Source organism: Gouania willdenowi, chromosome 6 (assembly GCF_900634775.1).
Source record: "Gouania willdenowi chromosome 6, fGouWil2.1, whole genome shotgun sequence".
Classification (NCBI taxonomy): domain Eukaryota; kingdom Metazoa; phylum Chordata; class Actinopteri; order Blenniiformes; family Gobiesocidae; genus Gouania; species Gouania willdenowi.
Genome location: NC_041049.1, coordinates 30311596 through 30599953, shown reverse-complemented (window position 1 = coordinate 30599953; position 288358 = coordinate 30311596). Strand labels below are relative to the sequence as shown.

The window sequence follows — 288358 nt, the reverse complement described above, 5'->3', positions numbered from 1 at the left end:
CATTCAGTCATTCATGCACCGCACACGTTCATGCCTCAATTTTCACACCCATGCATTTACAAGGTTTTGCTGCATAGTGTCTAAGTAGAATATAGGCCTCATCTAACCCACCAGCGGCGATAGCCAGTCCACCTCGTCTCTCGGGGTCAATGAGCTCTTATTGGCCCCCCATGCTTGGCAAGCTTTTAGCGTTGATGAATTGCTTTTCACTGGCATTCAACCCAAATAGGTAACTTTTCACAGATTCCATCTCCATATTTTTTCTTCATCTGATTATTAAGAGGTGCACTCCTTTCCACTTCTCCCTGCTTAGGAGACGATAAACTTTGATTATTGCCCATAATTTCCCTCACGGTCCGTTCCGTGTTGATCAGACACGTTACACTGGCCAGTGATTCGGAACCCATCTGTAATAAACACACACAGCTCAACTAAAGTAGTAATAACCACAAAGGAGCCCCGCTCAACCCGGCTGTTAGAGAAAAAAAATTATTTATTTTCCTCCAATAACAGGGAGCCTCTAGCACGCCCGCTAGAAACAAGTACAAGACAAACAGACGGTTCAACTAAAAGTCACATAAAACAACTAAAGGAACCTCTCTCAACGGCTTATATTTTCAGACTTAAAAAAAATCTAAACAACTGGAGACCCGCTCAACGTTTACCTTTTTAAAACAAAAGATTGGGAGCATTAACACAAAACCCTAATAACAGACCGTCAGGACTCTGGGCACTGTTTATCTTAACACTGTTTTTCCTAACCGGAATGGAGCGCAGCCTCTGGATCATACATCAGCGCAGAGCCAAAAGAATGGACAAAGAGGTTCTGTGGAGACAAAAGAGGTCAATCGTGGTCCGTGCTTCAGTCCCGGTCCGCGAGCCAGTCCGCTGCGGGATCGTCACCGGGGTTTTACCCTGCTCATTAAATGCTGGCTTAGGATATAGTATGTCCACCAGTGTCACCCCGGCCACGCTACCGCAGAACGGCATGTGAAACCCAGAGAAGGATCCAAGTTCAATTCTATACGTTGACAAGAGCAGCCTCTAACAACCCTCACTCTCAGCCGAATGTACAATATTAATATCGTAGACTGAGAAATTTGTTCAGAACTATATTCAGTTACCAAGCATGTATCAATTCAGGTGGACCACTATCCCCTGGCAATACAGTATGACGCATGTTCAGCGATCAAGGATGGTGTCCGGGAGAGAGAAGCATTCCCCAGGAATTGTCCCGCATGTCAGAAAGGAAGGACCCCCAAAGAGCGGTTCCCCTCGCAAGGTTTATCCTTTTTTCTGCACATTAAACCCAGGACTTCTTGTTTGAAAAGTAATTACCTATGTACTCATAGCAACTAATAGGACAGTTCTCTCAGGAAAAAATTTGGTCCCCCCTACTGTCCAGTGGCTTTGGCCCGGCAAGACAGTCTGACGTGGAGGAGGAGGCGCGCAAAATGAAAACAATAAATGTTGAACAAGGCTGCCTGTCGTAAGCAGCTTCAAAAGGGTAAGGTACAGATTGTTTACAAGGGTATCGGTAAAAAAAAATGTCAAAATGTAAACTTGGTTGAGGCTGCAGTCCTCAATCTCCATCTCAATTTTCCTGAAATTGAGTAAAAACAAAAGGGTAAAAGAAGAATCGTTCAGAAATAACAAAGAAGAAAAACGTGCAAGCTCAAAAAAATCATGACTAATAAAAAAATAAAAAATAAAAACTTCAGCTCCAAAAGCTGAGGCAGCACAACAGAGAGCGCTGTCTGCAACGGATGTAACCATATCTTGCATTGTGTGGGGGGGGCTCCCCTCAACAAGACAATAAAAGGAAAGAAAAGCAAACAAAAACAAAACCATTAGTAACACTATTTTCCTCCCTTTTGTTTGTTTTTTTCTCATAAAGGCAAAAGCAGTGTAAATAAATGAGCAACATAATGAATAAAAGCAAGGATAAATGATGGGCACACATGGTCTCATGTGGCAAACAGAAGGGTTCTGTGTGAAGTTATGGTGGTCCTGTGTTTCAGCTCATAGTTATGAACGTGTGTGTGACTGTATGTCTGGTCTGTCTGCTTAGAGCACACCTTCTTTTAAGTGTTTCTCGAAGCGTATCAGAGAATGAATGAAAACAAAATAATCTTGCGTACAGTCAGAAAATAGAGGGGTTAGTATTGTCCAATCGAAGGAGAAGCTTGTTGGCTATTTGCTAGTTGTCCCCCCCATGCCAAAGTTCAAGGTGAAAGTGATATAGCACTACCACCAAAGGCTGTGGTGGACTTCTTATGGCTTGGTATCCTCGTGGCTTTTGAAACAGTGTCTTTTTTGGTGAAGGTGTTCCAGCAAATATGTGATGTGTCTACAGTTGCTGCGTTCAGGCAGTAATCGTGGCGTCCAACCCGCAACTCATTGGTGGGGGGAGTGTCCAACCAACTCCGACGCCCACAGGTTCTCAGTCTTTGATGATGGGGCAGGATGTGTTAATCCCAGCATTGGCCCATTCCATAGACAATAAAGAGTTGACTTGGGACTGAGCGAGTTATTTTGCTACAGCATTGCTTTGCTGAATGGGAAAGTTGAGTCCTTTGATAGTCGATTTCCTTCTGAAGCTTGGTCCTTTGAATGATGTTGACATTTCATTAGCATAAGGGTTGAAGTTGATTTCGTTCATTAAGGGCTTAAGGGGACAACACACGTCATGACCGAGATGTACACATTGAAAACAGGGCTCAAAGAGCTGCTTATATCCATACGTTCAGCTGAGAGAGAAGCCGAAATGCACGGACGTCTCTGTCCAGGAGGTAGACAACCACGGGGCAGACTCGAAGTCCCATGCAAAAACCTGGCTTTGGTTTTAAGCGCGTCCGCTCTCTGGTACCGGTCCGCGGCAGAAGCCCCCCCAGAGCATTTGTCACGGCAAATTTGCGGTTGACCTCATTTGGTGACATGAATTATGCTCTGTGTTGAATGATGGAGTCCAGTCAGAGCATGATGATTTCATAAAAAAAGATTTATTTTAAAACTAAATGAAAAGGAGTACAAAAAAAGAAGTGTCCCATCCTGTTGGGAGGAAAGGCTAAATGAAAAAGAGTACAGGATGGTCCAGAAAGGTTCTTCCCTGGCTCCGGATATGCAGGACTGACTAACAGTTTCACAGGTTAAGCTTTATACAGATATGAGAAAAAGTCCCAACCCTGAAAGAAAGAAAAGGAGGGAGTCAGATGCTCCCAACAGTGGAAATGTTGGAGCAATGATATCTGTCCTGATCATGTGCGTGCGTCAGTTGGTGTGTGTGTGTAATGTGAATGTGAGTGAGTTCGGCCTTGAAGATTTCTGGTGTCTTATCTGTGTGTGCATGTGAAAGATTGTGAGTTTTTTGTATGAGGCTTCAGCAGAGACTGTCTGTACTCTTAATCTAACATGACTCAGCTGTTCAAAAAGTAATGCAGTCACTGTGTATTAAAACATGACAAATTGTACACATGAATACACATTTGACGATATGATGATGAATATAACACACCGCACCATGCATTGCTTGAGCCGAACCGAGACCCATATTTTACAGAGGAACAGAGTTTGCTTGTTTGCTCAGCACCAGACTCTAGTGAGCTTTCACATATTGCAAAAAGACCGGACTGTCCAAGGAAACAAAGCATAATGCGGATCAAAGAGGTATGTGTGAAAGCACCCTTATACTCTACCCAGATTATTCAATCCATGCTCTAGTTTCAGTTCCAAAGCACTCAAAAGCAAGTCTTTGGGAAGAATCTCACTACATTTGGTTGTTGTCATCTTACCCTGAATGCAAAATACTTGCCCAGTTTCTGCAGCAGAAAAACATCCCCACAGCATGATGCTGCCACCACTATGCTTTAGATTGTAATAGGGAGGTGATGAGCAGTGTCTTTTCTTTTTGAGACATGACATTTGCAGATCAGGCCATAAAGTTCTCTTTTGTTTTATCAAGAGTTTTGCTACACCAAGTTTGAGAATCCTTACACACCTTTTGGCATGCTCCAAACTGGCTACCATCTGTCTTTGAATGAGGCTTCCTTAATGCCACTCTACCATAATCAGGGCCTGATTGGTGGAGTGTTAGGTATGGCTGACTTTCTGGTTGGTTTTCCTATCAATGCTTTGCTCAATCATTATCGGGCTTTGTTCAACTCTCTGGCCAAAGCCCTCAGTCCCTATTACTGATCTTTGCCGGGTGGCCAGATGTTTTGTTTGACTTTGATCATTATCATGTTTTAGGAGACAATTTTTTTTTTAACAATTTGTCAGAAATTAAAAAATAAACAACAGAAGAAATTTTTTGAAACATACAAATTACATTTTTTTGATTGATAATTAAATATTCTGTTTCTTATTCGTAAATTCATTTTGACGTTTTATGATTTTGTTTTGAATTTCAAATTTATTGGCAAATCATTTAAGAAAAAAAAAAAGTTTTCTTTTAATTGGCTTGAGTCTAGAGTTGTTAATCATCAAGTCAGTTGGGGAAAAAAAAATAGCTCAATCGAATTTGAAATCAAAACATTGTCTCACACATTTTCTAAAGCAGTTTCTAGAAAACAAGACAATCATTTTTCTTACAACACTAAACGTCTCCTCACTCTCAACTTAATTTCAAAGTCACCTTGCTTAGATTTCGGTTTGAATAAAGCACAATCATTTTACAAAGTGCAAAGATGAGAAACAGCCTGAGAGCGTTGGCTTCCTTCAGGCTGACAGCCAGACCAATTCACAGTGGAGACATGCATCTCTAAATAGAAAATGATGGAGGAATAATCGAGTACCACAGATGATCTGAAAAATGTTTTTAATACCGTAGTCTTCTAAATGAGTAAGATTACCGTTTTCTACAGCATCCCCAGAGAAGAGCATTTGAGGGCACAAAAAAGGACAAACAAGTTTAGCTCTGACAGTGAGTCACCTATGGTGTCATCAGTGAGAACACACAAATTATGAATATATCTTTCATTAATCTACTCCGTTAACTTACTGATCACAGCATTTTCAATGCAAAAAAAGACTATAATTCATTGAGACTCAAAAAGGTATCAACAGTAGGTGAGTAAAATTTGAGATGGTGGCATCACCAAATACTGCATATTGTAGAAATGGATGTTTGTGTATTACAATTACGACATGATTATTATTCATTAGAAACATGCACCAATAGTTATTTAGTATTTATATGGGTACCTTACATCATGATGATAGCACAAACATCTAGACCATTAAAATCTGAGTGTGTTATCCAAAGCCATTTAGTGATACTATTAGCCTTGTGAAATCACATGGTTCTCTCATACCAAGAAAGGTCACATGAATATTTAATATTTTTGCTGAATTGTCCAAATATGGTCCCAAAGTGTATGAAAGAGTTTAAAAGAGATTGGGCATAGCAAGTGATTGAAGTTGAACAGGGATTGATTCCGGACAAATGGCTTTTCCATGATCAATATGAATGATGTGACGTGGAGGAGCTGAGATGCTGTTTTGTTCCCTGGTTGGTGTGCAGGCACAAAGACAAAGGTGCTGGTCAGGCCTTAATGAAGAGGTAGCAGCTGAGGAGGCTGTCAGAGCCAAAGAAGCAGGTCATTAGTGGAGAACTGGAATCACTGACAAGGTGTGACAGGGGACAGGTACAAGATGAAAGATAGAACCAACTAATTATGGTTAGGTGCATGTGGAAAAAAGACAAGACAAAAAGAAAAAGCACCTCAAGGCGAAGGAAAGAAATAAGCAATTGTAGGGGAATGCAATGACGAGAGACCATCTTTGTAATAGGATGTAATGTAGGACTCCTTTTCCTGCAGGCGTTTTTGTTCAATTTAAAAGAGAACAGTTTAAAATAGCATGAATTCCCTTTGTTAGCACTATAGTAACAGCTGGCTCCAAAAAGCAAGCTTGGGGCAAAGATGAGGCGCAGACCTACTGAGTTCAAATCAGAAAATACTCAATCACAGTATAATAAAATCGAAATTGCATTAGATTTTTGGGCTTGTTAAAAAGCACTGTATTGAGTGTATGAATCCAGGCTCAAATGGCAGCTTCCATATGATTGAATATGGTGACATTATTGTAACAAAACTATTTGTGTGCGTAATACAATTTGTGTGCCTGTAGTTTGATTTGTCCGTATTTTGATCCGTCCATAAAACCATCTGTGTGTGCAATGCAATCCTTGTGTCAATACTTTGATCCATGTGTGTGATTTAATCTGTGTGTGTAGAAGTAGGATTTGTAAAATAAGCTTTCTGTATGTAATCCATTCCTTGTGTCTGTATTTACATCCGTATACTATAAGTGTGTAATCGAACCAGGCCACTCTATTGGCTGTCTCTCTTGGGGAAGACAATCTGTAACATTTTGAAACTTGTAACTCATGCAATACCACTAGAAATCACCAGTCGTAGCTGGTACCAAGTTACATCTATCTATTTCTTAAATGTTGTTTTGTTTCTATGAATATCTGATGTACTGTTGAAACTGACATATGAATTTATAAATCAGGGAATAGTTATCATTATATTAGCGTACATTGATGAGTGAATGTGTTACTAGTGTTGTGGTGGTCAAGACCGGTCTTGGTCTCGAGACCAAATTTTAAAGGTCTTGGTCTTGTCTCGGACTCTGAAGCATTTTGACTCGGTCTTGTCTCGGACTCGGGCTGCCCGGACTCGGGATTTTACGTCAAGACCGTTCGAGACCAGCACTAATTCCTGCTATTTTTAAACTTTTTTATAATGTGATAATAACACGGAGAAGAATGGGATGAAACAATCCTTTATTCATTATTTAATCCACCCCGTATATTGACCACAACCTTCCTTATTGTGACTGAGTGACGTGTGTGACACACTCATACGTCTGTGGCTACGTGTCAGTTTGGACCGCGGAGCGCAAGGGAGATATGAACTAATCACCGGTAAAAATCCCAGTAAATCTCCAGGAAACAATCACCAGTAATAAATATTATCTCCCTGGTAAAGACAGTAGCTCTAACAACTGGTAAAATGATAAACTGATGATATTACAGCCTGTGAAGGCTCTTTTCATTATATCCATGTCTTTTAAGGCTTTATTACATAATGTCGGCTGTAGTCCGGGCTGCCGCCATGTTGGATTATGTCGTTACCAGCGCGTCATCGCCGCAGAGTTGCACTAGCATAGAATGAGTCAAATAACTGTAAAGAGGTCTTATATTAGTCTATTATCTTTTTAAAGTGGTGTTTTTTTTGTGGCTTTAGACTCCAATTACATTTATGTATATAATATGTTCCCCACAATATAAACAGGTTCACAATATAATTGTTTTTTATAGTTTCTGTTTCCACTGTATCCAGAATAATAATAATAATTCTCAACAAGAACAATTGATTAATTTGTTACATGACTTTTCCAGGGTTTGAGTTTGTTTTATTTAGTTTCACATCTACCTGTAGCTCTATGTTTTTTACACTGATGACAACTTGTTTGTAGTTTTATTTCAGAAAGTTTCACTTTTACAGTTACAGCTGGAAACCTTTGTGAATTGAATATCCTAGTTACATTACAGCAACCAAATTAAACTATATCAACTAAGTGAATTAATAAAAATAACCTGTGTAAAGGCTTTTTCAAACTAAAAAATTATCTTGTGAAATCTGTGACCTGTTGACCTGCACAACTCAAAGAATCAGAATCAAGAATCATTATTTCTTGGCAGAAATGCTTTTAAACACTTGCTGTACATTCAGCTGACAAAAAAATTTTGTTTTCAAATATGTAGAATAATTGTGAACTTATCAGTAGCAGTAGTAGTTTTAATATTTTAGTTAATTTTTTGCAGGCACCTTTTTTGTCCGTCAAATGTATTTAAAATAAACTAAAATTAAAGAGAGAATGTTATTTAACTGTCGAACCTTGTCATAATTTTATTTATTTATAGATTTTTTTTAAATTGATTATGGTCTTGGTCTCGGCTTGTCTCGGTCTTGGTCTTGACTCAGTCTCGGCTCCCGAAAGTCTTGGTCTTGTCTTGGTCTCGGTGCATTCTGGTCTCGGGCAAGTCTTGGTCTCGGATAGTGTGGTCTTGAACACAACACTATGTGTTACTATATTACCATATTGATAATCATGTAGCGTTATACATAGGAAATTAAGTGTGTTCGTGTGTGTATACATGTGTGTATACATATATAATAGAGATTAGGGGGTAGGATTAAATAAGTTTTTATACTTATTCCTACTCCTTTTCGAGCATGTTAATGACAATGATTGATTTATATATTTATTTATTATGGACTGTTACTTTTCTGTTTTGTTTTGTTGATTTCACTGTCTCATGCGTTCGAAATAAAGATCCTACGCAGATCACGACACAATTTTGCTTCCCTTAGTATTTACTGTTTTATTTTGTTATTGACATAGCGGTATTTAGTGATGTGAGTGTGTGTGTGCTGTGCCTGTGTGCATGCATGCTTGAGTAAGGCAGTGTGAAAGTCTAAGGGGATGATTCACTAAAGGTTTAGGGCTATTAAAACATGTCCAAATGTCACTCTACGCACTGATAAGTGGTACAAACTCCAGGGAATCAGGACAGCGCATCACAATGCGCCCACAATCCATCTCGGCTACAGCGGGCTGTTTCAAACGGAACATAAGACTTCCTCAATAAAACTGTCAATCACTGCACACTGAGGGCTTTTATTGGAGGAAACCCTCCTCCCTCCTCTCAGCTTTTATAGGAGGGGCAGGGCCAACAGTGAAAGTTGATGACGCAGGGGAATCTGTTTCAGCCAAGAACAAAATTAACTTATAATAGCCGGCGTTCAACTAAAACATTTTACAGCTAAATATGCAAAATTAAATTACTTTTACTAAAATGTTAAAAGTTGTAATAGGATCAATCAACAGCACTACTTAATACCCAAAGACATATGTATTTAGCAGAAAAAAAGTGGATTTGGGGTTTAGTTACTCTTTAAGTCCCTAAATTGGCTGACAAAGTCAATATAAGCCTCACAAACATTTCTGATGATGTGGGATCAGTTGACTGATCGAGCAGAACAAGAGCCAATGAGGTGCAGAGTTGTTGCATGTGTGGGGTCGTGAGTTTGAGGGAAAGGATTTTGCACTTACACACAGACATGACAGGGGTTGTCATACACAAGAAGGGACTCTGGGACAAACACAGACACAGCGAGGAAACCACAAAACTCAAAAAAAATGGAGAGGATGTAGGCATCGAGATAAAAGGCTACAGAATACATTTGTTTATCACATTGACACCCGAAGTTCCAAAGTCATGGGTCGGGGAGTTGCAACACCATAAGTGGGTCAAGCGCCAAATTTTCAGTATGTTGCAGGTATTTATCCAAGAAAAAATATCCTGTGCATTTATTTAGAAGATTTGGAAAAATGCTCTCAATGTGTACACATCGGTACATGGCAATCGGTTGATACAGCAATGTTTTTTCAAAGCACAGTGATTTTTAAAAAACGTGAAAAGAACTTTTTGCCATTTTTTTTAACTGCACTTTTGTTCTGTATTTTTAGCTTGTGGAAAATAGCATTGCCCAAGACATTTAGTGAGCGTGCAACACAATCTACATAATATTAGTTGTTAAAAGTGCCACATCTGCTGAGCTGAATCACTGAACTGCAGTTTTGATTATTATTTAGTTTGATAAACTTCTGAGTCTGGAGCAAATGGGTCAGAAATTAGATAATAATAATAATAATAATAATAATAATAATAATAATAATAATAATAATAATAATAATAATAATAATGCATTGGATTTTATGTAGCGCTTTATCAAAGTTACTCAAAGCACTTAAGAATTAAGGCATTATTCTTTCACTCCACACTTAGTGGTGGTAAGCTACTATTGTAACCACAGCTGCCCTGGGGCAGACTGACTGATGGAAGCTCTTGAGTCACTCTCGAGTCATCATTTTGGTTTTATGAATAAAGTCCTTAATGTGACCCTAATCCTATCTTAACACCCTAAGTGTGCTTTCACACACGCCTCTTTGCTCCGCGCCATGCTTCACTTCCTCGGATACGCCAGTCTTTTTGTGATATGTGAAAGGTTATTGAAACTCTGGTGTGGGTCAAACAAGCGAACTCTGGTCCTCTGAAAATGTAGGTCTCGGTTTGGCTCAAGCGAAGCATGGTGCGGTCTTTAACCATGTCAGAAAGTAACCAGGAGCAAATATAGGAGCAACTCCATCAGTGACAGCAGCAGCAGCTGAGCCGCTGCGTGCCTCCCGTCACGGTAACAGACACGAGCACACATTCACAACCCAGTGCTCCAGCAACAATACAGACATATCCATCCCTCCATTTGTCTGTCCGTCCATCCATCCATTTTCAGAGCCGCCTTTGACAGCACACAAAAAAAAAAACGTCACATTTCCTCACTCTCTTCCGTATTTCTCCCACATCATTCATTTATTTCACTCATCTCTGTTTCCCCAAACTGTTCACATGATCAGCAATGGCTGCACATTTGACTACTCTCAAATCTTAAAATTTTATAGATCCCTACCGGTGATATAACAGCTCTGAGCGCTGACAGATGGAGATGGAGCGCAGTCATCTCTGTGTTCATGTAGAGCATTAGCGCAGGTTGTGGCATTGTGTGATTATGGGTTATTTTGAATTATTGTTAATGACACGTTAATTTCCTTTGGAAAACATAGAATAAAAGTTACATATCCTTTATTTGGTTTCTCTTCCTGTCTAATTGGAGACCGACCGTTTTGCCTGCGTAACATACTGTAGTTCAGAAAGTTTAGTGCACTTGGCAAATAGAATGTGTGAAAGCGGACCGGAGCAAATTAAAATGCAAAAATGTTGTAGATTCACCGCCTGAATCTCACTGAGTCCACCGGAACATATGTGTGAAAGCACTCTAATACTATTTCATGTCCAAACTAAAAAAAGTAACACACAAAAATCCTTTGCCCAAACAGAAAAATGAAGATTGGAAACCCAAGCCTAACTGTAATGGTTGGCCTCCAAACCCCTGAACATGAAGTTGTCATAGACTGCACTGCACGCTACAGAGCCCTGAGCATGGCTTGAGTTGATATAGCACAAACTGATGGCCAATTACAAAATGCGTAAGAACTAGTAAGGTTTTTCAATGCAGGCTCATATTTGAACACCATGAATGCCTGCTGGACTTTGAAGCCATCACTATACTAAAATGAGTCACCATTATTTTCAAAATCTTTGTTAAATTTGTTTGAATCAGTGGCAATTTTGGCAACCATTTTTGACTTAAATTAGACTTAGTTTTAGTGACATTTCAGTAATTTTTTTCCTCAACAATGTTAGGCCAATAAATAAAGGATTCTTAAGTAAGTGAGTAAGTAGTTTATTTATAAAGCACTTTTTGCAGATAAAATTACAAAGTGCTGTACAGAGTTGTGGTAAAAATACAAATGCAAATTCATAAATAATGTTTAATAAAACATGGGTGCATAAACATCTTAAGAGCAGCCACATTAAAGGATAATACAATTTTAAAATCCAGTTAACTAAAAGCTTTTCTGTAAAGTGAAGTCTTCAGCAGTTTTTTTAAAAGTGTCCACACAGTTGAGCTCCCTGAGATACTGGTGCAGGTTATTCCAGAGTCTGGGAGCTACAGCCTGGAACGCCAGGTCTCCTCTGGTTTTAAATTTAGTTTTTGGGGTCTTTAGGAGACCCTGACCTGAAGATCGAAGGCTTCGCCCTGATGTGTAGGGGCACAACAAGTCCGAGATATATTTAGGGGCCTGACCATGTAACGCTCGGAACGTAAGAACTAATATTTTGTATTCTATTCAAAACTTAACAGGAAGCCAGTGCAGAGTAGAAAGAATGGGGGTGATGTGGGATGTTATGGGAGTACCAGTTAAAAGTCTGGCAGCAGTGTTCTGAACGATCTGGAGTCTGTTTAGGGTCGACGTATTAAAACAAGTAAAAACAAAATTAAAATAGTCAATACGTGATGATATAAATGCGTGTTGGACCAGTTCCAGATCTGATTTTGATAATAGAGTCCTCACTTTAGAGATATTTCTCAGGTGGTAAAAACAATTTTTAGTCAATTGACGACAGTGTCCCTCCAAAGACATGGACTGATCAAAGACAAGGTTTCTGAGGCTGGTTTTAACAGATCACCAAGGGAGTTTTTAATCAGAGGAATCTTTTTATCAGGAGCGATGATCAGAGTTTCTGTTTTGTTTGAATTTATCTGGAGATAATTTGATGACCAGTTTTTGATACGGGATATACAATCTAAGAACTCAGATAAAAAGTGAAACTCTGAGTCATTAAAGGAGCAGTACAACTGGATATCATCAGCATAAAAATGATAAGACACATTTTTAAAACCACGGATCAACAGAGCAAGAGGCATCAGATACAATAAAAACAAAACAGGCCCCAGAACAGAGCCCTGGGCTACTCCACATGACAGGTCAGACATATTAGACATAACAACTTTAACAGCAACATTAAAAGTTCTTCCATTTATATAAGAGGAAAACCACTGGATAGCAGCACCAGAAAACCCCATCTCAGATTTGAGTCGATCAACCAGTATACTGTGATCTACAGTATCAAAGGCAGCTGTCAGATCAAGTAAAACTAAAACTGTGTAACGACCAGAGTCAGCGGCCATCATCACGTCACTAGAAACTTTCAGAAGAGCAGTTTCAGTGGAGTGGATTGATCTAAAACCAGATTGATATTTATCATAAAAATCATGCTGTTCCATGTATGAGGTTAGCTGCTTAGCAACCACTTTCTCCATGATTTTAGACATGAAGGGAAGCTTAGATATGGGCCGGTAGTTTATAGGTTCCCCCGGATCAAGATTGGGTTTTTTAATTATGAGGTTTATTTTCTCATGTTTAAAGAAGCTGGGGGCCGAGCCAGATAAAAGTGAGAGGTTTATCAATTTTACCATGAGGGTTTTATCTTTCCTACTAAAGTTTGGACATCCTGTAGGCTGACAGGAGTGAAGGAGACCCATGAGCTCACAGTGGCCGAGGCAGTGTACAAGCTAACCAAGGGAGCAGTGATGCTAGCCCTGATGTCTTGTACTTTGTTTACAAAAAAGTTTAAAAAATTGTTACAGTCCTCCTGTGTGTGTACAGGCACATGAGACGGTGAGGGTGCAACAAGATTTTCCAATAATATTGAACACGACCTTGGGGTTTCTCTTACTTTGCAAAACAAGATTAGTGAAATAAGCAGAACAAGCACGTTTTATTATTTCATTTAGCTCCATTATCTTTTCTTTTAAATGGAGTCTATGCACCTCGAGTTTAGTGGTTTTCCACAACCGTTCCACTTTCCGGCAGCTTCTCCTAAATCTAAAAATAGCTTCATTCATCCACGGACAAGGTTTCTTATTAGAGCCTGGATTATTTTTAGCTGGTGCTACTGTGTCCAAAACAGACAGACAATGGCTATTAAAGATTGTCATAAAAGTGTCAACATCATAGTAGTTGGGTCAAAAGAGGCAGAAAACCCACTGATTGCTGCTTCATTAAGTATGCGTCTCCGCTTTTTCACATTAGAAGTAGTTTGTGCCAGTGTGAGTGACAGATTAAATATGATAGAGCAGTGGTTGCTTATTTGTAAGTCTTCAATACCTAGATGGTCAAATCTTTAAACCAAAAGAAAAGACCAAATCTAAAGTATGACCTTTAGTGTGTGTTGGACCTGACACATGTTGCACAAAGTGAAAAGAGTCCATAAGAGACATCAGCTCAGCTGACATAGGACAGGAGGAGTTATCAACATGCAGATTAAAATCACCAAGGATTAATACACTATCCAGTTTAACAAAAGATGACATAAAGTCAGAGAATTCATCTAGGAATAATCGAGCAGGACCAGGAGGTCGGTAGATTAAAACACTGTAAAAAGAGTGTTCATTTCCAACCTGACAATAAGTCCAGGCCGATGATGCACGCTCCTTAATGTCAGCCAGCCAAAACTCGTGCACCACTTCCTGACCACCAACCTGGACCCGAAGCAGCTTTTCTCCCATCACTGTCATTAGCTGGGTCTGGGTGGAGGTCCATGCATTCGTCAGTGGTACGCTTGTGCCCATTAAAACGCCCGGTTGCACCAGGGAGATGGTAGACACCGTGTCTATGAGCGCCTGACAGCTCTGATCATCAAGCTGACAGGTCAAATACAGTCCCCTGGTATGACCAAAACATCCCACCAGCGTGCAACGGCCTTGGAGGGGTATGGTGGGCTGGGATGGGGACCCCCTCATCGGGCCATCTCGCTGTCATTTTCCTCCAGCGGGGCTGTTCTGACTCTCGGTGCGGGGGTGGGGCAGTCGCGTGCCACATGCCCAGGCTCATCACACTGATAGCAGCGGTCAGATGAGCGGCACGGGCGCTGTCTGGTCAATGAACGTCGCTGCTGAAATTGTGGGGTGGATGACTGGGCTTGGCGTACCTCCTCGACCTCCTCAATGTCATAGTCAGCCATCCTGACACAGGGTTGAATGCTTGGTGCCGCCCGTGCTGTGGAGATGATGGCTTCCGCACGCTCTGCCTCCCGGAGCGCCTCCTCCAATATCTGAGGCGTCGCCAGGCGAACATGTTGGCGGAGCCATTCGGGAGCGAGTCCTTGCAGGAAAGCATAGAGAGCTAACGCTTTCTGCGTCATGTGGGGGAAACAAGGGTAACCCCTGCAGATGTGTAGATGAAAATTTGCTGCAAAGGCGCCCAGACTTTCTCCTTCCCGGCGGCGGCGGTTGTTTAACTTTTCTCTTTCTACCGTCTCTGATGAGCGCTGTCCAAACCGCTGTTCTGACACCGTAGACAGTGAGAGCAAGTTCCGCTCCTCTGCGGGGGCCAAGTCCAGAAGCCCCTGCTGCGCCTGGCCTTCCAGTGCGAGGGCTAGATGTGTGGCGGTGTCTCCTTCACTCCATCCGTTGTGTGCCGCAGCGTTTCGAAACTGTTTGAGGTATAACTCCAGCTGGTTCATGCCGTCATATTTCGGCAACTTGACAGAAGCCTTAGGTGTGACTGTAGCGGCGGCGGGCTGTTGCGGCTCGGGGGTGTAGCTCTGTCGTTCTGCAGGGTTTTGGTCTCAAAATGCAGTGGGCCTTAGTGACTCAGGGTGGTGTGGCCACTTGTCGCTGGAGCCGTCGGGGAGACATGGGGTTCTCCACTTCTCCGCGACCCAGGCTGCTTTCTCTCGGCGGCGGCGGGCATCATCACCTCCCCTAGTTCTGTTGGACTTCTGTCACGTTCCATCATCCCATTTCTGACACCAATGTAGTGTGGATGAGCCGTGAAATAAGGATTACTGAAGCCTTGTCAGAAGTCGCTTTTAATTGCTGGTTACAGAGCAGCAGGACAATCACACACAGTGCCGTTACACACCATCCACACTATCAGAATATGAACTAACGCTCCTCCTCCTCCCGCCAACACTTACTTATTCTCGTTCTGCTCCCACCAACCACAAACTAACGCGAGAGTGAGGACACAGTCCCGAACAAGAGGAAACATCACAATCACATCCATTAACTCAGGGCGGCAAACACACACGGAAACACCCAACATGGCAACCTAGACATGGCAACACAGAACAAATATTAACGCTAGATTCACCGGCATCACAATAATATTAATAACAAAAATGCATATAATAATATCTATGAATTATAGTAGAGTTTTAATATTCCCAAATGGTGCCTTTTCATATTAATTTTCACTTTTTAGAAACAAAACCTTTCCAGATTTAATGTTGTTTAACATTAACAGTTCAAACGTAAAAGGCATTATCAGATTTATTTTTTAAAAACACATTAATAACTTTTTTTTACAACAGTTAAAGTGTGAGTACAGTAAGTTTCATCCAACTTGATTGTATTTTGTCAGAAATACCAACTTTTTACTTATTCATTTTTTATTTTATTAATTAATTATTTCCGACATGGTTGCATTCACAGAAGTTTTGTTATTCTTTTTTTTAATTTTTTTTATACATGCCAAAAAAGGAGACGAGAGAAGCAGTTTGCTTATCTAGGTCCCGTCCCCTGTTTCGAACACAGAAAATTTACATCAAAGCTTGTCTCTCTGGTCAAACAGTCTTGGGTTCTTCTGAACACAATTTCATTTTTTTTTTTGTCCTTTTTTATGTAGGATTTATTCTCATCTGTAGTCAGTGTTGTCTTTTTTCATTCCTCCTCCGCTCCGTCGTTGTTTGTGTCGTCCTTCTTCCCTGCAGATTTCATTCCCATACTTTGCTTGCGTTCCTCCAGTTCAAAAGAAAAGTTCATCTTCTTTCGAAGTTCCTTGTTATCTTCAGAAAGATTAAAAGGATTAGAAAGGCACATAACCCCATCATTAGCAGGCCAATGATCATGACCCCTAAGAGGATTGAGAGGCACAGCATTTGGGTTTTTCCCTTTCCATCCATGACGTAACCACTTGGGAATGTCTCTTTTGGACACGCTAATTCGTGTTGTTGTGATCTTCTGTTCGTGAAGATTGAGTCGATTGTGTTCATTGACCAGTTGATAAGTTCCATCTCGTTGGTGTGTTGATCTCGTATTCGTGTAAGAATGTGTTCCCAGTTTTTTCTTTATATCTAGTCAAGTTTGCAGCTTGTTTTGTCTCTGCATCAAGGTTATTCCAGCTGGTAATAGCTCTATTGACTGTATTTTCCAATGTTAGATTTAACTCTTTCTTGTATAAACACATTACTATGTCTTAGTTCATAAGCAGATTGTTTATATGTGAAACGTTTTTGTATTCGATATGGGAGTGTTTTAAGTGAGGCCCTAAATGCGAGAATTTGTGTGTTGTAGTGTATTATTTCTTGCAGTTTTAGGTATTTGGCCTTTTCAAATAGTTCGTTTGTGTCTGCGTTGTGTGGTGCTTTATATAAAATTCTAATTGCTTTTTTTAAGTTTAAATAAAGGTTCAAGATACGTTTTGTAGGTGTTTCCCCAGATTTCTGAGCAGTAGTTCAAATGTGACTCAATAAGGGAAGAATAGATTGTCTTCAGTGATTTGGTATGTAGTATTTGTTGTTGTTTGTTGTTCCATAGGATGTAGCTGCTTTTGGCAACTTTGTTTTTAACTACTTGTATGTGCTTTTTACAGGTCAGTATCTCATATATCCACACTCCTAGTGCTCTATATTCTTTTACTTGTTCAATTATGCCCGTGTCTAGCTTCAGTCTAATGTTTTCTGTTGTTTTTTTATTTCCAAAACTGATGAATTTCAGAGCATGTTTTCTTCAGAGAGGCAGATGTGTTGCCATAGTAACATACCAGATCACAGCGGTACAATGTCGGCGCTCTGCCTTCGTCTTATCTACTTTTTTCTGTTCATTGTCAGACCACCAGGAAGCCACAGTGTTCCCACACAGAGACTTTAATGACAGAGCCAGTCTTCTAGCTCTGGCTTTTGATTTACGTTTGTCTTGGAGCTTGCTAAGCAGAGGTTAGCCACTAAGCTAACCATGAAGAGTGGGTTTGCGAGACAGACATACACGTTCAATACACACCAAAATTAATTTGCATAAACATTAGCAGTTCTTGATATCAAACTTCTGATAGAATAAAAGATAAGTATACTGTATAAAAACAAATAACAGAAAAATAACAGTTTTGGGCTGCAAACTTTCAATACCAACCTCTCCAAATAGTAAAATGTTCTCAAAATAAACAATATAAACAATAATTTAAAAAAATACACATATATTTATAAAACACTAACAAACAACACACTATTACCAACAATACAGCATTAAAAATCCCAACTGATGCCTTTTTATTAACTTGTCCATGTTGAATGAAGTACAACATACTGTAAGTATTTTTGTTTGAAGGCCTGCTCAGACATCTTTTGTATACGAAATTAACTTTTGCACATTTACTGGAGTACAAAACAATGTAAAGTAATTTAAGTTTTTGTGAAAAGTCCTTTGTTCGACTTTGTGAAATACTTTAAATGCACCACAGAAAACTGTGCCTGTACAGCTGCTGAGTATTAAACATGCCTTGTTAAAGTAGGTTTTTTTTTTAACAACTAAATTGTCTGTGAAGTGCTGAAAAGTCAAACGTTATACTCCTCTCTTTACACTGTCTCCTACATTCACTGGATGCCTGTCCTGATGGTGCATCCAGCCTGTTTCTGACTTAAACCATCTTGTCATGTGTGTATCAAAAGTAAAGATGCTTGTCTAACTTCTTTGGGACATGGTCAACTGTTTATAATTCACAACTATTTCACATATTCAACTCATAACTGCACTAATATGTTCAAGATTATGGTCCTGCTTCTTCTCGTTAACATAAACAAATCTACATTTCATTACATTTATGTTACCAAAGATCAGTTTTTAATTTGTCATTGTCTCATTCTTGTCAGAGTAAAATGGTAATTAAAGCTGCAGTATGTGAATGTATTTATTTACATTTAAGCATACTGTTGTTCAAAGTGTTCTGAAAAGTAACTGGACCACTGCACCTTCTCTTGGCTCTGTGTTCAAGCTTTAGAATACAAGGAGCATCACACTCTTTTTCAGCCACTCAGAGATCTTTTTACAAAGTGCTCCATGAGCTGTTTTGGGAATTACTATTGGCTGCTCGACAAAAGTGTGAGTTCATTTTTCGGCAGGAAAAGTTTCCATTGCTGCGTTTGGCACAACAGCCAAACAAAAAAGTTTAAAGGGATCCTCCACTGTTTTTAAAAAAGGTGGCCTAAAACCTTTTTAAAAATGTCCTCATAAGAAGATCTATGCCTGACAAAATGCATTGTTTTGCACCATTTGTTTGATTAACTTTTAAAAATGGGACTACTTTACCGTTTGATAGCCTGTGCGCCGCCATGTTGAAATTACGTCATTGGTGACGTGATTAGCCCCTTTTAATCCATTGAGTTCTATAGGAGGTGAAGCATTCAGGATCATTTAGCAGCTTTTTCAGTCAAAATTACAACTTGTGTTTTGTTAGGCATAGATCTTCTAATAAGGACATTTCAAAGGTTCTAGGCCACATTTGTAAAAACAATGGAGGATCCCTTAAAGAAAACATTGTGGAGAAGTGATGGTCTAAAATCAGAGATTCACATCAGAAAACTCTCCAATCAGACAAGAAAAAGTCGCTAGATTTGTTGATAGTTGCTATTTAGGAAAAAGTTGCTAAGAATAGTTGGAAAATTGCCAGATTTAGCAACAAAGTCAATGCACAGTCGTGCACGTTCACGAGGGTGAGGAGGGAGAAGTGTGGTTGTTTGCATTGCAGTCTCACAGTTTCTACATACTACAGCTTTAATGGACATATTGCTCTTCACTATTGATGACAGTGTAATTTATATACTGTATAATTAAGTATGCTCTCGAGAATCTCCACTCTATGACCTTAGCTACAAAAGGTTTTTCACTTGTGCAGAAAACTGAAGCCTATCTTTCATGTGTTTGTTTTTACATATTTTTAAACAGAAGGCAGGAAAACTGCTTCACAAGCGTTCACAAGCCCATCCATTGAGGGTTAATCCCACCATCTCCCCAAAGACTTTGACTCAAAGGAGACCCACAAGAGAAAATAACAAGCGCAGTGTAGGTCAGGAACTAAAAGTCATGAAGTTCTTTGATGTAGTTTGACCACTGATTGACAAGTGTAGTGTGTTTTGTGTATGACCAAGTAAGATTTTCCAAATGATAGACGGAAAGTACTCTTAACCAACAAAAAGAACTAGCTTTCATTTACAACTGGTCTTCAAGCTAAGATGAAGCAATTTAACAAATTCAACCTACAGTCATTCAAGAGAGTTCATCACAATGACGTCATCCACAGTGCAGGATATTAATCCGTTTATTGACGGACAGGTAAAAAGGACACTTTAGTTCAAGAAGACACATTTTAGTGCTTTTCATAGACACTCAAAGTGCTTTACATTGATATGCATCATTCTTTTACTCCATGCACAGTGGTGGTAAGCTATTATTGATTATTGTAGTCACAGCTGCCCTGGGGCAGACTGACCGAACCGAGGCTGCCATAGTGAACCATCAATCCCTCCGACCACCACATTCATACGATGGATGTACGCCAAATGCAGAAAACATGGACTTGAAAATGGTCATGTTAGAGCTTTTCAGCATTTCCTCGTCCCTACAGATGCAGACAATGGCCTTGATAGTTACTTACCCTCCAAGTAACACCACCAGTAAGGTTACATACAACAATAAGATAAGACTGTGCAGTGAATAGTGAATGTGATCATGTCCCTCGCTCACACATTGATCAGTTGTAGTTTTATGTCCAGGGGGATAAAAATACGTCCTGAGTGTTTGTGGAGCAGCTCAGAGACTGAGCAGCTGTTATATGTGATCATAGTTGTGAAGTGGGTGCTGTTTGTTCTCCAGGATGGATGGAGTCCTCTCCAGGGTCTGTCATTCTGCCACTGACACCAGAGAGTGCAGCTGTGTCCACCACAGATCAGCCCTCCTTACCAGTCTGTGTAAACGTGAACCCCCCTCATTCAATTCAACAATGTTGACCCCAAATTAACTGAAGCAAGGCAGATGAGAAAGTGTTTTATTTAAAGAAACAACAGGCTGAGAGGAAACTTTGGTCCATGTGTATCACAGGTGTGAGAGCACTTCTCCCACTGGAAGCTACAGCATTCATCCTCTGCTTCAGCGAATCAATCACATCTGAAATGAAAAAAGATTAAAGGCACACATTTAATTCTTCCTAAACATGTGTACAAGATTTCTAACTTTGAGAGTGAAGCCTAAAGACAAGCTGTATGATTGTACTAGAGCAATGGATCCAGAAAATTAGTGAACAAAGGTGACTGCTTTTTAACTGTAAATAATATGTATGAAATGACTATTTAAACTATAAATGAATAATTACAAGTCTGGACACAAAACTTCCTCACACTGTGTGTGTAATAAACACTAGTTATCATCCTGTAGCTGTTCACCATCATTAGCATCATTAGCACACATACACACTGCTTTGTACGTAGCACGGATTCTTCTCTGATGAATACAAACAAGATTTTCACACATTTTCCCATTTTATCATCTAGTTCAGTTCAAAACGAGTGTACAACTGAAACGGCTCCAATGCCTAAGCATGCTGTTAAACTGTAACGCAACACGGAAACAAACACGAAAATTACGCACAAACTCGACGCGACACAAGTGGAAAAGTGACTTACATTGCGTCGGATACTCACCTTGTTTGAATGATGTTGTATTTATAACTGAAAAATCCTTAATCCTCTTCTTTCTGTCACTTTTTTCAGAGAGGGGAGTGTATGTGACTTGTGTTGTTTTGTCCGGATTACCCCACAGCCCGTGACGTTGAATGCGCAAATCACTTTTCTTCCGAGGATCCGTTTTGTGAGATCTCGCAATACTTTTGCGAGCTCGCACAAAATTTTCTTTTTTTTTTTCTTTCTTTATTTTATTTTTTTTCATCATGTCCCTTTAGGGGTTCCGTAACTAATTGAGCTAACCCTCTTTAATTATTTTCTTCTTGGAGAAAATGTTTAGTTCTAATGACATGGAAAAGAGAATTAGCTTTTATCTGGATCTTTTTCATGTTTACGTAAAACCAAATGTTTTATGTTAAAAGGCAAACTTTGAATACCTATGACCTGTACAGTGTTGTACGGTCAGTTGCTTTCTATTACAGCTAGAAAAAGGCTTAGGTCTGTCACTGGGCTAACATTAACACAGTCATTCATACCTATGCCCACTTTAGTGATGCCATTGAACCAAACATTAATGTTTTGTAAACGTGTCAGAAAAGGAGTATTAGACTAAATGCACGTGAGCATGCAGAGAAAATGGAAACTCCACATCCAAACTTTCATCCATTTTCTGGAGGGGTCTGCTGGTGCCCATCGCCAGGCGTCATTGGGTGCTAGACAGGGGTACACCCTGGACAGTATGCCAGTCCACTGTAGAGTTCAAATTTCCGTTCAGAAATTTATTTCAATTTTAGTTCTGTTCTAAAAATGAACTAGTCTATAGTTTTGTTTTTAATAAGTTGCTGTAAGCTATTACCCTCAGAATCCTGGCAATTCCTCAAAATGAACTAAAGCACCTGGTTGGTATGGACTGAAATATAATTTGATTATGAATTGTTTCAGGGTTTGGAAAATAATTGCACCATTAGGTCTAGTATCCTGTTTTTGTTTTAATAATTTCTCAATAAAAAATACCTTTAAAGAGCAGGTTTTTCCTCCTGTTTTTCAGAATACACTGTAAGGGTGAAGGCTGCAGGTGCTCCTGTGGAATAGCTGCCATTTCAGGTTTGCTGTAGATGTTGTTACGCAGTTGCTTCTTAAAACCCGGCCGGCAAAGTTCACACAAAAACGTAACGTTTCTCCCACCTGGATCATTACTGACTTTTTGAAAAAAATCTATAAAGTGATCAAATGGAGATGCTGTATTAATCACAAGAACAAAATCTGATGTAGAGCTACTTGTGCTGCGTCTGGCTGCTGTTACCAGATTTGGTGTTTTTCCCCTACATAATTAACATTTGTTTACTCCGTGTTTTAACAGTGCTTTTCCCTGGAAGTCTCTGTAGTAATCGTGCACTGTGCTGTACGAAGTTCATTGCACCGTTCATATCAGACAGAAATACAGTAGGTTCAGTTAGCGTTTATCCAAAATATGAACGACCTCATGAATAATCGTTCATTGATCATGTTCAGGGACAACACTGTCTATGGCTTGTTTATTACCCTGGAAAAGGGATGGACTAATATTGGAGGCATATAAATTATACTAGTTAACCATGCTATACACGTCAGTTCAAGACTAGCTTCCCTCTTACTAATATGAACTAATAGTAGACAAAATGCCAACCATCACAGTGTTAGCAAAGGCATTTTGCTCTATTCAGAATGAGGAAAGAAAAGATTTCACTCCATTGTTGGATCCTTGGTGGCCAGTGAACTAAGAGAAGACCCTGTTTGTTACGAGACGGACAGACAAGATAGCAAGTTGAGCTCAGATTCAGGAAAAGGCACCTGACAGAAGCCAAATATAACACAAACACACTGAGGGACACAACTGTATGAGCATATACTGATAAACTTAAAATTGCCTCATTACAATGTAGCCTAAGTACTTCTCAAAGTCTTCTGACCTAGTCACTCTCAGGTTAGTTGCTGTCAGAAAATAGTTCCTTCAGTCCATAAGGGGTTTGTTTGAGTGGGAGGGCTGATGAATAAAATGGCCCATGTCCAGAAAAAGAAATCCCCGAGGTTAGCAAAGTGACCAGACGAAACAAGATGACAAACATCAAGAGCTGTGAAAGCTGTTGCCTGCAGGGAACAGTCTAAATGTGTGTGAGTTTATTCACAGGGTGTGTAGTTGATGTGTACGTGCTTCCCCAAAGATTCGCCTCTTGCTGCACCCGTTCTCCCCTGTCCCCAGTGCTCCGGCTTGTGTTCCCACGCCTTAGCGTACACTCTTCGACTCTGCTAACATAAACAGATGTTGTGCCATAACAGGAAGCGGACAACTTCTAAAAGGCTGATGTAAAAATGTGACAGAGCAGTGAGGAGGTCAGAATCTAGCAGGAAACACGGACGCTTCTCTCCCTGACACCAGTGTTTGCTAAGGAGTGAGCAAACTGCTGCAGAGACAACCCTAATCTCAATGTCAAGGGTCAATATCTAACTTTACCTTGCTCTGCTGTATGGCTCTAACCTTAGTCACCCCACACACCAATTGGACAATAAATCATGTATGGCCCAGACAGCTTATCTCCTAGAGACAAAGAGTTCACATGATTAAATATGATGCACAGAAAGAGATCTTTAAATTTTGGTTAGAAATAGGGGTGTAACGATTAGTTTTAGCAACGATTCGATTCGAATCGTGATTCATTGTTGCCGATTCAATTCAAGAACGATATCGGTTAATTTAGATCCAATCGATCCAAAACGATTCAGTGACTTAAAATTGATTCAGTAACTTTTTATTCAAAATAGTATTTTAAACCATGTGTGACTGTGAAATAAATACTGTACAGTACAGGTGAGGTTTCATAGATTTCTGAGGTTTCTTATAAAATCATTATGGACATAAACACAACAAGCAAACAACATTTAATGGCAAATGTATATACAGTTTATTTGAATAAAGTCTAACCAACATTTCAGTTTAAATGAACAGGATGTTAGCTTTTTTGCTCTCATTTACAATACTTAATAAACGCACCGCGTGACGTCACAGACAGCTGAGAGAGTCGGCTGTAACGTCTTTAATATCCATACAAAGTCTGCAGTGCTCAAATCCAGTATTTCCTTGTATTGATAAGATTGATTGATTACCTTTTAAAATTATTTTAAATTGATTAATGTCAAACAAGAAGGCCAACTTGCTGAACACAGATCGATGTAGCTGGATCATAGGAATATAAATCGATTCATTTAATGGATTAATCATTATACCCTTAGTTAGAAACGCTGATCTACCTCACAAATACACAACACAATCTCATGGAGAGTCTGGACACAACCTCGGTGATTTAATTCTGTGGTATTTGCATTGACTGAAACTACAAACATAAAGAACTGATCTCGTCAGTGATAGAAATAAGGCATTGAAAATACTCCCTGAGGGTAATTACCTCAGACTAAAAACACAAGCCTGGTATATATACAGTATGCTTCTGCGTCATGACATTCGCCGCAAACGCGAAGCAGAGGTTGACCAACTAGTTCTGCATCGAGGGAACGCATCCCTATACGCATCCCTATACGACTGGCCGCCCTGTCACTAGGGGGTTGTGGCTGTTGTTATAAATGAGCATTAAAAATCCCATGATCATCTTCAGGTCACAGAAAACAATGTTTTATGTTTTTTGAGCATCTTAAAATGTAATTTATTTATGAATTATTACCTCCTGTACCTAACCATGTGTGTTTCATAGGACACAAACATTAAAACAACGGTTTCAAAATGTGCACTTTTTCATTTTTCAATGTAAACATACGCAACACGTAAACAAAGTATAAAAGTGTAACGAGCACACTGTCGACCGCTGTAGAGCGGAGAGGGAGCAGCGAGGTAACCTGTTCCACAGCACCAGGAAGTCGGGAGCTGGGAGCGGGGTGGCAGTTAAAACTTGCTTTGAACATGATGTCATATCTGCTCCTCTGGCAGCCTCCACAGCATGTTGGTCATTGTTTACTGTTAATGAAACTCACACACACACACTGTAGGTACAGAGATGATGGAGAGTAGCGATAATAGCAAGAGTAAACACACACCTTTCATCTGTGATTGACTCGGTTTGACGGTGTTTCACGTTGGCTGCAGCCATGAAAGGAAATAATAAAAGTCTGGCACTTTTAGTTCATCTCAGTTCTCTCTTTGACTCAATCCACTGTACAAACAACTCTCGTATCGTTCTGTAAAAAGTTGAAACATGGTGGTGTGACTGGAAAAGGCAGAGACTGGGGCTGAGGTTTGGAGCTGACCAATCACTGGCTTGCGTTCCACGTCGCCTCGACGTGTAGTCAGCATTTTTGGGAGGAGCACATTAGGTTACGGGGCTGGAGCGCTATGTGGAGCGTTATGTGCGTCTACGCAGACAATTTTATGCAGAACCATATATCAGGCTTCAAGCAGCAAAAGAGAAAGCATTTGCCACTGTGCCAATGTTGGGCTGGGATGGACCAGCAGCTCTTCTGTGTCCTTAACAAAAGAGAGGAGGCCACTGCAGACTGGACACTCCGTTCATGTGAAGTTTCATTTTGGGGTAAATGACAGCAGCACCAGAAGTCTGCTGCAGGAAGGAGATAAAGTGTTCTGGAGCACCTGGTCCTGTGGCCTGTGCCCCAAAAACCTGCTCGCTGCTTTTTGCTATGCAAAGCCTGAGCTTGTTAGACACCCAATGACAGCACATCTGCATTTCTTTTTTTTTTAGGTGAGCTCAGGCTGGAGAAGCTTCTTTTAATTGCAGCCACACTGTGACAATGAGAGCGTGAGGTGCAGATAATAGGACGTCTGAGTTTGCAGCTGCTTATTCAAGAAAAGGCACTCAGCGTAAAATGAGAGAATTACTTTATCAGACAGAGGAGACTGACGACGGAAAGAAAAATGCAATTAAATATTAAAAACCTACATTAAATATTAATGTCACTCTTCAATTGAAATTAAGCCGTGTTTTTCAGCAGTGTGCTTACCTTCACTCAAGAATATAAAGCTAAAGCATAAGCTTAGATACTTTTCATTCATAAGGATGTTGAGAGATTGAGATTACTGCTTTGCAGGAATACATGCACTTTTTAGTCTGACATCCAGAGAATTACAGATGGATCCAATGCATGATAAATGATACTGAATGAAATGAAACCAAAAACTGCACAATTACCAAGGAAGAACTCTTTACTTTTCCTTTTACAGACTCCATTTTTCTGTTTTTCCTCCACACGCACACCCACTCACACAAACACAAACACACACACACCCACACATCAGAGAGATGGTCTATTGATATCATGCAATCTGGGTGAAAAGTATTTGACAATAATCTTACAAAATAGTATTTGCTTTGTGTTAATCCATTCCCCTTGAGCTCCAACTTGCAGGAGATTACATGAATAGTAATTGTAATAATATAACATAAAAAACATACATTTAAGGGACTGTGTAAATCCAAACAGTAACCTGCTTCAGCCAGCTGTATGTTAACAATGATTTATTAAAACATGACAATCACTATTAATAAACAAGGAGTTTAACCGCTTGTGCTTTACACTATTCTTCCTTTTGCTTTTTACTGCAGAAAATGATATCCACACTGTACGATCTGAGTTATAATGCATCTAAAGCCATCAGCTTGATGTTACAAAAACTTTGCTGTGAACTCAAATCTAGCTGATAAAATGATCAGTTGTTCTCCGCCCATTCAGCCCGAGTTTAGGACTTTCCCAGCGTGAAAGCAGCCTGACTGCCCCATTTTTCACCAGATGCGTAACTGCTCTGAAATGTCTCAGCTGCATAACTGCAGCGCGATATGCAGTCCATCAATCCCCACTGCCTCTTGTTTGCTGTGTATCTGTTGCAGCAAGAACAAATTCACGTGTAATGGCGCGATACATATATGTGATTCAACCATGGATAAATGTAATATATATATTCGAAATACAATTTTAAAAGTGCTCAGATCGGGCCAACCATGGTATCAACAAAAAGGTCTTGAGCCCCCGAATATGTGCTTGGCTTTCTTTATTTTGGTTTGAATATGTGCTTGTTTTTCAGATGGAGTCCGAATTGCACCCACTACAGCCGAAACGCACAATTTTCTGGCTGAAAACTAAGTGTTAATGTTTTCAAAAAAGGTGGTATTAGCGGACAGATTTTATTCCCCTGATTCCGAATATGTGCTCTGTTTTTGGATAGAGTCCCAAATGGGCCCGCTGGAGGCCCCGGAAGGTCTGTGTTTTCCTCTACTGGGGATAACCTCGATCAATGGATGGAATTATGATCTGCCTTGAACCCGAAGTATTTTCTTTTAAAAATAATCTGGATATTTTATTTATTTATCCAGCATGCTGCAGCAGTTCCGGTGCTGTGCTGGAGCAGATTCGGATGCGGTAGAAAGTGACACATTGACTTGAATGGGATCAGCTTCATTGCAGTTTTGGAGCAGTTACGAATGTGGTGGAAATTGATGGTTAAAGTCAATGCATATGCGGTACAGCACAGCTGTGTGACTACTCCATCATGCTGAAGCCCTCCACAACAGATATGCAGCCCTTCTATTTTTGCCATACTCTAGAGCAATACTGATAAAAAATTCAGCAAAGATAAGCTTGTGCAGGACAGGAAGTCGTGCACAGACACAATTTATTTAAAAAATAAAATACTCAAGGTGGATAGTATTTCCATCGATTTTGCAACACACTTGCCCCTTTTCAGGGTGGCGGGGGTCTCCAGCTTTCTTTAATGTGGTAGGCGGGGCTACACCCTAGACAGGATGGCAGTAGATCGTATTTTAAGTTATCCATGGGTGAATCACAATAATCTCCACAAAAGCAGAAGATCTATAGGGCAGAACCGAGTCAATTTCTTTCTGCTCCTCTCCAAGGACACAATGAAGTGTTTATATGGCTTTTTGGTTCTCTTTGTATTGACAACAACTCACAATATTGCAAGGCTACGCACAAATAGATGGGGATTGACATACTGCAGATTACGCAGCGGAGACGTTACGGAGTAGTTACGCATCCAGTAAAAAGCCGGTGTGACAGAGCGAGTACATTAACAAGTTCACCGAGGTCTTACAAATGTGATTCCAGCTCTATTCTTACATTGTCCTAACAAGACAAAGCTCTCTCTCTTACTATACGGGATACGTAATCAATATGATCTGTGTCAGGGAAAAACTGTGTCATGTAGCTTCCTGCTACTGCTCTAGATCGATCAAGCTATCCAAATCCAAATAAATAGCAAATCCAAATTCCCATTTCATGCAATCAACTTATATCTTATGTAATGGACATTAATTAAAGCAGGAGTGTCCAAACCGTGTCTTTAAAAAGATTCATGAAATGCAAGTGTGAAAAGGAATGAGATGTTAAAAAACCTGCAACTTTAAACTTTGCTGATTTTTTTTTTTTTTTTAATCTAAAAATTTGCTGAGAAACGCCTTGAACTTGAATTACTTTCATTTAAATTACATTATTGTGGCAGATCAAAATAATGATATATAGGAAAATGGCTTTATAAAGTAATTTATTGTTTTTAACAGACTTGGAACAGATGGAGGCGTAGCCATTTACATTCTGCTGTATTTGAGACTAGTCCCAAGGGCTGCCTGACACCTTTAGTTTAGACAATCTTGATGTGTACTTTTGTCAATCTCCAATTATTAGAAAATACAAATGAAATAAAACGTTAGGTCCATATGTAGTGCTATAAAGTTAGCACATCAGAAACAGTAAGAACACTATTGTGATCAATACAATAATGAAAACTGAACTTGTTGCTTTTTCTTTCCTTCAGATAATATAAAATAAATAAAACAGACCCATCAATCACAGTGCTGTAAATTATTAGCACATCAAAAATAACATTGTTCATTACAAAATAAAGAACTGTAGTAATATCAAGTAATCACTACTTCTCGTAGTAGAAGCCCCGCCCACATCCTCTACTACGCAGAGTCGACTGTCCACTACAATCATTTATCCACTGACTTTGTTGATTTGTCATTCATGGATGTATTCATTTTGGCTCTGAACCCTGCCATCTTGTCCAGTGTGAACTAGCCACACGGCCTAATGTAGTGTGACCGTGCTAGATGCTACATAGTTAGCATTGAGGTGGAAAAGCTCCGCTATAGGCTAGAAGACATCCGCTGATCCACAAACTCATTCTTGCACAATTTGCACACAACTGGGCTTTAGTTTTCCATCCAATGTTTTTTTTTAAACTCAAATTAATACACACAAAGACTTCTCCTAAAGTTCTACTGTTGTAGCCAGTGCATCAGTATTATGAGTATACCGGGAACACATGCAATGAGAAAGGTTCCGCGCTGTTTTGGGTGCAAAGAAAAAAAAGCGATTAATTACGTTAATTTTTGAGTGCGTTATTTTTTCTGTAAGTAATTAATCACAATTAACGTGTTAAAGTGACAGCCCTAGGAAAAACATTTAAAATCTGTAGACATCACCAATGAGAAGGACTCAGCGAATGATGTCCCTGACCCTGGTTCTATAAATGTGCATCACCTGATTGTATAACAACAGGTATATCACCTGAGAACATGTTTTTACCATTAGCCACTATTTTTAGTTCCTTGTGATGCATAGTTTTTTCCTGAGGCTGTCACCTGCCACACTTCCCTCTGGTCATAATTGCAGTTGACAAATGAGCTTTGAGAAAAGGATGGAGGGCGGTCCACCTTTAACGGTTCTGACAGAGAAGCCTAATTAAAACTATCAATCAGACCAGCTGCAATCTCCTTTTCTTTGATTTGGCTCTTTCAGACCTCATTCGCTTCTACTACTCGAGACTGCAGCATCTATCTACCCTCCCTGCAGCTCAGGTGCAAATGTGTTCATAATCTATAATCATCAAAAACTAATACTTCTGTTGGCCATCAATGCTGTTTAAGTATTGTCACAATGCTGCATGAAAACATTACATTTTCATTGGATTGTGACCTAGCTATTGAGAACACTGTCCCATGTTTAGATGCAGCTCCTCAAAGCACAGTCTGCCAATCTATCTCTGCAGCAGGTTGTGTGTTAAGCATCTAATTCCCAGTGCAAAAGTGTAGTAGAAACCTTTTCCCACTGGAAACAACAATCTCACATTACAGTCAGTGACAGGATAGAGCGGGAAGCATCATAACAATAGAAAATACCTCCCTGTACTGGAAAGGAAAAGGTTAAGCCTATTACAGAAGACCAATCAGGACTGGGGGAGCGCTGCAAACCTCCGCAGTGACAGAGAGAGAGAGAGTGAGGGAGGAGGAGCAGCCGAGAGAAAGACAGCAGGAGTGTGATGTTTGCACAGTTAGCAAGGACGAAGTGCAACGGAGAGTTTGTTGGCTGAGGAATATCCACGCAACAGTCTGTGTGGATGGATGAAAGGAAACGCAGCAGCAGCCTTGTGCGGACTAATCTTTGATTTCATCTTCTCTCTGGCTCCGAGGAGATAGTGAGCATCTGTCAATTGTATGACCTTTGTATGTTCAGTGAACCTAATCCTTGGATTACTGTTGGAGGAAGCTGGAGGTCAAGCAGCAGTCGACCCAGATCACTGCAGAGGTGGAGAGAGTGTGGTGAGAAGAGCAGCTTTGGGATTGGTGCTTACGGTGCAGGGTGAGCCTTACTGGGCTTCTTTATTCAGTAAGTACACATGGAAATGTCCCCACTACACCTAAGCTGTGTGCTTGAGAATTGTGCATCTTCATAAAACACATCATTCTTCTGTGGTGCACTGTTGCACAAGAATTGCAGGTCATTTGTTGGTAATGAGTAATAGACTACAGTGACATTTGTCTTATGAGGATGGTGTGTTTCAACCAAAGTTAACTGAGGACTCAAACTGAACTCAAGCTTAAAGACAGCATGCAGTCAATTAATATTCACACAACAACCCCTGTCTTTAAAAATCTTACACCAGAGGATGAAACACCAACTGCTTTAGTACTGGCTGTTTATTAGCGCCACTGTTATGTAAATGCAACAGCAGAGATGTGAAAGTAAATCAGGCGCGCAGCAGGAACATGAGACATCAGAGGCTTGTTGCCGTGTTAATGAGAGTTTTCTTGTCGCCTCTTCACAGAGGATGTTTATATTCTGCAATGTTTCCCTCTCCTGCTCCTCCCCCCCCTTTTACACCCTCTCCATCATCTGTTGCCTTGTCCTTTGTCTTTCCTCAGGTCACTGCAAACAAAAGACATGCATGCAAGAGACATCCAGATGATGCTGAACACACCTTTTGCTCCATACATATAATCACATCCCAGCATCTCTTCAGTAATCAGAAAGACAGCCTCACCATCTGTTGAACCAACTACCTCGAGATAATGACCTTCTCCTGAGGTGCTGAATCAACATCCCCATTCCTCCCTCCCTGGCACATATAAATAGAGGAGATCACAAATGTCAAGGCGATCACATATGTCATGGTGACTGAACAGACAACCTATCCAATAATCAGCTCTGCCTGCGCCATCCCCACTGATTTAGAGTTCAGCATGTCGAGGGACAAACTGGAGACCAGTACTCAATTTACAAGTCAATGGCGACTGGAGCTCGGCAAACACAGACTGATGAGGAGTGTGCAGAGTGAAGGCCTGATCCATTAGTGTTCCCTGGAGAGACATGGGCCTGGACGCTGCTGGAACGCACTGACCTCACCTCAACACGTTCTGGACATTATCATGGTATACACTAGAGAAACAAAGACAGTCCTGTCTGCCAGAGTCTGAAGTAATGGATTTATCTCCTTTTTCTTCTCACAGTGAACAGGAAAAAAAAGACTAAAGGTTTTGGGTCATACTACATGTGATACAGTCAGTGTCTCTACTGCCTGGGAATATAAAGGGCCGATAAACAAGAGGCAGCTTTCACATCTTATCCCTCCTCTACTTTGCACATCATCATCAAACTACATTTCTGAAGAAAAATAACTGTATGTGACTTATTTATCTTCTCCAACTGGTGTCACTTCAGCCTGGCAGCTCAGACATAGTATTTGGTGAATCAGACAGGTGCTCCTCTGCCTCTGTGGGACAGGACCAGCTGGGAAAGGAGCTCCACTCCTCCATCCGCAATGTTTGGATGGGATGCTTGTCTGTGTGGATTTAACATGGACTCCATGGCCTGATTAAACAGCCCTGATTTTCAAATAGTGCTGGAGGAAAGGGTAAATATTACAAGCAAATATTTGTTTATTTATTCACATCATGAGGAACCATCAACTACTGGATAAACTTTTAAACACATAAGCTATTGATTGCATTCCTAAAGGCATTGTGCCCCAAATAATAACTTTGAGGAATGACATTTTTATATAAATATATTAAAGTATATGCACTGACTTTACCCTAAAAGGCCCATAGGGAGCACCCAATCCAGTCACACAATAATTTGTATGTACTTATATAATTGCATAGCAGTAGAAGTAGCAGTTTGGCGTGTAGGTAGATTTTAAAGTTTGTAATCCCTATCTACAACAGCACTGCCTCTTTAAGATTATTTGTCAATGATTATAGTATTGACAATATTATCCTATATGAAAATAATGCTAATTTCTGCCACTACCAGTTCAGTTGCATAAGCAATGGAAGCTGTAGTTTTTGTTTTTTATATGTGCAGCTTGATCTGGGCTGTGACTGTATCTACCACCAGCCAAATATACAGCATGTGCTGCAAATAGTCAACAGAGATGAAAGCAATACTACAAGTTTGCCAAACGTTTTGCCTTGTTTCTCACTAAATACCCTAAAACAACTCTCCCTTCTCTCAAATTACACTTTTAAGCATTTGCAATACTAAAGCAAACTATTATCAACTTATTTCATAAAATCAGGAAATGTCCTTATAAATATTCTACAATTAAACCAATGGAAGGTGATCATGAAATTAGTCACTCTGTACAACGTATGAAAGTCAACAAAAACAAGAGTTAATTAGGGAAATACACTGGCTAATCATGCTAGCCCTCTTCTATGAAGAGCCAATCAACAGTGTATTTGCCAGCAAAAAATCCCAAGTGGTATTTACTAAAAAAAAATCCAAACAGAATATTTTATTTAGGCTGTCTCTGATCACCAGCTGCATCACATCTAGTAAAATGTGTCAGATGTACAGTAACTTAATTGCAACCTCCTGCAGATGCAGAAATATCGCTTGCTTATTCATCTTCATAATTTATTCTTCTCTTTTCTGTTTGCAGGATAATGCATATCCTTCCCGGCGCGGGAAAAGACTTCACCATGAGTAACGTCACAGTCACCGACAACACTGAACCTATCAGCCGCACCATGAGCACTGAAACGCCTAGCCCTTACACCTACCCTGTTAGCTTCCAGGTCTCACTGACAGCATTCCTCATGTTAGAAATCCTGCTGGGTCTGAGCTCTAACCTCACTGTGCTCGCTCTCTACTGTATGAAGTCCAACCTCATAAGCTCAGTGAGCAACATCGTCACAATGAACCTTCATGTATTGGACGTGCTAATTTGTGTCTGCTGCATCCCCCTCACCATTGTGGTGATCCTGCTCTCCCTGGAAGGAGACACTGCCCTTGTCTGCTGCTTCCATGAAGCCTGTGTCTCATTCGCCAGCTTAGCCACTGCTGCTAATGTGCTTGCAATCACTCTCGATCGGTATGACATATCTGTCAAGCCAGCCAACCGAGTGCTGACCATGGGCCGTGCACTTACTCTACTGGCGTCCATTTGGGTGTTATCCTTTGTTAGTTTCCTCGTACCTTTTATTGAGGTTGGCTTCTTCAGTCAAGGTCACACTGACCTAAACCAAACCTTGGTAGAGAACGTGGTGAACACAAACCAGTATTACACAGAGCTCAACCTCTATTACCACTTGCTGGCTCAGATTCCTATTTTCTTTTTCACTGCTGTTGTGATGCTCATCACCTACTCCAAGATACTACAGGCGCTCAACATTCGCATAGGCACACGTTTCCACGGCTCACAGAAGAAAAAGGCTCGCAGGAAAAAGCGCCCCTCCATGACTGCCATGACGACACAACAGGAGGCCACTGACGCATCCCAAAGCAGCAGTAGCCGGAACCCCACACTGGGGATGCGGACCTCCGTCTCTGTCATCATTGCATTGCGCAGGGCGGTAAAGCGGCACAGAGAAAGACGTGAGCGGCAGAAAAGGGTTTTCAGAATGTCACTCTTGATTGTTTCTACCTTCCTGCTGTGCTGGACGCCCATCACGGTGCTCAACACTGTTATCCTGAGTGTGGGCCCCAGCGATCTGATGGTCAAGCTGAGACTGGGCTTCCTAGTCATGGCTTATGGGACCACAATATTCCACCCACTGCTCTATGCCTTCACCAGGCAGAAGTTCCAGAAAGTCCTCAAGAGCAAAATGAAGAAGCGAGTTGTTTCCATCATTGAGGCAGACGCTACACCAAATAACGCCATCATACATAATTCCTGGATCGACCCAAAGAGGAACAAAAAGGTGACATTTGAGGACAAAGAACCTCAACAGAAATGTCTGTCTGAGGACGTGGCGTGAACCAGTTTTTAAACTTTAAGAATTCATTCAAAGCAGCCAAAACTGACATCAGGTGACTTTAAAAAGGGAAATGTTATTCCAAAGCAGTATTGTGAATGATATGTGCAATAGACCATACAAAAGGTGAATAATTTATTACTATTTATTGAGAACCAAGGTAGATTTAATTGATATATACTGTACTGTAGATATTGCATGGCTTTTTGTAATTTAGCAGTTACAGTACATTCATGTACAGCATAAGGTAATCAAGGTATATTCATAGAGATGACAAGTGGATATTGTTATGTAAATGTATATTTATAATAAACATAGTGTTGAATCACCTAACACAGCAGCAGCTTTGCTCCCTTTCTCTCCCGGAGGGAATGTTTGTTATTCTGTGAGATTACTCCAATTCATCACCAGACCATCAGGTCTGACATTGCACCTCACAATCAGAGATGACTACCTACCTTATCGCAGAGGTCAACAGAGAAAATGCCTGCTGCTGAATGGAGAATACAGGCAGTCTGCATGGAATGGTAACATTTTTCATTTACTGATCAAATAATGTTTCAATAATGAATTTTAGGCATTTCTGTTTTGCCCTTAATCAGCGCAATAAGGTGTATTTGGTAATCAAATTATTCAGTAGTTCTCAACTAATTTATCACAACAAAATTAACACTTAGCAATTGAGACCTTTGGACATTGACTATGGCCTTGTTTGAAATGTCATCCTAACATACTACTCATACTAAGTTTGATATCAAAATTAGTATGTAGCGTGTTCACATTAGATAGTGTGAAATGATTGAGTATGCAAGAAATAATTGGATATATACTATATCAGGATATTTTTTAAAAATTGCATGGTGGGCACACTAGTCATACTCAACCGCCTCATGATGCATTGCGAGATGACATTCAGGGAATGTAAAATCACCCTGGGACCAGCTTTAAGGTACAAATCAAACATCATTTTTTATAACAAAAGCATCTCTTCTTGTCTTCCATGAGTTTTTAGCGTTTTTGTAAATAGGGCTCTTGTGTTAACGTTAACTGGAAGTTTTTTTAGTGGTATCTTTTTCTTTTGTATTATTATTATTATTATTATTATTATTATAATTTATTAAATTTTTTGTCATAAAGGGCAAAGCTTAAGTTTTTCACAGGTTTTGCTTGATCTTATCTATCTATAAATACAAGGAAGGTCTGTATACGTGCGTACGTGCGTGTGAAGCGCATATCTCCCTGAGACAGTATCTGATCAACCTGAAACTTTTTTCACAGCTTGCGCAAGACTTGAAGGTGTACATCCATTATTTTTTACTTTTTTGGTGATTACGTTTCAAAACGTTTATTTTATGTTTATTTTGAAATCAATCAACGTGGGTTAGACCGGACGGACATGAGAGGAGGGAGGGGTGTCTGAGCCGCACGCACATACTACTAAAGCTCTCAAGCGTGAGACACGCATTTAAAACTGTTCACATGCTCACATGCCACACCATGTATATGCGCGTGGGTGATGTGCGTGCATGTGTGTGACCCCACGGAAGAATAGAGTCCACCACAGTGTCTGGGATAGGTAGTGAGTCTTATGTTATATAATGCAGCCAGTCAATAAAGTGCAGCTCTACAACAACAAAACGGCCTGTTCTTTCTACGCTGTACCATCTTTAACGAGCTTGAGGTGTACGGGAGTTAACCCCGGAGGAGAAGCAGCCTCCGGCCCTGGAGAGTACAGATCTCGCCTGTGTCCCCCCAATCACAAACAACAAAGGTTTTTAACAGCACCTTAACACATATAATAAAAAGCACTCACCATAATATCACACACACACACACACACACACACACACAGAAAACATAGGCACCCCTGCACTAAGAAATGTTAAATGCTAGATAAAGTGTTCTATTTATACCAATGTACTGTATGTGTCTTTTATAAGATTTTACCTTCAAACACATATGCATTTGGCCATAATTTACAACTCTACTTAAGCTCCCACTATATGAATACATACAGTACTTTCCACAGGCACTGTACTAGTATCTATAACTTGAGGACCACATGTATGAAAAAATAACGGAAAGTTAAATTGGAAAGCAGAAAGTTGAGGAGTTCAAAAACCCTACAGACTACTAATATTAATCATCACTTAGGAAGTCTTAGGTGAACATAAACCAGATGCATTTCTAGGCTCCTGTGTTTCCTTTAAGCAGTCACCACTTTGAGACAAATAGAAAATCTACGGCTGCTTTTTTTCACTGCGGAAGCACAGCTCAATATACAAATAAGAGCAAATGGGGAGTGAACATTTCAGTGTATAATCCGTATGTCAACATGTTTGAAACTGGAAGCTGCTTAACCAAACAAAGGGGGACACATTTCTATCTGAAAAGAAACAACACAAGCCAATCAAGAAAAATAGATAAGACTGTGATATCCAAAAACTACACATTAGTGACGTACAGGTTTGAAAAAAAAACATGATGTTTGACACGTTGATCTTTGATAAGGCCATGAACAGTTCAGAAATCTTTATGAGAGTCAATAACCAAAGCAACTGCACAAAATGACTACAAAAACACACAAAATGACACAAAAAAAAAAGACAGGAAAACAGAATACACAAAAGTACCCCAAAAACACACAACTGCAACAAGAAATACACAAAACAACAAAAACAAATGACTCCAAGGGCCTATACTATGAGGCTGGATAAATATAGCCGGGAATTCTTCCCATTAGCGGGCATCACTTAATAAGCAGCTGTACTATGAAGCTTGCACGTTATCTCAACCCAGATGATTCCACATAAAAGGGGTGGGGTTTACAATGTCAGACCAAATGATAGTTCTACAAATTATATATGATCGAAATTATGAATGGTCATCAAACTCAGAGAAGGACAAAGGAAAGAGGCTTGGATTCATCAGAGCAAACCAGGTGTGCTGATACTAAATGATAAAAAGTGGTGGCCTTGTGGTCCATAAAGCAACCAGTTTGAATCCATTGTGGGCCATCACTGTGGGAGCATGAGCAAGTTGCCTACCCTAACTGCTTCCAGGACTCTCTTGAAAACGAGATTGTCAATCTCAATGAGACTTTCCTTGTTAAATAAAGGTTAAAAAAAGAAGTAGCAGTAATATGCAGACACAGAGTAGCAAGCTTGTGTGTAGAAAAATGTTTATGTGTTGCCTGGCAACGGTCTTGTCTCCCTTCCAGTTGCGGAACTATTTGTGTTGGTGGAGCCAAATAAATCATTAAACAAACAAATCATAATCTTTTGTCGCTTAATACTGTTGACTAATAAAATGGTTGTAGAACTGTTGTATAAAAGCTAAATCACACTCAAGGTCGGGCCATTGTGTGATTATCTGTGGCACTGACCAGTTGCAAAATCACAATTACAAAGTTAAGCATTTAAATGTCACATGGGTATTTCATCATTGTGTGCATAATAGAACCAGGCTTACACGTTAAACCTGGTTTACCCAAGCCGTCTCCAACCACTCTGGTTTTTCCATTTCATCAAACACTTCTCAGCTTAAAGAGCAGCTGACAATGTTCAAGTTCAGTTCGAGTCCACGGATTTCCCCAGTAGACCACAAAGTTGATCACAGATTTACTGATCAGAGGCGTGAGGAAGCAGACAAGCTTTGATGTAAATTTTCTGTGTTCAAAACAGGGGACGGGACTTAGATAAGAAAACTGCTTCTGTTGTCTCCTTTTTCGGCATGTACAAAAAAAAAAGAAGTGAATGTAACCATGTCGGAAATAAACTGAATAAATAAATAAAAATAAAATAAACTAAATACACCACATATGAGTAAACAGCAAATAGAATCCAATGCTGAGGACGAGACGTTAATTATTACTGAGCAGTAAGAGGAAAAAGAGAAGGTTGACCACATCAATTATGTTCAAAAGAACTTTCTTGTCGTTTGAAGATTTTAAAAGTAGCAAAGGTTTAAAAGTGGTGTTTTTTAGTGTATTTATCATTGAGAACAACTGACGCATGTGATCACACCCTGATCATGTCAGTTTTCTGAGTAGTTACTGTGTGTTTTACACATCAGTGTTTAAAAGAATAACAATGGAATGAGTCACAATTAATTAATAAGCAATGAATCCACATTTATCCTTATATAGGCATAACACAGATAGAAAACACACAGTAGACTGTGATCATCTAATGAAAAAGTACGATACACATTAAACACATAGTAAGATGATGAAACCATAGTCATTAGTATTGATTTAAAATCCACATCAAACATCTACCTTGACATTATGTTTAGATTCCTTTTAAAAGGCATATTAAAGCCATAGATGGTAAGAAAGTGTATGGAGAACAGTTTGGTTAAGTGTTTTTGACTCCTTTTTTCATTTGTAGATCTTTGTTGAATGTTTTAAAGCTCCATGTATTAGGGTTGTACCATTTTAAAATGATGTCTTTTAAAAAGATTAAATGGTTTCACATGAGTGTGTCTGCAGCCTAAAGCAGCAGGTAAACCAAGCATGCCTCTTAAACCTGTGTGTGTGTCCGAATAGTCCCTCATATCTCCTTTCCTTTCCACTTTTAGTTAGGCTCCGGTAGTGCTCAGATTCAGAATACTTTATTTATCCCCAAGGGGCAATTTAGTTTCAGTTAAATCCCGTCCAAGAAAACATGAAAAGACAATCACATATAACATGGGATTACAGGCGCAGGTGTAATGTGGGTCACAGGCTGCAAGGAAGGTTCGGTTGAGGGGCGTGTGTGCAGGCGCATCGCTTGCCCCTCCTACCGCCACTAAATGGGAGGGAGGTGGGACAGCGGGTCAAAGAAGGCATTAAGTCATGACCCTGTTAGCTTCATCTCTGTACAGTTCAGTCCATCGTCTGATGATGTGAAATGACCTTGGATAGTTGTGATTAAGAAACAAAGTTCCCAGGTGGTGGCAGCGAGCGAGGAGGAGGAGGGGGACGGAGCGTCATTCTGCACAAACATCCTGGAGAATAGAGAGATACATCAGCCTTGAACAGCTGGCTGTCTGGGGGGAGTCAATGTACAATTTCTGTCAGGCTTGAAGTCCAGAGGGGTATTCCATAAAGGCGGGTTAACAAACTCTGAGTCTATCCATAAACTCTGGGTCAACATACCCCGCGATGGGAAACTCTGGGTATCTGATTCCATTAAAGCTGGTATGAAGTGGGTTAATCAACCCTGAGTATGTAAACCTTGGGTTACTTACGTGCGCGATAAAAAGCCATCATCAATGGATCAAAGAATACTCAAACTGCCATGACAACCAAGATAGTGATTTATTCACCCTGATGGGTGAAATAAGCCGGTGTTTGAGGAGTATGAGCCTGTTCTAAAGGTGTGTTCTGTCTTCAGTGACTATAGTGGCTTAAAACACCCGTAATTAGTCACACTTTTTGGTCACTTCATCACTTTATTGCTTCAGTGATGTGACGAGCGGTGAATAATATGAATAAAATGTGTCTGAGGAGACGTGGCAGCAGCATAAGATGGCTGGATAGAGAGCCCTCCTGTTACACTGGATATAAAGACAGTGACTGCTGCTTCATATCACATGATTTATATTGATTCTTAATGTAATATTGTCGCCAGAGTCATCTCAACGCCCTAATAAATGTCATAAAAAAAACAGGATGCGAACCCACGACCCATCGCTTTCAAGAGCAGCGTCACACTTCACTGCACCATCATACCTTCAAAGATGTATGATCTACAGACTTAACTGTATAACAATATAAAACAACAATCAAGCCTTAAAAGTTGATTTACTGTATTTAAATGACCATCTCCTCCTTTATATTATCCACAGGTTTTTATTCAGAGAACTTTACTACAGACGTCAGTAGATGTTTTAATGCAGATCAACCTCTCAGTGACTTTCACTTAATGATCTGCATCTACAATGTTAGAAAGAAAATTACCGAGCACAAAAAAAAAAAAAAAAAAGAAAAAAAGTCGTAAAGCAACACAACATTAGTAATGATGTGAACACGTCTGTGGTGTGTGATGTTACTAATGTGTTTCAGAGAAAAGTGAGCCTGAACATACTCAGAGTTTGAACATAACACGCTTTATGGAATACCCCTCTGGTCTCAGTGCAGTAAATCCAATATGGTGGCCTTTTAACTTTCAAGCCAAACTGTCAACTTCTCCAAGAAACTCAAAAGTTGCATCCTGCTTACTTTTTTTTTTTTCCAAATTATTTTTATTACCATTTTCCAACAGTTTTATACAAATCATTTACATTGAATGTAAACTGAGAAAAAAAGAAAAAGAAAAACAAAGACAAAAAGAAAAATAAAATTAAATAAATAAATAAAATAAAAATAAAAAAATTACACACTTGAGGCCGTAAGTACAAAATAAATAACTAGGTAAAATTAAGTATTAGGAGGACCGTCCAAATTTACATATCATTATAATAATTAATAAAGGGTTTAAAACATTTGTTCTTTTTTCCTTAAAGAATATTAATTTTTTTCCAATTGTAAATATTGCATTACATCTCTGAGAAGGTGTTGATGAGTAGGAGGGATTTTATTTTTCCAGTTTAGTAAAATTAGACGTCTGGCTAGCAACATCACAAAACATAATACATTACTTTGCGAACTGTTCAAATGTATATCTGTATGTACAACACCAAATAATGACTCAATTATTTTGTACCAGTTGAAGGTGATGTACGGACAGTTCCAAAATGTGTGATACAATGAAGCAGGGGCATAGCCACAACGTTCACAAGAAGAATCCACTCCCGGAAACATCCTGGACAGTCTTTGTTTGGAGAAGTGCAATCGATGTAGGATTTTAAACTGCAGCAGACCATGTCTGATACAAACTGAAGAAGAGTGGATCTTTTTTTGAGCTTCAGTCCATTGGTCGTCTGTGATATTTATTCCCAAGTCTTCATTCCAAGCATCTTTTATATGGTCAAGTGTAGTTATACAATCTATCTGTGAAAAGTTATTATATATTTTAGAAATGGATCCTTTATTAAGTGGGTTATTCAGTAATACATTGTTCATAGGACAAACTTCAGGTTGATTGGCAAAAGAGGAAAATGTCATCTTAGTAAAATTGCGTATTTGTAAATATTTTTAAAAAGTCTTTGTTATCAATAATAAATGTATGTTTTAATTGTTCAAATATTGGAAATAATTTGTCAATGAAAAGGTCTATAATTGCGTGCACTCCTTTAAGGTCCCATCGTTGAAATGTTTGACCTGAAAACAACTTATGTGCTTGATTACCAGTTATTGGTGTAAGGACTAAACATTGATTCCACTGAAAGTGTCTTCTGAGCTGAGACCAGATTTTTAATGAATGAGACACAACTGGATTTTGACTCTTAAATTTAGAAAGATCAGAGGTATAGTATATCAATGATCTCAATGTATTAGGGGAGAAAGCTTGATTTTCCATCTGTTCCCAATCAGGTTTGAAAGATCCATTCCAAAATGACATACATCGAATATTGCAGGACTAATAATATAGCCAGAAGTTGGGCAATTCCATTCATACTACGGGTTTGGGTCTTTGTAAAAACAATTTTTTATTCAAAATAAAGGACGTAATTAAAGAGTTTATTTTGGTAAAAAAGTTGTTATTAATCAAAATTGGAACACACTGAAATAAAAATAAATATTTTGGCAGAACATTAATTCTGATGATATTAATTCGACCAGCGAGAGAGATCGGGAGATTTGACCACTTCTCGATCTGTTGCTCTGTTTGTTTGTATAGATTCACAAAGTTTTTGCTGAAGAGGCCAGAGATTTCCTGCGGGATATTTATTCTGAGATATTTGAAACAGTCTGAAACAGTGAATTTTTGCTTTAGAGCTATTTGGAAACAGTATGCTTTTTGACAGATTAATTCTATATCCCGATACTTTACTGAAATCTTATAGCATGGTCATAATTTTTGGTAGAGACAAAGATGGATCTGAAATGTATAAAAGCAGATCGTCTGCATACAAGGATACTTTATGTTCTGTACCCTCTCTTACAATCCCCTTATAATCGCCCGCAGAGCTCAGCAAAATAGCAAGAGGTTCTATGACCAACGCAAACAACAAGGGAGACAGAGGGCAACCCTGTTGTGTTGAACGGTGGAGAGAGAAAGAGCAAGAATCCTTATTATTTGTGTGAACACACGCCTTAGGCTGAGCGTAAAGTAATTGAATTAAAAAAGTATAGTAGTGTAGATAATATTGAACAGTCGTCTGATGTTATAAAACAACTGCCTGTCTTTAACAAATCCTGTTTGGTCTGGTGACACAACAGTTGGAAGGACCTTTTCCAAAAGCATGGCTAAGATCTTTGCCAGTATTTTGTTGTCTACATTCAAGAGACTTATAGGTCTATATGAACCTGGTTCTAGTGGATCCTTGCCAGATTTATGAATCAAAGAAATGCATGCATCGTATAGTGTAGGAGGTAGAGAACCTGTAGTCAGTGCGTCATTATAAACACTTAAAAGAAGGGGTGAAATTTGGTCTATAAAAGTCTTATAAAATTTGACACTGTAACCATCAGGTAAGGGGAATTAGAGTTTTGCATACACTGTATCACTTGTTTTATTTCTAAGTTTGATATAATTTGTTCTAATATCTTTTTGTTTTCCAAACTTATAGTAGGTATTTGAAGGTTATCAAAAAAATGTTCTATTAAGTTTGGATCATTATTCAATTCTGAAGAATACAATTTTGTGTAGAAGTTCTTGAAAGTATCATTTATTATTTTAGGATTTGTTGTTGTCTGACCAGTATCTATTCGTATCTCTGTTATTAACCTTGACGCTGCTTCTTCTTTAATTTGCTGGGCTAATAAATTACCTGTTTTTTCCCCATATTCATGATTTTTGTACCTTAATTGTGTCAAGGATTTAATGTTTTCTGCTGTATATAATAAATTGAGTTCAGTTTGCAATGACTGCTTTCTTTTATATAGATCAGGTGTAGGGGAGTTAGGATAAACTCTGGCAAATAATCTGGCCTCTCATATATGCTTTAAATGTTTCCCACAAAGTAGATCTTTTTATATCTGGATCATCATTTGTGTGAAAAAATATTTAAATTTGTTTCTGCAATTCTTCAATTATTTTATCATCTGATAGAAGTGCATTATTAAACCTCCATTTTTTGGTTATCGGGCCATATTCCATCTCTATTTGGAATGACACCGGACTATGGTCAGATACCACAATTGCTTTGTAATCACAATATTTAATGTTTGTTAAATATGCATAGTCGATTAAAAAGAAATCTATTCTAGAAAACGAATGATGAACCGGAGAGAAGTAAGAATATTTCCTTGTGTTAGGAGATAGAACTCTAAATGGATCAAATAATGTATCGGTGTTCATGAATCTTTGAATGGTTTTGGCAGATTTTGATAAGATAGATGATTTTTGTGATGATCTATCATTTGTTGGGTCTAACACTAGGTTAAAATCCCCTCCAATTATTAATTTATGGGTCCATAATAGGTAATGCTGTAAAGAAAGAACTAAATGCTGTAAATAAAGAACTAAAAAAAGCCACGTCATCAACATTAACTGATTTATTGTGCAATTTTCCTTTAACAATAACATATCTTCCTCGAGGATCAGATATTACTTTTAATGCTGAAAAAGGAATTGTCTTTTTATTAATTATAGCTGTGCCTGTTTTTTACTGGAAAATTAGAATGATACTTGTCCAATCTATTTAGTTTGCAACCGTTTATGATCCTGATCTTTTAAGTGTGTTTACTTGTAAAAACCCGATATCCATGTCTAATTTTCCTGCTTACTTTTGAGTTTGTTTATTGCATGAGTCTGAGTGTTGAGAGCCCTGCACAATCCATCAGTAATGACTGGCAGCATTCCCAAAACAGCTGCCAACGTACTCCAAACTTTGCAATAGATCAGAAAACTGCCTGCTCCAATCAGCAGCATACCTGTGATCAGTGGTGGCTGGTGCATTTTTCTCCGGGGTGCTACAACTCCAAAATAGATATACAAGGACAATTGCACTTACAGAACTGCTTTCAAACTAACCACATTTATTGTCATCAAACCATAAACAAGTAAGAACAAATATAGTATATAGTAGTATATACCAGTGGTTCTCAAACTTTTTTGGCTCAAGTACCCCTTTCTCTCATTTCTGAATCCAAGTCCCCCCTTATGTCCAACTACAACATTTTGCTCAGAATACTATGAAAAAACCACTATCAAGTGCCTCATGAATATATTTATTTCTATAATTTTGATCATTTATGGTCATCTCCCTCCTGATGTGGGACCAGGTGAATGATCCTTGTTTTTTCAGTTAGTGTTCTATCAGTATCATTTCTGTCATCATTTTGTGGGGTTTCTGTGTCAATGTGTGCGTTTCTGGTGTCATTTTGTGTATTTTGTTGGTGTTTTGTGTGGTTGGTATTATTTAAATTATTCCATCTCAGTCTGTTTCTTATGTCATTTTGAATGTTTCTCTGTTATGTTTGTGTAATATGTAGCAATGTGTCTTTGTTGTCATTTTGTGTGTTGCTGGTAATAGTAAGTATTTTAATCTCTTAGTGTGTGTTTTTGGTGTCATTTTGCAGATTTTGTTGTTGGTTGTCTATTCAGTATATTTTGCTCTTATTTGGTGTTTTTATTGTTGTTTTGTGAATTGCTGGTAATATTTAGTAGTATTATCATTTAGAACTAAAGAAATAAACATTATGAAATCCCATATTTTTACTGCTTTCATTTGTTAATTTTCCTTCTCTCTCTCTCTTAAGTTCCCCCTGTAGTGCCATTGCGTACCCTTAGGGGTACACGTACCCCAATTTGATAAACTCTGGCATATACAATAGAGTGAGTGAGCGTGTTTTGTTTGTTAATTTTGTTTTTCAGATTTGACCTCTTTTTTTCAGTTTTTAAGCAATTAAATAAAAACGGGGGTGAAAAATGAAGTGGTAAATGAATATACATAATTTAATATGTGACAAAATATAATTTAAGACCTAGTTTACAAAATATGGCCATATTCAAGATTTGAAATCATCAAATTTAGTTCGTTCCTAGTTTGTTCAATTTTCTTTGCCTTCTCTGTATGTGCTTTAAATGGGTCCTACCTGTCTTTATCCATGCTGAGTCAGCAGGTAGGCAGGGAAAGCAGAATTATTTAATTTACTTTTCCTCATTTTGCTTCTCCTTCTAACTTCCCACAATTTCACCTGTCAAAGCCACTTTATGACGGACTACTGTGACGTCAGCTCCTCCCATGGCGAGAGGCTGTTCTTGTGTAAATGTTCCGGCTGCATTCCACTCTGCACAGCCGCAGAGTGACTCTGGAACCAGGTAAGCTGTGCCCAGAGTCACTCCATTGACTCGTACTGAGTCAATGGAGTGAAGTGTTTTGTTACTGCTGATGCACAACTTTTAACGAGAGTGGATGGTAAAGATTTTTGCGCCCCAAGGCGGAAACATGTCAGCAATCAGACACAGATGAACGAAACAACTTTACACATCATCATTATCTATATAATATTTATTCTGATTATCTAAATACAGATATACATTTGTTTTGTAGTATTTTTAATTCATTATTAATTTGTATTATTTTTTGTCTCACTCAAACAAACGTGGTGAATGGTGGGGTGGTGCCCTACCACCCTCTCTTAGCCAGCCGCCACTGCCTGTTATCATAATTTCAATTATGTAGACATCTTTCACATCCTCAATGGAAAGGATAGTCAGGCACACGATCCTCCACTTATCCCATGAGTCCATCTGGTATCCGTCAGGACTCAACTCTGCCCATTCTTTTTTGTCGAAAACAATTGGTCGATTGTATTGAGAGACCAGCTGATCAATTCCATAATTTCGGTGTTTGGATAGAGATGTAGAGAGGCTCCTATTAGATTTTGACAAAAGACATTACAAAACAAATTGGAACAGCAAGCAGGACAGATAAGGGGAGATACAGTAGATGGAGAAAAAAATGTCCACCTTCATTGAGAGCAAGAAGTGATTAAGTGGCGGCCATAATAAGGAGCATTCCAATTTTTTAAAAGCTAAGGAAAAGAGGCTCAATGCTTCATTTATAACCTCCTTTAGCCTAGGCGACATCCTTTACCAAAGGAGACCAGATAATGCTGACCCACAATTCCTTGCGGTGGCAACATTTAGTGAGACATTTTTAGCCATATCAAAAATGTCATGAAATTAAAACTTATTTTAAATGAATGTTGACTTCTGAGTGGAAGGTGAGTGTGAGCAACCATTCTTAATGTGATGTTTTTTTTAGTTTAACTTTTGTTAATCATAGCCTGGTAGCCTCATTTACTTTGATTTACATTCAAACCTTGTGTTTGGGATTATATCAGCGGATAGAGGCGAGGGGAAAGTGTTATAAATGTGCTTTTAGTAGTCCAATTTCGGAAATTTTTAGTTTTTTCACCTCGACATACGTCGCCGCCGTCGAATAATAACGTCACGTGGTGGAAGTGCATCTGATTGTCAAAAGAACGTGATGGTCTTTCCTTAACTCCTTTAGGAAGTCTCTTAACACCTTTCCTTAACCCCATGAGGTCATCACGGGTTTAATGAAAAGTGGATAGGAAAGGCGATAGGAGGGACTATTTGGATGCACCCTGAGTCTCATTGAACAAGTAGGATAAGGGATCAAGCCGGGATATCTTGGTTCAACTTATCCAGCATCTAGTCATACAAAAGCAGGATAGTGGAAAGTGGGATGTTTTGTGAAATGAGTAACCATGGAGATTTATTTTGTGTAGTTAGCCTGCTCCAGACCAGGCTAAATTTATTTCATCTCATCCCTTATCACAGTCAGCAGTCAGTTATTCCTGTGCCCACTATGCATTGTTATCACACTCAACAATTTGTGATCATTATTCTCTATCATTTCAGATAAATGAAGATTTAAGATGAATTTGAAATCATTAAAAGACTTACAGTTTCCCATAGACTAAATACAATAAAATACCATATGAATATAAATACACATCAAAGAGTAGCATAATGTTCCTTTATTTAAGGATAAATCAAAGGTAAACCATCATTTATTTTCATAACTGAAGTCACACAGTGACCCGATGAGATAGAAAGCACGGAACCAAAGCACATTATACAATTCAATTCAACTTTATTTATATAGCGTAAAAATAAAACAAAATCATCTCAAAGCACTGAACAAAATATAAAGTCCATAGTAAAAAAGAAAGAACCCAACAAGATTCACATGAGCAAGCATTTAACAACAGTGGGAAGAAAAAACTTGCGGAACCAGGTTCAGAGGTGGCAGACATCCGCTTCGACTGATTGGGGTTAGTGAATAGAGGGGGCAAACAGAATAGGATAGAAGGATAGTCCATCTGAGTGCTCCAGACTAGTTGAGCCACGAGCCATTGGTCAGTCCATTTGAGTGAATCATAACATAACCTAACCACTAGAGCAAACATGGGCTCATTTGTGAACGATCGCATTTACAGACCTTGGAGTCACTGATAGCTTACCAATAAACGGAAAGAGATTTGTCACTTTTATAATAAGTGTTGACGAAGCCACTGGGAGTGAGAGCCCAATGTCAAGGCAGGCTGACTTGATAATAATGTATCATGTTTTTCTGCAGTCAGAGCCTTCTCCGCACCCTTCTCTGTCTTCTCTATTTCAGGTGTCGTGAAGCTGATGAAAACAGTTCCTGATCTGTGGTTCACGGCTCAACTAGTCTAGGACACTCTTATGTTCTATCTCTCTATCCTGTTCTGTTGGTCTTTTTGGCCACTAACCCCAACCAGTCGAAGCAGATGGCTGCCACCTCTGAACCTGGTTCTGCTGGAGATTTCTTCCTGTTAAAAGGGAGTTGTTTCTTCCCACTGTCGCTAAATTCTTGTTCATGTGGGTCTTGTTTGGTTTTCTCTTTCTTATTATGAATATTATATTTTGATAAGCGCATTGAGATGACTTTGTTGTAAACTGCGCTATACAAATAAAGTTGAATTGAATTGAATTGTTCCAGACTAACTGAACCACGAACTATTGATCAGTCCATCCGAGTGCGTTGAGTCGTGAGCCATCAATCTGGAACCGCCAGCTCCAGCATCAAGACACCTGAAACAGAAAAGAGAGAGGAGGGCGAGGAGAAGGCACAGACTGCAGGAAAAACATGACACTCATTCCTAGTGGTTAGGTTAATATTAAACGTCTTGCAGCATCCTCCATGCTCGGAAATGCTACCACTACAGACGAGGTTTCATCTTATACTGGTCACATGTAATGATATATGGGGTGGACATCAGTGTAAATGGTGTGAAGCAGTGTGAGCAATATGATGGGTTATGCAACGGGGGACAGAAGTGGGGGGTTGTCAACAACCCGGCACAACTTTGTCTGACTGGACATCATCCCATTGTAGCCCATTAGAGCTATGTGTAGATGGTGGGTCGTGTTTGAATATAATGTTGGTGTTCTACTATATAATCTTAGTTCCTATTTTTAATAATAATAATACTAATACATCGATTTTATATAGCACTTTTTTGGACACTCAAAGTCGCTTTACAAAATTAAGGGATTATTCTTTCACTCTACACTTAGTTTTTAGGTTTAGGGTTTTGTTCCTAGCGGTTAAGTTAATGCTATTATACAGTATATGCTTTAGCAAATGAGTAGGTTTTGAGTTGACTTTTAAAGGTGGAGAGAGTAGAAGCCTCCCGAACTAAGACTGGGAGCTGGTTCCAAAGGCGAGGAGCCTGGTAGCTGAATCCTCTGCCTCCTGTTCTACTTCTAGACACTTTAGGAACTTCCAGGAGACCAGCAGACTGAGAGTGGAGTGATCTGCCTGGACGATAGGGAAGATATACAGGAGATGGATCATGTAGAGCAGGGGTGGCCAATCCTGGTCCTCAAGAGCCACTATCCAGCATGTTTTAGATGTTTCCCTCTTCCAACACACCTGATTCAAATGATTAACTCATCATTAAGCTCTGCAGAATCCTGATAACTGGCTGGCAGGGAAAGCTTACATGAAGCACCATAACCAAGTGGCTGGCATAGTGTACAGAAACATCTGTGCAGAGTATGGGATGGAAACCCCAAGGTCAAAGTGGGAAACACCTCCAAAGGTGGTAGAAAATGACCGAGCAAAGATCCTGTGGGACTTCTAGATACAGACGGACAGAATGGTATAGGCGAACAAACCAGACATTGTGTTGGTGGACAAAGATCAGAGGAAAGCCGTTGTGGTTGACATAGCAATACCTAGTGACTGCAACATCAGGAAAAAGAAACATAAGAAACTCGAAAAATACCAGGGGCTCCGAGAAGAGCTGAAGAAGGCCTGGAGGGTGAAGGTATCAGTGGTGCCCGTGGTCGTCGGGGCAGTGACCCCCAAACTGGAAGAGTGGCTGCAGCAGATCCCAGGAAATACATCAGACATCTCGGTCCAGAAAAGTGCAGTGCTAGGAACAGCAAATATACGTGCGATTGAGAGTGGGTAAAGGGCTGCAGTCAACGACAGCAAGAGAAAATTACCTTTGAGCTGACACGTAAAGCCTGAGGACAAACACCAACTACAAATGTTCAAGGATCTGAATATTAGAAGTAAAAACAAATGCATGTAACCTCATTTCTGCTACTATTACAACAGTGGTTCACATCCAATAACATCAATCCAGTCCCACTGCTCACATAAATCAGAGCTCGACTCTGATGTCAGCTACTATTCCAAATTTCATCAGCGCCGCTAAAAAAAAAAAATCATTTTTATTGATTGCCTTCTAAAATTACCACTCAAAGACCAATGCTGTTTAGTAGCCAATAGCCACAGTTAGCTTTCCCTCCCAGATGCAGCTGTGCATATTAAATCAAACAGGATACAGTAAACTTCAACACAGCATCTTTGGCGCCTGTTCTTCAGGCTGATGTATCCACTTTCAGTCTTTGCCAAATGCAATGTTTGTTAAGTATTTAACATTGTAAAATGCAGGATTTCAGGTATTTGTTATCCTGCTGCAGATTGATTCAGAGCCCTCATTACAGACAAAAAAACAAAACAAACCAGCAAAACATATGGGTGGGGGGGTGGGGGGGAACTGTATAACCACATGCATTTAAAGCTTTTTTGGCATCATTTGGTCAAAAATATATAATCACTAATTAATTTTCTGTGTGGACGTGGAGTGTTTCAATGCTCTGCTGGGATCAATGTGGCTGCTTGTGTGTGAGCTTTGTGGGAGAGGAGGAGTTGTGAGCCTCTTACTGTCCTCACAGCAGCTAGTGATCACAACATCAGAAAACTCTCAAATAACACAATATTAAGTTCCTACATTTGTTACTAGTCTCTCTTGAGAAAAACGTCTCTGTAAGGTCTCCGCTGCGTAACTGCTCCATGTTCCGCTGTCCATCAATCCCCATCGCCTCTGTCTTTAGATGCGTAACTGTTGCAGTGAGGACTCAGGAGATCTTGCTAATTCAAATGTAATTGTGCGATATAGCAAGTTGTAGTCCTTAGAGAAGAGCAGAAGGAAATCCACCTGGTCCTGCCCTGTAGATCTACCACTTTTGTGATTACTACAATATTTAAGTGTGAAATATGATCCACTCTCCCCCTGTCCAGGGTGTACCTCCACCTAGCGCATGAAGAAAGCTGGAGATAAGCACCGGCAGACCCCCGCCACCCTGAAAATGAGTAATGGAAATAAGATCTGCCTTGAACAGAGTATTTTATTTTAAAAATAAACCAGATATATTATTCTCTGTCTGTGCACTACTTCCTGTCCCACAGAAGCGTATCTTTGCTGAATGTATGAGCTGTTGCTCTGGCGTCCAGCAAAAATAGAAGGTCTGTGTATCTGTTGTGGAGGGCTCCGGTATAACAGAGTCGTTATGTAGCTGTGACGGACCCCATACGCATGTGGTGGAAATTGACGCGTTGACTAGAATGGAAACTTATCAGCTCCGTTGCTGTACAGCCTGAAATATGCTACGCTGGCATTTTTGCTGTAATTGTCCCTGTCTCTCTGCAAAAAAAAATATTCCATGTGGCTTTCTATTGACCATAATGTTGGGATAAGCCTGGTGCTGAAGGTGCTCCTGTGGCTGACCAGCACATAATGGAGAGGGTGGGACACATTGACCAAGATAGATTTGAACTTGCACAGCGTCCTCCTCTCTGTCACCACTGTCAGAGAATCCAGTTTTACCCTCATCATGTCGCTGGCCTTGCAGATCAGTCTGTTTAGTCTGTTGGTGTCTGTGACCCTCAGCCTGTTGAGGGGAGATTTTTATTAATCAAAGATATCTGATTGGCTATCAACTGAATGTGTCCATTCACTGCTCCATAGATATAATATACTGTGGTGTAATTGTTTAATGTTTGTGCTGTTGAACGTACCCTAGAGCTGTTGTGATGTGTATATGTCTATGGCCTGCTCTGTTGATTCACGTGACGTCACTCACAATGCTGCTTCGCCACAAAGCTAGAGCGCTGAATTCAGATGGAGAGCAGGAAACTTGAGAATCTGCCATCTGAAATCATCAAAATGCCCATTTGTGTAGTTTATGGCTGCTCCAATTGTTCTAACTGAGAAAAGGAAAAGAGATTTTATAGAGTACCGAAGATTGTTGTTCACAGAGGTGAGAAATGTAAAAAGCTCACAGAACAATGCCGTAAAAAGTGGATTTTAAACCTGCGTCTGTGGTCGGGAGGAGCAGAGTCTGCTGATGCTGTAGCGACCACTTCATAAGGTATGTTAGCAAGCTAACTTTGTTTTTTTGGCTGTGTTTATATAGGATTAGGAATCCGTGTACCGTTCGTTCTTTAGTTATTCTGTTTTAAAACCAAATCAAAATAACAAATAAACAGTGTGGTTATTTTGTTTTTCTGATTTAAAACCAGAAAAAAAAAAACAGATAAACAGCGGGTTTTTTTTTTACTTGTTCTGTTTGTGTGATATTTATGGAGAAATTAGAGTGAGAACTGAAGTCCACTGCACCTGGTTTCCCTCCCCATGTCCTGGACCAGGTCTCCTCACACGATAGGACTGTTTAGGATTTATTTCAGCAGTTTTCTGGTCCTGCTCATGTTTTCATTCAGTGTGAGGATATTTTAGCTTGTAAAATGCTGCTCATGCTGTAGTTTTGTTTCGCGGTGTTACGGTCCAAATAGTAATATCTAAATAAATTGGTGACTTTCTATTAACTGTGAGGCTTGTGTGAGGAATAATCGGTGTTCGAACTTCTACCATTTTACACTTTTGCAAAAACAATTAAAGCTTTTTTTAGGATATTAAAAAAATATATATTTTGCACGTTTTAAATACCGCTAACAACAGCTGTCAACACACACGGAAGTTGATCATAAGAAATGAGACGCACCAGTAAATTCATTACACCACATATGTGCATCGTTTATGTAACATCCATTCTTTGGTTTTATTTATGTATTAATAACGTTTCAATTCACCAGTATAGTGACTTATGTGTTGCTTCTTTTTATGTCCGGGAGCAAAAGTCACCAGATTATCTGGATACTATTTGGACCATATACAGTAACTGTAAGGTAAATTTGGCAGATATTCACAGATTCAGACTTCCAGCATCAATAACTCTTTAATGAAACGTCATCAACACACAAATGACACCTCTGCCATCAGTGTGAGGTGATCGACAAGATCATTTTATCAAACGCAGCAGAGTAAAAGTCTGCCTGTTGGTCGCCCTGTGTGGTGAGATTAAAACATGAAGCTGTCGTCCCTTAAAGGGGACATATCATGCTAAATCCACTTTTTTAGCCCTTAAATGCATTTTGTTGTATATTTAGTGTTTAAAAGTTGAAATTAGTCTCTTCAGGTGCTCCGTAGATATCTTTATATTCTGTTTTGGTCATATTTTTTGTATTTGTCTGTTTCGATTTTTCTATTCTCTATTACGTTTTTTGAACAATAACGTCACAGTATTCGCAGCGGAACTGCCAAATTAGGACATCGACTTCAGGCCCACAATCCACCATTTTTATTTCTCGCTTTTATTTTGTAGTCCAAGCTCCAGGATGCAGAAGTTACTAGAGGATAAGTCAAAATGTTCGGTTGTTGGATGTAGTAACCCACATGCTTCATTACACCGTCTCCCAGCATCAGAACCTTTTCGAAGTGCCTGGTTGAGTTTTATTTTTCACGGAAATGTACCCACATCTGTGGGTAAGGTCATTTTTGTGTGCGCGAAGCACTTCAAGGATGACCGCTTCGCCAGTATAAAGAAGGATTTGCCGAAAGACTTTGTCTGATTGAGGGTTCAATTCCTTCTATCTTTGGAGACGACGAACAGAGCACTTCGGTAAGCTGTAAATAACGCTAAAAAGTGTGACGATAAGACGTCCCTGTCATTGTTTTTAGAATTACCAGTTGCACAGTCTTCATATGTTAGCGCTGTGTGCTCGTTTTAGATCCTTGATGATATGGCCTACGTGATTTAATTTATGTCTAAAGTTTTCATTAGTCATTTCATTTTGCCGTTTTTGTCTCCAAAAAAACTGTATTAAAATGCATTTTGTGACGTTAGCTTGGCGCTAGCGTTAGCTCGGTGCTTGTGTTAGCTCACTTGTTAGGGTTCTGCGGGTTCATCATCATCATTTTCATCTCGCTCCGCTGGGTCCGACTCTGGCTCGAACATGTAAGGCTGGATGGACAAGTCTTCCATTGTTGACATTTTGTAAATAACCTCTGAATAAAAAGTTTATGCACCGCTACATAATCGTATCTCTTCTATCAAACTACAAAAACGGCCGAACAGGGTGGAGTTGAACCGAGTGTCACCTGAAGAGGGGGCGGGGTTGGAAGTGTCTCATTTGCATTTAAAGAGACCGCACCAAAACGAGTTGCTCTCAGAAGCACATCAGAAAAGGGGTAGAAAAGGGGCCTGTGGAGCAATAATAATGAGGAATTCAAACCCAAGCAATGCATTTCTGCTTTATATAGACCACAACTGTATGATTTATATGTAAAAAGGAAGGATTTAAAAGCATGATATGTCTCCTTTAAATATCCAAATATCACACAAACAGAACCAGATTTAATTTTAAGACAGAAAAACGCTGCTTATTTGGTTTTTAAACCGAAAAACCAACCCGTTTTTTAATTTTTCTGGGGGGGTTGGTGGTTAGATGCTACTCGGAATGGAGTGTTTTTGTGCCCCCCGCAGTTTTCTCAATGCCCCCCCAGTTAGCGTATGTTCTTAGTCATCCAGGTCAGAGCATTGAGGTCAGGTACAATCAGAATATGAGCCTATTATTGTTGGATTTCTCTAAAGTTGCACCATTAAAATCACTTATCAGTTCAGAGCTGAAGAACCCATGAAAGTTTTTTGAAACCAGAAATTTTCCTAAAAATGAATCAATGTTAGATCGGTACAGCTGTAACTATGAGTTTACATATTCTAGTGTCTGTGTGTGTGTGTGTGTGTGTGTGTGTGTGTGTGTGTGTGTGTGTGTGTGTGTGTGTGTGTGTGTGTGTGTGTGTGTGTGTGAGAGAGAGTGTGTGTGTGTTCAGTTCCCTGATTAGGAGCTGGGTAGCTGATTGGAGGCAGCTGGTGATTAAGGATGAGCACTATAGACCCCTTAATGGCCCACGTCACCAGGCTCGAGGCAAAAACAGGAAACACTGCTGGCTAAAGTCTGTGGAGGCTAGTAATGTTACAGCAATAGAAAGTTGTTTTGTTGTGTGTTTGGGTGCCAGAATAAGATGAATAACGTTAGTGGATGCACATTAAAGTTTTATAGGATTCCAGCGGACACATGCTCAGAAAAATGAAGACAATTGTGGTTTTGCCTCCAGGTTAAGCGCCGCCCAACAAAATATGTCACAATGTTTACAAACAAACAAAGGGTCGATATCGTCCAGCAGCCATTGGTTCTCTATCGTCTTGAGACTATCTCTCCAACCAGATACATATTTCATATGTATGGGGAATGACCCCCCCTGCTTTGATTTCTGTGGCTGTGATCCCCGATACCAGCGTATTGCTGTGGTGCAGCTGACGCGCTTGGTGGGGCCCCGTGTTGAGCGCAGACTCTCGAGTCGGCTAACAGCGGGTCGAAGTTCCAGCCCGGTTAAATTGGCATCTCCCAAGGTTCTTACCGCCGTATCGCTGTGGTGCAGTTGACGCGCCCGGTGGACCTGCCGCTGAGCTCCGCTGTGCAGTGGGCGAGGAGGCTTCTCCGACCGTATCGGCGCTGCCGGCAACCCTGAAGCATATTGCTGCGGTGCAGCTCAGAAGTCGAGTTCAAACCATTCTCCTCTCTTTCACAATCCAAATCCCAGTCTGTCGCTCTGTGTTTGAAGCAACATGCTGCTACTAGCATAAGCTAACTGGGTGCCACTGCCGTTTGTAAACAAGGAAGTGTGTCGCTACGTATCACGCTTAGGCACCGCCCCCTGAAAGATAGGGGCACTGTAATGGCGGCTATAGCTGGCCACCAGGGACATCTTTGTGTGGGTTGTGGTATTTCAATGCCTTTGGAGGATGGCCATGATATGTGTGTATTGTGTTTAGGTCACCAACATGCAATATTATCAAAGGAGAGTCCACAGTCCTGTATGGACTGCTTTATCATGCCTGCACGCACAAGAGAGGCTTGTTGTCGGTTTTTTGCACTGAAACAGGCAGGCTCCCCTCTTCATGCAGTTTCCAGTGGGAAAATTACAAGAAGGGCGGAGCCTGTGCGGAGTAGGGTTGAGTGTTCAGGGTCATGGCAGGCTATCCTTCCTTCCCCTGTTATCAAGCCACCGTCAGTCCGTCCTCAGACCAGCCCACTCTCTCCCCCGACTCCGGAGTTGGAGGAGGAAGAAGGGGAGGACGTGGATGTGGAGACTGTCTTCTCTTCTGAGGAATGTGACCTTGTTCATGGGCAGGAAATCGCAGGCACCACCTCTAAAGGTGGGGGAGCCCACCACTTTGAGCCAGAGCTCTGGGCGTTGCCCTCCCTGAAAAATTTGGGGTGCCCTCCTCCCAGTTTGAGGAGGTGGGAGAGGCCCCCGTTACACCAATGCAAGTGCCTCTTCTGCCTGATTTTAAGGAGTTAGTGTGCAACCAATTCAGTGCACCGGTTACACACAGGTGGTCTGCATCATGTCGGATATTGTCTAACATGCAGGACAGCGTGCAAATTGCCTGTGGGCCACTCCCTCCTGTGGACCTGGCTCTCATGCCACTGGTCTCTCCCTCCAGCTCTGTTTTAGGTATAGCTACCTGCCCTAGCAAGAATTGCAGGATTATGGATGGTCTGCTCGCAAAGATGCACAGGGCTATGGCTACACAGACCAGACTGGCTAATACTGGAGCCATTATGTCCCTTTACCTCCGTCAACTGTCTCTGCAGGTACAGGATGGTTCCATTGTGGACGAGCTCCAGGCTGCTTCTTCATGCCTTTCCTCTATTATGAGGGAGCAGGCAGTAGCTTTAGGCAGAGCCTGGGCTTCATTCTGGGGCGCCAGACGCCACCTATGGCTGTCTCAGTCTCAGCTCCCGCAAGGAGATTGGGACTGTTTTCTTAAGCTGCCAGTGGATCCTTCGGCTGTATTCGGAGTGGATGCAGTTAAAATGTTGCTGCATGCTCAAGAAAGTCCCATGGCTACCGCCTGCAGTTTTTCCACAAACCGCCTGTAACAAAGTCAGCCACCTTCACCTCAGTACACAACCCTCAGCACGCTTGTATACTGCGGGAAGAGCTGTCCACCCTCCTAGAGAAAAAGGCCATAAAAGAGGTGTGGCACGAGGACCACCAGGCTGGGTTCTATTCCCACTACTTCCTGGTCCCAAAGCGGGATGGGGGCCTTCGTCCTATTCTGGACCTCCGAGGGCTCAACGAATATCTCCGTCCCCTGAGGTGCAGGATGCTGACAATTCCCAGGGTCAGGCAAGCCATCTCTACGAGAGATTGGTTTGCAATTATCGACCTCAAGGATGCTTACTTCATGATACCATTCTGGCAGGGCCACTGGTGGTTCCTGCTGTTCGGCTTCGAGAGTAGGATTTTCGAATTTCAGGTGCTGCCCTTCGGTATATCTCTGGCTCCCCGGTGTATGGATGCAGTCCTTGCACCCATGAGACACCAAGGGCTCAGGATCCTGAACTATCTGGACGACTTGCTGATACGCGCAAGCTCAGAGGAACAATGCTGCCATCATGTGGCTCTCCTCTTGGAGCACATTCACAAGCTGGGCCTGCAGCTGAACAGCAAAAAGAGCAGGCTATGACCTTCACAGGTGACAGTATTTCTGGGTATGGTCCTGGATTCCAGGAGAGGGACCATTGTGCTGAAGGCAATAAACCTTCATGGCTTGCCTAAGAAACTTCCGGCTACACTCTCTGGTCAATTGGGGTCTTTGTCTTCGCCTCATGGGTCTAATGGCTGCCATGGTGCAAGTAGTCCCTCTCGCTCTCCTGCATATGCAGCCTGTTCAAAGGTGCCTGTCGAGAACAGGCCTTTGTCCACAGAAGTCCCACCGCACCCCAGTGGTGGTCTCTCAGGGACTCCACAAGGCCCTTTGCTGGTGGAGGGACTCGGCCAACATAGCACTCTGGGAGCCGTGATCTATTGCCAGCTCATATTCACCGATGTGTCCCTAGTAGGCTGGGGCGCTGTCCATGAAGGCTGCAAGATCAAAGGGCTCTGGACTGGCCACTGGGTAACCCAACACATAAATGTGCTGGAAATGAGAGCTGTCATCCTCGCACTTCAGCAGTCCCTGCCAAGGTTGAGAGGCCACCACGTCATCGTCAGGACAGACAGTACTGTGACTGCAGCATACATCAACGGGCAGGGGGGCCTAGGTTCCCCTGCCCTTTGCAAGCTGGCAACCCAACTGTGGCAATGGGCTCACCCCCTCTTTTGCTCACTCAGGGCTGTACATGTACCAGGTCTGTTAAACACAGCGGCGGACATCATGTCGAGAGGGGTCCCCATCCGGGGGAGTGGCGACTTCATCCTCAGGTAGTCGAGGAGATTTGACGTCGCTTTGGCAGGGCAGTGGTAGACCTGTTTGCTTCGAGGGAGTTGACACATTGCTGACTCTTCTTCTGTCTCAGGAACGAGAATCCACCTCTGGGATGGGATGCTCTGGCACACCAGTGGCCCAAGGATCTGCTCTACGCCTTTCCCCCCTTCGGTCTTCTCCAAAGGATCCAGGTGGAGGGGGTAAAGTTGCTCCAAGTGGCCCCCCTTTGGCCCCACATGCCATGGTTCTCAGTGATTCCACCTCTTTTGGATGGAACGCCATGGGAGCTCCCGCTTCGGAGTGACCTGCTGTCTCAGGCCAGCGGGACCTTGTTCCACCCCTTCCCTGTGGGACTCAGGTTGGTGGTCTGTCCTCTGAAAGGGACAGGCTCCTTGCCTTAGGCTTATCTGAGCCTGTAGTCCGGACGATGCAGGAAGCACGGGCACCATCCACCAGGACTGCTTATTCATACCGATGGGGAGCCTTCATTGCTCGGTGCAGAGCACGCAAGGTGGATCCCTACCTAGCAACAGCCAAGGAAATCTTGCCATTTTTGCAGTCCCGGCTTGAGGAAGGAAGGTCTCCCGGTACCTTGCAAGGTATGGTGGCAGCGATCAAGGCTGTTCGCATCGGTGAGTGCATACTCACCGAGGACAGTTGCTCCTTGATTTCGCATTTCCTCAGAGGTGCCCAGAGACTTACAGCCCAGAGAAGAAGGCCCTTGTTTCCTCCATGGGACTTAAGTATGGTGCTTAATGCACTTCAGCATCCCCCCTTTGAACCTCTTGGGGTGGTAGAGTTGAAGTGGCTTTCCCTCAAGACTGCATTTTTCAGTTTGTCAGTTCACAGCGACTGTTGCAGTTTCTTGCTCTCTCACCACCTCTGAGGGAGGCCAGGAGGACCCGTGCCTGGCTATGCTATGCCCGGTTAGGAATTTGGCGGAGTACATCCAGCAAACACGGCCCTATAGGAAGACAGATCAATTTTTTGTCTCCTTTGACAAGAGCAAAATGGGCATGCCCCTGTCAAAATCTAGACTATCCCACTGGGTTGTGGAGACAATTCAGCAGGTGTATGTACGCTCGGGGGTACCTGTCCTGTCTGGGCTTCGGGCACACTCGACTCGTGGCATGGCTACCTCCTGGGCTGCCATTTGTACAGCTGCCACATGGTCATCTGTATCCACCTTTGTTAAATTCTACCGCCTAAATGTAGCCGCCAGTCCGTCCTTTGCGGAGCAGGTGCTGGGTGTGGCTCGTCGGTAGATGACTGGACAAGGAGCAGGCCTCTGCCTACGTGGGAGGTCGCCTTTGCGACCAACTTGTCGACCTAAGTCTCCTTGTCGGTGTTAGCCTTGCGTCTTGCGGAGCTTAATTGGAGCCCCTTGGGTCTTTCTGGCGTCTTGCGGACCGACCTAAGCAGGTCCGCTGCCTTTCAGGCTTGGCCCTTGCGCCTTGCAGGGCCTCACCTGATTGACATGTAAATAGTGCACATTTGTAAATAGTTTGTCCGTCATATTAGTGTATTGGGTTATGGGCTGCATTGTCTCCTCACGGGGTGTCTTAAAGAGTTACCCCATACATATGAAATATGTATCTGATTGGAGAGATAGGCTCAAGACGATAGAGAACGTATGGTTACGATGTAACCGTGGTTCTCTGAGTGAAGAGACTATCTCTCCAGCTCTTTTGGCCGCTCGGAGACTCGTGTGGATCAAAAACGATCACTGAATCCACGCCTGTACAGGTGTTTTATTGGTAACCTGTGGGGCGTGGCCGGGCAAGCCGGAGTGTCTTAAAGAATTATCCATGTACCCTGACTAGCAGGGGGCGGTCATTACCCATACATATGAAATATGTACAGTATCTGGTTGGAGAGATAGTCTCTTCACTCAGAGAACCACGGTTCCATACGGTAACCATACGTTCATTGATCAGCTCACCCCTCCGCCCTTGTGCAGCTCCTTCTTTGTTATGGTTTGTCTTGCTGTGGGTGCCTTTGTTTTTTATATTCTTCACAGTGAACTGTATGATGTATGATGTTTCAGTATGATATGATATCATGTCAAGGCTACATTCACACTGCAGGCAAATGCTACCCAAATGCAATCATTTTGCCCATATGCGATCCATATACTGTAGGATCTGTTAAAGACAGCCTGAACAGCACAATACCTATTTTTTCAAATCCAACCCATAGTCAATTTCATATGTGGTCCTAAATCCGATACGTATCCGATTTTTTGCAATGCGACTGCAGTCTGGACGGCTAAGGCATTATCTGTCAGACTCCTACGTCATCACCATGCAAAAACGTCATAATTCTGAGTCCCAGGAGAAGCCGCCTCCGCATTCAAACAGTCCGTGATGTAGTAGCCATCAAAGCAAATGGCTAGCTAGAGCAATAAACCTGGCTCTTTTCTTTTCCTTAAAGTTATGTAGTGCTTACTTCTGTTGGAAAAAAAATTTCTCAGAGCGACACACAGTCCTACCCTGGACACGTCCATATTTACTTCCATAAACACTGTACGTGTCTCTTCTGCACATGCAGGTCACTTCAGGGTTGCATTACGTTCATAGTCCAAACTGATTGAAGATGCAGTTAACATTAATATGAACAATCACACAAAAAAATTGGATTAAAAAAAAAAAAAAAATCTGAATTGTGCATTAAGACCTGCAGTGTGAACATAGTGCAAAAGTCCAGTTACCTTCACTTATTTGATCATTATTCTGTTACTTTAGTATATGTGGTTTGTGTTGCCCCCAAAGTAAACAAACAACTTTTTAAAACAGTGAAAATACAGAAAATATATACCCGTATTTTTCGGACTATAAGGCGCACCGGATTATAAGGCGCACTATCAATGAATGGGTCTGACTGGGTCTATTTTCATACATAAGGCGCACCGCACTATAAGGCGCACCGGTTTGTTATTATTATTATTAGGGTCCGATGTCCCAGAATGGGACAGAGGAACCTATTGTTTTCGACCCCCTAAAAACGCCCAAAAACTCACCAAAAATTGCACGCACCTCGCGCCTGGCGAAAAATTTGATAATTTGGTGGTGTAAAAAAAAACGGACAGAAAACGCACGCACAGCGTGCATTTTCGCCGCCAGAAAAACGATGGAACCGCACGACCGCCAGGTTTGACCGATATATACGAAAATCGCCACATGTAGTCGGGCCCAGAATGAGCAAAAAGTTACATTGTGACCCCGCCCAAAACCAAACAGGAAGTCAGCCATCTTGGGTCAAAGGTCAAAAATGGCGTTTCGCCCTCGAAACGCATCTGCGCGAACTAGTCTGAGGGGATTCATCCGATTCGCTTAAAACTTGGCAACACCACTTAGGACCCATTGAAGATAAAAAGTTATCGAAAGAATTTGCGTATCTGTCACGGTTTGGTCGTGGCGCCGCCACAAAAATGCAATGCTAATTTTCGTTAGCACGCAGAAATGTCCAAATCTCCATAACTCTGGCACACAAACTACGATCAGCTTCAAATTTCACACAAAGGACATGTGCCCAAGCTTGGTCATGACTGCTTTGAAACATTTCCCATCATGCATTGTGTTTTCGACCGGTGGCATTTATGGCCATGTACACGGTTAGCATCAACAGGACGCCGTTCTAGGAAAAAGCTTATAACTCTAGATTGCAAAGTTCAAACTGCTTCATATTTGATACACATGACGACTGTCCAGCTCTAAACAAAACACGATAACCAATTTACCCACAATGCTTTGCGTTCTCAGAGGGCGCCGCTTCTGTGGTCGTCCTACACGAGCAGCTGTAGCGGACAGACGATATGTCGTGTTGACTTCAAAACACTGTAGGATGAACCTACACAGAGGGGAGCACATTCCTATTGAAGAAACAACAGACTGTGGTCAGTGGGAGGGGCCTACAATGTCACTGGAAAATCCTTCGCCATCAGCACGCCGTAATAGGAAAATGCTTATACCGCTCCAATACAAAGTTCAAACTGCTTCATATTTGATACACACAATGATTGTCCATCCATAAACAACGCTCGATGACCAAATTACCCATCATGGCCAGTGGGAGGGGCCTATAATGACACAGAAAAATCCCTCGCCATCAGCACGCTGTAATAGGAAAACGCTTAGAACTCCAGAATGCTAAGTTCAAAGTGCTTCATATTTGATATACATGATGACCATACAGCCCCAAACAACAAACAATAACCAAAAACACCCACAATGCCTTGCGCTCTCAGAGGGCGCCGCTTCTTGGGCCGTCCTACGCCAGCAGCTCTAGCGGCAAGACGACATGTCGTGTTGACTTCAAAACACTGTAGGATGAATCTTATTAGATGGAAGCACATTGCTATGGCAAATAGAGCAGGCTGTGAAAAGTGGGAGGGGCCTATCATGACACAGGAAAATCCTTCGCCATAACTACGCCGTTATACGAAAACACTTACAACTCCAGAATGCAAAGTTCAAAGTGCTTCATATTTGATACACATGATGACCGTATAGCCCCAAACAACAAACGATAACCAAAAACACCCACAATGCCTTGCGCTCTCAGAGGGCGCTGCTTCTTGGGCCGTCCTACGCCAGCAGCTCTAGCGGCAAGACGACATGTCGTGTTGACTTCAAAACACTAGCGTCATCAGTGGGAGGGGCCTAAAATGACAGGAAAATCTTTCCCCATTTCTTGGTAAATGCAATATCTCAGTTGTTTCTACACCAAATTTGCTCAGGCCAATTCCCAAATCCCCAACAGTGGTATACTTGACCGTGGGTTACCGCCCCCGGCCGCTTCATCGGACCCTATGACGCCGCTCGCGGCTTTAATTATTATGGAGACGCATTAAGCGAAATAAAATAGTCAGATAAGTCAAACTTTATTCAACTCATTAACAATAACTCTCAACATTGTGCAGGTTTAACACATGAAATACAGAATAATACACTCACTTTTCGTTAATTTCATACATAAGGCACACCTGATAAGGCGCACCCTTGATTTTTGAGAAAATTAAAGGATTTTAAGTGCGCCTTATAGTCCGAAAAATACGGTACACAAAAAGATAACAAAATGACTCAAAAAACCTACAAAATTGTAGAAAGATACATAAATATAGAGAAAAATTAAACAGAAATTCCAAAACAGACCAGAGAAATAAACATAATCAACAAAGGTTGTTCAAGACGACACAAAACAAGAAGACACAAATGAAATACACAAAAATAACAGAATTACTCCAAAAACACACAAGTAGTTCAAACCACAACACAAATACACAAAAAGGACTCCAATAACAAACCAAACATCAACACAAACACACAAACTTTTTAGGCCTATGTAATGGGGTTTGGGGAGGTACTGGGGAAGTTTGAATAACAATGAATTGACCAAATGTTTATGGAGGGAGAGTAAAGCAACCGGGTGTGAGCACCTTAGTTACGAAGGAGGACAGCAACTGCGGAAGTCACAAATTTATTACAAAGATTAAGGTAAGACAGATTAAAATGCCCACAAATTAAACTCAATGTATGCTAAAATCCATTAACAATGTGGGCTAAGGAACGAATAAAATAAGGGTAAAAGTCACTGTCCACGATAAAGTGCAATGTGCAGCTACGCCCAGGTCCTCCGCTCTCTCTTGTCCCAAGGCGGTAAATCCCTCTGGTCACAGGCTCTAGGGTCCCCTGAAAATGCAAAACATAGGCCAGCACAGGGGTCCGAAATTTACGTCCGAGGGTGGGGTGTTGCCACGTCACTTACAGGGCAAGGCAGAGTTCCCCTCTGCCTCTGCGTGTATGTGGCTCTTAACACTCCAATCACTCTCGATACTTCCCGCTGGCTCCAGTCCTCCACGCGCTGGGACACCTACACAGAACAGCTATCGGCAGTCAAACGTCCCACAACAATATCCCCGATCTGACTTTGTCCAACAAGTGTTACTACGTTCCCCAAGGGTACTCACACGGAAGGCAGAGTCCTCCTCTGCCCCTGCGTGTATATCGCCTCGCAACACTTGTGATCCCGGCATGCTTGTGGTCCCCGGTGCGTGTGCCGTCCTGTGCCCTGGGGAGGACCCACAGCTTCCCTGCTGCTCCTTCTCCTGTCTGTGTCGTTTTTCCTCTCCCTACTCCTTCTCCTGTCTGCCCCTTTTGTTGTGCTCCAGCCACAGGTGCTGATTAACCTCAGGTGTGTTGATTAGCCTCAGGGGTTGGACATAGTCATGTGATGGGGTTGATCAAATGACAGCATGTGACTGGCAAGGTTCATGAAACAAAAGCTAAAATGCACTGCAAAAATAAAACCAATACAAAACACACTAAAAACACAGCACACAATACAAAATAAAATACCATTACACAGCGGGATCATACCTATACTACGGAATCAAGATGACCTCTTATCGTGCTAACGTCCGGGATTTAATCAGTGTGTGCTGGACTACAAAGCTCGCTGGAGCTTAATAACTATGGCAATTAATATATTTCCTCTTATTGGGCTAATTTCTGTGATTTATTATGTGTGCTGTACTATGTATGATGACACTGGTTAACTTCTTACAAGGGTAAATCACATTGGTAACTTAGGCTGAACGGCTAACCAAGTCGGGAGTAGGTTAAGTGCTAGGATAATATATGAGCGAGTATAAAAGCCTGACCAATCAGCTCTCTTGGAAAATGACCTGCCCAAGAATGAGCAGCTATCAAGAGAGAAAGAATGGATAGATGGAATCTTTTCATTTACTCAATGACCTATAGGAAAGATATAGATTTTTATCTGATGGAATTACCTACATTAGTGAACTAATAAAGCCTGCGTGCGTCAGGGGCTCCATGACCAATAAATTCATTAATTAAATTATTCATTTACGTTGTTGGCCACGCAGAAAGCCTCAGTCCTGTAAGATAATACAGGTTGTTCAAAAAATAAATATTGTCCACCTTTTGATGTAGGCTGAGCTGTATGAACGCAGCAGCAGAACCACTGACTGCACCCAAATTGAGTTGGATACGTAAACAGAAACACGTCTGTGCTGTAATGAAGTGAAAGTGATTGGAGTTTCTGTTTATTCTACAATGAATTGATATTGTATAATTTCACAAATTTACACATTATCTGTCAGCGTACCTGCCATGACGTAAGTTGCTATGCAGAGTTTCTCCATGTTTGTAGCTGGTCACTCAGCAATCTCCACCTGAGCGCACACGCATTCAGGTTGAAATCACCTGACTTAGGTTAACATGTTGATAACCAGCTTTGTAGTACAGCTGCTCTGTGATGGATATTTATCCAGCTTTTGTAGTACAGGCCCATGATGTCTGATTATGTTTTAGAGTCAGTTTCAACAGAAAGACAGAATAACATTTTATTTCAAAGCTTCATTAGGCAATTTTATTCACCAAAGGCACAGGAAAACACATTCTCATGCTCTGATTAGCATAGATAATACATGATCAAAACAATCTGCATGAATTTCATTATTTTTCTTTAGAAATGAACAACCTTCACAGACAAAACAGGTTCATGGTCTTTAATCAGTCACATGGGCTGGGAGTGAACCGTACTATGGTCACTTGACCCTGTTTGATCTAAATTGATGCAGCCTGCATCAAGGTCACTGTTCACTGCATGGCATACATTATGTGCTTTCATTCTGGGGCCGCCTCTTTTGGACAGCCACCCTGATTCAGATGCCATCTCTTCAGGGATCATCTCCATCCAGCCACAGACACAGAGTAAAAGGCCCTGAAATCACATTAGCTTGTCCTATGAAGCCTCTATTGCATTAGGTCAGTGAACACTCAACTCTAATTCTGGTCTTGTAGAGAAGAAGAAAGTAAATTGAGCCCACCAACCAGTGCAGCTTGACAAATTGTTGCTTGTGGTCATTTTCCACTCTCCCTGAGCCACATTTGGAGAGAAGGGTTGGCACTATAGAGTTGTAAGATATTTGGCTTTGATAAAAACCTATAAACTGTGTGCAGGAAAAGCCACAGCTGAGATTCAAAGGCAGACAGACAACTGAGCTTGACCCCTATGAGCTGTGACCTTATGTTGTGATGGGGGAGAAAGACTGTGATGATTACAGCTCTTTGTTCAGCAGAGCTTTAATGGCACAACTGTTTTTAATAAGGAACGTTTTAGAGAGTAGGGAACTGAAAATTCATTATTTCAACAAAAACAATGTGGTGATGAAGCTTCTTTGATGCATACAGTGTTCTCACTGATATTTCAGTGAATCTGCTTTTGGCCAATGAAATAAAGCCAAACGGCAGGGCTTTGAAATCAGATATGAAAGCATTCAAGATTTTCTATGTAAATATAGGAAAACAAAACCAATTAAAAGGAACTTGTATAGCCAGTGAAAGTGTTATAAATGTAATAAAAACCACAAGACTTTGAAGCAGGTTTGAAACCCTCCAGGAACCACCAAAGAGCTCACCTAGTAATGGAAATCCAGTTTTTCATCAACTGCCACAAAGACACTCGTTGCCCAGCGTAAATTTTACATTTGAAGCAGAGTGACTGTAATGGTGGCAGCTTGGAGGTGCAATAGACATTGAGTCACTTGTGGATAGGATTTCATTGAATGTGAAATGTGTTGATGATTTATAATTAATAAATAATAGAAAATAAAGATGAATACCTTCCATATATTATCAGTGTGTTATTATAGTGGCTGTTCAGGCAAATCCACTTGCATTAATGCAGTCTTCTGCTTTATCCGCTCTCACACGTCCAACATTTTATTTTAAATTAGCCAGAGATGGGAAACTTTGTGGCAGATGGAGGACATGACAACTACACTACCTGGATTGTTAGAAAGTGAATCCAGGTCAAAAGTGATGTGCTAAAGCTAATAAATCGGGGTTGGTATATCATATCAAATCAGAAGCATAGATCTATGCATTCATTACTTGAAAGAGATTCATGTAAATCAAGAAAAATGAAGCAGCTACTGTGATTGTGAGTCAGACAATCACAATATTGTCTGACTCAGTGTGTGTGTGCTGCAGCAGCAGCGGAGTCAATCAGCTGAGTCAGCTGCTTCAAACACTCACCGGAGCTGCGATGTCGCTTTCTTGTCATCCTCTCCACTACTTATTACAGGAATAGTCCATTCAAGGTGATAGTCCACTGTTTTGTCCATTTTTGTCGCATTGGATCACAAACACATCAGATTATTTCAAAGGAGATACGAGGTGATTTAACGGGTATTAAAAATGGAACTGCTCCGGGTGCTACATTGTTGATGCCTACTGCTCCTCAGGGAGGGGTAAAATGCAGAAAACACATTTTGTGGATGTACAGTAGCTTTACATATATGACAATAATGTATAATGTATATTCTATATTAAACTGCAGTGTTAGTTTTAGCTGTGAGGTAGTTTGAGAGGGAGGAGCTCATATTCTTAGAGGGTAGGAGGAGCCAGGATTGTCAGGAGGAGGACTTTCTGCTCGGTGATGTCAAGAAGTGAGAAAAATCCAACTCGCCCGTTTGGAGCTGACTTTTTACAAATGTGAAATAACAAGACAGGGAGGAAACATATCTTTTTCAACTTTGATCCTCTGAATTAGACTAAAAGCAGTGACATGCCATGAGCACTAGGGATGGGTGGGCAGTGCGTTGCAAATTGAGACCATCAATGTCGACACCAATGACAACTTCATATGTTTTGGCTGGCAAATATTAATCTAACAATAACAACATCGTAAACACTATTATAGAAACATAAACATTTATTGAATATAGCCTCCATACTCTCCCAACAAGATATATCTCATGACATGGCAGCACATCCGTTGTTTGTGTCTCAGAACAGCCTCAGTGAGGCGAATCCACAAAGCCAATCCTTCCTTTTCTATGATTCACTGTGAAAAGTACGTAACATTTTCTGACCTTACCTTTGCTGAAGGTCTGGTAGCTCAGGTGTTGGTCTCCCATCTTTTAAAAGCTGTCGTTTTTCCTCAAAAGAAAGTTTTTTTATCGTCTCTAGCGCTGTCATCCTGTCTGTAGTGTTATCCCGCCCACTAGCTAGACAACGTAGCAGCAGCGGCCACGCTGGATCACTAATGCACTCTGAGCTTACATATAGCATTTAGCATAGCGCGGTTACATCCAAAGGCAGTGTAGAGAGCTGCCTTTTTATGTAAATGGTTTTCATATTGGGGAACTGACTGCGCATGCACAAACATATAAACACGCTATGGGGCAAGAGGCAGAGCTGTGCCTTTGGGAGAGGGTGTGGCCTCCTCCTGCCTTACAGCGGAGTGAGACTGTGCAGCATCTCTGACATACCAGGAAATAGCGATGTTTAGTCATTTGGGCTATGAAAAGCACAAAATGCTGACACTTTCAAACTTATAGGTAATGTAGGCTATCAGAAATTAAAAAATAAATAATTTATAATTATAATGTAATTAAAACAAATAATCAAAATATCAGTTCACCCTTGGGTAGGCACTGCCTACCTTGCCTACCCTGACTGCACGTCACTGACTAATGGGATGTATATCACTGCAGCCAAACCATTATGAAGTAAATTTTTCATAATACTGCCCCTTTGAAGTGTTTTTTTTTTTTTTTTTTTTTTTTAAGTGAATTTTACATGGTAGGGAGGTTGATGCCATGCTCCCAGCACCCCTGGTTGTCTAGTTCTAGTTCATAGAATAGAATAGAATAGCCTTTTATTATCATTACATAACATGTAATGAGATAGAGCTCCCCATAAAAATACAAACATAAGAATAATAATAAGAATACAATATAAATAGATTTAAAAAAAGTTCACACACTCATATCAGTATTAACATAATACTGTGCCAGCATATTGCATAGAAACTATTGCACATTACCCAGTATATTGCACCAGTTAGATAATATTGCATAACAGTGTATGGTATTGTAGATTTAGTGCATATGAGAGTTCAGAATGGTTATGCCTTTCGGAAAGAAACTGTTCTTGAGTCTGTTTGTTCTAGCTTTGATACATCTGTAGCGCCTACCAGAGGGCAACAGGTTGAACATGTGGAAACCAGGGTGTGAACTGTCCTTGATGATGCTATGTGCTCTGTTGAGGCAGCGTGAGGTGTAGATGTCCGTCAGGGAGGGGAGAGGGCAGCCAACAATCCTTTGAGCCGTTTTTATTACCCTCTGAAGCCTCCTCCTATCTGCCTCAGTGCAGCTCCCGTACCATACAGTTATACAGTTCCTACATCTATGCCACAGACCGAGTGGACATACGTGTTATGTCAGTGCGCGTCTGCTGAAAAAAAAAAGAAATTAAAGAGCCCCCAGTGGAGGCCCAGGGACAGCGATAGAAGCATAAGTGTTCAATCCAGTGTCATGACTGCCACCTACATCAGACTGGCCCATGCACCGGGAATTGTACCAGTAATCCTGATTAGCCAGTACAGCCACCTGATTTGGTTCCTCAATTATCCCACCCAGTTTTCCAGATCGGATCCAGGTTGCTCATTTTATTGTGACTTTTTGATAAAATGGGGTGTCCATACATTTTGACCTACTGCATCATTATTAATGAGGTTAGACTTTTCTTCCAAGCATTTAAATTGTGAATAATCATGGTACCATGATCAGGATCATTGATCCAGATAACTGTGAATATCTGGCAAAGAGGAGATTTGCCACTTGGCACCAGTTTGCGCTTTGGTGTATTTCTGTTGTCATTTTTTATACGTCTGTGTTACTTTTATGTATTTTAACAGTATTTTTGGAAACCTTTTTGTTTGTTTTTGTTGCCATTTGTGTAATTTATGTTTGTGTGCTGTTGTTATCCTTTTGTGTATTTTTGTTGTAATTTTGTATATTTTTCTTTTTGGAGTTATTTTTTGTCTTTACTTTGAAGGCCACACAAAACTAGATTGAGGGCCGCATGTGGCCCTAGGGTGGCCAGTTGCCCATTTCTGAAATAGACAGACTATGGTCTTTATCTGTGTCAACATGAGCCACAAGATGAGTGCATACCTAAAATAGTCCTCATTCATTTATTCATTAAGGGCTCTATTCTCACATGCCCGTAAGCCCAAAAAGCTGCGCAGTGGCGCTGTTTTTGGCTGCGTGCTATTCTCTCCCTGTACTTAAGTCAGTCGCTGCGTGCCTTCATCCCAGTTACGCACTGTGGGTGGCGAAGCCCTGAAATGTGGGTGTTCCCATTGAAATCTGCCCTTGTGCGCATTCACCGTTGTGCCTAAGTCTTTTTCCTCTTACACTCTTCTAACCCTAGGATAAGTGCAGCGCCACAATAAGGTGAAACATTATATTGCACTACAAATATGGACTTAGTTACATTTGAAGCCACACAGACTTGTGCATCGCCCAGAAGCAGCTGCTATAAAGGGCTGGAATAAACAATTATTTTTTAAACGATTAATCTAGTGATTATTTTTTCGATGCATCGAGTGCCCAACCCTGGTCCTCAATGGCCCCAATCCAGCATGTTTTATATGTTTCCCTCTTCCAACACCTGATTGAAATGACCAGGAACGTTATCAGGCTTCTGCAGAGCTGGATGATGAGTTAATCAATTGAATCAAAACTATAGAAATAAATCTATTCAGGATCCACTAAATACTGTCTTATTTACAAAATCTGATTCTTTAAGATGTGTGTTATCACTCATTAATTTCATCATTATGCTCTATATTAATTTTAATGGTGAGTGAGAGCCATTTGATGTTATGCACTGGTTGTAAGTAGAATGTGTTTTTTTACACTTGGCTCGGTGTGTGTGCATCTGACCTCTGCTACTGTCGCTGATGTCACGGCGAGTGTTTCCTCCTTGTTGTGTCGACGCGCTGCCATCCAGTCACACCTGAGATAAAGGACAAGGGTTACGGGGAACAGCTACCTTCGACGAACGAGTGCGTGTCCTCACTGCCTTTCACTTTTTAAACTCGGAGGAGCCACTCACGATGGTTATTCTCCGGCGCCGCCATCTTTGTTTTGGTCAGTCGAAGCATCGGGGCGCGATGACGGTGACGCGTTGTCCCGGCCCGGCAGACTTCAGTCCACATTAGTCACAGTGATTCAACTATTTTCATTCTATGTCCAACGTAAAGTCACAGTTTGATCCACGACAGAGTGAAACAAGTTGTCATATGCAGATGAGGATGGACCACAAACTGTTCCCACACATATATCAATGAGGCTCAGCTCAGGTCACTTTAAACTATTTATATTTAAAACTTCGTATTATGGAAGCCAATAGTTCTGTTTCACTGCAAACATCCTTCTGTAATAAAGCAGGACGCTCTGCTGCTGGATTATTTCCTCATATCTCAAGTATCTAACTCTGTCACTCTTTATAGCGATGATGATGATGATAATGACGACGATGAGAGATTTTAACTGCGACTCGGACAGAATGTGGCCGGTCCTCAGTCACACTGCAATAATCTGATCAATGATCTGATCAAATCAACCTGTTACAATATTTATCAATGAAGGCATTTCAAATTAAAAGTGTACTTCATCATTTTCATGGATTTCAATGACATTTACAAGCATTGGGAAAACTCCATGTTCCGTGATTTCTAGACAGCCCAAAATAATGACATCACCACCTCCTTTCCTTCAGCCCACCGTCATTCACACATACGTGCTTTTTGGCTAATTATGTGTGGTGGGCGTGTCAGCAACCTGGACCGAAGAATACGTGTAAGAGAGAAGTGCAGGCGCGCAAAAAGTGCTTAAGTCCAGACGGGAGAAAAGACCCCTAATTCATTCAAAGTATCTGCTTTGTACTGCATTACTCTGCTATCAAACACAATTTAGTTAAGAGCAGACATTTGGATCAGTTTGCTGTCAAGGGGACTGGCTCAAAATTATGGCTTTTTGAAGGTAATTAATAGGATTTTAGACATAGTGCCCAGAGGATCAATTATACATGTAATTTACAATTTTTAAAGAGTTACTTGATGTTGAGTATTCAGTCAGAGAAATCGTAACAGAACTCAACTGTGTTTAACAAACGTTTAATAGTTTAAAACCCTAAGCAAGCTCTCATACATTCTGCCTCTTCATTGAAAAAACATCAACAAAGCAGAAGAAACTCCAAGGTCCAACACTGGCCCTGCAGACCTTAAAAATAAATTAGTAAACATTAAATTCTTGATTCCCCTTCACAGTGGAAAGACATTACAAAACTGTGGAGCAGACGGAAAGTCAACGTTTGGGTTTGGGTTTAGAGTGCCTGAAAAGGTGGTGTAGGTAGGTGACAGGGTGGAATTACCAGCTCTGTCTGGTAACGCACAGCAGACTGATGTTTGGGTGAGATGCTTCAAACAGCTATATGTTGTCAAATGGAAAACAATATTAATATTAATGATTCCTTGTCTTTTTTAATAAATGCCACAGCCTCCAATGGGTTGGATTCGAAGCGCTAACGGGTAGGACTTCAGTAAATGTATAGGTAGGTGTCAGTGATGTGCAGTCAGGCTAGGCAGTGCTTACCCAAGGGTGAATTAATATTTTGATTATTTGTTTTAATTATAATATAATTATATTTTATTTTTCAGTTTTCAATAGCCTACAGTACCTATAAGTTTAAAAGTGTTAGCATTTTGGGCTTTTTATAGCCCAAATGACTAAACACTGCTATTTCCTGGTATGGCAAAGACGTTGCAAGACAAGTCACTCTCACTGCTGCTAAGACTGAATGTCTTAGCAGCAGACTCAAGGTCCATAGAAAGACACTATTACATACAAAAATAATCAAAAAAGAACAGTTCATATGAACATTAGATTAGACAAGGCATTTGTTTTGTTTAATTTACTATGTATTTATGCTGATATAACCTGAATAAGAGTTTTAATTAATTTGAGTTAATGTCTAGCACAGACACACGCATGTGAGTGAAAGAGAGATTGACAAACAAAAAATGTTTGTTTTTTAAGGCAGGCATACACGATTTTTGGCCAATTTTGAGCCAATTTTTGACTCGTGCGTCTATTTTTGGGATTGTGCGAGTCTCTGCTAGATCGTTGTGTCATGCATCGTGTAGTATAAATGGGGTCAGGAGAATCGATGAACATCTCACAACCAGCTCCCGATCAGTAATTGTATGGTTGTAAGGATATCAAACATGTTTGAAATCCAGTCGCTCCTCGTGAGGGTATCTCATTGTTGAAGCAGTACCTTAACTCTCACACTGTGCATGCGCGAACACTGTAGGACCACTGTAAAATTGTGTACTGCCCACATCTGTCCAGCCAGTTCCTGGTCCATTACATCACTGTCTATTCTTTTCTAAAGCTCTTTTTGCTAAGATTTACTTCCGGGTTCTTATTCTTTTTTAATGTCTGTTTTAATGGCAACATCTCAGAGTTCTTCTTCTAGTTTGTACGTTGCATTTCCGGAAACAAGACGGCTTGTCAAGACCCGCCTTACGTTGCTTTCGATTGGTTTATTATTGTGTGATGCCTGCCGTGGTTGGTTAGATTTAGGCACAAGGAGACATAGATTGGTTATCTTGGTCAGTCAATCAGAGTTACTCGAACTACGGCAAGCCGCGAGGACCAAAGTTCATTGTCATGGAAAAAATAGAAGATTGATTGGGGAAATATAAGTGTGAGAAATGTTTAGTGTGATGTGTGGTGTGAGAATGGGTCAAATTGTGTGACTGTCACACTCAAAGGGTGACACTTGGCAGCTCTGACGTACGTTCAGAGTGCATTAGTGAATTGATACAGCGTGGCCGCTGCTACGTTCTCTAGGTAGTGGGCGGGAAACACTACAGGCAGGATAACAGCGCTAGAGATGATAAAGAAATGTTCACAACTTTTTTCTTTTGAGGAAAAACCACAGCTTTTAAAAGACGGAAGACCAACACCTGAGCTACCAGACCTTCAGCAAAGGTCAGAAAATTGTTCGTACTTTCCACAGTGAATGGTACAAAAGGTTGTTGTTGTCATCTTCTCCACGTTTCTGTGTTTCCAACACAAACAACGAATGCGTTGTCGTGTCATGAGATATATCTTGTTGGAAGAGTATGGAGGCTATATTTAATAATTATTTATGTTTCTTTAATGGTGTTTTATGATGGATTTTGTTAGATTAACACTTACCAGCCGAAACATATGAAACTGTTAATGGTGTCGACATTGGTGGTCTCGATTTGCAACGCCCTGTCTATCCAACCTTAGTGCTGACGGCACTCACTGGTTGGTGTGTCGCTGGCATGAGCTGTCCTCGGAAAGTCCCTCCATATTATGTCCTCCCCATATCTCAGCAGAACTAAAAAGATCAAACATGAGAGTCACATTGCTTCTATGCTCCTGCTTTGTTGGTCTGTCTCCATTTGCAGGACAAACAGATGATGCATGGTTAGTACTTATTAAGGAGATGGTTAGGATTGTGATCGCTCCTATTGAAGTATACTTCCAAGTTTCCAAAAATGAATTTGGAACCTACAATGACAAAAACCTGAAGCAAACTGAGGCTAATTATCTCCATTGATTTGCTAACTTTGAAAGTTCTGAAAACATTTTATGTGAGAAAGTGACCAAGTAGAATATCAACATGTGGTCATTTGTTACATAAAACTCAACAAAACGCATTTCAGGCTGACATTTTGGAGATTTTCAGAGACCCACCGTTGTGCTACTGAATAAACTTCAAAACAAGAGCCCTATTTACAAAAGGGTTAAAAACTAATGAAAAAAAGATGCTTTTGTTTTGAAAAGGAATTTTAGACTTTTAGCTTGAAGCCGGTCCCAAGACGATTTTACTTTCCACTTGCAATGCATCATAAGACGGTTAAGTATAAGTAGTGTGCCCACTGTGCATACTTAAAAAATGTCCCGAAACACTATACTGTATATCTGGGATTTCTCATACTATCTTTTCATACTATCTAAAGTGAACGCACTACATACTAATTTTGACATCAGACTTAGTATAAGTACCATGGCTCCTAACCATGCTCTGTCTTATCACTGTGATTGGCTAATTGTTTGATTGAGCAGGTGTTTCTAATAGTGTTTGGCATGTGTGCATGCAGAGGCTCATGTTTATGAATTGCTCTCTGTGGAGGAATTATGGGCATGAACATTTAAGGTGCAGCCTCTGAAAGAGTGAAAAGAAAAGAGCAATCACTGCACATTCAGTTCTGCTGGAGTCCTTTATCTGCTCCCAGAAATCCATCACATGGTGCAGCTGTAAACATTTCACTCCTTAGTACTCCTCAGACGTGCAATCATAGCAGGGAGCAGATATCAGTTTTGTTTGCAGAGGAAGTCTGAATCGAATGCCGCCATGGAAACCCTCCAGGTTCAGATGATGCTTAGAGGGCCAAATGTCTCTGCTGGCTGTGCCTTGTAGTGTTTTTATGAGACAGCTTGCAGTGGCCAAATCCAGTCCCCATTTTCAAAAGGGGAAACAAAGAGAGCAAGCCTTTCATGTTGGCAAAGAGGGGTGCTTTTGTATGGAGCTGTTCACAAACAGAGTGACGACTATTGTTCATAATAGAGGCTTTTGTTCAGATTGTTGATTGTCTGCATACTGTATGTGATTATCACAAAATAGATATTTAGACATAATTAGCTGATTTCATTAGAAAACAAACAAGGCTCCATGTTTGTTTAAAACATTAGAAGACATTGCCCCCTGGTGGTCTTCTCTATCCTTTCAACATTATCATAACTAGTCATATTTGCACATTTGAGAGGACAAAAACAGACTTTTCTCAGTAACAGAGGGCAGATGTTTGCTAAAAAGTAAAAAGAAAAAAAATAATTAAAACTACCCAGACCTAAACTACCCATCAACTTCTCTTCTGGATCAACTTCTTTGTCCTTAAACAAATGACACATGCACAAAACAAACTGTGCCAACAAAAATGTGAATGTCTGTTCTAAGGGCCACATTATCAACGTTCAGTATCTAGAATAATCTATAATCTGAGCATTAATACAGGAAAAACAAGGATTTGGGGTTTTTTGTTTTGTTTTTTGTCAATTTCTGTAATTCTTTGTGGGTTTGTTGTTTGTCATTTTGAGTATTTGTATTTTCAGTTTGTGTATTTTTGTTGTCATTTGGAGTACACACAGTACAGTAACTATCAGTGTCTGATCATTCATGCATCAGTTGTTCTCCGTGATAAGTTGAGTAAATAACATCAACGTTAACCCTTTAATCATTTTTAAATGTTGAAACCACAAGGAACTTTTCAAACGTATCCATCCTTATTTTTCTACTTTCCTCAATCGTTGCTCGGTAACAATTGATGTCTTGTCCTTTTTGTCTCAGCATTGGTTTCTATTAGCTGTTTACTTAGAGTAAAATCTGTGGCGCATACGTCCTCTCCTCATGTCTCTGATCAGTAAATTTATGATCAACCTCTTAGTCTGCTGCACAAATCCACTGATGCGTACTTAACTTAAACAGCTCTTTAAACTGAGAAGAGCTTGATGAAATGGAAAAAGCCAGCGTGGTCAGAGACGGCTTGGGTAAACCACACTTAAACACTGAATCCTGCATGTTTTTTATTCTTAATCTTAATGAGATTTTGCCTGTAAAATGAATAATGTAACATAAGATTGTGTTTTTGTTGGCAGGTCATTTTCTAAGAGAAGTGATTGGTGAGGAGCAGGACTTTCCTACTCGCTGATATCTTGTCCAGAACAAAACCCACTCCAGACCAGGTTAGCTGTTACTTTGGTAATTTACCGTGGTCAGAAGTTAATTAAAGTATTTTTTGCTGTTTTAGTATTTTTGTAGTGTGTCTTATGAGTTTAAAGGTCCCATATTATGCTATTTTCACCCATCTCCATTTGTTTTAAGAACCCCAACAAAATAGTTTTTGAGGTTTATTTTCCCAAACTCTCCTGTTTTCTAGAGTTTTAGTCCTCCCAAAAGTGACTTCCAGAGCAATTCTAAAAATGGGCTGATTTGCGGCCTACTTATGCATATTCATGAGTAGGCATGTCTGTTGACACTATCCACACTCTTGTTATTTTTTTCAGCCAAAAAACTGCACATTACAGTAAAACACACGGCTATTTAAGCGGCTATTGTGATTGTGAGTCAGAAAAACACTGCTCCACGTTGTGTGTGTGAAGTGTGCCAGCAGTATATGTCTGCAGAGCCAGAGCAGAAGAAGAGGAGTTCAAAGCTGAAGCCGAAGCTGTTAAGTCGCTATTTTGTCATCATCTCATCTAGTGATTACAAGAATAGTCCATTCAAGTTGACAGTTTACTGTTTTGTCCAACCGCTGCATCATATTGTGTCCCTGAGACTCTTTGCACCGCTCAGAGGAAGTCGGCCTATGAAAATTACTCTTTTGGTTACGTCACGACAGGAGCTGAATCTGAACAGCCTGTAGGAGTGTCGTTTTACCAGTGGGTGGGCTGCAGAGACCATGCAGGAATCAATCGCCTATTTTCCTCACTCTGGGAGTTGGCAGGTTTATGGATGTAGAAACCAGAAAAAATTTACTATGGGGACAGCACAAGATTAGACTAAGAGCCGCATATGGCCCCCTGGCCGCCAGTTGCCCATGTCTAATGCAGATGAATCGATTATGCCAACACACACAGTATAGTGTCTGTGTTATTATTACTTTAGCTTTCCTGTTTGATAGGCTCAAAGCAATCCTCTCTGTACTATTTTTAAAACAGTGTCATGAAATGTGAGAGGGCACAAGCAAACCCCCTAACAGCTAACACACACACACACACAAACACACACACACACACTGCTGTCGTTCTGTGTATCAAACACATTCAGAGGATCTTTGTAAGTTTTAAAGATTGTGATCATTAACGGATACGTTTGACTGACTGAGTTTTCAGGGTAGGACAGGAGGTCCTCTGATGTTCTCTAGCAGCTGTTGTGACAGTGAGCCCTCGGTTAAAGCGTGTGGGGACTTTTACTTCTGACTGCAGAACCTTGCCTGGTAAGTTAACACGGTGTTTGACTGAAACATGGTCAGTGTGGCTAGGGTTTAAAAAGAAGACAGGCATTATAGACTTATACTATTTCATCTTAGATATATCAGGATATCCCTGTAGTTTGAAATAGTGAGACCAGAAATGGGCAGCTTTTATAACAAAAAGGGCCACAAAAATGTATTTGTCTGACCTGAGAGCCACAACATCAACATTCATTTAGAATAATGTCCAATCTGAGCATTAATACAGGAAAGAACAATGGGCTGCTGTTTTGTGTGTTTTCTGAGTCAGTAATGTGTATTTCTGGTGTCTTTGTATATTTTTCAGTGGTTTTTGTTTTGTTTTTAATATAAATTTTGATATTTTTGTTCCCCAACACTGGAAACACTTTAAAAGCTGTTTAAGGGCACCCTTAAAGTTTTAAATCAAAAGCCACAGAGCTTTCATTGTTGTCACATTTTGAGGAAAACAATTTGAGCAATCTGATTAGATGTCAGCCTTTGTTTGGTCTATAAGGTATTTAACAATGTGCTTTTAATCCAATAAAAGCCTTCAATGTGCAGAAAACAGGTCACCAGCTATCGGGGTATGACAGGCTCTCTGCTCTAAATATTGCTTCGTCATTGTGTTTCAGCCTCCAAATAGTGGAATTTCCTTCCAGTTACTGTTAGACAAGCTAGCTTCTATTGTAGTTTCACTGCCTAACTAAAGCGGTGGCTCATTGACAGACAATCATTTTTGTATTAGTGGATTAAGAGTCTGAATAATTGAATAATGTTTTTCCTTCACTTCAAACAAATTACTGTACATCAATGTAAATCATAAATACTGTGAAATGGATTTTTATTTCATGGGGTAATGTGTTTGCAGTATTTATTTATTTTATTTAGCTGTTTACATTTATTATCAATAATCTTTTTGTATGTCCTGAAACATTTCATTTACAGTGTTTCTCACTTTTGATTCCACAGCTCATACAAATCAAATCTGTTTGTTTCAGACAACAACAGCAACAATGACGCTGCAGTGGACAGCCGTAGCTTTCTTCCTATACGCAGAGATTGCAGTGAGCATCTTCCTGTGTATCCCTTTCATATCACCACAGAGGTAACATACATCCACCCACTGTGCACAGAGCTGGCCTCCTCCTGCTGTGCTGGAGCAAAGTGGATCAGGCAGCTGAGACAAACTACCAGCAGACAGCATCACAGACTGTCTGAGCCCGTTAGCCACACTCACACTGTTCTTCTGACCTACTTTGCAGGTGGCGTTTGGTTTTCAGCTGGAGAATATGGAGTTGGTTGTCTCCATATTGGAACAAATTTTTCTTCACTATGATCATGGCCCTGATTATTCTATTTATCGGTAAGAAAGCTTCCCTGAGACAGACAGGACACCTTAAAGCACGTGTCAAACTCCAGGCCCGGGGGCCAAATCTGGCCCTTTCGATAATCAAAAATAATATGTATCATTGTGTAAATTACAAAATTATTCAGTCAGATATCGCAGCCCCTCCAAATACACATCGACACAATTGTACAAATTTACCATGCTTATATTACATGATGAAAGGATTTTTTTTTTTTTTTTAATCTCAAATTGATGAAAACATTTAAATCTTTTTTTAAATCCTGCAAATTCACTAAAATTATTTTACTAAAATAAAAAAAAACAATTTCATAATATCAAGTCACTTAATGATTGGATATTGTCAGTGTCTTATACATATACTATATAAAATTTATAAATGGAAGTGCAAACTAGGGCACATTAATGTTTACATTTCTCTTTTTCCTGACTAAAATCTCTGGCCCACTTGAGATCAAACTGGCCGTATTTGACCCCTGAACTAAAATAAGTCTGACACCCGTGCCTTTAAGGCTTTTAGTTTGTTCATGTTCACACTTTGCAAGTGTGAATACATTTTGTGTAACTCATGTCACTAGTCCCCTGACACTGATATTTCATTTTGGTGATTTTCCACACATCCAGCAGTGTTGGGCAAGTTACTTTCAAAATGTAATACATTACATATTAGTAGTTATTGTCATTTAAAAGTAATTAGTTACATTACAATATTACTGTCTCTGAATTGTAATGCGTTAACACTACTTTTGAGTTACTTTCACCAAAATAACTGCAGAAGTATGACTAGCATTCTAAAATGCTAAAATATAGTTTATTGCAGCTGATTATATATCCAGTAGAGGGTGATGTGGTATAGCATAATGACTAACAACTATATATAATAGGCACAGTGAAGGCTCATGGTATAATACAATAAGTAACAATGTCAGAATCACAAAAGCAGACAAAGTTAAAGTCTGGTAAGTTATGATAAAGATTGTAAATATTTCATGTCCAGGCCTATTCATATGAAACATATAGAGCTAGAAATAACTATAATGTAACCCATAGCCTTATGACATGACAAAATGCACAATCTCTTTATTTTTTTTCTCTTTTAATTAAAGCTCACAGCACAAAGCTTTTTTAGTGCGCTGTTTGTTACTGCTGCTAACATGGTGACCAGTAAAACTGTAACACTATGTTATATTTAAACACAGATCACTGTGTGTTTTTGCTTGCATGTAGTCATAACAGTTGCAGTAAATTTTGGATGTAAGCTATGGTGTCTACCTGAGTAAAATTATGTATTTTATGAATACCCAGCCTACTGTCGGGAGTTAGGCGACACTAAGAAGTTCCTAAAGGTCCACTATAAGGCTAGAGACTACAACAGAGAATGTGTCTACACAAGTGATGTGCCGTGAGCACTAGGTTTTGGGTAGGCAGGGCATTGCAAATCGAGAACACCAATGTCAACACCAATGACGATTCCATTTGTTTCTGCTGGCAAGTATTTAATCAATTCAATTCAACTTCATTTGTATAGCGCAGTCATCTCAATGCGCTTATCAAAATATAAAACTCATCATAAGAAAAAAAAAACCCAACAAGATCCACATGAACAAGTATTTAACCATCTAACAAAATCAACGTCGTAAAACACCATTTAAGAAACATAAACAATTCTTTAATATAGCCTCCATACTCTCCCAAAAAGATATATCTCATGACACGACAGCGCATCCGTTATTTGTGTTGGAAACACAGAAACATGGAGAAAATTACAACAATATCAACTCGGAACAGCCTCAGTGAGGACCATCCACAAAGTCAATCCTTCCTTTCACTGTAGAAAATACAAACAATTTTCTGACCTTACCTTTGCTGAAGGTCTGGTAGCTCAGGTGATTGTCTCCCATCTTTTAAAAGCTGTCATTTTCCTCAAAAAAAAGTTTCTTTATCGTCTCTAGCCAGGGATGTAGCGATTCACTCAACTCCAGATACGATTCGATTCACGATACAGGGTTCACGATACCATTCTCTCACGATTTATTTTACAAAATGGGACTGTAGACAAATGATGACTGAAAAATATTCTGTACTATTTTTTATTTTATTTTTCATTGTCAAAAGAATCCTACAAATGAAGAAGAAGCCTATTCATTTAAATTTTGGTTCTATAGTAAACAATGCAAAACTGCATAATAGTTCTTTTTCTTTTTAAAAGTGAAAAGTGTATTTTGTGCCTTAACAATTGGAGTCATGGCACTGTATTTAGGTCAGATATTTGTTCGGACCAGCAGAGGGCACTGGTAACCCAGTGGTCAGTTGGCATTCAGCTAATCTAGCAGTGAAGTAGAGATGCTATGCACTTGCAGACAGAGCTAATAGAAAAATGTGGCTTTTACAGATATTCACGTAAAATTATAGATATTCTTTCAGTGCTAAAGGGGTAAGGAATAATTTATGAACATGTTTAAGAGTAGAAGGCGGCCAGAAAGAAAACAGTAGCAGATTCCGCCCGCCGCCAACACTTCTGGATGTTTAAAAAAAAGTACTGCGATTGAGTTTTCACAGTATCGATGTGAACCGTGATACCTATGAATCGATTTTTAACTGCCTTATGATTAATCGTTACATCCCTATCTCGAGCGCTGTCATCCTGTCTGTAGTATTATCCCGCCCACTTGCTAGAGAACGTAGCAGCAGCGGCCACGCTGGATCATTTCACTAATGCACTCTGAACTTACGTATAGCATTTAGCATAGCGCGGTTACATCCAAAGGCAGTGTAGAAAGCTGCCTTTTTACGTAAATGGTTTTCATCATGGGGAACTGACTGCGCAATCGCAAACACATAAAAACATGCTATGGGAATAGAGGCAGAGCAGCAATGTGCTTTTGGGTGAGGGTGTGGCCTCCTCCTGCCTTACAGTGGAGTGAGACTTGTGCACCGTCTCTGCAGTACCAGGAAATAGCGATGTTTAGTAATTTGGGCTATGAAAAGCACAAAATGCTGACACTTTCAAACTTATAGGTTCTGTAGGCTAACGGAAATGGAAAAATAATTTATAATTATATTATAATTAAAATAAATAATCAAAATATCAATTCACCCTTGGGTAGGCACTGCCTACCTTGCCTACCCTGACTGCACGTCACTGGTCTACGCACTGTTTATCCCTGGGCAAAAAGCAAAGCAGGAATACTTTGACTCTTTTCTTAAGGCTAGCATAATGTGGCCTTCATCCTCGCACATGGGTGCTGGGTTGTTTTAATTGTTTTTTAGATCAAGGTCAAAATAAATATCCTTTACTTCTCTTGCCCTCCGTCATTAACCTGTGTCAGGTACAAAGGGTACATAAATAAGAAAGCTAGATCGTCAAAATGCCCATCACCTGCTTATTAGAATTAGCGCTGATGATGAATGCAAGACAGTGTTTAATATGCCAATTGGAAACAATAAATAGTCTGTTATCCCTTTTGGTTTAAGTAACGCTTCTACAGTTTTTCCAAAACCTAATTAATGATATTTAGAGAGAAATGATGAATAACTTTTTGTATATTAGATGTTATTTAGATGGTTTGCATCTCACTTCCAAAAACATTTCTTGTGTGTGCTGGATTTTGCAAAGACTTTTTTTGTCAAGGCTGAGAATAGCGTCAAGTTGGTTGGACTGGCCCGTGTTCATGAATCGAAAATTACTTTAGAGGTTTTGGGGATTTGTTAACTTCTACTGGTGTTTTATTCAGATACAGCTCAGTTGTAGCTCTACTACATGCTCAACCTCCTTTAAGATACAATTTGAAAGCTTTTCTGTCAAAAGGTTAAACTTTCTAGTCTGGCTCTGTTCTTCACCTGAGTCTAGTTCACTGTCTCCTATCTGGCTCCCAGAATGCAAAGCCTGATGCTCTTTCTTGTGTTTATAAACCAGACCCTGCCTCCAACAACCTTAGTGTCCTATCTCCATCCCTTGTTATTGGTTCCGAGACTTGGAACATTGAACAATCTGGTTATCCTGATTCTCGTCTCTCCTTGCCGTTTTGGATTATCTGCTTGTGTGCATGCTTTCCTGGCTCCGATCTGAACATTTTAGAATGTGTTAGTCAATGCACTTGAATAAACTAACACTAACTTCATTTGTGTGTACTATGTTGAGCACTTGAGTCTTAGCTAAACCCATCAAAGAGACGCATGATTAATGTTAAATGATGCATGATTCTGCCTTACCTTTCCCATCAGATGCTGTGCGTGAGGTGCAGAAGTATTCCACCCCAGAGAACATGCAGGATGCCAAACTCAACCCCAACGTGTATGACCACGTCCACATGAAGCTATTCAGGGCCCAGAGGAACCTCTACATTTGTGGCTTCTCACTTTTCCTCTGGCTGTGAGTGGATATTTAATCTACTGTATATCTCTTCTTACTGCAGTTCTGAACCATCTTGTTTTGACTTTGTTGGGTTTTTCCAACAGTATTATGAGGCAAACTGTTACCTTGATAAACCTGGCTGCTGATACATTGGAGAACAGTGCAAGTCTCCAGGCTCGGGTGGATCGTGCTGTCAGAGCAGCACAGGAGCACCAAGAGAACAGCCAGACACTCAAACAAGTGAGAGACAAACCTTCTTAAAGCTGCTATCCGGAGTTTCTCAGAAACATCTCAATGTCCCGCCCTAAACTGCTCTCCCACTGCCTCTCCCAATCTACCAGAAGCCACGCCTCTGCACGTGCGTCACGGAACATAACAAGGTTGCATCGGGTCGCATTGATATAGGTCTATGGGTCAGCACAGTTCAGCATTCACTTTGATTGACAGTCTCAAAAACAAGGAGTCAAAGCCTATTGGCTGGGTGCACTCAGTGATCGTTTCCATTATATAGGACAAAGGAGAGTCTTATATACATTAATATGTATATATATATATATATGAATGACCACCGGCAGAAGACCATAGTAAAAGACTAGTTAGATAATTTTTCGCATGACAAAAGAATCATTCATTAACAGATTTCTCAGAAACTCGGGATATCAGCTTTAAGGCTTAAAAAAAAAAAATTATGACAAAAGTAATTAACTTCTTAGGTCATGATTATCTGACTCGTAGTTATCTATTCTACACTTTTTCCTTATTTAATGTTTGTTAAAATAAAAAAAAGAAAGAAAAAGAAACAGTGTAACCAGCATTTAAGGGTAGTTCTCTTTGTTCAGGCTCTGCTAGAAGGGGAAAAATCCAAGTCAGCAGAAAAACAACAAATGAAGCTGGAGGTAGAAAAGCTGGTGGGTCAACTGAAAGCAGCGGAGCACTGTGAGTAATTACATAGTAAACCCACTCTTTTTTTCAGAGTGGATTTTGTGATTCCTAAGTAGATTATAGTGGGGATGACGCTGTCCTCAGAATATTATGTAGGTAAATAAGGTTGTGGTTGGAGTCACTAAGTGAAGGGAGAGATGAAGACAGTCGGTCCAAGATGTTCCTTCTGGTTGCACAGTCCACATACTGTATGAAGTCAGTCAGGATAAATACAGTGAAAGTCTGATGGGCATTGGTGCTCGACAGGGCAAATCAGAGATAATAGAAATAACCAATATGACTTCTGTGCCTAATTCAGTTCAGCCACCAGGGGGTGCTACGAGCTCAGGTTTAATGTGTTTTGGGAAAATGAATTAGAACCTACTAGTACAATGCCCGTCGGAAGTATGTATTAATATAGTAGGCGCTTAAGTAGAGTTGTCAATTATGGGCATAATAACAACAACATACTCTGTAGCATTATAAAGGGGTATATTTGCAGGTGCAAAGTAAAATAGCCTTTTTGTATATTTTTGTGCATTTCTGTTGTCGTTTTGTGTACTTCCTGTATAAATATTTAGTTTTTTGTGTTACGTCATTTGTGCATTTTTTTGTATAATTATTGTTTTTTGTTGCATTTGTAGTGTGATTCTGGAGTCATTTGGTATCTTTTTTTGGTGTAATTTTTTTTTGCATTTCTATTATTATCTGTGTATTTTTTGTATAAATATTTAGTTTTGTGTATTTTGAGTCATTTTGTTGTCGTTTGGTGGTGGTGGTGGTGGGGGGCATTTATCTCTATATTTCAACAAAATGATCTAAAAGGGAATTGAACAAAGGACAGATTTAGGCTAACAGCAGCCTCCTGGGAGCAAATGACAGGGATGATAAAGATGTCCTGAACATCAGGGGGGAGGAACTTCAGCTTAGGAGACACCAAGGTAGAAAGTCCCTGTAGGAAAAGGAGAACCTGAAGCTGTGAGCTTGAACAGTAGCTACAGCAGATTATTTCTCCAAAAGCGTGTCCCAGCAACCGCTGACATACTAAATGCTAGAGGACCTGAGCTAAAGAGTGACAAAGAGCATCTCTCATTCTTAGGAATACTGGGAATTTTTGACTCAATGTTAGTTTGAGTTGATGAAAATAAAATAAAATCATAGATACAACAAAATGTGTGTATGTCTTTAAAAAGCAAATAAAATTAAACTGAATAAATGTATCAAATCCACTGTATAGACTTTCAGAGGTAAACTGTGCCCCTGTAAATTACTACTTTTACAAAGTTCACTTGAAGCAAGCAACACTTTCAACACATTTTATTCTTTTTGAATTATTAAATAATAATAATAATAATAATAATAATAATAATAATAATAATAATAATAATAATAATAATAAAATTCTGATGTTAACCGTGCAACGTTTCTCTCAACTGTTTATTCTTGTGTGAACGCAGCAGTCAATCGGCTGAGGCCGAGTTAACAAATCATCATCAGTTCCAGGTTAGGGCTACAACCAGTTGATCCTTTTTGTCCTTCAACAACACAATGTATTCCAGCCATTGATGATTCATTAAATAATTCTCAACATTAATTGAATGTAGTAATAAGGCCAAGTGTGTGTTTCTGTGTGTGTAGCTGTGCAGAAGTCTCAGGCGGAAGTGGAAGCAATGAAGAGGCAGGCCAAAGGTCTGGCCCAGGAATATGACAGACTACTGAGAGAACATCACCAACTCCAGGTATGAACCGCATCAGCACTCAGTGCAAGATGTCAATGGAACCCAGCACTAATCCAATTCTCTGTCTCCAGAACCTTCAGCCTTCTGAAGACAAAAAGGATCAGTAATTCCTGCTGCGCTACAATAATGACGTTTCTGTTGGTGGATGGTTTTCCTTTACTGTTTTAGCAGCATCATTTTGCCATCACTTTACCTTTAAAGAACAACAGAGGACACAGCACATTTTCCCAGAAAAACATTCAGTCAAAACACAATCATAAAAATTGCACTTTTGTTTAAAAACTGACCCAGTTCACAACTCTTTACAAATCCTATACAAACGTGTAACATTAGCTCACAATGGAGTCTCTCTGTCGACGTGGCAGTCTGAGGACAAGATAAAGTGAAGGTCCTGATCGCGCTCCTCCTTCTTCAGAGAATCCACCTCACTGTTGCCGTTGGTCAGCGGCTTCCTCGCCTCTGTTTTTAAGTGTCTTTTGAGCAACAAAAAACCCAAAATGCAGAAGAAGAAAGAAACAGTCCTAAGGCCCAGTGTCAAGCCCAGATACACGATCCTGGGACAAAGAGGAAGGAAGAAGATCACAGTTCCCATCACTGAACTATTTCAAGGTCAAATAAACCTTGAACTCTTAAGCTTATGGTGCATTTAAATCAATAACAAGCTGTTTGCCCCACTCGACTTTACAGAAGACAGTTTATTTTCAAAACCAATAAAATCTGAAGTGAATGAGTAAAAGCTCTATAACCCTATATGTAGTTTTGAACCATGGCACATGTACTGATTTATGTTCAGGGAATTCCAGGAAAATGCTATTTTGTTATTCGTAACTCAAAATAAAACAAACCACCAGTTGTAACACACTGGTGAGTCCAAACTTTGATTGGTCGTAGAGTTTTGTCTCTTTCTCATGCTTCGAGTACATTTTTGCATTCATGGTTACAATAAGGGTCACATGGGGATGCTTTGGTTTCAACTGGTAACCTTCTGAACTTATAGCTATGTTGTCTTTCTTTAAAGCTATAAAAACATCTGGTCATCTTATTATTTTATCACCTTTGTTGGTTCTCTATGGAAGTGAATTAGAGCCAATTTTGAAGGAGAAAATTATTTTGGGCAAATCATTGTGATAAAGTAGAAATGTCGAAATTAAAGTTGAAATTTTGAGAATAAAGTTAAAATACAATGTCAAGATTAAAGTCAAAGGTTTGTTGTTTAAGTCAAATCAGTGACAGTGACTAGGATCAATTTACCATACGACAAAAGTCTCCATCAAAACTGGTCCTAATCTGTTTCTGTTGCTCCTAAATAGCTGCAGACTGAATGCTCCACCTCTCCCAAACTTGACTGTTTTTTCCTTCTGAACAAATTCCCTTTTTGGTAATATCTCTTCAAAGTCCTTAAAGTGATTACAACGCTGTGTTTATAAGATAAAAAAGAAAGAATATCTTTGTTATTAAACCCAACTCTTAAGTACAGTTTAACGCATTCATCGATACACGGCTTTTTGGAGATGGCCACGATCTGCTGTTTGTTGTCATATGGGGCTCTATTCTTCCATGCGCGTAAGTCAGAGAAGCCATGCAGCGGCGCAGTTTTTGGCTGCGCGCTATTCTCCCCATGTACTTAAAGCTGAGGTATGTAGAATCGTGAGGCGCTCCACGCTCCCCTCCTAAACAAAACTCTGCGTGCACGCGCACACTGTGGAACTCTTTGCGACTGTTTTCTCCATAGACACTAGTAACAAATGTAGGAACTTTATATTGTGCTAATGGAGAGTTTTCTGGTGTTTTAGAGACATGAGAGCACTATCACTGGCTGCTGTGAGGACAGTAAGAGGCACAGAGTCACAGCTGCTGCTCAAACACAAGCAGCCGATCTCCGCAGATCAGAGCAGACACACTCCGTCCACACTGCAGATTAATTGGGTCTGTTCTTTCCACCTTAGATACTTTTTAATAAGCCATTTATTCCATCTGTTCTCACTCTCTCTCCCTGACTCGGGGCGGACTGTGCTGACTGAAAGCGGATCATTCGCAGTTCGCTGCACACACCGACTCCGCAGACAGCGTTCATCCTGAACATGTTTGTGCCTTTATTCTGTTGCTTCTCCACCTCAGTCTTCCTTTTTCCTCTTGCTTTGCCATGTAACCACTGTGCCAAAAGATGCATTAAGAGACTTCAGCTGGAATATAATGCCATGGGACTGCCCCTACTCTCAGTGTCGAACGCACATCAAGTTTTGACGAGCAGCTCGAGCAGCCAATAGCAATGCTTTAAACATCCCATAGGATCGCCCTGTTGGTAGAAAGATCTCTGATTGGTTGAAGTCCAGCGTCACACTCCTATATTTCTAAAGCTCATTTACAGAGCCAGGAGAAGCAGCAGAGACTGGACCAGAGAATACTCGCAAGAGGAAGGCGCATAACTGTAGGCGCGTAAAAAAGCACAAGCACTCCAGACCGGATAATAGGGCCCATGGTGAATTGGTCCTCGTCAGCATCCATGAATTTGCCTTCATTAGTAGACCTTACAATATTGTATTTTGAGTTCATTTTCAAACTTAGTCTCAATATTACATTTCCACTTTATTCTCGAAATTTGAACTTTAATCTTGACATTTCTGCTTTACAGATTTGCCCAAAATGATTTTCTCCATCATCATTGGCCCTAATCTGCTTCCGTGCATTCTGTGTACTTTACAACAACTTTTTAAAGTTATTCTGTACAGTCTGTGTGAAATATATAAAATATATGTCAAGTTTACCTATTTGAAATGAATCACTAAAATGAATCAATATTTTAACTATATTCTCCTTGAGATCCATCTGTACATGACATTAAATCAAACAAAATATATGTATTTATTTCAATGTTTACTGTATTAACTAATATCCTTTCCGCCATTTTGCTGCTGTCAAACAATCATAAAGTAGGCACTAAAAATCGAAAAATAAAGGAGGTGCAGTTTTACATTTGCTTTTACCTTCACACACCATCTAGTTTTATTTTTATTATTTGTAAATCACAAAATTCTCCTCATCTACAAACCATGGTAATGTAAGAACTGTATAAGTACAATTTTGGAACGTTTAACTTAAAGATTGGATCAGTATGTAGAACTGCAATCAGACTTAAACAGAATACTCTAAAAACAAACATGTTCCCATCTGACACAAGCAAAGTGCATCAAATAAATGAGCCAGTGATTACAGTGAGAATATACACATTTCTAATGAAATCATTTTAAAGTGTGAGGAACCTTTGTCCCTGATGGGAGTAAAACACTTATCTTACCTATAAGAGGTTGTGTTGTATATTCTGCAAGCTCCCTTTCCTCCACATGACTTGTATCCCCATTTAAGGCAGGTGGTGTCAATTATGGCTCCAAAATAAATGGGGGCAGGAATACCAGCTGGAAGCAATAAATCAAATGCATAAAGTGTTCAGATTTAGGATTAGTTTAATGTGATGACAGAACAGTTGTCGTAGCTTTTATTTTTTTTACGCACACTTTTCAGCCTGTAAACTTTGACACAGGTTGTAAACAATGGCATATTATAGCTTTCATTTTCAGGGTACAAAAATAAAGTTATAATGAAAAAAAAATAACTTTGGGAGCATTTGAAGAATACTGTGCAGAATGCTGAAGTGGTTCTCACCGAGCGTTCGAGTTGCTAGTGTATGGATTCCCAGAGCGAGGCATTTCAGCTCAGGCTTAATGCACCTACAGAAACACAAAATGTAGCACACTAAGAACCAAGAACAGCTTTCAAAGAGCAAAGCAGAAGGAAGCGTTTGTGCACCAATAAGCTAGCAGTGGTTGCATAAGAAGAGCAGAAGGTTTCAGTATTTGTGTACAGGGGCATCATTTATAAAACTGTACTGGCGTACGTTAAAAACCAGGAAGTGCATACTCAAAAAAACTGTCAGACTTATAAACGCACGCTCGTCCCACGCATGTTTCTGTTTATAAAGGACAACCTACTCTCAGGTTGGCCTTGCTCTGCCGATATGGTGCCTATAAAAGGTCAGCTGAACAACCTTAATGAATATTCACTAATACAAATTTCACGGTGGACCGAGGGGGAAAACAAGCAAATAAAACAAATTTCACTCAATGTGAGGTGGAGGTACTAATATTTGAGGTGGACACACAAAAAAGAGCATAATTTGGTGACAGTGCGCATTAAAAATGCTCGAATGGCAGATCGCGTTGCGTTGCCTCAGAGCATCAGACTGTGATTGAGGTAAAAAAAAAATTATCAGACATACGTAAAATCGGAGGAGAAAATGTGTATCACTCTCCATAGGAACAAAGTCTTTTCAACAGGGCGCACCGGAGCTCAACCTCACAGACAAAGAGCTGGAGGATTATTGGAGAACCCCTCTGTGTTATAATGGAGGTTGAGGGGGACACAGATAGACAATATGAGCCAGAAGAACAGGATTAAATTGTATTTCCTTGTTTGAAATAATAAAAATTAGCTTTGGAACTATATGTAATTCACAATATTTAATTTCAAGTAAAATCATATTTTTCTTCAGTCCCAGTATCTAGGATTTTCTTCTTGGGGCATGCTCAGGGCACAGACTATGAAAGGGTGGCACACTGACATTACATTTTAAATGTTCCACAGTCTTAAACATTCTAAACAGTAGGCTGACGTATGTACAGTGTAAAAAGTATTTAGTCAGCCACCACTTGTGCAAGTTCTCCCACTTAAAAAGATGAGAGAGGCCTGTAATTTTCATCATAGGTATACCTAGAGACAAAATGAGAAGAAGAAAAAAAATCCAGAAAATCACATTATAGGATTTTTAATGAATTTATTTGCAAATTATGGTGGAAAATAAGTATTTGGTCAATAACAAAAGTTCATATCAATACTTTATAATGTGCCCTTTGTTGGCAATGACAGAGGTCAAACGTTTTCTGTAAGTCTTCACAAGGTTTTCACACAATGTTACTGGTATTTTGGCCCATTCCTCCATGCATATCTCCTCTAGAGCAGAAATTCAACTCCCTCCAAAGATTTTTTATGAGGTTTAGATCTGGAGACTGGCTTGGCCACTCCAGGACCTTGAAATGCTGCTTCTTCTACTTCTTTGCCCGGGCGGTGTGTTTGGGATTATTGTCATGCTGAAAGACCCAGCCACATTTTATCTTCAATGCCCTTGCTGAAGGAAGGTTTTCACTCAAAATCTCACGATACATGGCCCCATTCATTCTTTCCTTTACACAGATCAGTTGTCCTGGTCCCTTTGCAGAGAAACAGCCCCAAAGCATGATGCTACCACCCCCATGCTTTACAGTAGGTATGGTGTTCTTTCTCCTCCAAACACAACGAGTTGAGTTTTTACCAAAAAGTTCTATTTTTTCTCATTTTGTCTCTCATAGTTGAGGTATACCTATGATGAAAATTACAGGCCTCTCTCATCTTTTTAAGTGGGAGTACTTGCACAATTGATGGCTGACTAAATACTTTTTTGCCCCACTGTATATAACTATTTTATTTACCCAAATAATGCACAGAACAGTGTAGCCTACAGCATTTAGAAATCATATCTGACACTGAGTAAAATGTTTTGTTTGTTTGAATGGGTTGATCTATGCTCCTGAAGAGTATACTGGTGTATAACCTTGTAATAATAGTAGAAGTTTCAGCAAGCTGGTGTTTCATAGCCTAGCTCTTTGTTACCTTAATGAGACAGAAACAACCAGTTCAGTTTAGTTATGAGCAACTTTATTTCTAACATTATATATAACAGTTTGAGACAGTTTGTGTACTTTATTTACAAACAGGATTATAGCAACTGAATGTGCCTGTTGATGGGCAAAGCAGTCAACAAAAGCATCCAAGTTCAACAAACTTGCCCTCCTCCTCTCAATGCTAAGCAGCCCAATATTGCTAAGCCTGTCATCACTCATGGTTGTTTTCAAATAATTTTTTTAATCAGCCTAAGCGCTGAAAAGCTGCACTCGCAACTGGCACTGCTAACGGGCAACGCTATAGCTATCCGGCACAAGCAAAAAAGTTGACGAAAGACCTCTTTGTATCTATGAAGCTTTTGTGAACTGCACCATTATAATAGTACCTCAGTATTGAAGACAGTTGTTCACTTTTCTTGAGATCTTTTGTTTCATCTGCAATAACAGAAAAAAACCTCACTGTTTTTCACTTGCTGTATTATGGATTCCCGAACCATATCTGACAAGGATTCAAAAATTTCATTCTGGATTGTGTTATTGAGATACTTGGCATTAGCTGATGCATTCATTTTCTCTGCAATCAGTGGATTGTGTCTCGCAATCAACTCTTATCAGTTCTAGGAAATTTCCTTTGTTTTGTGAACCTTCAATTTCAATGTGTCCTTTTATAGCAATGTTCTGCATGGCTGTAAAACGAAGCACTTCAGCAATTGTTTTTATGTAGGTTCGGTTTTCCTCAACTTTTTTGGTCTAAAGCGTCTCGTGTAGAAGAATAAGTGAGGATATTCTTTTTTTAATTCACTCCAAGCAAACATGCCCCTCTGATTTCTCATGCCATTTAAACCCACCATCTTTATAAATGGCCTTTTTCCAGTTGAAGTAACCTCCCTGTGCTGTAAAGGGTGTTTCAAGGGTGTTGGGCAAGCTAAAGTGTCTACATGCAAAGCAATAAGTAGAGTAACATTTTTGTGAGTACTCCAACCATGAGAAGTGCTTGAACAATGAATTGTTGAAGGCTCTAATTCTATCCCCTTGCACAGTGGATACACCCTCAGGAAAGGCTGAGTTGGTCCATCTGTTGGACACCGGGATATATCTTGGAAAGAAGGGGAACAAAAAATAAATTTTTAGACTATGCATAAAACATGACTTTTAATTTATAATCAACAATGTAGAATTCAGTGTTACTGAATTAAAAAACTATCTTGTGAACAAAAGGTGGGTCTCCTGTTTGACTAATGCACTAGACTTCATCATCATTGATAAATTATTTGTAGAGGCTTTGTGAAATATTAAAGCAAAAGAGAACAAATACCCAGTTGGTGGGATGGTGTGGGGCATGAAGCATGGGGGGCTCTTCAGTATCACTGAAGCTTCCACTATATCCCGTTGGCATGTGTTGTCGAGATCCAACTGATCACTAAGGGAAGTGTCTGATCACAAAGAAATATTCAACTATTGCATCATGAAGTAATTTAATCACATTGTTTTTATTTAATTGCTTAGGGTTATTCATTATGACTTAAGTGTTTAGTCCACCTGCAAAAGGCTGAAATGCAGATGACGGGCCCGCCATCTCATCAATATGCAAAGTTTCAGGAAAAGTTGTAACAGTTACTCAATATGTCAATACAAGAATAACATAAACTGAACTTATTCAAATATGATCAATTTTAAAGTAATCCTGCTGCTTTTCTTGACATTGTGGACATATTTTGTTCAGTTAATTTAAACTTCTATAAATATGTATAGCTATAGACTACTAGCCTCCTCCTTCCTATTTGATAGATATTCAACTGTCCATATGCTTATAAAAACAACAACCACACGTCCACTCATCAACAATACAGACTATTGAAATACACCTAATAAAGTAATAAAACAGAATTTATTTAATAATTCTTAATTATTGTGTGTAGAGGTGGAGTGCGAGTGTGACTGATTCAGGATAAAGTGACTGATACTTTAATCATCATTATCTGCATCTTTTTTCTTTATCATGAAAAAGGTCTCAATGTTTTGAGTCCTTTTCATCCTGATTTCTGCCCCTGAAGAAATCATGCACGTTTTTTTCTGAAATATTATTGTCTGAAAAGCACTTTCTTAAACTGAAACACACAGGATAGGTATCACAATTATATCATCTTCTAATGATGTTACAGTAACCCTTGTTTTGAACATGTGTATTTGTATTAATTTCACAGAGCTATCTTTAATTTCATCCTTTTCCTGTTGGGGGCGAAGTTTCCCGTTTCTCATGATTTTGTGCGTACGGCAGGGTCTGCCGTAGAGGTGCGCACATTATCACGCCAAGTTTGTTTTTTATAATTCTGAAACGTTGTTTAAAAGTGGCGTATGCGTTCTTTTGCACGTACGCAGCGTTTATAAATGAAGCCCCTGAAGGTGATTACTGACGAACCTGACCAGCAGCATGAAGCCAGGAGTTCCTCCCAGAGAGATGACAAAGGAGCTGATGACTGACAAAGCCAGAAAGTAGGGGAAGACTCTGTCACAGCTGTCACTGCGAGGACACTGACCTGGGACGGCAGTCAGGTTACCAGTGTGTGTGTTGGCAACACACCTGCAGCCATCGAACACCTCAGAGAGAACAACAACAAAAACAGATGAGCTGCAAATGCTGAACAAAGGGAAGTGATTTAAACAACAATTTCAGCTTCCTAATTCAAATGCTGACGTTAATGTTTTAAAATTAAACAGGTTACAGCAGACATGGTAACTGGCAGCCTGCGGGTCACATGTGGCCCTAGGTCTAACTTTGTGCAGCTCCTGAAGTGAACACACAAAGTGATGCCAAAAACCAAATGGCAGAAAATACACAAAACAACAGTAAAAATACACAAAATGACCAAAAAAAATAAATAAATAGTTGGAAAATAAAACACAACGGCACAACAAAAATCCACCAAATTACAACAAAATGACTCCATAAGCATACCAAACAACAAAACAATAACAAACTCGCAAACCTTTGACCTTTCCTGTATTAATGCTACAATCAGATTTTTGTGGCCCCCACTGTGATAAAAGATGCCCATCTCTGGTCTAAATGTAGTTAGGAGATTACTTTTAGGTTTAACCCAAGGCTATAAATGCAGTGAAAGAATTACACACACAAGTAAATTGATAAGCCCTGGGGTGGACGCTTGAGTCCTTTCTGTGTGGAGTTTGCATGTTCTCCTCGTGCTGCATGGGTTTTCTCCTGGAACACTGGCTTCCTCCCACAATCCAAAAGCATGACTGTTACCCGGGGTTTCCACTGGATACGTCTCCGCTGTGCCACAGCACCGATCCGGTATTTCACCGCTGTCCGCCGTCCGGTAATTCACACCGGTTGCATTTGGAGTGCGCCGCGGTGCGCTCCGGTTGAACGACTATGACGTCACGAGACAGATCAGTTCTCACGATATTTATATAATTGCGTGAGAACGCAGTTAAATGTATGTGTTATAAATGCAACAATAAGCAGGTCAGTGTTCCTAACGAAGGAATACAAGAATGTTGGACTCTGGATTTGTCATAGACACATTTTTTAGCAACAGCCAACAGAGAAGAGATAAAACTGCACCAGTAAAACATGAACTAAATCAAAGTTGCTGCAGTTTACAGTGTAGTTACAGTATGAAAGGAATCAATATAGTGGATGTGAATTTGTTTTTACACATTATGACGTTTTGGTGATGTATTTACTTGAAATATAATCTGAAGTGTTTCATTTTGAAAAGTAACCCGATATTTTATTGCGGAGTACGTGCTTAATTTCCTGTTTAGCTTCATTTGCTCTGTGCTGATTGATGCGTCGTGCTCCGGTGTACGCCATAAATAGACGTCCTGCGTATATCTGGCGCACGGCACCAATTAACACATAGACTAAAATGGAAACCTATCAGCTCTGGTGACGCGGCGGTGACGTAACGCAGCGGAGCTGCATCCAGTGGAAATTGGGGGTTAGGATGACTGGAGTCTCTAAATTGCCCGTAGGTGTGAATGTGAGTGGTTGTGTGTTGCCCTGTCCTGGACTGCCGCCCTGGACAGGGTGTAGGGTACACCCTGGACAGGGTGTACCCTACCTAATGCCTATTGAGAGCTGGAGATAGGCACCAACAGACTCCGCTACCCTGAAAACAGGAACAAGTGGGTCAGAAAATGGATGGATAGATGGAAGTAAATTGGTATCTCACCTGTGACCAGAGTTGTAAAGAGTACTGATATATCCTACTCAAGTAGAAGTACTGTTACCTGATTGAAATTGTACTCAAGTATAAGTACAGGTAAGTCATATGTAAAATACTCAAGTACAAGTAAAAAGTAGCTCAATTAAATAGTACTCAAAGTAAAAGTTAATAGTTACTTTCACCCCCAGGTTTACTTTTGGTAATAAATCTTGCCACGGTTCTCTTGCGTACAGTAAAGATCTCATATATAAACGTTAAAAGAAAGAGACGAAATCTTGCACAATTGGAACTTAATTTATTTTACATAAAGGCATTTGTATAAAATACAATTATTTTTTAATAATAATATAACGCCAATTAATTAAATTCAAAATACAAAAAAAAAAAACATTTTTTGTTGTTTTACAATGTCTGTTGATCATTTTAAAATAAAAAATAATAATTGACTCGGTAACGGTTGGGTATAGAAATGTAACAAATTACTTAAGTACAAGTACAATTACTGATTTAGAAATATACTCAAGAAAGCCACTCAATTTCAGTAACGTAAGTACGTTTAATCCGTTACTTTCACCGCTGCCTGTGACTACAAAAATCGTAACCTATGTAGTTATTTTTTTGCCTTTTCTCATAGAGGAAAGAGCACGAGAGAAACTGGACAGAAGAAAAGAGAAAGGGAAATCCTAATGCCAAGTGCTGTGTGATTTCGACTGACCGTGTTCCTGCCGGAGCCCACAGATGAGGTGCATCCTGCCAGGCACGGGGACATGTAGGTGATCCCGTTCTCTCCACAAACTGGATCCCACTCTTTCCCAGAGCATAGGCAACCCCAGTTACAGACGGAGAAAAGAGAGGCTTCCTGACGAGACAAGCCCTCCACTCTGCAGCCAGAGCAAAGTGAAATGTTGTGTTTTATTTACTGGCCTTGTGAAAAATTCAAGAACAAACTAGGCTTCACTTTACATGCAACATAAAGCAGGATCAACCCAACGCAAGACAGAATCTGAATTATTAAAACATCCGAATTACATCTGGGGATTTAATGTGGACGGAAAAAACAGACAAACCCGTTATATGAAACTGTGACGCCAGCCACTTTGGAGTTCTCACAGCCCATGGCAAAGAACAGAAGTGACAGCAAGTAGCCCAGCAGGGACGTGCCAAAGGCAAACTTGGCTGCACCCATAATTCCTAACTTGTACTTCTTCATGACCACTCCTCCAGAGAACATCCCTAGGGCCACAGCCGGGATGTTGATTATGCCTAAAAAAACAGATAATATATCTCATCTTTTAAAATGGCACAAAGACTAAACCACTCAAATATGAGAAGTTGGCCACAGATAAATTATTTTCTCCATAAAATAATATGAACCAGTCATCTAATGGATGATAGGTAAAAATGTAATTCTTTCAATGGTGTCATGACTTAAATGATGAAGCTGACCTTTTAAAATGTGCCACTTAACATGCTTTCGATGAATTATTGTCATTTGAAAAGGATGGTATCAAGGATGACCTTTATCTGAAAGCTTCCACATAGTTTACAGAAAACAGACAGAGTTTGAATTTGTGCGGGCAGTTTACTCACAATAAAGAGGTCCTATTTGATCCCATTTGGAGCAAAGCGCTCTGCTTACCCATTAGAAAATTGGCCTTGGATGCAGATTGGCCATAATGCTGCTCTATATATTTGGGTTTGTAGGTGACCATGCCAATGAGAGAGTTGAACTGTATGATGGTCACACACAAGTAGACAATGTAGACTGGATTCCCAAGAAGACTCTTCAACGTAGGCACAAATTCTGTGTGAAAAAGATGATAGTTAGGATATATTTATAATGGAACTTTGTGTCAGTCCGCGGGCGACCGTGTGTTTGATGGACTGTCTGACAGATGTTGCTCACAGGCCCTGCCCCTTTCCCGGGCTGGAGCGCCGTCTTTTTTACAGTGTATGGTCTGGAGGAGTAGAAGAAGAAATTGGTGACTTTTATGCTTGAAAGGTAATTACTGCTGCTTGATTTACATTATGCTTGATTTGTAATTGTTACACTCGAACTCTGTAGTGCATGTGTTGTTCGTGTGTGAGCTGCTGTAAGTGACACTGTGTTGTTGCTGCTTCTGCTGAGGTGTGTGCACTTAGCGAGAGAGAAGCGCTGCAGTAATATGCTTTTAACAGAGCATGTTATATTACTGTGATGTTGCTGTCGGACTAACATTAGGTTGTTAGCTCCTCTGAGGGAGGGACTTTGGGAAGTTTGGAGGCAGGACAAGAGAGTAGCGGGGAGGGAGGGGGAGTCGCGGACTGCACCTTTAAACAGCGACAACAATCACAGCTGGAAATCAAAGAACCATTTGATTGTAAATCTAACCAATCAGCAGAGATTTAGAATCCAGAATCAAAACAACATTAAGTATTTTTAAGTACTCTTATATTGGGAGTATTAAATTGCTCAAAAGCTCTTAGTATGCCAGAGACCTCAATGTTTAATTATTATACACACACACACCCTAATAATTAAGGATGCACCGAAATGAAAATTTGTGGCTGAAGCCGAATAAAATATAAACGCTTGGCCAAATACCAAATATCGAATGAGGTTTATCACTTTGTTTTTTTAATAGTGCATAAATAGCCTACAATACATTTTTAGACATGTTTTTTAAAGAAAAATGTTTATTGAAAATTCTCACATTTTTTAAGTATTCCAGTAGCTTTTGCTTTTCAAAAAAAGCACAATAAAGTTTTTCATTTATATTAGCCCTTAAAATAAATTCCCCAAAAAAACTAAAGTGCATTGAAGGGGGGTATGAAGAAAAAAAAAAACTTTCTAATGGTTTTGCTACAGTGATATACATCCCTTTAGCCTCATTCAGAGGGCCAAAGTTGAAAAAGTTCTGTTTCCTCCCTCCCTTGTTATTCAACGTTTTTTAAAAAGACTTGGATTTTGCCCACGTTGGTAGGTGACGTCACCTAACACGCCTCCTAGAATCTGAGCTCCTCCACTCTCCAACTACCTAACAGCTAAAACAAACACTGTGGTTTAATATAATATATATATTATACTTTATTGCCATATATGTAAATGCAAAGTGCACTCCTGGACGCCCAAACTGCACTACTTTTTCAGCTGCCGATTTTTGGGAGTCACTGCTTGGAGCCACGACCATTGTTCACACACATCAGCTGTTAGCACTCCATGCTAATGCTACACCAGCCTATGCAGCGAGACCCAACATCGCTTGTAAACTCAGGAGGAAACGATGGGGATGTTTACAAATTTGTGGCTCACAGCGCTAACAACAAACTCAGTTGTGGAACTGGACGGCTTCCAACTTTTACGCGCTGACGGTCAACGGAGAGCAGTAAGGAGAGAGTCTGGTTGTGTGCGTGTGCGTAAAAGAGGAGCAGCCGGTTGTGCAGCTACGCGCACACACTTTTCAGACTCAAAATCACTGTTTGATTGCGTCATTGCGTCACATGCTAGTATTCGGCCTTGCTTTTAACTCACTAAACCGAAGGCCGAATGTGGCTTTTTTTGCAATATTAGGCGGAAAATATTTGGTTACCGAATATTCGGTGCATCCCTAGTAATAATACAGACAATGTTGGGACCCACCATATTAAAAGTATCCATGATGGGACAAATAAAGTAGCAGTAGCAAAACGGGTCACCTTTTATATGCTTACATGAAGGTTCAGCCTCATATTTCGACATCCTACTTTAACAACCTATTTGAATTTATGTTCATTGGGAACTACAGCATCTCCTCTGAGGACATGGTATGCATCTAAATCATACATCAGTGTTGCTCATATGTGTTTCATATGCAGCTGCAGCTCTATATGCACATGATGACTATCAACCATCAAGGTCAGTCAGTCCCAGTTTGCCAACCAGAGCCACACTTCAAAGTGTCCCCACAGCGACACAGGAATAATGAGAGGGCCTCCAGAAGCTCAGGTGACTAAAATAGACACAACCTCTGTTTTTTTCCCTCTATATCCAATCAAACTAGAGAATATCAACAACAAGCTTGCCAACAGATTGAGACTAGATCATTTATTCCAGTATACCACAGAGCTTTGTAGAAGTAAAAAATGATGATAGTGTAAAATTAATTTTACAATACTAATTAAAGCATTGAGAGTATGTCCTTTTTCTTATTCTTCTCCATAATGGTGGTTAACAACATTGCATTTGAAATGATTCTCAGTGACAGGGATTAAGATAGGTATAGTTGGCCAGTGTGTCGGTTTTTGATTAATGCCAGGGGCTGAACAAGTACATTTTTTCAAGGTGAATATTTGCATTTCTGTGAAGTCCTTCAGGCCAAACACATTACTGAGCAAATAGGCACAAAAAATGTCAAAGCTAATGTCAGCTGGAGTTAGAGATGTAAAAATAATGAACTGTACTGAACAGTTTGTTATTGGAAATGTTGTCCTAAAAACTTCTCTATCCACAGATGCATGGAAATGCTGAAAGGAAAGGAAACCTGAGATATAGTCTTAGTTTTGTAGAAGACTTGCATGCATGCAAATGTTCTAACAATATTTCAAAATGCATTCAAATTTTGAAATCTCATATGCAGCAAACTTGAATCCTACCAATGGCCATTAGGTGTAAATTAGCAGGTTCCTCTGGTCTGAACTTGTGCTTCATGTTTGGGGAGTCTGTGATGAACCTGGTTTGCTCAAGCGTGCAGCTGGAGTCATGTTTCTCAACAGGCATCGGCAATGATTTGGGCAGAAACCAAAAAGGAACAGCAGACATGAGGGTGAGGGCCCCAGCGATCAGGTAACCCAACCACCAGGCTCCCACCCAGCGGGCATCAGACGAGGTAATGGTTACCATCTCTGAGGGCAAACAACAGCCAAATTACATTTTATCACTTTAATGATCTTTTTTCATTAAACTTACCCATGTCCACATAACCAATGTCGACATAGATCTTGGCACACAGCGACCCCAGCAGGTATCCAAACACAGGCCCAATAATGGATATAGTCTGAACACAACCTGCAAGCAAACAGAACCCAGCAGCACAATAAAAACTAAAAAACATGCAGTGGAAAAGAATCAAACGCTAGCAAAAACCTGACTTCCTTGGTGGAGGTAACAACACACACTGTAAACCGGGGGTGCTTGCTGCTTGTAGGGGTGGAAAAATAGTTCATTATATGATACACAATATCGGGTTCAGCAGATCGATGCAACATTTTGAAAAGGGAAAAAAACGGAAAAAAAGGTAATATTGCCATATTTATTAAATTTGAATTTACTCAACTTTGAACTCTGTATGAGCCAGTGTGTTAGTACTCGGGTCCTGATATGCAGGACTCGTGACTGAACTCAGATTTATTTGCTGATGACGCAACTGTAAACTTGGACTCGAGCTACGGCTTTTTTAGGACTCAGAGGACTTAAGTTTATTTATCAATCTTCTGGTATAAGGTCTTAATAAAAGATACATTTTCATGTTACTGGCATGTGCATTTACCTGCGTGTGCATTCATTTGCCGTTGTGTGATCGAAAGAGGAGCTGCGAATTGTGACGTCCCACCCCTAGTAGATTATTTTTGCATCAAATTGTCTTTTAGCCACGAGCACCAATGGATTTCTATCAGTAATTAAAGCAATGCAGTGATTAATGATGTTGTCTCACCCAGAGAAAAGTTTGTGTCAGCTTTGCACACTGTCTACATCGTAGCAGTGGAGTGTTATATATTTTTCAACAGCTTATGAGGTGTATTACCAATATAGAGTGCAGCATTCTCAGACTGTGCATAATCATCAATAAAGGAGATTCCCAAAGGTTGAACAGGAGTCTCTCCGATGCCCCGCAGGATATTTCCCAGTAGGACGTAAATCCACATGGAAACATTGGATTCTCCCTCACAGCCTGCAGCAAACAATACAGCAAGATAATAAACTCATTTAGGATTTAGACATTTAAAGATCAACTAAATTAGATGTTATTCCAACCAGACTGTTTCCAATAAAACTGATTCATTCTTGTTTCTTAACATTTCTAAGGACAATATATTCCTCTGAGTGAATACAATGAGAGAGAAGACACAAGCTCTCCATCATCTCACCTCTAGAGGGCAGTATTGATGGTCTACCACCTGCCCTGGAGGACCCAGGTGAGCTTGCTGGGCATGGATAAAGGTTATTGGTTGAATTCACTGGAGGTCTAATCGATGTTTCGATCTTATGGCTGCATATAAAACACCAATGTGACTGTTAAACAAGGGAAGGGAGAAAGCATCAGCTCCTGTTAAATAATGCTCAGCTCAGAGAAGCACTAATAAACATATCCAGATATGAACCATGGCAGCACTGTGAATCGCTTACAGTTTGATGACAATAGAGCCGTATGAGTGGAATTCATAAACAGCAGAACATGCATTAAGATGTGGCACTCAGCCTACCGGCCAATGATAAAATGAGGCATGGCGATCAAGAAGGTCCCAAAAGACATCAAGATGCAGCCGACTGCAATGATCTTGGGTCTGTGAAGCTTGGCACCAAAATAACTCACAAAGGCAATCAGCAGCAAGTTTCCTGCAGGGTTGAGAGGATTAGAAAATTGTCAGACAGCCGTCACAAGCTTTAATGAGACTTGCTTATGGAGTTTTTTATGGGCAGATTGAGATGCAATGTGAGATTGTATCTGCATACAGAGGGAAAACACCTTCACGTGATTTCTGACCTATATCCAGTTTGTGGCTGAAAATCGCTGCACACTGGTTTCTGGTATGTTGTTTCAGCTTCATCAAAAAGCCAATCAAGGGGCCAACAGTGATAATAAATGCACACACTTATTTAGCTCTAGTTGTGGTAGACATCATTCCCACAATGAACCCAGTCTGATAAACAGCTTTGAAATGGAGTAGCTGTAACTGTAATGTTAATGATGTTATTACAATGAATGATGGTGCGTGCATCTAGAAAAGTTCTTGGAGATGGTATGTAAAAGGGAATTTTTAGTCTCACCTATTTCAAAGCTCCCATCTATGATGCCAATCAGATAGCTGGGAATGTCAAACCTTCTTTCCAACTGTGTGATTGTGCTCTTCATGTAGCTGCCAGATAATGCCTTGGAAAAGTAGGCGAAGGACAAAGCTGCAAGGAACATCTGAGGAGATAAGGAATAAAGAAATCACCACAGAGAAAAAAGTTGGCCTCTCCCTTTGACCAATAAAGATTTGTATCAACTATTTTCTGAAGAAGAGACATTCTAATCAGAACTTGCTCTGGGTTCTACACAATTTAAGAGAACATGTTCTTCAGATTATACTTAATAAGAACTCTGAGGCCGCGCTCTCATAAAGTAATAGACATTGGAATGGCTTATCTGCATAGCAGCGCCTACTTATCGTCCTGTCGTATGACGTGTAAAGTACAAAAGTGCTTAGCCTAATGCAGAACTTGAGGTACTTGAAGCACTCCAAAACTAAAACTTATCAATTATGTAACAGTTGAAACTTCAAGGTGAAAAACACATTCTAAAGCGGTAATTATCTGAGTAGACATGTTTGCATTCTATAAAGTAGTACAGTGCCCGTCGGAAGTATGTATTCCTATAGTGGGCACTTAAGAAGAGTTGTCAATTATGGGCATAATATTAACATACTCTGTAGCATAATAAAGTCGTACACAGTTGTGTGCGAAAGTCAGGGCACCCCTGACTATATGTGAAAAAAAGACAATATTGTCAAGAAACATTAATGCATAGTTACATTTTATTTCATAAATTGAACAAAATTACAAAAATGAAAAACATAATTTTTGCATGTGCAAAAGTCGGGGCACCCTGAGAGTTTCAAAGTGTCAGATTCTTTTTACAAGCTCAGACCTCGACCAGCTCATTGGTCCTGAAGCATGTGTCAACAATTGTCATTAGGGAGTGCCAGCTGGTGCCAATTTGAGGGTTTCTTAAATACGGCGACTCCACAAACCTTGTACAAACACTCAGCAACCATGGGTTCCTCTAAGAAGCTGTGTAAGACAGAAAAAATGAAAGTAATTGATGCCCACAATGCCGGGGAGGGCTACAAGAAGATAGCAAAGCGTTTTCAGCTTGCAGTTTCCACAGTGCGAGGCATAATTAAGAGATGGCAGGTGAGGGGAACTGTGGAGGTCAAGAAGAGATCTGGAAGACCAAGGAAACTCTCGGAGAGAACAGCTCGTAGTCTGGTCAGAAAGGTAAACCAAAACCCACATTTGACTTCAAAAGACCTCCAGGAAGATTTAGCAGACTCAGGAGTGGTGGTGCACCCTTCCACTGTGCGCCGATACTTGCACAAACAAGACCTTCATGGAAGAGTCTGTAGAAAAAAACCTTATCTACGACCTCATCATAAAATACAACGTCAAAAATATGCAACAGAACATCTACAGAAGCCTGATGACTTTTGGAAACAAGTGCTGTGGACTGATGAAGTTAAAATAGAACTCTTTGGCCACAATAAGCAAAGGTATGTTTGGAGAAAAAAAGGAACAGCATTTCATGAAAAGAACACCTTGCCAACTGTTAAATATGGGGGTGGATCCATCATGCTTTGGGGTTGTGTTGCAGCCAGTGGGACAGGAAACATTGCTCGGGTGGAGGGAAGAATGGATTCAATTAAATACCAGCAAATTCTGGAGGCAAATATCACAGCATCTGTAAAAAAGCTAAAGCTGAAAAGAGGATGGCTTCTACAACAGGATAATGATCCTAAACATACCTCCAAATCCACCACGGACTACTTCAAGAAACGCAAGCTGAAGGTTTTGGAATGGCCTTCACAGTCTCCCGACTTAAACATTATCGAAAATCTGTGGGTAGATCTTAAAAGAGCTGTGCATGCAAGATGTCCTAGGAATATTGCAGAACTGGAAGCCTTTTGCAAGGAAGAATGGGGAAAAATCCCAAATAATAGAATCCAAAGACTTGTTGTTGGCTATAAGAAGCGTTTACAAGCTGTGATATCTGCCAGAGGGGGTGTTACTAAGTACTGAAGGTACTGATGCTGTAGGGTGCCCCGACTTTTGCACATGCCAAAATTATGTTTTTCATTTTTGTAATTTTGTTCAATTTATAAAATAAAATGTAACTATGCATTGTTTCCTGACAATATTGTCTTTTTTTCCCATATACCAGAGAGACAGTAAATATGAATATAACTTTTTAAATATATAAAATATGCTGTTTTTAAAGGGGTGCCCTGACTTTCGCACACAACTGTATTTGCAGGTGCAAAGTAAAATAGCGTATTTTATTTTTCTGGTTTAATTCTATGAGACATGCGCATGATGAATGTGTTGTTTTTTTTTTTTTACACATTTTTGTATTTTTTTCATTTGGTGTATTTTTCTGTAATGTATGTTTTTTGGAGTCAGTATGTGTATTTTTGTATCTTTCTGTTGTATTTTTGTGTAATTATTGTATTTTGTTGCCATTGTAGTGTGATTCTGAAGTCATTTTGTGTAATTTTTTTTGGTGTAGTTTTGTGCATTTCTGTTGTCATTTTAGTGTATTTTTTGTATATATATTTAATTTGGTGTATTTTGAGTAATTTTCATATTTTTGTTGTTGCTTGGTATTTTTCTGTAATATATGCTTTTTGGACTCATGTTATGTGTTTTTGGAGCCATTTTGTATATTTTTGTGCATTTCTGTTGTCGTTTTGTGTACTCCCTGTAAAATATTGTTTAATTTTTTGTTTTATGTCATTTGTGCATTTTTTGTATGCACATTATATACACATTTAGTTTTGTGTATTTTGAGACATTTTCATATTTGTGTTGCCGTGTTTGTAGTATGTGTGTGTGGGGGGGCTGAATCCATTCTAAATTCATGCGCACCAGTCCATCCACGTGTACCTGCCTAACTTTCACTTATCTATTTTCAGTAGTTAGGTGTAGTGGCAGGTGTGTCGTGAGTTAAGCTGCAGTAATCAGGTGACCTTCACTATGTAGCACCGTCTACGTGACTTGTAAACACTTAGATCTGACCCTGGATTGATGTCGTGACAGACTGTAACCGGACTAAATGGTGATCCGTTATACACTCAACACTCACATACCTGCATGCATGTCACGTAGACGGTGATAAATTGTGAAGCGCACCTGAATGACGTGTGTGTGTGTGTCTCTCTCTACCTATCTCTCTATGTGTAGAATTGCAATGTGTAAAACCATTTGTGTGCGTAATCCAATCTGTGTCTGTACCTTGATCCGTGTGTGTTTCAATTCGTGTATAGAATTAGGATTGGTAAACAAAGTTGTCTGTGTGTAATTCATTCTGTCTGTCTGTATTAACATCCATATACATGTGTCATCAAACCGGGACATTCTATTGGCTGTCTCTGTGCACGTGACTTTTGTAACACATTTGGCGAACACGATCTGTAACTTTTTAACACTTGTATCTCGTGCAATACCGCTAGAAACCAGCAGTGGTCGCTGGTACTAAGTGACAGACCCAGTCCAATCGGAGGCCAATTTCATACAACACTTTTTTTTTTAACTTAAGTCATATAAGTTATAGACTATACATTATATAACTAGGTTAAATAACTTTAACTTATTAATAAGACACACATTCATAGATAATGTTTGCCAACCAAACCACCTCCAAAAACGCAGAAGAAGAGGAAGAGGAAAATGATAGACAATGGAAAAAGTAAATAATCTCTTGAGATGTCTTTCAGGAAGAGATTGGGGAGCATCGAGAGCATTACTTTTTAGTATCTATCAGGCTATCACGAAAGCAGCAATAGACTATGGATGTATAGCCTACATGTAAGCAGCAGAAACTCATCTTAAAAAATTAGATGTACAACAAACTCAAGGACTAAGAATATGTAGTGGAGCATTTAAAACTTCCCCAGTTGCATCAGTACAAGTCAAGATGAATGAACAACCATTAAGACTAAGGAGGTTGAAAATCCTACTAACATATTGGATAATTATCAGGGGACATGGAATACTGCATTGTTACAGCCCTGGCCTGTACTGTGGGGAGTTTGCTTGTTCTGGCAGCCACTCCTCCTTGTTTCTCCTCGTTGCAGGTGCTGATTGGCTGTGTTTTGGCCCCGCCAGCTGGTCTTCACTATTTCTGTCCACACCACTGGCATTTTGACAGTTTGAAGGATCCCGTCCATTGGTGTGGCTGCTGGCTCTCTCCTCAGCGACATTATGCACCTTTAAGTATATTTTGATCATTTGTTAGCCTTGGTTGTCGTTCTTTATGTTCAAGCCTGGTTTTGTTGGCATTAAATCTTGCTTTGTACACCTTTAAGACAGTGTCGCCTCCCACCTTTGTGTCACAAAGTGAACGGCTGTAACAAAATGGGGGCTTGTCCGGGATAGGGACGGAAGCAAGTGCGGGTTGTAGCTTCCTCATTCCCTTTCCCTTTCATCGGCTCAGGTTTGTTTCAGGGCCGTTCTGAGTCACTGTGACTGAACACGTAAGATCCCACCGCCACGCTTCCAGAAGACTAGGGAGGAGTTAGTTAGGTGTGTATAGTCTAGCGGAGATCCTCGTTTTTGTGATAGTGTGACATTGCTAAGGCATTGCTCGTCTTCTGGTCTCCACTTGTTTTTGTAACCATGGATGAGTTAGTAAAGGAGTTTGTTGAGGCGCCTTGTGCTAGTACCTTGGATGGTTTTTGAAAAAAGCAACTGGCTTTGATCGGAGAGCATTTTAAGGTGGAAGTAGGTGATTTAAGGAAAAATATTGATTGTGTTAAAGGAAATTTAAAAACTGGATTAATTGACCAAGGGGTTTTAGTACCAGTCAACGCCCTGTATGGACTTGTGGAGAGACAGAGTAGGTTGGAGTTTGAAAAAGAAAAGGAAAGGGCAGGTTTGAGTTGGAGAAGGAAAAAATGAGGTTTGAGCTTGAAAAACAAAAACTTGAGCTAATTAAAGAAGGAAATTTGGAACACAATGCCAATCCATCAATGTGTGCTGCAGCAGTGGTTTCTGAAGTTCCTGAGGTTACGTCAAAATTAAGGTTATGTCTCTCTTTCCGGTAGTAGAGCGTGTGCGCGTTAAGATATTGTGGGACACTGGTGCAGTGGATTCACTTATTTTGGCCTCAGTGTTGCCATTTTCTGATGAATCTTATCTGGGCACATGTATACCGGTAGTAGGGATGGGGATGTGTGTGTTGGAAGTTCCACAGCACAAGGTAATAATGTGATCTTGGGCAATGACATCGCAGGGAGTCGGGTCTGGGCTGAGGTTCCCCCACCTGCAGAGGTGATTAATGAGCCTGGGTTGTGCTGTAGGCATGATAAGAACATACCGGTGCCTGATGTGTTTGGTGTTTGTGCAGCTACTCGTTCTTAAGGTAAATATGCTACTAGTAGCAAAGATGTTTGTGTTTGTAACTGTGGGTATATAGAGCCTGCTACTCCCTGGTCTGTTTCCCATGTAGAGCTGGTGAAGGAACAGAAGGTTGATAACACTTTGAAAACACTTATGGATGTAATTTGCCCTTTCCCTGAGGTTAGAAATCATTCTCAGTGTTATTTTCTGCACAATGTCTTAACGAGGAAATGGACACCTCAGTTGGGGTGTTTAGTGGGTGAACCCGTGTTCCAGGTGGTTGTGCCGGAGCATTTTTGTAATCTTGTGTTACAGATTTCTCACGATCAGTGTGGACATCTGGATGTCAGGAAGACGTATGACCGGGTTATGAGATATTTTTTTTGGCCGCGGTTGAAGAGGGACGTGTCGTTGTACTGCAAGTCCTGTCACACGTGTCAGTTGACAGACGTTTAGGCCAGTACCACTCAATCAAATACCAGCAATTGGGCAACCTTTTGAGCATTTGCTCATTGACTGTGTTGGTCCGTTACCTAAGGCTAAGTCAGGGGATAACTACTTGCTGACTGTGATGTGTCAGACCACACGATATGCATTTGCATATCCGTTGCGCAGTATTACTGCTAGGTCTATCATGTTCAAAGTCAAGGTGCTTTGGAGAGGTTTCACCAAACACCTAAATCAATGCTGCAATCTTTTTGTGTTCAGATGCAATGTGATTGGGAGGAGGCCTTGCCTTGAATGCTGTTGGCTGCACGTGAGGTGGTTCAGGAAAGCACCGGGATTAGTCCGAGTGACCTTGTTTTTGGTCATAAAGTCCTTGGCCCTTTGGCCCTAGTACACGATGGATGGACTGATGTTGACCCTCCTGATAATCTGATTGATTTTGTGAATGGGTTTAGGTACAGATTGTATATGGCTCAGAAGTTGGTGAAGGAGAAGCTATTGTGTGTACAGCATAAAATGAAAAAGCACTATGACCTACAGGCTGTGCATAGAGAATTTTTGCCTGGAGACCAGGTTCTGGCCTTGTTGCCGGTGGTTACATCTCCTTTTCAGGGAAAGTTTTCTGGGCCATATTCTGTTGTGGAGAAATTGTCTGCGCTAAATTACTTGAAATCAACTCCTGCACATAGATCGAAAACGCAGCTGTGTCATGTTAACTTAAGCCTTATTTTTCCCGAGACACTGTGTTGGATGTTGCAGTGGATCCATTTAAAGTTCGTCCTCAGTCTGCTGTCGTGCAGGCTCTGGTGGGGGGAGAATGTGATGACCCACCATCGTTGAAATGTCTGGATACTTCTCTGCAATATTTAGACCCCTTAAAACGTGCCCTGTTAGTCAATTTAACTGAAGAGTGTCTGTGTCTTTTTGGCGATACGCCTTCGCGAACCACTCTGGTTAAGCATGACATAGATATTGGTGATTCATTGCCAATCAGGCAGAGGTTTTACAGAGTACACCCCGACAAACGTAAGCTGCTAGACTCTGAGGTGAAGTATATGGTTGAAAATAAAATTGCTGAACCCTCCGATTCTAGTTGGGCTTCGCCTTGTATTTTAGTGCCAAAGCCTGATAACAGTCCAAGTTTCTGCACAGATTTTCGTATGGTGAATGCAGTGTCTAAGGCAGATTCTTTTCCGCTTCCTCGGATGGAGGATTGCGTGGATCAGGTGGGGGGTGCGAGCTTTGTGAACAAATTGGACCTGTTAAAAGGGTATTGGCAGGTGCCACTTACAGAGCGGGCTAAACAGATTGTAGCGTTCATTACACCAAGCGGGTTGTTCTCGTATAGTGTGACGCCTTTTGGGTTGAGGAACGCGCCAGCAACCTTCCAGCACATAATGAATCGGGTTGTTGGGGGTCGGGGAGGGTTGTGCTGTTTACCTTGATGATTTGGTTGTATATTATACCTGGGAGGAACATTTGTCCCATGTGACAGCGACGTTTACTCGGTTAGCAGAAGCTAATTTAACATAAATTTGGCTAAATGTGAGTTTGCTAAGGCCACTGTGGTTTATCTGGGGTGCATTGTTGGACAGGGCAGCGTTCGGCCTGTACGAGCCAAGGTTGAGGCGATTGATCAATTCTCACAGCCCAGGACCGAAAATGAACTCATGCGTTTCTTAGGTATGGTGGGCTATTATCGTTGTTTTTGCCCAAATTTTTCCACAGTGGTGACACCGCTAACAGACCTATTGAAAACTAGCCGCAAGTATATTTGGTCACCTCTCTGTCAGAGAGCTTTTGAGAGAGTAAAGGGATTAATCTCTAATGCTCCGGTCCTGGCCGCTCCTCAGTGGGACAGGGAGTTTCAGGTGGAGGTTGATGTCAGTTTGGTTGGTGATGCTGCAGGCTGTGTTTTGGCCCCGCCTGCTGGTCTTCACTATTTCTGTCCACACCACTGGCTTTTTGACAGTTTGAAGGATCCCATCCATCGGTGTGGCTGCTGACTCTCTCCTCAGCGGCATCCTCACTTATTTTGCACCTTTAAGTATATTTTGATCATTTGTTAGCCTTGGTTGTCGTTCTTTATGTTCAAGCCTGGTTTTGTTGGCATTAAATATTGCTTTGTATACCTTTAAGACAGTGTTGCCTCCCACCTTTGTGTCACAGCGTGAACTGCTGTAACAGCATCCAATCAAGAATATATTAAAAGATTGTTGGGAGCATGAACATATATGTAAATAGTTTTGGGTGTATTGGTAATGTGATAGCAAAACAGGTAGGATTGACACAGCTTCATTTTAGAAACACAGTCCCACTGTCAAGTATCCCTCCCTGGTTAATTGCAATGCCAGGGGTAGATTTTGAGACTACAAATCAACTGAAGAGAATAAAGAAACAGCATGAAGTGGGATATGTAGCTCAAAAATATTTAAATGACATACCGATTTTTTTTAAAAGACCCTGAAAGAGGTCGCTGTGGGGCAGCAGTATATATTCCTGGTAGGGAAGTACACATTAAGAAAACATGTACAGACCATCTGTCAGTGTATGCAGTGGCATTAATAGCCATAATATTGGCATTGCAGTATATAACAATTTATAAAGTGAGGAAGGCAGTGACAGCATCAGATAGCTGGGCAGCACCCACAAGTATGTTATTAATGAAATCTTGCAAGCAGTTGATTTTTAAAATACACAGTTTAATGTATAAAATCCATAAAATAGGACAGAATGTGAGTTTTGTCTGGGTTCCAGCTGGAATTGGAATTGAATTGAAGCTTTGAGAAGGTGGACATTTTAGCTAAGCAGTCTCTCAAATCGCAAAAAATAGATTTTACAGTTAAGTTGAGCAAAGCTGAGGGGAGAACGCTAGTTAATAAACATAAAGAAAAGGTGGCAAGAATATTGGGAATTTCAAGATACAGGTAGAGACCTGTTTGCAATACCGAAACAGGTTGGGGAGGGTAAAAGACTAGGATGAAACCGGAAGAAGAAACTATATTGACATGATTAGGGATTGGACATATTGGGTTAAACAGGACACTTAATAAGATAGGAAAACATAAAGATGGGAAATGTGAACAGTGTGAGATGTTTGAGACAGTACAACATGTATGATGGAATGCAAACAATATGAGGTGGAGAGGAGGAGACAGTTGAGAGAACAAGGGGTGTCTTTGATTTATAATACATGTAGGAAACTAAACCCCCAAGTTGATCTGGACTTAGAACATTTGGCTTCACCAAACCGTGGAGTCAGAGAGTCCGCCTCCTACCGTGAAATGCAAACATTCCCCCAGGGGGGTCTTCTCCCCTTTCTGTCCGAACAAAGGGACAGAAGAATTCCAGAACAGTTGTCTCCTGTTATCATCTCTCTGCTACCTTACAATCAAAAGGAAACAGCCAGTCAATGTTTACATGCTAAGTTTTCAAACTCTGGGCTCCGACCCCCTGCAGATGCTGCCACCTTTCGAACCCACACCAATGGTTACACAGGACGATGGAATAACCCCAGATCTCCCGCTCAAATGAGAACAAAGAAATCGTATTATGACTGAAAAGTTACAAATGAAAACATTATTGGAATGATTTCTACTGAAATTGAAATTGCAAATGTGTCTGCACTCATTTCATGTAATTTAATAACAACAGAATGCTATTTTAAAGTGTTTATCATTTAAAAGTGCTTAAAAATACCAGAAAACATCACAAAAGTTAGTTTGAGGTATCTACTGCAACCATATAGTTAAGAGGAGGCATAACATGATTTTTGACATTTATGTTTATGAGTAATTACAAGTAAAATTCATTAAACGGTTCGTAAAGTGTTTATAGGATATTTTCCAGTCATGTTTGGTATCAAACTCTTTCATTATAGATGATATTTCAAGATATGATGTTGAAAAGATGTTTTGAAATATGTGGAATTAATTATTAGGCATTCTTTTATGTTTAGGAACTTCCTCTGTTGTCTGTCATTCCACTCACATACCACACACCCCACACACCCAAAGGCAGCCAGCTGAGTTGCTGACAACTTTAGACCAATCAATGAAGTTCCCTCTTCAGGAGGCAACTCCCAAAGATAAGCTTTTAAAAGGAAGAACGCAGTTCCTAACTTCAGTTTTTGGACGCGGGCGTTCATGCTCACCCATGTTCCCATCTTTTCATTTATTTCATTTTATTTTTAGTTGAAACAGTTAGATTTTGGAGTCAACAGCTACTTGGTTCGGACGAATCCGGCACCTAGTGACGTGCGTAACAGCCGAAAGGAAGCCCGGCCCGCGACCCACTGTGGTTAGCCAAGAGCCATTATCTAAGCCAGCTGCGAACTTCATGTTTGTTCGTCTCCCCTTTGTCCATCCTCCTCTCTTTGTTATGAGCTCTCTTTATTTTATTCTTTGATTTTATGATCTTATTATTCGAATATGTATCCTGCATTTTTACTCAATATTTAGTAGATTAGCATCCTCCTAGATTAGTGATTTCACTTTATTACATATAATCCTCACTTATTAGCCTAGAAATGCATTTTATCATGATTTAATTATCCCATTTCAATTGATATTTTGACTGTGTTAATTGTTGACTTTTGAATAAAAGGTTAAACATAATCTTTGATTCCTCTGATTCATTAAAGCTGTGATGATGGTGTAGAATTCACTTTCCCCTGGTTTCACATTGATGAGTTTAGTCTAAAAACTTAGACATATTTCTCCTGTTAAAAGGAGTGGCCCCCCGCAAATTTGAAGTAATATTAATAATCATAATTAATATTCTTAGTTATATATCCCATTAATAATAACTCATCTCCTCCTACATACATATACTTAGAGTAGAAGATAAGTAAATAGCGAGAATACAAAAAAAGTGTCGCCAAGTTGGCCTGCGATTGGACTGGGTCTGTCACCACTGCTGGTTTCTACCGGTATTGCACAAGATACAAGTGTTAAAAAGTTACACATTGTATTCGCCAAATATGTTCCAAAAGTCACATGCACAGAGACAGCCAATAGAATGTCCCGGTTTGATGACACACATACAGATGTTAATACAAACAGACAGAATGGATTACACACAGACAACTTTGTTTACAAATCCTAATTCTACACACAGATTGAAACACACACAGATCAGGGTACAGACACAGATTACATTACACACAAACAACTTTGTTTAGAAATCTTCTACACACAGAGCATTTTTCTTTTTTTTTAACCTACCATGTGTTCATTGTTATAATTTCAAGGACACAATACATCAGCTGATCAGTTATGGTAAACTGACAAGATAAGACAGCTGCCATCCATGTGACCCTTGGTCGATTAATACATCACATAATACCACGAAAAAATTCACTCAACCAATTCTCCAATTGCTTTTCATACAAGAGCAAGAGCAGGGGTGACTTGCAGCGTCCCCTTTGGTGCCCTCGGCTGCTGAGGATGTGGTCGTCATCGTTGGGCGGGCTGCTACCGGTGCTGCTTCTATTCCGGTTTTCGTCTGCTGGGTGTGGGCCTTGGTTCCTCTGCTGGGGTCTCAGGTGGGGGGCTCTCTGGGCCCTCCCCTCGGGGGGTCGGGTGGGGGGTGGATGCTGGCGGGGGGCCTTGGGGTTGGGGTCCTCGGCTACTTGGGGTTTCTTGGGTGTGTATGTGGGGGCGGTGGCTGCCTCTTGGCCTGGGATCTTGGGGGTATCTGGGGGGCTGCTCGGCCGCGGTATTACCACTCACTCCTTCACCCTGACCACAGCCACCACCATTATACCCAAGCTTCACGCTTTACACAACACAATAACTACATCTTCACATCTCACTCCCACTTTAAAATAAACTCTTCCTCACCCTTTCCATTTCCTACCTTGAGTGTCTCCTCCCTGTTCCCTACCCCCTCACCCAGGTATAACACCACCCTCTCTTTTTTTATCCTCCTAAAATAAAGTGTTTCTTATCTTTCCTTACTGGTGATGGTCACAATTATGCAAAAAAATTAATTCATTTATGTATTTCCAACAAAAAAAACACGTATTGTAGTCTTAAAGAGATTACACTTCTTGTAGTGTTGATCTCCGACAGCATGTGCAGTCAAAGTGGAAGAAAAAAAAAGATAGCCAAAGGTTGTTATTTTGAGAAGAGTCATATTTATGATTAAAAGTTATGATTGTACTTATTATAAAGTTTAGAATTATCTGGCTCGTCTTCCTTTGTTTCTGTCCACAGCATAACCTTATATATAGTTCTTAAAAATGTGTTTACAGCTAATTTCACTGATTAATTATTTTTACACATCATCCCGCATGTGCATTATATATAGTATAAATGTGTACCGTAATTTTCAGACTAAAAGCCCCTACTTTTTCTCGCACTTTGAACCCTGCGGCTTAAACAGTGATGTGGCTAATTTGTGGATTTTTCCCGGTTTCATAAGCTTCATGCCGCCAAATTGTTAACATTAAATTGTTCTTGCTCACGAGAGAGAGAGAGAGAGGGCCCGCTGCAGCAGCAACGGGGATTAATTAAAAGTCAGCCCGTTTGTAATAGAAGGATAAACAGCATTAAGTTGTTAAATCGCCGGTCTAGGTGTGTTCAGCATTGATCGGGTGCTCTGGACACTGAGGCTGATAGAGATGCTCTGGTAAGAAGAGCGGGCAAACGGAGCTGAGATCAGAACAGCCTGGATACAGGCTGTATCGATCTCCGCTCCGTCTACAGTAAAAGTCAGCCACTTTGTAATAGTAGCATAACAGCATGAAATTGCCAAATCACCACGTTGGATTTGTTCAGAAGCGATTACGTCCGTATTCGGACTCAGAGTGTAACCTGTGATCTAGGCCTGTAGCGACGCGTCGACGACGTCAAGTACTAAAATCGTCGACATCAAAATTGGAAGTCGACGCGTCATCACTCATACTCACCACACGCACGTGAGTGACCAAAACAAACCAGCATTGAGGACGAAACTCCGTCTCCAACCACCTCAGCAGCCTGCCCTCCCAAGCTCTACATGTCACCAAAACACAACCCTACATCAAAGGTGTGGGAATACTTTAAACGCAGCCATAAGCGTCAAGGTATAGTTATTTGCTGCCTTTGCACAATGGAGCTGGCGTGTCACACCAGCACAACTTTCATGTGGGAGCATTTGAAGCGGAGGGATCCCATTGTTACTCGTGATGCCGGAGAACAGAAGTAAGTAACATTACTATCGCCAACGTTTGCTAAATTAATTTCACGTTTATGTAACGTTAGTAATGTATTGTCAAATAAAAATACCACCAGCATTGCTGTGTGGCAATAAATACTGTCTATGTATTGTGCAATGTGAGCTTGAGCTCTGTGCACTTTGGTGGTGCTAGCTAACTGTGTTTGTGTTTGGTTACTGGTAGTAGCTGGTGGCTAAACAGCTGTCTTTAGCTAACGTTAGCTAGAAATAGCATATAATGCTGGCATGAATGATTCATGATTTGCGTTAGCTCAATCATGCTGTGGTCGTTTCCGAGTGAAACACAATATTAGACTGAAGTTTGCCAGCTTAGTATCATGATTCACTACACGAAAGTTAGTTCGCCAATGAATGTCAAATAACGGAGCCAAGACAATGTCCCAGGGCTGCACATGAGAAGGGCCGCAGTACTCATGAATGAATGTGTTTTTATGAGCACTGAAAATATTTTATAGTGCAGATAAATTCCTCTAGATAAATATAAATACATTAGTAGCACCAAGTTATACTGTTGCTACCGTGAGAACTAGAAAATGACGTGCACCCCTGGCAATTTCCAGGTTATCAAAAAATGGAAAAACAGCAGCGAGGTGATGATAAATGCATTGTTGGACGTAACATTACTTTTAAAAATTAGCCACGTCAGCATTCAAATAAGTTAATCATGGCATAGCACAGCAATTAGATTAAGAGTAAATTTAAAATACCCCACATTCATAGCTGTTGTTCTGATATGCATTGCTTTTTTGTTTACCAGGGCAAAGCAAACAACCTTGCTGTCTTGAGAAAGAAACAATGCACTCCACAGAAGGCAGCAGAGCTGAACAAAAGGATCTGGAGAGTAAGCAATAATTATTAGCTCAATGTTGCTTGCGTTGAGTGTCCTTTAGGAGGAAATGGCTAACAATGTAAAAAAAAAAAACCCACCACTCATTTTGATAAAAGCAGATGAGAAAATAGGGTCCAGGGTGTAAAATTCCAAACTTCCCCTTCAGTTAACTTGACTTTTTTTCTTTGTGTTCTTGTTTGATTTGTCAAATAATTAAAGCTGCTTACACTGTAAGCAACATAAGGCTCTATGAAACGTGCAATGTTATTTATACTAAATTTCTTGATCTTACTGGTGATCGTCAAAGACATGAGGCCTTTGTCTCTTGTTGAGGGTGACGCATTCATTGATAGGGATGAAAATGCCTGCCCAGGCTTCAAACGTCCATCCAGGTGGTGGTTCACAAACCAGTTGGAAAAGACATATCAAGATACTCTTGAAGATCTAAAGAACAACATAAAGAAGAGGTCCTCAAAAATCACACTCACCACCAAGCATTGCTACAGAGGCCTACCTCAAAGTGACCTGCCACTACATCAACGACAACTGGGAGATGGTCTCATTGGTCCTGTGTACAAAGCCCCTCGATGACCAACACAGAGCAGAACACATTGCTCTCTGGATTTAAGAGGTCGCTGAGAAGTTTGATTTCTCTCTCCGTAATAATGTCCATGACAACGCAGCCAATGTGGTGAAAGCCATACAGATCCTTGAGGAGAGGCATGGTGTTGCCTCACTTTGGTGTGATGGTCATACAACACAGTTGATAGTCAACCATGATCTGAAAGATCCCCAGATCAGCAGGTCACTTGGGGCAGCAAAGGAGCTTGTCAGTTACTTCCACAGTAGCGATGTCGCCCTCCTTAAAGTTAAGGCCAAAAAAGAACAGATGGGCACACCTCAACACAAATTACCCCGGATGTAACTGTGATGGAATAGTTCCTACTACGTATATGATTACACGCCTCCTTGAGCAACGGTGGCTTGAAACTGCAACTCTCTCAGACCCAGAGGCCACCAAGGCATCAAAGCTTTACCTGAATATGACAGCTGACCAGTGGAGCCTCCTGGAGGAACTACAGCAAGCACTTGAGCCATTCGAGCAAGCCACCGTCTTCCTGAGTGGAGAGGCATACGTCACAGGATCTGTCTTGCCTCCGCTAGTGAAAGGCCTACAGAAGTCCACAGAGACAACCTTTGAGTCTGCTTCCATTGCCACCTTCGAAACAACAGCCACAGCATAGATTGCTTCAAGTTCAGTTTAATTATTCAGTCCTTTAAATCTCTTGTATTGAACTAACCAAATCCATTTCAAATTAAGCTTTCCCAGTTTGCATCTTTCAATGTTTTCCCATTGGTGTTATATAATGTAGAGCTATTGATTCTACTGGTCTTTCTCTCCAAGCACTTAGAATTTTTCAGATGGAAGAATGAGACTTTATACAATGAAAATGGGAACAATGTGAGCATTCTCGCCGCAGCCCTTGATTGAAGATTCCGAAAATTCAAGTTCCTGTCCAATGAATGTAAAAATCAAACTTCAGAGCCTTGCACTTGAAACTAGACCAGTTTGAGTGAGGGAAGAGCCTAAAGATGATGTCCCCCACCAGCGAGATGACTCCAGGTAGAAGCCAAAGTCTGTCCTGGACACGCTGCTTGGCTCAGATGATGATGAGGAGCTGGAAGATGAAGACCCAGGCCGAGACCAGAGGGAAGACACTGTCAGGAATGAGGTGCTTGTATACTTCGGGGAGAAACCATTCCAAAAAACAGAAACCCACTCCGGTGGTGGAAAGAAAATGAAACGAGGTTCCCCGCCTTGGCTGTTATGGCAAAATCCTATCTGGGTGCCCCTGCTACATCCACACCTTCTGAACGTTTGTTCTCAGCAGCAGAGACCATCTTGAGCAAATAAAAAAAAAAAAAAAGCTAGCCTCACAAAAGAGCATGGGGCCATATTCCTCCACAGTAATTCAGAGTAGGTAATGTAGAGGAGGAGTAAAGTGTGGTGATGAGGGAGGAAAAAAGTAGACAGTGCTATATTGCACACACTGACAGAATAGCAGTTTAATCAGTGTGATTTTGCCTTAAGATTTATTTTGGGACTATAAAATTGTTAAACAGACTCAGGAATGTGTTTTGGCACTGCGTTTTTTAATCTTTTATACAGGAGAGATTTATGTTCGGGCTGTAAAACGGAGTGCTCTTCCTTAGAAACTGTAAAACAGGATTTTTTTGTGTTAAACTTTCAAGAATGTCCATACAGCGTTATTGGTACTGTAAAAGAGGAAACACTGACAGGCCTTCCATTTTGTATAACACTGCTTTTATTTTGTGTTAAGCAGAAGATGTTAGGCGTTTGGAAAACGCTGTATATAATTTGAGATTTTTTGGTATTTGAGATTTTGTGGTTTTTCGTGCAACAGGTAAAAAATCATTAGATTAATTGTCAAATTAGTCGTTAGAATAGTCGACAAATCGATAAAATAATCGCCTGAATAATCATTTTAAAAATAATCGTTTACCCCCAGCCCTACTACGATCGCTCTGCGATAGTTCACGGTAAGAAGAGAGGACAAAGTGGTGCATAAGTCTGGTTCCAGTAAAAAGTGACCATAAAAAGCTTTAAATGGACTGATATGTAGACGTGGAACAGTGAGGAGGTGACTTCATGTAGTAAAGGAAACCTATCAGTTGAAACACAGACGTTTCCCGGCAACCCAACATGAGTACAGGAGCCCGCCTACCTGCCCGTTCGGTTTGCCGAGTTGTCTGAAGGGCACCCTCATCATCCAAAAGACTGCAGCCTTTGTTAGGCTGCGGTATTTGTGTGGATTTTTCTTAGAAATTTGCTAAATTATTGTAATGCGGCCAATAAAACAGTGTGCTTTATAGCCCGGAAATTACGGGAGAATTAACTAACAGTTCGAAAAACAATTTAATTAAATACAAACCAAACGACACGCAAACAGAAAAATAAAGGTAGAAATAGTGAAATTAAATGTTATAAAAGTGCTGATGTGCAGCAGAGGGTCTCTTTCTGCAGAGACATAATGAGCTGCTACATATACATATATATATATATGTCGAGGATGAAACCCATGTCTGCAACTGTCCTAAAAAAAAAAAAAATCTGTAAATACATGTTTATGTACTTTACTTTATTCTTATTCATTATTTTTTTACTTATACATAAGCATTCAACACATTATCATTTATTTGTGCACCTTGTTATTCAGTTTATCTTACATCCTTGTTTTCTGCACGGGTGTGTAAAATTATTATTATTAGAGTTGTTTTTGTTTATTAGGGGGCCAAACCCACAGGGCCTGGGGACTGTGTTATGTGCATATGCGGTTCCCAGGACCAGCGGTGCTGGGAAACCTATTGTTTTTGTTCTGATTTTTATTATTATTACTAGTACAGTGCCTGTCAGAAGTATGTATTGATGTGGGAGACTAGTAGTGTTGTCAATTTTGTCAAAGTGTTTGAAGGTTGGATGTACAAAGAGGAGGGGATTGGCGATATGGACTAAAAAAATTATCCCAATAATTTCTGGTATTTATCACAATAAATGAAAAACTTTAAATAAAACAATTCCCAACTTATGCATATTTTATTTCCTCTCCCACCTTCATAAACTTTGGGAGTATCGACAAACCTTTGCATATCCTGTTGGTTTGCGTTTTTCCAAGGACTTTTGTTCACACATGCTGAGTGTGAGCTGGTGAGCTAATTATTTAAGTTGATCTGTTTTTGATTGCATTTGAATTTTGTTTTCTGGTACTGTTTTTCCCACATCATTATCACCCAACTAATATATATATATATATATATATATATATATAGTAAACACATATATATATATATATGTGTTTACTTATAACAATACAAACATAACATACTTCTGGTCTCTTGTTTTCAGTTGCATCTTGGGCTCCTAAAACGAACAATCTTCTGTTGCCGCTGGTCACTGTAGCCGCAGTCAGTGCATCTAGTCCATAACTAACTTTTCAAACTATGTTCGTGAATAAATTCCTATCTGGATTAAATCTGCAGAGAGCCGTCAACAATTACTGCTCTAAACAGACCAAAAGCTTTTAGAAAAATTAGAAACTGAATGCTGGATTGTAAGAGCTGCAGTGAGAGGTTCTGAGTGGAATTACCACACCAATGGAAATCAGCATGACCAGGTTTCCTTAAGATTGTTCTTGCAGTTGGCCAAATATTCACTAAGCAGCTTGTTAAATCTGGTTCAGCATGCTACCTAATCCAACAGTCTTTTCCTCAAGCACAAACTGTGTGATTATTTTCTCCACAGTGGCTACCATACAATGTGCAAAGTGCTAATCGGTACATTACTCAACACCTTGCATTTTCTTCAACATGTCTTAACATCATGGATCAACACATCTCTAGTAACAGATTATGTGTCACAGGCTTTTAAGACAGCTGCAATTAAACCTCTCCTTAAAAAGCCTACTCTTGGTCCAAGAAATTTGTCCAACTATAGGCCAATATTCATCCTTCCTTTTATTTCAAAAATTCTTGAAAAACTCATAATTGCAGGTCAATTATGTGATCATCAATATAGGAACAATTTATACAAGAGCTTTCAGTCTGGCTTTAGAGCCCATCACAGAGACTGCCTTAGTAAAAGTAAGATCATATTTCTCAAGTATTGGCTTCCTGTAAAATCGAGAGTAGAACTTAAAATCCTACTGTGAGCATAAAAATCTCCACATGATCAAGCTCCTGTATATTTTAAAGACCTGTTAGTGCCCTATTTTCTGCTCTCTGTCCACTAACCCCAACCAGTCGAAGCAGATGGCTGCCATCTTTGAGAGTGGTTCTGCTGGAGATTTCTTCTGGTTAAAAGCAAGTTTTATTTAAAATCTAAAATTTATGTAAAATCTTTTAAAGGGATCCTCCACCGCCATCTTTAATTGCAAGTGATTGATGATATCACACGACCCCGCTGCCTGTAAACAACCCATTGTTTACTATGGGAGTGAAGCATTCAGCCTGCTTTATAGAGAAGAGCTCTCCTAAAGGAATAAATCACAGACTGTTGAAGAACTGCAACCCAAAAAGACTTCTATCCTTAGGGCTGGTTTTTCCGTGATTACTCGCCAACTTCAGCCACCAGAGCGTCAGCCGCGCACTGTTTAAGGGTAAAGGTCCTTTTAGGAGGCAAGTCAAATGTATTTCTTTCACACAATTTAAATGTGCTTTCCACTTATTTACAAAACGAGATTTTAAATATATGTTAACTATGGCTGAACAAGATTCCCTAAACACAAAGGTGCAATTAAAAAAATAATAATTCTGGCCATGTGACTTGCAAAGCAGGCGGGTGGAGATGTAAAAACTGATTTAACTTGTTGCACAATGGCTTGACACTCAACAGAAGCCGACACTGCAAAAAGTTTAGTACTAAGGAGGAGCAACCGAGGGCAACAACGGCCTCGCTGTGGGTGTTCGTGGGGGATGCGCCGGCATCCGCGGGGGCACATGGTCCACAGCCCGAAACTGAAACCTTTTCTTGCGCCACCGGGTGCGGCGGTCTCGTGCTGGCCATCGCCCTGGTCGATGCCGCCGAGAACTTTTTGTGTTTATTTGGATCTTTGATTTACCCAAAAAATTTGCTATTTGTTTAAGCACATATCGTTTTAGATTCTGTTTAGCAGAATGTTATGTTGTCATGGTGAATGCTTACAGGACTACAAATCAAAGTATTTGTTTACAACTGTAAACTTTAATTAATTATTTTCCATTTTAACATAAGCCTATCCTATAAGAAATAACAATTTATGTATAATACATCTGATGTTTATTATAACACATTGATTTATTGATTATGTTTTTTGAAAAAAACATAAGACCCTGAAAAAATTATCGCAAATTAAATCGCAATCACAATATTGAGGAAAAAAAAAAATGGCAATTAGATTTTCCAAAATTGTTCAGCCCCAGTGTTAACTCTCATTCCATCATTATGCTCTGTAGTCGTTTTGTTATAGTTTTCTCAGCAAAATGTTGTAGCTGAAAAAAAGAGGTACTTGGATTCAGAAACATGAGAACAGGGGCACTTGAGCCAAACAAGTTTGAGAAGCACTGATTTAGAGCAACCAAAAGCAGCACAAGTTGTCATTTTGACCGAAAAACCTGGCTAAATTATCTAAAAAGCAGGCTGAATGCTTCACTCCAATAGAAACCAATGGGCTGTTTACAGGCAGTGAGGCCGTGTGATGTCAATCACTTGATTTCAAGATGGCGGAACACAAGCTTTAAAACTGTAAGGTAGTCCCATTTTTAAAGGCAATTAAATGAACATAGTGCATAATAACGTGTATTGTTAGGCATAGATCTAATAAGTACATGCCAAAGATTTTAAACTAAACTTGTAAAAACTGTGGGGGATCACTTTAAGGCAAAACACACAACCTGCAGCTTCTCTGACAGTGACACTAAAGATAACATGAATGTGCATACAAGTAAACGTGTGCAAGCAGATAAACACAAGCCAGCTGTAACCTGAAAACTGATCTTTTATGAGAATATTATAGCAGAAAAAATACATGAAAAATATATGAGCAAAGTATTAATTGATTTAGAAACAGCTTATGGTAGAAAAATGGAAATTCAATTCACGGGCAACAACTCTGGTGGACATTTCTGTAGTCAGCATGCCAATTGCAAACTCCCTCAGAACTTGTGACGTCTGTGGCATTGTTCCGTGTGATTAAAATGAACATTTTTAGAGTGGCTTTTTATTATGGCCAGCCGAACCCGGGGTTTCCACTGGATACGTCTCCGCTGTGCCACGGCACCGATCCGGTTTTTCCCCGCTGTCCGGTAATCCCCATCGGTTGCGTTTTGAGTGCGCCGTGGTGCACTCCGGTTGAACGACTGTGACGTTACGAGACAGAGCAGCTCTCACAATATTTATATAATCGCGCGAGAACGCAGTTAAATGTGTTATAAACACAACAATAAACAGGTCAGTGTTCCTAACGAAGGAGAACAAGAAGGTTGGACTCTGGTTTTGTCATAGCCACATTATTTAGCAACAGCCAACAGAGAAGAGATAAAACTGCACCAGCAAAACATGAACTAAATCAAAGTTGCTGCAGTTTACAGTGCAGAATTTGTTTTTACACATTATGACATTTTGGTGATGTGTTTACTTGAAATATAATCTGAAGTGTTGGAGTACGTGCTTAATTTCCTGAATGGCTTCATTTGCTCTGTACTGATTGATGCGTCGTGCTCCAGTGTCCGCCAGAAATAAAAGCCCTGCGTATATCTGGCGGAGGGCACCGGATTACCGGATCTGGGAAGGAGCAGACACGCACCACAGCAGACCCGGTGGAAATTAACACAAAATAAAGTGGAAACCTATCAGCTCCGGTGACACGGCGGTGACGTAACGCAGCGGCGCCGCATCCAATGGAAAGTGGGGGTATGGCACAGCTGTGCAATAATCATGCTGTGTAATCAGTATCTTGATTGGCCACACCTGTGAGGTGAGATGGATTATCTTGCAAAGCAGAAGTGCTCACTAACACAGATTAAGACAGATTTGTGAACAATATTTGTGAATATAGAAAATGTTTTAGATCTTTGAGTTCAGCTCATGGAAAATGGGAGCAAAAACCAAAGTATGCGTTTATATTTTTGTTCAGCGTATGAAGAGAGCAAGTAATGAGCATCAGCAGGTGGTGTTACAGAACCAACTGGAAGTGCTGAACATAATAATTTATACATTTATCAAACTGATCCAGAATCAGTATAATGATTCGGATCATCCTCAAGATCTAACAAAAAAAATCTGTCAATTATTGTTGAAGCAGTGGTTCCCTAACTTTTCACAGTCCAGTACCCCTGCAGACATTTAACCTGAAGCCATGTACCCCCTACATCTGCATACTTAAACATTAATGTAATGTCCTACACAATGTAGCCCTGCAGTGAAAACTGTATCTCATTTATACCCATTTTGTTGATATTTAATTACAAAAAGGAATAATCTGTGTAACACACAATAAAACATCTTATTCAGAATGATCAATTTATTTAAATAATTAACTAGCCTGGGAAGGTTTCATGAAGTTGTGCGACAAATTTTGCGCAAACACTGTGGCCGAGTATCTCTATGCGCACTTATACAGTAAATGTGAACCCATTATTACTCTCGTCATATCTGCATTTTTGATGACATTGTTTCTCTGACTGAGGCAGCATGAGGGGTATTTGCATCTTACTACTCGCTGCCGTCCATGGCCTTGCTAGTAGCTCAGCTATTCACAAGTGTACTGCTGCTAGTATCTAGGACTGCCATACACCTTGAATATTGTGTGTTGCTGTCACTGGCAGGTGATGTTTCAACTTAGGGCTGACTGGTAGCAGTCAATGTGAAAGGACATTTTATTTAGTATGTTAAGGTTTCATTTATTCAAACAACTGTTCCTTAGGAAATGCGCTTTGATCTCCTGATGCGTAAGTCAAGGAAACTTCAAAGTAGACATTTATGGGATAAAACCAGTAGGAATTGAATTTGAATTGATGGTTTGAATGATTGCTTTTAAAATCTGAATTGTCTAATTTGAAATTTAATCTATTGGTTTGAATGTGCATCATGATGAAACTGAAACTACGTTTCATTTAGAAGTAAGTAAACTTTATTTGTAGTGTTTTTCACAGAGAGAGCCACAAAGTGCTTCACTGTAATAAAACAAATAGGAAAGCATCATAAAAAAAAAGGAACAAATAGACAGTCAAAGGCAGCGTGAGTCAGTTGGACAAGAATGCTTTTGCAAACAAATGTGTTTCAGGCACTTTTTAAAGATATCCACGGAGTCCAGAGAGCGCAGGTCGAGTGGGAGTTCATTTCAAAGTCGGCGCACGGCAGCTTTGAATTAAAGCAGCTTTGATTAAAGCAGGTATGTAGAACCACCAACAAGTTCTGCCTCGACAACCTCAAGCTCCGAGAGGTGAGCAATGTAAGAGGGAGCATGACCATGTAGAGCTTGAACGGTTAGAACCAAGATTTTAAATTCTCCATCTGTTTGCCATGTCTCAGTAAGAAACAAAGTCCAGTTTTTCTCAGGTAAACAACTCGTTGAGCTAGAAAGATTTATTAGCTATGGAGAGAGCATTCAGGAGGTCAATCCGACTCGAGGGAAATGACTGCATTTGTGTCAGCTGAGCACAGTGGGATCGGCCTGAGCCATCTTCCGTGGTCACGTGACTCCCAGCTGCACCGGCATGTTGGCCTGTTCGTCAATATAAACACGGAGCTCCAGGATGATACCGATGGTCTGGCGGCTCGGATACAGGACCACGGTGCTGGGCTGTCAGGGAGCAGCGGTGGGAACATGTTTCCAAAACATATCCCACTGGAGAGGGACCGGACGCAGCCATCTGTAGGTCCTGCTCAAACGAGAGAAGCCACTATCAGTCCATGCGGCACGCTTCATCTTCACCTGGACACCGGAACCAGGTATTCTGAGGAGGAGGGCGCGCACATAATTGGTCGTGGAAATGCGTTCTTGTAGCTACACCAGTCCTGAAACAGATGCTCCATTTAATCCTTTATATTAAATAGAGAGTCACAATCGGCGAGCACTAAGACTGGCACGACCACATAACTCATGACAAAAAATACAAATAGCCAGCAGCGTAGCCGCAGTCGAGCAGCAACGCGCATACACAGGTGCCATTTTAGAATCGATGGCGATTCCAAGATGGCCATCGATGCCATCTCAGGGGGAAGAAGCACATTACACATCCAACTCATGAATGTAATCATCAAGCTCCTTGGCCATCCATTGTGGTAAGGCTCTCCAGTATTGCCTTGGACAGTTCACGGTCCTCCCTGCCTTCCAGTCCGAACATCTCCTCGGACCTTTCCATGTACTGCAGGATTTAGCCAATCGAGTACCGCTTCCTCTTACCTAAACAAAAAGTGTATGAAAAATGAGTTAGTACCTGTACTGTCCTCTGTTCATTACCAGTTAAGTTCATGCAAATTTCAGGATGAGTTAAAATACAGCATTGTTCTTTTTGTTTACATTGTCTAAGTATCAATAGCAGCAGCGTATAATTCAATTGATGAGCTGGTGGAGGGGCTGGGAAGGGGCGTGCTGCATGACGGTCCTAGAGATGCTGCCCATGGCACAGAACAATCCATGTTCACAGACGAGTCTAAAATTAATATAGAACGTAGTTTACCATATAGTTCAGGCATCATTGTTCAACTGGCAAGCAAAAACAGTTTGAGTCATTTTAGCTGACGTCACATTTACAACTTGATGAGGGAATGTAGTAACAATGTTTTCAGAGCTGGCGAGCAACACATTGAAATAAAACTTACCGGGTTCTGTTGCAGTTGCCTCTAGCGTGGAAACGTGAGGAGAGCACATTGCCCCGGTCGACATCTTGGCCGGGCGGTCTCCGAGCACGGTGTTCAGCATCTCAAAATGTGGGCTCACCACCCTTCCTCTGCACTCCAGCTCCTGCTTCTGGTCTCTGAAGTCCTCCCTCAGCTTATTAATTAGCTGATGCACCGTACGGGTGAACCGGGCGGCCGGCATCTCCCGCTGCAGCCGCTCGAATACGAGCTTGGTCTGGGTGGCAGAATTCAGTTTGTCCTCCACCTACTCATTGCACCAAAGTGCCACGAAGCATCGAGTCTCCTCCTCACTCCACTGCTGCTTGACAACTTTATTTTCCATTTGCTTGTATTATCGTTTATATTAGATTTTTCATTATGAACTTGAGTCAAGTCAAAAGAAAATGGCTTCAATGTTTCTTGCAAGACACTTATAACAACCCCGCCTTCCGCCATCCTTCCTCCCACCCACTTTGGAGTTGTGCCCTGGTGCAGCAGCTAGTTGGGGTCAGCTAAGCTCCAGTTTTTAGCTGCGAGAGCTGGAGCTCTGTTGGTGGATACAAAAAGAATCGTAGCTAAAACACCTGCTAGCTCCAAGTTAGCTCCAGCTCCTGCCCGATAGAAAAGCCCTATTAGTGACATTAACCCCTAACTGTTCCCTGAGTGCTATACTGCTACTCAGGAATGAGTTAAAGGCAGAAAAGAAAACGTGTGTGTGTGTACGTACCAGTGCATGTGACAATAAAGGTGATCTATCACCTCTGTGTGAGTGTAGTATATAAAATGACCATGAAAATTTGATGACCTTTCTTTTTTTAAAGAACACTGATTGTAGGGTTTTCTCTGCTGTTCAGAGTCTGCCTCTGTGTTTCCTGAAGACAGCGACAACCCATCCACACCTTTCTATTAAGCCAGGGTCATAAAATTGGTGGCGCCAAGCTATTTTCTCCACCTTCAAAGTGCAGTACCTTCAGATTTGGGTGACAGGAGCTCTTCACAGCAGAAGAGGCAGGATTGTTGTTTGGAGCCCAGCTCCCTGTGACAGTACTGTCCATTTTCTTCTTGACCTCAAAGAATTTCGTCTGTCCCTTGACCCTACACCTGTAAGGAAGAGCTCACATTTAGCCATCAGCACCAGACAACAGACAACTTAAAGCCACGTCTATTTGGATTTCCAAGCAAACGATAAACACCACAGCAGCCTCAAGGTTGAACAAGCATCACAAAAAATTTACTTGGGCTTCAGAAGAAGTAATCAGCATCATTGTGGAGGTTTCTTTCTGTACCCTCATGATCCAAAAACATGAAAGTCAGGTTACAGAGTAGACATAAGTGAAAAATTATTTGTTAAGACTCATTAACCTATACTGACATTTTTATATACAAAAATATTTACATATAGAAAGGCATTCAGTTTGCTTCTTTTCTCTGACCGTAAGGTGTCTATCACCCATGAAAACCATTACTAAAACCATTATTAAATGTAGTATGGGAAACAAGACAAGGTATTCTTGGACAGGGTCAGTATTACCCACATGTAGCATTAGTGCTGTCCTGCTCATGCTCTGAGAAGACTGACAACACCCTAAGGTAGGGCTGCTCGATTACAGAAAAAATTATAAAGATTAATTTAGTCATGATTGAAACCACAATTATTCAAATGATTAATTGTCAAGTTATTTATTTTTTGTACAAAAAAAACAAAAAATATTCTTTAAACATAAAAAAAAAATCCTTCAAACACTAAAATCAAGTATGTTCACTTTTGCACAAAACATAACACTGATGTGTCTGCTCTAGGTCTTCATCAAACCCAAAATGTTCCCATGAGAGAATTTGACTTGCTACTTGTTTACCAAGCATTTTTGCTGCATTTCTCCTGCCATATGTCAAGACCACGAACAACAACTTTCCTTTGTGTTGGCCTGCAGGCTCGCTTTGGCTTTGAGAGGGGCGGGGCGGAGGGGAGGAGCTTGCAAGTGCATGGATTAAACAACTCAGTATTAATAACATGTGTGCCAAGCTTTATTTGTAGATGTCCGAAAAAAGTGGGTTTGTTTTATTTAGCGAATAAAAATTGTGCAAAAAATAAATATATATATATTTTTTTTAATAATTTTTTGTAATAATTGTTATTTTTGTAATCATTAGGTATAATAATCGAACTCGTAATCAAATTTTGATTAATTGAGTAGCCCTACCCTAAGGAATAGATGAAAACGCCTCACCGACAGACCACAGGTGAACAAAGACGAGATGAAGATGGATCTGAGGGCAGTGGAAAATGATCGGATCATATATATGTACTGTATATATATTTACATACATACACAGAACATCATCTCAGGCAGAGGAGATGCTTTCCCAAAAAAAAAGAAATAAAAAGCCCACAAATATGAAGGGAGATATGTGAAGTTGTAAAATGTGGTGTAAAAAGAATCCACACGTGAAATAAATTTAATGTCACAAATGATGGGAAAAAAATTTAGAGACTGATATTTACAGTGGTATGCAAAAGTTTGGGCACCCTTGTAAATGTTCATGATTTTCCTTAATAAATAATTGGTTGTTTGGATAACAAATTCCAGTTAAATTTATCATATAGGAGACAAACAGTGATATTTGAGAAGTGAAATAAAGTGTATTCGATTTACAGAAAGTGTGCTAGAATTATTTAAACAGAATTAGGCATGTGCATAAGTTTAGGCACCCTTGCATCTTATTGATTTTAATACTCTTAGCACTAATTATTGGAACTCAAAATTGTTTTGGTAACCTCAGTGATCCTTGATCTTAAGGTCTGGATTCTGGTGGGAGGTATTTTGGACCATTCTTCTCTGCAGATCATCTCTAGTTCAGTCAGGTTTGATGGTTTCCGAGCATGGACCGCCCGTTTTAAAGCACACCATACATTTTCAATAATATTCAGGTCTGGGGACTGAGACGGCCATTCCAGGATGTTGTACTTGTTCCTCTGCATGAATGCCTTAGTAGATTTTGAGCAGTGTTTAGGATCATTGTCTTGTTGAAAGATCCAGCCCCGGCGCAACTTCAACTTTGTCACTGATTCCTGGACATTGTTCTCCAGAATCTGCTGATATTGAAAGGAATCCATGCGCCCCTCAACTTTAACAAGATTCCCAGTGCCTGCACTGGACACACAGCCCCACAGCATGATGGAACCACCACCAAACTTTACTGTAGGTAGCAAGTGCTTTTCTTGGAATGCTGTGTTCTTTTTCCGCCATGCATAACGCCCCTGGTTATGCCCAAATAACTCTATTTTAGTTTCATCAGTCCACAGCACCTTGTTCCAAAATGAAGCTGGCTTGTCCAAATGTGCTTTAGCATACCTCAAGCGACCCCATTTGTGGCGTGTGCAGAGAAAAGGCTTTTTCCGCATTACTCTTCCATACAGCATCTCCTTGTGTAAAGTGCGCTGAATAGTGGAACGATGCACAGTGACACCATCTGCAGCAAGCTGATGTTGTAGGTCTTTGGAGCTGGTCTGCGGGTTGACTGTGACTGTTCTCACCATCCTGCGCCGCTGCCTTTCGGAGATCTTTCTTGGTCTTCCACTTCGGGCCTTAACTAGAACTGTGCCTGTGGTCTTCCAATTCCTCACAATGTTCCTCACAGTTGAAACTGAAAGCTTAAATCGCTGGGATAGCTTTTTGTATCCCTCCCCTAAACCATGATGTTGAATTATCTTTGTTTTCAGGTCATTTGAGAGGTGTTTTGAGGCTCCCATGTTGCCACTAATCAGAGAAGATGCAAAGAGGAAACACCTAGAATTTTCCTACTTAAATACCCTGACTCATGATTGGATTCACCTGTGTATGGAGATCAAGGATCACTGAGGTTACCAAAACAATTTTGAGTTCCAATAATTAGTGCTAAGAGTATTAAAATCAATAAGATGCAAGGGTGCCTAAACTTATGCACATGCCTAATTCTGTTTAAATAAATCTAGCACACTTTCTGTAAATCGAATAAACTTTATTTCACTTCTCAAATATCACTGTGTTTGTCTCCTATATGATAAATTTAACTGGAATTTGTTATCCAAACAACCAATTATTTATTAAGGAAAATCATGAACATTTACAAGGGTGCCCAAACTTTTGCATACCACTGTACATAAAATTACAGCTGCAAACTTGTAATCCAACATTTATTCACGTTTTTTTAATTACTTGCATAAATGGTCGTTTACAACCACAACTCTCCGGTTACAACTTATCGAATCTGCCGCTACAGATGCACAAACTACTTTCTAGTGTGAATCTGCGCTGCTTGAATTTTGCAACACATTTTGCAAGACGTCTGTAGCAAAACTGATTCGTGCTCATAGAAATGGCCCCTACTCTCCCCTCCCCCCATGTATGGGATTGACCAATCAGAAACGAGGATTTGGAGACAGAGGGCTGTGTCTGTTTAGTGCAGCAGCCGGTGATATGACTGAAAGTCTTTTTTCTTCACTGTAAAGACAAGATGCTGTAATTTGCCTCCACAGATTGTTTGAAAAAGGTTGTTTGTCATTTATGAACAAAAAGAGTCACGGAGAGTGATCTTTATTTTTATGAGACAGTTAACAAATGTTCATTGTTTTATTGCTTCGTCACGATACAGATTGTAGATTTTGTAAAATACATTAACCACTTGGCCACTGCATCAGCTGTCAGCTCTCGATTATCATCTCCACATAGCATTTACCTAAATTTAAACAAGGAGAATCACTCTCCATTAGGAATGTGTAAAATGTTATTGTTCATGATTTATCGTCAAAAATATTCTCATCGGTAAGAACATGTCATCCCACGATATAAACGATAAATTCCCAGTTCGAAAATTAGCGAAGGTCACAGGCCATTTGTCCCTCAATTTAGCCAAGAATGCTCATAAAGACTTTGATCCACGGGCCAAAACTACCCCCGTTTGCTGTCAACTTATTATTCTCTGGAGCGGAACGCTGTTCACGGCAGCTCCGTAGCAGCGGTGTGCACCACCGCCGCTTCTGCCCCTCAACCCTCACACACCCACCACATTGACCGCTATTTGGTTAAAACCAGACAACATCCAACAAAGTGAATCAGCTTAAGTTCCTCCGTCAGATCCACCCAAAGTTCCACAAACACGGAGACAGAGATGAACCCGCAGCAACGATTATGAACTGGAAACTCAACTAAAGCTAACTATGCTACGCTAATACACCGACACACAGACTGGGCTAAGAGCTAACGCTAACCACTCCATATAAATAATAGACCACGTATAAAGTACACGTCTTACTGTCATAAAGCCACAGATTTGTTTATGGTCAGATTTAACACTTGTATGAAAGAATAAAAGCTAGACATGCCACACATTGTGTGAAATAAATGTTAGCATAATATTAACTTGTGAAACGCAATATTTTTTCATTATATTTCACGTGTTCACAGACAAAGCTGGTCCCATTAGACTAATGTAACTATTGAGATTATTGCACCTAAATATACTGAATGATTAAATCACTTGATCAGGTTTAATTTTAGGAAATCAGTTATTTATCAACCATAACTTTATGTAACTCACAAGATTAATGAATCAAGATTCAGCAGCAGTAAAAACACTGATGGAATTACTTTTGCTTTTTATGTGCGTTTTATTTTTTTTAGAAAATATCATTTTAATGAGGAAACAAATTAATTACTTACAATTACACTAATAAAGTGATCCACATGCACAAATATATTCCATAAAATATCAGCTCACGAGCTCTTTGAGTCAGCAGTTATTGTAGCCTTTTTTAATGTGTCTAGTGTTGATGTATTCGGATGTATTTGTGTTTGTAAGGAACCTGTTTACACTGTAATTTTTGATTTATACATTTTTATTTATCATGAAGTTTATCGTTATCGTGATAAAAACCAGAAATTTCTGCAAGCATGAATTAGTTTTGCTACAGACGTCTCTCAAAATGTGTTGCAAAACTCAAGCAGCGCAGATTCACACTAGAAAAGTAGTTTGCGCATCTGTAGCGGGAGATTCGATAAGTTGTAACCGAAGAGTTGTGGTTGTAAACAACCATTTACGCAAGTACTTAAAAAGCATGTGAATAAATATTGGATTACAAGTTTGCAGCTGTAATTTTTTGTGTAAATAGTCTAAATGTTTTCCCATCATTTGTGACATTAAATTTATTTCACATGTGGATTTTTTTAAACACAAGCTTACATCACATTCTAGAACTCTCACATTTTGCAACATATCTACCTTCATAACAAACTCTTGTTTTATGAAAACAGGCTGAAAAGAATAACCTATTTCAGACCCAGCAGTTACTGTTCCAGAAACATTCAAAGCTTCACTCATCCAAGCCATCTGACCTACATGACCACTGAGCAACAGTCGGTCCACTGTGTTTTCTGAAGTCCACAGTCAACGCAGCCAGGAAATCTTAGAGCACTTCATGCTTCATTCTGCTGACAAGCTTTATGGAGATGAGGATTTCATTTTCCAGCAGGACTCGGCACCTGCCCACACTGCCAAAGATACCAAAAACTGGTTCAATGACCATGGTGTTACTGAGATTGATTAACCAGCAAACTGGCCTGAACCCCATAAAGAATCTATGGGTTATTGTCAAGAGGAAGATGAGAGACACCAGACAACAATGTAGATGACCTGAAGGCTGCTATCAAAGCAACCTGGGCTTCCATTACAACTGAGCAGTGCCACAGGTTGATCACCTCCATGCCACGCCTCATTGATGCAGTAATCCATGCAAAAGGAGGCCCAACTAAGTATTGAGTGCATAGAAATGAACACACTTTTCACAAGACTTACATTTGTTTAAAATATATTTTTTTAGTTAGTTTTCATTATCTGTAAGCCATAATCAAAGTTTCAAGAAACAAAGGCTTGAAATATGTCACTATGTGTAATGAGCCTTAATCATATGTTTGACTTTCTGAAATGAGTCACCAAAAATATTGAATTTTCATAATATTCTAATTTTTTTAGATGTACCTCTATGATTAGGTTAATTGTTGTTTGAGTCTTGTATCTTATCTTCCTACATCCTGGGGTGTCCTATGAGACTTTGTAGACCTTTTTAATAGTTCTAAGTAGTAAATACCAAGTGGAGACAAGTTTGTCTTAATTTTTTTGTAAATAAATGTAAATATTCTTAAGTACTGAGGAGTTATTGTAATGACTAAAATCATATATTTATGGATAGTGAAGGTATATGAATTGTGTTGTGTATAAATTCATTATATATGTATTGTGTTGAGATTATATGTCACCTGTGCATTTGGTACATGCCATTGTGTAATTGGTGCAGCAGATGTATGCAAGGTCATTTAATTTGTGTGTGAAGGGGTACACTGCAGGACTTCATAAATAAAATTAGAGGAAAGCAATCAGAAGACAAAGGATCAGCATGAAAAGAAGAGGGAGCAGAAGAGAGAAGACAGTCATACGGTCTCTAATTTTCAGCTTTAGAATTTCCCAAATTCTGTTCCAGGGTATAACCATATCCATATCATGTTACACTTTCATATTTCTTTGTTTAGATGAGGTTAGTCACTATTAAACTTCTGGAATTGTAACAAAAATGTAAAATAGGGTTGACAGAGTCAACTACTGTTATTAATAACATTTTATATACTTCAGAGGATTTTACAAAGACAGGATGCTTACACTGAAATCATGTGAGATTACATAACAAAAGTGACATAAGCCACAATGCTACACCCTTGGTCACCTGTTTAATGGGGAAAACACTGGAAATGTATGACATAGTCTGAAGACATTGTTTGTGAAACCTTGAATTACAACCAATCATGTTTTGCATGTAATCCCCTGCAGCCATGTGATTGTAGATGCTTCTGCCGTCATGTGTCACCAGGTGAGATGACCACCAGTTGAACTCAGTGGCAAGCCATCAGGGCCCGCAAGGCCTTCTCTGTTAGCCTAAACACCAGATTATTATAAATATGTATTATCAAATTGCTTCTGTTAGTTTATTGCCTTGGTTTTTCTGTGATTCTGGTCTCAGAGATTTTATTCAATCATATTACAGCCATTATGCATGTCCAGGGTCAAAGAAACCTGGCTGCACGATAGGGATGGGCGATATTGACAAAAACAATTATCCAGATAATTTCTGGTATTTATCATGATAACGATACAAATAACAATAAATAAAAACTATAAATAAAAAAAATTGACAACTTAGTGTTAACAGGTTCTTTACAAACACAAATACATCAACATTAGACACATTTAAAAAGGCTACAATAGCTGCTGACTCAAAGAGTTCATGAGCTGATAATTTAATGGAATACATTTGTGCATGTGGGTCACTATTAGTGTTATTGTATGCAATTCATTGTTGTTGACAACAAACTTGTGTTCAATTTTGGCCTGCGGAACAAGGGTTTTACGGGCATTCTTGTGTCAAAGAACCCTAGAACTAAACATGCTCAAGCTGAATAAACAAAACATGCAATGCACGTACACACATACAAACACAGACACTGTCAGAGCTGGTAGACTTGGGAAGAAGTCGGCGCTCAGCCGCTTTGCTCCAATCGATCGACATTTTGTTTGTGCACAAATACAAGTGAAATAACGCCATATCACATAAAGCAAACAACTGTTTGGTGTAAATTAAATGATAAAACAATGCAATGGGAGCATCTACTGTACATCAGTGGTCCGTGTCTGCGTGAGCACGTCTGGTGCGTGCTCACGTAGCTACTCAAGGTCTTCAGCAATTGGTTCTGGCCACACACGTGACTCTAGCTCGCCACAGTGATTAGCTCTGCCACACACCAGAGCAGAGCAGTACAGTGATTGGCTCTGGGCACACATAACTCTAGCGGCTCTACTTCGCTCGCAGTAGTCAATTTTATGAAATTATTCATTAATTGTAGCATTACTAAGGATGTAACGATTAATCGTAAGGCAGTTAAAAATCGATTCATAGGTACCACGGTTCACATCGATGCTCTGAAAATTGAATCGCAGTACTTTTTTTAACCAGCAGAGGGCGCTATATATTAATCCTTCCAGAAGCGGACGTGACGGGCGGAATCTGCTACTATTTTCTTTCTGGCCGCCATTTACTGTTAAACATGCTCATAAATAATTCTTTACTCCTTTAGCACCAAAAGTATATCTGTAATATTACGTGAATATCTGTAAAAGTCATGTCTTTCTATTAGCTCTGTCTGCTAGCATAGCTTCTCTTCTTCACTGGTGGAATAACTGCATGCCAACCGACTACTGGGTTATCAGCGCCCTCTGCTGGTCTAAACAAATATCTGACGTAAATACAGTAAAATGACTTTTTTTTTTTTTTAAAGTCCAATCGTTAAGGCACAAAATACATTTTCAGTTGCACTTTTAAAAAGAAAAAGAACTATTAGGCAGTTTTGAATTGTTTATTATAGAACCAGAATTTAGATTAATAGGCTTCTTCATTTGTATTATTCCTTTATTTCATTCAAGATTTATTTTTAGTTAAATTGCATCATTTTGAATAGTTTAAGGGATTCTTTTGACAATGAAAAATAAAAGGAAAATAGTACAGTATTTTCCCCAAAAAAATAAAGGAATATTTTTCAGTCATTTGTCAACATTCCCATATTGTAAAATAAATCGTGAGAAAATCGTATCGTGAACCCAGAATCGTGAATCGAATCGTATCGGGAGTTGAGTGAATCGTTACATCCCTAAGCATTACAGTACAAACAAATGTGACGTCACAGCTTTGAACCAATGCTATGTAGCAAGTATAAGCTCTGTCTCTGAACACCAGAAGTTTGAGGCAGACAGACACACAGTCCTTACTTTTATAGATACTTTAGAGCAGGGGTTCTCAACTGGTCTCACCCTGGGACCCACATTTTGCCAATGGTCATTAAATCACGACCCACTGTTTTTTTTTTTTTTTTATTCAACCAAGCAAATGGAATTTTTCAAAAATATTTAATTTAACAAAAAACATAAATCTATCTTTTCTTGTGCAACATAAATTTTGCAGCATGCCTGTCAAAAGAAAAGCTTCTTTCAAAATAAAAGGCAAGTCCAATATCTGATATATTAAGTATTTATTTCTTTTTTGACCAGCCAGTACAGGTCTGCGACCCACAGTTGAGAATCGCTGGATTAGAGCATCAGTGCTGAATCTTCCACAGGACGTGTTGAGATCCAGCTCCTGCATCCCAACAGAATGCATGTACTGAGCTATAAATGCAAGCAGCACATTATCATTGCCCTTTTTCCCAATAATAATATACAGAGTACTTTTAATCACACCAAAATGAAAGTTTTAACAAAGCCAAACTGCGCCCATAATGTGAGGAATTTAAAACATATGGCACATTCTGTTATTGTTGCTAAGGATATAGTTGGCATAGTTTTCATACACCATGTTGGCTGCATTGACGACCAATGGAAGCCAACTGAAAGTAAAATAGAACAGTGTTTCTGCCTCACATCACCTAGACAGTTGGAGGCATAGGCTTGACTTTTAAAGGTGCCCAGTTGACAACCACTGGTCTCGTGGGCACCATGCTCAGGTGGGCATTATGTTTCGGCTGACTGGTCTCGCTATACACGCGTTTACTATGTTTAGAGTTTCACCGTAACATTAACGCAGCCTCATTGAGCAGAGAAAACTTTGGAGGTGTGATACCTGCAGAGAAACAGCACATGGTGGCAGGGAGTGGGTGTGTGTGTGTGTGTGTGTGTGTGTGACCAGCCCTGCCCGGCAGACAAGCACTGCACCAGACACCTCGTGCCACCAGAATATCAAATGTTACTCACATTTACTTAACACAGGTGCGTGCGTGCGTGCTCAAATAGAAACACGCACACCGCGTGGTTTGTTATCCGCTGACTTACCAAACTCGGTCTCCAGCCTTTCCTTTCCTTTCGTTCACTCAGACCACAGATGCATTAACGCACAAAGGAAACAATCAGTGGAATCAAATGCAGCCGTGGAAATAGACCTACTCCCGGTTGGCGGAGAACAGCGTGTCTCTCATGATGCGTCCGTGCACGTCCAGACAGCAGACAGACAGACGCACGCACGTACGTACGCAGCGGCACGCGGCCAGCCTCTCCACGCACGCACGCAGCAGATCCCTGTTGTGAACGAGCAACCCACGTGTGTGCTTCTTCTATGAACATTAGGTCCACCTTTAGGTTCTGTTATTATATCAAGAAAACATGTTCTAGTGATACATACTCTAGTTATTTATTGAATAATTATTTTCCAAACACACTGCACACACTTTTACAAAAAAAAAAAACGAACTTTTACAGAAGATATTTGAATGTATTTAATAAGGTGTCTGTATACTCATATCTATCGATATATCATATCACATAAAGAAATGAAATAATTGATACATTTTTCAAGAAAATATATAGGTTGTTCAACATTGTGGTCGCCTCGAGTTTAAATGGGGTCACCTGGGGGTCACCTGAAATGTCTAGTAATTGATAATAAAAATTAATTACTGATTCAAAATAAAATGTTTGAATTATTATTCTTTTTCAAATTAAAACAACACACAATCGTAAACAACTGTATTCTATTCTTTCACTTCATCGAATATTATACTTGTTCAAAAACAGACAGTTCAAAAAATATTTGAGCTGCCACTCCAAATACAAAATGGGGTCACGATCCTAAAAAGGTTGGGAACCACTGATATAGGCTATATTGACATTCAGCTTACAGGAAACAATCCCTGTTAGTACGTTAATAATTATTTGTGAATTTCCCTCATTTCAATCTAATCCAGCATCTTTTTGCTTGACAAACTCATGAAAGTCGCACTTCACAGTTTAAACGACTTAATACAGGAGTCACAAAACTTTGGGCTGCATAGCTTTTTATCAGTTTCCCATTGCTGCCTTTGAAAAAAACTATAACAAACCAAGCCAAAGTGTGTTTTTACAAGTTAAATATTTATATTTAACAAATGTTTCTGTGGAACCAAGGGATCTGTTGCTTAGAGCCAAATACAGCAGATATAATCTAGTCCAATCAAAGGACTTTAATCTATTGTTTAGAGATGTTCCGATACAACTTTTTCATTTCCGATATGATACCGATATTGCAGCCTTGTGTATCGGCCGATACAGATATCAGCATGAATCATCTATTTTTTTTACTTAAATAAAAATATAATAATTACTTATTTTGTAGTGTGGAATGTTAGAAAAGGCTTGATCAAGTGATGTTACTCAGAGAACAATAGACAGCAACAGTAGTTATGAGAAAAACTGACCCATTTATTATTAACCTATAGGTTACATACATTTTAACCTTCAACATAATATCTACAGTATTCTACATTTGAATATATTTTAAAAAAATAATAATTTGGTAAATCTGGAAATTTGAATTCGATATCCGATATTCGTTGTCAGGCTAATATTGGACCGATATCCAATATTGATATCAGATCGGGACACCCCCATTATTGCTATTTGCAAATGATAATTTTTCAAGTTAAAAAAAGACATACAGCACAGGTAGATATTAAAAACAACTGACACAAGACTTTTTTCATGTAATTCAATGTATTCACATTACAACATCCACATGGTTCAGTTTGTGACAAGGACTAATGATCCTCATATATACTCACTGTATGATACATAATACCAGTATAGGCACTTCCAGTAAGTCTGGCAATATTGAAGCTACAGTATAGTGTCGAAATTACAAAATGGTAAAAATAAATAATGTTTGTCTAAAAGAGTTTTTGTAGTTTTAAAACGTCTTCACTGTACAGCATATATGTGTACAAAACAGAGCGTCGACCTTCAGCTCTCACAAACACTTTGTGTGGACATGGTCTTTATTAGTACATGTGGCAAGTGCATGAAGAATCGCATCATGTGACGACTATAGAAAAATACTCATCTGTTTTTTGTTGACATAGGTGTAAAGCTTGTTTGGTTCCCATGGTAACAATTAAATTACAGGTGTGGAAAAGTGCAACAGGTGATAGTAATGGAGAACTTGGAAATGATTTGAGCTCAGATGTTTCTGCACACACCGTGGAAGAAACTAAACTTCATTAGGCATCAGAGGGATGTAAAGAAGACATTTACACATCACAGTCTCACACCTTTTCCCCCATGACGCAGAATCAAACGCTCTACTAACATTACTATAAAAGTACGGAAATTAGAGTACATGCACTCTATTGTTTCTTCACTAGTGCATGAGTACACTTAACTATTGAAGCAAAAAGTGTCACTTGTACTTCAAGTAGGCGTTATATACTAATGAAGGGGTGGGGAAAAGCACATTCAGGCTTGCTATTGGCTTTCAAAAATATTAATACCAATCAGAGAGCTGGATTTGATTATAATCCATTCTACTTCATTTCCATTAGATCTACTGGTACTACTAGTTAATCTTTTGTCTTTACTAGAGCTGATAGTTAAAAACAGTCTACTAGTCCTACCAGTGAGATTTTGAGTGCACTAGTAGTACTGGTAAACAAACATTTTGTTTTGCTATAAAGGATTTTGGTGCACTATTGCAGTGGTTTTACAACGTGTTTGGCACACATTAAGTGCCACCTTTCTTTGATTTCTAAATCCATGTACACCCTTTGTCCGACTATAACATTTTTGCTCAGAATGCTATAAAAAAAAAAAACAACTATAGAGCATAATGATGGAATGAATGAGTGATAACACACTTTATAAATAATCTGATTTTGTAAATAAGTGGAATGAAACAGTATTTAGTGGCTCCGGAACAGATTTATTTATATAGTTTTTATAATTTCCCGTCATCTCCCACCTGGTGTGGGACCAAGACTGACCCTTGTATTTTCAGTTCCTGTTCTAATCAAGAAAATTTCTATTATCATTATTATAATTATAACTTTTAATTAAAAATAAACATTATAAAACACTCATTTCTTTATGCTTTGTTAATTTTACACTCTTTCTCTCTCAAGTACCCCCATGCCCCCATTTGAGAAACACTGCACTAGTGCACAAGTAGACCTTACTAGTAATGCAACTAGTAAAACCTGAAAGCTTTACTAGTAGGCCCTACTGTACAAAATTGTCTACTAGTGGTGACACGTTTTGCTTCACCAGTAAAGTGTACTCATGCAGTAAAACTGAGTTCATGTACTCCATGTTAGAGCTTAACTATGGTCGATATCATTGATATCAAATTTATGCTCAGACTTTCCATAGGGGACTCTGAATGAGTTCAAACACTGAGAGTACTTTCTCCACATCACACACTCTACAACAGCATGCATTCATAAGCAGAGTGTTGGGAGAGGAAGGGAACGTTTCATGATTGAATCCGTTGTTTTTCTGAGCTGTCATAACATCCTTTGGTGTTATGGGCTCTGCTCTGCTTCAGGCTTTGTGCTAGAAACCACGCCTGTGCACTGCCTCACTAACATATGTGTGGCCTTGTGCCTCCCCAGCATGTACTGTAGCAGCAGTAGTAAACAGGGCCATTGAGGATGCTGTGTCCTCTTCACTGCGGTCAGGACTAATGTGTGGCTACGGCGCACACTAATGCAGAGGTGAAAAGCACAGAACACCATGTTCTTCATGCTGCTTGCACATATGCTTCACACAAATATCCAGAAACCCAGAGTGGTCGTGCACACGAGATGCTCTACAGGAGCTTTTCACAGATGCAGGTGGTTAGATCAAGACAAGAAGAGCAGATAACGCAGTGGAGAGCATTTGTGAGCAGTCTCTCTTTTAAACAAATTTCATTATCAAGTAAAGTTGTGCATGATTCAAAGCCTGATAGGTTTACTTCTTGGTTCCTAATTGGAGTTGAAGGGCTTGGAGTGACTGGAAACAAGTTTGCAGCAGCAAAAAGACAATAAAAAAGTGGAAGACTGAGTAAAGTACTACTTCAGTTCAAATGGGAACAATGGAATAAGTATTTGGAAGTGACAAGTGGAGCAAATTTCAACCAATCACATAATTATCCCAGAGTTAGAACATTTAGATGACTTGGGTTTGCATCCTAGCTGATATTTTAACTTAGAAAATAGTATTTGACCCCTTTCAGCTAAAAACACTTCGGTAAAAATGTATCGGCTAGCTGATTGGCAGAGCTTTAAAGAATAACTAAACCCAAAAACCAAATTTTTCTGCTGAAAACAAATTTATTTGGGTATGTAATAATGTTAATTTATTTTTGCCCAAATCTTGGCCTTTAAGTCAAAGTATTAAAATGTAAAAGTGTCTGTCTTCAATGGGTTGAAACCCGCCTATTGAATATGAATTTGGCTATTGGCTGAGAATGGTGTTTGTGATGTTTTGGTGGCTTCTTACGTCATGAACCACCACTGTTGGCCCCGCCCCTATGGAAAGCCGAGTAAGTATTTATTATGCTGTGTTTTAAACTTGTGATATCAAGGATGCATAATAAATACTCAATTTGCTTTCCATACCAATCCTCCTATAAAAACTAGCACCTGTGAACTCTACAATCAGTGTTGAGTAGGTTAGATTGAGATAATTATGAATAGAGAGGTATAGTGAGTATTGAGCAGGTAGTTAGCAATGGCATAGCATAGATTGTTCTTTGGAGATTTTATACTATAGAGCAGCACCACCCATAATCAAGACAATTTTTGAATTTCCAGCCTAGATGCACATCAGCAAAAACCTCAGGGTTTAGTTATTCTTTAAATCATGGAAAAGGGATGTTTATTTTTATTTTTTAAATGTGGAATTCTTTCTGTATTTTGTATTAGTGTGCAGTGTAATGTGCAATATTAAAGCTCTGTGAAAAACACACACGTCTGATTTAGAAAGGAGATCAGTTTCACTAAGTGCCTTGGTGTAAAAGCCAATGAGCCGGTCAAATGTACTGTACATTTGATACTGTAAACTCAACACTGAATGCTTTGTAAAAGCCAGCACTGGAAGCTGGGTTGACTCTCACTAATTATTTTGCATTAATTTAAAGCAGAGATGGGCAACATTAATTTCAGCTTTTAGAATGATGACCAATCTGAGCAGGAACAAGGAATAAAAAAAGGGTTTTGCGTGATTTTGTTGTTTTGTGTGTTTTTTGAGTCATTTTGTGTATTTGTGTTGCCATTTTGTGGAATTGATTACATTTTTATTTGGTGTTTTTGTATTTGTTTTTTAATTTAGTTTTATATATTTTTGTTTATTTTTTGCAATGTTTTTGCTTGTAATTTTGGGTATTTTTCTGTAATTTTGTAAGTTTTTATAATCATTTTGTGTATTTTTTTGGAGTAATTTTGTGTATTTACTTTGGGGGCCACATAAAACTCCAAGTGCCGCATTGCCCATGTCAGATTTAAAGGTAGTAGTAATCATGATACTTAGACCACAGGGACAGACACATTTAGTCTTCTGGTCTATTTAGAGTTTAAAATAAACTAACAAAAGTCTTTGTAAGTTGCGTGGAACCAACATATCAGAAAGAAGCACATTTTCATTCATTAATGCCTATATAAACATATTGTCGTATTGTATATCGCGTAAGAGAAAGTCCACCAAGTTCGGTCTGTATATGAAGGAATAGAGGTAGGCTGTGATCTACATGTCATAAATGTGAACTTTCTGCTTTTACACTTTATTACTGTCCCTTTTCATGTTAAGTCAGCATGATTTCCTGAGAGCTTCAGGATGAAATGCGCAGTGAAATATACCCAGAGAATGTGTGTAGTGGACTGATTTGATCATTTCATCATCTTAAAGTGCCGTAATTCAAACGTTGATACAAAAATGTTTAGTTTTTGGCGTTGTATTTTGTGTGCATTTCTATCAATTGTGTAATTTTATATCGCATTTTAAATATTTAAGTGTGATTGTGAGTTATACTTCAAAACTCAAAAGTTTTATTTACAAATAAAAATTAAATGACTGTTTTTTTAATATATCTGCAGAGAAAGTTTGCATACAAGTGTATCGGTTGAAACTAACTGGCACACAAATAAATGTGTGAATAGTCCTAAGCAAAAAAAACTTCACATATTGGTAAAAAGTACTTCATTTGGCAACAAACTGTAAAACAATAAAATGTGTGAATATTTGATGTTTGTGTACCGAAGCTTGAAAAATGAGCATATTTTGGCAAATGTTGCAAATCACATTGCTGTTCCTTGTCTGTTAGACAAGAGAAGAGCTGCCTAAGGAGAAATTAAATTATGGATCACTATCACTTCATAATGTGATGGTAATCTAAATTTTATTTTCCCTTGGGGCAGCTCTTCGCTTCGTAATTTGTCTCCCTTTATTATCCAAATATAGATAAAAACATATTTTGGTCCAGGAAAGACCTTGAAACAAACGTACGTGTGATGTTTATAGATAACTGCATTCAGAAAGTATAAACTGGCAGGAAGTCTGTGGTTTGGTGACACCACACTGGAAGGTTGAAGCTTGTGCACCCAGGCTTCCTCTTCTCCTGACAGTAGCAAAAGATTCGGTATCCCAGAGTACACAGTGCACAAGTATTCCCGTATTGCAATGTGGAGAAGCTCCTTTAGTGTTTGGTGCAGCCGCAGATAGAGTGTATGAAAGTACACACATCCCCACCCTGTATTTATCGGTATAGGCACACGTTTCCCAAACATCTACAGTGTTGTGTCTAAGTGATGTGTCAGACGGGCTGACCGCCTGCTAATGTTTCACTGGGGCTCCTGCTCCTCCTCCTGAGGCTGAGACTCAGGCCACTCCCGTTCATCCACCTCCTCCTCCGGTTCCTCTCCTTCAACCAGCTCCTCCCTGCTGCCCGACTCCTCCTCCTCCTCATGGATAGCCTGGATGGATTCGCCCATGTTGTTTATATGAACAGACTCTGCTGCCCCTTGTTTCTGCGCCTCGTCCGCGATCACCTTCTTCCACATTTCATGGTTCTCTAGCAGGTGGTTCGTGATATGGCAAAATACTTTCCTCCTCTTTTCTTGAGCTGCTTTCTCTGGAAAGAAAAGAAAAACGCAGCTGTTTAAGAGCAATTTCAACATTTCAAGTCTTACTAGTGTCTGGACAAGACTGATTTTTCTTTTAGGGACTGCACACATGATTATGATCTACTCCTAAATAGTGTTTTTTCCTCCGTCAAGCAGGTACTATTTTTATTGGCATTTATTTAATTATAGAATTACATCAAAAGTTTTCAATGGATTTTGTCAAAATTTGAATCAAGATAGGCTATGAAAGATTCCATAACATTTTGGAGGAGATCCAGAGCAATATAATAAACGATAAAAGAAATCCCAATCATTAGCAACATTTCAAAAATGTACAACTCGGTTCGTAATTGACCAAACTCATTCAAATTTGACTTATGAGTTGTGTCGGGTTGAATTAAATATCAACCGGATTGGATCTGTACTGAACAGTTCGTGGGGTACCCAAATATTTTGACCTACTGTATCATTATAATTGTCACAAGGGGAGGCAGAGAACCCAAAAGTAGACACGATCAGTTTCTTTAATACCTAGAGGTTCAGTATGGAGTTAAACATGCACAGGCAGAGGTTTCCTGGGGAGCAGGCAGGTTTGTACGCACACTGGTAAATATGACAATCTCACATAGAAAGGAGGAGATAATGGGTAGAAGAGCAGGGGCACAAGTGAGAGTACTGGAGGTTGCTGTGGTTGGTTCAGACCACAAATGGTTGAGAGACCCCTACAGCTAGCGGCTAGTGGTTACCAATGTTGTAAATATGTTCTGCTTGTGAGAGATTGTGGGACAGAGAGACACAAGGGTGAATGTGTCCATCTTCAGTGGAGCATTGGGACGAGAATGCCCGACACCAGTGTCTGAGGTGTCAACCTCCAAAATGAACTGCTTTGATGTGTCCAGTTGAAGGAGGATCGGGGCCGAGGAAAACCGCTCATTAAATTCCTTGAACAAAGCATCAGCATCCGAGGACCAAAAGAACAGTTTCTGAGGGGAGGTAAAAGTGTACAGAGGGGCAGCCACCATACTAAAGTTCCTGCTAAAAGTTAGCGAAACCCAAAAACTTTTTGAGCTCCTTGCGTGAGGTCGGAGTGGTCTAGCATTATCGACCTTCTCGAGATCATTTGAAATGCGACGGAGGGCTCTCGTTTCTTGGCCTAGACGAAGAGCTTGTTCTCTGCATGCATGATCCACGTGTTCCTTTTTGCTCTGATTGTCCAAATAAACAAAAACAAGAAAGTCCAGCATTTCATGGAGAATGTCATTGGTAAAGCCTTGGAAAACTGCTGGAGCATTGGTTAGGCCAAACAGCATCACCAAGTATTCGTAGTGACCCTTGGGGGTGTTGAAGAACATCTTCCATTTCTTCCGCTCCCTGATTCTGACCAGGCGATTGGCACTTTGGAAGGTCCAGCTTGGTGTTGATAATGTGGTTAAGTTTATGGTAATCGATGCAGGGGGGAGGAGATTTGTCTTTCTTCTCTATGAAGAATCTGGCTACCGCGGGAGAGAAGGATGGACGGATGATCCCTGCTAAGGACTGCGCCACGTAGGTTTTCATGGCCTGCGTTTCTAGGACAGACATGGAGTAGAGTTTGCTTCCCGCGGGAGACGTTCTCGGGAGGAGATTGATTGGACATTTATACGTTCTGTAAGGGGGAAGAGACTTAGACCTATCTTTTCTGAAAACCTCATGAATATCATGGTGACACACAGGTACGCCTGACAGATCAGGGTGACTAGATCTGGGTTTCTTTGAAGAGGACTTAATGGGACCTTTAGGAAAACAGGGTAGAGAGTACACCCCTCCCCATATCTGACAACCTTTCCTGATATGCAGTTGAATTGGGGCTTGTGAGTTTTGAGCCATAGTTGACTGAGAATAACCTCCCAATTGAGGGAGGGGAAAGCATGGGATTGGATTTGCTCTTTTTGAGCGTCTGGCAACACCAAAATTGCATCTTGGGTGCGGAGTGTAAAAAGCGGTAGTGAAGGCTGATAAAAAAAGATCTCCAACCCCCGATTCCATTCATTCGTCGCCCAGAGGAGTGCCTTCTCGGAGAAATGATAGACGATAAAGGCAATATTAGTGCGATGAGACAAAAACGCAGCGGGCTGTAGTTTGAAATATAGATCACACTGCATCATGAATGGTCTGCAATCTCCTGACTCTCCCATGAATTTATCTGGATCAGTAAGTGCAGTAGTGGAGGAAACAGTACTCCCATCGCTCGGAAGAGGTGTTCCCTGCCGAGCCATCTCTGCGATGGACCTCAGCTGAGCACCCAGGTCCGCCGAGAAAGTCTCCTGACGTACTGCTAGACAAGTTGCACCATCCCCTGAATCTGGTTCTCTTGTTGTGTTAAGCAGGGCAGCTGCATTGCTAGTCTGTGTCAAAGCACTTCCGTGTCTGCCGAGTCCATCCCTGGCAAGATTGTACTGTCACACGGGGAGGCAGAGAACTCAAAACCAGACACAGTGTAAGAAAGTTCAGTTCCTTTAACGGAGAGCCAGAGGTTCAGTACACAGGAGTCAAACAAGCACAGGCAGAAGTTTCCTAGGAAGCATGCAGGCTTGTAATCCAGAGAACAGAGCAGGGTCAGACACAAGGAGGCAATCAGTAGGAAACGCTCAAAAGTATGCACACTGGGAGACATGACAATCTCGCTCAGATTAGAAAGAGAGACTAGATTAAATACTGGGGAGAAGAGCAGAGGCACAGATGAGAGTAATCAAACACAGATGAAACTAGTGAGGCTGATGAACTCAGAAGCAACAGGAGGGGAAGGCTGAAGCCGCTCTGGAAGTATGACACTGATGGGGATAAAAATGTCTTTTAAGCTTTTAACTATTTCAGTACCACTGACATAATTTTACGTCATTTTAAATCCTTACACCCAGTGCCATTGACTTACTTTTATGTCATTTATATTTTTTCATGGAGATTACTAGAACAGGGTTTCTAAACTGGTCCCACCCTGGGACCCACATTTTGCCAGGGTCATTAATTGCAAGGATTCTACCAACCAAATTTAGTTTTTCAAAAATAGCTGTTGAAAACACATACATAATCTTTTTTAAAACATAAATCTATTTATTATCATATGCAACATGTATTCCACAGCATGCCTTTCAAAATAAAAGTTTGTTTAAAAGACAAGTCCAACGTGCAAGACCTTACGTACAGGTCCGCGACCCACTTTTGGGTCCTGACCCACCAGTTGAGAACCGCTGTACTAGAATACACCCTGGCAGAGGTCCCTCATCAATAGCTAAACTGTAGTGTGATGTAGTGACCAACTGGTGCTCTGAAGGTGGCAGCAGCACACCTTTGGATTATAGATTAGCCACTGATGCTACCATTAGCTAAGGAGGGAGAAGCAGGACGAGGGAGATTATGGCGCTACGAAGTGATATTGTAAAGTATCCAGCAGCTCACAGCACCACATACTAACACAGAACATGTGTGGAGCTAAGTGGATTAATAATTATGCTCCTATCGGGAGATTAAACCATCAACTAACCGGGCTAAACGGGTAATCTCTGCATGTCGGGATGAAGAGGCAGTTACGTCTGTGTGATTGACGGGGAAGGAGAGACTTGGAGGAACTCCAAAATACAGTAAGAAATCCATTCAACTCTGACATAGATAGTGTTGCCATGAAAAGCCTGGTCTCAGTGTTGCTTTTTGTAGTTTTATAGAAGGAAACTAATGTTGAGGTGTCACTAAAACAAAAAAAAAAAATTGCTTCAAAGTCAGTAATAGAATTTTTCAGAAAAAGCTGTTTTTCTCAGCTTTTTGTCACAACTGGCGATTTGTGTGAAACTTGCCTCTATTCAACTGCTGATTACAGAAGAAACTAAATTACTTTTTCTGATGAAAGTAGAGACTTTAATATTTCAGAATCTGGTGTGAGATTTCAGATTGTCATTGTAAAAAATATTCTATGGGTCTTTAAAAAATCAGTCAAAATGCTCAAAAATGGCTGGCACCGAGGGGGGTTGAAATTCTGAAAATGGCTGGCACTGAATGAGTTAAAGTGTAAATGATTATTGTACCATGGTCAAGATCATCAATGCCAATATTTGGAAAGGAGGAGATAATAATACATTTTATTTATGGGTGCCTTTCAAAAAACCCAAGGACACCTTACAAGCAGAGTTAAAAATAACAACAATAAAAACATAGAATTCCAAAGCAGTAAACATAAAACATAAAAATTAGAGACTTAAAAAGGAGGAAGGTAACAGTTTTACAAAAAAGTAATTTCAAAACAAGTTTTGCAGTGTAGTGGATGGTGATCAGAGTGAGGAGACTTGTTTGAACATGTGGGTTTTAAGACGGGATTTGAAGATGGTCAAAGTGTTGATATTTCAGATGTCAGGTGGGAGGGAGTTCCAGAGGTGGGGGGCAGAGCGGCTGAAGGCTCTGGACCCCATGGTGGTCTTGTGGACAGGAGGGATGAGGAAGCTGAAGGAGGAAGATGATCTGAGGGTCCGATTGGGAGTGTTTATGTGGAGGAGTTCAGTGAGATACGGAGGGCCGAGGTTATGGAGGGCCTTGAAGGTTAGGAGGAGAGTTTTGTTAACAATAAGGTGTGTGATTGGGAGCCAGTGGAGTTGTTGGAGAACAGGGGTGATGTGGTGGATGAAAGGTGTTCTGGTGATATCCCGGCTGCAGCATTCTGAACCAGTTGTAGTTCATGTAAAGAATTTTGGGGGAGACCTGACAGGAGGGAGTTACAGCAATCCAGATGGGAGGTGACCAGAGAGTGGACCGGTATGGCAGTACTGGACGGGGTAAGGAAAGGACTTAGGCGGTTGATGTTTCGAAGATGGAAGTATGCAGACCGAGTGATGTTATTGATGTGGGTTTGGAAAGACAGAGTGAAGTTGAGGAAGACACGCAGAAGGGAGGGGGAGACGGAAGAGTTGTTGATATTAATGGTAAAGCTTTTTGATTTTGTGAGAGTGGATTTAGAACCAATGAGGAGAACCTCAGTTTTGTCACTGTTGAGTTTGAGAAAATTGGAAGAGAACCAGGATTTGATATCCTGTAGACAATCACAGAGGGAGGTGGGAGGAGGGCATTTGGTGGAGGTTCGCTGTCACTGTGTGCTTCTGTTCTTCCAATGCTTTGGTTCTGAAACCAAATCCATGGATGTCAGACTGGATATGCAACTGTAATGCACAGTCTGATCTATCTCCCATTTCCGAAAACCAGCACAAACGTATTTAACTACTCTACAATACTGACCAAAGTCTTCACCCCCTATGTGCTGAAATTAATATTTAGGATTTATGATTCGATGACAGAATATTATAATATTTCTTCGGGTACTGATCACTGATCAAGTGCCTTCAGTTTTATGCTCTTATCCAACTTGTGCATATTCTTATTAATTTTCTTACATTGAAAAATTTAAATTTGACGACTTGTTTGCTGTGTTTTACACTCCACCCTCATTTAGCTGCCATAACACAGAGAAAGTCACTGCCTCAGTCGAACTAAACACACTTTAAGGAATCACCGGAATAATTGTTTAATGTCTGTAATGTTCACCTATTTAAATTTCTGTATCTATATTTGATTGTTTCTCAACAGACACAAGTTATCACCTCTGACCATGAGCTCCAGGCAATGTAGTGTATTACAAATCTATTTTTATTATAAACTAATGGTCCTGCCTATTTTAGATATCAAACACAGCTAATTATAAGGCAAGGTATGTTATTAGGCCTTCTGCAGAGCAACAGATTCGAAAAATAACATTAAAAAAACTACAGTACTGTAGCCCCAGCAATTAAGATTCAGGATCTTGACTCACGAGATGTTTCAGAGCAGGAGGAGGCATCCTCCTCAGCAGTGTCTTCTTCCTCCTCCTCGTCTTCGTTCTCGTTCTCAGCACTCTCAGTGTCCTCTTCCTCTAAGTTAGGCTCCACCCATCGCCCTGGCATGAGGAAGGCCGAGTCGTAAGAGTTGCACAGTGGCCCAACAATGTGTGTGATGAAGGATTCCTGGAGTTTGGCAAGCTGCGGTGCCGCTCGGTCCATGAAGGGACTGATAGGCAGACCAAGGCTGGACTCCTCGTCCCCCTGCAAACACAAGACAACGAAAACTGCATGGACTACAAAGAGGAGAGGTTGCTATACTGGCTTTTAATGCTTGTAGTACAATTTTAAGGTCAGAATTAACAAGTTGCTTTGATCTCGACGGATATGACCATTTGTTAGATACCGCAGTGAACTACTTAATGACAATTCAATCTCATTTGTTTTCTTATGCTATCAAACAGCTATTTTGTTTGATGAATTTTATCAGTAAACCTTGTCATAAATGTTGTCATCCTGAATTAATTTGCATTATTGTTGGTCAGATTAACTTCTTCACAGTTAGTCTGCATGGAAACCTTGGGCATAGCATCAGAATACTTTGGTGTCTATGTTTCAGAAAGTAATCAGCCAGTCGGTTATCATGTGATTTATGCCTGACAATAAGAAGCATTAGGACATTGTCTCACGCTTAGAAGGGAGTTATTCTTTGCTGCTACATTGAGGCTCTGTGATGTTTGCATTTGTTATACATGACAAAACGTGCCTCTTTTCCAGAACATGTATTACTCTGGAATACATACACTGCTCTTTGGACACATACTGTCTAATCCAATTCAGTCCCGGCCATTGAATTCCTGCTAGCTTCACTGAAACTCTTCACGCTAAAGAACAGAGGTGCTGCTCATGTACGTAATGCCACTTTTCTAATAAACCTAGCTTGTTGGTATTTGTTAATATGATACATCATATAGCTTGAACTCATTTGAAAAAAAAATAGGTTCTCATAAAAAAATCAATATGCAGTTGAGGCCAAAAGGTTAGTGGAACATTTTCCTAAAATTCTTCCCAATGTTTGCAGCATTGATAAACTTGATACAATCAAACGTTCACTTGTTTTTTTTGGTATGTCTGGTGTGAATCACTATTGGTGTACGGGTGGTTATACATTTTCTAGTGAGTGGTCTGGTTAAACTTGTAAATTACATTTTCCTTAGATGAACTGAATCCCCCAGGATCTGAAGCAGCAAAGCAGCCCCAAACCATGATGTCTCCTCCACCATACCTCCCAGTTGGGAAGAGGTTTCGATGTTGAGATACTGTGTCTTTTTGTTCTCTACACATGGACCCCTATTTTGGCAACCTAAAGTGCCAAAAAAGCAGCTTTGTGCTGCTTTTTGATCACAGCGGTTGATTTTTTTAGAGTAGCCCTTTACTTCCCTGTGCTACAACATGGGATTAAACAATATTATTTGCTTTTTTGCTCAATGGAAGAAGGTGTCATACACAGATCCTACCCCCACAGGCCCTACCACTAAGCGGATTAAGAGGCTGCTTAGGGCCCCGTGACCACCGGGGGACCCCCACACCATGACTATCCTTCACACTTCTTATACCTGTTATTTACAACAAACTCTTACCTACTTTTTAACAACCCCCATCCTTAAAAAAAAAATAATGTTAATGTCATTATCAACCATGAGGTTGGAAAGCAGATTTCCTATGATGACATTGTAAAAGACTTCTCAAAAAACAAGAAGAACAAAAACGTAGTCAATAGCATGAAGAAAGAAAATAAAAAAGTGGTTGGAGATAATAAGCTGTCATGTTTTTGTTTTTTATTTTTTTTAAGTTCTAAACAATATTCTAATTAATTTTTTCATTTGGATGTATAGACTTTTGCAACATTTCTTTTGAGGCTACTTTTTTTTATAAACAATTACATTTGCCACTTTATAAATAAATACTATTCATATTTATTTTGTTGCAATGAGCATTTTTTATTTTTTCTATTTCTATTTGTATTCATGTTTAACTTTACTGTTTTTTTGTTTTAAAGAAAAATGTGTTTTTGCAGTTATTACCTTGTTCATTGTGTTTCTGCTAAGTAGAATAGTTCAGAGTTGGAAGTGTATTTGAAGGAATCCCTTATGCAAATAAATTATTGGCTTATTGAAAAACTATCATTTATATAGTTTAAGGCTCTTTCACAAGTTTTGAGCTTCTGTAGACTTCTCTTTTCAGTAAACATACTTTTTGACTATTCCTTATTTGGTGATTACGTTTCAAAATGTTTATTTTCATGTTTGTTTGACTGTTCGCTGTGTTGAAAGCGAACAGCAAAAAATGCCAATTTCTCTGCGTATATGGCATTATAAACGCTGACATTTTCACCACATGCTATATAACCAAATACGCACCTTCGATGTACATGCCAAATGCGCACAGAGCAGTTAGAGAGAGTTGCAGCAACAGAAGAGTTCCCGGAAGTTTCAAATAGCTCCCGTGGGTCCGTTTTTTTCTCTACGCATTTCAACAACCTGTGATGGAGTATGTGCATGCGCGTAGCAGATGAGAGGTCCTCTCACACGCACACCCACGGAGGAGACTAGAGAGTGATACACGGCAACCACAGGTAGCATGTCTCACACACGCACACACACACCTCAAAACACGCTCTCACCACACATGTATTTATGATAAAATCATACTAAATGAGTAAAATAAAACTAAAAACGAAACAATATTTATACAAAAAGTACACAAAACGACAACAGAAACGTGCAAAATTACACCAAAAAGATACAAAATGACTCCAGAATAACACTGCAATTAGGGTTGGGCACCGAGAACCGGTTCCTAACGTCCGGTTCCAGAACCATTACGAAGATGTTTGCATTTCGATTCTTTTTTTTGACTCCTAAATGCCCGCACTAGTTTGTTTCCCCGGCTTGCTCTGTTTGTTTATGCGGGGTTTGTATAAGATGCGCTCAGAACGCGACTGCAGTGTGTGTGTGTGTGTGTCTGGCTACGGTTTCAGTTTGGTCCGGCGGAGCGGAAGGGAGATATGAGATAATCACCGGTAAAAAGCCCAGTAAAACACCGGAAATATAGTAGCTCTAACAACTGGTAAAATGATAAACTGTGTGATATTACAGCCTGTACATGCAGTACAGGGACGCATTTACTCCGCCTCCGGGTCCTAGTGCCTGCCGGTCGATGAAGCCTGTTCCGTTTACCACGTTTACCGAGGTCCGTGTGTGTTTAAAAAGTCTGTGTGTGTCCGTGTGAAAGTCTGCATGTTTATGACTATAACACAGAACACCACACATGAGAACTGTTTTCACTTTTATTTTGATTGTAGTTTTGAATCAGCAGCTTGATAATAACACACGGTTTCAGTTTGGACCACGGAGCGGAAGGAGATAGAAACTAATCACCGGTAAAAAGCCCAGTAAAAGTCTGGAAAACAATCACCATGAATAAATATTTGCTCCCTGGTAAAGATAGTAGCTCTAACAACAGGTAAAATGATAAACTAGTGATATTACAGCCTGTACATGCAGTAGGGGATGCATTTACTCCACCTCCGGGTCCTTGTGCCAGCCGTTCGGTGAAGACTGTTCCAGGGTTTGAGTTTGTTTTATTTTGTTTCACATCTACCTGGGCTGCATCTCTTTGTTTTTTAGACTGCTGCCAACTTGTTTGTAGTGTTTTTTCAGCAACTTTCACTTTTACAGTTACAGTTGGGGACCTTTGTTATTGAATACCTTAGTTACACTACAGCAACCAAACTAAACTGTATCAACAAAGTGAATTAATAAAAATGGCCTGTTTAAAGGCTTTTTCAAATTAAAAAATTCTCCTGTGAAATCTCTAACCTGTTGACCTGCACAACTCAAAGAATCGGAATCGAGAATCGTTTAGAACAGGAATCAAAATTGAGAATCGGAATCAGAATCGTTAAAATCCAAACGATGCCCAACCCTAACTGCAATGGCAACAAAAAACAATAATTATACAAAAAATGCACAAAAACACAACAAACACATTTATCATGCACATGTCCCATAGAATTAAACCAGGGAAATCGCACACATCATGCTTTGGGTCGACCGCAGTCCCAAGTCTGACAGAAGCCTATAAACCGCACATGCTTACACCGACACCCCATGCTGCACTTATTGCAACACACAGAGGACACACTCAGCTGCCCTACCTAACAGCTCTACAGGCACTTGATGCACAGCACCAATGGTCACAGGGTGATGCAGGAGGCACAGCCAGTGGTACGGTGTGCACATGTGGAACAGGACACACATGGGTACACGGGATGCACGCAGTCCCAGACATGTTTTTCTTACTGAAAAATGGCCCTGAATAATGACGAAGTTGGATCCAGCTGGATGAGGTGGGCGCAAGTTGAGTGCAAAGGCACCCTGCCTCCCTCCTCCAAGAACACACCCTCTAACCACACCTTGAATAATTTACACAACTCAGCCTCTAAATACGCCGTGCAGGCTGCACTGCACACTCAAAATATGGGCCATGCTGTTGTGTTCGTCTGCCCATCTGTCCAATGTTTTTGATTGGAGAGCATGACATCCTCTGAAGGTGTCTTATTTATTTATTTATTCGTTGTTCACGTGACTGTTTACTGCAAGACATCCACGCACACCTCCGTGGAACCAAACATAGACTTAAAATTAATTTATATGTTTTTACAAATCCTATCTACATCCATTCACTAATGAAGTCATACTAGTTTAGCTGATGAGAAACTTTCATTAAGTGTATTATTCCAGTCAATAATTTGTGAACAATTAACTCATAGAAAATACACTGAGCACAAAAGCAGATGGAGAGGAGATATTTGCTACACACACACACACACACTTTGAAACCAGGAAGCCCATGTGACTGTGTGTTATCCCACTGTCAGAGTCTGACCACAGAGAAGCAGACACAGTGGCAGAATTACACACTTCAACATGCGCACGCACGCGCACACACACACACACACACACACACACACACACACACTGTAATTCCCTGGCTCAACTTGAATTGTATCAGGTGGTTAGACATGCTGATGAACCAGTTTAAATGGTGATTCATTTATCTGATGAATGGTGTCATGGGTACTGTTAAAATGAATGATGTAAGAAAATAATTAAAAAGCCTGCATTGTTGTCTTTGTAACAGTGGTTTTATTTCTCATGTTCAGTGCAGATGTTGGCTGATGTGTCTCACGAAGAGAATATCTCAGTACTTTTTATTTCACTCACCTGTTCGTAGAACTCGTTGACAATGCCCTCGGTCCACTGCAGGTGCAGATCCTTACACTTCAGAGGACCATTGATGTCAGCTAGCTTGATGCACATCTGGCAGACCAGTAGCCTGTCGTTCTCATTGGACCAGTCGATACCCGTGCTTGGGTCGTCACCTACCTGGGAAACAATGATGTAATTTAGCACAAATTGACATGCTCAAGGAAACTTTGGTGTAATATGTAAGAAGAAAGCATTAAGCAGCAACAATTTAATGAAAACATTAAACATTCTCCAAACATGAGAAAATTACATTCATTGACTTAATTTACTGTGAGGACTGACAGTTAAGTGCTTGCACCATAAGTTTACACTTAACTTGACTTAATCCTGAACATATTCCTCTTCACTATACCTTCAGTAACTTAAAGTGTGAATGTTTTGTTTCAATACGAATAAAAAATGTATTTTATTGAGTAATTGTGTTGATTTGTAGACACAGGAGTGGGCCCTAAAGTGGCCAACAGTGGCACTACCGGACCGGGGCCCCACATGCAGCACTCAGTTTTGTTTTGTGTTGCCCCCAACGTTAAGGCACAAAACAACTCCAAAAACACAGAAAAAATTCTCAAAATAACTGAGAAAACATACACAACTACATATAATTGCACAAAATAACAACAAAAATATTTTTAAAAACACAATGGCACAAAAGGACAACAAACATACACTCACAACACCTTAAGGTAATATTGTAATATTATGGAATTAGTAAGAAAACACCTTAAGTTTATTTAAGCCTCCACCACCTTAAAGGCTAGATCTCAGTGAGTGATTTCATGCCTTGAGAAAATAACTTTTAAAAATAAAGTGTCCAAACAGATCAAATTACCTTCCTCCTTGCTCTCCTTTTCCCTGCTTGCTGCTCTTTGTCTTATTTTTGTCTGGTCTTAATCTACAGGAGCCTCTATCTGCCTCCCGATCCTAAATAAATCATGGAATTGAGCAGCTGGTCTTTCTACGCTATTGGTCAGATTTCTCAACAAGGAGGTCGGGCAATGGGAGATCCCGTATGTCCTGAGGATGTGGAAGACGTGATTCGAATTATGATAACAGGTCTTCTACTGTTTGGAACTGGCATTTTCTTGATTTATCGCAAAATTCGGATTACGTTGGCAGCATTATTGGAAGCTGCTAGTCAACAACGAAAAGGGGCCAAATTCTCAGAACTCTCAGATGGAATCCACCGTGTGAACTTTATAAGGAGTGGAGAGTTTGTGTCAAGGGAAAAGGCCCCATTACTGGATTTTTGGAATGACCAGGAAGAATAGTATCTAGCTCGTCTAAAAACAACTTCTCTTATCTCTTTCAGCCCCTGAGATGAACAAACTGTTGTCAAGGTCTGTTTTTTTTCTCCACACTCTTCCATGGATGGATGTTGATTCGACGTTCTGACCATTCCCTCACTTTCCATGAACACCTGGGATCTGGCTTGGCTGACAAACTCTCAAGGTCATCTCTATGGCAACGCCGTCCCACGACATCAGCTTTTGAGACGAATTGTGAGAGACTAGCAGAGTCTCAGAAAACAGGCCTACGCCCACACGTCACTGACTCTTACTTCTACATTACATACATGCGCCGTTTCTTCACCGTCTCCTCTGGCCCCAACCCCTCCTCCCTCCCTCCCTGCAGATGGCAGCAGGAGGCAAGCTGCATCCTGTCGCTGACCTGCGAACAACTCATCCTAAGACCCATCCCCAGTGCCAACGTGCTGTTGTATTGAATTGAATGTTGTGTGTTGGTTTTTGCTGCAATGTTTGCTGAGGAGTTTTTTCATGATCCCAAACTCCGCCCCTCTCTACAAGGGCCTAGTTTGGTTTTGCCTTTTTTACCTCTTCTTCTTACCCATTGTTTCATATTTTTCATCTAAAACTGTGCTGTCCTGCTGCGTCTGCTCCCCAGTTCTCCCGTACCTTTCCCCCCATGTGATATGTAATTGTTTTTCATGTTTCTTGGTCGGGATGTAACTGAAACTGAATTGCCCTTCGGGGATAAAGTATTTTGAATCTGAATCTAATAAATTGACCGGATTAAAAAAACACAGAACACTCATGTTTTTCCTGCAGTCTGTGCCTTCTCTTCGCCCTCCGAGGGCTCTCTTTTCTGTTTCAGGTGTCTTGATGTTGGAGCTGACGATTCCTGATCGATGGTTCGCGGCTCAACTAGTCCAGGACACTCAGATGATCTGGAAATTTCTTTCCATAAAAAGAGGGAGTTTTTTTTCTTCCCACTGTTGCTAAATGCTTGTTCATGTGGATCTTGTTGGGTTCTTTTTTTCTTTCTTACTATGGACCTTATATTTTGTTAAGCGTGCTGAAATGACTTTGTTGTAATTTGCGTTATATAAATAAAGTTGAGTTGAGTAAAAATTTTACCCTGATTTGTTTCAGTTATCAGAACAGTGAGAAAGAGAACATTTCTTTTCTGCTAGCAAAATCAAGGGAGACTCAGGATTTGTTCTCCAATGAAAATCTCATTCCAACATCCCTGAAACTCATTAACCCAATCAAAGCCTCACAATGCAGCCCTATTGTCTAGCTGCTGCACAGAATTTCAGACCAGGAAGCTACTGCAAGTGCAAAAGTTAATTAATACTTCCAAAAAGTAAATTAACTTCCAGCAAGCCAAGCAGGATAATGAGTATTACACTGACATTACATTTGCTGCCAAGCTAGAAAGGTCGCCATCAGCAGACTGGTTCAGGCCATCAAGTGGCACCAGTGTGCTCAAACTCACAATTGGAAATCCTTTATAATGCTGAGAGCCAAAGCCAACAATTGGTCAGCACTTTAATGAGCTCCTGAAAAGCTGGACACAATACCTACGACTCAAACAGAAGCATCTCATTCAAAGAAAACAAAGTATAAGAATAATTTTGAAGTCTTTCATTTGAAGAATCACATGGTGGCTTATCAGTGTGTTTCAAACCAACCATCACAACAGAGAAGAAACAGCAAATATCACAAACAATGACGTGCTAAAACTAAAAAGTGAAGTCCCAAAGTTTGCCTAATAAATTTGCCAGATTAGACTCTCAAAAACACTTTAAATGTTTTCTACCTTGGAATTAAACTCGGCCAGGAAGTCAAAGTGCTTCTTTAGATCCGTTGCCAGGATGGCTTCGATAACCAGAAAGCGAAAACGCTTAAACTCCCCGTGGTCCAGGTTGACCAGGAAGTTGTAGTCCGGATGCGACATGAAGAGGTTCCAGGCTGAGGCGGCGTGGTGGTTTTCCAGCACTGAGCGGTCATTGTAGAGAACTGCCTGTAAAGTAGAAAACACAGCCATAGTTAAGAAACACATGCACCCAACCAGTGTTAGGTTTGACAGCAAAACTCAATTTAATACCCAGTTAATAGATCTTGCAACTCCAGCAAATTCTTCAAAGTATTTGATGGTGTGTTGCGGGTCCGACAGTGGATCTAGGACAGCGGGAAGACTCCCCAGAAAACAATCTGCTTAAGTCAGGGATCCTTTGGTAGACTAAGGGGCAGATTTAATAAAGGTTTGCACCTTTCAAAACATGTGCAAACATCACTAAGCAACCACCCATTTTGATCAACCCCACCCAGGCGTTGAATATCCAATGAGCAGCCTGAGGAAAGCTTAGAGTAAAAGTCAGCAATTTCAGTCTTTGTAAGTACGGCGCAGCAACTTCAGGTGAGCAGACACTGTGCAATTTTTTCAAGCTAGCTCAAATTGTGCTACTCAGTTGCAGAGTCCGATGTTCGCAGCTCACGATTCATATTCTTACACTATACGGACCGACACTCTGACGCATCCTCACTGCTCACACTGTACTTTTATACGCGACATGTTGGAGTCTTGTATCTGGAAATGCAACATTCAAATTAGAAGAAGAATGCCATTAAAGCAGAAGAACAAGAAGAACCCGAAAAAAAACCACTCGCAAATCTTAGCAGTACGGTCCGTCAATTTTACAGCGGTCCTACGGTGTTCACAAATGCACAGTGTGAGAGTTTGAGGCAAGGTGGTCCGTGGCAACGCTTTAACAGTGAGGAGAGACCAGGATTTCAAACATGTTTGATTTTCTTACGATCATTTGATTGCTGAACGGCAGCTGGTCATGAAGTGTTAATCGCTTCTTGTGACCCCATGTATACTACACAATGCACTATTTAGCAGAGATTCAGCCCGATCCCCAAAATAGACGCACAAGTAAAAAATTGGCTCAAAATGGGACAAAAATCACACAGTGTATGCCCACCTTAAGGAAATAGACAGGGAAAGTATTTTTGCGTGTGTAAAAACATGAGCAAACGTCATTGCTCGTACTAATATATTTTGAAGTTGATAAAACTCCACACAATCAGTATTGCGTCTGTCAAACATACAACATAACTTGAGAAATCCATTTAGCATATTTGTCTCTAATCCATATGCAATCTGGGAGTGACAGCTATTGGCTGCCCTCTCTCCTCCCTGATGGACATTTACACCTCCCGCTGTCTCAACAGAGCAAAAACCATCACCAAAGACTGCTGCCACCCTGGCTTTGACCTGTTGCCCTCAGGGAAGCGCTACAGAGGAGTATTCCATAAAGGAGGGTTAACAAACTCTGAGTCTATCCATAAACTCTGGGTCAACATACCCCGCGGTGGGAAACTCTGGGTATCTGATTCCTTTACAGCTGGTATGAAGTGGGTCAATCAACCCTGAGTATGTAAACCTTGGTTTACTTACGTACATACGCGCAACAAAAAGCCATCATCAATGGATCAGAGAATACTCAAACTGCCATGACAACCGAACGGAAGAGAGTGATTTATTCACCCTAATGAGTGAAAAAAGTCGGTGTTTGAGGAATATGAGCCTGTTCTAAAGGTGTGTTCAGTCTTCAGTGACTATAGTGGCTTAAATCACCCGTATTTAGTTACACTTTTTGGTCACTTCATCACTTTATCTCTTCAATGACGTGACAAGCGGTGAATAATATGAATAAAATATGTTTGAGGAGACGTGGCAGCAGCATAGGATAGCTGCATAGAGAGCCCTCCTGTTACACTGGATATAAAGACAGTGACTGCCGCTTGATATCGAATCAATTATATTGATTTTTAATGTAATATTGTCGCCAAAGTTATCTTAACGTCCTAAAAAATGTCATGAAAATACACTGAAGCAGGACGCAAACCCATCACTCCCAAGCGCAGCGTCACAATTCACTGTGCCATCATAGCTTCAAAGAGGCGTGAATTACAGATTTAACTGTATTACAATAAAGAACAACAATCAAGCCTTAAAAGTGGATTCATTTAAATTTTCATCTCCTCCTTTACATTATCCACAGGTTTTTATTCAGAGAGCTTTACTACAGACGTCAGTAGATGTTTTAATGCAGATCAACCTCTAAGTGTATTTCACTTAATGATCTACATCTACAATGTTAGAAAGAAAATTACCGTTTGCACAAAAAAAAAAAAAAACGTAAAGCAACACAACATTAGTAATGATGTGAACACGTCTGTGGTGTGTGATGTTACTAATGTGTTTCAGAGAAGTGTTAAGGTTTATTAAAGTGTTCAGAAACGGTGTTCAGGTGGGCGGAGCCAGGTTGAAAACCAGGGTTTCTTTGATAAAACCTGCCAGCAACCAGGTTTAGTTCCTGGACAATGTTGCCATGGTAACATACTCAGAGAAGAACATACCTCGTGTTTAGGAATGGGATACTCAGAGTTTCCCTCATTTGAGCCCAAACATACTCAGAGTTTGAACATAACCCGCTTTATGGAATACCCCTCTGGTGTATTAAGGCCAGAAGAAACAGACTCAAAAACAGCTTTTTTCCAAAAGCAAAAACTACTCTAAATTCTCATATGCGCTGATCTCATATTCATATTCATACCCACAGACTCTGCTCAGCCACTTTTTAAAAAGGAAAAAAAAAAGATACACTGATGTGTAATATCATTGAACCGCATATATAGACAATGTGCTATACACCGGTCACTGTATATTGCAATGTAGTTGTTTATTTATTTATTTTTAATACAAAATGTACATACTGTTCACTTCACCTCCTTTCCTGTACTATTTATTTATGTCCTATGTTATACGTTTATTTGTTTATTTTATTTCTTTAGTAACAGTGCATGTTACTGGAGTTGGCTTGTTTCACTCTCATGGTACATGAGTACAATGACAATAAAGGCATTAATTCATTCATTCATAAAACATGGGGGGAGGTAATGCAAATAGATCATATTAGCACAAGCAATGTGATTGCCTAGCAACTGCTTTGCAGGGATTATTTTGCACATTTATTTGTGTTAACTGTCAGCGTTATGCACAACGACTGCAGGCATGGATGAGATAAGAGATAAGGTAATGGTAATGGTAAAGGTTATTGCTGAATTAATATTTTTGAATGAATTAAATAAAAAATAAAATCTTTTGAACTACTCTTTTCTTGTATTAGTCATACTTTTACTTTGCTTCTTTTGTTTCCCCACATAGCTTTCTCACATACAGATTCTCATATTGTGTTTCTCCTCCTTTTATTCAGATTTGTTTGTGTTGCCCACTTCAAGTGAGCAGGCTTCACTTTCTGTTAGGGAACATTGATTCTTCCACTTCTTAGTCAAGAGGTTTATTCAGCAGTGTCTGCTACACACCGTAGTACAGACAGCTCACTCCACCCAACGCAACCCTGTACTGAGTGATGACATCATTACCAACCTCCATCTAAATCAGCATAGAAATAACAATCTTTGCAAATTATAGGGCATATTTGTCTTTGAACAGCAAAGAGGATATGGCCAAAGTTTTGTGTTTTTTGTGCATAAATCTGCATCTCATTTGGGTCTTTTAACATCCCTTTGTGCTTTTTTCTTTTGTCAGTTGATTATAATGGCTTATTTCTGTCTCTGCAGTTTTCTGACTCTCCAACACAAGTTTGTGTAAATCCGCTGACTTCATCTTGGGTTTTTGTGGAAAACCATGCGGGCGTCATCAGTTGTAAACTGCATTACCACAGAAGCGCGATACAATGACATCGGGAAGCAACAGCCATCAGCTTTGGCTTTCATTATCGAGGCCTGCAGCAGCCTGTGACATTTGTGGATGTGGGTTTTATTTACACGTGTTGGAGTTTGGCTGCTTGTGCTGCTCCCTCAAAGTCGGCATGACATTTTCTAACGAGGTTGAATGGATCAAGTTAATAAACTCTGACAAATTCAACATTTTCTAATAAGCCTTAAGGCTTTATTATTGAGCGTTATTTTTATCAATATTATTATTGTGCGTTAAACTATTGGCCTTTTTAATTATATTTAAATATAATTAATAATGCCAAGCTTTTACAGATGTACATAATATGAATTCCATTGATTTAGTTATTTTTGAATCTTTTTTTCATTAGCTATCACTCTTTAGTAGGGGATTGAAGATACAATGTTTTGGAAAGGGAAAAAAAAAAAAAAATGCAATTGGAAAAAACACCCATTTGACTTTAACTGTCGACATACTAACACTTTGGTGTGTACACCAATCTAGAATTTAAAAATTAAAACCAAATCATGTCGTCAACATAAAATTCTTCAAAAAAAGCACTAAGCACCCTCCTCTCGTGTGCATGTGTGTCACTTTGTATATTATACAGTTTGACCAATTGTTAAAACTGCATTAAACCAAACAAAAAGATTGGATTCTGAAACCTAACATCTGGAGCCAACTGTTTTATGTTGCTATTGATCCTGGTCCCAGATTCTAATAAGTACCTAATCATAGAATTATGGCTAATCAGTGTTTTTGCACTTGCACAGAGGTAACCAGTCATACCTGTGGGGCGCTGGTGGCTACGAGGAAAGCGTTGGTCCTTCCTGGGTGATCATAGTCATGCATGGCAGCAGCCACGTAGAGCGCCATGAGCTCCAGAGCAGGGATGAGTCCTGAGAGGCAGCCATACCCGTCCTCAGACACAGTGTAGGTCTTTGAAACCAGGAAGCCCATGTGACTGTGTGTTATCCCACTGTCAGAGTCTGACCACAGGGAAGCAGACACAGTGGCAGAATTACACACTTCAACATGCGCGCGCACGCACGCACGCGCACACACACACACACACACACACACACACACACACACACACACACACACACACACACACACACACACACACACAAGCATTCAAATCCAGTTATAATTGGATGAAAGCAATAGCCCAGGCTCAAATACAAATGAGGTTATGCTAATATGGGTGAGAGGAACCCTGATATGATTTTATGCTATTTGAGACTTCAAATGGTGTCGAGTATTTATATGAAGGTAATGAGGAAACATTCCTGCAGGTTTGACGCTCTGAGACACAGCTGCACGCCTAATGAGGAGGTCTGAACAAGTGGCCAGAACCTCATGAAACACATTTTCACTGTGATAACATCACAGTGAAAAAACAGAATAAGGAAAGAGCAAAAAAAAATGAGCAACTGGCAGGTATAGCATCTCTACAATCAAATGAAGAAAAAAATTGAAGAAAATAAAATTGAGTGTTTTTCATTCCTTGCAAGACGAGAAAACCTAAAAAAAAAATTAAAATTAAAATAAAGCTTAAAGATTAAAATGTCAAATATGAAGGGTAGGACAAAACACCATGCAGCAAAAATTCATTATACGCCTCTTTCTAACTGTGATGAAATTCTAGATTAGATTATCACAATGATCTAAAGAGAATCTAATTGTTGACGTATGCAACCGTTTGCTGACCTGAGTCGCTGGCCGAGTTGTGGTCATTGATGAGGCTGGGTAGACCAGGAACGGCCTGTGTGGTAAGGAACCAAACTGCATGAAGCACATCTGTGGCATGAACCCTGTTGTGGTCTGGGTCAGAGAGAGGAGAAGCTCAGTGTGTGTGTGTGTGTGTGTGTGTGTGTGTGTGTGTGTGTGTGTGTGTGTGTGTGTGTGTGTGTGTGTGTGTGTGTGCGTGTGTGTGTGTGTGTGCGTGTGTGTGTCATGTACACCACCAGGGTGCACTGTGGACCAGAGCAAGCAGAACACACCAAAACAAAGGCTGTGTGCCATCTCCCTCTAGTGGCTGCTTTGTGTATTACAGCTGTGCTCAGAGAACTAACATAGAGCTTACATGGTATGTCTCTGTAACCATTCTCCAGGGCGTGGAAGTAGTTCATGAATTCTTTGACGGGGATCTTAAAGGTCTGAAACAGGCCGGTGTCTTCAAAGAGCCTGTAAGACACCTGAAGCATAACATCAGAGCTCACATTAGGTCACCTACGGTTTGTCCAAGCTTTATGGAATGATACAGATGTTTAAATGCATATAAATGCATAAATACTGTACATACATAAATGCTATATGTATAGCATTTCAAGGCATTACAGTACAATTATATACAACAGAGATGGACAGCTTCTATTACAGCGAGGGCCACAAAAACATTCATGTCAGCATTTCGAATAGTGACCAATCTGAATTAATAATGATACAGGAAATAACAAAGGGTTAGTGTGTTTTTTAGCATATATTGTTCTATCATTTTGTATTTTTTTTATTACATTTTTTTGTGTGATTCTTGATGCTTTTTTTTTTGGTTTTGGTTTCTTGTCTTTGTTTGGGTCTGTACTACAAAGCTGGATAAGTATATCCGGCATATCTCTCCATTAGGGAGCTTCACTTAACCAAACATAAACGTTCACTTAAACCAGGGTTTTTCCACCTCCATCAGTGCACACTCTCATAAAAGGGGTGGAGAATGGAGCATCTGAGCAACTTACGTCTCAAGTGAGGAATAATTCTTCAAAAATATGGAGAAATAAAATCCATAATTCAAACCAAAAACAATGCTGTTGCTGCAGAAAAAGCAGGAATGAAAGAATACGGGTAGAGAATTTATGACTAATAATGCTTACATTTGTGAGATATACAGTATTAATTCATCATAGAATAAACAAGAATAAACACTCTGATCAGTGTATCTTCATTAAGCTACAGACCCACCTGTGGCTCTGATACTGTGTTCATAAAGCTCAGCCCACATCATAAGGTGAACAATATTTGTATTCTATACAGCCTAGATCAGGGGTCACCAGCCTTTCTGAAACTATGAGCTACTTCATAGGTACTGTGTAGTCTGAAGGGCTACCAGTTTGAAAAGCACTTCCTTAATACTAAATGTTCATGGTTTCACCTCAACCACGGCGACCGTGGATCAGGTGGTAGTGGGTCGTCTTCTGATCGAGAGGTTGGGGGTTCGATCCCAGTACCTGACTATGTGTCGAAGTGTCCTTGGGCAAGACACTGAACCCTAAGTTGCTCCCAGTGGTCGACTAGCGCCTTGCATGGCAGTCCTGTCCCATTGGTGTGTGAATGTGAGGGTGAATGAGCTGATATGTAAAGCGCTTTGAGACTGCTTCAGTGTGGGGATAAAGCGCTATATAAATCTAGTCCATTTACCAAGTCCAATTAGAGGGAAAGATAATAAGGAAGGCTAGCAGTAATACATTATTAAAAAAGTAGGAAATGTTTAAGTTTCAACATGCAACACTTTATTTCTCTTAATTTATGCAGTTTCATTTTCATAGAAAATCATCATCCCCCTATTGTACTAGCTACTAACAAACCACTTTTATAACTGATCATATAACATATAACATTTGTAAAATGTAACAATCGTTCCATATTTTATATCATATATAACATACCACAACCCATACACCAACTCTGCAACACTTAAAAAACATTTTAATGTTTAAGTGAAAATAAACATTTAAAGATGGTAATTTAATACTAAAACTTTATCACCTGCAGCAGTATTGAACTAGATTAGGTACTAACTACATTTGTCATATGTATTTTTATTTGTGAGTTTGAATCCTGGAAAAGAAGTCAGATTTTAGATGGATCTCATTGGTGACTAGAGCTCCTCACATGGTCCATGCGGGCTACCTTGTACCCGTGGCAACCACGTTGGTGACCCCTGGCCTAGATGTTAGTACTGGCGCTCTGTCCAGCGCGTACCCCTGCCTAACGTCCAATGACAGCTGGATATAGGCACCAGCAGATCCCTGGTTCCCTGATAGAAGGAGCAAGTGGGTCAGAAAATGGATGGGTTATCTTACAGGACTGAGGCATGGCCAACAGTTTTTATGAATAAATAAATGGATGAATGAATTTATTGGACTGAAAGCGCCCGACACACTCATGCTTAATTAGCTGACTAATGTAGGTCAGTCTATCAGATAAAAATCTATATGTTTCTTCTAATCGGGTAAATGAAAGGATTGCATCTATCCATTATTCCTCTCCTGTCAGCTTTCAGATCAGATCCAGGTAACGTGTAAAGAGAATGAAATGACCCACCCATTATTGGTCAATAATGGTTGGTTACAAAAGAACTGATTGGTCGGGAAGCGGTGCTTTAATACTGACTCGGATCTTATCCGAGGTTAGCCGTTCAGCATAAGTTACCATAGTGATTTACCCCGGCAAGTACCAGCGTCATAGTACAGCAAAAACTAAATAAATTATGCAAGTTAGCGCGATAAGAGGAAATCCATCTTTGTATAGTACAGGGCTCACATGTCATTTTTTGTTGTTGTTGTCATTTTACTTATATTTTTGTCTCATTTTGTGTTTGTTTTGTTTTTTTGTTTTTTTTTGGAAAAAAAGAGGTGGTTTGCCCTGTGACCATCAATGATCAAAAATGGTTCAGTCATACAAGTATCTCGGTGTTCACAATGAGCACAAACTAAACTGCACAAAAAACACAGACGCTGTTTTTTTCCGTGAAAAAACTGCCTCTGTGTTTCCCACACCTGGGACTCTCTTCTCCAGAGACCATTGGGCGACCAGCGGAAGGAACTCATGAGGAAACATTAAAGCATTCAGTTGCCTCTGAGGAATACTGACTGTTGGCAGTCGAAACATGTCAGGAGATCAAAGTACATTTCAAAGTACATTTCCTGTAAAAAGTTGTTTAATTAAATGAAAGCTTAACATATTATGGATGAAGTATTGTTATTTGTAGGTTGATGCTCAGGTGTGTGATTAAGGCCTGTGTCGATTCTCACCTGACTGAGAATCCGTCCACACTTCCCGTTGGTTTTCTCCATCAAGGTGAAGATGGGGAAGTTCCAATTGTTTAACTGAGTCATCAGAGGCTCCAAGTCCTCCATTATTAATGGCTCAGGTGCCAGGATAGGTTTGTCCTGCACAGAGGAAACATTTCATTTCACTCTTTGCTTCTGCGAGAGCCTCCTGAGTGTCTTCTTACCTCAGGAGGTATTAGTGCATGGAGGAGGAGATTCTGGGCCGAGGTTTTTCCCTCCTCTGTGTCTTCCTCTGTGTGTGCTACATCACTGCTGTCACTGTGGTTGGCTTCATGGGTGCTGTCATAGTCTGATGACACCACCACTTGGTCCTCTGCTAGCAAACAGACAGGTAACGTCACACAGCCGCCTGTAGGGAAAATGCACTGCTAATCTTCTTAAACTGATGCTAATCCTTCCACTCTCCAGAGTCATGGATTTACCTTTCAGGTTGATCCACTTATCCTAATCTTGTCTCATCAAAATTCTTTATTTTTATCAGTTTTCGGAGTTAACGCCCCCACGCACTGCTGGGTGCTGTGTTCATTAACGCATGGATTCTGTGATCAACTTGCAAAAGTGTTTGAGTTTTAGAAAGACAGCTTGGGTGGAAAGTATCTGTGCCAGATGGTACATGGGTGAATGATTATTGGTAGCGTGACCCTAAATGATTGAAAATTCACATGTCTGATAATATCATTGAATAAATGATTTATTTGATGTATATAAATGCTTGGCAGGTTTATTGTCACTTACCTGACCGTGATGTCCTGTCCCCTTTGTCCAACGAGCCTTCACCATGACTCAGCCTCATGTAAGGTCTCCCACAGCTGCAAAAAGGAGAATTACTCACGCCTCATTATTTAACATGTGTTGAAATAGTTATTATGATTTTTAAAGCCATGATGAATCACCCTAAAATAACAGTTTAATGCATTTAACTAAAAAATTTGAGCCTTTTTTCCTCACCAAAAATATTGTATCGTATCATTATACCATTATCTTCTATCGTATCGTATCATGAACTCAGGGTATCATTCCATCTCTAGTAGAGAAAGCCTTTATTATTATTGCACAGCTGTGTGGTACAAGATACTTGCTGCTCATCTAGGGACCAGATACACAAATTGAACACCTATAGCAGTGAACCGCAATTAGCGGCCCCTGGGGCAAGAGCCGGCCCACTGGGGCCATATGTTTGGCCTGCAATAAACCTGACACTACTTCACAAACTGACATCAATAAATGGGAAAAAGTAGTGATGCATCAAAAAAATTCAGCCAATAATACGCTTATGGGTTATTTTCGACAAAAGATTTCAGGTTATTTTACTAAAACAGAAAACCCCATGGTCCTTATGCACTTGTCTAGTTACAGGCCAACGTGTTCGTGGAGCAGGGGTGGACTGGGATTAAAATTCAGCCCTGGCATTTTGTGTCTAAACTAGCCCACTACATTATCAGAGGACACCATAGAAAATGTTATAAAGTCAGTGATGCTCATGAGCAGCTCTTTATGTCTTAATTTTAGTTATCATTCCCCCTGAAAAACCCTTTTGAAAACTTTAACCCCTTTTTACCTATTTCCTATGGCCATTTTGTAACTTCCTTTGTCCCATTTCTGACACTTTTTTCAGACTTTAGCTTCCTTTAGCCTTTAGCCTTTTTTTCTATTTTTTGTCCATTTATGCAAGTTCATTTTGATACTGTTTTCACATTTTTGTCCTTTCTTTAATTTTTTTTGGCCACTTTTCATCCAAATAAGCTAAGCTTGTTTTAGTTTTTCCAAACATTTGGTCTCTTTTGGTTCCACATTTTTGCCATCTTTCCCTATTGTTTGCCACATGTTGCCCATTTAAGCCACCCTTTGCTACTACATACCAAGTGATTCCTCTTTATTTTTCCATTTTTTGGCCACTCTGCTTTTTGGTCCATTTTGGTCACTTTTCACTTTTTTTCTTGACATGTTTTTTGACACTTTTGGACCATTTTGGGTCACCTGTAACCATGTCTGCCTCCACTTGCTTGTCAAAAAAAAACTTTGGGTTGATGGCCCCCGGTATGATGCCCGGTATACCAGATAGCCAGTCCACCCCTGCCGTGGAGCAGCGGTATTTCAGCACATCTGAGCACTAAAGCGTCTTCTAAGCAGAGGGTGAGATGGAGCGAAAACAATGTGGGTACACACCTAAGTGCCATTTATGTTTCTGTCATGTCGACACCTGACATGCTCCTCCAAAAAAATCCAAGCTACGCACCACGATTTGGCTTTAGAGTCTGTCAGCGCACAAATCACGGAGATACTCTGCTCTTATTATTATTATTATTATTATTAATAAAAACAATAATAATAATAATAAATACAGAACAATTAATATAATAAAGAAAATAGTGTATCAATGTAATGTTCTTGATGTGCTTGTGGTTCTCTCCAGGTAATCCATCTTCCTCCCACAATCCAAAACCATGTGTGTTGGGATAATTGGATTTTCTCAAGCGGAGTAAATAAGTATGAATGGTTGTTTGTCTATACGTGTGGCACCCGCCTTATGCCCAACGTAACGAGCTAGAGAAAGGAATCAGCAGACCCCTGAGACCCTCAGTGCAGGAGGAAACGAGTACAGAAGATGGATGGATGGAGGGAGTTTACTAAAAGTTTGATTAAATAATCTTCCAGAGCAGCGTGACATGTGTGTTTCTTGTTAGAGAAACAAAATCCTTGGAGCTGTGCTGTCTGCTGCCGACGCAGGGAGCTGGAAACGATGGCGTTGATAACATCTGTCTCTAATGCCTCACCAGGCAGCAGAAGCTTCTTAGAAACAACATATTATTATATTCCTACTGTGGTGTTCCCATAATCCAAGAAAATACTTATTATTAGAGCTAATGAATGCATACATTAATGCAATGCAGCAAACACAAACTACCAAACTAAATGACAAACAGTCGTTTTGTTGTTTAGAAATGATCCCACCCTCTGAGAAGAATGACAGTAGCATTAACCAAATGACTGACTTACATCCTTCAAAACATTCATATTCATTGACGTCTTTTACAAATCCAACAGAAATCTGTTAGTTTTCAGAAAGGTGGCCTGTGGCCGTCAGTTATTTGTGTGACACTGTGGGGCGCCGCCCCAGCTGCTCTCCACACATTTTCCATGCCTGGAGGTGTTTCCAATTAAAATTCCTCAACTTAAATGTTGTAAAAAAAAAAAAAAAGAAAGAAAAAGGAAAGAAGGAAATGCCTGCTGTCGGAGCAGCACAGTGTCACAGCGAGCACAAAGGTCTGTAGTGTGTCTATCTCCTTCTGATAAAATGTTTCTGGAACACTTTGTGGCCAACAAACAGAGTTCTGTTGTGTTGGCATGTTCAGCTTGGATCACTGGGCCTAATGTGTAACAGGTGTGGACTATCACATAGTTTGATAGTTTGGCAGGTGAACAGTTGCTACATTATAAACCTCAGGTCAGCCGTGCTTGACCTGAGGTTTACTTTTGTTGAAAGCTGAGGAACTGGCAGACACTTTACTCATCGCGCTAATGCAGCAGAACGCGCTCAGAGACGTTCAGGTATCAGGTGTCTCTCATTTTATCACTACATCTGTGTAGCTGCAATGATTAGCTCAGTAGTTACAGTAATGTAAGACAAATACATCACACACATTACAGCAGGAATTCAAATAAACTTAAGTGTCATTTGGACATGAATCTTTTGGTTTGGCATCTTCAAGAACGACTCTTGTAGCCTAATAAGAAAACACGCTTCACCCTGTGGTGTAGTTATGTTTTCAAAAAGTGGTTAAGGTTAGAAAAACATCATAGTTTGAGCAAAAATGTTAAAAATGTGCACTCAATTATTCCTTTGGTCTGTGTTTTTTCTCTTATACAATCAAAACCATGAACGAGTTTCTGTGAAAAGAAAAAATATTAATAATTTTTTGATTTATAGTTGCTGCCAAAAAGTAAACTATAGACAGTCCTTCAAAAATACTTTAGTTGTTTGTTACAAATTCATCATTTAAACCATCTTGGTATTTTTACTGTTACAATGAAACAGGGATAGGAAACTCTCAGCGGGGGCTACAAAATGATTGTGTGAAGTGATTGTATCTGATCTGAGGGCCACATTTTCCACATTTATGTCAGCATGTAAAATAATGACTGATCTGCGGATTGATAACGGAGGGCGGGGCTAGTCTTTTTTTGTCTTTGGGGCTTTGTTTTTAGAGTCCTTAAGTGTGTTTTTGTAATTTTTTGCGTTCTTGTTGTAATTTTCTGTATTTTTCTGTCATTTTCTGCTTTTATGTTGTCAATTTGTGCATTTTTGTGTTCTCTTTCTGTATTTGTGTTGTTGTTTTCTGTATTTTCCTGTTATTTTGTGTATTGTTTTTTTTTTAGTTTGTGTGTCTTTGGAGCTATTCTGTATTGTGTTGTTTTTTTGGGGTTTTGTAGTTAGTTTAAGTGGTTGTTGTGTCTGTCTTTGTTGTCATTTTGTGTTTTATGCGTCATTGTGTCATTTTTTAATTTGTTCTGTACTTTGTGCATTTTGCTGTCGATTTGTGTGTTTTGGGAGTTATTTTGTGTATTATGTTGGGCTTTATATTCCTTCCAACTTCTTGAATACACATTTTGGGGATTTGTTTTGGGGCCGCACAAAATTAGGGCCGCCACTTGCCTATGTTTGCTCTAAAACGTCAATCCCCCCTACAATGAAATGACAGTGACAAGAGTTGATTTTAGAGCTGAGCAATATGTACCCATAATCATATCTTGATGTCAGGTCCCAGAAGGAGAACTAATTGTTTAAGTCAATGGTGCAAAATGCCACAAAGGCCCAAAATCAAGGTGTGACATCACATTTGTCATTGTTTTCTCTTTGGGACAGCACTGTGAGTTGTGTAGCCTGGACAGACTTTATGGTCTGGGTTGTATGAAAAAGAGTCGACTATAAAAGCAACGGTTGCTCTCACTGGAGGCTACTGGTGCAGAAGAAGAATCATTTATTTATTTTTACTCAGATTCTCCAAGGAAAATCAAGTACAACATGGAGTTCAAAGACTAAAAAGTCCCCTGCCAAAACTTCGTACTTTTTTTTTGTGTGGTCAACCTCTTCATCTCACTCTCTACATGGACACTTGCTACTGAAAATAGCCTGTTTATGCTGCTCTCTAATACAAGAAACATCCTTCTGCTGTTACCTGTTTAGAAAAAACAAAAAGTGATTTAAAAATGTTGCTGTTGCTCAGACGGTTGATCCTGACTCTGGGGATATATTATTTTGTACTACTGTATAAAGGGAATTTTACTCTTAATAAGCACCTTATTTGTTTGTGTTAAGTGTTTAATAGCCAAATGTTATTGCACTTTTGTTCATACAGCAGTACTTTTCAAACAAAAGTGTGCAATACACTACGTTAGAAATTATTATTGAACTATGCTCACAAAACTGCAATTAAATGCAATTAATTGCAGAGAATAATGTGATTAATCGCAAATGAAAATTCAATCGTTGTTCAGCACTAATATATATATATATAAATACAGTATATGTGTGTGTGTGTGTGTATATGTACACACACACATATACTGTATTTATATATATATATACACACACATACTGTATATATATATATGTATATATACTGTATATACCCTTTTATCCTCAGTAAACTAACTTCAATCAAAAACAAGATATATTCCACGAGTTGACAGAAAATCTAATAAAATACTTAATATTCCTTTAGATATTTTGATTATCTACTGGAAATATGTAAAGAAAAATGTTGTGTTGGATAAAGTAGGGGTGGGTGATATGAACCAAAACTCATCTTGATATTTTTTTTTTATCAAAATGGTGATATTGTAATTTTCTATATTAGCAAAATAGAAATCTTGATATATTGCCCAGGCCTAGAATAAAAAAGTATTTTAAAGTGTGTATAGTTGGTGCTCTACTTCAGCAATTCCCAACCTTTACCATATTGCGTAGCTTTGTTGTAAATTCAATCATATTGCATTGTTTGATTTAGGTAGACGACACATTTAATTCCAGTGGCCACATACAACCCAAGTTATTTCTCAATATTTTCAAGCAAGCGACTGCTAACAATAAGGAATTTTTCATAAAACTATATTTCCAATTAAAGAGCGCGTTACTTAGTTCTGCTTTAACTTAGGTGAAAACGATTCAGTAATAAAGATGTGAAAGTTTTTGGTTCATGCTCCTGGATTTCTTTGCAGATTTTACTGAGGGGAACATCCTTTTGTGGGTCCAATTGAATCAAAATGTGTTGTTGGTTTGGGAAAACCTCGACACACACTTATTGTCAACATACATGTACCTAATTTGAAAAAGAGCTTTAAAAATGAATAGGATAGTTTTCATATTATATAGAAATTATATTAAAAATATACCCACGTACCCCTTACAATCTGCTCACGTATATGCCGCAGCCTAGGGGTGTGTGTACCTCTGTTTGGGAAACACTGCTTTACTTCACACTATAATAACCTTAATAATAATAAAGAAAATAATAGCCCACAGCCAACTTTTGGGTCTCAAACCCTGTGGTGAGAAACTGTTCAAAGAAGAAACGCCTCCTCGATCACTGAACTTCACTCCCAGATTCTAGAAACAGCTACTAACACTAGGTTGACTCCATGTCAAAGCCACAAAAAACACAGCAGCCACTGTATGTGTTTCCAGTAATCTACCATTCTACCTACTCTTAAAGCAGATGACGTTAAGAAGATAACAGCACAGCAGCCTCTTCACTGGCTCTGTGGGATAAAAAACTGATAACTGGCTTTGAAGTTGGTGTTACTCTGGGTTACTGTACATCTCTGACAGCTGACGTGATGGAAACAAGAGCAAGACTAATGTCCTCACGAAGACTGCACACATTCAAAGCCATGTGTTGGTTTCCCTTTTTTTTTAAAGTGAACACACTCCCTTCATTTACATCTACATGAGATTATCTTTTAAAACACATCTAAAAAGTTTAGTTTGTTTATTAATGTGTTATAACCCCATCTTAAAACGTTGTAATGATAGAAGAAGGTCAGTAGTAAATAAATGACAATACTCACACTTTAGATTTACTAATACAATATCTATCCTCCCCGCGACCCTGAAAAGGAGCAAGCTGGTTAGAAAATGGATAGATTTATATTTCTATCCTGATCCATTCCAAAGAGCAGAAAACCATCATGCCTCTGCTGTAGGAATGTGTCATGAATAGCAGAGGAAGTATTATTTTTGTGCACACAAACCTTTGCAATAAATTGTTTGAACTTTGTGGAGTGCTGGACTTATTCCAGCCTCAGAAGCGTGTTGGAGGAGGAAAAAAGCTTAGATCCATGGGAGAACACACGTAAGGCCAGATTTACATAGGAACACCCACATTTCAGGGCCGGGTGAAGGAGCGCAGTGACAGACTTAAGTGGAGGAGGAGAATAGTGCTCAGGCGCTGCTCGGCCTTTCTGACTTACATGCACGGTAGAGTAGGACCCACAGACCTTCATTTAGTTGTGGCAGCCTTAAACATCACATACAGGGTTTACTGATGATTGCACACCTGCAGGTGAGTGTTTCATGGTAGGGTTTGATGCTGGCGCTACGGTCCCGTCTAACTGGTCCTGGCTCAATGGTGGGCAGTCCTGTGGCAGAGGTGGTGGTTGTCCACGTAGAAGAGATCCTCCGCAAAAGTCCTGGGTGGAGACTTCGCCGCAGACGCTGCACCCACAAAACAAATTGTTTTTATAGGATTTATTAAAACAAACTACACAGTAATAGTCATTCATATTAGATAATCCAGATACTCACAAATATACAATCCTAATTATCACCATTATCACAGGGCAAAGATATGCATATACATTGAAGATAATTGAAGAACATGATCGGAATGATTAGTTATCTATTTATTCATTTTTCACATCAATAATTCAAAGAAGCTAATTAATATTAACATAGTAATAAAGGTATGGGTCCACCAACCAGGGTTGGGGTCAATTCCTTTTATAAATTACAAATACGTCTTCAATTATCCATGTTCAATTACAACTCAATTGCGATTATGTTGACCGGCATTTTCTCCAATTACAATTACTATTATTTGAGAATGCAGCGATCAATCGGCCGGCCGATCAATTTTGGGGGATCTGCGATCGGCCAATCCTTGCATAAGAAACCGATCTTTTCCGCCGATCTTTTCTACCTCTGCAAAGGTCTTAAAGTGGGTCATAAAGTCAGCGACTCTCCCTTCTGCTGTGAGTTGAATGACATGCCCCGCCCACCAGCTCATGTGTGCATGTGTGTGCGTGCACATGCCTCTGTTACACAGGATAACAACAACAGCAGGGTTAGCTTAGCATGTCGACAGTTCGGCAGTTTTACACAAAAAAAGAGAGCAGAGGACAAAAAAACCACATGCTACCTCATTCACCATTTAAGGAAGGCCGTGGCTATTGATACAGACCGGTAAACTCTGTGCATACGCAGCGCCCCTCACTGGCCAGTTTCGGTCACGTGATAGGTGCACCACATGACTTAAAGTTCCGTCAGTTGTATTTTAGCTCATATTTATTTGTAGTTATCCCGCTAACTCTTTTATTTTAGCCCTAACTCTATCCCTATCCCTAACCTACGAAATTCCCTAAAATGTAATTTTTTTTCGTTTATGTATTTTTAAAGGTGGAATTTGCCGTGTTAAATAAGCTAAAATGAAAAAAATGTATATGTCAAAAGTGGGATTTGAACCCACGTTAGCAGACGGAAAAATGCTTGCGTGCGGCGCCTTAGACTCAGCCATCCTGACACAGTGAAAACACAGGCACATTACGCTTATGTAGAAAAGGTCCATAAATGTACTTTCTTTAAGAAATCACCACACCACTCAGTAGCAGCATTTGAGGCTACTGATCAAGCTAATGCTAAAGCTACAGCTAGCGGTAAACAGAGCCAGTGGACCACTGAGAGTACTTATTTGTGAAAAAGAGCAAAGCTACTATGAGGAAAATGATGGAGTTCAGGACTTTGGATTTGAATAAAAACCTTCCACTAATGTACAAGTGACTGTAATAAGTGTGAGAACAACTAACCTTTGTCATGTTCATTCTGTAATTGTTGCAAGTTATTTTTAGAATAATATTTTTACATTTAAATATCCACAAAGCTGCTGCATTTGGACATTTTTTATTTTTTTTTATTTTTGCTCTACAAGGAAACTTGAAACTCAGGACACCTTATTGGTGTAGATAGGGTTTAGTTTATTTGTAAAACTAAAGACTGCTATGCACTTTATTTTAGTCAAAGAGCTCCAAACAGGTCTACAGTGTAACCTGTTGGATATGTTTAGGTTCTAAAATGTGAAAAATGAAAGACTAAAGGAATTGATATAATTAGGTATTTTGGACAGAAATGTTGTAAACTTTTAATTTATATTTGAGATAACTACCTCATGTGCAGTTAAAACAACATATTTGTATTGTTTCACAGGTATTGTTGAATGTTTTACAATAAAATAAGATTGGAACTTTCAAAATGTATGATGTCAGTTATAAAAAAAAAAATCGTGATCGGCCAAAATTGGTATCGGTCGGTCAGGCTTTTAAAAAAATCGGTGATCGGAATCGGCCAGAAAATTGCAATCGGTGCACCCCTACTATTATTATTTTCCTCCTGAAAGTAAATTACTAATAAATTTTCAATTAATACATGTTACATTACAATTAATCACAATTACTGAGACTTTAATAAATAACTTCATGAAACATAACCTTCCTTTTGTGTTAGCTTTTTATTAGCATCTGTTATGATAACTTGTCAGTTTTGACCCTTGTCTTAAATAAGCTGTTAAATACACTAAAAATATTATCTATCATCTAATGTGTTTGTCATATCTAGGTTACCTTAATAGGCTTCCTTATTGTTGAAACTATTGGTATTCATATTTTTGGTGTTGGCGTCTGAGCCTTTTTTCTGTCAGTATAGCCCTCGATTTTGAAAATGGTTACCAATTATGTGATTACAACTATAACTGACACCAACCATAGTGTATATGCACTATTTTGTTGGAATGTTTCATGAATATCTTTAAGTTTGAAGTTGGATAGAACTAAACAACAAAAACAAATGAATGACTGATAAATGAATTGCCCTGTCTGTGGGAGCGTTATTCAGTGCCTTGTTGTGTTGCAGCTCTCTGCAGGTGACCTACTAACAATGTCCTTAGTCTAGTGAATGATCCTCCCACACAGTGTTGCACGCTGAGTGGACGCACATACAGTTGCTTTATCGACCTATGATAACCTTTACTTTTCCCATTGGCACACTGCCGTGTTGTCATGTAATGGAAAATAGCACATTAGGCACGCTTTGCACCTATGAGATCTACACACACACACACACACGCACACGCACACACACACACACACACACACACACACACACTATAGAAAACTTGAACTTTTGACAGCAATTTGGGAAAATATTTACAACAAAAATATCAACACAGCACTTTTGTTTTTGCTCCCATTTTTCAAGAGCTGAAGCTATGTACACTAAAGGCCCATTTTTCTACATATAGACCCTTTGTAAACATTGTGACATATTTTGTTGGGCGGGGCTTAGCCTGGAGGCAAAACCACAATTGTCGTAGTTTTTTCTAGTGCCTGCTGGAATCCTATAAAACTTAAATTTACGTCAACTAGCGTTATTCCTCCTATTCTGGCACCCAAACACACAACAAGATGACATTCTAAAGCTGTAACATTACTAGCCTCCACAGTCTTTAGCCAGCAGCGTTTCCTTTTTGTCTCCAGCCACGTCACTCATGACGTAGGCCATTAAGGGTCTATTGTTCACAAATGTGTCTAAGTCTGTGTTAGTGAGCCTTTCTCCTCTGCTGAGATCATCCATCCACCACACAGGCGTGGCATATCAAGAGGCTGGTTAGACGACATGATTATTTTCAGCAGACGACAATATAAAGACAAAGCACACATGGGCAACTTGGCCTAATTTTTTGCAGTCCCCCAAACAAATACACAAAATGATTTTACAAACACACAAAACTTAAAAAGAGATACACCAATAGACGCTGACATGAGAAAGAAATACACAAAATTTCTCGAAAATCACATAAAACCACAATAAAAATTGAAAAGTGACACCAAAAAAACAAAACTACAACAAAAACATACAACATATAACATTACAGAATGACTCTAAAAACACACACATATTCAAGCTCAGATTGGTCATTATTCTAAATGCTAACATCAATGTTGATGATGAGGCCCCAGTTGTGAAATAAGTTGCCTATGCTCTAAAGCAGGGGTGCCCAATCCTGGTCCTCAAGGGCCACTATCCAGCATGTTTTAGATGTTTCCCTCTACCAACACACCTGATTCAAATGATTAACTCACCATCAAGCTCTGCAGAAGCCTGATAACAATCCTGGTCATTTCAATCGTGTGTTGCAAGAGGTAAACATCTAAAACATGCTGGATGGGGCCCTTGAGGATCAGGGTTGGGCACCCCTGCTCTAAAGTGTGCACTTATAAACAATGCTAGAGCAATTGCCTGTGAAATCAATCTTCATTTCTTTACCATAAACCGTCAACAAAGGCATTTTAGTAAAATCAGTCAGTACATGAAATAGGCCTCACAACCATAGATGACGAGTGGTAACACCAGCCCAGGACCTCCATCCAGCATCTTTACCTCCAAGATGGCACATGTACAGCTGCTGCAACAATTGGTTCGAATAACCAAACAATTTCTATAGAAACTCCCAGAAACTGACAGCTAACCTACTTGGGTGAACAAGTACTTTGGCACTTTGTAGAGGTGTTCTGTTCCCTGATGAATCCTGACTGTCACTGTACAGGGCAGAGGGCACTGTGTATGGGTCATGTAGAATAAGATACATTTGGTTTGATTCATAGTTTTGCTATAACTGATGTTTGGTTTGAATTACATATATTTTCCAAAAACTTTTGTGTATCATTGAGATGGCATTACTAATATTTAATGTGAGATTTTATCATGTAGTCAGATAAACATTTGTTTGCAAACACTCAAATACATATACTTAAATTATTTTCAAATAATATAATGGTTTTATTGCATGAGCTACTGTTCATTTATATTTTTGGGTCTAAGTCCATAACTCATGTATCATATAAGGAATTTCACTGTTTACATCATAGGTTTTGAATAATCTGCTGGGTTTCTTTTAGCCATTACTGTTTTTCCTCCTAATTTTACAGCCTACGCGATGCTGCTGCAAAATAATTGCAGCGGAAGCGATAGTTGTGCATTGCAAATAATAAACCAAGAAGAACATGATGATGACCTGAAAGGCAAATCTCAGAGCCTTACATTGAGACAAATAAGCTCAATTAAAAAATAAAAAAACACCTAATATTAATACTAAATTCTTAGGACCTTTAAAAAAATACCTAAGTTTCTCCAATCATTGGTTGATTTTAAGGTTGAGGCAAGTTTGTGTGAAAGGGCAGAACATGATGGATTGTGGGAAGTTGACACACACCAAAGTACAGTATGTCAAATGTAAAAGTAATATATGTCTGAAATAAAGACAAAATTCTCCACAGAAACAACAACTATAATAAACTTTGAATTTCGGTAGGTTAAACTTCAGCTCAGTTTCATATCTTATATTTGCTCGACTTAAATTCAATTGGATTTTCAACAGAATACTGAAACCAAGACTAGGTGTAATTAGCTATTGAAAGGAACAGTCTTATGTAGGTGCTTGAATGTCTTTATATGTTTCCTCACCTTATGAATTGATGTCTTCTCTCCTTTTTCAGGCCCCTCCTCCGAGTCAGAGCAAGTGTAGACATCACTGGGGTTAAGAAGGAGGGAAGGGCGAGGCCGGTGCTGCGGCTGGAAGGTGAGATGCGTGGTTAGCAGATTGCTAACAGCTCGCAGTGAGGTGCAGATGTTGGAGGGCAGGGCCGGGTCCGCCAACAGATCAGTGATCAGTCCATGGGCTTCTCCCATCACGGCTATATCCACCATGACGGTGGTGCCTGATGACTGCAACGGAGAGAGAATAAGGTCCATTACACTGCTATGGTTAAAATGAACTGAAGATAATCAGTGGCTCACTTTGACATCTGCTGTATGGTAGTTATAAAGAGCGTTAAAATAATTTAGTACAACATCTTTACTGCCTTTTTTTTCCTACACCAATAAGAATGAATGTAAAATAACTTCAGTGTTCTGTCCTATTTGTAAGGTCAGGCAAAGGATCATATATAATACTATAAGTTTATTTGGGTTATTTTCTTTAAAAGTCCTTGTAATGAAGCCTGGGTCATTCGTGAGAAGAGGTGAAGCCCACCTAATAGATAGACAGAAGATGATTAAACCTTTTGTATGATTATATACAAAATCATGTTGCTCATCATAGGAAGAACATGCATTGAGGAGCTGCTGGAGACCAGCTGAACTTAGGTTAAACACCACTAAGTCATCTGCATACATAAGGTGATTGACTATAGTACCTCCAGCCATACAGCCAGTTCAATGCAGGTTTAATTACTGAGAAAGGCTGTTCATATAAAAATGATATAGAATACAGGATAAAATGCTACCTTGTCTGATACACAGGTGTTGGGACAAAATCTGTGACCTGATTAAATGGTGGCTCAGGCTCCAGTGGCTGAAGTGTTAGATCTGTTCCTTTAGTGAGCCATGAGGTCCATGTATGCAAATATATGTTCACATTAAGGCTCAGAGTAAAAATGAATGCATGTACGTAACTGTAAAATTTGCAAATCAATCAATCTACAATGTCAAAAACTTGGTGCACATTCATCCTGACGCAGAGCAATGTAGGACAAACACTATGCTTTTAACCAACCGTCATAGCATGGACGGACGAGGTAGAATAGAATAGAATAGAATAGAATAGAATATCCTTTTATTGTCCTTGTACAGGGTACAACGAAATTTGAGTACAACTCCAAGGTGCCAGTGAGAGAAGAAAATAAATAGAAAAACACAGCAAAAACAATAGAAAATTTAAATATGACATAATAATATGTACAGATACATAACTACAAAGATAGCAGCTTGAATGTACAGATCTACAAATAACAACAAAATGTTTTATTGCACAAGATCAATATGATCAGTATATGTGAGCGGATTTGTTTGTTTCAGTGATAGAGTCTGTTTGTCCTGGTTTTGTGCGACCTGTACCGTCGGCCCGATGGAAACAGGTCAAACAAGTGATTACTGGGGTGGGAGGAGTCCTTGATGATGTTGCCTGCTCTGCTGAGGTAGCGAGAGCAAGCAATGTCGTCCAGGCTGGGCAGAGAGCAGCCAGTGATCTTCTGGGCTGTGCAGATGACCCTCTGCAGCGCTCTCCTGTCTGCTGCTGTGCACCCTGCAGGTGCACTTTAATGTGCCTGCGTCAATGCATGCTCTGTTGTGGTCTCAGGTTACTGTAATTGAGTTGCTTTTATTGGTACTTTTATAAATATTTATAAATCACTAATTTTACTTGTACTTCAGTACGTTTTAAAAGAAGTAATTTGTCACATTTCTACACCCAGCTGTTACTGAGTAAATTCATATTTTTTGTTTTAAAATGATCAACGGACATCGTGAAACTCCAAAAAAATAAAATGACCAGACAACAATCAAATGCATCACATCATAGCAAAACAGCATTGAATGGAAGTTATTTTACCACTTTCTTCGGTTCTATTATGTGTTACCCACATGACACATTTGGCATGGTACTGTTTAGAATTCATTGATTTAGCTATACTTAAAGGGGAGGTATGATAAAAACCACTTTATAATGGGTTTGCTACAGAGATATGCATCCCTTTAGCCTCATTCAGAGAGCCAAAGTTGAAAAAGTTGTGTTACCTCCCCAGCATCAAAAGCTGTTGTGTGGAGTCAGCATCTACAGACACGCCTACTCATGAATATGCATATGTAGGCCGCAAATCAGCCAATTTTTAGAATTGCTCAGAGGCTAAAACTCCAGAAAACAGGTGAGTTTTGGAGAATAAACCTCAAATACTATGTTGTTAGGGTTCTTAGAACAAATGGAGATGGGTGAAAAATCGCATAATACTGGATCTTTTAAGCCTGAGATTTTTTTTCATTTTGAATTGAATTTATTGGTGCTATTTTATTTTTAAAATAATTGTACATTTTGACAAAAATGTTATTTTATACAAATGCTTTTGTGGAAAATAAATTAATTGTGCAAGATTGTGAACCACGGCAACAAGGAACAAGTAACTTTTACTTTGAGTACTATTTAATTGGACTAAATTTTACTTGTACTTGAGTATTTTATGTAAGACATATTTCTACTTGTTCTTGAGTAAAATTATATAATGACCAAGTAACAGTACTTCAACTTAGGATATATCAGTACTCTTTACACTTCATGTTTTCTGCCATGGTTGAGTGTAAAATCCTATTTGTCAGCAGGCTCATTTAGTTGCAAAAATAATCATGAGGTCCTTTGCATTGACCATTAAACACAAATGAAGCCCAAACCTGTTGCAGCTTGACAATATTCAAATCTGTGCACAAGTATAGATCTTTTGCCTTTTGTTAAGAATAACTATTTTATACATTAAAACAAAAAAAAAAAATATTCTTCGACTCACCTCCTCGGCATCAATTTCCTCTTATTTCTCGTGCTAATTGAAACGCATCACCCTATTGCTCATTTACCGTGCAGTAAACCCAGTAATTCTTTTCACAAGTTAATAATAAACCGGACGTCTGAGTGAAGGTGAGTGAAGTGTGATTGTCAATTAAAAAGGTGCTTAAAAGACTTTTGCACATGACCTGATAACATAAACACGAAGAAACCAACAATCAGAAAATCAAAGAATAACAGGATTGTTCACATTATGGGTGAGTTCACATGTTAACGGTGACAGAGATACCAACAAGATCTGTAATTATATTTACAGCCATGCTGCCTTCCTTACTTACACAGACACACACACGCACACAGCCTTACGTCTCCTCATACATCAAAGATCTCTCTTTCTACCTTATAAGGCCCCTTTGAGCTCAGTGAAAGCAAAAGTGAGTGGTGCTTAACAGTGGAGAACATTGAGGAGGTACCGGCAAACTGTTAAATCCAATCATGATTGAAACATGTTTGGCACAGACGCATACTGCTCTATGTGTAATGTGTGGACTCATTAGCTGTGTCTCAGTTTGAATCTGACCTTTAACCCTCTCACTCCTGACCTCTCAGAACAACCGTTGACTTGTTTCTGCTGTGCAGCTTTGAAGGCAGTATTGTGGTGTGAGCCTGCTTTGTTTTCTAAAGGTGGAGGGAAAAGTTCACAGCTAGTTCCTAATTGCTGCACCTTGAGCAGAGCTGAACAACCACAGCAACACACATGTCAGTCCTGGCTCCTGGCTAATTTATCTAATGAGTCCAAGAAGTTCCTTTTGGACCTCCAAAGAATGCTATCAGATTTTTCTTCCCTAAAAGTCCCATTCAATTTGACACCAGCAGCCAAGCACCCAGAGTTATTGTGTTTACACTGGCTGAGGAGGAAGTGGTTGACCTGAACAACACATGTATGGACACCTCTCATTTACAGCCACTTGTGGGAACAGAAGAGGTTTCCCATTTTATTTTTGTAGCACCTTATCTGATGAATGTCTTTATTTATAGTTTTTCCGCTTGCTTTGCAGGAATACAAAGTCTTTCTGTTCATTGAGCTTTAGGGAATTCTTCCAGATGTGACGGTGACGCAAATTAATTGATAAATGTGACACATGACATTACTGAGACCAGGAAAATCACTTTTAAAGACAGGAAAGGCCTGCTGAGACCTGAATGGAACATTTCTGGATAAGCTGTGTTGCTTTTATCTTTCATCTCCATCTCCTCCTCACGCTTCCTATATTCTGTTCTGTTGCATGCTATGATTACAACACGTAAACACCTGTCTCTCAGCTCATTTACAGGATTATTTACAAGTTTGCTTAAGAAAAGATTAAAGAAAGAAATGGTTACCACAACACATCTGGCAGGACAAAGACAGCAGTGATAATCAAGGGGTCCAAACATGCATCAACCAATCCACAACCTCTGATCAAACATTCGCTCAACGGCCTTAAATGCCAAGTGAAAACAAGCTTAAAATGTTGACTAGGACAGATAAATCCATTAAAGATTTAGGGTTAAGGTCTAGTTTTCCTCCACTGGCTTTTATTTTTAAACCAGATTTTGAATTTTGCCAATTCATTAAACTCACTTCAAAAATGTGAGTTAGCTCAGAGGTCCTGGATAGAACTAATGCATTCATAAATGTCCTGAGTTAAACATGTCTAATCTTGTAATCAAATCAGGACTAACAACTCTCTTGTCTGCATTAGCCTGTATCCTCTGAGTCTTCTGAGAGTACATAAAGTCACAAGTAAAGTAAATGTAAAGCCACCAAAACTCAGCATAAACATGGTAGCCTGAAGGATTCAGTTGAACTGATTCACTGACTATTACCGGGTACCTGGGTAACAGACTTCTAAGATGCAAAATTGACCCAACGGAAACAGTCAGGAGTCAAATGACTCAAATTAACCAGATCCATAAAATGAATCAAAATTACCAGTACTAGTCCTGGAAGACTAATCCTGAGCAGTGTTTTTACAGCTTCACGAGTATATTCAATTCAATTCAATTGAACTTTATTTATATAGCGCAAAATACAACAAAGTCATCTCAAAGCGCTGAACAAAATATAAAGTCCATAGTAAAAAGAAAGAACCCAACAAGATCCACATGAACAAGCAATTAGCGACAGTGGGAAGAAACAACTCCCTCTTTTTTATAGGAAGAAGGGTTAGGTGGCAGCCATCCGCTTCGACCAGTTGGGGTTGGTGAACAGAAGGGGAAACAGAACAGGATAGAAGGATAGGCGCGAACCATCAATCAAGAACTGCCAGTTCCACCATCAAGACACCTGAAACAGAAAGGAGAGCCCTAGGAGGGCGAGGAGAAGCACAGGCTGCAAGAAAAACACGATACACTATGATACACTCGTTCCTAGTGGTTAGGTTAATATTAATATTAAACGTCTTGCGGCTTCCGCCATGCTCTGAAATGCTACCACTACAGACAAGGTTTCGTCTTGTACTGAGCGCACGTAGTGATCTCAGCGATCACTACAGAGGGGACCTTGTCCGCTTTAAATTATCGCAATTGTATGATGTACGTTTTAGTAAATAAGTAGGTTTTGAATGTAATCGTCTCTCGCAATAGTCTGAGGTGCTGCCCATTGCGTGTAATGATTTGTGATTGTGACCAAAACAACGAGATCAAGTTCGTCTTTAGGTTATTGCTATTGTACAGTATATACTTTAGCAAATCAGTAGGTTTTGAGTTTACTTTTAAAGGTGGAGAGAGTAGCAGCCTCCAGTACTAATACTGGGAGCTGGTTACATAGGCGAGGAGCCTGGTAGCTGAATGCTCTACCTCCTGTTCTATTTCGAGACACTTTAGGAAAGTGTGAACTGTGGTCCCAATGGTAGAGGAGTAATTATAGTGATTGATGATCAAGAAGTTTTTTTGCAGACCTTCATCTCACTGATAGAGATGTAAAGTCACTGCAGCATGCTGTAGATGACAGACATACTAAATTATTCCAAACAGGAGATCTGACCAGAGTATGACAGCTTCTGCCCTGGATACCAACTGATCAGCAACAACAATACATTGTCCCCAAGTTTGCTATTTAAACCACTTTGATCAGTTGAAGGTCATTGATGTTCTGAGAGTATCAGACTTGAAACTTAAGAACAATTAATAGACATGTGGAAGTGATGCAAAGGTGAGGGGCTTATTTAATATCAAGGGTGTCAAGTCCAGTTAGACAATTAATGTCATCCATCAGCTGCAGCAACCTCTGAAGAAACGGGAACAGATATTATCTGAGTGCCCCGTGTCACTTCCTGTCTGAAAAGTATCGTATGTCTCTAATTCATTTAAAAAGCAAGTATAGAGAAGGTGAAATTAGGATATACGTGTGTCTGTGGAGCTACATAACATACTGTATATAGGGTGACAAGTCAGTGAAGGTTGCGCAGGGCATGGACGAGGACAGAGACAGTAATGAGGTGTGCAATTGGTAGGAGTACATCGTGTACATCAAGGATAATCTCTAAGCCTCTTCCTGTTTGCAGAAGTGATTACAGGTTGACAGAAGGGTCCCCTGTGAAGATCCAGGTGGAGAACAGGAGAGTTAAGGGATGAATATATACAAACTAAATAAATGGGTTTAATGAAGAGTGAGAGAGGTGAAATTATCAACATTTCAATTTTCTGACAGGTAATGGTAAATAAATTGAAGTGACTGATGATGAATAAAGGAGTGAGCAAAAAAAAAGAAGGTGAGTGCAGGCTGGAGGCAAGTGTTTCATGAAAGCAAACAATTTCCTCTTCTTCTTTCTTCAGGTTGCTTGGAACAGATTTTAAACAAGCTTAGCCTTAATTCTAACTTTAGTGAGAAAGCATAGAAGTGAGTCCTAAAGCCTAAACCTAAACCTAACTACCAAACACCAAACCCTAAAACTGAAACTAATCCTAACTCTAAAGGAACTATAAAACCCAGGCCTTACAACCTAAGCGGACATGTTGCTCAATTGAAAGATATTAGCTTGAAATTTGTCCCAAGCAGCACAAAAAAATTAGGAAATCATGTTGGCACGCAAGAAACATAAGATGTATTTATGTGTCAATTTCATTATCCCACATAACAATGTGTTGGTGTGTCAGTAACATGGACCCAGACTGGAAGAGATGTAGTTTCCTACATCTGTGAGAGCTGATATGATGTCATTGTAGTTGATTCATCCCTCAGTGGTTGACGCTGTTTGTTATTTTGCTTGTTTGTACTGATGTTTGACCTTATTGATCATATTTTTTCTGCCTCACTTTGAACAAGCCATCATTGAATTTACGCAGACTCCTTTACAGGTCATGATGAATTTGGATTTGGATTTTGTTGTTATCCACACAACCTATCAGCTCTTCTATAATGACATTTGAAATTCTCAGTCTTCCACCAATAAAGTGACAAGTGAAGTTAAACCCATCAGGATTTGATGAGAAAAATCGGGTTACCAATACCATGGAAATGACATTAGTCCATTAAATGAATAATGCAAAAGCTTACAATGCAGTCATATTAGTTAAAGAGGGCGTTAAGCAGAAGCAGGGAGAAATACCCTCCAGCACACACCATCATCATCATCATCATCATCATCATCATCATCATCATCATCATACCAATAAAAACTATCGTTAATAAGGAATATTTGAGTAGTTGAAGGAGAGCTTTAGCCCGATAAAGATTGAAAACTGTTTCACTGTGGCCTGAAAATCAGCAGTTATTCATTGAGAGCCTTATGCCATTTTAGAAAAGAACATTTACTTCTGACATGAAACAAACTCCTTTACAGTACACAACCTTGTAACCCCTTTTAACCCAACCGCACATACCAACAGACGCACACACAAGTACAAATCAGCCCAACATTTGGGCAGAGGCCCTGAGAATCTATTGGCATGCCACGGTAAATAAAAAATGACTACGAGCATCAATAAACCGCTTTTAGGACTCCCCCACAGGCAAAAAGTCATGCAGTAATCCATGTGTGAACATTGTGTTATGACATTTCACTGTGATGAACAATGTGCATGATCAGAGTAGTCAATAGATGGATTAACACCACTACATTGCACATAAACCGCAGTAAACACAAAGCAGCAATCATAGCTGTGGCGTAAAACACTGTTTGTCTTCAGACTTTTCATTTACTTGTACATCCACAACTGCTTTCATTTTTTTTTTCTCCATGTTATTTCACAGCAGTTACTCTCAGGACGTAGCAGTAATGGGCTAAAACAACATCACAAGATTCTTGATACCAATTTATCACCATTTGTGCAATGTTTGCGCACACTTTAGACCTACTAACGTCTAACAAATATTAACCCAGCTCCAAAACTCCTCCAAAATCCCATTAAGAAATTCACATGCAGTGTTGGGCACATGTATGTTATGTAAAGCCATTTTAAAATACTAATCCTATTACAATGATACCATTACTGATGAATGTCTACAAATGTGACACCAGAAAACACTTTCCCATTCCTTTTAAATAAAAATATACAAACAAAAATGTATCTATTAAACAAAAACACAAAAGAAAGCCTTAATGTTCAGGTATCATTAGGTATGAATTAATGAATTTGAAATTGTGAGAGTAATTCCACCTTACAAATGTGTAGTCCGTTTCCATGGCCATGCATTATGATTTGCAACAGTCTGCTCTGCAGGAAGGAAGTTGTTGCAGAGGTTCTTCTTCTACGTCGCAGAAATGGGTCGAATTTTTTCCTTTCGTTTTCATTGAAATATCAGTGGAATTCATTCAAATCTCCATGTAACTTGCGTTACTGAGATTGTAAATAGTAATATATTGCTGATTTTTGTTTCAGTAATGCGTGATATTACTGTGTTACTTAAAAGAGGAACATATTACATATTACAGTGAGTTGTTACTTTTGTAATGCATTACTCCCAACACTGTCCACATGTAATGTTTAACTGATAGATCACTGCTGTGTACCGTGACAGAAACTGTTTGAGCTTTATTGGAAAACTAAATGTGGGAGGATCACTTTTAATAACTGTAATGAGATAGTATGTAATTACAATAGTAATGAACCACTTCTGCGGCAAATTAGCTACGGTACTTACTAAATGCTAAATTAAATTATGGGACGATATCATTAACGCTGCACAGTTACACACGTATAGTTTCCTTTCTAGTCCAGCAGAGACATGTGAAAACTATAAAGCAACGTTTTATAATCAGACCTGCTAAGCAATAGTTGAATAGTTTTCTGTGTTGCGTGGCCTAATTTATAACTAAACACTTTTTTGTCTGCCCAGTCTGATTATGTCTGCATTATTCGATCATTTATAGTATCTGACTACCTGTATGAATAAAAGTTTTAAATAAATAAATAATTCAGTTGTCATCATGTAACATCAGTCAGTACTATCTCAACTTCTTACCTGCAATATTTTTAAAGGTTTTATCTGCAATCAATACTCGTAGTTAAGTTGAGCCAACTCGTCTTGAAGTTTTGCTTGAAGACATTCTCATCCGAGAGGCTTTTTTAGTTCTTTCTTCAATCTAACTTCAAGTGCAGTTGCCACATTTCTTCACCAAAGAGGTAGTATTTTTTAACTTTTTGTGATGCGCCATAAGAAAACCAGGAACAAAGTCGGCCAGGGAGACGTTTTGAGTTATTTACAGATTCTGAGCATTGTGGATTCAAAGCTTCCCCAGTAGTATTCCACACATAGATATTAAATAATATTTGAAGAAGTTCTGTTACTCTCTAAACGAAGGAAACGGTCTTCAAAGATTGGGAAGTTTTCATAACCTTAGATAACTGCCAATATCTGCCACTTGGCAGAGGTTTGTGCTCTCTGGGTGCTCGCCACTTAGTTTGGAAAACCATACATGACCATTGCACCGAAGTGTCTGCGCTGCAAACATAGGTTAGGTTTTGGCTGTTGAAGCTTGCTTTGGTCATTGGATTTTCTATTCAGAAAAAGAATTTAAAAAAAATTGTGGTTATTTGATTTCAATGAAATTCATGGCATTTCCTTTTTCGGGGTCAAGAAGACAGAAACAAAACTTTAAAAACCAGTTGATTTAATTTATTTGTTTCTAAAAACAATTTTTTTTTTTTTTCATTTCAGTCAGAAATGAAAAAAAAAGCTCATTCTTTCACAATGTGCACATTCCTTATATGCGTTCCCACTTGTTCCTGTCTTCTAACATTTCATTTATTGTTTTTTAAAACCAAAAATTCAAATCAACCATTTTCATTTTGTTTATTACTTGTTGACTCTGATCAAGAAAATCTTAATCTCCATTTTTAAATTTTGAATTAAAAATAATAAAAAAAATAATAATAACAAAAACAAGTTTTCAATAACCTTTTCTGAATGGAAAATCTGGTGACCAAAACTTTCACTGATCTTTTTATCCCACCTAAACTTTTGAAAAGGCATGAGATGACTGTGTTGCATTTTTCGTAAATAAACAAACATTGAAAGACAATCCAAGCCAAACAGGAAGTTTCCAATTACGAGAATGAGAGAAAATCCAATCTACAATCCTGGAACCTAACAGGAATGATGCTAACCCTTAAAATGCTGATCCGAACAATGCTTACACATAAAATTAAGCAGATATATTTTTTAAACCTTTTCTACAAACCCCTTTAAATAAAGTGGAATGTATTCAATATGAAAAAACTATCAGGCCTATAAGAAATAACATGAACACTATATTGTTAAACTGCAACCATAGTAAAAGGCCTTGTCACTCAGACATCAAACAGCCACTATTTTCCACACATTGAACATTTTTTAACTGATTGTTTTATCAGTTTACACTTGTCAAAAGGGACCTTTGTGAAGGCTGTGCAGATGAAAATCTGCTTGGCAAAGTTTCCCAATAACCGCAGAGGAGAGACAGAACAATAAAAGCAACAAACAAAACACTAATCCCTCTAGTGACAAATGTTAATGGGACACAGACAGAAGGCTCACATTTTTGTCATATCTGAGACAGTCCATTTAGTAAACTTTTAACCTCTTGGGTCTCCAATCTAAACAGTCTTTTAAAGCCCTGCTAAAATGTGGGCCTCTGAAATTTATGCAGTTGTGAGAAAATAATATATCCCAGAGGAGAGCGAGAGACTGTGCTAATGCCTCAGAGGCTTACTGGGAGTAAAATTTTTGTATTGGATTCTCCCAGTAAACACTTCTCCATAATGTAAGCAACTCTGCTCAGTCATTAAACACACTCAAAGACATCACAAGAGTTTATTTTACAATTAAACTTACACACAAACAGAATTGTAGAAGTATTCACATTTTCTTTCAGGTAATCAGGCAGTTTTTTGTTTCAGTCGCAGCGCATGGCTCGGGTTGGATTTGTTTGAACAATTAAATAATGAAAAAAGGTTGTAGTTGGTAGAACCTTGAACAAAAGAAGAATTATGGGGTGTGAATTACTGCTGCAGGGTAATACAAAACTCCACTGAGACGCTCTGAGCTTTCAGCAGCCAAAACCTAGCTGGCCCTCACAAAGCCAGCCGTGCTGAGCCAGGACCTTGGCTGCACTCTGGATACAATTACACGCTTTTCCATATTTCATTAAAGGGGGTGACGGAAGAGGATCAAAACAAAACAAAAAAGTATAACTGGCTCATTAAATATTTACTGGGAAAGGTCAAGCCCAGTGACACAAACATGCAATCACCTCAGCTCTGTTCTACAGCAGAGGAGCCATTCAAACACAGAGAAACAGAAGTAGAGAAATACAACATTTTAAACAGTCTGTATATTATATAGTAGATAGTTTGTGTAAAACCTATACAATAGACTTTAATATATTCATGATTTGTATCGTAGGAGATCATTTATCTACTAATAAAAGCAAGAAAGTTCTGTGTGCGTGTGTATGTGTGTATGTGTGTGTGGAGCAAATATCTCCCTGACGCGGTTTGTTTTCAACCTGAAACTTTGTCCAAGGCTTCCAAATACTCCAAGTTTGTGCATCCGTTATTTTGGAGTAATTTGGTGTTGCAAAACCTTCATTTTAATTTTAAGATTACGGCTCCCTTTTGGTATTGAGCGCGCTACTTCTGGTTCCGTGTCAGATGACGTCACTGTGTCGCAGTTTGTTTGGGTTAAAAAAAGGTAAATATTAAAAATGTTTTTGTACTCCTAAAAGTTATTTAAGTTAATATTTCATGGTTATTTAAAACTATCCCCGTGATCCCAAACTTCCTTTAAATCACGAGTCATGGAGTTCACTTCCTCTTCCGTCTCCATTACTGTGCGCAGCGGCACCATATCACACACTATCTGCTACTTCAGACAAACTTTTTTGTGAGCAGATGGGTCATCAACACAGCTCCACGAGGATTATCGTTTGGTCTGCGCGCAATTGTGAGTGATATACTAGCAAGGAGGAGCCCACGGACAGGTAGTGACACACAAACATACACACACACACACACACACACACACACACACACACACACACACACACACACACACACACACACACACACACGGTATTTATAATAAAAATATACTAAATGAACAATATTTATACAAAAAGCACACAAAGCAAGAACAGAAATGCACAAAAATATACAAAAAGGCTCCAAAGATACACAAAATTACTCCAAAAAACAAACATTACAGAAAAATACACCAAACGACAACAAACACATGAAAATGACTCAAAATACACAAAGCTAAACATTTATACAAAAAATACACAAAATGAAATAAATGCACAAAACTACACTAAAAAAGATACAAAAATACACAAAATGAGTCCAGAATCACTACAATGGCAACAAAAACCAATAATTATACAAAAAATGAACACAAACACAAATGAAAGATACAAAAATTTACACACAAAATGACTCCAAAAAACATTCATTAGAGAAAAATACACTAAATGAAAAAAATATAAAAATGAGTAAAAGAAACTTTACGTATCAATTTATCATGCGCATGTCTCATAGAATTAAACCAGGGAAATTGCACACACTATTTTACTTTGCACCCAGACATATACCTCTTTATAACACTACATAGTACAGAGTATGTACACCTCTTTGTACATCCAACCTTCAAACACATACTCATTTGGTCATAAATGACAACTCTACTTAAGCTCCTCCCACTAGGCACTGTACTAGTGCTGTGAGAATAAGCCACTGATCAAAGACCTTTTAAACATAATGGACGCTTAATTTGGTGGTGAGCTGCCCTCAACTGACTTTCTTTTTTTGATATAAAATAAAGGGAGCACTTAAATACGTATACAATATACAATAGATCTCAATGGATTTGCGATGTGAAAATCTTTATTTCTTACATAGTAGAATGCTACGTAAAATAAAATTAGAACAATCAATGAAAATCAACATTATCCCATGAAGGTGAGGAATGTGGACCATGGTGGTCAGCATCATACTAACAAAAAAAAAAGTGTAAAAATCACGCAGCAGTAAGTCTATTCCGGCACCTATGCTATGGAACAGTCATCCTGTAGATATGTAGAGCAGACATGCTCTGTAGATGTTTTTAAAACTAATTGTTTACTCTTCGCTATGTGTCATGTGTAGTTCTGATCTGTTCTAAAGCTGATGGAGACCATTATTATAATTTTTTAAATCACATAAAGACAAGGTCGCTGTACATCGTAAGCCTCATAGATCAATAAATGAAAGATCATTTGCCCCCCCCCCAAAAAAAAAACAAAACACAAAAGACAAAATATGCAGTTGATCCGTACACTCACAATCAACCAATCAGCAAAAATCTCAGCCAGTGTAGACAACCCCCTCATCTGGATTACATCTTTTTGTGCCCCCACAAATAAATAAACAATAGTATTTATGGTACATATTTAGGTATCTAGTGATTAATTTATTTATTCATGGCATCCATCTGCATTTTTTAATGTTGTCAGAGTCTGCCCTCTATTAGTTTTCACATTTGCAAAGTTGGTACAGAGAAGGATTGAAGAAGTGATCGACATGTTAGGCGTCCCGTCACAGTGTAACCTTTCAGACACATTACTAAAAGCTCTTCAAAGTGCAACAAAGTTATAGATGCAAAGTAAAACCGAGTCACCTTTAACCTGTTTTTTGTTAACTTGACATAAAAAAACACACATTTCAAACCTAATTGTGATCTCATATTGAATTTTCTTTGCATTTTTTATAAATAACATTTGTTTTGGCTTGGTGTGCTACAACATATAGATTTATTTTTAAAATAGTTGTTCTTTATACAAACTGTTTTATTTTATTCTACAAAACAACTAGCATTGTCATTTGTTCGTAATAAAACACTTCTGTCGATATCCAGCTCAGTCACATGTTTCTGCCAATAAATAAGTTCATCATTTCATGTTTAGGATTATTAGAATAATGAGAAATAGTGCTCTGTGTCACAGCAGCTTCACTACTAAATTCATTATTGTGTGTGAGGAAAATTCTGCTTTCAGCCTAAAGTGTAACAGACAGCCACAGACACAGTGTCCACAAAGGATTTCCTGTTGATAGGAGGACAAGACGTCCTAAAACACACACATACTCTATAAGGCCATGTCAATGCCAGGGCCACTGCTTGTTCCTCATGCACTCCAGAGTGCTACCATGCAGCTCTGCACATCAATTACCAAACACACACACACACACACACACACACACACACACACACACACACACACACACACACACACACACACACACACACACACACACACACACACACACACACACACACACACACACACACACACACACACACACACACACACATGCCCATGACTCCAAAGATGGGAAAAGCTGTGTTGACACACTGCCCGTCAGTTCTCTGGCCTTTAATGGTTTGAGTCAGTGCTCAAGTCCTCCTGGAAGTCAAACATACTACTACTGTTTTCAGCTTGTGTTACTTAGAAGATGTGAAAATATATTATTTTCAAACACACTATGCATCTCTGTGGGCTAACCTGAGATCCTCGAGAGCCTCTCTTGTGTTCCCAGTCTGGACGAGCGAGCATCTGCAGGAAAACACAGACAGAGGTATGTTGATCTACATTGCAGGGACATGTGGTCATGTAGAAAAAGTAACTGCTGGTTGCGAAGCATCTTTAGAAATCTTTCGTTCGACTAAAGGACAATCACAAACCCAGGTTTGAACCTTTCTGTTTGAAGTTTTCTCCCACACGCCCAAAACCTGTACGATGAATTAAATAATAAATTAAACACTGGGGCAAAAGTATGTGAGGATAGCGACGTGTTAGCCCTGCTATGTATCAGACCTATCCAAAGACTGTCCGGCCATGCCCCCGAAGCAGCATGGATAGGAAGTAAATGCTTTGTGACTATGGATTATTAGTAAAAAAAATAAAATAAAATAAAATTAATGAAGAATATCATAAAGGATAACAAAACCTAAAAGTAAAAAAAAAAAAAATTAATTCAAACTGTGATTTTGATACAAGACACAGATTGAACAACTCCACTGATGATCAGCGTTTAAGAAAATGGTAAAAAATAATACAGCAAAACACAAAACACAGTTATTTACCTGCAACAACAGTCAATTGTCTATAGTGAAAAATAAAAACCAGTCAAACTGCATTTCTGAAAATATTCAATCCATCCATTTTCTGACCCGCTTGTTCCCTTTGTCAGGGTTGCAGGGGTCTGCCGGTGCCTATCTCCTGCTCTCAACGGGCATTAGACAGGGATACACCCTGTACAAGACTCTAATTCATCGCAGGGCAACACACAGACAACCACTCATACTCATATTCAGTCCGATGGGAAATGTAGAAACTCCAGTCAACCAAACATTTCTGTTTTTGGGACCATGGGCGGAAGCCAGAGTACCTGGAGGAAACTCATGCAAGGACGGGGAGAGCATGCAAACTCCACACAGAAAGGACCCAAGTGTCTACCTCATTGCTTGAACCCAGGACCGTCTTGCTGTGAGGCAGACGTGCTATAACCACTAAGCCACCATGCACTCTGTGACAAAAATTGTTGGTTTTTAAAGCCATTGGGATTTATTGACAAACTAAAAAAGTGAGCTTTGCAGTCTATGTTACCATGATAATTAAAACAGGATAAACTGATATTTAAATTATGAAATCTAAAAAAGGCTTTCTGTCATACAGGTAAAAACAACAACTGCAAAATGCAGTTAAAGCATGGTGGCATTACACGTCTAATATGATTTCACCATCCAGTTTGGTTTATTTTAGCTCTCCTTTAGCACCTGCAGGATAGATAGAGGCTGAGGATGTCTAATTACTAACCCCCATGTCCACCCACAGACCTTGCAAATCTCCTTTCCTGGGATACACCAAATGCTGTCACTGAGCTCTGATAAACCAACATCAAACCCACCACCGCCTTCTTTCTGCAGGAGCTTTCAGCCCTGAGAAACTGATGGGTGTACTGGGAGAGAAGTCGCCGTCACACTGAGGGAAAACATTAGGAGAGCAGCGGGGTTCATCGGATGCACAGCAGGCTTGTTTTGTGCAGAGTAAACTGCAGCTGTTTGAGCTGTTCTGGTCTAATAAACCTGCTATATTAAAGTATTTCTCCTTTTGATTATGAACATAGCAGCAGATTGTTTTATTAGATATTGAATATATTCCTAATACTTACTTCTATTCTTGTAGATCAACCAATAATCCAAAGAGCACCCGCTACCAGTCGGACAGCTCCTACTTTGTTACTTAAACACTCCATTGGACCTCCTCAGTATGCTGTGATATCAGGCTCCACAACACTGACAACAGACTCACTGGATTGGATCAAAACATCTGGAGGCCAAATTCAAGATCTCAGACTTCAAACCATTATCAAAGGGATAATGGTTTGACTAAGCCTAACCCATCATCCATGGCGATGTGTGAGGCACTGTGAATTTGACCACCCTTCTATCATAAGAAATATCATTATTTTAAACATTATTACTTTCTTTGATATTATTCATTCACAAATATCAAGTACTATCAGTGCTTGAATCTGTGTTTTAAGTTTAAGCTTTAGCCAATCGCGAAGTGATCATGATTTCATTGTTGTACCCAAGAGCACACTATTCAAGACCAGGACTTACGTAGGACCGGAATGCACCGAGACCAAGACTTTTGGGAGTCAAGACTGAATCAAGACAAAGACCATAATGACCATTAAAAAAAACATGATATGGTGTAAAAGTTAAAGTGCATTATTTCTTTAATTTTAGTTTTCTTTGCAAATACAAAACAGACAAACATCTGAAATTTTGACAAATTTGTTCAACTAAACCCTTGCAAAAAATAAATCCTTGTATGTATCTAAAAGCCACTAATAAGACCAGAATGATTTGGAATATCTGAAAAAAAAAAATAAAATGTTTATCTCTCAGCTGAATAAGACCTAAAGTAAGTGTTCAGAGGGATTCCTGACACATAAAGATTTCCAAGGAGGTAGAACGATCAGTGAGCAAACACTAAATGTTTGAAGTCAAATTACAAGATTATTGATCAGGGACAGTTCAAAGTGCTTCTCTTTATTATCACATTAATGAAGTTGAAGAATAGCAGATCAATGCTGGTCTAGACTGGTCTTGGCGGAAAATTCCAAGTTCGACCAGTCCGAGACAAAAACCAACGTCTTCAAAATATGATCTTGAGACTGGCATTAAGACTACATACACTTCATAATTCAGTGAAAATAATTTGACTTGCTGTAGGAATGACTTTGTAGCTCATAAAGTAAACCTGCCAAATCTTTCTACAGCATCTTGTAAAAACAAACAACCCATTTAGCTGTCATCAAATTTCATATCAGTAATGTTAACACCATGTTGACTAAAACATCCACCCGGATATAACTGTACCATGTGTACTCACAAAAGTGCTCAAAATTAAGGAAACAGTTCTATGTGTGGTAGCAAAGGCTATGGAGTAGGAGGAGCAGTAAGAAGGGCCGTGAAGGCATGTCAACAGCTTTGGTGTTGGTATTTTACACTTTTAGACACACACGCACACGGGCACACACACACACACACCTTTTAAAAGGCAGCGGTTATGCAGCAGCTTTACAAAATTATAATTTACTGTCTTCCTCTTCCAAACATCTCCCTTCCTTACTTATCATGAAACTGTAAGCATAAAAGTTTAAGGTTACTTTGAAAAGACAAATAGTTGTAGACTCTACAAACGGCAAATTATAAGAAAATGTAAAGAAAAACCAAAACAAAAAACAAAAAAACATCCAAGTTTGTACTTAAAGTTATCCACCTCCTTTTTTAACTGTTTGATTGAGCAGGTACCATTTATAATGTCTAAAGGTTATATGTATCCACTTTACTGAAAGCTGAAAGAGGCTGTGCTAAAAGCCAAAGAGGAAGCTTACTGTAGCTGATAAACGATGTTGTAAATGCTCCAAGAGCAAAGACAGATCCTTCACTGTATGTTTAATATTGGAATTCATCATCCACTGTTTAGACAAAGAAGCCGGAAGAATCTGGCTGAAGGGTTTGAAGAGACATTGTACATGTGTTTGTACCAAAATATATATATATTTGTCTTTCATTTTTTGTGCTGTTTTAGCATTGTATCTTGTGTTTTTGGAGTCATTTCTTGTATTTTTGTTGTTATTTAGTGTATTTTTGCTCTTGTTTTGTGTATTTTTCTACTATTTAGTGCGTTTTGTTTTCATTTTGTGTATTTTTCTCTCACTTTGTGTCAATTGGAGTCACTACTTTTTAGACAGAGTTCCGTCACTCACTCTGCAAGGCATACAAAGCATCCCAGGGGGTGGGTATAAGGTCCTCTCAGAAGGGAAAGTGGAGGGATGAGAGATGAGGATTAAAACTGAGTAACCAGACACAAAGATGAGCACCAAACACCACAATATGATCATTTAAATAAATCAAGCCTGTTAGAAGAACCAATATACACATGAGTGAAATTATCTGCAGTAGAAAATATATTTGACACAAGCTACTCAGGTTTTCTCCTGGCACTCAGGTTGACTCCCACTAAAAAATACATGCATTAGTTGGGGTGTGTAAATCAGCTGTTGGAAAGTTTGAGTGTGTTTCTTGGTAAAGAATGCCAAGTCTTCTGGGATCATGTAAAAAATAGATCTGTGCATGGATATTAAAGTAAAGATACCTCCAGCCTTTCATTTATGAGGTCAAAGGAACACCCTGGTCAGGCCAGCGGTCCATCACAGGACAAACACACAGAGCCAGAAACTAACAGAAGCTCCAATGGACCAAGCAAACACAATATTTTAAGGCACCCTTTTACCAGTTATCATTGAGCATGAGAACTATGAATGCTCTGTGTTACACACCAACAGCTCACATACACAAATGTACAAAGTGAATAGTGCAAAATAAAGTATCACGCTCTATGTGGTGGCTTTTTTTCATCCGATTCAATGTTTTGCGATGCTCTGCTGTACCAATTTCCATAACCATATCCTGTTTTATGGTTTTAGGATGAATAACAAGTCACCAAGTCGTGATATACAACAGCATGACTTTCTTCAGCCGTTTGCGTGATTGGAAATCATCTGTTCTCCAACCTCACATACCCTTCACTTCCCATGTGAAAGAGCAAATTTTGTCATATTTTCTAATGGTTCAATAAAAGTATTTCAACTGATAATTTGGATCACAAACATAGTTCGTCCTCTTTACTAACATTTGACACTGCTTAGCAATGTGCTAGGCCAACCAAAGAAAATATGAATTGTCTCTAATTGGGAATCCATTGGCATACTCAGAGGAAGACAGCACATTTACATTCTGTATTATGTGTGCTTTATGCTGAGTTCAGATTTTTTTTTAAATCAGCTGTGATGTCATCTTCTAGCCCAACAAAACTAGTCTAACCAAACCTAAGTTACGCGTGGGACTCGTCACTGGTATGTGACTTCCTGTGCAGTCCCAGAGAAAAACAGCAAAGTTGTACATCTGCAGTACATGTTACAGCAAGTTTCCGGGAGGAGGAACTAGGTAAGGAGACATGACAAGGAGCCGTCTGCACCAGAAGCAGGCCACAGTCCGTGGGTATTGGTAGGGATGGGAATCAAAAAACAGTTTTTTTCTGAGAACCGGTTCCCAGTAATCCAATTCCTAGGAATCGTTTGTTTGCTTGTATTTCAATTCCGCTTATCGGTTCCTCATACGTCACAAATACGTAACGACAAACTTCTCCAGGTCCTGAATATTTTGTTTATGCTAGCACCAAGTGAAGCTCCTTCTACCATATAGTTGTTTGCTGTCCACTGGAGAATCCACCTCCTCCATTCGCAGCTGTGCTGTTCTCCGTGCTGTGTTTGTAGCATCTCTGTTGCTACGCTAGTCACTTCCGGGTTCTGTACACTCATGCTGAAGTTACTTCTTGCACTGACTTTTCTTCCGAAAACAAAAAACTTCAGCAAGAACACACACCTCGTCGCCAGTTTATGTCCTCATAACAAGTAATCAGACATGGGAGACGGACTCGTACTGATCGTTGTCTTTAGTTTGCTCTTTCACACGTTCACACACACAGTTGATGACATCACATGTAATGACGGTGATGGCGTCTCTGAAGGTCCATTTATAGAAATGTAAACAAAGGCTAAACTAAAGCTTTACCATTTAAATACATAACAATAAGTGCAGCTGTACTTTTGGTTAATATGTTCTTTTTTACAGAAGAATTATTTGTTTTATGTCTGAATTAGTTTTGAATCAAGTTGTTCAAGTTCAAAAAGAGCACTGTAAATATTCTCAAACGTTTGTAGCCAAAATGTGTCATATGTTTATAAATGATATGTATCGCTTTTGTATATATTATTATCCAGTGAAAACAATTTATACCTGGTGGATTAAAAGAGAGCTGATATTCCCGCAGAAATATAAGGAGACAAAGATAAGATTAAAAAAACAGTTAAAGCAAACAAAGCCATTTGTATTATTTAATTCCCTCACTCAAAGAGAATCGGTAAGGAATCGAAGTGATAAGCAGTATCGATAATGGAATCGGAATCGCTAAATTCTTATCAATTCCAATCCCTAAGTACAGGGCATCGCGACAGAGCCCCCAGCACAGCAAAACAGCAGAAGCTATTCACCAACATTGAGGACCAAGAGACAGCACCACTGCAACTACGGCTCATCAGGGCTCCGTCCGAAGAAACACTGGGATAGTAATCTTAAAACATAGCAAAACTATTAAAAAAAAAAACATAAAAAAACAATCCTAAAACTATAAAAACAATATAAAAAAAACAATCCTAAAACTATAAAAACAATATAAAAAAACAATCCTAAAACTATAAAAACAATATAAAAAAAACAATCCTCAAACTATCAAAACAATATAAAAAAAAAATCCTAAAACTATAAAAACAATATAAAAATCAATCCTAAAACTATCAAAACAATATAAAAAACAATCCTAAAACTATAAAAACAATATAAAAAAACAATCCTAAAACTATAAAAACAATATTAAAAAAAACAATCCTAAAACTATACAAGCAACATAAAAGAACACAATCCTGAAACTGTATATAAAAAAAACTATAAAAACAACATAAAAGATCATCCTAAAACTATAAAAGTAACATAATAGATAACAATCCTAAAACTATTTTAAAAACAAACAAAAGATAACATTAAAAACATGAAAGATAACAACCCTAAAATTAATAAATAATTAGTTAAAAGCTAATTTGAAAAGGTGGGTTTTGAGCCTGTTCTTAAAGATATAAATGTTCTCTGCAGCCCTGAGGTTCTCAAGCAGACGGGGGCCATAAAACTGGAACTATGCCTCACCGTGACTGCATTTCCTGACTTTTGGGATTATTAAAAGGCCAGCGCCAGAGGACCTCAGGGCCATAGAAGGCTCATAGGTTAAAAGTAATTCTGAAAGTTGAGAAGGACCAAGACCATTACAACACTTAAAAACCAGTAAGAGACCCTTAAAATTGATCCTGAAACACACAGGGAGCCAATGCAGCAATTTTAAAATGGGTGTAATGTGTCCCCTCCTCCTGGTCTTTGTCAGGACACGTGCTGCTGTATTCTGTAATAATTGGAAACTTAAAATACTCTTTTTGGAAAGACCAGAAAGCAGGGCATTACAGTAGTCAATTCGACGAGTGATAAAAGCATGCATTAGCGTCTCCGTGTTGGCCTGAGAAAGAATGGGGCGGACTCTGGCTATGTTCTTCAAATAATAAAAACCTAATTTTTTATATTTTTTATGTGAGAGATAAAAGTGAGCTTGAGTCTAAAATAACGGCCAGGTTTTTAACTTGTGTGGAGGGAATCAAAGGTGCTGTTTGAAGTTTAGGTAAAAGTTTCTCTCTCTGGGCCTCAGGGCCGATAACTAAAACTTCTGTTTAGTCCTGATTGAGCTGGAAAAAGTTTTCTGCCATCCAGGATTTGATATCTAAAATACAATTAAAAAGAGCATCCATTGGACTGGTGTCATCAGGAGACACGGAGATACTGTATACAGCTGTGTATCGTCAGCATAAGTGTGGAAGTTGACTCCATGCCTCCTGATGACACTCCCAAGACGGAGCATGAACAGATTAAATAAAACAGGGCCTAAAATTGATCCTTGAGGCACACCACGTGACCTTAGAGGAGAACAAACTTACCAAACATTTGTGAACAGCACCAGAGAGGCCCACCTGGTGTTTGACTCAATTTATTAGAATGGTGTGGTCCATGGTATCAAAGGCTACACGAAGGTCCAGTAGAACCAATACTGTTAGTAAAGGACAGCTGGCAGTTGGAACAGTTTGTTCCAATGGTTTCTGCTCTGACAATAGTGTCCCTCTTTCACAGTATGGGACCTGGATCAGCCCAACATTAAAGGGTCCCAGCTTACCATCAGAGTGAGACTCTCCAGGCACACATGCATAAACAGGCTCACGCTCTGACAGCCTTATGTAACACAACCTCTCATGTTCCTGTACTGACAGACAGACACAGACCATACAGAAGTCTGCATGTCCTCCTTTGACATGCCAAAACCAACTATAAATCTCGAGTCGTGCAGATTGAATCTCATTCATAAACCACATTAAAATTCTGTTTACTAAGAAGTGATCAGGAAATTTAATCAAGAAAACCATGAGGATGATGCAGCTCTGAAACAAAAAGCTCAGTATTTGTTCGAAAACCACAAAACAGGGTGAAGTGCATTCAAAAGTCATGCCCAAAGAGGCCCCAACTAACACCACCAGCAACAGGAATGAAAAACAGCATCTCACACTGTGTGAAATACATCAAAAGGAGTCACACTCCTCTGCTTCCACCCAGGTACTCCCTGACAAATGATGATGATGGAAAAACAAAAAGTCACGCTCATGCTTCACTGCCGTGTAAAGCAGTGGGAGGACAAAGATGAGTGTATTTAATAACACACTTACAACACTGGACAGACTAATGCCAACATTATGTCTGACGAGGTTAAACCACTCATAAAGGATTTCTCAGATATCTCCTGGCTTTTCATGGCTATCCTCCAGGCTGTAAAACATCCAAATGGATTTGTTTTTTTCCCCCGAAACTCAAGTACAGTTCTCCTACTGGGAAAAAAGCCAGCCTTTGTACAAGTAACAGCCTTTGTTTCACCCTCTGTGCGATTCATTATGTTAGGAAGAAAGCACTTGAACTTTCTACCATTTACAGCAAAGCTCCTGCTTTTCCTAAGTGAGTTAAACCAGTCCCTAGAATGAAATCTGCAAATATTCAACGCTGTTTCAAAGTTGGAGGAGTAACACAAGGCACTTAGTGAGCCCGGAGGCAGCTTTAAGAGAATAGTGGCCACTTTGAATAAACTCTGTATCATTTCAGTGCCTTCAGCATTCAGAGTGATTATTCTGAGAAACGGAGATAAGAAAACAATTAAACGATTAAACTGAAGGTGTCCATTAATAAAACAAGTAGACAATATATATAGCCTTAATATCTATCCATCAATGATCAAGATGGCCGGATTCAAGACTGTCCTGTTCCACACCACGCCTGCCATCGTTGGCTGAGGTTGTCTTCCGCAGACGTCAGAATAACATGGAAAATGGTGTTATTGAAACCTCCGCTTACTCTCCATAATCGTTTTGAAGCTCTCTCTCACAAAAACAAAGACAAACTCAGTCCAATTAAACCAAATGAAGCGACCGCCAAGAAAACACCTCCACCACAGCTTGAATTAAATTCCCACCGGTCAAAATCCTCCTCCGTAGCTCATCAAAACCTCCTCAAAACAGCAGTCCTGAGGCACATCAGCTCCACGGGCACAGCCACCGACAAAAACTGCTCCAATCCCTCTGCTGCTGCACCGCCTCACTGCCAGCTGTCCGCGGTGGATCCACCGCAGACATGAGCGACTCCCTTGCCGTTAGACGCAGAGCTGCCTCAACCCCAATCGGAGCCGATAACGGAGATCTCCCCGCAGCATCAGACATTCCCACACAGATGCCCCAACACCAGTCAACTCCAAAGACAGAGGCTTCACTCCACCCTCCGACGGACGCTCCGGGTCAGTATACCAAGCCTACACTCATTCCGAGCACTCTTTTTCCTCCAACCACACTCATTATTGGTGACTCAATAAGTAGAAACCTTAAATTCCTTAATGCTATCACACACTGTATTCCAGGTGCTACAGTACATACTATCTCAAACAAACTTAATCAAATGCTACCCAAGCTGACAGTAATTGGCACTAAAAGTGTTACATGTAAGGACGAACGATACCACCTGACGTGAATCGATACGGACCATGAGCGAGTTAAACCTTCTCTTTAACGTTCTAAAGACATGTGTAGAATCAGTATCTCTGGTCCTCTTCCTTCATTAAATAGAGGTATAAAATGCTTTAGCCATCTACTACAGCAGCACAACTTCTTACAATCCTGCTGCAAACTCCATAATTTCACGTTTATTGATAACTTCAATCTATTTTGGCAATGTGCTGATCTGTTCAAAAAACAAAGTGTTCATCCTAGTTTACATGGAGTGCAAATGCTAAAATCAAATAAATTTAGTCTGTGATTCACAACTCTACACAGGCATGACTAGCTGAGAATAAAGACACTTCCATAGATAAGCTCCTTAAGAAAAGCAGAGAGCACTTATCTCCCATAAATACTGTGCTGAGCAGTACAGAGCAACATGCAGTGCAAACTAAAACCCACAGTCGAGGAGTTAACCATAAAAATCTAATCAAAATTAAAACTACATACAGAACACAGAGCAATGAAAAAACTATTAAATGTGGACAATTAAATATCAGATGATCTTATAACTGATCATCATTTAGGTTTATTATGCCGTACTAAGACATTGCTCAAATTTAAGAATTTGTTGCTCTTAACTCATTGACTGCCAAAGACGTCTAAAGACGTTACTTGTGTTTTTCGGCTGGGGTTGCTAGGAGACAGTGTGACCAAGGTCGCCCGTGAATATCGAACTTGTACAATGATGTAGTGATCAACTGGTGACATGTAGGTGCAGCAGCACACCTTTGAATGAGAGATCACTCGTGATGGGCAGAGCTCAGAGGGAAAGGAATTGATTTTATAAGAACAGAAGATTGCATTACGAGAGTTGATGCTGAAGTTCCAAGCAACTCACAGCAGCGCACACTCGACCAGAGCATGTGTGGAACTCAGTGGACCATTGAGAGTGTTGCGATGGTGAGAGAAAACAATAAAAAAAAAAAAGGGAGAAGCGGTGACACTCGGCATGTCGGGAGGAGGAGGAAGTTGCTTATGTGGGAACTGATGGAGGGAGAGACTTGGAGGAATGCCAAAATACAGTAAGAAATGCATTCAACTCTGACCTAGATAGCAAAATAATAATAATTTTGCCATCAAAAGCCCTGTCTCAGTGTTGTTTTTGTAGTTTTAAAGAAGGAAACCAATGTCCAGGTGTCCCTAAAGCAAAAAAAAAAAAATAATAATAATAATTTGAAAGTTGAAAGATTATTTAGAAAAGTCTTTTTTCTCAGCTTTTTCCTCACAAACTGGCAATTTGTGTGAATATTCAACTGCTGATTACAGAAGAACAAAATAAGCTAAGATTGTCAAAGTACAAACTATTCTGTGGGTCTTGAAAGATTAGTTAAAATCATTTAAAACGCCTGGCAATATAGGATTGGCTGCTCTGGCAGAGAATGAGTTAATGAAGCTAGCCCTGCCAACTATGATAACCAACATATTCCCTGTGGGGGCTGTGTGTAGGGAGCAGCGGCAGTTTTCCACTCTAGCTTATCAGTCACCCCAAAAAAATCAAACTTAACCATAATTCATTGGAAAGTCTTTCTCTTGACATTTGTAATCCCAATAATAAAATAGAATAACCCATCTTACTGGCTATAGTTTACCGTCCTCCTGGTCCATATCCGGAGTATCTCTCTGAATTCCCTGACTTTCTCACTGATCTGGTGCTGAGAACTAATAAAGCTATCATAGTAGGTGATTTAAACATTCATGTTGATGATGAAAACAACAGCGTAAATAAAATATTTACCTCACTATTAGATTCAATCAGCTTTACAAAACCAACTCATTATCTTAATCATGCCCTGGACTTTGTTCTAACACATGGTTTAGATATTGATCAACTGACAATATATCCTCAAAATCCTATTCTTTCAGATCACTTTTTGTTGTCCTTTGAATTTAGAATATCAGCCTGCTTAAATTCTGAGAGAAGAGTACACTATAGTAGATCACTGTCTGAAAAAGCTGTAGCTAGATTTAAATATTTAGTTCCATCACTGCTTACTTCTGATCCACATGATACCTCAACAGAGAGTAGCTACCAATGTCTTACGACAGACAATAGATGATCTTGTCACCAGTGCAATGTTGTCACGGCACACAGCTCTGGATGCTGTTGCTCTTAAAAAGAAGACAATAAATCATAAAAAGGTTGTTCCCTGGTATAATTCTGAATTGCGTTTTTTAAAACAGACATCACGAAAATTGGAAAGGAACTGGCTTTCTTCAAACACGGTAGAAGTTCATAAAGCCTGGAGAAAGAGTTTGTTAGCTTATAAAAAGCTCTCTGCAAAGCTAGAACTTCTATTACTCAACTTTAATAGAGAAAAACAAGAAAAATCCTCAGTTTCTATTCAGCACTGTAGCCAGGCTCATCAATTGCTACAGCTCTGTTGAACCCTCTATTCCTGTCAACCTGATCATCAACTTCTTTACTGATAAAATTCTAACAAACAGAAACAAAGCTAATGTCCAACCTGGCAGGAGTGCTCAATAATTTCTTAAACAAAACAGCTCCTGAAATTACTCCAACATGCAGCTTTCATTTACATAGTTTCATTCCAATTGGTCTATCTGAACTAACCTCAATAGTAAGTGCTTCTAAACCAACAACCTGTCTTTTAGATCCAATCCCAACTCCACTATTTAAAGATGTTTTTCCACTAATTAGCACTAATATGATGAATTGGATTCATATGTCTCTAGTAACGGGTTATGTGCCACAGGCCTTTAAAACCAATGTAATCAAACTTCTCCTTAAAAAACCCTCGATCCAAGTGACTTGTCAAATTATAGGCCAAGATCCAATCTCCCTTTTGTTTCCAAAATTCTTGAAAAATAATTGCATGTAAACTATGTGATCACCTACATAGGAACAATTTATACGAGAGCTTTCAGTCTGGCTTTAGAGCCTATCACAGCACAGAGACTGCCTTAGTAAAAGTAACCAATGATCTCCTCTTAGCCTCAGACAGAGGGTTGGTCTCAGTTCTGGTGCTCTTAGATCTCAGTGCAGCCTTCGATGCAGTGGATCAATATTTATTGCTTCAGAGACTGGAAAGTGTTTTTGGGGATTAAAGAAACGGCGCTTAATAATCTCTCCTCAGCGGATGCTAGAGTTAATCAAAAAGTTCCACAAGATTCAGTTTCGGGACCGACACTCTTTACATTATATATGCTTCCACTAGGTAACATTATCAAATAACATAATATACATTTCCATCGCTATGCCAATGATATACAACTCTATTTGTCGATTAAATCAGATGAATCTAATTAGTTATTAAAACGCCAGGCTTGTCTTAAAGACATCACATCCTGGATGAGCCGAAACGTTCGCCTTCTTAACCAGGATGAAACCGAAGTGATTTTATTTGGTCCAAAACACATTAGAGGTAAATTATCAGAGCAAATAGTGTCTCTGGATGGCATTACTCTGTCACCCAGCACCATAGTAGAAACCTTAGGCATTATCTTTGATACTGAATTATCCTTTAAGCACAATCAGCTACCAGGCTCCTCGCCTTTGGAACCAGCTCCCAATCTTACTGGGGGTTTCCACTGGATACGTCTCCACTGGCACCGGCACCGATCCGGTATTACCCTGCTGTTCGCTGTCTGGGAATCCCCACCGGTTGCATTTTGAGTGTGCCACGGTCTGCTTTGGTTGGACAACTGTGACGTCACGAGACAGAGGAGTTCTCACGATAGTTATATAATCACGCGATAATGCAGTTAAATGTATGTGTTATAAACGAAACAATAAACAGATAAACAGGTCAGTGTTCCTAGGAGTACAAGAAAATTGGACTCTCTGGATTTGTCATAGACACATTTTTTATCAACAGCCAACAGAGAAGAGATAAAACTGCACCAGTAAAACATGAACTAAATCAAAGTAGCTGCAGTTTACAGTGCAGGTACAGTATGAGAGAAAACAAGATAGTGAATGTGATTTTGTTTTTACACATTATGACGTTTTGGTGATGTTGGTACTTGAAAAATAATCTGAAGTGTTTTATTTTGAAAAGTAACCCGACATTTTATTGCGGAATACGTGCTTAATTTCCTGTTTAGCTTCATTTGCTCTGTGCTGATTGATGCGTCGTGCTCCAGTGTCTGCCAGAAATAGAAGCCCTGCGTATATCTGGCGGAGGGCACCGGACTACCGCATCTGGAAGGGAGCTGACACGCACCGTAGCGGACCTGTTTTTAACACATAGACTAAAGTGGAAACCTATCAGCTCGTTACGTCAATGCAGCGTTAACGTAACGCAGCTGAGCCGCATCCAGTGGAAATTGGGAGTTAGTACGCAAGGCTGCTACTATCTCCACCTTTAAAGCTAAACTGAAAACCTACTTATTTGCTAAAGCGTATATTGTATAATAGCAATAACCTAAAGCGGACATGGTCTTGTCTGTAATGGTCACAACACCTCAGACCATTACGTGCAACCATTAGACTCAAAACCTACTTATTTACTAAAGCGTATGCCATATATTAGCATTAACTTAAAGTGGACAGGGTCTCCAGGGCTCTACACTAACTATTCCAGTGGTAGCACTGGTGCGACCAATTTCTCAGTTGAATGCACCAGCACAGAATTTGGTCGCACCATTTTTTTGGACGAGGGGTGGAGTGGGGGGTGGGTGGGGTACAGGATAGCCACGCATGCTGATGAATAGTTGACTAAACTGGCGTACCGTTGTTTTGTATGAAGTATTAAGTTTTTCTGCAACAAGCAGTGGCTGAAATAAAAGGTAATTTATTTTATATAATTTTAAAAGAAGATGTTACAAATGTTTTTTAAATAACAGCAAAGCATAACAACAGGTTACATGTATTCTGTTTTTTTTTTATTTTGTAGAAAGGCTGTACTTGAATTCAATTAACAGTAGCATAACCAACTTAGCATCTGCATTGCTTCACCCCATGGAATTCAATTCAGAGGGTCCAGCTCTGATAGTGGGGTCTCCTAACCCTCTTCCCCTGGTTAGGGGTCTGCAACCTTTACTCTACAAGGAACCATTTAACCTAATGTCACCTGGATTAAAGTCCTCCTGGAGCCAAAAAATACCTTCTCAATGACGACAATACAGTGAATTAAATTATATGCAGTTAAAATTATATAGAATAATGAATGATTTATATTGATCATGTAAATGGAAACTTAAAAACTGTTTAAAATTAAATTTTTAAAATTGACATCAAGAAATAAAACAGTATCTTCCATCTTCAAAAGTGCAGGAAAGTTGATAGTCTGTAGATGTTGCAGGAGGTAAAGTATAGGAAGGTGCTGAGTCATTGCACAACGTGATTTATTTTAGATTAACAAATTGTTATATCTTTATTTTATTTGTCATTAATCATTAATAGCCTCTGTAAAAAATAACTCCCTATTTCAATAGTTTTTTTTTTTTTAAAGCTATAGGGAACCATTGCAAAAGAGTCAAAGGGCCACATTAGGCCCCAGAGCCTCAGGTTGCAGACCCCTGCTCTGGGAGAACCACAGCTGAACATCTGGCCTGGCATCATAGTGTACGCTCTATCACAGCACTTGGCACGTTTTTCCTTTTTACTGCTGCCCTCAATGTGAGCGCACACTCAGTGAAAGACTCGTTATGCCTGACTCCAAAGGAGCGCATTGGTGTTTATACTCGGGGCATTCACCGACCCGACCCGACCCGAGCCCGACCCATTACCTTAAATTGTAGGCCCGAGCCCGAAGCAAACCTGACGTAAATTATTATCTTATTTAACGTAATGCAGCCGGTAGATTATTAGCGCGGTGCCTCTCGCAGCGAGGGGGGGCGGCGCACACACACTCATGCAGCCCAAAAGGTATTGTAATGACGTGACTCGGGCCATTATCACAATTTTACAGGCTTTAATGGAGGTCATAGTAACATGCCAAAAATAAACAATCAAACACACAAAGAACCGGCATACACTCACACTACCGTGGGAACAAAATTGTTCCCTCTTTTCCCCGCTTACTTCTGTCCTTTCCCCAGCCTCCCAGCCAATCAACACTGAGAACACATGTAAACAAAGACACACATTGGCAGAGAAAGCTGCACATAACATCATGCCTTCTCAGCCATGGGAAATCTCAGCATCAGTTAACTACTGAATACACAGGGACGTGACGGAGCACTCAGCCGCTCCGTCCAAAATAAGGTCAACCATACGCACTCGCACGGACCAGATCAAATTTTCACTCGCACACACTGAAAATATACTCGCATTTTGGTCGCTTATACCATTAAGTGCGCCCAGTACAAGACAAAGTCTCATCTGTAGTGGTAGCAGTTTAGACCATGGCAGATGCCGCATGACGTTTGACGTTAACCTAACTACTAAAAACGAAGCACAAAACCATGCGGGCAGACCTGCTAATAGTGTATCATGTTTTTTCTGCAGTCTGTGCCTTCTTCTCGCCCTTCATTCTCTTTTCTGTTTCAGGTGTCTTGATGCTAGAGATGGCAGTTCCTGATCAATTGTTCATGGCTCAACTAGTCTGGGACACTCTGATGGTCTATCCTTCTATCCTGTTCTGTTCGTCCTTCTGTCCACTAACCCCAACCAGTCAAAGCAGATAGCTGCCACCTCTGAACCTGGTTCTGCTGGAGATTTCTTCCTATAAAAAAAGAGTTGTTTTTTTTCCCACTGTCGCCAAATGCTTGTTCATGTGGATCTTGTTGGGTTCTTTTTTTCTTACTATGAACTTTATATTTTGTTAAGCTTATTGAAACTAATTTGTGGTATTTTGTGCTATAAAAATAAAGTTGAATTGAATTGAAAATTAATACACAGATATAAGAGTGAGACAATATCTCAGGCGTGGAGGAAAAACAACATGATTGCCTTTTCCCTTCCGATTCGGACATGCTGACTCTCACTACCCTCTACTGTTGTTTTTCTTATTCTAATAGGTTAACACTATCAGAAGTGAAGTCTATTTTTGCAACATCTGTGCAAATTTTTTTTTTTCGAGAAAAAAATTAAGTAATAATGTTTATTAGCTTGCTGAAATCTGACCATCACCAGTTCTCTATAGCTCAAACTTTATTAGAAGGAAAAGCATGTCAAAAAGGGAGACAGTGTTAAATCTGGGGGGGGGGGGGGGGGGGGGGGGGGGGGGGGGGGGGGGGGGGGGGGTGGGGGGGGGTTGTGAGGACAACAAAGGTCTAGAGTAACTATATAGTTAAATTATTATTATTTTGTATGTTTTGAATGTGAAGAGATGTCGATACTTTTTCTACTTTGGGTGAGAACTGAAGTACAGAGGAAACCCTGATCTTCATGATCTCATGAAATGTACTTAAGTCAGTCACTGTGTGCCTTGATCCCAGTTATGCACTCTAGGTGGAGTGGACTTGAAATGTGGATGTTCCCATTCAAATCTGGCCTTGCGCGCATTCTCCTGTCTGCTTTAATTATTTTCCCCTTAACATTTCTGAACCTAAATAAGTGCAGCACCCCGATCAGGTGAATTATATGTTATATTGCACTAGAGGTTTGGACTTAGTTACAATTTAAGCTACACGCTCTCATGATATTGCAGAAAATACTCCCAGAAAGAATCTATCCAAACTGACACTGTTACACTGTCACAGGGTTATATGTTCACATTTAACAGTTCTAGACAGGAAAAAATGTGTCATTATATTTTATCAGTGCCATCCACTCCTTTTTCTGTAGGTGCTGCGTCATGGAGCTGATCTGTGCGTATCAGAGTTGCACCTTGGCTGCTGCTGCTCAATAAATGAAACTCTGACAGACCTCAGACTTCTGCCCACGTTGGTCACAGTGATGTCCAACTATTTTCACACTATGTCCAACATAAAGCCACAGTTTGATCCACTCAGAGTAAATAATAAGTGAAACAGCTGTCATATGCGGAGGTTGGTGAAATGCGCATGAGAGGATGGATACCTGAAACTTGTTCATATCAGCTCCATAAGGAATTAAACAATTTATATTTAAAACTGCGTATTATGTAGAAAGCCAATGGTTCTGTTTCACTGCAAATATGTCTGTCCTAAAGCAGGACGCTCTGCGGGATCATTTCCTCAAACTCCAGCGCATCAGACTCGGTCACGCTTTAGAGCAGGTACCGTATTGATGACATATGATGCTGATGCGCTGATCATTTCTGAATACAGGAATGGAAGATGTTAATAAAATCAGGGTTTCCACACAAAGAAACGTTAATCTATCGTTAGTATGAGGGGTAAAAAACAGAAATGTTAACTGTGGTTCAAACAGAAAAATATGTCCGATCTTCACACTGCAAAAATCTAATCAAATCAACCTGTAACATTGTTTATCAACAAAGGCGTTTCAAATTAAAAGTGCACTATGTCTATGACATTTACAAGCGTTGGGAAAACTCCATGTTCCTTGATCTAGACAGCTCCAAATGACATCATGGCCTTTTTATCCTCCTTTGCTTCAGACCGCCTTAATTCACAGACTACGCACTTTTAATCTACTCTAATCTACACAACTGCGGTGGACGTGTCAGGAGTCTGGACCGAAGAATACACGCAGGAGAGAGACGCGTAACTGCAAACGCGTAAAAAAACGCTTAAGTCCAGACCGGAGAGTAGGGCCAGAAGTGAGCAGTGGATTATTGAAACTATTCATGTTTGTTTCTGTATCCCAGTCCGTGTGAACAGATCCATGCTTCCTTGAACAAATGTAAATAAGGAAAATGGGACCCATCTCACACACCCAGCAAAATCAGACAGCTACCATTTCTAGCTGAGCTGCACTTTCTTGACTTAAAATAGCCGAAGCAAAGTAAACTCCCAGGTCTCCTCCTGGCTGCAGAGTTAGGACTAGGAGGGCAGCAGTGTGGATGCCAGCGAGCAGCCATGTTATTGAGGTACAGTGTGCACACCGTTGTGTCAAAGCACAAACTAACTGCTGCAATATTGTTTATGTTGAGGCATTCCAGTCAGAAATCAGCATCTTTTCCATGAAGGTGAAGGAGTGGCAGCAACATCCTGGTTCTCAGTCCTCCACACCCTCATCAGACTGGGATGGCAAGTTTCTCCTTTTCTTGAGGAAAGGAACCGGAAACTGGATGTCTTAAAATAGCTCAGTGCCAAATAACTGCCAGCCATTTCTTAATCATTCATTGACAATCACCCCCCCACCCCCCTCCTCCCTTCTTTGTCCTATTTTATCCCTCATTACTATCTTCACATGAATGACGCTGATTTGACTATTCTGCTCGTTGGGGACCTTTTTAGCTCACTGGGTGTCCTGTGATGAGGAACTCTGACTTATATTAAATGCTTCTAAGAGAAAAGCAGCAGATCGTTCAGCCTATTAGGGTTAATTGATATTGTGAAGAAATGGCCAGGAGATCAGCCTGCAGGACTTCCAATGAGCTTGACTTGAGGGTTATAGTAAAGAAGCTCTCTGTCCAATTAAGCTTACTATGTTCCCACTTACTGTCAGGTCTGTGAGGTCTTAAAATCCCATAGTCTCCAGAAGGTGGTTCTGGCTTTACTTCCATTTTGTTTCTTTGTCATTGCCTTCCCTCAAATAGATTCAGACTTTTATATTGCAGACATCTCAGCAGTCACTGCAGACAGCAGCACAAAGTAGGTCAACTCTCATGAAGTGAGTGAGAACTTCAGATCCAGAGGATTGTGGCTCTTACTGTAATGTTGTTTTACACCTGCAGATGGAAGTGTTCTCATGATTGCAGTCGTCTTTCTCGTTTACTTTTTTGTTACAGGTTGGACTCTAATCCTGGGGGTGCATGCCCAGTACCAATCATTCAGTGCAGACATGGCCAACTGGTGGCCCAAAAACAGAAAAATACACAAATATACAGGTACAGCTCATAAAATTAGAATATCATGACAGAGTTTAAAACTTATTGTCACTCATTTCAGAAAGTCAAACTCATATATGATATACTGTATGCTCATGACACAGAGTGAAATATTTCAACCCTTTATTTCTTGAAATTTTGATGATTATGGCTTATAGATAATGAAAACCCAAATTTCAGTGTCTTGGAAAATTTTAATATTACATAAGATCAATAAAAAAAAGGATATTTTAAACAAAAATGTAAGGCTTCTGAAAAGTATGTTCATTTCTATGCACTCAATACTTGGTTCGGCCTCCTTTTGCATGGATTACTGCATCAATGCGGCGTGGCATGGAGGCTTAGTAATTCATATACTGTACTTTTCAGAATCCTTACATTTTTGTTTAAAATGTCCTTTTTTCATTGATCTTATGTAATATTCTAATTTCCAGAAACACTGAGACACTTTTGAGTTTTCATTATCTGTAGGCCATAATCATCAAAATTTAATGAAATAAATATTTCACTCTATGTGTCATGAGCCTATAACATATATGGGTTTGACTTTCTGAAATGAGTGACCAAAAAAATATTAAAGTTTTTCATGATGTTCTAATTTTTTTAGATGTACCTGTACTGTCCTGTATAATGCTTGGATTGGTCTAATGCTGGTATGGATGTTGATAATGTGGCACTCTAATTCAGTGAAAGTACTGCATTGAAATGTTAGAGTTCCTACAGTACATATTTATTTCCCACTAGGTAAACTGAGCTCAAGTATCTTTGATAATTGATCCCTCTGGTCCATCTGGTGCTTATTTTTCTCACTTTCTCATTCTGAAGGGCAGACAGATTTAGGCCACACAGACGCAAATTGCAAATTCTCCTTCATTTAAAGGTAGAGTGGTGATTTTTAATGTAGAGGTATAAATATTATCTGCATTGCCAGTACCATTGTAAACACAGTTTATAGCATAACTGTTAGTGGTGTTACTGAAAAATCCACAAAAGAGCCCAAAAGATGCACCTAAATGGCTGAAAATGGCTCAAAAGTGCATTTTCGTCTCAAAAACAACCCTGCGCAAACAGGATGTTGTGATGACGTGGGCAAACACTGGGGTCAGCACACGAGTGTCTGGATACTATTTTACTATTGTGCGTGAGTGTGTTTCAGTTGTATATAGGAGTATTTCATGTGTGTGTGTGAGAGGTCATTTTGAATATTGTCCCAGACGGACCCTCATAGGCACTACCTCACGACTACAGTATATTTGATCTGCATTATAAAGATCATTACTTGGATGTGCGAATGAACAAAGCAGGGTGCAGGGTGTGGAAATCCGGTTAGGAGACAGAAGCTGTGTTTCCATTACCCTTGGAAATGCGCAAAATGTAATTAATTAATTGCAATTAAACGCAATTAAAAAATCCTGTTGGAAACTGCTGAATTTCGGAAAAAAAAGATCGCTAAAACATTTTTACGCTTCCATGAGTAGAAATTTCAAGCCTTTCATCATTGTCGCGAAAGCACCATGGAAACACTTTTTCTGCAAATACACGTAACATGACCACTTCTCTCGAAGAAAGCATGACGACGTTATCAGAAGAGGAGAAAATTATTAGTGCCACATTAGATGTTAAACAATGAAGGAATGCAGAGCGTGTTTGCAGGATTAGATTTCATGGGACATTTAGAAATATTGCTTTAATTTTGCAAAAATCTGTAATGGAAACCCAGCTAGAAATGTGCACAGAGTGCAGGAGATGGAGAGCAGAGCTGACAGATTTCCCTGTGATAAAGAAGAGAAGCTGCTCTTCATCAACAACTTAAATTCACTTTGTGTTTTTTATGAGCTAAATTTAATTGGACCATCTTTCAGCAGCTCAGTCAGTTATAGGCCTGAACATTATTATTTAACGTACACATGAATGGGGACAAGTTCAACATTTTATTTAGTATTTGATTTTATATAATACATTGTTGGAATGAAATGTATGTTTTCATATTTTAAATCAATAGTACTAATCATTGGCATAATTATTTCTTGCTGTGTTTTGGTTTTCAGTTTTCGGCCTTAGTTTTCTCATTTTTGGTTTTTGGTTTCGACCAAGAATTTTTATTTTGGTGCATTCCCACTAAAAACAGTTAAATAATATGCCAAACATTTCACAAGTCAAAAAGAGTGGAAATGAAAACAAATTTTTGAGTTTCAATTTCTACCTTTTACATTTTTTTTATTTTGCAAATGATCTCCATTTATTGATTTATGCGGCCTACACTATGACAAAAATGATCGTACCTGGCAGCTTGGTTTCCGCTGACTCTTCAGCCTTCATCAAGGCTTTGAACAAAATAAACCTTTATCTAATTTTTAAAAGAAGACCACAGGAATGCAATCAATCTCGCTTAAAGAACAAAAAAAATCACTATGCCAGTGTAAAGTAAACATTTTCAATAAATTAAAATAACAACAAAGTGTAAGTATTATTAATCAAACTTGTGTGCAATCTCCAAAAACATCTTAATTCATGGAAATGTCCCAGTTATCTTCATACTTTGCATTTGTGTGCATTAGTAATGTTAGTTATGAGGCAAAGGAATAAAAGGTGATGATAAAAACACCTTAAGTAAAGAAACCAGAAGAGGACACATATAAATCCTTCCCTCTTGGCCTGCTGGGAGCAGAACATGGAGAGCCCTTCCTTTTTATGCTGGCTAATGTTTTACAGATTCTTACCGCGCAGCTCAGCAATTGTATGTCAATTGCGTCATCACCAAAAGGATAGGGAACTGCTGAGGTGGGCAGGCGTTTAAGAGCAGGGGACGAGGAACACGCTGATGCATGGCCAAAGGTTTAACACGTACTAAATTATAATAAAGCAAACAAGAGAAGAACAAAATCCCACTTGCCCCAGGTTTTAAATTCTGCTTATGACATGATTCTTGTACCAATACTGCATCTCCACTGCTCTCTTTACATCACCCCACCACCACCACCACCATTGCTAATTTCTCTGGTGTGACTAATGGGATTTATCATCTTTACGTTTCCTTGGAGAGACTTAGCATGATCTTGGAAAAAGCTCAGCATATGAGTGTTATAAGATGGATCTGTCAGAGGAAAGACTTCCAAGGATGCTGTCTCAGTAAAATCCTCAGAGGGTGTGCCCTAAATTCTGAGCTTAAAAACTTCAGAATTAGGAATTAAAATGTGTCAATGACCAAAAAAAGCTATTACTTTGTGAAAGCCTACGTTGTTCCTCATTACAGCATCTAATACTGCCCACAGTATGATATTGCCCTGATTATTCAGTGGTCCCAGAAAAGAAACGAGTTTGACACCCCTGTGCTAAAACCTTTGTAATGTTAAAAAAAAAAGGTATTATTTCCCTTTCTCTTGCTGACAAGGTCTTTTTGCCAATTTTTATGTGCTAAACTTGGCAACAGGTCATGATATAGCGTGCCAGAGCCATTAGTGTATAATGGTACAGTCAGGATTACTGCTGGATCCTGCAGCGCTGAGACAGAACACAGCGCTCACTTGTTTGTTTGCTTTACGAGCTTCTTGCTCAGTTCAGTCTGCAAGGTACCAGGGAGCTCCAATTCCCAGTGCACCCAAATGCCTCGCAAGAGGAACGACAAAGCTGTGCAACTGTCGGCTGAGCCTTTGGTGACACACACACACACACACAGTCCCTCCCAATTTCAATTTACAGACTAATTATCCAAGGCATGTTTTTGGACTAAGGAAACTGGGTCATTTATCATGTCAACTTCTGTCAGATTGGCTGCAGCCTGAATTCACAGCCACAAATAACAGAGAGGCAGCATTGTCTAAATGTTGTTGCATTTACCTTACAACTTACAAAGCTAAGGAGAACATGCAAACTTCACTACAAATAGCTGATGTCTAACTGGAGCGCTAACAAACTAAAGTTCTTGTAGAGAACCTCAGTGTCACATTAGTAGTAGATTCTGTTGCCCAGCAGTTTTGCGTAAGTGCTGGATTTCTACAAGCTCAGCACACAGCGGGTTTAATACCACGACAAAGCTGCGTTTTACATTTCGACTGTAAAATGTATTTATGAAGCCATTAGTCTTAACTGGGACAGAACACAATATTTCTTTTGGAGGCGACTGTGCACATCATGCCAGAGTTTCAAAGTTTACACACAATTAAATATCGGCTGTTTACACAAAAACTGAAAAAAAAAGCATGCCATGCTTGTAAACTTTGTCAGTGGAAGCTAGGTTCGGACATATGGAACATTGCTGCTCTGGACAAATTCATGGCTGTGCGAGGTGACGATCCAAACAAATGTTCATAGAAAGAAAACGGATGCATGCATGAATACAGTACAGTATTTCATATAATATTCATAGGATTGACTCAGCAAGGCTAGCCTATACTCTGTGCTCATCATAGAGAGTGTTACGATTAAACACACACACACACACACACACGCACACACACACACACACACACGCACACACACACAAGCTGCATTTCCATTACCTTTGGAAATGCACAAAATCTAAATAGCGGAATAAAAACTGGTATTGGAAACACCTGAATTCCGAAAAACACTCAAATATGGCTAAAAGTTGTTACGCTTTCATGAGGAGGAATTTCAGACATTTTAATATTGAAATGTGTTGCAAAAGCGTTTTTTCCTTTTCTGCAACACTATTTCCCCCAAAAACACGCCACAGAACGTGACATACGGTCACATGACTTGAGGTACCTGGTCACATGTAAACAGAAGAGGAGACTGGGACATTTCTTAGCGTTATACTTAAAACTGATTACTGCCACAATAGACATCAAACAATAAAGGAATATGGAGTGTTATCAGGTGTTATGGAGCGTCGATTTCACGGGAGTTGCGGGGTCCCTGCCCAAAACAACGTTCAATGGAAACACGTTCAAAGAGCAATAATACTTTGTCGACATTTAGAAATATTGCTTTTATTTAGCAAAAATTTGTAATGGAAACCCAGCTACTCTCTCACACACACGCACACACACACACACACAGACACAGTACAGCATTGAAACTATAGATATTCCCACAGGACTCTGGTAAACAAACGGGCAGCAAATGACCGCTCAAGCATTGGGCTTTAAATCACATGTCAAACATTCATATAAATCACTTAGGTGCAAACAAAAACATGCTGCAATTGGGACAGCAAATGACTGGTGTGCAACAAAGCATGTGTGTGCGTGTGAGTGTGTGTGAATACCTTAAACAAATAGCCTCTTTGGGGACATAAATCTCTACTTCCTCTTTTTGCAGGTGAACAGATTTCATGCAGAGCTAACTCCCTTCTTGGAAGAGGCTCAAGCCAACAAGTTTTCTTTTTATCAATAACTTGTAAAATTAGAACACGGTGGATAGGATTCCCAAAGGGCTTTGCTTGGTCTGGACAGGAGATAGCCTGTCCTGGGTCACAGAGGTGGGCAGTGTGGAGAAGGAGAACGGGCCACGGTGCTGAGAGGATCTGGGAACCTGGCTCAGAGCAAAGCAAACATGGGGATAAGATATTGGAAATGACGACTGTCCCTCAGGGGAAATAAATGGCAGGCTTCACGATTGACAGCAAGCCGTCCTCTGTAATCAACACCTTCATGTTTCTCACTACAGCTTTGCATGTGATATCACACATCAGTCAGCATCCTCAAGTCCTCTGCTTCACACACAGCACATACATACAAACCATAACCTCAGTGGTTCATGTTACACACCATTGTAGATCATCAACATTTCTATCCCTCATTTGAACCAAAAAAAGTGCTCTCTGATTGTCCTAATGAAACCAATGACACAGCAAAACTTCTCTGCTGGACTATACACACTCCTTTGATATGCTCTATCATAATATATATAAAAATACCACAAACACACAGTTATTTTCCTCACAGAGCTTTTTTCTAGCTCCACTAGTATATACGGCTGTTTCTTTTTTCTAAAGGTTTCTTTATTGTACCAAAAGGTAAAATTGACGTGCAAATGTGCGGAAATTCAAAATGAACACAACAAACTGGAAAAGTGAAATATATTTAAAATTTAAGAACAACACAATGCAACAGAGGTAGTTTCTTTACCGTGTCACAGGTCCATTTAATATATTCGCCCTTTTTTGTTTTACATAAATTCAAATATATACTCAAACAAAACAAAATAATTTAAAATTTCAGCAAAGGATTTAAAACGAGTATATCAAAAGAGGAGTTAAGGAAACTTTTTTCAGAAATCGACTTATAGGTCCACAAGACTGGAGGAAAAAACCCATACTTGTCTCATATCCCTGTCAGTTTCAAAAAATAATCCACCCCTCCATAAAATCTTTGGGTAAACAAATATATCAAGATTTCAAAATGTCTTATTGATGTAGTTTTAAAAAACTACACTAGTGTTTATTGAGGGAAATGGCATCTTGTATCGGTTGCAAATACTTTGAACTCGTGGTGTATTTATTTGTGAGTCGACTGCAGTACTTGTTCTTCATTCAATCTGAGTTTCATCTGGTAGAAAAAGTATTACTGAACAAACCACTTCATCTTTTCGCTTTTTTGCCTTTCTGCGGTCGCCATGGCGGATCACCTTGTCTGTGCGTTGCGTTTTTACATCTGACACAACCCTCCCATTTATCGGTTTTGAACCAGCACTCAGCACTTGGTCCAGGTGAAACAGTTGTTCATGTTAGTAGTGTTTACTTTCTAACACAGCCTTAGTTAAAACTTTCTCAGATGTTGAAACATCTGCAGCTCAGACCGTGATCATCCTCAGGTTTATTATGAGCATAGCCTGACAACAAAAGATTTTGGAATAGAAAGTCCTTTATATGTCCCATCTTAACCTGAACTGAGCCAGGATTTATGAACCCAGCTTCTTGGAATAGGGCCCAAATGTGATCGCAGAGCAGCTGAAAACATCTTATCGTCAGAAGGGTCGGCTTAGTAAGCTTTGATATGTAGCTCTAATTACACATGTGCTGTGTGTTGATCTGCCTGTAAACATGTGTAAGTGTGTACATGTATGCATGTAAGCTAAGGGTCCTGAACACCATCAACAAAAGGAAGAGTACTGACATATTCTACTCAAGTAGAAGTATTGTTACTTGATTGAAATTGTACTCAAGTACAAGTAAGTCATACATGAAATCAAAAAATAAAAAGTATCTCAATTAAATAGTACTCAAAGTAAAAGTTACTAGTTACTTTGACCACTTACATTTATTTTTGGTAATAAATCTTGCCATGGTTCCCTTGCATACAGTAAGCATCTGTATAAACATACAAGAGGAAGAGATGAAAACTTGCACAATTGGAACTTGATTTATTATTCACAAAGGCATCTGTATAAAATAAAAGGTTCGTCAAATTGTACAATTATTTTTTAACAACATAACATCTAAGTATAGATACATTTAATACATTTCTGAACACTGAGAAAATAACAGGCATTCAATACTGTTTTGGCGCTGTTAATTTCATTTAATTTTAATCTGATTGTTCGGCTATAGTATGATGCATTACATTGTTGTCTGGTCATTTCATTGATCATTTTAAAGGGGACATATTATACCCGTTTTTCACCTTTTAAAACAGTTCCCTGTGGTCTAAATGACATATCTGTGCCGGGGTTTGGTCAAAACATAACATGAATCAAGGAACAGGGGCGGTTTATGACCCTGTATAATCCAGCCCCCATAATGGAGGGGTCCCCTCACGCTACGCTGGCACTGAGAGAGCAACTATGATGGTGTTTTGTGCAGCTTTTGGTTGCAATAACCAGTGCAGTATATATACAAGATCCCGTGGGATTACCTTTCACAAGTAAGATTGAACAATAATTTTGGTTATTTTACCATTTATAATATTATGTCATCGTAATGTTCTCATTGTTTCTAGCTGTTTATTTCTTCTCCACATTTTGATGGTTTCCCAGTGATACAGGCTTGAGGAGGCAATGGGAAGTTGTTTTAAGATGGGAGGGTTGTGATTCATCAAAGCTCTGTAGTGAACACTTCAAGCCTGATGATTTTGACAGGATGGGTCAGATTGTCAGGCTTATAGATGGTGAGACCCCATCTGTCTTTACCTTCCCATGTCATCTCCAAAGAGTAGGTGTATTTTTACTCTACATGCTAACAGAGATATCTATGATTCATATGTAAAACAAAAGCTAATATCACACTTCGCTAAACATGTTTTTTTTTACCGTTCGTTCTTTCTGCATGTTTAGGTATTAGTGATGTATTGTGTATTACACACTGTGATACTAAAATATTTTCAAGTGTTTTTAATGAAGTTGTTTTTAAGTATTGTTTTTTATATTTTAGCCTGTGTGTGCGTGCGTGAGTGCGCGCGTGCGTATGTGAGAAAAATGAATTCAAATAAACAATCAAACTTGTTTCTTTATTAAAATAACAAATTTATTTATTTATTGAGCATAGCGTTCGTTCACTAAGGCTGCGGACGTCAAACCAGCCACAACTCCAATCAACCAACAGCCCAGATTGGCTCCCCATTAGCCAAAGCATACAGGAGGCACTACTTAAACTGTGACATCTGCCTCATACCTCTTTAGCAAGCATCTTGCAAGCATCTCGGATGATCTCGCTCAGATCATCAGATGCATCATTCAGCTTACCTTGCTCCTCATCAGAAGATCCTAGGCCACGACAAAGCTCCATGACAGATCGAATCGAGGACTTCGAAGCAAATTAAGCCATCTGCAAGCATACTTCATGTTCCCCGAAAAAAGGCGGCGCGGTGCAGGCAAGTATTCGCTCAATCGTAGCCAAAACTAACAACAAATCTATACAAGAAAGCCGTGGAGAATCCATCCTTAATGCTCAAAAGCAATGAGTGCTCTGTAAATGCTGGTATTCAGTATGTAAACTCCTGAGGATAAAATAGATAGATTGGCTCCACAGCACCTGGCTCTGGCTATCTCACTCTCCAGGGCTTAGGAAGACCCATAGCAATTCATATTGCTCTAGCGTGGCGTTGTATGGTGTCTTGGGGGTTTCTGCTAACCGCTCTCCTTGCTTTAGCCTTTAGCTAGGGCTCAGGAAAGGTCAAGGAGGAGTGCTCTTCCTACCTCCGGCTTTTCACGTAAGCACGCGGAAAGGGCAAGGAGGTCCCGGAACACACCCATACCGCCAAATATACGATGGCATACATATCAATGTAAAGTGCTTGAAGGCGCTATATAAATTCCAATGCATTATTATTGTAAATAAACAAGTTATTTTGACTAAAGCTGTCCTGACTGAAATACATTTATCAATATGCCATAGCCTAACACATGTCTTTGTTAGAACATAATACAAAGTATTTTAGCATGAAAACACATATTATTCATGTTTGACAGCATTCTGTATCATAACTAAATCTCTGCCGTTTGTAACAAACTAACCTGTGTGAAAATCCGGTAAAAATTTGGGTAGTTATGATGATTATTGTAATTGGAGATACACATTCCTCAGTAGAAATAATGCAGGGCGAGTGCATTGGAGACCCCTCCAAGATGGCGGCCACGCTGATATGTCAGCTCCAATAAGCTGCGTCAGTCTATAAGGCGTCTATGTACGCATATTATGCCTATGTGTGGCACACACTAAAGGTGATGTCACAAACTGAGAAAATTTGAAATGGAGCACTTTTCTCTGTGTTGTAAAACTTAAACAGACCACAAACAAAGGACTGGATGGGTTTATTTGTGTGCCGGTAGACACTCAAGTTACCTCATATGTGTTCAAAAACACTGCAGAAGCGGCTTTTTCACAATAAGTTATCTTTAAAATAAAAAAAATAATTTACTCAGAAATGGTTGGGTGTAGAAATGTAACAAATTACTTTCCTTTTTTAAAATGTGCTTAAGTACAAGTAAAGTTACTAATTTGGAAATATACACAAAAAAAGTGTCCATAATAGCAACTCAATTACAGTAAGATGAGTACTTGTAATCTGTAACTTTCCCTTCTGACAAAAGGACATGAACTGGGAAAACCCTTTCTAAATAAATAAAGCATCTGTTTTCTTAATGTTTTAAACTCGACACTGACAGAACCTGACAAAAAGAAAACTTTTCTGGAATAATGCATCTAATGGCCTAATATTACCTCGCGGTCTGACCCAAGCTACAGTGTGTCCAGCGTGACGTCAGCTTGCATTTTTCACATTCATCAGCATCAGTTCTCACTGATACCATCTCCAAGCTGAGATCATACATTATAAAAGCAGCACTCACTCACCGGGCCTGGCTTTGCTATATTTATCTTGTCATGAAGGAATAAATAAGCAGTGCTTTGTTTTTGCCATCTGCTTGTAAGAGTTCTGGAGTCTTTGTGTTCCACTCAAAACAAAGCATTAAGTAGGAACTAACAACAAAACTGCTGTCAACAGCTCCATAACTTTGCATTACATTAAACCAGAGAAGACAAAAACTATCAATAGCTAACTTAGTGTGCTTTTTGTTGGCTCATGGTGTGTCTTTTTCATAAAGCAGACAAAGACTAGACACAAACAATGGCGTTGATTCACATTTGCATCAACTACTGAAAAACTAGATGAGCATTATTAGTAGACTCAATCCACTTATAACTGATTAGTATTAACTGATAGCCATGAGGTAAAGCAGGAACAAATAACGTGGTTTCATGAGCTGCAGGTATGTTTCTGTTGATATTAAATGAAAGAAGCAGAGGTGTTTTTTAATTTGTTCATCATGGATAGATAGATAGATAGATAGATAGATAGATAGATAGATAGATAGATAGATAGATAGATAGATAGATAGATAGATAGATAGATAGATGGGTGGTTAAGTACAGTAATATAATATATAATGTATACTATAATTATAATATAAGAATAAAAATACTTCCCCAACAAGAGCTTGCAGTCTTCATCTAAGACCTGCTATCCTAATCATTTACAAACTCTCAAACACATTCAGGGCCTCTCTAAACTAAGATAAGACAGACCTTTATTTATCCCTCCGTGGGAAAATGTGGTTCCTCTTCGTCAGTTTCCCCATTTTTATTTCCCTAATCAGAAATGATTACAGGCTCTTAAACTTCACAAAATCATGTCAAACATGAATAATACAATTAATGCAATAATTATTGGTATCAATTTCTTATTTATACACAGCAGAAATGTACCTGAAACAAGCACATGCTGATATTGCAAGAGATTTGACACCCAGCCGTTTGCTACACTTGCTAAAGTTCGACGTCAGACGACCCGTTTTAGCCTAAAAAACATGATGGAAATTTGTGATATTGTCCCAAAACATGTGGGTGAGGGTTTAGTTCGTGTCATAAAGTAATTTCCCTTTTAGAAGTTGAAGTCCGTCATATCGCGTCAAATTACATCAGATTCTGTGCGAGAATTGACATTTAATTCTCTTTGAACACCAGTTTACAAAGACAAATTGCCTGTAAATGCATGATATTTTACAAAAACATGCATGTTCAGCTATATTCAGTGTCATATTGAAATTTCTGATTGATTTAAAAAAAATAAATAAATAAATAAATACCTGCCTCTTTGAGGAGAGACATCCTTTCCTCCTCCATGCTGCCCACCAAGGTGTCAACGCTATGCGTCAACGTGCTGCGTGCAGTCTTCTGGACAGGTGTTTTGATTGACATCTTCAGAGTCTGAGATGAGTGCTCTCAGTATCACAGGATCTCCAAATCGAATGCCATGCAACCGCCAAGTAGGGGTTGAATGACTTCATAATTTTAAAGGTCGACTTTATGTGGAAAAACTACACATTTTTAACGATGGGATGGCCATCTGCATACATCCACCGTGTCCAGAGACAGGTTTGAAAACCTCATTCTCCTCCCAAGAGGCAACAGAGGCGACGTGGAGCTCACCACGAGCAGGGGTGATGAACGTCTCATCATCCTCTTCAACCGATAAGAAAGGGTGAGAGGAGTCTCCGTCCCCTTCCCCACAGTCTAAGATGAGGACATCCTCTTCATGCGGGGAACCATGAGCAGCCGCTGTGTCCATGAGGACTGTTTCCTCTTCGCTCGCTGCGGCAGGAACGCCGTGAGGAGAAAGGAAAAGGTCCTGCATGAACAAGCTCCCTTGACACATAAGCCTCAGGTAGAAGAAAAAGAAGTGCAGGTTTTTCCTACCAGCTATATAGGAGGGGCGGAGCCAACAGTGCTAGTTAGTTACGCAAAGAAATCCAAGAAACATCACAAAATTGAGCATAGTGTTAGTTAAGGCAGGCTGTAGACGTCATCAGCCACACCTCCAATCAGCCCAGAATGGCTCCCTATTGGCCAAGGCATACAGGATGAACTACTTAAACCATGAGAGCTGCCTCATACCCCCTAAGCAAGCATCTCGCAACCCACCTCCACCCTAACTCCACCAGATCAGTATGTATCCAACCAACTGTCAAGTGTCAATTTGTTGTCAATAACATCTGCTCTGCTCTGTTACAGGGGGTTTCTGCTAACTGCTCTCCATGCTTTAGCCTTTTAGCTAGGGCTCATGGAAGGTCAGGGAGAAGTGCGCTCCCGGCCTCCGGGTTTCCACGTAAGCACGCGGAAAGGGCAAGGAGGTCCCAGAACAGACCCATACCGCCAAATATAAGATTGCATGCAAATCAATGTAAAGCGCTAGAAGGCGTTATATAATTTCCAATGCAAAATTATTGTCAAAAAATCATTTATTTTGACAAAAGCAGTACTGACTGAACTACCATTATCAACCCATAGCAAAATTCAATTGTAATCAAAACATAACCTAACCGCTAGAGTGGACATGGGCTTGTATGTGAACGGTCGCATTTACAGACCTTGAGGTCGCTGTTAGCTAACTAATAAACGGGAAGAGATGCGTCACCTTTTAAGTAAGCGTTGACTAGGCAAAGCAGGCTGACTTGATAATACTGTATCATGTTTTTTCTGCATTCAGTGCCTTCTCCTCAATCTTCTCTCTCTGCTGTTTCAGGTGTCGTGATGGCAGTTCCTGATCTGTGGTTCATGGCTCAACTAGTCTGGGACACTCTGATGTTCTATCTCTCTATCCTGTTCTGTTGGTCCTTCTGTCCACTAACCCCAACCAGTCGAGGCAGATGGCTGCCACCTCTGAATCTGGTTCTGCTGGACATTTCTTCCTGTTAGCGCTACTAATCTACCAGCATCAATACGTCCAATAAAATTACAATTTTATTGAACGGGTTTGCTTTGGGCTCGGGCCTACAATTTAAGTTAATGGGTCGGGCTGGATTTTTTTGGGCCCGATCTAACCTCTACTACAGACACTCACTACAATGAAGTTTTAGCGAGTGTTTGTAAGTCAGGACTTCTAGAGAGAGGCATGGCAACATGTTCAAACATATGTGTCAAAGCAGAGAGTCAGGACCGGACCTGAGCCTGTATAAACTTTTGGATGTACGGATTGGAAAGGACCAACAAAACCACACATTGCCTCCTGTTGCTGAAACTAACAAAAACATCTCACAACAAAGAAAGTTTAAGTGAGCAAAGATCTTAGGCTGTCCTGAACAGAAGATCCACTCTGCAGCACAGCTGAGGAAACATTTTTCTGAGAACTTAACCTTTCCCATTCTGCTGGCCACGCCTGGAACAGCGGGCTCTTCCTGCTACCGGCTCAGGAAGCACACAAGACTTTACAGGGAAATGTGATGCAGGCTGTGAGCAGCATCGCTCAGTCACTACATTGTCCAAACACTCATGTATTACTCTCCTAATTGGCCAATCTGTAATGATGTCAGGATAATTAATCAAACACTGAAAAAAAGATTAGCTCTTGTTTATCAACGGTGTTTAGCCTGAAGCTATGGAGTGCCTTCTCATCTGTATTAGCTTTAATTGTGCTTTCTGTAGACTGTGTAAAGGCTCAGTAAAAAACGCTGTCTGATACTTCTGACTTAATGATGGTCATTGTTAAACAATGCTGCTTAACAACGTGCCAAACTGGAAAGGATTGAGAACCCCTAATGGGAAGTGGTTGATTTAATTAGGGAGGTAGACGAGAGGAAGGTCTCATAAATCTGAGCCATAAACAGCTATGCCTGCACAGTTGACATGGCTGTAATGTGTAGGACAAGTTAATACCAAACAGCCACTCGGGAGTTCAACTTTTAGGAAATGTAATGCTCATTGCTCACGCAGCATTCTCATTTTTATCCATCCGCCCAACCTGTGTGCTCATTCAATGCATGTATGCGCTAATCTAATAACAACAGAACGAGAAAAATTACTTCTGCACGTAAAACAAATGAGTGAAGCTGAACCAACCAAACATAGTGAAGTTAAAGAAGTGGGATCACTCTGTGTGTGGCTAAATGACGACTGCTGCATCAGAGAGGATTTAGTTTTTAGTCTAAGAGCACATTGACCATCTGTCACATTTCATTTCAGTCATTTCCATCAATTATTTGCTGAGCAATAATGCACTGTCCGCTGATCAGCTGTTGCTAAGCTGGATTTATTTGAAGAGTGGTTGAACATTTCCATTGTAGGGTTGAGGTTTAGCTTTTGATCATTTCATGTAACCCAGCGGCTGCCAAAACAAGACTTTTAAACAAGACTAAGCAAGGTGTTATGGAACATTGTCCTGTAAATACTTTTATAATCATGAGGTTCATTTGCATCTCTGGTCCTATTCACAGGTTGGCGTCAATTGCATAAGTTAAAGTAAGGGTCTCCAAATCCGATATTGATATCGGATATCAGTAAGATGTGAGCAAAAAAACTATACCTGATTATATCGGCCTGAATCTAATATTTTTAATATATACTGTTGGATTGGATTGATTGATCTATTTTATTTAATTGCAGAATATTGTTATATTAAAAGTTAAAATTTATGTAACTCATTGGTTAATAATAAATGGGTCGGTTTTCGTCATACCTACTGTTGATGACTATTGTTCTCTAAGTAAAATCAATTGATAAAGTATTTTCCAACATTCCACACTACAAAGTAAGTAATAGAAGTATGATCTGTGCTGATATCGTATTGGATCAATATTATTGATACAAAAAAGAAAAAAAAAACCCCAAAAAAACAGCAATATCAGTATCGTATTGAAAGTGAAATTATTGTATTGGGACAGCCCTAAACAAAAGTCAATAACAGAAGAAAATGTAATAGAAAAATGAATATAGCCAAATGGAGCACCTATATACCTAGAATGTGGGGCCTACATTTAGTGTATATGTTTAAAAAAGTTTAAACAAATAATTTAATATTTACTTTGGTCCTAAAGTCTTCCTTAAAATGATGGAGGTTTTCTATCAATGTCATACAGACACATAACATGTATTTACACTATATTCTTTAAGTACACTATTATTAATTTGTGAAAATCTGGGACAGTATACCTGAGATAATATAGACCCCCCCCTCTCACGAGTGACATCACAACTCTAGCTGGAGGCAAAAACAGTAAACGCCGCTGGGTAAAGACTGTGGAGAATAGTAATGTTACAGCTTTAGAATGTCATCTTGTTGTGTGTTTGGGTGCCAGAATAGGAGGAATAACATTAGTGGACGTAAATTAAAGTTTTATAGGATTCCAGCAGACACTCATGCTCAGAAAAACTAAGACAATTGTGGTTATGCCTCCAGGCTAAGCCCCGCCCAACAAAATACTGTACATCACAATGTCTATAGAATATTGCTTTACAGCAACACAACAAAGCAATGCATCAATGGAAGGGTAAAATATTACCATCTACTCTTTATCAGCTGTCTTTAAATGAAAAAGCAAAAGCTACACAACACATAATTAGATAGAGGTGTCCCGATCCGATATTGATATCGGTCCGATATCAGCCAGAAAACTGCATCTAAAATCACCGATATAAGCGCTTCGATAAAATGTTTTCTATCCATAGGTGCCTGTAGTTCACACACTAACAAAGTAACCTACTGTCGCTGATTATTGTTCTATGTTTGAGTAACATCACTTGATCAAGCCTTTTGTAATCTTTCACACTACAAAATAAGTAATTAAAGTATGTATGATTAGTGCAGATATTGAATCGGATCAATATCGGTGTCAGCCGATACGCAAGGCTGCAATATCGGTATCATATCGGAAGTGAAAAAGTTGCATCGGGACATCCCTAGTATTTGATTACAGTGTGGGGGGAAAAGGTATATAAAGTGGATGTATTTTATAAAATTAGTAATTTTAAGCAGTAGTAACTTAATGAAGCACATGAGAATTCACTTTGATACTTTGTACCAGAGGTTTGTAGCAGCGGTAAACACAACAAGCAGAACATCAATCCCTAGGAACACATTTTTTTATGTAACGCATGGAAGGAAATGCAACACTTACCCTAACTATAACTTTAACCCTGAACCCATACCATTTCCCCATGCCCTAATCCTAGCCACTTGATTAATATTACCACATCATTGTCTACAACTCAAGTTAGTGCAGTGGTCGATTGGTTTGATTCCCAGTGTGAGTATTTTCCATCCAAAGCATACTTTTGTTTGTCATACTAAACAATCTGGAAAATTAGGAAATCGTTTTGGCCACCATGAAACAATAGATTATAATGACAGTTTCACGATCCCCCGTGAGACCGGGTTGCAATAACAGAGGCTCTAACCCAGTACATACCAGCTGTCATGGGTCAACCATCTGAACTCGGGGTTCAGACAACTTGTTAGAACCGTGGGATAAAGTCCCATCAGAATCTCATACAAACAATACAGCACATCAACCGGCAGCTGTTTTAAGCTTCAGCTTTATGGCTTTCAGAGGACCCAAGGTCTCTTGGATGTAAAAAAAAAACTTTAGTTGACATGGGCTGTACACAGAATAAGAAGGGTTTGGGATGTGAGTTTGTAGAGGAGGAGATCAGACAAATACTGAGGGGCAGGGTGGGATGGACTTGTACTTGATTAGAATAAATTGTATTTGCTTGGCGACCTGACCGTGTGAGCCAGTGGAGATGGTTAAGGGTGGGCATGATCATAGCAGCTGAGTTCTGCCCACATTGGTGCCTGTGCAGGGTATTGTTTGTAACCGTGAACAGGACTATGTTTCAGCAGTCGAGGCAGGAGGAGGTGAAGGCATGAACTAAAGGTAAAGCAATGTGGTCAGGGAGTGAAAGGCGTAGTCTGGAGATGTTTTTGAGATGGAAGAAGACAGACTTTTTGGACTGGGGATCTAATATAACTATATGTAACAATAAAAATATTATGTAGCGAATAATTTAACTACAGGAAATATGTATAATCCAGTAGGTGATTTAAGGGGGGATGGTTTTCCCCTTGTTAGCAAAATGACAAAAATGTGTCCCCTTTGTCAACCTGCCATCCCCTCTTTGTCAGGGCAGACAAACTTGGTAAAGGATCAGAGTGTCTGCCTGACACACTGATCCTTTACCAAGTAAAATAAACTTGAGGTTTTATACATAAAGGCTGACATTACGAAGTCACTTATATGACACATCACCTGTCATTAGCATAAAAAAGTTGTCATGAAGGTGGTCATTAAGTGTCAGTCTATACGCTAACCCTAGCTACCCTAACCCTTAAACTTAACCCTACACCTACTGAACCCTAATCCCTAACCCTTAACCAGAACCCCACTAGATCCCTCCACCTAATCCAAAACATGTCAAAATAGCTCCAAAGATGTCATAACTTAGCGAAAGGTGTCATAATTTAGCAAACGACACTTAATAATAGCCTTCATGACACATTATTCATGCTGATGACAGATAATGACAGTGTAATGTCAGCCTTATGTGTTAAACTTTATGTAAAATGTTACCTAATAAACTAGTAAGTGTGTTTGTGACTTGTACTCAGTGTGGACCAAAAATAGGGCCTGGAAGAGGAACCAAACAAAGGTGGGGAACCACTGATCTCTACCTGATCAGCAGACTGTAACAGTCAGAGGAGAGACACATTCTCATCCTCTCACACAAATATTACACTAATTTACATTTCTCTAGTTACATATTGCTGACCATATTTATAAATGCATTACTTTATTATGTACTTAGGGTTTGATGATCTTTTCTAGGTTCATTGAAGTAGTTATTAATTTGCACTTCAACAGCTCCAGTTTCTAATTGCATAACTGTTAATTTCCCTCTTTATTGTTCTCCAAAACCTTTTTCATTTACTGAAGAAAAATCTAAGCTAATTCTGTGTATTATCATTAGTTTGGTGCAGTTTGTTGGATCCAGTGAAGGATCCAGAAGAAGCACATTTGATCTTTTTCAAATATATACGTAAACTTTTATTAAAAGAAAAACCTACTGAATATAATATGGCTCAAACTTGAATGAATATAATTAAAATGTTTTATCTATGAAAAAACTACTGAATGATTACATACAAAACTTGTACAATTACTTAACTTAGCCGATTTCCCAAGACCAGTGGAGCTCACAGGAGCCTCAGGAGTAATAGTGAAGGACAGATAGTGTTTTGTAGTTACTTATAAACTTTGCCTATATGTAGTCCTAGATTTCAATGCAACGTTCAAAGAAAAAAACACAAAAGCACCAAAAGGTCAGCAGTTTGATGATATATTGGTATCGGGATCACGATCGGCCATACTGGCCCAGTAGTTACTTGGTATCGGATAGTGGTGCAACGGATCAAAAAAATCACGGTTCGGATCGTATCACGGTTTTGAGTCATGGATCGGATCATTTTTCGGATCAGCAGAAAAGAAAAAGAAAAAGACAAGACAAATAGCTTTGCTCTCCATTTATTTTGTAGAACAACATTTTTCTGCTCATTAAATACAAACAACATTTAACTTGAGGCGTCAATCAAATGCTTAAATACAATTTTGAATCATATAAAAACAAATTAAAGTGCCTAATAAGGCATGACAACTTTATCCTTTGAACATGGAGAGTGAATTAAAACTAGCAAAAAAGAATGAAAGAAGGAAAAGGAAGCACATCTGAGTTCATAATTTCAAATTCTTGTCAAGGATGGCCATCCGGACGAGAGCCAATATTTATTTAATAAGAGCTTTTATGACATGGATGGACAGAGGCATAAACATGACAACATTCATACAAACTTATTACGCACACACGCACGCGCGCACACAGAGCTGTTCCCTCTCTCTCTCGCCCTCCCTGTATCACACACAATACATGACCAGGAGCAAGAACCACACACTCGCTCTCAGTCACACACACACACACACACACACACGGACATCGCAAACAGAACAGGCTTCATCGAGGCATTACTAATGATGCGCTGATCATTATAAAAAGTTTTTTTTTTTGGTCAACCAATCCGCGGCCCACGTGCGTGCCAAACCGTGGAGAGAGATCTGTGCGGATCCGTTGCACCACTAGCATCGGATCAATACCAAATCTTTCAGTATTGCCCAACTCTATTGCATAATAAACGGAGGCCGGCGGTGTGGTGGTGGTGGTGGTGGTGGGGGTTGACGTATTCAGCACCATGCACTTACTCACTCAGTCAGCTGTAGGTTTGGGCTGCTGGACGTCTGTCCTCTCCTGTCACTGTAGTGTGTCCTCTCTCTGTGTCTCCCTATAGGCATCTATGACTTTGAAAAAGTTTCATATCTGTTTTTGTATTTTTTTTTTCCTATTTCCTATTTATTCTCAAGTTTGCTTTTCATGTGAAAGAATAAAAAAATAAAATATATTTTAGTTTATTTTTTGTTCTTTTTTTAAATCTAAATTAATAAAACTGATCTGAGATTTTAATTCAGATCAAAATAAAGTGTCAACTGTCAACTTACGGTGCTGTCCCGTGGTGCCCTGCAAGGAGATACTACCAGTACTTAGTTAATGCTATGCACCAGTGAATACACAAGGGAAAACTTTTATTTCATTCTCGGACAGAAGAAAAGCTGTGTAAGAAAAATAGCATGCTGCAAAAGAGAGGGGTCGGACGTACTGTGAGATGCAAGAGTGTGTGAAAGGCAGGGAGGAAAATGAATGCCTTGTGAGAGCAAGTATGTTCAGTAGCATTTAAGGACAGAATGAAATGGTCGGAGAGAGCAGGCAAATGAAACTAAAATAAAGAAAGAAGATGCTGAAGGTCAAAACAGAGCAGACTGTGCACGTGCATTGGGAAATCATGGATTAAAAAATGGCTGTTTGAGCTCTAGGAATAATGTCTTCATTCTGAGCCAGGGCCCTGAAGGCTGTAGGACGAGCTTAGAGGAAAACGGAAAAAAGTACCTCCCTGGAGTAGGAAACACTGCGTTACCACGGAAACGGCTCTGACGTCAGAGCACGCATTATGTGATTACTCGTCGAGTCTGTTGAGTTGCTGGCCAATAAAACAGGGACCATTACTCACACACGAGGATATGGGGCCAGAGCTCAGGTTACACACATGCTTACACACACACACACACACACACACACACACACACACACACACACACACACACACGCACACACACGGTGCCAAGTCATTCTGGGTGCTCTGCAAAAACCACAGAGAAACAGACTGATGGTACACTGTAAAAACATTGTTCCAACACAAACTGTAAAGTGATCATTGTAGTTTTACTAGAGTCCCTAACTCAATATGCATCCACTTGATGACAGCAGTGCTGAGGAATAAGATCAGTCCTGAGCACACACACAACCCAGTGCAAAGGTTTTCCACCCAAATGCCCAAAGTTTGAGTGTGTATGTTCACCCAGGCACCACCTCATCATCTGCTATCACCCACAAAAATCTGCATGTGGTGCATTCCCCACACACTGATGAAGTACATTCAGCATGGACACTGGATGTGGAAGCTATTGTGTGGCACAACGCACACGTACACACACACGTATATGGACACTTCCTTTCGACGTCTCCCACACATTCTCCTCTGGGAGTTAAAGCTCTGCTCGGGCTGATAAGGATCCAGGCAAACAGAGTGGATAAACAGTCACTCTCGTAATTAAGAACCGCTGGCCTATCGGAGACCAGTATGTGGAGACAAACAAGTAATCCAGACTCCATTAGTGAGACTGTACAGGTTCCCACCACAGAATCCCATTAAGTGACCCCAGGCAGCAAAATTCTGAGGAAAATTAAAGCTTTGAAGAGACCAACTACAATATCTGAGTATATCATCCTTCTCTACTACTTTTAAGCAAACTTATAGGACAGTGTCCATTGCAGACGGATCACCAGTCCATTGCATTACTAACTCATTTACTTCCAGACAAATATACCGTACTAACATGTGTTCAGACTGTGGGTGGACAGAGAACAGGCATGCACACATGCAAACACAATGACCATGCCATGAGTACATATGGCTCTCTAGATATGAGGCAGTATTTCCCACACACAGGTTTACTACCAAGGGCAGGTTACAGTCAAACATTTACCACCTCATGTCTGTGATGTAGAAGAGTACACAAATTGTCAGATGAAGAAAATGCTGCAAAAATCAATGTCACACACCAGAAAACTGTGCTTTTATGAATTAAAGTTTCTTAATGGCCAAGTTTACATGAGAATAAAAGTGAAATCCTCTTTAAACTGACCTTATAAACACTTTATTCTGAATGAAAATGGTAATTCCGAATTAAACATAAATCTGAATTAGGTGGCTGGTTTATTCCAATTTTAATTCTGAATTAAATAATTCCTCAATCTTGTAAATGCTTAATTCCGCTTTAAGTTAAGTCCGATCTTTCTGCGCATGCTCTTCCTGTTGCGATGATGCGCTAATGACGACATAATCCAAGATGGCAACCCAGAGACGAGCCGAGACTATAGAAAGCCTTAGAAAGACGTGGATTTGATGAAAAGAGTGGATGGACGGAAAAATAAACATGCAGACATTCACAAGGACTTATTACACACACGGACATTGGCAAACGGAACAGGCTTCATCAGGGTCATGAAGCCTTCTACCAGATCACAGAGCTTCACTAATGACACACAGATCATTAGAAAGTTCTACTTTTACTCAACAACGTGTAGAGCAAAGTCAGAGCAGCTGTTGCTTTAACCGCTGGCTTTTAGGGATGTCCTGATATAACTGTTTCACTTCCGATATGATACCGACATTGCAGCATTGAGTATTGGCCGGAACCAATATCGAGCCGATACGATATCAGCACAAATCACACATACTTTTATTACTACTAGAAAAGGCTTGATGAAGTGATGGTACTCAAACAAAGAACAATAGTCAACAATTCAAGTTCACTTCAGTTATTTTTTACTGTCAGTATATTGTGGGAACAACTGAGAGCAGGGACAAAAACAACAAAACCTTATCGGAGTGCTTATTACGGAGATTTTAGATGCAGTCCAATAAAATCTGATATTCGTTTTCTGGCTGATATCGGACCGATATCCGATATCAATATCGGATTGGGACACCGCTATTGGCTTTGATTGGCCAAAGTACGGTCTTCCATCTCCCTTCTGTGCTGCTCTATCTTCTCCTACTGCTCAGCTGACGAAAGTCAAACAGTATGTTATCGTTGAACTGCTGTTTCAAAACTACAACCAAAATAAAAGTGAATACATGTTATTGTGTGATCTTCTATGCTGTAGCTGACAATAAAAGGTTTTTTGTGTGTTTTTTTCCGATATACGTGACACGTCTCGTTCGCCCCCTGTCCAATCAGCGCCTTCCCAACTCCCAGACCTAAAGCGCAATTACATAAAGCCGAATAAACAGGTTTTCCATGTAAACCACAATTCAGAATTACTATTTCCACTTAAACACAAAGCAGATTCAGACCTTGATTCAGAATAATTAATTCTGAATTAATAAACATCATGACCTTGGCTATTGTGTTGCAAAGGTAAATGATGTATGCCTTCAGGCACTCAGAATCAGAATACACTCATCATCATTCCTCAGTGCTGTCATTTATTTGGCTACAATAATTATCTTCATGTGATGCAAAGAACTGTTACATTGCATTTCTGCATCACGTTAATGATTTCTCTGGTCATGACAACACTGTGATGCTTTTATAGTGTATTTAAAGAAGGTAGGACACAAGTGAAAGCTGAAGTCTGAAATGTATGATCTGTTCCTGATGCATCACACACCAGACAGCTGTACTGGCCTTAATACATTTCTCTTGGAGACTTTGAAGATGAATTGCTGTAATAAGGACAATGAAGACTCTCATTTCAAAGGGAGATAAATTCAGCTGACACGATACAGCTGAGGAAGCTCAGAGGCTCCAATCACCTCTGGATTTTTAAATCTGCCTTTAGCAGCATTAAGTCCACCGTCCTACGTCCTTATCGTATCTATATTGAACTGTCCTTAATGTCCATGACGCAAATACAGTTATTGCATTTCGGACAAGTGCTTCATGTCACTTTTATCCCACAAATGTGGCTGGACTGTGGCCCAAACCTGATAGACTACACTCTGCATCATCAGTAATTTGGTTACAATGATACCATATCAGAGCTGATCTGATTAGATGCTCACACAGCCCGCAGCTTCTCCCTGCCTCTGTAAATCATTGCAGAGTATGTGAGCGGCTCCATCACAGTGGAAGCGTATGCACACCACATGTGTAGTCGTAGGCTGCAGTCCACCTGGCAGAGCAGTGAACTTAATGAGTCTGGTATTCATGTTGCACGCTCGCTCACATCCTGCCCGAGGCTCCGTCCAGGTGCTGCCACACAGCACATCCTCCCCCAGAGAGAGCAGGATGTTCCCAGACGACCAAGCTTCTTCCGATGTCATCGTGACCACCCAGGATGAATGCCTCCCACTGAAGGTCTTATGCCAACTACTGAAATGTTAAAAGGGGCAACTATTCCAAACTATTAGCCAGAGCCAGTTCACCCTATCTGACCACTATGGTGCTTTTCTGATTAACTGCTCAGCTTTATTCACATTAGAATTGCCTGTCAACATGTTTGGTGTGAGTATATTGAGATGTTAAAAATGGTTCCAGTACGTGAATGAGTCCCTAAATGAAAAAGGAACAAGTCTGGCCGATGTATAGAAGAGGTTATACGAGGTAGGGACTGAATGGTACAATCTGACGAGCGTCACTGACTGACAGGCTTCTGCCTACCTGGACTTTGGTAGGATGTAAGGGTGTTGAAAAAAATTAATTCAGCAATATATATATTACGTCACACAATTCTCAGATCGATTCTAAATGCATCCATATAGATTTAAATATATATATATACAGTGTATATATTTCCTGAAATAGAAATATCAATATTGCTGTTATTATAGTTTTATAGTTAAGTGAAAATGAACATATGACACTGAATATACCCTCACATGCACGTGCCATAATGTGTAGCAACTTTAGCAAACACACAGACATCAAATCTTGCGTAATTTATAGATTTTGTACAAATGGCGCAAATACAACAATAGTTAACTCCTTTACAGTATTAGGAATGTTTCGCTCGATTTCAGGAAATTGAACATTTACTTCTCAATATACAAACTTTAACAAATACATCCAACTGTTTGTATTGTAACATTGCAGTTGTTTCACAAATTTCTTCAAAAGCACAAACAAACTACATTTACTGTTTATCTTCATTCCTTGTGCAGTTCTTTCTAAGAACAAGAACGTTGTAGGTAAAGAGTGAAACCCGCTCACATCCACACTGACGGTACCTCTGCTATGGAGAAAACTCGCTCTGAAGGAGTGGAAGAGGCTTCAACGCTTTGGCTTTCAGAAAAATCTTGTGTTTAATCAGGTGCTTCCTCAGATTAGAAGTATTCCGGCCACGGGTGGTGCACTTCCTGTCACAAATATTGCAGCGAGAGTAATCTGCTTAATTTTTTATTTCAGTAATGCTTTGTTTGTTGATTGAACCCACAGTTACTGACGTCATTATGTTCTTGTGCAAGCAATGCTGCGTTCATGTCTGGCATGGGAAATCCCCTAACCCTTCCAATACCTCACCATCACAAGGATGTGTTTATTTACCGAAATACGGTACCGTTTTACGTTAATCGGTACCTGATAGTAGCAAAGAAATGCTGTCCGTACATATAAAAGTACAGTATTTGGTACCCATCTCTACCTGTAATAACATCTGATCAGGGGAAAGCCGAAAAAATGAAACAAAACTGAAAATGGTTAACTGATGCGGAAATGACGTAAAAATGGGTGAACTGTGAAACAGCCTGTAGTGTTCAGACATCAGCCCTGCTGTGCACAATGTGGAGTAAAAAACAGAGACATAAAGTTGAGGCAGAGTCAGTATCCTCACTTGGTCTAACAGATTCAGCAACAAAAATATACTAATGAGTTGCAGCTGCAGGGTCAGAAAAAGGGTCACCTCCAAAACCATTTTCCCAGAACGCTGACGTAGGATGTCACCTGCTCTGCAGAGAGGCATAAAAGCTGCTCTGCTTCTGATGAAGATCAGGTTAAATATTGAGAACAGGTGGAGGACACAAATGTGGAAACAGGCGCACTGACACAAGTCTTTTGTTTTGTTTCAAATACTGCTCAGTTTTGCACTCATTAAAGGCTTTTGGTAGCACAATGTGCTGTGCACTACCATTGTTCTCCCAAAGCCTGATCTAAGTTTGGAATGAGTTTGAGGTTTGAGAGATCCATCTAATCAGAAACGCAGCTCTTTCTCAGGGATGTCCCGATACAACCTTTTCAGACACACTGATGCACCTGAGCCCTGACAACCTCCCGCATCTCCTTCTGTGAACAACCACTTACCGTTAACACTAGTGATGCACAGAAATTCTGGCCACCGAAAATGGCCCAAAAGTGCATTTTTGACCGAAAAATTCCGATCGAAACAGGATGTAGTAAAGAGTGTCAGCACGCGCGCTTGTCTGGAAACGGGCCAACTTGTCCACGGACTCACTGTATTTAAATAAATCTGAGCACCAAAGCATCTTCTAAGCAGAGTTCACGGAGCACGTAATTGTGATTTCTTTGTCACGTCAACACTGTAGTTACATGTAGCCCTCGGTCAACACGGTTATAAAGAATGGCTGTGCATCAGCAGTACAATCTGACTTCAGAATCTGGTACTTGGTCTGCATTATAAAGATCATTACTTGGATGGGATTAAACCAGTAAGAAAGGATGCACGCCGCAATCATATCTCACAGAGCGTGTGCGTTGTGGAGATGCGCGCGCTCTGTGACTTCAATGTATTTTATTGAGAGAACATGGTACAATTTACTATATATTGTGCATTGTTGGAATGTCAGTACTCAATAAATATGTTCATATTTTGAAATTATTTATTCTTTGAAGCATTAATATTAATTTATACAGTTGCAATGCTTTAATTTTAGTGAGGTTAGTACTAGGGCTGAAACTAACGACTATTTTAATAATCAACTAGTCAACGATTAGTCAACTAATCAGATGACAAATTGTACATTTATTTGCTCTATGTTGCTACAATCTTATAAATTTGGCTTGGGGCAAATTACGGCAATTGAAAAAACAAAATAAATAAAACAATTCCCAACTTAATGTAAACAGGTTCCTTACAAACACAAAATGAATTGGATGCATCAACACTAGTAATAGCATTTACACATTAAAAAGCTTGCACATATTTATTTCCTCATTAATAGTGAAATTATTTTCTAAAAAAAAATAAAAAGCACATGAAAAGCAAAAATAACTACATTAGTATTTTTATTGCTTAATATAAACCACTGCTGCTGAATCTAGTTTAGTTTATATCTAATGAATTACATAAAGTTATGGTTGATAAATAACTATGATTTCCTATAATTAAACCAGATCAAGCTGATGATTTAATCATTCAGTATATTCTGGAGTAATAATCTCAACAGTTACATTAGTCTAATGGAACCAGCTTTGTCTGTGAATACGTGAAAGATAATTAAATATATTGCATTTCACAAGTTGGGACGGATGCATAGTGACATTAGTATTTATGCTAACATTTATTTCACACAACGTATGATATGTTTAGCTTTAATCCTTCCATACAAGTGTTAAATCTGACCATAAACAAATCGGTGGCTCTCTGTGAGTTAATGACAGTAAGTTGTGTAGTTTTTACTTGGTCTATGCTGCTAAACCTTACATAAACTTAGGGGCTCACTCGTACTGATATGGTGCCGCTGCTCCCCCTAACTAAGATTCCTCTGAGGCAGATTGTCAAAACAGCTCCAGCAAACCTGGTGAGAAAAGTATCTGAAATGACCTTGTCCAAGGTGGTACTGTGGCAGCTCCCTCTACCCATGATGAAGCCATTCACAGAAAAACAATAAAATGCAGCTCAAAAAGCTCTTACAAAGACAACAATAAACAGAACATCCACCCCGTACAAACCCCGTCCACCACACACAGACACACAGGTTAAAATAAGGACAATGGTAAATAGCTGGGTGCAGAAGATCTAGGTAAGGAGACATCACAAGGAGCCGTCTGCACCCGGAGCAGGACACAGACCGTGGTCACAGGGCGACAAGACAGAGCCCCCAGCACAGCAAAATAGCAAAAACCTATGTTTTTTAAGAGGCCTAAAAGAAGTTGCATAAAGTGATGCATAGTTCTAGTAGAGATTATAAGCAAAATGTGCACTTTTTTTGTTAAATTTGCTGCTAACAAGGAAACCAATAAATCCTCTGCCTCTATAGTGCCATACTGAATTGCAGTTTCTTATTTTATATTGAAATATTTGGTATCATTTCAAATAAGCTTTTAACTAAATATTTATTTATTTTAAGATTGTTATCATTTATGCTTTTATAGTTTTAGGATTCTTATATTTTATGTTGTTTTTTTAGTTTTAGGATCGTTATCTTTGATGTTGTTTTTATAGTTTTTCGGATTGTTCTTTTATGTTGTTTTTATAGTTTTAGGTTTATATTTTAGGATTACTATCCCAGTGTTTCTTCGGAGGAAGCCCTCTGCACTAGGGGCTGTGATGGGCCGTGGCTGCAGTGGTGCTGTTTGTCTCAGTGATGGTAAATGGCTTTTACTATTTTGCTGCGTCCTGCTCCTGGTGCGGACGACTCCTTGTGATGTCTCCCAACCTAGATCCTCTGTACCCAGCCATGTGCCATTGTCCTTATTTTAACCTGTGTGTCTGTGTGCGGTGGACAGGGTTTGTACGTGGTGGATGTTCTGTTTATTGTTGTCTTTGTGAGAGCACTTTGAGCGGCATGTTATTGTGGGGTTTCCTGTGTTGTTTGCGTGGGGTATTTTTTATTGTATGTAAGGTTTTTACGAGGTACAGCAGACCATGATTCATACTGAACAACTGTACCTCTATGGGGGTGAAGGTTCACAAGGTATTATTCACCATGACATCTGAGGAATGCACACCTATAGAATGCAACAACCAACCCTGATTAACATGTTGGAATTAACCCACCTTTTGGGAGGTAGAGCAAACAAGGATTCCAAGAAATACACGAGGTGACTTTAAGGGTGCACTCACAATGGCAGCCCAGGCCGGGCCAGGTTGTGCGTGTGTGAAACCATTGGGGGCCCATTGTGAGGCTTCTGTAAGCGTTAACTTCCAACCAGTTCTTCTTGACCTGGTCGCTCATGTATTTTGTAGACAGGGACAAGGCTGGTCTAGAGTAGTGAGTGCTATGTGATATGTGTAAGCCATAGAATTTTTATTGAATTTTCATGTCAATTACAATTAAAAAGTAAATTATCTAAATTCAATTACAATTCAATTACAATTACGACAGCGACTATTTTTTTCAAGCACAATTCAAATTATAATTACGCCGTAATTGTAATTAATTATCAATTACAATTATAATTGACCCCAACAATAGTGTGTATTGAATTGTCAGTGATGGAGATTCGAATGCTTAGTCTATTAGTGTTATAAATGCTATGAATCTCACTTAATATTGGGGGAAACTAAAATAGTTGGTAAACTGTAAATGTGCTCATTACTTTGCAGTGAGTCAATATTGCTTTGCACATCAATCTTTAATGAAACCACCACTGTGCTAAGGAACGTGCCTGACATCTCCTTCTTGTTATGACACCATCTACATGTTTCCTGGCTTAACAATATGAGAACATGGTGAAAACTCTGCCTTTTAGCCTGTTTCTCCTGGCCCAAAGAAGGCTGATGCTTAAATTCACAATCAGGCGTTGTTTCCGCTCAAAGAGTGGCTGGCTGATATGCAGATATGAACAATTGTGCTGCTTTCAGGACAGACGTGAAGGACACTATGAGTTGCATGTGTGTCTTTGTGTGTGTGTTGTCTGTGTGTGTGTGTCTTTGTGTGTGTGTCTTGTCTGTGTGTGAGATGTTTTGCCTCAAATGTGACCTCTGCGTTCTCGCCTCCGGCAGCAGCTGACCACCATATGTAGCATGTGCACATATCTGTTGATGTTGAGGATTGTCTTATAAGCTGCACAGATGCCACTTTCCTGGAACGCTCTTTCCTGTCCTTTGACGTAGCGCACATTTCCCTCAGCATCTTTCCCCACAGCCTGGAAACAATGGAAGATGCTGGGTGCAGAGTGGTTCAGGAGGGAAAGAGTGGAAAATGGCACGCTGCGAGGAAAGTTATGTAGCTGTTGGGTAAGGAGGGGTTGAGGGTAAGTAAAAAGGGAAGTATGCAAACCAGCAGGTGAGGCAATGAGGTGAAGAGCTCTAACTAAGGACTCAATGGCAGAATCATGGCTGTCAAGAAGTTTGCATAGTTTGAACTGAACCTACTTCTGCATGCGGGCTGATGATGGAAATCTTACACTCACTCTGCTGACCGGCTTGTCTGCTCGTGCCAAAATCAGTCAAAACACAGCCTGCACATTAATGGGAACTTATTTCATCAGGGATTTGTTATTTTCTTTATAGGAATAAACTTTAAATGAAGAAGAAACAGACATAAAGTGAAGGAAAAAATTAAAACAAAATTAAGAAAAGAAACTTAACATAAAGCAAAGGAGCAGTGCATGATTAAAGTCTGTGTAAATCAAATTCAGCCATTTTCTTCAAAACACATTAAATAGGTCATATATGTATTTCCGTAAAAAGTCATTCAACCATTTATCATTTAATTGTGGAGCGAGGCTTCACACACTGTGTTTCAAATTTCTGTGTTGAGGATTTAATGAGTGGGTCAGAAATCATAGCTGTGTTACGTAACAGGGCCATCATTAGCATAAACCCGACCCTGCTGTTGAAGCACACCAAACTTTTGCGCCCTCCAGCGAGCGCAATTTGGCCCCTAGCCAAAAACAAACCATATATTCAGACTCAAGGGAATAAAATGCGTCCGCTGGTGCCACATTTTCCATGGATTAAGCACTTTTTTTGGACCGTGATAGTGTTTTTTGCCTCTAGCAGGTGCAGTTGTGACTCTACCTAGAAAAGATTTACATATTCGGACTTGGGCGGAGCAGACCTTTCCGCTGACACCTCGTTTGGCCCAATCCAAGGTGTTTTGGAAAACCAATGGGTGAAGCACTATCAACGCTGAAGCCGCTTTCACACTGCTCTCACCCTTAGACACGGTACATGGAGGCGGCAACCTCTAACTGACACGCCCCCAGCGTTTTAGAGCAGAGAGAAGTGCTTGTTGTACCATGATTTGAAACCTAATTTTATATAATACTAGCCATTTTTTTCATCTTTCAAATTTGGCTCAGGGGTCAATGACACGTTTCTGCGGTGTGACAAACTCATAACACAAATGTATTTCTGCGTTACACAGACTTTAAAGTGACACAGCAGTTGACCAAAATATCCTCCACAAGAACGATGCAGCGTTCACAGGGAGGCAAAACAATGTAGATATGTTGCAAAATGAGAGAGTTTGTAGAATGTGATGTGAGCTTGTGTATAAAAAAATCCACACGTGAAATTAATTTCATGTCACAAATGATGGGAAAAATGTGAACCTGTAGATTCAAAATGTAAACCCCCACAAAAAAAATGTGCATTGAATCTGCTGCTACAAATGCACAAACAACTTTTCCCGCGTGATTCTGCACTGCTAAAGTTTTGCAACACATTTGTTGCAAAAGAGATTTGTACATGAAGAAAGGCACGCCCGCCCCAGCCCCCTGCCTGCTCTCCCATGTGTATAGGAAGGATTGACCAATCAGAAGGGAGGAATTAGAGATGAAGCGCTGAGAGTCGCTTTGGCGCACCAAGCTGGTGTTATAGAACCAAAACAAACTCATTGTCCTGGACAGTAAAGGCAGCACACTGAAGTTTGCCTCCACAGATTGTTTGAAAAAGGTTGTTTGAGTCATTTCTGAATAAAAAGAGTCATGGAGATTTCTTCTCCTTCTTTAAATTTAGGTAAATGGTGAGAAGAGAGTTTTTTGGGATTTAGTTTTTCTCATTGATGCAGGATCTCAAGTGTTTCTTTATTTTTATGAGACAGATCCTACACGTGTTCGCTGTTTTATTGCTTCGTCACATTATACAGATGTAGATCTTGTAAAAATATATTAACCGCTTGACCGCTGCATCAGTCAGCTCTCGATCCATAATCTGACGTATTTGGCTTTTAAACCGTTGTTACCACTCGTCCTATTCAGCGTCTGAAGTCTTCATGTTCCTCAATAATGAGATTGAGAATGACTGTTTTTAAACACAAAGAGAATACATTAAAATGCTCTTGCACGTCAGCATTTGAAAATAATCATACAATTAAAATTATTAAAAAATAATTAAAATCTGATGAATACAAAAGTTTAGAATAATTTTATGAAAATGGAACAAACACCCCAAAAAAGAATCAAAGGCTATAAATAAGAAGACAAATAATATTATTTGTGTGTATGTGCTTTTGCGTGTGTGTATGTGCACGTCTGTGCGTGTGTGCTTTATAAACTGGAGGTTGTGGTTGTGTATCATGAATGACTCACATTTAAAACATGGTTGATGGAGAATTTAAGCTGAGAGTTGAGGGACTAAACAACTAGCGACGGCAACGCTCCAGCCTCACAGACGTGGAGATCTCAGCTGGTTTTAAATTCCAGAACATTGTGATTACTGTGATGGAAAATACAAGTTTGGCCTTAGATTACTTCTTGGTTTCAGAAACCCATCAATGCCTTTTTATTCAGTGCTATTTGTTTTTGTATTTCCTCACAGATGAACCTAAAACCCATATTGGCCAAAATTTAAATGTTTCTGAGCCAACCCATCTGCAAACAGCAGAATTCACAGAGGTGAAAACTTCCAGCTGTGTGAGTAAAGGGATGGGAATTATTTTACACCAGAGAGGCTTTGACCCAATTAATAGCCTTTATATAAAATATAAAAGAAAATCCTGAAGCAGTAAGTGAAGGTCGTCCAAAACATTAGAAACATTCCAGTGTAATGCCTTTAAGTTAAATGTGAAGTGATAAAAAAAAAAAAAACTGACTTTACAGCTGTATTGTGCGTTCACAGATTGAAACCCAGAGAACTTAAAAACATGCAAGAAGTAATATTATTTGTCAAATGAATGCAAATCATATAATATTGCTTTATTATCCATCAACGTTAGGGACGATCAGACGGAATGAAGCAGTTAAAGAAAACAAATTTGGTATTTTTTTCAATTCATTAGTTGTTTTTTCACACCTTTAAAGAAAAAATCATTTATCTTCATTCATTTAATAAAACAATGAATTATATATTCATGAATCATGCATTAAACACTTATGTATTCATTCTAAGTATGTAATGTGTCTCTTTCCTTAACTAATGTGAGGGTCATTTTCAGAGGGACCGTCATAAAACTAATATTTGAATCGACTTCATTGACTTTCCAATTTTTGAACCACGTTTTAAGCCACAATCTGATAACACATTTATTTTAGCTCTGTTTTCATAGAGTCCTTGAGGCTGATTTGTTCATAGTTTCCTGGTGGTTTGTGTGTTAGTCTTTGGTCATACCATGGTTGTAGATTATTTTATTTATTTTGCTTTTTTTTGTACTGCCACTTGCCTTTGTTAAATCTCTGTGCTAAAGAAGGAAAAAAGAAAAGTCAGATAAAGCCCTATACTGGTACACTTATATGCATAAGTAGAGCAAAACTCATTTTCTGTGTCTAACCTGTGATACCATTGTGCCATCCTTTGATTGGTAAAAAGGATTGATTACAGATACATCGAGACTAATGCTGGGGCCAAATCTATGGGAAACAATTGGTAAATGCTTGCTTTTCCAGCAGATGTTAGCATGAGCTGTTTGAGCAAACACCATGGCCTGTTTACATTTTCAATAACAGGCGCTAATAGCAGAGAGCTATGACTAAATCACATCCATCTAAAAGGGCTGAAATAAAAGCTTTACGTAACGATGGCAGAGAGAAGACAAGCAGAAAAATGGAGCTGATGGAGAGCTGAACATTCACCTTACATAACAAGAGCAATGTGGCTGAAACACAGCCTAAAAGCTGCTTTTCCAACCCTCAGGGAGCCATTTTAGGCCAAACCCAGCAGACATGACCTGAATGGCCCACCAACAGCCTCCCTTTACGTTTAGCTTTAGCTCCTCCACAGCCTCCACAGACGGCCACATCAGTTCACGCCTGTGCACAAACCCAAATGACTTCCCCAGCAGTGCCTGTGCCATTTGTTCATATACTGTGGGCATTTTCAGGGAAAATAAAGGCAGCACAGATGAGTCCGCACGCACTAAAGCGTGCATGCGGACTCATCTGTGAAACATCTGCTCGACCAGCCTGAGGCTCCTTGCCTCTTGAGAAGTGGGTCACGTTTCCTGATGACGTCAAAAGTCCTCCTGCCTCTCCGGCGTGTGGAGCTTTGCCAAAACCATCCCGTGTCTTTTCTTGTCCGTACAAAGAAAATGCTGTCACGTCCTGATAAATCACCAACGCTCGTCTTGATTCACATTTGACCATGAAAGCCCGAATCAAGGTCAAGGGTCTATTATTCATGAAGAACAATATCAAAAAAAAATGAGAAACGATTACGTTTGACAGGAGCGCAGTGAGATAGAAATCAAACTCTAAACCAGCCTCACACTGTTTTGGTCCATATTGGTTTACACTGACACACTGTGGACCAATGGAAGTGTTGGACGCTTCTCTGCTTCTTTTTATTTTCAACAGAATAAAAAACTAAAATACCAACTGTAGTCACAGTTTGGTTCAAGTCACAGAATGACCACTATAAACAATTTTGAGGAAAGGTCAATGCAACTTGAAATTTGACAGACAACAAAATTGTCCCACAAATTACTGACAATAGATGATATTATTATGATATTATTGTAACTTTTTAGACCAAATTACCCAATGATGTCATGATAATATATCATAATAATGCAAGTACACCCTTTTTAATGCAATAGATTGTTATTTCACGAGTATATATAAATAAATAAAACAGTCTATTTTTTGAATTTTCTTTAAAAATCACGACCAAAAACAATAAAATAGACCCAGTCACTGTTAAGAGAAAAACACTCAACCAAAATAATGAATAAAATGGCTTAATATATCCTAAGAAAAAAAGCTGCACTTAAATTAATATTAATCATTTGTATGCTTATGAACAACCTAAATCTCTCATGCAATCTGATGCAATCAGTTTAATTTAAGCTGGGGTCATACTGTGTGAATGACTGACACATTAAAAGCTAACAACAAAGCATGGTGATACATGTGACTAATGCTGTTCTGTTGAAAGTTTGTTCAGATTACCTCAATTTTACACAACAAACCAGTGGTGAACATGTAAAATATACCACCCTAATGCAGAGATGGAGCACTGACGGCCTGAGGGCCACATGCGGCACTCGGTCTGACTTTCTCAGAACAAAGTCAATGCATGAAATGGCTCTAAAAATATACAAAATGACACCAAAAATGACTCAAAAAACAGACAAAATCACAAAAACATGCAAAATGACAGTAATACAATAGTACTCCAAAACATACAAAAACTCAAAAACACACGAAATGTTAATAATTATACACAAAAAGCCAACAAAAATTTGTCCGAAAAAATCAAAATTGCAAAAAAAAACACACAAACCAGCAATATTTAATACACAGAATGGCTCCAAAAACACCCAAAATACAATATGACTCACAAAGGGACAATGAATTACACTAAAGGCAACAACAATACAAAATAAATTATGACAAATACAGAGAATTCCTCCAAAAACACACAAAAATGTAGGGCTGCACCTATCGATTTTTTTTTGGAGTCCATTAATCTAGCACTTTATTGATCGATTAAACAATTAATCGGCTTTTTTTATTTTTATTTTTTTGGCGTTTTTAAGCAAAAGAACGCATTACGAAAATGACGTGGCTGTAAAGTTTTATTTAAATAAAGTTAAAGTTTTGTTTCTCAAAAAAACAACATATGGCTCCAAAACTAAGCCCATTTATTGCAATTTAACCATGTAGTGTTAATAAGTGCCAGTGCCAACAATTAAATAACAATACAGTTAAGTCAACTAACTAACTACTAACAAATAATATATCATTTCTGGGGTGAGCCTGTTTGCTATGGTAAACCAGAAACCTGTGTGTGTATGGGTTTGACAAACACTGGACGTATGTTTTTAGCAGCTGAGAAAATTAATTTATCTTGGGCTTAATAAAGTATTTCTATTCTATATGAAAATATTGTGCTGCTGACATCATTAGAATTGTCACAGTGATGATAGAGACAATGTTTAAAATCCACAACACTTACAGTAACAGCACAGGCACTGAGACGTACCACAATATTTAATGCTCCAATTTCTCAAATTGAATGCCCTTTTCCTCAAAGTAACTCGATGAATCGTGTCGGCCCTACAAACATGGCAGAAAAACTCACAAAAGCTTTTGTTTTTTTCCTGTATTGATCATTATTCTAAATGCTAACTGTTGGGTCAGTGTGATGCAGATCAAAAGGAAACATAGTCTATTTTCCCTCGTTCAGTTAGTTTTATGCTAACTGCACTTTTCAGACAAACTTATAAACATGAGTTATGTATTTAAGAATGCATTTTAAGTTTTCTCAAACAATGTTTAATGTCTCACAGGTGTTTTCAGCTCCTACTTTCTGAAGCAATTACTGTAGCTGCTCAGCCTGGACGACTTGGGCAGGAAGGGCAGTGTGGATACAGCAGCCTTCAGACACAGAGTTATCTACACACACACACACACACACACACAAAGAAAAAGAGAGAGAGAGAGAGGAGCCGGCAGTTCATAGCCATCGATTGTGGCAAACCACAAACGGATGTCACCTACACAGGAAGAATTGACACCATTTGGTGTCTCCAGGCAATGCAGAGCAGAGCAGCGACAAATCAATTTGTTGAGACCTTGGCGAGTCAATGTGTTGGACTCAGAGGTTACAGTAAAGAGAGAGTGGAAGCTCTGCAGCAGAGGAAGTGTAACGCTGGGAAAAAGAAAGGCCTGGGCACAGTTTCTGTCACACACACACATTTTCAAACTTAGGTTGAAATTAGGCTTCTGAGTGATCAATTTAGTCGTCTTCTTTCCTTGTGTTGCTTGTCCAAAGATAGTCCATTCTCTCAATGAAGATGGACAAACAAATAAGTACTAATGATAGCTCATATTCATTTGAAAGGAACTCATATTTGGGAGTGTTTGCAGAGTGAAGCCCAAAATGGTCTAAACTGAAGCACTTGTGGCACCACAGTGACGCTGTTTGTTTAATACATAAAAATCCTCATCATATAGACATTGCACACCAGAATGAAAAAACAACACAGAGCTGATGCAATATGTGCAGCCTTTAACACCTGACTAATTGTAAGTGACTGTACCGAAGCACAAGCCAAACCCCAAAGCTCTCACTACAATGATCAGGGACCCCTGACAGACACACACATAGACAGTTGGCTTTTTCCTCATCTCACATATTTACAGTAAAACTTTGAGAACAGCAGAGTCCTTGTTGACTGCAGGCACTGAGGGGGAGGGCTCAGCAGTTAAAGGTTACAATGACACATTTCCTTGCAGCACGCCACTGGGAAAAAGAAGGCTGTCTGAACCCCAAGGGTTCCCCAGCAAAGTAGCAGCTTTACCAGCCTGAATCTCCCACACTATTTTTAACACTGATGTTAATAATACAATCCCACTACAACAATGCTGACACCTTCGTAACTTCCTTTTAAGTCTCTTTAACAGACCAAAGCTTATTAAAGGTAATGAAAACACAGTTTAAGAACAAAGGAACTTTGAAATGTGCAAGATAAACTAAATCACTGTATCCAATTGATTAAACCAAAACAGCTGACATGGCAATAAAAACTGCTGAAGCGGGTCTGTTTTTGATATTGTAGCTAAACATACTGTAGTTATATTTAGATGTTTTCAATACATAAAAGAAGCACTGTTGTATAATACAACCACTGGGTGAGGAATTCTGCTAAACAAATTAATTGTTTGGCCCAGTCTTTGTGTTTGCAACACAGAAATGTGTTCACTTTTTTCATCAGTAGTATTTAAACTAATAACTTGGTATGCAGAGGATCTTTTCAGATTTTAAATGCAATGCTTTGCTCTTGTGGAATAGTTTGTGCTTAACTGGAACTGCTTTAGGTAAGGATATTTTCCCTATACTGTATTTAACTATATTAAGCCAACCTACAGTTTTTTTTAAATTCCCAGTTGTTTGCATCAATTTCAATGGAAAGCTTCCAACTTTAAAAATCCCTGGAATTTTACAGTGCTGGTTGAAATGTTATGTTTTTTAATTGTATCATTTTTCATGCTAATATCTATGTTTGGCTATGATTACAGTTTGTTAAAATGACTTCCAATTTTGAGTTGATTCAAAGTATTTTCTCAAGCTTAAGTACCCTTAATCACAGTAAAATTAGATTTGGGATTAGTTTGCTTAAATTAAATTACATTGTTGTTTAACAATATTTAAAGTAGCCTCTATGAACCAGGAGTGATTAAAAATGGTTTTAAACTGCAGTTTTCAAATAAATAAGAAATAATCGACTGAAGTTGTCAAAGCATTAAAGCTCTGAAAAGCATGGCAAGGCACGTTTATATGTATACAGTAACACATTAATAGAAAAGGCCAAAGAAAACGCGAAATCCATCCACATCAGATAAATGAAGATGAGTAAAAGCTCTTTTAGTGCCTCTTTCAGTAGCTCTGAATAGCATTCCCTTAATACCTGAATAAATGTAGTTTTACCAACAGGTTGGTGAAAAATATCCAACAGAAAAGAACATCTGAAGACCTTTCTAACCACTGGTATTTTGGAAAAGATATACAACACCCCTGTGGTTAAATGGGGAGACAAAGATGTTTAGGAGATGACAGAGCTGCATGTGCAACTTCATTTAACTTAAATATCTAAAATACCTCGAGTAACAGACAGAAAATGTCATCGTCCATCACAGAAACTGCGCTGCTTGTCATACTAATAAAATTTATAATCAATTAATAGCTGACTATATTTGAATTTATTGGACACGCACAGTCGGAGGAGAAATGTTCCTGCTAGTTCAATGAATCACGGACAACAGCAGCAGAAGGAACAGAGATCTGCTGTTCTACTAAAGCAGACACAATGTCCATACCAGGGATCTGTTGAACTTCCTGTGTCACCCTGGATGCAGATCAAAGGCTACAAGTTGAATCTTGGCTGTCCCGTGTGAGCGCACAAACTCCAAACTGGGAAGTTAAGTGTGTTTCTTCCATCTGTTTCACACACACATTTCACTGACTGCAGCTATTTACAGCCAGCAGTACACGCCCCCCTGATCCATCCACTTTCACCTCTCACACACACACACACACACACAAGCTTCCTGGGGCAATGTGAGAGCATCCATTCATTCAGCAGAGGCCAGCTGCGCACCTGGTGACAGCCCAGGAAGGCGGTGTTGGCTGGTGAGGGGAGGGAGGGGTGGTCTCCACTGAATGGATCCACAGCTCTGTCCTTCAACCTGCACATTCCTGTTCTTAAGGCAGCGGTGCAGACGTAGGAATGCCTCCTCATGTAAGGGATTACTGTGTTTACGGCCGGCTGAAAAGACCCTTCAGAAGATAATCAGAGATGAACGCCTCAGGTGTTGTGTTCACAAGTACACAAGTATAATGACGCTGTATCAAATATGTAACATTACCTAATACATTTCCCGCATGTAGGACAATCACAGGTTACCGATCAGTGAAGATCAGTGAGATTACTAAGAACACCATGAATTGGAAAACAGGCATTCTATTTTACCACTGGAGCACTATTTCCCATTCCCATTTGCGATAATATCGCGATATAATAAAATTAGATTTTCGAACCACAGAAGCTGCAAATTTAAAGATGATGTGATTTGGTCACATGACTGGTGAGTGAGCGAAGCAGAGCAGTTAGCGAGAAAAGTCAAAGCTTTGCTTTAAAGGTAGGGTAGGTAATTTTCTCCAGATACACTTTTTAAGTTATTGGTTGAAATTGTCTTTATGTCCTGACAGAAATCCCATGTGCTTTGAAAAAAGGAACAAAGAAAATCTGTCATCTGTAGCAGCTGTTAGCCTATAAAAACTTCAACCAATGAAAAAAGACTAACTGGGGATGCACCGAAATGAAAATATGAGGCCGAAGCCGAATAAAATATAAACACTTGGCCGAATACCGAATACCGAATGCGGTTGTTAAGTTTTTCACTATGTTTTTTTAATAGTGCATGAATAGGCTAGAATTCATTTTTAGACCTGTTTTTTTAAAGAAAGCAAATGTTTATTGAATATTCTGACATTTTTAAAATATTCCAGTAGCGTTTGCTTTTCAAAAAAAAGTACAACAAACTTATTCATTTATATTAGGCCTTCAAACAACACAAAACATGCATTCCAAAAAAACTAAAGTGCTTTTGGCACAAGTCTGCTTAGCCAGGCTAATAATGTAAACCTAGGGCACTATAAAATAAGTTTCATTTTTTTCCAAATTCCGTTTTATTTTTTCCCAAATTCCGTATTTTCCACTTGAATTTTTTAAATAATTTTCTTTTTTTTTTTTATAAATATTTATAATTTTGTCAAAAAAAAAAAAAAGTTTTTAACTCCTGTGAGGAACTAAAATAAATACAAAAAACACATACATATAAAAAAATAAAGTAAGATACAATTAAAAATGAGATATAAGTTGTAGTGACATGATTTATTCTGACTGCTCCTTTTTAATTATTTATATGTCATAAAGATGTACGAGAACAGCACTGATGTCACAACTGTGATCACTCAGCTGCTACTGCGTGATCAATTAAGACTCTGACAGACGCAGACTTCTGTCCACGTTGGTCACAGTGATTCAACTATTTTCATACTATGTCCAACATAAAGTCACAGTTTGATCCACTACAGAGTGAAACAAGCTGTCATATGCAGATGAGGATGGACCACAAACTGTTCCCACACATATTTTAATGAGGCTCAGCTCAGGTCGCTTTAAACTATTTATATTTAAAACTGCGTATTATGGGAGTTATTAGTTGTGTTTCACTGCAAACATCCCTCTGTATTAAAGCAGGACGCTCTGCTGCTGGATTATTTCCCCATATCTCCAGCATCTAACGCTTTATAGCGATGATGATGATGATGATGATGATGAAGATGATGATGATGATGAAGGAGAGAGATTTTAACTGTGACTCAGACAGAAGAATGTTGCCAATCCTCAGTCACATGCAATAATCTGATCAATGATCTGATCAAATCAACCTGTTACATTATTTATCAATGAAGGCGTTTCAAATAATCGCTAACGTCGACTACAAAAATTCGTTGACACAGATTTTATAGTGTCGACATGTCGTTTAATCTTGGATAAAAAGGCACTTCCTGGTGCAGGTCCTTACATGAACTGCAGGGGCAGTACCACCATTGGACGCTGGACATTGGAAAATACAAGCGAGGAAAAATGGCAGACAAACTGTTGAAGAACCCCGAAAGCTTCGACCTAAAGTTTCTAAGATGTGAGTACATTTCAGCTAAGATAAAGCAGCAAAACAAGTTAGATGTAAACTATGTGAGGTACAACCGGCTTTCCATGGTAAGCGCAAGCACCCCGCAGCTGGTGTTCCATATTCTTCATGTCCAGCGGAAAGGTGAGATCATAAGTCATGAGTAAGCGTGTGTGTGTGTGTGTGTGTGTGTGTGTGTGTGTGTTTTAGTGTGTGTATGTCAGGTGGTGTGTGTGTGTGTGTGTGTGTGTGTGTGTGTGTGTGTGTGTGTGTGTGCGCGCCAGAGGCAGGGGAGAGTTCACTTCTTCGACCGTACGTTAGCATTCCTCACTTTCATAATCATTCAAAAATGTAGAAAGTATCGAAATACAGCGCACAGAAAAACAGAAGTAAACAACATCCATGCGGGTTTGCATGACTTCTGAAGAGGGCGTGTTCATGGGCGTGTCAGACAAGCTTGGAGTTTCTTAAAGAGACAGAGGCAAAATCGAAGCGTCATGAACCGTGTGCTACAGAGGAAAATTTTTTTTAAGTTTTTTTTAAAAATTTGAAGCATTTTCCCAAAAAATGTGGGTAGCATAGTTATTTGAATATGCCATAGAATGGTACTATGTGCCTGAAAAAAACATGATACCCCCCTTTAATGTTTTTACCACCAGAACCTGTAAGGCAGGTTAGCAATTGTTTTTCCCTTATGAGTAGTTGTTCAAGACCACATGAACTTTGTATTATTTCATTTATGTATTTTTTGTTGTGATCGCAATTTCTCATGTTGAAAATACTATGATATAAAACTATTATAAATACATTAGTTTGTTTTAATCCCATTCTGTAAAACCTGCTGTACAGGGTCACTTTCACAGGTGTGAGGATTTATTTAAGCCAGAGGGTTAAAATAGCGATTCAACAATATGTGCTTCAAAACCAAAACAATAATCCTGATTAGTCGACTAATCGAAAAAATGATTGATTGATTAGTTGATTACAAAAAGAATCGTTAGTTGTAGCTCTACTTTAATGAAATCCCCCCCCTCTCCCCCCCCATCTGACCACACCTTGAATCATTTACACAACTTGGCCTCTAGGAGCGCTGTGTGGGCGGTGCTAAGCACTCAAAATTGAGGCCTGAGAATGCAGGAATAAAACTTTGAAATGTACTTTATTTGAATTGTATTTGTGGAAAGCCCCTTGAGATGTGACATCTCGTTTTCAAGGGGGACCAAGAACATATGACATTTCACAAACAGCAAATTACCAAACATACAACAACTAATACTGACAAAAATACAATTTTGCTCATAACCCACATCTCCCACATCTCAGGGTAAATGTATACATATAGATCTACACGTGAATGTTAACAGTATATAGATCAACATACATCATACAACAAAACACAGCAGATAATTTAAATACATATACATAGCTAAATAATACACATCGATGGTCGTTTCCTTCTCCGTCATTCTATTGACTGTGTTGAGGAAACAAAATGACAAAGAAGCAATCATTAAAAGCACTGACAATCTGTTTTTAAGTAAATATAAAAAGAAAAAATGGTTCAGAGGAAAAGTAAAACATTTTTACGAATCACTTTGTTTAAAAATGTTGATTCGGCAGAAAAGATCACTCCTCTTCATTGCGACCTCTCGTTCATGCCTGCAGCCGTCATGCATCGTTAGACTTTTAAGTAGAGCTGCAACTAACGATTATTTCTGTAGTCGACTAATCTATTGATTATTTTTTTTGATAAGTCGCCTAGTCCTGATTATTTTTCTGTTTAGAAGCACATATTTTGGACTGCTGTGTCCCAGTTGTACTGTGACGTGTTTCACAGAGAGGAATTAAAACAATGACATAAAACCTGTATTTGTTATATTTAATACATAAAATATCATTGAAATCACAAACTTAAAGTGTAACTTGTCTTCAACAAAGTAGTAGTAATAGTAGTAAATAAGTAACTTTAAAATAAGGAGGTAACCTGCCTGCAGGTTGTGGAGGTAATGAGGTTTAAATCAATCACAGAGTTCCTTTTACTTAAATCAAGTCCATAAAATAAAAGAATAAATAAAAACATCTTGTTTGAAAGAATCCTTACAAGTTAAGGAATGTCTAATTAATGTTATCCAAATAACACAGCTGATAATAAATGAAAGAGGTTTACTGTTCAGAATATTTAAATCACTGACTGTCGGCTAACAAACACATTAGCCTGTGATTAGAAATGAAAGATTGGGTAAATGTCAGCGGTAGTGATGTCACTCCTCTCTCAGTCCGTGTCCAAACCGGGGCTCCTCTGTGTTTCCGTTTGGGATGTCCCTCCCTCCGTGTATCTCTGTCGTGCTTTAACGATTGACAGCTGAATTTCAATATTTACACTTAAAGTGTTTCACTGGTTTGTTTTCAGTGAAAAATTCTGGAGCTTTAGAAACTTTAAGTCGCGTTAAGCTTCTTCAGTTTTTTCCTTCGCTGCCATAATTCTTCGCTGTTTACTTGCACAAAGTTGGTGGTGCAACACTGCCCCTAGCAGTCAATGTAAGGTACTGCAGCAGAAAGAAAGCAGGATTTTATCATTAATTTACAAGATTGAATGACGCGTCGACACTAAGAAATCTGCGTCGACAAATTTTTGTAGTCGAGATTATTATGTCGACTAATCATTGCAGCCTTACTTATAAGGAATTAAACTTGCTCCCCCTTCACTCTCTGTATTGGATTCACTGGCATCCTCATGGTTGGGCACAACTGTGGAGCTCTTAGTGACTTTTTTTCAAAGCAACTCGTGAAAAATATCGGACTTGATCTTGTGTTATTGGAGAGTTTTTTACTGTTTTCGAGACTCGATTATCGGACAAAAATGGCCCTAAAGGGCCTTTTAGGTTTTTGGGCGAAAGACTTTAATCACCGAAACAACATAACCAAAACAGGATGTTGTGATAAGCAAAACCTGTGGCCAGCTTAAACATTTTAGGAATATAAACATGTTGGTATCAAACAGCAAAGGTATTGTTTTTAGGTTTTTATAAAGCATAAAAATCTAAGAATCTTGGAATCTATATCCATACTCCTGACAGTTCAGAACTTCCCGTACAGCTTCTGTCTACCTTCACACCCTTGATTACAAGCACTGACCACCACGTACCCCAACTCATGTTCCCTTCAGTGCCAGGAACATTTTGTTCACCTCCGTTACTCCAATAGCTGATCTTTTATGCTAACGCAGAAAACCTGACTGACACAATTGCCTCAGTTTCCAGCAGACAGGAAAAAAGTACATTACATAACAAATGGATGAAGAAAAAGGAGAAATAAAAGCATGCTTGATCTCTGGTTCTGCCGTTTTGTCTAAATGTGACGCATTAGGAAGCAGGAGTGTTAAAATGTATGTTAGCGTTGGAGGCCTGCGCAGGTTTAGCAGTTCCAGCTGCGATGAGTTGGGACTGTGGTTAGGGGCCCAACGTCTTTCTCAGAGCGGATTCAAACTTTTAGCCAGCAGCAGCTGGAGACCATCATGCTGCTGGCACCGCGCACACACACACACGCACACATGCACGCTCACGTACACACCTGTCAGACATTCATGATTTCCATAGTAATCAGCAGAGCTGCAGTATGGTCATGCCAAAGGAAAAGAAAGACATGGACGAGGGTTCTTGGATGTTGAGTCGGGTTGGTTTGGTTAATCATAGAAACAAGAAAATATTGAAGACATGAGCTGCTCTTGTTTGTTGCTGTTGGTGATTGTAAGGAGAGAGATTCAATTTTAAGAGTCAAGAGTTCCTTTGTTTTAGCTTAGCTTAATTACACTTTAAAATAACAGTTGGGTGATGTTCTTTAACTAACTTCAGATTTCTGGGGATGCAAAACAAATGATCAGTGTCAGGTTCTGTTTGGTTTTAGTGGTCTTTAGCCCTTGTGGTCCTCTTTTTGTTTTTCTGTGAGTACTTGTTTATTCTGTTTTCAATTCTCGTTTCATGTTTTAACTCGTCTTTGGACACTGAATGATTGCTGGTTCATTGTCAATGTAACCCTCCTCATGTGCTGCTGCGTTTTGACCCCTGCTCCCTGTTTTCCTTGTGCCTTTTTGGATTTGGTTTTTTGTTAATTTAATTATTAAAAATGGACTGGTTTTATGAACGCTACACCTGCCTGCTGCCTCAATCTCTTCCTGTGATGGGGTCCTCCAATCGGCAGATAATGACAACAATTGTATCTATTTCAAAAACCAATAAGATCATCTGAGTCAATAACATACAGTAGCTTCACCCCTCAGCCAGTGCTGCTTCTAGCGAAATTACTCAGCTCCTGTATGGAAAGCAAATTTTGATAAGTAAGGATTTCTGGATAAGGGAAAGCTATTTTACTTTACTTCACCTAAAAGGTTTTTACAGGTGATATGAAAAAGCTGTTTTTCCTACTGTCAAAGAAAGCTTTGAAAGATATGGATGACACATATTTTTGCAGATAAACACCATTTTCTCAATTGTGTCCTAATGGATATTTTACTTTTACTGTAGTGTATACATTAAATAAATTATCTTGACAAGAACAAATGTACTCATTTATCTTTCTGTGAACACAGTATTGTAAGAAAACATTTTTTTAATGGAGATTAATGGGCTTTGGAGGACATAAAAACCAGAAACATGAACTTAGTAGTTGACTTTTTGGTTCCTATGATGTTTTTGTATTGGTTATCACTATCAAGACACAGACATTTAAAGAGTCAGTTAAGCAAAATTTTTCAGAACAAAAAAACCAAATGTTATTGTTACCGTCAAAAACCGAACTTTTGAGTGACCTTCAACATTTTGCTTGAATAAATCGCTATCAAAGAATTTACAAGAACAACTTTTGGATGACATACAGGTACAACTTTTAAAATGTGAGTTGTGTCTTGTGTGGTTAAGCAGCTTTATGTGTAGCTAATTGTGAACATTAGAAACTTGATCAAAACAGTACAGATCTGAGGATAACATCATGAATGATGTAAGACATTTGCAGTTTAGCAGATATACTTTGGTTTGACGCACTTAGGAGCAGATTCACTAAGATCTGACATAAAGGGTGGTAAACCAGGTGTGTCCCTTTGCTCACCTGTTGTGAGGAATTTAATAATGTAGAAAACAAAATAAACAAAAATTTACAAAGAGTTATTGCAGCAACAGATAAATCAGTCTGCACCATTTGAAGATAATCTACTGGCCATCATCCAGCAGGTCTGAGCTTCTGAGTAGCGCTGTGTCACGCACACTCTCTAATGGGAACATTGTGCCATCACTGCTTAAATTATGCAGCTGATCAGCTCATTCTGGCCTGATGCTACTTGCGACACGAGAGTTTGACGGTTAAAACATGGAGAGAAAGTGGCAAGAGCTCCCTGGAGCGGTGCGTCCGGAGCGATATCCATGAAGCATCCTCTGCACCACAGTCACAACAGACTCCACATGGGCAGCCTCATATCCAACTGTTTCTCTCCCTCACACACACTTTACTCTGCATTTTCTTTCAGTGGTGTTAATATTGACTATTGTTTTATTTAAATTATTTTCTTATACTAGAAAGGTTAACTGAAGCTTTTTTTTTTCATCTCTGCTGCTGTGTTTTGTGTCAACATTTACCACAGCTGTGATCTCTGTGTGTGAGCTTGCACCTAAATATGGAGTGTATTAATTATGGTGCAGAAAACTGTCACTGTAAACAGTTTCAGATTTGATGAATTGCATTGCGCCCACTGCAATAGTTTATTTGCATTTCCTCCTCCCATTTTTTTTGCGCCCCTTATGAGATCTGCCTACTTTACATTATCATCAGAGGGAAACTAAATGGATTGTGGGCACATTGTGACGCTCTACAGATGTGCAGTCCTGATTCCCTGAGGTTTGTACCCCTTATTAGCGTGTGGTGTGATGTTTGCACATGTTTTAATACCCCTAAACTAGGTTCGGGCAATTTTTCCTGAAAAAAAAAATGCATAGAACAATCCCAAAATAAAAAGTAAATGAGGCTCTGTCATTCAACTATTTTAAGCTTTAACTCAGGTTTAAACAAAAGTGCTACAGCAACTTCACAGTAGCTTAAATTTTCTGACAAGAACTCAGATAACTACATATTTTATAACATATAACATTACAATAAAAAAATATTAAACTCTTCCCTTAGCATCTCAGCATAGTGCGAATAAAAAATTAAACATGCCTGTGGCACACATATAGCCTACTCAAAGGGTAAACACATGTAAACAAAGCGGGGGCTGGCTCACATCGTGCTACGGTAACCCACAAGGACAGAATGCGAAAAAGTCTGAAAAAACTGTGGTGGGAAAAAAAAAAGAATTTTATATATATATATATGAAAATCGTTTTTACCTACAAATTTGATTAATAGATTAAATCGATTTTTTTGCCCAGCCCTACCCTAAACCTTTAGTGAATCCACCCCTTAATGCTTTATGCAGTCCAATTTATTGTTTTGGATTGGAACGTGTTAAATTGTGCATCTTAATCTGAGATCATTTAAATACTCAACATTCAAACAGGAAAAGTGTGTAGTGGAGGAGTGTGCAGATTATCAGCTGATATCTTCAGGGGGTAACTGCTCCATATTTCAACACTATTCTTTAGGCTTTTCATGCATGTGCTGAAGAACTCAGTTCAAATCATGCAGATGGCAAAGATAACATCCCGTAACAAGACTAAAATGATTATTTTCCCTTAGCTCCCGCATATGAGAGAAACTTGTCTTTATATTCAAATGATCTTTTTTCAATTATTATCTTTAAGTTGTACTATCAAAAGATCAAAGGAATACCTTCATTCCCACACAATACTGGAGTGGTTTCTTTTCATTTCATTACCAGGGCACTCAAAGTATCAAAGTAGAAAGGAGCTCATGCTCAGATGTCTTTAGCAGGACTTCTCAGTTAAATGGAAACAACAATTTGATTAGAATCTGGTATCTATAGCTTCCAATGGTTGTCCTTAAAATGAACCACACTGTCACCAGTCACATGACCCAACCTACTGGTGGAACTGGATCCAAGTCAATTGGACAAGTTAAGAGTAGAGAAGAAAACTTGATGGTTTTAACTGAACTATTCTAACATGTTACAGTGAGAAAATCATTCAAGCAGAATTACTGTGGGTTCCTTCACTGCATCAGTAGAACTTTTCCACTGGTGGTGTGGATAAAACTGCTGTTTAGCCTGGCTACTGAACAAAAACCTGTAATGACCTACTTTCTCCTATCCCAATTCCCCCACCTCTTGCTTCTTCGTCCTCACACAGCAAAAACACAGAATGAGGACTGAAAGTGTGAGGTGGATAGGCCAATCAGCAGACACACTGCCATGGATTTATGTTTTGAACACAAACAAAATGAGAGCGTACAGAAAAAAATCCTCTGCCCTACGGGATATCAACAACCTCCTCCACATGCAACACAATATAATAATGCATGAAGCAGCAAAAATAGTTAACTGTAAGAAGAAAAGTTTTACAATGGTGAAAACCTGTCGTCTTTAGAAAGTCATTATCATTGATTTCAAGGATATCTTTATATGCCAAATGATTTGTCTCCTCTTTCTAGGATATTATTTACACTGGTTTGAGTGAGGCGATGGAAAGCTGTAAAAAGGGCGGAGCTGCTGGGAGAAGTGGGTGGGGCTCTTAGTACCTACTCTGGTAACAAAGCTGGAAACAGTCAGTGTGTGCTGGAAGCTCATTGCCTGAGCTGCTTGTGAAGGGAAAAAGCTCTGCCATAATGCTGATGTCTGCAGCAGAGACTTGGACTCAAATTTCCTAACATGCTGTGAAAAGTGATCCACACCTCTTTCTCCAGTCCAATATTCCCGGCTGGTCCACAAAAGGCAGGCTTGTCATTTACTATTAACCCAAGATGAAGATGAATTGCACAGAGGGCCCTGCTAGTCAGTATAAGATCAGCTTATATGCATTCAATTATTAATGGGAACTGTGTTCTCGTGGATCCTTTAAGAATCGTGAAAGGCATTCAATCCAATCAAGACCCTAATTGGCATTAAGTCTCAATACTTTCAAAATAATACTACTTATTAATAATATTAATTATTATAGATAATTCCTAACATTCAAAATTATCTACTATATAAGTAAAAACCACTGCTTGTTATGCTGTTTCTTGCAATGTGAAAGAAATCTAATCATGTAAATAAAACTACTATACATTTTATTTACCAACACACTGCAAGTCTTCCATATTGTAAAATAATGGATTAATTGTATTTACAGTCTGTTTTTTTACTGCTGGACACTAATTTCTCCTTCTTTCGAGACAACTTCTATTTTTTATTTTATCTACTTGTATAAAATGAATACATAATATGGCCTCAATAAAATAAATAGCCTAAGTAATCAATAAACAAACATGTTTTAATTAACAGTGAATAAGACATGTGCACCACACGGACGCTCACGGGAGACAGATGCCTCACTCCACAACCAGATCTTTTGCCATATGGAATGAAGTTTGAACGTGGCCGGGATGAAGGAGTCGCCTTGTGCCTCGACGGGCACGGCAGGTGCGAGGGCCCGTTATCAATGCTTGTAGTTTGAATTTTACATTGTCACTATCACTGTGTTGAGGAAATATTAAACAGCTCATCCTCTTTGTCAGCGACAAAGTTGCTCTCTTTACGTCATGTTTATGACTAATTAGCAGTAGATGTATCAGTAAATCAGTGATTAAACAGTGAGTTTGCCATCTGCATGTCCTGATGAACCCTGATGTACAGAACTGAAAAACAAAGGCAGTTCAAACAGCTGCTCTGTATGAACAAAGGAGCTCTCCAGCATCTGCCATTGTGTCATAGCCATAGTAACTTTCTGATTCACTGAAGTCCTCCCTGATCTGTAGCTGAAATACAATGTAGTAGAGCAGTGGAAGAGCGTAGCTGTAGCACGGAGCACAAGTACAAATGTGTTGTGTGCTTGTTTATTACACATATTGAACTGAATGTGAACACATAAACCCAAAGAAACAAGCTCTCACACACACAAGTATACACACTAAGAATGTCAAAGCCAAGAATGGCCATAAAAAACCTTGTTCCATGGGCCAAAATTGCCCACAAGTTTTTGTCAACAACTTACACGGTAGCTCCGCAGCGGAGCCTCCATGGTGTGTACCGCCACCCCTCCCCCTCCCCCTCCCGCCCCCAGCCCTCACACACACAGACGGCAGTGATCGTCACGGCTACCTGAAGCTGCCGTGCTGCGATACATCATGGACCGCTACTTGGTTAACACCAGACAACCGTCCAACAAAGTGAACATATTCAAGTTCCTCCGTCAGATCCACCCAAAGTTCCACAAACACGGGGACAGAGATGAACCTGTAGCAACAATTATGAACTGGAAACTCAACTAAAGCTAACTATGCTAAGCTAACACACCGACACACTAACGCTAACCACTCCATATAAGTGATAGACCAAGTAAATAGAACACGTCTTACTGTCATAAAGCCATCAATTTGATTATGGTCAGATTTAACACTTGTATGGAAGAATAAAAGCTAAACATGTCACACGTGTGAAATAAATGTTAGCATAAATACTAATGTCACTATTCACTATTTTTTTATTGTATTTTACATGTTCACAGACAAAGCTGGTCCCATTAGACTAATGTAACTATTGAGATTATTACACCTAAATATACTGAATGATTAAATCATCAGCTTGATTGGTTTAATTATAGGAAATCATAGTTATTTATCAACCATAACTTTATGTAACTCATTATCAGATAAATGAAACAAGATTCAGTAGCAGTAAAAACACTAATGGAATTGTTTATGATTTTCATGTGCCTTTTTTTTAGAAAATAATTTCATTTTAAGTGAGGAAATAAATTAATAATAATAACACTAATAGAGTGACCCACATGCACTAATATACTCCATGAAATATCAGCTCATGAACTCTTTGAGTCAGCAGCTATTGTAGCCTTTTTTAATGTGTCTAGTGTTGATGTATTAAGATTTATTTGTGTTTGTAAGGAACCTGTTTACACTTTAGGTTGGGAATTGTTTTATTTATTTATAGTTTTTTATTTATTGTGATGTTTATCATTATCGGGATATTTTTTTTTGTCCATAATCCCTAACACACACTGTGCTGCCCTCTATCAGTGTTGTGTGAATTTTACTGACTGTGCTTTTTGTCCTTGTAGACTTGCCGTAGTTTCATTTTCCAAAGAAGCAGGCCTTGAAGCAAGCTGTTGTTTTTACTCCTCATTCTTTCATTTTTTCTTCACTGAACCCTAAAGAGCATATGTCTGTAAGTAATGCTTACACTTTCACAATTGTTACCTGACATGGTCTGCTGCAAACATTAACAGTTGTGTGGAAAACTTCAAAAAACGGGAGTGATGCTAATGCGTTAGCCAGTCAATGGCGTTTTCCATGTTAAGTTAGCATTGAGCTAATTGCTAGATTTCTCTAGTGGTTAATCCATGATAATTTCAGCACATATTAATGTTTACGTGTGTTGTGCATAATAAGTAATGACTCAGTGTTTGTTTATGTGGTAGAAAGAGTCAAAATACATTACAAATATGTAACATTATTTTATTTGTGTGTTGTAGTTTCACAGTGCTTCTAACAGTAAACATCTTAAACGTAACTGCTGACTCCTGGATGTTTATTAAGGAACCTGTTTAGCTATCTGCCAAGCTAGAAATCAGCTCTCCATCCTAGTAAGGGCAGAATAGTGAAAAGAGAGACGCCTAACGGCTCACAGAAAAATGGATCTTCGAGGAAACACACAGCCCCCTCCTGTCACTCAAGCTGCAATAAACACGATGGACTATAATGACGACATATTTGAGATGCGCTCAGTATGTTCCAACACCTCAAGGGCCAGTCAGCGTTCCACAGCCAGTGTCGTTGCAGCTAGGGCGCGTGCAAAAGCGGAGGCAGCACGTGCACAAGCACTGTTTGCACAAAAGGAAGCAGATACGATTAAAGCACAAGCATACATTGAAGAAGAGCAACAAAAGGCCGTAGCAGAGGCTGCTGGAAAGAAAGCGGAGATACACGCCAGTCTGTACAAGCTGAAGCTGGAAAGCGCAGCTGCAGCTGCCATCGCTGAAGCTGATGTTCTGGAGGCAGCTGCTGAGAATGAATGTGGAGAGTTAGATTGTGATCGTCTAAAAAAATGAATATGCTGAGCATAAGTACATGAAGAATCCAAAACCTGAATCTTACGAGACTCAAAGCTACGAGAACCCACATCAACACCAATGCGCCGGCCAACAACGAACGACAGTGAGAAAACGGTAGAAAACGGTAAAGAGGAGTCAAGCGAGATCAGCTGCTATGAATTCTGTGACTAACCTGCTCAGCAAACACTTAAACTGAGGGACGATGCTACTCCATATTACCTTCACGATCAAGATCCATCCAGTGCTGGCCACCTGAAACACGGTTGCACGGTTTAAATCCACCCAAAGACACTTCCAGCCAAACAACGCAGCCACACAATACAGGACCATTCAGCGGTAGCTACCAACTTCCTCCGCCAAATACAAGTGTTTTCTTCTAGAACCAAGGAGCCCAGTTCATCATCTACAACAGATCTGGCCAAGTATTTAATACGTCGGGAGATAATAAGCTCCGGGCTGCTAAGATTCGACAATCATCCCGAAAATTATTGGGCCTGGAAGGTATCTTTCTGCAGTTCTACAGATGACTTAAACCTGACATCGAGGGAAGCGCTCGATCTGCTATGTAAATGGCTTGGGCCAAAATCATCCGAGCATGCAAAGAGAATACAAGCAGTCCACATCCATGATGCAGGAGCAGGCTTTCGCATGGTATGGCAGAGGTTCAAAGACTGCTATGGCTCACCGGAAGCAATAGAAAATGCACTCCTCAAGAAGGTTGATGATTTTCCAAAAATCTCAAACCGAGACAATCAAAGGTTGAGAGAGCTGGGAGACATTCTGTTAGAGCTTGAAGCTGCCAGGACAGATGGATTTTTACCTGGTCTCAATTACCTGGACACATCTCGTGGCATCACTCCAATTGTCCAAAAGCTGCCTTACTCCCTGCATGACAAATGGGTCTCTCTAGCATCTTGTTACAAGGAAAATCACCGGATACCTTACCCACCTTTCTCCTTCTTTGCAAAAGTTTGTTTGTGATCAAGCCAGAACACTCAATGACCCAAGCTTTGCCTCACTCACAGGTGGTTTGAGTATGGGGAAAGCAGAGTATTCCTACAAACACAATGTGAAGACGCCCATCTCTGTCAAAAAGACAGAAGTCTCGATAGACTCGAACAGCAGCCCTGACAGTCCCTCAGAGAAAAGGATGGCTGACGCAGACAAACAGGGTCCACTACACAACAAACCACACCCCCTCGGTAAGTGTTGTGGTTTTAGGAGCAAATCCTTGGATGAGCGGAAAGCATATCTCAAACAGCTGAATATTTGCTATAGGTACTGTGCATCATCCAGTCACCTAGCTAAAGACTGTGGAAAAAATGTTCAGTGCAGAGAATGCAAGAGTGACCGTCATCCTACTGCACTACATCCGTGGATAACAGAGATCTCTGCAGCCACAAGAGATCAAGGCGAGGAGCAAGAGGAAGGAGCCTCTCGAGCAGTCACATCGAAATGCACCGACATATGTGGAACTACAGTCAGGTCAAGATCATGCTCCAAAATCTGCCTCGTCAGAGTTTATCCAGCAAGCCAGAGAGATAGAGCTGTCAAGGTTTATGTTGTCTTAGATGAGCAGAGCAATAAGTCCCTGGCGAGATCAGACTTTTTCGAACTCTTTGGTATTACACAGGGCACAGCAACATATACCCTGAAGACCTGCTCTGGAGTTATTGAAACCACAGACCGACGAGCTAACAATTTCATCATAGAATCATTGGATGGTAGAACTCACATTCCACTTCCCGCTCTAATCGAATGTGACATGCTCCCAGATGACAAGTTGGAAATTCCCACACCTGAGATCGCCAGACACTATTCACACCTCAAGCGGGTCGTAGACAAGATCCCAGCTCTAGATCCCTCTGCAGCCATCCTTATCCTGCTTGGTCGAGACATACCATGGGCACACAAGGTTTAAGAACAATGCAATGGCCCCCACGATGCTCCCTACGCCCAGCGTCTCGACTTGGGCTGGGTGATTGTAGGAGAAGTAAGTCTTGGGAGAGCTCACAAACCAGATCGTGCCAATGTCTACCGAACCAATGTGCTGAGTAAAGGGTGTACATCTATGTTTGATCCTTGCACCAACAGTCTCCACATCAGAGAGATGTTTGATACTCCAGTGCATCACCATCATTTTCCAAAGGTGGACGAGAGGACAGACCTGTTTGAAGAAAAAGACGGTCTTGGTGAAGGAGTCTTCCAGCGCACACCACACGATGACAAGCCTGCCATGTCCGTGGAAGATAAAGCCTTTCTGGAAATAATGGACACAGAGGTCTTCATGGACAACTCAAACAGTTGGGTGGCACCACTACCCTTCAGAGAGCCAAGGCGCAAACTTCCTAACAATAGGACACAAGCAGTCAAGCGTCTTTCGACCTTACGCCACATGCTCGGGAAAAAGCCAGACATGAAGGAACATATGGTTACTTTCATGCGCAAGATCTTTGAGGAAAGTCATGCGGAACGAACCCCACCACTCAGTGGAGGACAGGAGTGTTGGTTTCTACCAATATTTGGAGTTTATCATCCACATAAACCAGGCCAGGTACGAGCAGTGTTTGATTCCAGCGCTAAACATGACGGTGTCTCTCTCAACGACATCCTGTTGAGTGGACCTGACCTGACCTAAACAATACACTCTTGGGAGTTCTCATTCGCTTCTGTAAGGAACCTGTGGCGGTGGCAGCGAATATAGAACAAATGTTCTACCGCTTCAAAGTCTGTAAGGAACACCACACTTTCCTACGTTTCCTCTGGTTCGAGGACAATGACCCTGCCAAAAAGATCACAGAGTACCGCATGACCGTACACGTATTTGGCAATAACCCTTCTCCCGCTGTTGCCATATATGGCTTGAGAAGAGCTGCTCTGCAAGGTCAAGAAAAATATGGCACAGAGGCAAAACAATTTGTTCTAAGAAACTTTTATGTTGATGACGGACTTACCTCATTCTCCACCGACAATGACGCTATCCAAGTCTTGAAAAGGACCAAAGAGATGTTAGCCGAGTCAAACATTTGACTGCACAAAGTAGCTTCAAACCATAATGCAGTGATGGCAGCCATTCCACTTGAGGAACATGCTAAAGAGCTGAAAGACCTGGAGCTAGGGGTGGATCCTTTACCCCTGCAGAGGAGCTTCGGTCTCAATTGGCACCTTCAAACCGACAGCTTAACCTTCTTTGTCTCTAGAGAGGAGAAGCCATTTACCCGCAGGGATATTCTCTCTACAGTCAACTGCATATTTGATCCCTTGGGGTTTGTGGCTCCAGTAACGGTACAAGGCAAGGCTCTAGTCAGGGAACTGTGCACCAAACAATATGGATGGTATGCTCAAATACCAGCTGAAAAGGAGACACAGTGGAGGTCTTGGAAAGACTCACTCAAAGCACTCGAGCAACTCCACATTCCAAGACCATACCTACCTGTTTCCTTGCTCGCCACACAACACAGGAAACTATGTGTCTATTCCGACGCGTCCACTGGCTTACCTCAGAGCATGCAACGAGGAGGGACACAGCCATGTTGGATTCTGCATGGGGAAATCCAAGTTAGCACCATGTCACTCCCATACTGTGCCCCGTCTGGCGCTTTGTGTGACCGTGCTCGCAGTTGAGCTAGCCAACATGTTAGTGGATGAGCTAGCCAACATGTTAGTGGATGAGCTAGATGTTGAAATCCACTCAGTGAAGTTCTACACTGACTCTAGAGTTGTCTTGGGCTATATCTACAACACCAACCGAAGGTTCTATGTGTATGTTGCCAACAGGGTCGCACGCATCCGGAAGTCATCACATTCAGAACAGTGGCACTTTGTCAGCACGGACCACAATCCTGCAGATCACGGTACACGACCAGTACCAGCGGCGCTTTTGGGAGAAACTAGTTGGTTTTCAGGACCCTCCTTTCTCAAAACAGTCGATGGAGCTACGTCTATCCAGCCAGAGCATTTTGAGCTTGTTGAACCAGACTCTGATGTAGATGTACGCCCACTGATCATTATCTTTGCTACAAAATCTTCTGAAGCTCTGCTTGGTTCACAAAGATTTGAACGCTTTTCCAGCTGGAAGCTACTCACACATGGGATAGCCAAGCTTATTCAGAAAGTCAGAACCTATTCCCAAGCTCCGGAGGGAGACATGCCAAAAGCAGATGAGTTTATACAGGCAAGAACAATAATTGTCCGGACCATACAGCAAGAGCCTTTTAAAGAGGAAATCAAGAGCCTGTCCAAAAGCGATCCCATCCTGGATACTGATGGTGTGCTGAGGATTGGCGGTCGCATGTCATCAGCTGCAATCTCTTGGGAGGAGAAACATCCGATAATCATCCCTAAGAACAACCACATTGTTACATTGATGGTGAAGCATTACCATAACCCTAAAGAGCATATTTATGTAAGTAATGCTTACACTTTAAGTTAATTGTTACCTGAGATGGTCTGCTGCAAACGTTCATAGTTGTGTGGAAAACTTCAAAAAACGGGAGTGATGCTAATGCGTTAGCCAGTCAATGGCATTTTCCATGTTAAGTTAGCATTGAGCTAATTGCTAGATTTTTCTAGTGGTTAATCCATGATAATTTCAGCACATATTAATGTTTACGTGTGTTGTGCATAATAAGTAATGACTCAGTGTTTGTTTATGTGGTAGAAAGAGTCAAAATACATTACAAATATGTAACATTATTTTATTTGTGTGTTGTAGTTTCACAGTGCTTCTAACAGTAAACATCTTAAACGTAACTGCTGACTCCTGGATGTTTATTAAGGAACCTGTTTAGCTATCTGCCAAGCTAGAAATCAGCTCTACATCCTAGTAAGGGCAGAATACACACCTTCACACGTTGACCAGAAACCCAAAAAACATTCAAACTCCTTCAATAACGATAGAAAACCATTCAAAATTAACAACAAACCAGAAATATCCACATTATTTCTGCAGACACTACTGTGAAGATCAATTTGGGTCCAACTTGTTGTTGAATTGAAGAGTGGCCAGTGACTGGTGTTATATTTAATATATTCTCAAACAGTATAACGGTACATTACTGGCCTGACTGTGTGTACAGTACTACAAAATGAGCAGAGTGCTTTAAATAGCAAAACCCGTGTTAGTCATAACTAAATCCAGCTGTTTCAAACACTCACTGGAGCTGCTCAGTCTCTTTCTTGTCCTCCTCACCTCTTCTGGCCACAGAAATAATCAATTTAAGACAATAATGCATTGTTTTGTCCTACGGCTGCATCACATTGAGTCACAAACAACATGTCAGCTCATCCAATAAAGGCGATACGAGTGGAATTCAGCAGCTAAAAGTGAAACTGTTTCTGAACACTCGCACTGCGCTTCACCTCCATACGGAAGGTAAGGATAATAACTGTGGCTGTGAATTGCATTAAAACGGTTAAAACAGCTATTAGCAATCATTGCTGGGGTTGAGTTAATGAAAATGATCATTCTTTGTTTCTGTTGCTCAGCTGTGCTGCTCTGATAACAAACACTATAGAATATTCCGGGCCTGTTTCCTCTGTTATGTAGTTTGGTGATTGCTGACATTCAAACGGCCATAACTTCTTAAATATTATTTAATTTCTATGTGTGTGACACCATTGGAAAGGTTAGAATCCACACTTTCAGAATGTGCAAATAACTCAAAACAACCCGTGGTCGACTTGTTCCTGCTTTTCTCATGCCATGTCACAAATATATAAGACGCATTAAAAACAATGAGGGGTACTTGATGTTTTAGAAATTCGGGGGGGAAACAAGACAGAAATGTTGGAGAACTATGCACGTTAACATACAACAAGGGCCAAAACCATTGAAGACCGGTAGCTGCTTGGCAGTAAACCAGTCTGTCTCCATCATGACAGCTCTCACTGGCTGACTTCTGCCCTGCTCCCAGTCACCATGTGGTGGATGCATTGTGGTCCCTGAATGTGTGTCTGACCCCTCTGAGGGAGGCTGGAGCCCCCATGTTAGTGAGGTGATGACGAGTGCGGATCAGCACAGCCTTGTTTACACATTACAGACCACACAGACAAGACGCAGCCGCAACAACATGTGCACACCATGTGTGTCTTAATTACAGACAGCCAGTGACTGGTCAACTGCTCAGCAGCCCCATCACACATGAGAGGGAGCAGGGATCGTTCATGCTTAGTCATACCAGTACTAATATGAGGCAAACAAAGCAGTGTGCAGATGGATCCTGGAGAGAGCTGCACACCAAGCATAAAAAAGGCAAAAACATTGACATCCTGAAATAAAGACACGTCAGTAATAGGCTGCAGAGAATACGGCCCACACAGAGCAGCGGTAATTTAGACTAAAAATCTTTGTCATAGTTAACGGTGACTACATGTTTTTTAAGTGACAATAAATTAGAGGTCGACCTATATATCGGCCGGGCGATATATGGACTTTTTACCATCACCAGCCCTCCCTAAGGAAGGATAAGAAACACTTTATTATAGGGAGGATATGAAAACAGAGGGTAGTGTTACACCTAGGTGAGGGGGAAGGGAACAGGGAGGAGAGACTCAAGGTAGGAAATGGAAAGGGTGAGGAGGAGTTTATTATTTTAAAGTGAGAGAGAGATGTGATGTTATAGTTGTGCATATGGTGACAAGTGTGAAGCTTAAGTATAATGGTGGTGGCTGTGAACAGAGGAAAGGAGTGAGTGGTTATAACTAATACAGGTATTTATTTTAAACTGATAACTTACACATTGTATATTGTTGTCATGCTTTACTGCTAATTACCCGTCCTGTACTTTTTGTTTTACTTGGTTGTGTACGGGTATATTTGAAGTTCAATAAATGTTTTATTGGTGTATTTAGTTTAATTTCTAATATATACATTTAAGTCATATGAGTGTTTCAATTGTCTTTAAAAAAAAAAGTATATCAGCCTCAAATATCAACTTCCAAAATGGCTTTTTTTTAAATTGGTATCGGCATCGGCCTCTGAAAATCCCGTATAGGTCGACCTCTACAATAAATGACTACCGCTAATTTGAAAAATGCAGGTTAATAAAAACTATATCAAAATTTGTTAATATTTATGTTGACTAATAAAAACTAAACTATAATTCTGTCACATGGAATGAAATCCAATCAGAACTCATGTGATCTTACGCACTGTTTACATCAAATCTGTCGGTGTGTATTTACAAACACTAATACCATCCAATATTAGGTTTATCGATCTTTGACTCAAATGAATCTTTAAAAAAAACAACTTTTATTATGTATATTTTAGTCAACTAAAATCTTAATGCCACTACTGGGAATGTAATTTACTACAGCCAAAAGTGTGCTGTTTTCAACATGAACTTGTATATCACTGTTATCACACTCTGAGTAAAACATCCAGAATCTGGAAGGATGGAAGCATTTTAACCCCCGATTTCTTTACTTTTAAAATTGATCTTTTTTTGTTTTTGTTAGTTTGGGTTTTTGTTGTTTTTGTTTTGTTTTTTGTTTTTTGCTTTAAAATTACTTTCTCATTTATTTGATAAAAATAGCAATTTAAAAAAATGATGTAATTGTTATACAAAACTTAACTGGTACTATCCAGAACACTTTAGTTTAAACTACCAGTGAAGAATATATGATACAATGATGATTCTAAATGGCTGTTAGAGGCCACATGGTATGTTGATAAAAAATAAAAGGCAGGGGAGTCATTTAAATACACCAATATTACAATAAATGTACACAGTATAATATACAATCATTCTAGCATGTATTTCACTAATTATTAACATATTTGAAAGTTGTTTAGGAAATTTTAGAGAAATTCACAGTGACATTATTGTGGCGCGTTTGAACCCAGAACAGGAACATTTCAATTAAAAAAATGGACTAATGAATTAATGTAAGTATCACTGTTTAAATCAACTTCGATTTTAGTTTTGTTCTCACATTAGTGCAACTGTAAACAAATACATAAAGATAAAATAAGTCCCATTAAGCTATAACATTATAGTTGCTGCAGATTAAGATCAGCTGTAAGTGTTCTACAAGAGAAAAGAACACAATTTGAGTTTAATGATAAAGAATTAATAGTGTTTTCTAGATTCTCAATGCATCAGTTTGTTAACACAAAGACTTAAAAATACAACAGGTCTCAGTGTTTTGTAAATGAGACCCCATTGTCTCAATGGGACTGGCTGCCGGTCCCTCACTGAGCACCAAGTGAGATAAGACAGCAGAGCACCTCAGTAGAAGATCATGGATTAATGTCTCAGCGGTTCCTCCTAAAGGTGTAGGAAAAAACTAATTTGGCGATGTAACCCAAACAACGTCCAAATTTATTTTTTAATCATGTTTTTTTTAACCATTTAATTGCGCGAATATATGCATAGCACTTGAACGCTCACAGACCTTGTTAAACTACCTCACTCCTCAATGCATATTAGCTTTGGAAGGTGATTGCACTTTATTTTCATAAAACAGACACTTTTTTTAAAGAATTTAAGAGCTTATAAGAATCTGTTGTAGAAGCAAAAGTTAAACTTTTTAGAAAAATGTAATTTGACAGTTTGATATATACCACTTTTTTCTGATATTGATACTTGAATTATAGTTTGATTGATTGATTATACTTTATTAATCCCCGAGGGGAAATTCAGTTGCAGTTACATCCCGACCAAGAAACTTAGATGAGAAATATAAAACAATGGGTAGGAAGAAGAGATAAAAAAAAAGGCAAAAACCAAACTAGGCCCTTGTAGAGAGGGGCGGAGTTTGGGATCATGAGAAAACTCTTCAGCAAACATTGCAATGAAAACACATGGGGGACAGGTACGGGAGTACTGGGGAGCAGCAAGCAAGAGCAGCGCTCCGTTACCATTTACTTGTTTTTCGCAAGTTTAAAAAAAAAAATTGTATTTTAGACCATTTTGTACTTTTACAGGTGAAATTTGTAATTATTGATATCATTAAATATTACGATTTATATCGTATTGTTTAGTATTGGGATATATTGTATTGTGACATGCAAATTGTCATTGTGTTATATTCATGCAATGCACAGCCCTAGTTCCTCCTGCAATGTGTGAACAACTGCATCTTATCCGGTGCTTGGTGTATTTGTAACACTAACGTGAAGAGCATGATTGTAAAGATCGTGAAACAATGTCTTATCTCAGTGGTTCTCAAACTTTTTTTGGCTGAAGTACCCCCTTTCGTTTCTTTCTGAATCTAAGTACCCCCTTCTGTCCAACTACAACATATTGCTTAGAAAACTGTTCAAAAACATCTATAGAGCACAATGATAGAATGAGCAGGTGATAACACACACACATAAAGAATCTCATTTTGTAAATAAGTGGAAAGAAACAGTTTTTAGTCCAGTGGTTTCCAACCTTTTTTGGATCGTGACACAATTTTGATATCAAGAATTTCTGGCGACCCCAAAGACATTTTTTTTCCTAGAATTACTTTTTTATCATGTTTTTTTTACTGCATTTTAGTTGAACTAGATTTCTATTTCACAAAGTAAAAGTATAGAAATACAGTTGCTTAAAATTGTTTTAATTAAAAAAAAGTAATTCATCTACCTATAAAAGCAAGGGAGGTCTGTGTGTGTGCGTGTGTGTGTGTGGATGTGAGTGTGTGTGGATGTGTGGATGTGTGTGTGGAGCAAATATCTCCCCGACGCGGTGCGAGTTCGACCTGAAACTTGGTCAACGGGTTCCAAATACCCCGAGTGTGTGTATCTGTTATTTTGGAGTAATTTGGTCATTTCAAAATGTTTATTTAAATTTTATTTCACTTCTGGACGGCCCTGAAATGAAACCTATTCAGCTTTTGACCTCAGGGTGTGAGGGGGTGCTAGCGCACCATCTGTTGAGAGACGACTTCCGGCATCCATCTTGATCACAGTTGAGGCGACTTCCGGCATCCATCTTGATCACAGTTGAGGCGACTTCCGGTATCCATTTTGAAGGCGAAACAGATGAACTGTGAATCAACTGCTATTCATCCACGTTCCAAATACCCCGAGTGTGTGCATCTGTTATTTTGGAGTAATTTGGTGAAGCAAAATGGTCAAAACATTAATTTTATAATTACGGCTCCCTCGGTAAGAGCGCGCTACTTCCGGTTCTGGGTTCATGACATCACCATGTCGCAGGTTGTTTGGGTTCAAAAAAACAAAAAAAGGTTAATATTAAAAATGTTTTTGTACCGCTAAAAGTCATTAAAGTTAATATTTCATGGTTATTTAATATTATTCCCGTGATTCCAAACTTCCTTTAAATCTCCGGTCACAGATTTCACTTCGTCCGTCGTCTCATGACTGTGAGCAGTGGCTGTGCTGACGGACGTTAGTCGACCTAATCACAAACTATCTGGTTATTCAGACAGAGTTCTGCGCAAGGGTAAGTGTTCTTATATTATTCTATGTGCTAAGAAAGGATGCTAGCAGCTACAATGTAAACAAACACACGCACACACACACACGGCTGATGCGGATCACACAGAGCCGTTTAGAGAGAGTTGCGACTTTGGTGTTGCAAAACGTTTATTTTTCGCGGTACTTCTGTGTCTCTCAGCAAGACGCGCGCGTGTGTGAAGATAATGCACGGAGAAGATGGATGTAGACACACACACACAGTATTTATAATAAAAATATACTAAATGAGTAAAATTAAACAAAAAACTAAACAATATTTATACAAAAAGTACACAAAATTACAACAGAAATGCATAAAAATATACAAAAATGCTCCAAAAACATACATTACAGAAAAATACATCAAACAAAAAAAAATTAAAATGAGTATTAAAAAACAACAAACACATTTATCATGCACATGTCCCATAAAATTAAACCATTTGCAAAACATTTATTTTTTGTGGTACTTCCGTGTCTCTCTTAGCAAGACGCGTGTGTGAAGATAATGCACGGAGGAAATGGATGTAGACACACACACACACACACAGTATTTATAATAAAAATATACTAAATGAGTAAAATAAAACAAAAATCGAAACAATATTTATACAAAAAGTACACAAAATTACAACAGAAATGCATAAAAATATACAAAAATGCTCCAAAAACACACAAAACATACATTACAGAAAAATACATCAAACAAAAAAAATTAAAATGAGTATTAAAAAACAACAAACACATTTATCATGCACATGTCCCATAAAATTAAACCATTTGCAAAACATTTATTTTTTGTGGTACTTCCGTGTCTCTCTTAGCAAGACGCGTGTGTGAAGATAATGCACGGAGGAGATGGATGTAGACACACACACACACACACACAGTATTCATAATAAAAATATACTAAATTAGTAAAATAAAACAAAAAACTGAACAATATTAATACAAAAATAACTCTACAATAACACTACAATGGCAACAAAAAACAATAATTATACAAAAAATGCACAAAAAGACAACTGAAAGATAAAAAATACACAATGATGACTTCAAAAACATACATTACAGAAAAATACAACAAAAATATGAAAATGACTGAATACACAAAACTAAATATTTATACAAAAAATACACAAAATGACTCCTGAATCACACTACAATGGCAACAAAAACCATAATTATACAAAAAATGCACAAAAACACAACAGAGAGATACAAAAATACACATGACTCCAAAAAACATTCATTAAAGAAAAATACACCAAACAAAAAAGTATAAAAGTGAGTAAAAAAACAAACAACAAACACATTTATCATGCACATGTCCCGTAGAATTAAACCAGGAAAATTGCACCCACATTTATACCCCTTATGCTCCCACATAAATGCATACTTCCGACAGGCACTGTACTAGTTTCAATTAATAATTAAAACTATTTAAAAATGTTTTTAATTTTTCCGAAATTTCAAGTGAACCTACATGGGGTCCCGATCCCTCGGTTGAAAAAAGCTGATTTAATAGGTCCTGAATAGATTCATTTCTATAGTTTGTATCATTTCCGGTCATATCATGCCTGGGGCGGGACCAAGACTAGTACTTTATTTGTTAATTTTCCACTTTCTCTCTCTCAAGTACCCCCTGCAGTGCCATCGCGTACCCCCATTTGAAAAACACTGTCTTATCTAATGCAGGTTTCCTCTTAATCACAGTAGGAGTTTCAAGGAGCATGCCGTGTGTGTGTGTGTGTGTGTGTGTGTGTGTGTGTGTGTGTGTGTGTGTGTGTGTGTGTGTGTGTGTGTTTACAGTAAATACAGCTGTGTATTTTTTCCCCAGTTCACTGCCCATTCACATACAAAGAGCATCCAAAGACTCACCGCAGTGACCCCACATTGAATTAATGAAGATGGACACTTAAATAAGCATCTGCTGTGACATCAAACCTAAATGAGAAAAAGCATCTGAGAGTCTTTTCACGGCTGATTTATGGAGCGTTATGTGTGTAAAGGCAACAAACAAGCCCACTGCAGCACTAACTAAGAGGCAGCGCTGACAGCGTAGCCTCTCATCTTCTAACCTCACCACACTCGTCGCTCACAACGGGAGCTTTGATCACTGCCACACTCTGCTTCCCATTCACATGCTCACTGTGCTCATCCATTTTCCACAGCAGACCTGTGTGGAGGTGAGTCCTCTCTTCCACACAGGTATGCATGTGTGTCAGTGCTGCCACATTCCTGCTGCTTACAGACTAAAACAGACATAGGCAACTGGCTGCCCGGGGGCCAGATTCGGCCCTCGGTCTAATTTTATGTGGCCCCCAAAGTAAATGTACAAAATGACAGAAAAGTACACAAAGCAAGAGCAAGAATACATTAAAAAACACAAAGAATTAAAACATTGCTGGAAAATACAGGAGAAGACAAGAGGAAAAACACAGAAAATACTACAAAAATGAACAAACAGTAATATACAAAATTAGTAAATTATACAAAATTACAGAAAATGACAAAAAAAAGTACACCAAAAGACTAGAAAAACATGAAAAATGACTCTGCAAACCCACAGTAATAACAAACAAGGAAAATGACAACAGACACAAAAATTACTCCAAAAAATGCAAAATGACAGCACTAACACACTGTATTACTACAAAAACATATATTTTACAGGAAAATAACACAAAAGGACAACAGAAAGGAAAAAATGCCTCATAAGTAAGACAACAATAAACATAAACAAAATGAGAGAAAAACACTTACTAGGGATATTCCAAAACAACTTTTTAACTTCCGATACGATACCGATATTGGCGCCTTGAGTGTTTGGCCGATACCGACATCGATACGATATCAACACGAATCATATATACTTTTATTACTTATTAATATTTTGTAGTGTGGAATGTTAGAAAAGGCTTGATCATGTGATGTCACTCAAACAGAGAACAATAGTCAGCAACAGTAGGGATGAGAAAAACTGACCCATGTATTATTATCCAATTGGTTACATACATTTTAACCTTCAACATAATATCTAGAGTATTCTACAACTGAATAAATTTAATATAACATATATCAAAAATTTTAGATGCAGTCCGATATTCCTTTTCTGGCTGATCTCGGACCGATATCCGATATCAATATCGGATCGGGACCCCCTAAAAATGACTATAAAAACTCTTTGTTCTTTCCTGTATTAGTCTCAGATCGCTCATTATACTAAATGCTGACATGAATGTTGATCATGTGGCCCTGCAATCAAACAAACACATTTTGTGAAAAAAGTTGCCTACCTCTGGACTAGAGGAAGCAGATATAAGGGCTGAGTGGCATTAGAGTGTAGGATCATGGTAGATGTGGCCCAGAGATCATGTGGATAGATGGTATATTGGACCAGAGGAAACTATCATTGTATCCTCAGCTCCACGTCCCATCCCCACAGAACAAAACCATCAGAAACCACAGAGTTTAAGATTTTATCCAAAGGTCATCACCTTCTACAGCTATTTTTTTTTAGTAAATATTGGAATAAATATTCTAAATAGAGTTCAGTTGGATCATACGAAAATCAGTTTAATGAAGTACAAACAAAAGGGAGGAAATCTACATTTCAGGACTGAGAGATACAAAGACACTATGATTTCTATATGATTAAAGTTACTTGTGTGATTTCTGTTTTGTGATAAAAGAAGAAGAAGAAGAAAAAAACACTCTTTGGATTTCAAATGGTTAGAATTAGGCCTTAAAAAATGATCCACGGTATTGCACATCCTCTGCAACGCTTCCAGATTTCCATCATTTCACCAAAAATGGAAATTCAAGCCGAATGTCCATTTTTGATGCTTTACACTAGTCCCTCTCTTGTAGTGGGTGTTTTCTCCTTTGCCTCTTCACTTCCACTCATTCACCATAATCCTTGCAGGTATAACATTGCACTAATGTTCCTGGTACACCAGCATGGGATATTCTAACTGTATTATTCAGTATTTTTCTTGTCCCGTTCTCTCCTTCATTTCCACTATAACTCCTGGTTGAATATAGTCTGGTTCTGCTGGAGGTTTCTTTCTGGTAAAGGGGAGTTAAATCTCTCATCGTTGCTTTTATAAAAAATGTTGTTGTTCCCTGAGGGTATAACTTACTTTAATATGATGAGTGCCCTGAGATGACTGATTCATTTGGTGCTGTAGCCTAAGAATAAGTGCAAACTGTATAGAAAACAAGGCAGAAATGAGGTAACGGGCTGAAACTTCCTACCTGGTCCCGTTGGATGCATGGCAGAGAGGTCCGGCGGTGGGACTTGCTGTGGGACTGACTGTGTGCCATGTCTGAGGCTATCACCGAACTGGACCTCCTGCGCCTCTTAAATACCGGCACCTCTTCCCTACAGGCTCCGGTCACGGGGGTGCAGCCCTCCTTGTGTGTGCCTTGGTTGGGAAGAACCCCGTCAGCATACCTCGCCAGTAGGATTCCCAGCACTCCCAGCAGGTACGCCACGCACGGTCTCCAGGCGGTACGCACGCTGTGCAGCGAAAACAGTGAAACGGTCCTGACGAGGCTGACGAACAGGATCACAGTTGTGCCCGGATCCAGCCGCGCTACCATGAGTGCGCACAGAAGCACGAGCACAGCCGCGGGGGTGCGTGCGAGGAGCCGTTCATCCGCTCCGTCCAGGAGACACCCAGCTGCAGCTTCTCCCAGGTGGGACAGTGTGAGCACGGACAGCGCGGTCTGGGTCCGAACCCTGCTGTGGAGCAGGTACAGGCCGAGCCAGAAGAAGGCACATAGGAGGGCGGAGAGTGGAGAGAGCGCCTTCCACACAGTGTGCAGCAGCTCCGCGGCGCAGCCTGAGAGCCAGTGAAGGAGAAAGGATCTGTCCTCCTCTGCTCTCCACTCTGCACATCTGAGCAGCACAGCGAGGGCTACCGACAGCGAGCCTACGCACGCGACCCCCCGCAGCCTCACCCACGACTCACAGCCTCTGTCACGGCACAGCGCGCGGACACGTGCTTTCATATAACCAGTGTGATCCAGTGCGTCTCGGCTTTGCGCACTGGCACCGTCAGCGTCTGCAGACATCACTCTATGTAGATATGAAGTATGAGGAAGTCTAAATGCGTGGTCGTGGGACAGGGCAGGAGTTAGCAGCAAAACAAACATGCTTTATTGTGCGCATTCCGATACGCACGTGAACCTCTCCATTTACGCACGGAGCTGCGCAGCCAGTGTGCGGTTTTTTCTTTGTTTTCCCGGGTGTGAGGAGGACAGGCCGCTGTCTCAAACAGGCTGAGATGAGCCCGGATGGCTGAATAACCTAGATGCATCGGATCTAGGACGATACCTCCCCGCGCACGTCCTTTCCTGCTGCCCTGCTTTGGACATCTCCTGGTTTTCACCACGGGCCGGCTCGTGCTGAAGCACCAACAGCACAGATCTCTACAAAACACCAATAGTGCCCTTCTGCAGAACACCCGTGTAACCACTTCCTGGGGTATCCCATTACTTTGCAGGGTAGACGCGGTTGAGGATGTTGTTGCTCCACATTGAGAGTTTAGACATCAGCTCTCCAGGCTGAGAATCAAAGCACACAAACTCCTGTGAAACCCCCGAATCCTCCTTGGGTGTTTTAATCTCTGCTTTAAAAAAAAAAAAAATAAGTTTGTCATTTTTAATATTTACACATATTAATCTGCCATGGTATTTTTAAAAGCCTATAGGATTGTAGTGTTAGTTTATAACAAAACAAATGCATTTTTAATAGGCATTTCAGTTGGACAAGCGTGACTAAATCTAGAATATATTGGGTTTAATTTTAAAGTTTAAAATTTTCAGAGGCCCTCCAAACAGTTTTTTCAAGATAAATATAAGAACAGTGTTTTCAGAAATGTGGGTCATTTTTTTTTTTTTGGTGTGTTGCCAGTTTTCAAAAAGTTATTCAAGCAAAACATTATTTCTCAGATTTGATTTGATTTATTTATTTATTTTAAAAAGGACTTTATGGTTTGTCATGGTCTCCATCGGTAATTTATAAATGTGGTGATGTCATATTTGAGAAGATACAGTTTTTTTCCTATTTTTTTATTCAAAAAACAGTAAATGCTTACCTTAACATTTTTTTTCAAAATACAACTACAAAAATATGAATAAAATGGTTATGAGCAAATTAAACTAGAAGAAACTAAAATTCTTTCCTTGCTTGCTCCAATGTTCTGTAACCCTTTAATGCACAAACTTTGTAACTCCAACAATAACACTCTAAGCAATGCCTGCAGAACTGATGGAAGACGTGAGTAATACAATACACATATTGTAACTATGGATTTTATTTTTTTATGTTCCAACATGGATACAGTATTTTTAGGGGCCCTTATGGGCGATAAACATAAACACGCAGCTTGAAACCCAAAAAATGTCGTAGTCTGATAGTAATGGATTTTTAAATGCAATGTAAACAGCTCAATTGGAATCGGACAATCTGAAGCTTGTTTTTCACACCCATTGTGATTGACAATGGAGCTCATTAACTGGAATCAGACATGACGTTCTGCGGTTGCACTATTTTTTTCCGTGTCCCATAAACCCCCATAAGAAGGAGGAGATTGATGGCAAACAAGAAGCAGAAGTCACACTTTTTGGATGGACAAAGGACCTGTTTCCACGTTTCCACAGCAAAAGGAGTGGAACATCTCAACATGTATAGATGGAGAAAAGTATTTTTATTTGCTGTAATCGTCCTCTTGTGTACACGCAGAATTACGTCATACACATACAGAATACAGCACAGCCTCTGAAGGCGAAGTCAGACAGAGTTTGTCATGAGTTGGGTTTTCTCCCTTGTATGTATCATTGTGAGCATAGCTTGATCACTGTGTGCATGTGCGATTGTTTTCCTGTCTCCACCTTCTTAAAGCTGCTGGGGACGATGATGTGTTTAAAGATAAAGACAAATTGTAGGCCTCTAATGATCAATAAATCAAAGATAATTTACTCACAATCAGTTGGAGAAGGGATACATTTCTGCTTCAGTGTAAACAATTGGTTTGTTACCATGTCAGACAAGTTTTGCGCATTGCATTGTGGGATGTGGAGTCCCGAACCTGTGAAAGTGTTTTTACGTCATTCTTACTGTGATTTCTTTTGTTTGCCCCAAAAACTCTGCCAAAGGGATTTCCCAACACATTTCTGGTATTTTCATAGACTGAAAATTGCAGAAAAAACATTATTATTTTGAGGGCTTTACGGAAAGTTCTGAATACGGTCCAAATTGAGGTGATATCACAACTCAAACAAAAATGGAGTCAAGCATATCCCTATCCTCTTTGTCTGGCAAAGAAACACAGGAAATCCCATGGAGGAAGTAAAAGCACTTTTATGCATCAATCTACGGGACTCCACATACCACAATGCAATGCGCGAAACTTTTCCGAGAAAGTGAATAAGAGAATGTTTACAGTGGAGACTTTGAGCGTCAAGGTCAATTTTTTACATTTGCTTGTGAGTATTTTACCTTTGATTTATTTATCTATGACCTATACTTTTTCTTTAAAATAATGATTTTAGAAATTCAAACAAATCTAAAAACGCACCCACAACCAGTGTTGTGCTAGTTACTGAAAAAACTTAACTAGTTACCGTTACTAGTTACTTCATTCACAAAGTAACTCAATTAATATTTTGATTACTTACCCCAAAAATTAATGAGTTACCTGAAAAAGTAACTTTACGTTACTTAGAATTAAAAATTGTATTCTTTTTTCGGTCATTTGTGTCCATACAGCTTCATATCAGTGCTGCATCAGAAAAGAATCCACTGTTGATCAACTGTGCGGCGGTTTAGGAAGGCAATTAAGGCAAGACAAATTTATTTGTATAGCGCATTTCATACACAAGGCAACTCAATGTGCTTTACATGATAAAAGATTCAACAGCTTAAAATCAATTCAAATCATCAACAAATACATTACATCAACAACATGACCATAAATCTCTCTCTCAATCATATGCAGTAGAGAATAAAAGTGCCTTTAACTTTGATTTAAAAATGTTCACATGTGATGCTGACTTCAGCTCTGCTGGTAGTTTGTTCCACTTCTTTGCAGCATAACAACTAAAAGCAGCATCACCATGTTTACTGTGAGCTCTGGGCTCCACTATCTGACCTGTGTCCATAGATCTGAGAGACCTGCTGGGTTCATACCTGACTAACATGTCACTGATGTATTCTGGACCAAACCCATTCACAGATTTATACACCAGCAGCAGAACTTTAAAGTCTATTCTGAGGCTGACTGGGAGCCAGTGTAAAGACTTTAAAACTGAAATAATGTGCTCTGACCTCTTTGTTCTGGTTAAGACTCGAGCTGCAGCGTTCTGAACCATCTGTAGCTGTCTGATGCTCTTTTGGGGGATTCCTGTCAGAAGACCATTACAATAGTCCAGTCTGCTGGAGATAAAAGCATGGACCAGTTTCTCCTGATCTTTCTGAGCCATTAAACCTTTCACTCTGGAGATGTTCTTTAGGTGGTAGAAGGCTGTTTTTGTGATAGATTTGATCTGACTGCTGAATGTAAGAACACCAAGGTTTTTGACTTGGTCTTTAGCTTTTAAAGAATGAGACTCAAGATACTTGCTGACAGCAGTCCTCTTTTCCTTGTTACCAAAGACAATCACCTCCATCTTGTCATGGTTTAGTTGAAGGAAGTTTTCACTCATCCAGCAGTTTACTTTTTCTAAGCAGTCACACAACACCTCAATGGTTCCATAGTCCCAATGAAGTGTTGTAATCAGAGGGTCAGTGGTTTGAATGCCTCCTACCCCTACTACTCCTGTATTAACATTGCTTTGGATAAAAGCCTCTGATAAATGAATGTTATTGTATCCAATCCCACAGTTCCTAATTGTTTACATTCACAGTACTAAACTCTGCTCAGTATTAGTCTTTACAAACACCAATCTGACTCAAACACAAACTAATTTTTCAATGCCAGTTTATTTAACTGAGACCAGCAGGAATTCTGAAATAAATAACACAAAACAACCTAAATATTATTCAGAATCAAAGATAAAAAAAAATAAAGTGGCTTCACCAACATAAAAATAGTTATGTTTATCCCTTAGAACATCCTCCTACAG

The 288358-nt window shown here is 39.6% G+C and overlaps 4 protein-coding genes across 9 annotated transcripts; 2 read left to right on the top strand and 2 right to left on the bottom strand.

Annotated features, from left to right (window-relative positions):
* Positions 1-30507: 30507 nt before the first annotated feature.
* LOC114466185 (G-protein coupled receptor 22-like) lies at positions 30508-34995 on the top strand. 2 transcript variants are annotated; one of them, XM_028451751.1, is made up of 3 exons: positions 30508-30698; positions 31426-32414; positions 33447-34995. In XM_028451751.1, the coding sequence occupies exon 3, from the start codon at positions 33451-33453 to the stop codon at positions 34762-34764; it is 1314 nt and encodes a 437-aa protein (XP_028307552.1). In that variant the 5' UTR covers positions 30508-30698; positions 31426-32414; positions 33447-33450; the 3' UTR covers positions 34765-34995. The 2 variants fall into 2 exon arrangements, with proteins under 2 accessions (XP_028307552.1, XP_028307551.1); XM_028451750.1 differs by having other exon boundaries at positions 30508-30889.
* Positions 34996-78436: 43441 nt separating this feature from the next.
* On the top strand, positions 78437-87950 carry LOC114466190 (B-cell receptor-associated protein 29-like). Of its 2 annotated transcripts, XM_028451758.1 has the most exons (9): positions 78437-78532; positions 78589-78692; positions 79688-79794; positions 79952-80052; positions 84280-84427; positions 84514-84649; positions 85249-85345; positions 86969-87069; positions 87141-87950. In XM_028451758.1, the coding sequence occupies exons 3-9, from the start codon at positions 79703-79705 to the stop codon at positions 87174-87176; spliced, it is 711 nt and encodes a 236-aa protein (XP_028307559.1). In that variant the 5' UTR covers positions 78437-78532; positions 78589-78692; positions 79688-79702; the 3' UTR covers positions 87177-87950. The 2 variants fall into 2 exon arrangements, with proteins under 2 accessions (XP_028307559.1, XP_028307558.1); XM_028451757.1 differs by having other exon boundaries at positions 78458-78692.
* Positions 86599-139297, bottom strand: LOC114466176 (solute carrier organic anion transporter family member 1C1-like). 3 transcript variants are annotated; one of them, XR_003674394.1, is made up of 17 exons: positions 139100-139297; positions 129166-129298; positions 103977-104118; positions 103412-103544; positions 103076-103197; positions 102733-102879; positions 101898-101996; positions 101585-101833; positions 98613-98777; positions 98041-98236; positions 97689-97854; positions 95200-95378; positions 94096-94213; positions 93763-93876; positions 93167-93215; positions 90730-90794; positions 90418-90482 (listed from the first exon to the last, which is right to left on the bottom strand). XR_003674394.1 is itself a non-coding variant. In XM_028451734.1 (15 exons), the coding sequence occupies exons 2-15, from the start codon at positions 129250-129252 to the stop codon at positions 87404-87406; spliced, it is 2088 nt and encodes a 695-aa protein (XP_028307535.1). In that variant the 5' UTR covers positions 129253-129298; positions 139100-139297; the 3' UTR covers positions 86599-87403. The 3 variants fall into 3 exon arrangements, 1 of the variants encoding a protein (XP_028307535.1); XR_003674395.1 differs by lacking the exon at positions 93167-93215 and having other exon boundaries at positions 90453-90482; XM_028451734.1 differs by lacking the exons at positions 93167-93215; positions 93763-93876; positions 94096-94213 and adding an exon at positions 86599-87623 and having other exon boundaries at positions 90365-90482.
* A 5101-nt stretch (positions 139298-144398) lies between these two features.
* Positions 144399-284351, bottom strand: LOC114466173 (cGMP-inhibited 3',5'-cyclic phosphodiesterase A-like). 2 transcript variants are annotated; one of them, XM_028451730.1, is made up of 14 exons: positions 283484-284351; positions 197069-197119; positions 182204-182464; positions 176970-177127; positions 170149-170222; positions 169578-169729; positions 169375-169512; positions 166431-166542; positions 166055-166168; positions 165131-165330; positions 160391-160594; positions 157286-157447; positions 151994-152261; positions 144399-146177 (listed from the first exon to the last, which is right to left on the bottom strand). In XM_028451730.1, exons 1-14 carry the CDS (start codon positions 284303-284305, stop codon positions 145888-145890), a joined length of 3006 nt encoding a protein of 1001 aa, XP_028307531.1. In that variant the 5' UTR covers positions 284306-284351; the 3' UTR covers positions 144399-145887. The 2 variants fall into 2 exon arrangements, with proteins under 2 accessions (XP_028307531.1, XP_028307532.1); XM_028451731.1 differs by having other exon boundaries at positions 169578-169726; positions 283484-284350.
* Positions 284352-288358: the final 4007 nt, after the last annotated feature.

Excerpts from the sequence above, each read along its gene's own strand:
- LOC114466176 (XM_028451734.1), bottom strand. The coding sequence starts at position 129,252 with ATGGACAGTACTGTCACAGGGAGCTGGGCTCCAAACAACAATCCTGCC. Across the intron at positions 104,119-129,165 it reads CCTGTCACCCAAATCTGAAG|ATGTTCCTTGCAGCTTTGTC; the intron begins GTACTGCACTTT and ends TTATCTCCTCAG. Across the intron at positions 103,198-103,411 it reads CCTCATTTTATCATTGGCCG|CCATAAGATCGAAACATCGA; the intron begins GTAGGCTGAGTG and ends TTTTATATGCAG.
- LOC114466173 (XM_028451730.1), bottom strand. The coding sequence starts at position 284,305 with ATGTCTGCAGACGCTGACGGTGCCAGTGCGCAAAGCCGAGACGCACTG. Across the intron at positions 197,120-283,483 it reads CATGCATCCAACGGGACCAG|ATGCTCGCTCGTCCAGACTG; the intron begins GTAGGAAGTTTC and ends GTTTTCCTGCAG. Across the intron at positions 169,513-169,577 it reads ATGCACTAATACCTCCTGAG|GACAAACCTATCCTGGCACC; the intron begins GTAAGAAGACAC and ends TCCTCTGTGCAG.
- LOC114466190 (XM_028451758.1), top strand. The coding sequence starts at position 79,703 with ATGACGCTGCAGTGGACAGCCGTAGCTTTCTTCCTATACGCAGAGATT. Across the intron at positions 79,795-79,951 it reads CCTTTCATATCACCACAGAG|GTGGCGTTTGGTTTTCAGCT; the intron begins GTAACATACATC and ends CCTACTTTGCAG. Across the intron at positions 80,053-84,279 it reads CCTGATTATTCTATTTATCG|ATGCTGTGCGTGAGGTGCAG; the intron begins GTAAGAAAGCTT and ends CTTTCCCATCAG.
- LOC114466185 (XM_028451751.1), top strand. The coding sequence starts at position 33,451 with ATGCATATCCTTCCCGGCGCGGGAAAAGACTTCACCATGAGTAACGTC.